This window comes from Aulonocara sp. 'chitande type north' Nkhata Bay, linkage group LG5 (assembly GCF_057382095.1).
Source record: "Aulonocara sp. 'chitande type north' Nkhata Bay isolate Kocher_YH1m ecotype deep benthic linkage group LG5, A_spYH_male_GT1.1, whole genome shotgun sequence".
NCBI classification, from domain to species: Eukaryota; Metazoa; Chordata; class Actinopteri; order Cichliformes; family Cichlidae; genus Aulonocara; species Aulonocara sp. 'chitande type north' Nkhata Bay.
This window is the reverse complement of record NC_141348.1, coordinates 40,741,982-40,952,204: the sequence shown is the minus strand read 5'-3', so window position 1 is coordinate 40,952,204 and position 210,223 is coordinate 40,741,982. Positions and strand designations below refer to the sequence as shown.

Genomic DNA, 210,223 nt, shown 5'->3' with positions numbered 1-210,223 from the left:
TGGATAAGTCACAGTGACTTGTGAGCATAAATCCACAGAAATGTTGTCCCAAGTGATGCAAATGAATGCACGGTCACAAGCGACTGTTTGTTTTCTTTTCATGCCTCTTCCCTCGCTATGATGAATGTATCCAGTCAAATATTTTAGTATTATGCACACAATTTTATTCTGAACAGTAGTTTGTTACAGAAACCATTTCTCTGTGGCTCTTTGTAGAGCTGTGTTCCAACATTTGCTTCCTTCATGGCTCTTTTCTTCTCCCCTGGGTTGTCATTCCTCCTCTGTTCATCCTGTTCTATACCGTCTACTGTTTCCTGTCTCTTTTCCTGTCCTCTTTCCCTCCCTCCGTTCTCTCTCGCCATCCCTACCACCCCCTCTGTCTCCCTCTCACAGTCTCTCTGGCCTCTCTGTCTCCCTCTCCCTCTCAGTTGGACTCATGTGGGACTGATTGAGCTTGAGGATCCAGCCCTCATCAAAGGCGGAGTGTGGTTGAATGCGAGCAAGCCACTGAGGCTCCAATCTCGCACTGGTTAATGAGCCCCCCCTTCTCCCTCTTTCTTCCTCCTCCTCCTCCTCCTCTTCCTCACTCCCCAGCCACGGCACCCCTCCAGTCTCCCCCCGTTCCTTCTCTTTTTCCTCCGCCTAGCCACTTCACATATCACTTTTCTCAGTCATCTACTTTGCTGCTTGCTCTTATTGCTCCTTCAGCCCATTTGTTGCTCTTACGGCTTCCTCTCTATTCTGTCATTCATCTGTATTTCAGCGTTTCAGCATCCTCGTCTCCCTCTCTGCCTCGTTCCCCAGTCCCTCCACTCTCCGTCAGCCACAGTCCCTCTTCAGGCGCAGCTCCAAACCGAGGCTGGCGTCTGTCTCTCTGTGTCCGACTCCCCTCCTCCTCCTTTTCCCCTTCCTCCTTTTCTAACTACCACTTCTACCATCACTGCACCAATGATACATACGCTGCCTCGCTCTCTTGCTGCGGACCCAGTCTTTAATCACTGCAAGCACTCGAGCACATCCCAGCCACACTGTTGCAAGTGCACATATGCTACGTGCATGCAAATGCAAAAGCTAAACACAGGTGGGCAACTTGCAAGCTGCCACATGCAAACACATGCACACATTGGCATAGTTTTACTTAAGGATATATGAATAATTTATCATTTCCTCTGTTTAAAAGTAGAGAAGCAAGAAAAGTACCACAATAATTTGCATCAATGTAGTAACATTTGATCTGATTCCAGATGGTAACTGGAATCAGTGGTTGATGATTAAAATTCAGCAGCTTCAGCTCTAAACAATAAACTTTAAAGAAAACAGCAGCCAGCTCCTACAAAATACAAAATGTCTTTTAACTGAATAATATTCAGAATCAACCTAAAAAGGGAGATAAATTCATGCAGTTTAACAGAAAGAATTCATGATTGACCTTTTTGTCCAAAATTGTATTCAGTATCAGATTGGATGTAGTATATATGTATATATATATATATTTTTTTTTACAAATTATTGATAGATAAAATATTTTGTGGTGAAAAATATCCTATGTCTGTAGAATAAAGAAGCTTTGCACCCACTGCAAGAGGCTGAGGTTCAACAATGATTATTAAGGTAAGATTAACACGCTCTGCAAATAATAGTTTAGATTGGGACTATTCATTTATTCTATTCAAACCTTTGTGTGTTAATTTCATGCATATATTTATCGGGTAAGAAACCTAATCTTTCTTGCAGGGATCTGAATTTTTCTCAGAGTTATCTTTTTCTGCCTGTGTAGTACTGCGCATAAGCAGATTAAGGCATTAAAGATGGCTGGCGCTTTTCTTTTCATTTTAAAATATCTCATTTTAATTCAAAATCCAAGCTGGCAGTTAGAAATAACCACAGAACTTGTTGTTTTACTATAGTATTTATACTTTTGTGTTAATCTCAAAGTTACATATTTTTCTGATGTAAGTGACCTTGAACAACACAAAGAAGAACAAACAGTTTACCCGCTCTTGTTTAGGATTTTTATAACTTGTTGAGCTTTAGACCAGGATCCCTATAATTATGCTCAGATTTAGTGGCTTCAGTTTGTTTATTAGATATGAAAAATGAAAGTTTTTTTTGTTAGATAATGATGTTGCGGATAAAGTACATTACTGTTTGTGGTCTAATTTAAAACATGAGGTAATGTTGTTACAATGCCGACATTACAGACAAGCAGGATAAGGCTCTTCACAGCTTTGCCTCTCAGACATTTAAATCTTGGGATGATGTTAAAATACCAAAGTGAACTGGTTAAGTTTTGCCGAGAAATCTCAATTTGCAAACTATCTTGGCTGTCAAAGATGTGTTTACCATATTGTGCGTCTGAAATAATGAGTCACAATCAAACTCAATCACACTGTAATGTGTCATTTTCGCGCTTGGGCCCATTCAGATGATTGTTGTAGAGAAATACCTTTGACTCACAGCTCTTTTGGTTGATTTTGTATAACAAAGCCGCACGATCCAGTCTGGTATTTCTTTCTTTAGACAGTGAACTTTGGCAGAAACGCCGAGACCTTGAGTTTGCAATTTGACCAGCTCATCAAATTAATTAAGTAAAGCTGAAGAATCCAGTGGTGTTGGTTTTTATCTCTGAAAATGAGAATGCAGAGAGGGAAAACATCACAGATGTTCTGTAATGTGAAAGAGTTTCATTACAGCAGAGAGCGACAGTCTCAGAGTTGTTACATGTGTAACCTCAGGGTTATAAAACAGTTTTGGGTGTTTTCTAATGATCGCGGTAAGGTGAGAATTGGGCAGAATTCAGAAGCAACATTTTTTTAAATATTTATTTGGTTTTGGCTTCTTTTGTCATAACCTAAACACAACTTACTTATACACAATGCAAAAACCACACACGTACTAAAACAGCCATCTGCAGTTGTTTAGCCTTTGCTAGCTGCCATCTTTGTTTCATAGAAAACTACTAGTCACTGCTCATGTATCATCACCTTCGCACTCAGCCTCACACCATTTTTGGCCGATCTCTTGTCTTTGTTGTGTGTGGTTGTCTGGATGAGGCAGAGGGGGGAAGACCAGCAGTCAGACCACAGCACATGTTTTCAATTCCCCCCTTGCAGACCTCCCCTCTCCTCTTTTGGCCTACTCTTGGCCTTCCATCTCTCCTCTCCTCTCCACCCGTGCGTCTTGCTTTCTGTCCAGGTCCCTCTAATTGCCCATTAGATTTTTTGTTTGTCTATCTGCAGGCCCTGCCTGTCTGTGGCGTGGCATCCAGCTAAAACTATCCTCCAGTCCATGCCAATTACACCATGGGAGACCACTTCTAACATTTTATACTACATCGCTGCCAACTAGGTCTTCTTTCTACACTCACACACACACACACACACACACACAGAGAATACATCGTGCAATTTTTCATTAAATGTTTCAGGAATAAATGAAGCTCTGGTGGTCAATGAACACTGAAGCTCCTCCTCAAATCCTTTTTGGGTTTAGATGTTAAATACGTAGCTGAACATAAAACTGTAAAAACACAGCTCATGAGGGTAGAACCTGACATCTGGTTTTTCCCTCATGGAGTCTTTCATATATGCCATAAACAGTATATGTTCTCAAAGGGTTTTTTTTTCTTTTTACATCTCTTTTAAGAGACATTTGAAAAACTGTCACGTTGTCTGTTTCCAAGAAAAACTCACTCTCAGCTTCACACTTTTCCAGTCCAAGACAGTGACCCAAAGAAGTCAAATGATGCGGTCAAATGCTTAACTAAACACTGTTGTTGCATTCTGTAATAAAGAGAGGAAACCTAGGAAACCAAAGGCCCTCTGAGGGAAAGTTATTAATATCCTGTCAGTGGTAAATTAACTGTACTTGTACATGTTTTTGCCCCCTTTCTTTGTTTGGTCTAGCAGTGGTCCTTCCAACACTGACTGTGTGTCCTCAGTATAGTGTAGCCTGAAACAGCATGGTGATAAAACTGCTGACAAGGATGAAGACGTTTTGGAGCATATACAGTATATATATATTTATATATATATACTTCATGTGCACATCTGCTTAGCTTATGGAAGAATGACCTATACAGTAGGTGGTTGTGTTTGTGTATCTGTATGTGAGAGAAATAAACTAAGGAAGCGATTAAACCGAGTCAAACTCAGAAACTATTTGGTTGACTTGAGGAATGGTTAAAGGATGTAAATGTGGAAAAAAAAAACACAAACATTGAGTAACAGAAACTTTCACTGTCTAGCTCATTTCTAGCAGGGTCAACAAAAGACAACTAACTATCTATGGACACGGCACGAAGCAATGCCACACACAGCGAAAGGATTCTCTCTACAGTCACGGTGAGGTCTGTGCGATGACAGGGGTGTAGTGACTGTAGCACAAAGTAATTAGAGACAGTCTCCACTAGGTCACAGTTTAGTCTATAGTGGCCTTAAAAGAGACAGAGTGGGAGTGAGTGCACAAAGACAAAGGTGAGAAGAAGGAGGAGTATGGCAAGCAGAAAGAAGATGTAATAACTCCGAAGCAAACTTACGCTCTGTTGTGGAAAAAGAATTTATGTTTTAATAAAGCTCCAATTTATGTTAGTGTATTTAACAATAATGGTAGATACAGTTGTTTCAAGTGTGAAAACTATGATGAGCCTACAAGGATACCGTTGCATTAGTTCATCGTGGTTTTTAGAGCCACCAGTTCGCTCACGTGAACCTAATTTCCAAGAGCGACTAATGGCTAACCCCCAAAAAACTGTGTACACACTTCCTGTTCGCTATCAAAAACTAACAGGGGAGAGACTTTTCACTCAGAGATGTTAAAATAAGTAAAATTGTGTGACTATTGTGCTTCTATCTGTCAGGTGACAGACATCTCAAAATGAAAGTTATATAGGTACTGATACATCTAATGTTTTTTGTCTGGTTCTGCTGCTGAACGTTCAAAGTTTTACTTAAACATGCCAAAAAGAAAATAAATGCACTGTTTATAATACAAATGAATAGAACTGGATTATTCTTAATGTTGCTCTACTTTGTAAGTAACATTTTTTTCATCTCACAGATGTCTGAAGTGAGGAAATTTTTTATTATTCAGTTCAGTTCAATTTTATTTATACAGCACCAAATCGCAACAGTCACCTCAAGGCACTTTACACTGTAAGATAAAGACCCTCCAATAATAGCGAGAAAATTATGATTATGATTTCAACAAATTGGTAAGTACAATATATATATATATTTTTTTACGTTTTTAAAATATCAGCATGTAAAGTTATTAGTAACTGTCAAACAAGACAGTACAAGCACCTGAAAGCAAACAGCACAGAATGAATGTATGTAGTCGCTATCCACCACCGTCCAGCAGCATAAAGCAGATACTTGGCGTGTGATAAACATTAGCAGTCAGTTTGGTTATGAAAATGAATTTTAACAATGATAGAAATCAAACTTTAATTGCAGAGACTTCAGGATTTTAGGATTCGCCTGTCAAAAATAATACACTCACATACGTTCAGCAAACACAGTGCACATCAGTGCAGCTCTAAGAGGTTGATTTTGTTGGAAGTGACTCACACTACATCACCCTCTAACTGTCCAGATTGGTTAAAACTGCAGTACATTGGAAGGCATAAGACTGAGGAAGTTTACTCTGCATGAGTGCCATCCCTCAGAGCTGGTGTAGGCTCCTGCTGAAGTCTGCACATCCTGCTTGCCGCCTTGTTAACCTAGAATACCCTAATGCTTTCCCCTCTCTTGCTGCTGAGCCACACCGTAAAGTCATCCATGTTTCCATATAGTGAGGAAAGGAAGTAACGAGTGATCTCATGCCACAAATGCTCTTCTGCGGATAGATTATCTGATTGGCTTTGTCTGCTAATGAACCTTCCACAAATAATTGTTTGGGACATTATCCTGCCCCCGTTCAGCTGCAACTTTTTTAGTTTTCTGCTCTTGGCTGTAGCATTTCTCAAGAGTCCACTTCAACTGTGGACAAACGGTAACTGTAGTAATAGTAATAATAACTCATTACACTCATTTATTGTCGTTCCTTTGAGGGAAATAGAAGGAAGAGGCAGAGAATGTGGGAAAGTAGGACCGCTGCTTTTGCAGGCCACAGAAATGTTTTCTGGGTTTAATGGCTGTTTTACATCACTGTCAGCTTGTAAAATGTTTTCTGCCAAAGCCTCATTTATGGAAGATTCAAGTTTTGGAGCAAACAAGAATTGTCAGATATCAGGTACAAGAATTATTATTACACATTAAACAGTATTAACTGTCTAATAGTAACACTGAAAAATAGCCTGTCTGTCAATGTGTTAATTAATAATATGTATATTTAAAAATAAAACATTTCTTTTACCTCTTATTTGCTGTGTGATCCATACACACGATCTGGATGTTTGAAGGCCTATATGTTAACTCAGTGTCACCATCTTGTGGTTGCATAAAACTGCTCAACATCATAAATGTAAGCAACTTTGCAGTGTCACAATGAATATCATGGATTTGCACATGCACTATAGAATCCTTATTTGCACACAAAATGCACAAACACAATCCTGTGCAAGTAGCTGAGGGTGAAGGTTAACTGTCAGGTTCTGGTAGGCATGAAAAGTAGCAGAGAAATCATAAAATATGAAATAGTAAAATAAAATTTACACCTACTCTTGAAAAAAATGGGAGTTATTTTGACAGATGAATTAGTGTCCCCTCTTTGTAAATCCAGCCAGTTTAAAATGACCTTTCTTTTGTTGTGGGATACAACATTTTTACTGAGACTTCTACAATTTTCAGTTCAGTTTTTTCAAAGACTTTGATGGATACATTGGCCCAACTACAAATTTCTTTCCTTTGATTTTCAACTGGATTAAGATCAGGGCTCCTGGCGGGCCATTTCATTCTTGGATGCTTGTAGATGTATGATTAGGGTCTTTATCCACTCGGAGGAGTCATGACCTGTAACTAAGACTTTCATTCATCTGTCCAAGGAAAAGCATTTTGCCTCGAGTTTATGAAAACTCCATCTGTCTTTGTGTCCAATCCGTGGTCATTTTTTGTGTTGCTTCTATGCCCAGTTAGTTTGGTCATGGTCTGAACTTCTTAAACTTCCTAATGATATAAGCCATGATGGCAAATGGTACAAGACCCTTTCCAAGCATCATCGGCTTGGAAAGGGTTTTGTACCATTTGCCTAAGATAATTCTTTTCTTTCTTCTTCTCTTCTCAGACATCTCTCTTCATTTCCTTCTCTGTTTGATGTGATGCACTCATCGATATTAAAGAGCACAAAGAGTTCCCTTCCATTTAAATCTGGTGAATGCCTGAGAGTGAAGCTACCCTGATACTGAAAACCAAAAACAAAGGTTAGCTTGAAATATTGTAATCTACCATTTATCAACGGTTCTAATGGGCATCAATCATGTTGTTCAAGCCATTTTAGGATCCTTTTTTTTTTTTTTTTTTTAATCTTTCACAGAATGTTTTATTCTGCTGCAAAACAAATGTATTTGCTACAAGCATTGATGCCATTCTTAAAATAACACCCTATGCTGGTGTCACATGCAGGTATCATATGTCTACAGCTATTGACATAGGGAAGAGTGGTCTAGCAATCTATACTGTAGGAATCATGTAGTGAACTGCTTTAAATGCATTCTGTGTAGGTGGTTATACATTTATTTAAATAACAAGCTTATAGAGCACTGCACACACCATGTTTAGCCTCCTGAAAAAGAAATGTACCAGCAATCCTTCCAATAAAGATGACTGATTGTTTTTTTAATATTTCCCATGTGCATTAGTGCACATTTTCAGATATAAAACAAGTCCAAATGATGCATAAAAATGTGCATGAAAAAACAAAAGGCTGCTGTACGCTACACGCCTTTTCATAAAGTTAATAAAATTCTCTAGCACTTATGATTATTCTGTAATATTTATGCATGGCAACCTTAAAAATAAATGCAAAAACTGGAACAGTGCAGTCTGATGGGCATGCTTTAATAAAATATGGATTAGGTCTAACATAGTTACCATGCAGAAACACATGAAAATAGCTCTTCTTTGTATTGATAGTGCTAAAAATGCAGTGTTGATAATGAACTGAATGAACAGTGCACAAACATTTTGGAACAAACATGTTAATATGGAGACAGTGAACAATATGTCCAATAGAAAATTATAAATACTGCTCAACTGCTCCACTAATTAACAACTAAACCTTTAAGATGCACTGGGTAATAACCTAGGCTTATCTTATCCAGCTTTAATTACCCTGTTGGAAATAACAACTAAATAAAGAAGACAGGAGTCTGACTGTTTTCTGTGTTTGCAGCTTTATTCTGAATGTTTTGTTTCACAAAACAAAAAACATTCAGAATAAAATCTTTCTGTTTTGTCATTTCAGTAAAAATGTAAAGACGTTTTCTTGTTTTCTACAGTCATTGGTTTATTTTTTCATTGTGACTTCCTGTTTATAACGAACACTTTCTTTTATTCTTAATAGCCGCACTTCTCTAGTTTGTAAGGCATTATTGACCCACCTGAACTTTCCAGCAGTCGGACTGTTAGTGTTTTCATCTGGCGCCACCTTGTGGTAGTGCCTCGTCTCACCGCCTTTTCTGCACCCTTTGTTATCATTGGTTCAAAATGTCACCGTCACCTTCTTGACCAATGACACCAGCTCGCCTCTGTTCCATGCATGCTCCTCCCCCTTTGTTACAAACACAGACGCTCACACACACCAGCCTCCCCCCTCCCCACCCGTGATGCCAGCCACTCCGCGCCTGGACTGGTCTGCATGTTTTTTGAGGCGGTATAATCTGAAAGCGGCCGACATATTATGGAGCAGACGGCTTGTTGATGGAGATGTGGCGGTGCACGAAGAAAAGGTAATCACGTTTTGCATATTTATATATGCACTAATATCCTTCGGGCTTGTTCTTAGGTGACGGCGGTGACTCTCCCCTGCGCATGTGTCTGCGTGTGCGTGTGTGTAATCAGTGTATCGCTACATTGTTATGCATTCCCATTTGTTTTTCCTTCCTCTCGCAAATACTGCGATCACAGCTGGTCTCGGCGGCGGTGATGAATTATGATCGGCGTTAAACGAGCAGAGGAACACGGAGAGGGAATTCTGACTCTACGTAATCCATCTGGACATCAGGGGGGGAGATGAGGACCATGATGGCTTCGATGAAAGCGGCGTTTTTCTTGTTTCTGCACTGGGGTGAGTTCATCCGTACCTCTCTGACCATCTGTCACATGGTGGTGCATTTGCGTGATTGCACGGTGACCGAATACACTGTTTATTTGCATATTCTTTACAGCAGGTGGCTTAATTTTCATGATTTGGTTCACCATGTTCTCGTTAGTTTGCTTTATCTTTGAAACATTCCTAAGCGCTGGAAATCCTTTTTCCCCTCATACCTGAAGTTCAAATGCAGAAAAAAACATACCAGGAAAGTCTACTATCAGACAGAACTCTTAGGGTGTGCGGGTGTGGCTTCCAGGAAGTCCTTAGGAAAGGTTGAGTTGAGTAGGAGACGGAAATAATGACTATATAATAATATTTTACGGTATATACTCCATAGTAATGCTCAGTAGTTGCTGGAGATTTGTGTAACTGCGAGTTTCTATGGTTTCTGTCCTTCCTGTGGACATACTACTGTTCCTTGTGAAATTTAAGATGCACTATTTTAACACGGAAGCGTTGTAGTTGAGGTGTTTCTTGCAGAGATATTGTTTTATAAAAGTATCAGACAAATTTGTGATACTTAAAGTAATGACTCATTGGATGTGCATTGGGGAAATAAACTGCAAATGCTTTTAGATTTATACGTCAGTTGTACAGTTTGACCACAGAGGGAGAACAGCATATGGATGACACAGTTTTTATCTCCATCACATTAGTCATAAGTCCAATTATCACATTTAAAAACTGGACGGGCAGGCTGCCTCTGGGAGAGATCCGTATTAGTCACAGGTTTGTGTTTTAACATGCGTTTCTATGTGGGGGTCTTGATTAGAAACTCAGGGGCCCCGTTGTTGCGCAGACAGTAATCCAGACAGTACTGAGCATCATGACAAGCTGCGGAGTCCCCCCAGTCCTATCAGCCCGAGCCCATTGTTAATTAGGACTTGATCCGCTTAAGCCTCTAGGCTCTCTAGTCTCCCATGTCATTATCTGTGGGCGTGTTGTACTGGAGTGTAGCTCTGTGAGAAGGCACGGCTTGTTTTTGGACACTCGCGAGCGCACACAGACCAAAAGTGCCCGAACGCACTTGTCTCGTATTTCTAGTTGTTCAGGTAGTCATCATTCAGTTTCAGTGAGTCAAGAGGCTGTGTTAGCTGTCGGGGAGCTTTTGTTCAGTGTCACTGTGTGGGTGTGTTTTTGGTTGCATCACATTTGGATTTTCTGATGATGCTGATTCTCTTTGGCTTTTAGGCACCAAATGAAAAATGAACTTGTTTACTGAATAGTAAAGGTGCTTATCACCTCTGTTTTTGTATTTCTTTTCTTGGTTTAAAATGTTCTGAACCTGAATTATTGTTCCTCAAAAAAAAAAAAGTTATGTTATCTTTCCGGTGGCTGTCTGCAACAATCAATGTCTCAGCAAGCTACTAATGAAATTTTGATGAATTGATTATCTGTCTAACAAGTTGTCAACAACTGGCAAATGTCACTCCAAAACCAGTGAGTTATGTTTCATATAGGGGCTAAAATGTTCTGCAATGTGGAGCTCCGTGCTGCTTTGGAGGCCCGTGCATGGATCCTGCTACTGTTTGAAACCTGCATTTGTGTAATTAACTCACATGACATTTGTGTAGATAGTGTGAGACTTACCAGCTGGTGTCTCATTCTAAAAGCAAGCAAAACTTTGTTTAATGAAACATTTATTTGCAACCTACATTTGTCATCAACTAACTGTATTTTGTGTGAAAGTTCGTGTTAAAATCAGCAGCGTTATCTCATCTCAAAATTAGACTCTGTGTCAGTAATTAATATTTTGGAAAGTACCAAAAATAAGAGATAAAGGTCATCGTGTGACAAGTTTCAGGGCATGTGTCTTAAAAAAAAAAGAGTTTGTGTTTAACCCCGTTTCATTGTGGTTCTGGGAATTTATGGGAAGCCAGACCCAGAGACTCAGAAATACAGTGATACTGCAACCCTGAAGCTGGCAGCTGTCACTCCTCGGGCACTCAAGGATGACGTGGAAGGAGCTTTACTCATTTTTAGGTTTACTTTAGCCTTGAGTAAGGTGTCCTCCCTCAATTTCACTGTGACTTCTAGTTTACAATTCCAGCTTTAGCTTATTCCTTCGCCATTTGCTAAATGCCTTTGATTTACTCTCAAAAAATTTGCTTGCGCACCTTGACAACAGCACTGTTTTGCAAATACAGTACTTACAGTTGATCCCTGTAATAGGCAGAAGTTAGTCCCAATTGCAGAACTACTAAGCATGAAAGCCAATTACCCAGTTTTTATTTGAAGAAGATAAAGGTCAGTTCTGCAGATCAGAGTCTGGTGTTGCGGCGTTAGCACACACAGTAAGAAGGTCTTGGGTTTGATTCCAGCATCTGGCCTTCTGTGTGGAGTTGGCACGTTCTCTCCGACTTCCTCTTAAAGTCCAAAGACATGGAATGCAGTGGGGTTAGTGGGGTTGGGTAAATCGGCCATAGGTGTGACAGACTAGCAACCTGTCCAGGGTGTTATATTCATCACATATAATCATATTTCTGTCACTGTATTTGGAAATGAAATGCTCAAATATGTGTTTGTTGTTAGTTGATTGATAGAAAGTAGAGTTGCAGCTGTTTTATGCATCATGACCCGTTTCTTTGACCTTGCATGTTTCATTTCAGATTTTTCTAATATCCATTCCATTCTTTATATTTACAAACCATAAATATAATACAGCCACTATCAAATTTACTGTGAATGTAGAAATCTCTGTGTATAATACTATGGCCTAACAATATTAAGGAGCTCACTGAGATTATTTTATTTGTTGAGCATGTTTTTCTGTTTTGAGGAAGCTCACCCAGAGCGCCAGCACGAGTGTTTCTTCTCTGCAGCTGTTTAAAGTATTGATTCACTGTTAGCCAGCCATCAGCTCAGGATATCGATCACTGAGTCCATGTACCAAACACGCCACGACGGCTTGACACCGTTTCTGTTTCCGGTCTTTCACACTCACCAGATGTGCCATTTTTCCCCATTCTGTTGTGTTTTTCTTTTCCAGTGCTCCAGCATGCTCTGTGCCGTCATGTTGCTGTCCCTGCTGGACCCCTCTACCGTGTCGCTGGCTTCCCTCTCTCCCTGCCCTGTGCTGTGTCAGGATATGAAGGCTCACGTACACAAGACTTTGAGTGGTTTTTGTTTAGGGACGATGCTGCCGGAAGGCAGATGGGAGTCGTGTCCACCAGGGACAAGGGTTTCCCTTACGCCCCGTTCCAGGCACGTGTGACGAGTGGGGAGGTAAGAGTGGAGCGGGATTCAGGGGACAAGGTCCGGCTGATCATCCAAAGGCTCCGGCCTGATGACCAAGGGAAATATGAGTGCTATACTCCCAGCACAGACAGCTCCTATCAAGGGAACTACAGTGCCACAGTAGCTGTCAAAGGTAAGACATGAGCTGACTCAAAGTTCTTACAGGTATATAAAAAGCTGCCGTTATTATACCTGATATACTCCTGTCACTGTCAACAAATGTCTGTCCCAAAGCTCATTGTTTCCTATCAGAGATGTCACACACACTGCATTTGTTAGGCTTATACTTGCCCATGTTGTTGGTGTAGCCACAAAAGTTTACAGTGGCAATAATTTTGGGCAACACTGGAGGTTTTTGGTCCACAGGAATAAGATGAGTCATGCATTGTAGATCAGTTCATTCTTTCCTTTCCGCCTTTCCATGCAATTTTATTATGTTTGTATAAAGAATATGAACATATCCAGGCCTGGTCTGGTTCCCGAAACCAGGAAGTCATGAAGTCTATAGAAAGTGAAACCTTTGTGATGCAGCACATGAAAAGAATCCAAGCAGGGAATCATTAACAACTGAACTTTCCAATATTTCCAGTGTTTGTCGCAACTTCACAGTCTGCAAATATCTCTCGAAACTACGCTTGGAAAAATGTCTTTTACTGAGGGAAAACCCCACTCAGCACATCCACACGTCTGTGGATGCGACCAAGACGGTGGAATTTGATGCTGACAACCTTCATGTCTTGGCTGTGTGGACTGTGATTGAATTGCAGCTTTTTGTAAATGTAGTGGAGTTTTGACCAGGAGTTTAATCATTTGTAAATGTATTACAGCTGAATATTTATCCATTTATAGTTCCCAAACCACAATCGTTCAAAGGACAGACACAGTCTGAAGTCTTTGAGTTAAAAAGTCATCAAAAACAAAACATAAATAGATAAATGAAACATGAAAACGTTGCGCGTGAATAAAATGGCTTAACCCTTAACGGGACAGCGTCTCATCATTTTAGGGAAAAACTGTTTTAAAAAGTCGGGGCTTGAGACTGAACTGGACACAACTGGAAATGTCAGCAATTGCAGATTTAAACCTTATTTAATAAAGTTTAATTAGATAGATTAAAAATGTGGGTATATATTGTTCAGAGAAAGTGTTCTTAGTGTGTAGAAAACACGTTTCTGTCTGCTTTCTCTAAAGAAAGACTAGTTTTGGTGTTGAACTTATATCAGTGAGTAGAACTGTTGAATTTAAGCCAGTCATAGTTTAGCTGTGATGTCTTCAGAAGTGGAGAACAAACTGTATGAGAAGCTTGCATCGGCTGCTCGGTGCTACTCCAGCAGAGAGGATGTCATGTTTAGTGATTAAGTGCAACTTTAGGAATCCTAAGTAATTCTTTCTTCTCACCATCTGGAGTTTGTCTTTTTCTTTTCTGTTTCTATTTCTCCCTGAATTCTTTGCACTTATACCATGATTTATCTACCAAAGTAATTTGGGTTATTTTACTCCATTCAGTTATTTTTTTTATGAGTCATCTTCATCGTGTTCTACTGAGTTTGCCACCTGTTAGTTTTGCAGCAGACTATCTTAGCAATAGCTCACTAATCCTCTCTTCCTTTGGCAAACCAAGTGTCCAAAGCCAAGGTGGAGGTAAAAGGCCTGGAGTCAGTCTTAGCAGATACATTTCATGATTCACTTTATTGCTCTAAACATAGATGCATCTAAACACTACACAGGCATTAGAAATTGAATTTGACATATTTTCTCCTCCCATATGTCTCCTGCAGTGCTCTGTGTAATATGATTGTCTGTCTCTGTACACCCACAGTGATCCCTGACACGCTTCAGATCAGCTATTCACGCTCACTCACCGGCCAACCTGTGTCAGAGGGGGCTTCGTTAACCCTGACGTGCTCGGCCAGCATCCAATCAGAGCAGCTCACCCATCTGTCCATCACATTTGGGAAGCGTGGTGGTGCAGAGGGATCGCCCAGTGGGGCCGGAGAAGAGGTCAGCACCGTCAGAGAGATTATCTCCATTGACAAGCTTCTCGGGGTCGTTCCCGGACATTTCTACAAGAAACGCTACGATGACGGGGAGATCACGCTGGAGAAAAGAAACGGCGAGGGCGGGCAGGGTGTGTACGTGATGAAGATGACAGCGGTGCAGCCAGATGACAGCGGCTCGTATTTCTGCGAGGCCTCACAGTGGATTCTGGACCCCAATCGATCGTGGCAGAAGATCGCACAGAGGACGCTGGATATTGGCAACTTGACCGTTCAGCAACTAGGTCAGTGTAACTCAGAAACTGCCCCAGTAGCTGTGCTGCCGTTTGACAAAGCTGTGATAGCCTGTGGCAAGTCCCAAGGTCGCAACAAACATATTGAACTGCAGCTCGTTGTTGAAACAACATAAGCTGTAAAGCTGGTAATAAAACCGCACAGCAGGTTGTTTATTTAATCATAAATTACACTGCAGAACAAACTGGAGAATAAAAGCAAAGCAGGAGGAATAAGACAAAGTTGTGTTTCTGCTGGTAAGTTTGAGCCTCTTGATTGTGTTTTTGTTGTTGCCATGGAAGTGGTGTCAGTCAGCCTGGGCTTGCAGGGCCTTTGGGTAAACTGGACCCTGTCCAGCTCCCAGGCTCTGGGTGTTTGTCTTAGTTATTCACTGGATGTCTAGTTTGCTGGGTGATTAGTTTGCTGACTAGCTGGATAAGCAGCTGATTAAATAGCAGGATGCACATTTGTATGCAGTTTGTTGCACTGTTTGCAACAATCTCACAGTTTAGCTTTTTCCTGGGACAATGGATTCCAATAATTACGGCTGTAACTGAAGACTTTTGAGTAATCCATTATCCCATTACTTTCTGGCCAGTGAAGAATATCTTCGAATCAGTATTTTAATAGCTTTTATTGTCATATTGCAAGATCGAGAAGCTAAGCAATTCTTACATTTGGCCATTTTTTTTTTTTTAGTTTTTGCATTTTTCAGCCTAACTCATTCATCTTGTTGATTTTTCAGGTGGATTTAAAAGGTTAATAGAAGGCTGTCTGGGCAGATGAATAACTGCCTGTCGCTTTGCTGTTTGGCTCATTTTAAATTCTGAGGCGCTTTTGTAGATTAAGAGGCTTAAGTAATCTCTTGTTCTCACATTGGCTTTTCTTGGCTGGATTCCTTGAAAAAGAGCACAGGTGTGTCTGTCGGTCCTCCCTCGAGCACATCTCTAATGCGCTGCAATGATGCATGTTTTGTAAGTTTTCTAATAGAAAAATATGGAGAATATTTTTTGCTCCTTTTAAAAAAATGGGTCACATTGTGTTTCTTCAGGAAAAATAATTGGTTGAGTTAAAGCTCATCACAGCTCATCAATGCATGCATTGTTTATTTGTTACACTGGCACTCGCTGACGAGCGCCATTTGGTTTTGTGTGTTCTGGCCTCTATTGTCTAACTAATACAATAGGCTGACGCATCTCCTTTTGTTGACATGGATGTCTATTATTGAGAAGCATCGTTAGTGTAGAGAAGTTTTGTGGTTAGAAGAGGCTTTGCACACACAAGCGGCTTATACTCACATGTTTTGTACTGCGCTATTTCAGTTAAAGGCTCTTAATTGTTTCAGTTGTTGAGTGCAGTAGATTATTTAAAATGTTACAATAAATACTGTGTGACAGTGGCTTATGTACGTGCACATAAATACCCACTTTTCTTTCATGCATATGTACACGATACAGTGTTGGACAGTATTTAAGAACGGAACAAAAAGTGCGGCAGCAGGCGATTTATGGGTTCGTGAGCTGGCCCCACCCACACCAACCCAGCACACACTCGCAAAAATCTCGCAATTTTGATTGCGAGATATAAAATGACGTCTTGCAAACACATGCTAGATCCTCATCTTATGACCAGTGATAGGATTGGAGAAAAGCTTGCACAATGGGGCTCTGGGATCACTAGTTAACCAAGAAATACTTCAAACACGAGAAAGGGAACTTTCATAGTGGTGTTTTGTTCTCCAGTACTTAAAATCAACCAGTGTTTTCACAATGCTACATTTGCCACCGTTGATACAGCATCTATATACAGCCCCAGGTTCCCCAAAGGTTGTGACGCTGTGTAAAATGTAAATAAAAATAATATAGACCAATTCGAAAACCTCACTAAGATATTTTATTCACAGTTGAACATAGAAAACAAATTGAATGTTTGAACTGAGCAGAGCAGCTGCTGGACTTTTCAGTCGATGAGAGGTGTGGACTGCAGCCAGGCCATTTCCCACCCATACTGTTGTAATAGCTGGAGGAGGTCAGTATTGAAGGCCCTCCCATCTGGATGGGAGAACACGTTGCTGTAAAAGCTGTGTATACCCTTCAGCATTGATGGGTCCATAATGCACTTCCATACCATCAGAGATGGATAGTTTTAACCTGCATGTGTGGATGGCACAGTGAGCTGTGTTCACAGACAGCGATTCATGGAAGTGTTTCTGGGGACAGACTCGTGCCTGTTTTTAATCTGGTGCTGCCCGAGGGCCCAAAGACCACAGACATCCAATATTTGATGATTTTCATCCTCTTGCTTTGCGCACAGAGATTTCTCTGGATTCTTTTAATCTTATGATGACATTATGTAGTGCATCTTCTGCAGATCTGTGACCCTCTGACCATCTTTACTTCTGAGAAACTCTGCCTCTAAGATGCTCTTTTTACACCCAGTCATGTTACTGACTTGTTGCCAATCAGCTTAATTAGTTAACAAAATGTTTCTCCAGCTGCTTCTTCTTAGTTGCACTTACTTTTCCAGCTTTTCTTGAGACATGTTGCTGCCATTAAATTCAAAATCAAAAACTATTTTTTTCATGGCAACATTTGATATGTTTTCATGTTTCAAATAAACAAAATAAATCACACAAACAAATCTCCTAAAAAAAAACAGCAGCAGATGAACTCAGCCTGCGCCTACACTCATCCAACCCTTACACTCTATTACCTGCACAGGTGGAAGTATTGTTAAAGTGGTTACTGTTAGTATTGTAATATTTTATTTTTTAAGTACTGTTGTAGTCACGTTAGGTTTAAGTCTTTTTTTTGCTTGTTTTATTTCGACACACTTGATAGGTGATATCGATTTTATCCCGGCCATTAAATATGTGCGGTACAAAAGAAGCTACACTAGCCTTTCAGCAGAGGTGATACCTGCAGTACATTTTTCCTGTTGTAGTCCAGATTAAATGCTGTTTGCAGCCATCCACCAAGAAGATTTACTGGTACTTAAACTCTGTCTCGTCCTCTCTCCAGCCGAGTCGCTGCGTGTAACATCCTCGCCCACAGGGGAGGTTACTCTGCAGATCGGTTCCCCTCTCATCCTGACCTGTGAGATTTTGGGGCTGCCGCCTGAAGTCAACTCAGGCCTGCTGGTTCAGTGGATGAAAAGGGGATCCACAAGCAGCGATTCAGTCGGGGCCGGAGGAGTCGAGGTAATCTTGTTATTCTGTTAACGTTTTCAGACCAAACGTTCTTAGACCAAAGTTTGAGTCAAAATGTAAATGAAGTACGTATGTGTTCCTCTCAACCATCGACAGGTAAATGTGAAATATTTTCAGGTGTTTCTAGTCTAACCCCTCCTGGCGCATCTTGATATCTGTTAAGGTGGAGGTGGCCCAGATGACCCCGAATGGCATTGTGAGCTGGGGGGATGACCTCAGCAGAGCTAGTGGCGGGTCTATGGAGAAAGCAGCAGAGGGAAAGTACTCTCTGAAGCTCTTCTCAGCTCAGCCTGCCGACTCAGGGGTGTATCGGTGCGTGGTGAGTGTGTACGCCGGAAGAAGAAACCCCGGACAGTCTGTGCCCGCAACACTCACCCAGCGGTCGGAGGGAGTCACCGTCAACCTGAAGACAAAAGGTGAGACTCTGCAGTCACACATGGGCTGAGATTACTGGAATGCTCCAGTTTAAGCCATAGTCACACATGAACTGTGGACGGTGCTGGGAAGGCTATGAGGTAATCTGCTTCAGATGTTTGCTCAGGACTGGAAACCCTTGCTGTGGTTCATGCGTGGGAGCTGCCTCGGTGTAGCGCGCAGGAGGCCAGACATATGCCGTACCTCTCGCTGGCTATGAACTCACTGCACAATTACTCGCTCAAAAGGCTGATTAATGTCCGGTCGATCACATCCAATATTTGCAACCATGCTAGCAGCAGGGTTTCCACGTTGCTCCAGACATTCAGGATGAATGCTGCATGTCATTTCCTGTAGTCTCACTGACTTTTCAAATTTGGTCACTTTTGAAATTTCTAATCCTTGTTTGTCACCACGGACTGACATGGAGTTTGGTACAAGCATTCACGTCCCTGGGTGAAGGCTTTTAGTCTCGTTCGTTCTGTTGTTTATCATATTGACTTTTCAGGAACTGCTGTATTGTTTTAAACGGAGAAATGATTTAAATTTGCAGATTTATTGAGTGTCTTGGTGGCCTGGAGCTCTGGGATGTGGGCCATTTGGCTGCACTCTCCTGTTGAAATCTGCAACCGTATACTAAAATCTCTTTCCCAGCTTCACTGATATCTCTCTAAGTTTCTAATGTATTTTTAAAATTTGTAAAATATTCCTAGTTCTCTGCTGTGTTATAGATTTCATTCTATATGCATCACTTTTACTGAAATTCTTTTAATAAGCCAGTTTGGTTTTCTTCAGCTGTGTGTGATTTTCTTTTTATTTAACAGCATGTTGGCTAAACTTCCGTCTGCTCCTACAGTCATTCTTTAACTTTGCTTAGTTTGTCTTCTATAAAATGTTTTTCCTCTTTCTTCCACAGATGTCCTGGTTACAGCCGTGGCTCAGCTCCCTCGTGGCCCTTTACTGAAAAGAGGCAGCACGGTCACGCTAATCTGCAACACCACCGTGACCACCACAGGTCCCGCCCAGGTTCAGGTGCACTGGCTGCGCTGGGCAATCCCTGAACCAGTTATCAAGAAGGCACCTGACACTGTGATGCTAAAACCTCCTGCTCCACCAGAACCCAAGCTGATAGCTTCCCTAATGTACAACGGTGTTTCAAATATCTACATCAACCATAGCGAGATTAGCATCGACCGCCTGTCAGTTAATAGCTACAGACTCAGGGTTCACATGGCAACGAAGGATGATCAGGGCATGTATGCCTGTCATGCTGAGGCGTGGGGACAGGACCCGCATGGAGGCTGGTACAGAACAGGAGCCAAAGCAGAGTCAAATGCAGTCAATGTTTACTTATATGCCAGAGGTAAGTGTTAATCTAATAATCTAAATTAATATTAATAATGTAATAATAGTAATCTGTATTATGGGTCTTATTACTACATACTTTGTAAAACAAATTGTAGTTTTACCTTTCTGATGTGTAAGCTCTGCATCTTACAGGCAAACGTGCATGTAGCCTGATTGCCACTGTAAGGGTAATTGAAGCCCCATAAGGAATAGCTAACCTGTGTATGTTGAACTTGCTTCATTGTGCAGGCCAAAGTGAGCACGGTGGGAGCTGAGCAGCTCCTGATTGAGCTAAAATCAAGGAAAGGGTCAAATAGGAAACCTTTGGTCCCAAGCTGGAGGTTGGCCAGAGGATGGCTTTTTGTCTGGATTGATTTCACCCTTGATACTTTCCCTGATCTCCGTAGCAAACTCAGAGCTTGCTTCTCTGTATTTACATCTTAAACTGTACACACACCTAAGATCTGAATCCTTGACAGCAACAATTAATTTCAGCTAATGGTTGAACCACCTACCCTTGTTTAAGGGAAAAATATGTGGTGTATGTAGAATAAAGCAAGCGTGGGCTTAAATAGAGGTCTTGCTGTGCTGGTAGAGGAATCCCAGTTGGAGGAGATTACACATTAATCTTTCTGCATGTTTATCCTCTGCTACTGTACATATGCAGGTGGCTGGATGGGGGAAAAAAATCTTCACTGTATCTTTGGTGCATGTATTGTTTGACAAATCAGGTGTCTTACTATGTATAATGATATAGAATATTAGTCAAAAGCACAAGCACGATATTTTTGGGTTAGTTGAGGACCTTTTTCTGTTTGCCAGAGCATTTTTAGGCCATTGTGACTTAATGCAGCTGTTAACTGAATCACCAGAGCGGTGTGGTTTCAGTGGCACAGTCCATTAACTTGGCATTTTAGAAATGATTTTCCTTTCTCTTTTATTCAAATGTCAATTATCTGATTAATCAAAGCAGGAGATTAATGTTCTTATATTATCCACGTCGGCTAAAACATCGACCCACCTTTTTGTTTTGATTTAAATAAAGCTCATTTTTTTTCATAGCTCTCCAATATTCATCCACATCAGATTATATCACCGCACTGCTCTCTCTCATTTCCTGTTCTCCTCAGCTGCTGACCTCCTCCTCATCCCTTTGGTGGTTGGCGTCTCTTCAGCCTTGTTTGTCGGCATCGTCATCATCGCAGCGGTAACTTGCTGCTTCATGAAGCGCCTGGCGAGGCAGCGCGCTCGAAAGTAGGCGTCCGGCGCCGTCTGTAATCTGATTGTTCACAAAGTCTTGGAAGAAATGGCCCATAAAGTAACTTCAAGAAGAAAAAAAACGAAGTAGAAAATGACTTTCGTCACCTCGTTGGTTGTCTTTCTGTGTTCTGACCTACATGTTTAACGATCAATGCCAAAAAAATTCAGTTTTATACTTTCTTGTATTTTTATATCTGAAACATATTTTCTTGATAAGCACAGTGCGCTAGGCTTCTGCCGCCACAGTTGCACTGCAGTCTCAAGCGTGTTATTTCTTTTGAGCCAACTTGCCCCCAACATATTGTTACAGCAGGATTGAACCACATGCTACTTAACTCATCAGATGCTTTCTGTGATGCTGCGTATTAAGGTCACTGTCTATCGACTCATGGTGCAAGTTCCCCACCAACAAAGACCGTTCTGTGTTTCCGGGATTTGTTTTTGATACTGTTCCAGTTATTCCTTCCTCAGAGTGCATGTTCTTCTTTTTACACAAAAGCTAACAATGTCTAAATGTACATGCATGGTTAAGGCGCGGCCGCAGACAGTCATCGGATTGCTGGTGGGAGCAGTTTAGCCTCTGGAAAGTTAATACGAGCAGGGATGTTCCAGCAGCGCTCTGCGTGTAAACAAAGTCTTTGTCTGTTACTTAATAAGGAAGCTGCTGGCTGGGGACTTTCTGACGCTGTCCGACTGAGTACTTCATACTTGAGTTTTCTCTTAGGCTGACAGATTTGTATAGATTTGACAAAGAGAAGACAGAAGATATACCCACAATGCACTGGGCTGAAATGTGTAAATACTCTGTGGAGTTTAGCTGTTTTATTTTCTTAATGCGTTAAGATTGTGCCGTTGCACCATTTTTATTTGGCAAGCACCTGTGTTTTAAGATTCTGTGCAGCAGACTACTCTGCTTTTTTAAAGCACTTGGAGAAAAAGCAGGGCTGGAATGTTTTTACTTGATTTTCTTCCAGCTGAAGTTATTTCGTTGCTGTTTTTCTTTCTTTTTGTGGGATTAATGGCTCCTAAGCTCCTGTTAAGTGACTGAGATAGAAAACTATACTGTGACAAATAACCCCCGCGTTATGGCGGGTAACAGGAAAACTGTTGTGTTGCGTAACGTCTTTTAGGAGTCTCATCCCCGAGGTGAAAACTTTTTCCAAGCAGTGCAGTCATATGACGAGACAGTGTAGTAAAAACTCACTATAACCGTCATCATTGTTATCGTGTGGTTCAGGCCATACATGCCTGCTGCCAACACTTATTATGACTATAGCTGTTGCTGCTAACCCACAAAGATTTACAGTGTCTGCGCACTTAAAACGGGTGAAATCGATCCTCCTCTTCCCGTTGAAAGTAACACTTAAAAAATAGTTTGGTCGTGCAAGCGGGCCTGTACTGTGCGATCATTTAAGGATAGATATATATTCAGCGAAAAGGAGAGGAAAGCAACATTAGTTATACTTGTGGCTCTCTCATTAAAATGACTAGTTGTTTGACATTTCTAAATTTGATTACCCTGAGCTTTGCTTTCTCACTTTATCTCGACGTTCTGTCTTTGTTGGAGTCTCTAGATCTCCCTGAAACCCTGATTATAAATGTTGGTCACAAACATCAGGGAATAAAATCACAGCTCTGCTTGCTTCCTGAGCCACTTTGTTCCAGATAAAGTGCTCAAAGCTGATTTGTTCCCCCACATACCCGCCCACCACACGGCTACACTCACACACACACGCACACACATGCACGTGCACATCCTAGCAGCACAGGGTAGCGTTTGCTGGCTGGTATTTCAAATGAGAGAAAGTGAGTATCTGCGTGTTCGTCTCTAATCCCTGTTTATGGCTGCAGTGTCCTGCTGCCCTTCCCCCACCCTGTGTTTGACAGTCGCTTGACTCACACTCGATTCATTTCAATCTGTGTTCCCTGAGAATTACCGCCAGCTGTAAGCGCTGATGCGCATCGCGTGCAGAGTATCAGAACTTCTGTATCAGTTGTGTTTTTGTCGGCAGTTGTATTAAACCCTTTGATGGAGGTGTTATGTTTTGTTTGGATTGTCTACTCTGCTTTAATACCACAGATCCTGAATGCGTCTTACTGCCTTTTAAATATACGAAGGCTGTTTTTCTTTTGCTCAATTTGTTACTTATGGTGCTTTGGCAGACCTGCCAGTTGGTACGACCAATAAACCACTCTGGGTCACCTTGTGCTTTATTTTCTGCTGCTTAAAAAACATCTGTTTTCTGCAGACAGCTTGGAAATGGATGCAACTGGATCCATCCGAGTTATTGGACAACATTCTGCAGAGAAGAAAATAATCACATTTCTCTGACAAAGTGAGCTAGTAGAGCATATTTTCCATCGACAGTATGAAAACCATTAGATTTCTTGTACTTGGTGCAGTTTTTGCATTGCCACGCAAGCAGAGGATTAGTGTAAGCCTTGTGCAGTGCAGACTGTTTTAAAGTTTGTTACAGGATTTACATATTTTTAGTGATGAGTAATGAGTTTTCATAATTTGTATCTTGTGAGAAATTCATAATTTAATGACAGAAAAAGAGAATTGCATGCAGTGTAGTAACATGGGTCTAAGTTGAGCACTATAGGGAGAAAATAGACACTAAAACTGGAACTAAAAATAATATTTTTGAACACATAGCCTGTCAGGGGTTTAAAATATTGCGGGTAAGGTAAAAAAAAAAAAGTTACTTCTCGTGCTACAGTATGTTCTGGCATTTATCTGGAAGCTCTTTCAACATGCACTAATGGAATAAACACTGTTGCAAACCAAGCATCACACAATGAGCCTGCACTGCAGGGCCTGCTCGCGAAACACAAGCAAGAGTACTGAAAGGATCCAACATCAATATCCTGTATCCAGACACCACAGGACACCCCTGAGAGTCTGTCCGTCATCAGAGGGATCAGTTTGGGTAACAGGAGGGAGACCTGCACACTCTGAGGGGAGGTGGTTTTTCACGCTGTGGCTGTTGGGTGTATAATAATGCTGTGAGTATGTGTAAGTGGGATCAAACTTTGTGAAAACCTACAGAAAATGTAACATCCTCGCCGTTTCCCTCAGATTATTGAACATTTTAGCCTCTTTAAGCCCTTTTTTTTTTGTTGTTTTTTTGTTTTCAAGGCTCACGGCTGTACTGTTGCTGTTCAAGTGAACACCGTGAAGCTTTTAGCAGATGAAAAAGTTTATATTTCTCCCAATCATAGAAGTCCTATTGTAAAACGAAGATTTACCAAATGAATTACCAGCTGTTCCATTTCTGCTTAATTTATATAAAAAGCTTTTCCAGTTTCCATGACATTATGTGGCTAAATAACAAGAGATTTCACTTTTTTATCTTTATTTCTGCAAAGCGTTATTCCCTTTTGGATTCATATGCAGTGTGCAGAAGATAGAGACTCATTATTGGCAATGAGGTATGTATAGATATTTCCTGATAATGAAAGCTGGAGATAAAAAAAACAAAAACAAAACAATATGCAGATTTTTTTTTAAATAAAGAAAATGCAAACAAATTTAATTTTCAAACATAAAATTTAATGTACTAAATCCATTCATTTCTGCTTTGACACTGACTCTAAAACTATCTGTTCTGCATTTGCCTCCATGAGCCCCGTTGGTATTACAGTATATCAGTTTACAGAGCATTACATCATTAATGCAAACACTGTACCAATGGTAATCCTCTTCTTCCTGGATGACGTTGCAGGCAGGCAAACAGAGGCTTTGTAGCATACTGATAAGATGCTGTGCAGCCTGTGGTTGGCTGGTTAAGATACCTGCTTTCCCAGCCAATCCCTGGCAGCTGAATGTCAACCGAGGCAGGATTAAACACGCAGCGCACACACACTGCAGGCCAGGTGCCCGGTGTTTGTCAAAACCTGTTTAAAGTTTTCTGTCACTTTTAAGTTTTTTTCAGTCCTACAAACAGAAAACTCATATAAAAATCTACAATAACAAAAAGAACAAAAGTGTTTTGTCTGGAATAAAAATAAGCTGGGCAAGAAATGCAATTAAATATTCTAACTGTAATAAACCTGAAGCCTATAAGGCCTTGTTAATACCATATTTAAATTTATTTAATGCTTAAAAATATTATTTATTAAGATATTGTATGGCTTCGTACAGTACTTTTTTCTCCTCTACAGAAGCTGACTTCTCATATAAAATGGGAAACAGCTGGGCTAGCTCCACCTATCAAAAGTCTAAATCTCACTGAACTACCATGTTGTATTATGTGCCGTTGTTATCAGATGGTATGATGTTCTATATCAGCGGTCCCCAACCCCCGGGCCTCGGACCGGCACCGGTCCGTGAGTCGTTTGGTACCGGTCCGTGAGAGTTGAGGCTCAGGTGTGAAATGTGTGGTTTTTATCAGTTTTCAGCGTTATTTTGTTAGCGTTTTTATCGTTAACTCCGTTTTCCTGGGTCTTTTCACGTGTGTTATAAATAAATCTTCTATTTTTCAGTACCGGTACTAGTTTTATTTTGTTGTATTTTTCCGCGACACCTTAAAGGCCGGTCCGTGAAAATATTGTTGGGCATAAACCGGTCCGTGGCGCAAAAAAGGTTGGGGACCGCTGATCTATATGTTCTACATGCTCGGTTACAGCCCATTTGAATGAATATTAGTGATAAAAATACCACCTGCACAAATAAAACCTGAAATAGTTCAGTGACACAACATCCTGACTGCAATAAATCTTTTACGCACTGATAACAGAAAACCTTGCTCTCTTCCACACTCAGTCCATCAGGCCTTGCAGAGCTACATCTTCATTTTCAGACTTTCAGACTTCATCATTTATTCCTCCTGCCTGCGAGAGGGATGGCCTCATCTCTGGTAGCTGCAGGACCAAGATCGAGGCATCACCAGCTCCCAGAAGCTATTCTGTTGAGAAAAAGGAAAAGAATTGGGCCAAATATACATGCCTCACTTCTCCTCCTTCTCCTTCTAGTAACTTTAATCATTTTATTAAATTATTAGTAGATTTAACATCCATTTCTCTCAAGTTACAATCTCATTGTGCAGAGCACTTCTATTTGTAGACAGATGTTATCTGTGTTAAGCTATTGTGTGTGTGAATTATTCCACTGGCTTTAGAGGATTCCTCCTCTGGGGATACACGGACATACAGTTGTTCCTAGTGTGGTAAGCACTGAGCCCATCTGTCGAGCAAATCCTTTACATCTCTGACTTCATCAGACTCTTGGTGTCGGAAGGCAACTTTTAAAGTGTTAAAAACATGTCACACTTTTATTCACATCTGCTGCTCAACACACGTGAATCTGCAGCACGGGATTACGTGTACACGTGTTTACACAAATGCATGTAGTCTGCAGGACGGTAATGAATATATGAATCACTGTGGATGAGAACAGACAATTAAGTCAAGATAATGAATGAGTGGAAGAGGCTGTTTGTTACCACTCTCATTTTGCTGCTGACGTCTGTGTGACATCCAGCAGTAGTTGCGTAATGTGCTTGTGTACATGAGTTTTTTCATTCTCGCCTGAAGTTTGTTCACCCGTTGACCTATTTTCCATTTAGGGGTCATCTAAAGCAGGGGTCAAAGTCAGTCTAATGACATCTACAAAAAAATAACTTGGTGTTTAATTTGAAACCCACAACTTTAAATCAGAATAGATCTGCACAAACCTTCACTACTCGTGCAGTTTGGGATAAAACTGTTTTCATGCCTTCAAACTCAAGAAGTCTCTCAGAGGTGAATTCTCCTAGCATGAGTACACATTTCTTCATAATTCTTCTGCAAAAAAGAGGTCACTCATCTCTTTTTCTGTCAATTTTTATGGATTTTAGCAAAATTTGTGCTTCTGTATCCAGAGAAGTAAAGTAAGATAACTGACTGAAAGCATCTTTTGTGACCCACATTTGATGCTATAAAATGTACTTGTGTATGGCTTCTTTCTGAAGAGCTGGCTGATTGTATTTTGAGATTGTGCGTAAGCCCAGTAAGACATTGTGGGAAAATGGCTTTTTTAGGATTGCTTTCTATGTGATTCTATTAAATGATATGAAGAAACTATTTATAGAGGAGAGGAGAAAAGGCATTTTCTACATATAAAGGAAAAACTTTACAAACAGAGATCTCGGTCAAACGTGGGAGTACGTACTCCTGTCCGTGGGCAGTATATCTGGGCGTACCACTCCTGGCAGTACAGGCACACCTGCACACCCTGACCGATGAAGAGACACACCCACATGATGATGTTGCAGACAGGGCTCTGTCGCTTGTCGGTCATGGTGAAGTTGAATGCCACTAAGAGAAGATGGGAAAGGGGATTTGTTAATGGGCTTTCGGTTCTTTCTTTGTATCTGTTATTGAGAGAGCAGGAGGTCGATAAAGGGACAAGGACACGCAGAGAGAAGAAACCAAAACATTGAGTGAGAGTCCTATAAAAACAGACTTTTTACAGTGTTTTTGTGAATAATTGAAGAATTTAACTCGAAAGTTTGAAGGCACACTCTTCAAAGCAAAAGCCGTTTACATATTTTTAACAAGCTATGGATAGGCATCTCAAACACAGTGCTTTTATCAGCGGTAATAATGTAGACATGAAAAATGTGTCTGTGTTTTTCTCCCTTTAAAAGGCTTTTAGGCAAATGAATGAATTTCTGTAGCTGGGTCAGCACACAAGTTACTTATGCTGCGCTAACAACTGTCCCATGAATAATAAACACACCCCTCACCTCCAAAGACGGCAAAGAGCAAGAACATGACTGGGTAGAAGAAGCCGAACCCCATGGCCAAAGCATACTCGTGAACGACGGCAGAGACTATGAAAACCGAAAGCATGGCAGCAGTTCGGAATTTCCTATTTGACAGCTGCAGGGATTGGAGAGTGAACAGAAAGAGGATTTGGCTAAAAGTTCAGGGGTCAGACTGACTTAACAACAGTTAAATTGCCACACACATGCTGGTTTATAAACAGAGACGAAACCAACAGAGTTATGGGATTTGTTTTGTTCAATATACATGTGTTAGTCTGCAGTATTAGTACTCTGCTCACCCAAAGAAAGTCCCTGTAGCCATAGTAATACAGCCAGTCATGAACCACTATGTTCCAGGTACGGTAATAGTTAGCAAAAGACGTAGAGTTCCACCAGTCCTGAAAAAACAACAGAGGATGAGTCACTCATCAGAATAAAAACATCAAGAAAAAGGGCTGAATAGGAGTGAATGTTTATTATTGATCATCTATTTCTACTGATGAGAGATTCGCTATTATTAAAACATCTTAGTGTATACCAAACCCTACAACTAAGGATTTGTAAATGGGTCTTGGAGGTGAAAGCAATGCAGTTCTGCACAGTGCATCAAGTTCCTGGGTGGGTATACTGGTTTAATCTTCATCAGTTTAAACAGACACCTCGGTGCAATCTCTGATTGTGTGCGACACCTTTCTATAAAAGCTGCACGTAAATTTCAGATGTGAGAAAAACAAAGCCAATGCATGCATTCTTTTCAATGACCAGCAGGAGGCGACTCAACTGGTTGCAAACTGACTATAAAAAATGTGACTTCTTAAACACAATCTAACGGTTATATTGTTTGATTTAATACACCATGCTGCTCATTCTGTCATTTATAGTCGGATTTAGAGTTGTTGACAAAAGAGGGTATGCTTTAGGGTGTGGCTTCCTTGTGAGTCATGTGCAGTGTACTCAGTGTCTAAGTCAGACTTGTCATTACCAGTTATAAAATAACAAGATAGGAAAAGTCCAAAATGCTCAACCCAAGGATTCAAAACAGCACTTCACTATCTAATGGGTGTTGGCACAGTGGCATGGCCATCATTTATATACAGTCTATGCACGTTTGTCCCAACTGTTTCAGCTGACAAGCAGTGTCATTTGAACATTATTAAACCAATAAACTGCCATCAGAGACATGCATCTAGGGCAGATAAGAGGTTTAAAGGTTAAGAACAATTTGTAGCCACATTGTAAATTAGGTGAATCAACTCCTGTAATTAACATAAAATACACACACTAGAATCTTTTCAAGATTATTTAGCATTTTTAAAACAAAAATGAAATTTGCAAAACACTGTCTCGCTGTCTTACATCCATTTTTTGCACAAACCTACAAAAAGCCCCATGGCTAACCTTAGAGTATGATTATGACAAAAATACATAAGAGTGAAGAAAAGTCTCACTCACAACCACACAGACGTTTTCTGGTAAAATCCTGCCCCACATTCCCCCAAGTGCCTTGGTATCTTTTATAGCTAAATTCATTCAAACTCTCAGGCGTACTTAGAGTGCCATAAGCGAATAAGATTTGTGGAAGTGAAAGTGGCCAACCACTATAAGCAAGTATTTTCAGCTCTTGCTCAAGAGCTATATAAATCAACAGGATTCAGCGATGGAAAAGTAAAACTGTTTGGGGACCAGCAGGTCACCCTGCTGCCATTTCACTTGTCATTAATCAGAATTTGCTTGTCTGTAAAAGTAAGCATTTCAGAAAATAATGAGTCTACAGCACAGAAACAGGAAATGACCACTGGACCAATTAAAGTGTCCACAAAAATCAGCCGCACACCTTATAGAACATTCTGTCAGCAAAACGCAGGAGCTCCCCGAAGAGGTTGAGCCAGCAGTGCAGGAAGGCAAAGAAACACAGCAGGAGGAGCATTATTCCTGCAACACACACACACAGAGACGGAGAGAATTGCATGGAGCAATTTTATTTTGGGCATTGCCCCCAGTTTTCTCAGAGGAATTGTAACTTGGCACAGATGCTATTGCACTAACTCGCTCTTCACTCAAAGGGAGTCATAAACATTTCAGCCTTTGATTACTTGTATCAGATTCATGTTAGCATCTTTCATCTTATCACTGTCTTAACGACACTCTGGAGTCCTTTCCTACATTGCAGGCTTAGTAAAATATTAACCAGTGCTGACTCACACGCATGAGAGATAATGGATGTTATAAACATAAATGATGTTACAATCAGAGTCAGAGATGAACTTTAACCTGCACACAGCTTCTTTCTAACGCTGTAAGTGGGGAAAAAAGGGAGGAAAAAAGGCCACGTTGAGTTTGTGTGTGTACAGCTGAGGACTCTTTGAATAAGAGGACATACCTGGTAATATAGAGTGAAAAATAGCCAAAACCATTGTTCGTTTACTGAAAGGCACGTTGGTCTGGGTTCTAAAGACCGGCATGCAGAGACGCACCAGGATAAAGTAGCCGTAGAACAGGCACCCCAAAATCTGCAAAGGGAACATCAAAGAGGTTCGAGAACATCCCATAAAAGAGGAAATGAAACGGAGAACACACACGAGAATCAGAAGTACAAATGTGGAAATGGCTTAGCGATAACTGCGATCAGGGATATATTATTACTTCAGATTATTTCAGTATACAGAAGTAAAACTTCTTTTTAGGTCAGCAGACACTACCAAGTCTTTTGTTAGATATTCAAAGCAAAAGGGCTGAATTATAAATAGGAAAGCAACATTTTATCTCACCATGCCAAGAGTAATGCCAACATAGTTCCATCGTATGTGGCGATTTCTGCAACAAACGGACATTTCATAAATTTCAGATGCAAGATTATTCTTAATGTGTGCTCTGTTCTCAAATTTTTATCAGTTTTCATGTTGCCTGAATTTGTCTCTAGTGTCGCAGTCCAGATTAGGGATTCCACAATGCATCTAATCTCAGATCAACATGACTGCTTGTAACGGCATCTTGTTGTTTTTCAGCCGTCGTTAGATTTATGTTTGTAGCTGCTGAGCTATAGATTCTGAGAGATGGGATTTGATGCTGTAATGAATAAAAAAGAAAGTCACTGCTGGCTTTGTGAGTTTGTGTCACATGACAGAACCTCCAGTTTTAATGAAAACTGGACATAGATATTTTTGATAATTACTAGAACAGAAGAGCATAAATAACCAGCCAAAATGAGGGGTTAATATATCCTACCGAGGGTATGATTCCCTGTAAATGAGCGTTGGACAGAAGAGGAAGTACAAATAGCTGGAAAATGTTGGGAATCTGTGATTTTCTCCTGAAAAGACAAAGACAACGCTGTTAGTGTGGCCATCATGTTTGTGTCCAAAACCTTTAAGTTATTTTAAAAGTGGCTTCACATTAAAGTCTTGTTGAGTCATTCATTATTCATTTAATTTCACAGCTTCACTGTGCCTTTAATGCAAGAACCTGTAAACAAGTGGCCATCTTTAAAAATTAAACAACACTCGGGTTGTCGCTGAATCATTAAGCCATTATACCAAATTATCTGCCTTAAAGACTCATCAGTTTTACTAAATGGTTTGCTGTAGTTTGTTCCAGCTAGTGTGGCGTCCTTTAAACACTTGTATTACAGCCCTGCTCTATAAAAAATGTATTTAACGGACCTTCTGTGTGAAGAAATGATCTTAACTTCCATTTCGATTTTATGTCAGTTTTACTACTTAAGTCAGGACTACAGTTTTCTCCAGGGGGCATTTGTTTTAAGTATTCATGTTTTTGCTCTTGGTCTCCCCTCATGTTTCATATTTTTATCTCCCACTAACAGACCTGTACAAGAGCATCTCTAGCTGCAGATTCATTGTTAGTTTTAAAGTTATTACATAGGTAACCTGCAGAGTTCTGCTTAAGTCATTTTTCCCCCTTGTTTCCGGGAGTGTCACTGTGAGTAATGATAGCGCCCGGAGAGAAAATACACCGGACTTCAATACAATACCTTCCTTTGGAGCATTCTTCATGATAACAGGAGCCGTTTCTCTTAAGAACGAGTAGGTTTTCATCAGGAATCGAATCTGGAGAAAATGGATACAGTTATTACGTGAAGGGAGACAGTGTATCAGTATTAGCTGCTTCTACTGTAGATGTTTATCTTCACTCCAAGAACTGACAAGCTGCCCGAAATGAAACATCCAGATACTCACATCTCTTTTTTTCTTTTTTGTTTCTCTTTTGTTGTTGACTCATGATTTATGTGCACTCCCATCAAACATGAAGCAGTGCAGCATGGTGGGGCAGAGAGCAGCACAGTTGCAGAACTTGGCTTAATTTGTCATAAACTGCAGTTCAGAGATGATGCACAATCAATCTGCGTAGAGCAGGGAGCATCATAAAGCAGCAGTGAACCGCATTTTGGGGCAATTCAGGGAGTTTGAATATTTAATTTCTGCATCAAACTCAGCAGTTTTAAAATGCCATGAACATCATGTAAATACAAAAAAGACTGATTGGACTCAGTCAGATGAGGATCATGGCCGGGTTTCCCAGAAGCATCTAAGCACCGAGATTATCTCACTCCATCAAACAGAGCTAAAATGATTTTAGTGCTAAGACTGATTTTGGAGGCCGGGGCCGATGTGATAAAGAGGATGAGGAGGTATTAGTGTATGGGTTTGTGATGTTCAAATGCTGGCTGCAGTGAGATCTGCTGCCAGAGATGCTTTCTCCTTTGGTGACTTTCCAGTTGGAAAGCTCCCATCTCTGGCTAGCAGGCTATCTTTATCACAATGTTCCAGCTGAGGGCAGTGAATTACTGCTTCTACAATTTGGATTACCTATGATTGCCAGTGAATATGTGTGTAATGTTATCTATGATACAGTGTGTTTCTAGCACAGGTCATTACCAATAATCTTTTTTTTCTGTTGCATTTGAACACAAAGTAGCTCTTTACACTGAATATGCAGTAAATGAAAAAATGAGCGGCTGCACATGTGACAGACTCACCTGTTCCAGTATCACAATAAACCGCGATGCAGGTGGCAACTGGTGGTGCACAACAACATAGATGGGGAAGACTCCAAGTATGCAGGTCTGTATGAGATACAGGATCAGCCCCATCCCCAGAGACAGCCCCATCTTGGAGGGGACTTTGTGGTACAAAGAGCCCCAAAACAGCAGGGTGTAATAGGGAACGCTCAGGGTGTAAGAAAACATGATGGCCCAGGCTACAGTGACCGTCCCCAGCTTCCCAAAGGCGTAGAACAGCAGGTCAAACTCCAACACTAACCTGGGATTGAAAACCAACAAATAAAGAAATAAAGAACAAAACACAAATCATATTCATTATTTATTATGTATTGGAAACCACTTTGATTGTATTCAAACACAGCTGGGTTTTCTTTTCATTGCTCGAATCGTGAACACCATTGAATATTTTTCCTCTGACATTCTTTCATCCAAAAGGCCCCTCCAGTGATGATATTAATAGATTTTAAACACACACTTACAGCTGTGTCTTTTTTTTTTAAAGAACAGTGTCACAAGTGTGATAGTATTATTTGTGTACCATTATTTAGCGCATGTAAATAAAAATTCACTGTTAACTGAAGCTGAATGGATCAAATCATTTGCACACAGCAGAGTTGCCCACTGGCACTAGCTCAAATGAGGAACATTTGCAACTGCAAACAAAAACCAAATCATTACGACACTGCCCAAAGCAAGAGAAGAAATACTCAGAGGAGTTGATTCGTTATCTTTCTGCTACCAGATGAGCAGAGGGGCAAGGAAGGCGGGAGATAAGAGAACAGGAAGTCTTGGATTAATTGAGTTTCTGTTAGATTTGGTTCAGGGTTAAAGAGTTTGACACATGGCAGTACCACACACACACACACACACACACACACATCCACGTGTCCCACTGACCTGCCCTGATCGATGTAGTCAACAGCCAGAGTGCTCAAAAAGAAAATGATGAGAACAGCTATGAACATGTGGTAAATGGTCCGGATGTGGCTGATCTCGAACAGTTCGCTGAGAAAGAAGAGGAAAGACACAAATAAATACACAACAAAATCAATAAAATGGCCCCATGTTTGATAAATCTGTGCGAACTCTGCTGTGAATATTGTAAAGGTTTACAAAAACGTGCTAGTCCCATCTAAGTTTGCAGTTTGATTGGGTGCGCCTTGCTAGCTCTGGGTTGGACTCCCTTTTGTGTCGCCGATTCATGAAGGTACCGGGGACGTTCCTCAGAGATTTAAGGCCATATTGAAGCGACAGCATCAGACTTATCTGATGCATGAGGTAAATCTCATGTTCCATCACAAACCAAAGGTGCTCTCGGATTGAGATGGCATGTGACTGTGCAGGACATTTGAGTACAGATGGCTCATGTTTATGCTGCTGGAAGCAGCCATCAGTAGATGAGTAGACAGTCATAAAGGGATGGAGAGGGTCAGTAATGATGCGTAGGTAGGCTGTCACATTTAAATGATGGCCACTTGGTACTAAGGGGCCCAAGGTGTGCCAAAATTATACCCCCCATCATCAAAGCATCACCAGCCTGACCCATAGACACAAACGGGATGAATACATTCTTCATGTCGTTTACACCAAATTCTGACCATCTGAATATAGCAGCATATATTTAAACTTTAGATTTAGGCAACGTTTTTTCAGTCTCCATTGTTCAGTCTGTATGTCCGGTATGATCAGGAGCCCAAGTGAACTTTCTGCTCCTGTAAGCCCATCTGCTTTTTTGACCCATTCTCTGGGAACCATCGAGATGTGTGTGGGAAAATCCCAGTAAGTCAACAGCTTCATTCAGACCAGCCTGTCTGGCATAAACAACCATGCCACGTTAAAAGTCACCTAAATCATTTTTTTTCTCATTCTTGTGTTCACTTTGAACTTCAGCAGGTCACCTTGTCCATATCTACATGCCTAAATGTGCATTTGATGCGCTGATCAAATAAATCCATTAACGAGCAGTTGAATAACCTAATAAAATGCATAAACCATGCATATATCCAATTAAATTAGAATTTTCTATTTGAAAACTATGTACACTGACAATCTGTAGATGTTAAACCCTTGTGTTAAACCCAACTCTGATTTAATTTGGGTGTTTTCACATCTTTTATACTCACTCCAGCAGTGACGCCCTGGCCATAAACACTTTGCCATCATCCATTCTCTGAGATCTGACACAAAGCATAAACAGAAAAACAGTCACACACTTCAGTGATTAGCATAAAAAAATATGGTGACCAACAGACCAATTTGTGTCTCATTCTTACCTGGATGAGCTTATATTTTTTGTCTTTCCATTTACTGTTGATTGGGTGTTGGAGAGGGACTGGACGGACTCAGTCAGAACTCTGTCTAGAATTTCATTGAGCTGATCCTGGACCTGCTCCATGACTTTTATTTTGATCTTCTACAAGAGGAAAAAATCATTTCTTTCAAATCACGTTTCAGTAACTGTGTTGCCTTTGTAAACCACTTTCCTACTTTCATCCACCGTTTAAAGAAACAGTGATGAAATACCTCAGTACATCGTTCCCACTGCCTCGCATCTTCTTCCACCACCTTATCATGATTGCCAGCTGCAGAGAGAAGAACAGATGTTTCTCACATCGTTCGCTAAACTTTTAAATATACTGAATATATCTTTCACCTAAAACTGTGTAAAAATAGACAGAACTGAAAGATCAGCTTACAGTATAAAACAGTATTTTGTCCATACCAGAGCTTGAGTTGTCAGATGACTGTCGGGGCTTGATCTTCCGATTATACACCCTGCTATCGGCCTCCTTGGTCGTCATGGCTACCCTCACGACTGGAGGTTAGTCTGTTTTCAATGAATGCACGTGCTGTCGTACTGATGCCTGTCAAAGTGAGTGATGTAATGCTTTTATTTATTCCATGTGTATAGCTCATGCCGAAATCTTCTAGGTGAATTGTGGTGAGTATAACTGTAACGCATTTATGTTAAACTAAAATAAGCTGTGTGCATTAATATATCATTCTTTGCAAACTTGTGACGCGCCAAATGTTGTAAATGCTTTGTGGAGAACAGCCTATAAACAGTAAGCAACTTTTACTGGTATAGTTTTGCACATTAGTAAGACACACATGAATGTTTAAGTTTAAATCCTTCATTTAGAATTAGTGTTATGATGGGTATATGTTATTATTTTGTGTTTTCACTTTGAATGTTGTGGATGTGTGATGTTTCCAGTGTCTGTGTGGCTAAGAAGCGTTAAAGGTAAAGACCTCAGGAGCAATTTTTCAACTTGAAGTATTTCTATATCGGTAAACTGCAAGTAGAAGAGGGAATTACCTTGTCGTAGTTCACGAAAGACTGAATTCACAGCAATAAATGCAAAATTAAAATAAGACTCACTATTAACCTCCTAGGACCTGGCGTCCACATATGTGGACATCACATTTTTGGGTTATTTAGACTAAAATACTCAATTTTGCTCTACAAGGGCCTGATATCCACTTACGAGGACGTTATACTGCTACTGTTGTATCAAAATTTTAAACGAATATCCTCATATGTGGCTCTTATTTTTCTTAAAAACAAAAATAAGGTAAGGTAATAAGGTGGTTTACATTCATCGGGCCCCAATGTGACCAAGTATCAAAGAGAAATTAAAAATGCATGCCGTGGAAGAGTTCGGGTCTTAGGAGGTTAAAGTTTATATTCGATACAACGCATATTTTTATTTTAGTGGAGAAAAAACTGTTTCCATTAAGTAAGAGAGTTTAATGAGTCTAGCTGCCAGTACTTTACTGTTTACCTGTGTGTTTCAGCCTACCAGCAGCAGTGCAGCAGCTGCCACAATTGCCACGAGATTCAACCTGGCTTTAGCTTTTTGTTAAAGTTTAATAACGTGAGAGGATCTTCCACGATAAATTGAAAAATTACATCAGGTCACTGGCTCGTTGCTGGCTGGTTGCCTCATGTCAGAGATTATTATCATTCCTGATGAGCCTCAGTGCCGGTGTAGTGAAACCAATCGTGTGAATCCAAAACTGAAAAAGTGAACTGCTTGTCCGGATAAAGGCACCTGTAAGCTCGGTGTTGTGGAACAGTGGTTACCCACAGTGGTTTTCCACAACAAGCCACAAGTCACTGCAGTTCAAGCTAAACAATCTAAACAAATGATAAAGATCCGCGTCTCCACTGCAGGTTATAAGAGATAAGCTACAGCAGAGAGGTTGCATTGTGGGGTAAAAAACAGTCATTGACCTCATTAGTGACCCATACATTCTGGTCATTCCTCCATTAAACAGATACGCGTCAAAAAGAAATTCAGATTAGACGCTGTGCAGCTGCAGACACAGTCATATGGGGTTTTTAAAGCAAATCATCCTTATTGTAACAACTCTAAGATTATTAATGAGTCTATGTCATGTTTAAGAAAATATTTATTGGCTTGACCTCTTTTCTACTTGAGCCCGAGCAGCTGTTACTTTCCTTTTGATTTGTTGTATTGATGAACTTTGTCTCCCTTTGTCAAAATGCTAAACTGATGCTTCACTTAATTTCATGAGCAGCCAGTACTAATAGATTTTCAGCAAAATCTATGATCTGTTACGAAAACATTACTCATAGAAGCTGTTTTAAAAATCATATTTGGGTTCATGACCTACTTTTACCTACATGAAAAACTGCCTGTGTGGTTAGAGGTACATGCATCGGTTTAATAGCCCATTCACAGAAGAACCCTTGAACTCAATAACTCAGTTCTGCCATCATTATATAAAATTTATATCCAGCACGATGCTTCAAGACCTCTGATCTTCTTTAATGTTCAGTGTTGGCTACAATACTCATGTCGAGCGTTTCCTACTAATTTAAAAATTGCCCACAGCAGAAACTGCAGATTTATCATTCGTTTAAATAATACAAGTGTCAAATGTCAGACATCACTGTGTCGGGTAGATGTGACATGATCTATAAATATGCATTAGATGTGTACTCACAGTGTTTTAAGTTCAGGTCCACTCAGCAGTGCACAGGTCCACTCCTCTGTTTCAGTCAGTTTCCACTGACACTGACTGTTAAGTATGATGCAAGTCTTATGATCTGTGTCCCCTCCTGATGCACTTTACCCTCATGGCTCCTGGCCCAGGGAATCCATTGCCCAATCAAACTTTACCTCCTTGGCTGGACTCATGAGGTCATGCACAACACTGGACTGTGCCCTAATGTCTCACTTATCCAAGGTACTTAATACAAATTTCATTCATATCATGTATTTTGTGCACTACGTTAAAGGTATATAATCTGGGTCAAACTTCAAACCAAAATAGTAAATATCACAGGTCTATTTAGCATCTACAAATATGCTCTTATTTGGAAAAGCGTGTTGCTTATTGTTAAAGCACAGCTGTGTGTGGAAACAATGTTTCCACTTTAGAGTAGATAATGAATGAACTGGGCAAAAGTGTGTGTGTTTCAGGAGTAACTGGTGAACTTGAGAGAATTGTACATTGTGGAAATAAATATTTGTTCAAAGCTCAAAACATTTCCAGAGGAATGCTGTCTGTCTGTCCATCCAGTCATCCATGTCAGAGTCGCGGTGTATAACCTGAGGGCTGTCAGTTTGTTGCTGGTGAATTCAAACCCAGGACACAAAGATATATGTACTGTATTAATGTATTTGTCCATTTATATGAAATGTATCTCTCGGTTTAAACTAATGATACATGTACAAAATTACTTTCTGGTACGAAGCACAGCAGGAGTAAAGAAAAACAAACTCTTTATAAATACTATTTTCAAATAAATACATACAAGGTTAGAATGATTTATTTTGATTTAAAACAATCCCCCCAAACTTTGTGCTCGTTCAACTTGATGTGAAACTGTTAAATTGAAAACGTGTTCTCGAACAAACTGTACGGTTTGTTTGGTGTCCTCGTTTCAAAAATCTAAATATTGAACTTTGACAGCGCTACGATTACACTAGATAAATATAGTTTGAACAAAATGGCAGAAAATCATTATAACATAACATCATTATAATGTACATTTTTAATAATAATTTAATAAGCTCACATTTTACAAGACTTTATTGAGGGGTCAAGGTAATGTTAATTCCAGTATTTTGCTGGGGATTTGTTGTGAGGTCCCACTGACCTCACTGGTGCAGCTGTTTTTAAAGCTGCTTTATCTCTCCTGCTTCTCTCCTGGGCTGCGAGCTGCAGAGGTTACTGACGTTATAATGTTTTATTTGGCTTTTACAAATAACATTAAAGAAGAATAATGACAAGAGCGTGTGGTAATCCTCTGTGCACAGCATCATATTTATTGAAAGGTGAGTTCATGAAATAACAGCGCTGTTTCTCAGCAGCTACAGAAGAGAGTAGTTCATGCACTAAATCACACGCCATAAACAAACAAAACAACACACTGTTGTACAAATAAACACAGACACTTCGCCTCTGTCTTTTTTTAACCGCTCGGCCATTCCTGCAGTCCTCTTTCTGCATGTTCAGGATACAGTATCACAATTCTTTGATCTTGTCGGAATATTTTTTTAGATTTGTTACAATTACTTTAAGACAAACAGAACAATTGTTTTTTAAAAATAAAATAAACGCAGACACTCCCAGTTTGATGAGCAACCACAGTGCAGGAGGCTGTTTTCAGCGACAGCGTGCTGACGAGAAAGGCCATTTATGTTCAGCTCGCGGTTTCTATAGGTTATGTAAACACACACAACTTCAAAAGTTCAGTGGCCTTTTATTACCTTTTAAAAAGACAGATGATGAAAAAAAATACTCAGATTTAAAGGGCAATTAAAGGGATGTAATAATAATTAGAATGCTACACACATTTCACTCAACCTCAGTCCTGTAATAATAATTATCTGTTACAAGTAACATCTTTGTGTTAAAGAGGGACAACCGTAAAAAATATAGTAGTATAGTAATTAAATACTTTATGGTGCCAGTTAGTTAAAATTAGGATATTAAAAGACATCCATAAGCTGGGTTAATTGGTGACCTAATTGTCTAAAGGTGTGGATGTGAGCCCGTCTCTGTGTGTTGACTGGTAACCTTAGCACCACACCCCACCCGCCTGACCCATTAAAGCATAAGCAGGTTAGGTAATGGTACTAAACCATATCACGTAGATAAATCCTTATGTTTTTCATCATATACTGAATATGAAAGGAGGACATAGCTGCAGAGTCTGAAAAGTGAAGCTGGAGTGGATCAAACCTGCAGTCTGTCTGACTCCTCAGGGTTCAATAAAATGTCACATTATGTAGAGGTCTATACACTCTGATGTGAAAGCGACCCTCAGTTCCCTCCCTCCATTACCTCAGTAAACACTTTCCTGATAACTCTTATTGATAACTCTTAACTCTCACACTTCAGTTCTTATCAAATACGATATGTTGTTCATTTTATCAATTATAGTTCTGATTAGAATCAAAAAGAAAGAGAAAGCTGGGGATACTTTAGAGCAGGGGCATCAACTCTTGAAACCAGACTACGAGCAAAAACACAGAGAAGGCCAACAAGCTCAGTTCAAGACTTCATGGCAGAACTTTACAAACCACTGGGTGATGTGGTGACTATGTCCATCTTTTATATACAGTCTATGTTTGTTATAACATTGTAGAAAAACACTATTACAGGGTGAAGTAGACGTATCTGAGCAACCACACAGCACAGGAAGTGTGCTGTGTGTGCTTCCTTCGTCCACTTAAAGACAAATATGTTGTTCATGCACACTAACCTGTAGACTGCTTTGATACACATTACTGGTCCATTTTGGTTAGAAGCAGGTGCAAAACTCTGCTAATGAGAGACAGCTTTTATCTGCACACAAACACGCAAAGCTCAATGTCCACTGTCACCCTTGACCCTTCCATCCTGACTGTTTGATCAGGAGGTGCACAGAGTGAATGTGACGGGTGGCGAGGAGCTACTGACGGTCAGTGTGCGAGTGAACTCAGACTACACCCAATCATTACAGGACTGATACATTATCTGTACTTAGGGGTCAAAGGTCAAATATCTCACTGGCTGATGAGGTGCTACATCCATGTGCGCATGTGTGTGTGTGAGTCAGCAGGATAAGACAGGATTGTATCAGCTCTTGATAACCTGGAGTAACCCTTGCTTCATGTCTCCAGCAGAGCTTAGAGCTCGCACAGAATAAGATCCTATTTAAGTGACTCACTACAGTCGGGGCTTTGGTTTCACTCTGAGGTGGTTCAGCAAAGAACCGTAAGATTAGTCATTTTGTTAAACGTTTCTTGGAACGGCGGCTCTCACACAAAACTGCAGAAATCTCAAATCTTTATGATTCACTACAGGGACTATAAAAATAATACAGTTGCACATCAAAACAAAATGATAATGCTTCACTCGAAAACCGTTATAAATTAGAGATAAATAGCCAGTAAATATTTGAAGTAGAGCAAACAATAAATAATATATTTCTTTCCAGCTAGTATAAAAATAGTTGCTACACACTTTTTCCACTCTGCCATGCTCTTGCATAACATGACAGTGACTAAATATTTCACGCACAATCCCTGACAGGCAGTTTTAAGGGATAATTTACAGCGTAAAGTTGCCTTTACAACTACACGATGAGTCTTTACAAAACAATCTGTCTTCATTTGCTTTTGTCTTTGCTTTCTGCTCACAGCTAAAACTTGCTACAATGTGTCCTCTGAGGCTGATAAAGCACAAACTTGTGCCTTAAAGAGTCTTATGGAGTCTCATACGTTTATTGTCTATATTAAGCCCTGGCCAACTATCATCCACAGTATATGTGTATATGAGTATTTTAAACTCAAGGGACACTTTGTTAGGTCCACTTTTGCCTGAAGAACTGCCTCGATGCTTCATTGCATTAGTTTAATGAGCAGTTGAACAGGTATATCTAATAAAGTGGCCAGTGAGTGTAGTTTGCTGGCGTCGGTAGATTTACTAAGAATACTCATATCTTTTTCTCATGTGCTGTGCAAAAACTCATCACTGAGCCACACTCTCACACTTTTCTAACATTTTTCCTGATCACTATGAACCGTGGAGTATTTTTAGTAAGTCCTGCATACATCATCCTGCTGCGGTAAATGCTCACCGGAGCACCAAATGTGTTTATATCCATGACTGAACATAGTCCTTAACAAGTACACTGACTAACATTTGCTAAAAAGAGCAGTCCTCAAACATTTTGGGGGAATTACTTTGAAACTCACTTTGAAAAATGACACAATATAGGCACGACCTGTTTTTGACTGTTTACTGAGAGCCACAGACAGGCTGCGGAGGTCACAGATTTCTGATAGACAGCTTGGAGCATTGTTGGCTTTTGTTCTTCTAATGAGATTTGGTACTAACAGCGCACACATCTCGATGCTTATCTTCTATTCTGGTTTTGGGACTTTAACATGTTTATTGTTGCTTCACTAGTGTTCTTCCTCTTTAATACATATTTTTTGAAAAATGCTGACAACCAACATTGAAAATCAACATGCAGTGAAAAGTATAAATATCAGAAAAGTGATCACAAGGATCAAACTGTTTTCATGTTGTTAGTATTTTTTGTCTTTTAGATTTTCCATATGTTTATCAATGACACTGATGATAGTTCTAATAATAATCATAATGCTCAATGCCGACATCCCTCACTGAGTCTTTCACTGAGACAAACAGCACAACCTAGTGGAAACCTACCACACGGCACTTTCTCTTCCCCACCTTTCTATTTGTGGTCCCTTCATATTTCAAGTCATGGGGGAGGGGGTGCAGCAGCATCACAGGTGTAGGTTGCCAGGTCAGGCATTTGAGATGCAGTGCTTGTCAAACTGTTACACCCCACAAGTCATAATACAGAAACGAGAAAGGATCGAAGAAAACAAGCAGGGTGCCTAAAAAAGACACAGGAGGTCTGTTTACAGCAGGTGAGGAGGATGCGAGAGGAAGGGGAGTCTGGGAGGACAGTGATCAGCTGCATGCAGATTTACAGAGGCCTCAGAAAAAACGTCTGCCTGGAGAGAGAGAGAGACAGACATAGACAGAAATAGTGAATAAGAGCGACAGATACATTTGAGAGAAATGGTGAAAGCAAAGGATTGCAGAAAACAGGAGACAGCAGCCAGTGAGTCATGCCATCAATGCCAGAAGGAACATGTCTCGAGTCATTTTATACCTGGTGTCTTTACTAAGGAGTTACTTTTATTTGAGAACTGCACAGTGTACTCTGGGGCACGATTTAGATTTAACAGCACATAAAATTCAGCAGCTTTGTGGAAGACTTGTATTTACTCGCTTGCAAACTTTACTCCAGCTGAAAGGACTTGAAAAGTTCATTGCATTACTTAGAGTGGAGGAATATATAGCATATTGGACATTATTAGTCTTAACATGATTGCAGTTTAAATTAAATATGCATTCCTAAATAAGGTCAATTCACTGTCAACAGTGAAGTATTTTTAAAGGAAGGTGCATACAGATCATGTCTGTTAGGTATTTTTGTGCAAAGTGTCTCACACTCTTAAAATAAAAACTCACCCAGGTTTCTCACATTGTTACAGCTGCCCACAAAGCACCAAAGAGCTGAAGCCAAGCAGCCTTAAAGAAATAGTGCTGATTCATAAGACCTCATGACCCAATACATCAATTGTAATCGCATTTTACTACAGCACGATGAACTGAGGAAAATGTCCATTCTCGGGCATTATCTAACACGCTTCTATGCATCCTACTACCAAATCTGTCAGTGCTGATTCTAGTCTGTTGGGGCTCTTGGCGAGAAATTCACAGCGTACTCCTACAAACAGAATTCATAACCATTATAAATAATGACCAATTTGAATGGTTATGAATTGTTAATAGTGTATCTTCTCCATAAATAGCTTCCCCATTCTGCTTTCTTACCTGCTCAGGACTATTAGCTGGCTGAAGCCTCTGGCTGCAGACTGTAGAGTTTAGCTGGGTCCTGATTGTCACACACATCAGTTCTGGATACAGAATTCACATTCAGACACATGCTAAGACAGATAGAGCAGAACCACATGTCGTTGCAGCATCATCCACAGCAGCAGCAGCAGCAGTAGCAGTGACAGCAACAAGGGGGCAGCAGTGATGCAGAAAGAAATGGCAGAAAGAGTCAAATCAATGCTTTTACAGTCCTCATTCTACGAACAGAAGTGTGATCAGTGTGTGCAAGACAAATGTGGCAGCACAGTTTGTGATGTATGCTTCTACCATTATTTACTGCTACTAGCTGCATTAACTTAATTAGTCACTGAAATTAAAAGACAGCTAATTACAACCAATATTTCTACCCTCCAGTAAGTCAGCGACAGACACCAGCAGGTGCTTTGCCGTTATTTCAAAAGAGTGCTCAGGTCTTACCTGTTGTCATTGATATCTGTGGTGTTTCCTGTGGACAGAAAGAGTGCATAAGGAGGCAGGCAGGTGCACAGTGACAAGGTTGGTGGCGTGTGAAGTGAGGGAGGAAAAGTGGGTTTGTAACAGACACGTAAGTTCAATTAAAACAGCCTAATGTGAAAGTGAAGTTAGACGGCCTTGGAACAAGCAGCTGCATAATGTATTGTATTAGACGCCAATATCTCACATTTGAATGACTAACACATTTTACAAGCACTTTACTGATCTGGCAACCCCATCAGTAAGGCAAGGATGGAAAAGCAGCACCAGCACAGGTTTAGCTGCCCAAAGCTTCATGCTTAGGGAATGATTACGGGCAGGGTCATTAAATTATTTTCTACTAACATATCATTAAAGTTACCAGAAAGACTGATGCCATGGTAACACAAATACTGACTGTCACTTATAGGTTTTGTAACTTTCACCTGCACCTGAAGAGTTTTCATTGTGTAACATCTCTACAGGACATAAACACATTTAATGTTGCTTGAACGAATGACCAATAAACAGTGGCAAACACTGCCATTTGACCATAAGTGCCTCGTGTTTCCCATCTAAGGTGTCCTTGCATTAAAGTACAACCATCCCAAGGACTTTTATTAGCAGAAAACCAACAACACTTTCTTGGGAAATTGGGTCTGGTTTTAATACTGGTTCCTGGATCATTTTTATATCCTGCAGAACCTGATGAACTGAATTCAGCCCCAGCAGCGACTCTATTAACTCAACCCTCGGAGGCTGGCATTCTACCTGAATTACTGTGACAGAGATTCATTTCACCAAACATCCACTTGGCCTTTCTGCATGACAACGTATTGACAAAACATAACAAGACACTTCAGTTGCTTCTCAGTTTTTAGCAAGCCTCTGTGGATTTATCCATTGTTATGCACAGAAGCAACTTTATTTAATTTGTGCACAATTTGATGAGATGGATGCAATCATGGGACCTCACGCTTGACTGGATTATGAGGCCTGTTCAGTTTAATCCCTTAAGTAGAAAAAAATATTGTGACAGTTAATAAAAATCCTTATCCTGTCATGTGTGATGTTGCACATGTAGACACTGTAACTGTGAATGTTAAATTTAAACATGCTATAAATAAGAAATAAGAGGCTGCTGATCTTTGAGATGTGCATTTCTTCATAACTCACTGAAATTCATGACACTGAGAATAACAACGGTAAAAAGTAGTGATGAACCAGAAGAAATATGGCTTCAAAAGTCTGATTACATGATAATTACAGTAGACGTTTGCCTAGTATGAAGGAAAATAAGAAATAAATCTGAATGAATAAAAAACAGCTGAAAAAATCAGAAATTTACAGACAAAAAGAGCAAAATATTGACATTTCTTCCACAGCATTGTTGACAGAAGAAATAATAATGGGAAACCAGACTTGAACTAAGCCTGATTAAATCCTTTAAGGGTTCAAACAGGTAGTGAAAATCAGTAGTGATCTGTGATATTTAATTAAAAGCTCATATTGTAGCAGCAGACTGATTTATTGGCACAAACCCCGTTTCTGACTTTTATTGATATTCCTTGAGAATCAAAGAGGTGTGGTGTTGTTACACAACTCAACAACTGTCATCACTGGGTCAGAAGCTGAGGTGGGCGTCGCAGCCTGTCTGTCGGTTACCTGTCTCTATCTGAGTAATGACACAGCAAGCCTAATCCATCTCCTCCAGAGTCTGTCGCCGACGGGTGCAGACAAGCGCGCACACTCACACACACCCACAGACACAAAAAGCTTTTGCCTCAAACAAAAACCTCGAGCAGCGGGAGCAGTTCACTGCACATTTTTCATTGAAGTTTTACAAAAACGATCATCTGTATCCTGCTAATATCACTCTATGCAGAAGGAGAAGAAATCCCTGACTTCACTTCCCACTGGCTCAGAGTGAGAGTTAAATCTACTGACTACAACTTCATTACACAAACGTAATATGAACAAAAAGAAAGGTTTATGACAGCAGCAGGGCAATCACTGCTTTAACAGCCAGCAATCTGGAAGAGTATATAAAGCAACATTCAAACCTAATGGTTTATATGATGGCATAATGACAATCACTTAAAAAAAACAGTCATAAAAATAAATCCATTTACCTCTGCTGATTGCGATTATAAAAATTCTCATTACTTTTTACAGGCTTTATCTGAACAGGGCTCACCGTTTTCTGAATCGAGTATTTCAGAAGCGTTGTCTGCTTGGCTTTCTGATTCAGCCGGAGGCCTGAAACAGCAGAAACACAAGCACGTGTCAACATTACGTGAAAGTTATCTTTTAAAATCTCGAGCTATAATCGAGACTTTTCATCACATGAAACAGCTGAAGTAAACATGAAAACTTTATGAACTTGAAGACTTTTGACTGCTTCACAAGCAGAGTGCAGACTATATGCATTTAGAACAGCAACAGACAGAACTCATTTGTAGTACTGTGCAAAGGTCTTAGCCCAAGTATCGTGGCAAAGCATGCACCAGTGTGTCTGTTACATGATATCAGGTCGAGTTATCCTGAGCAACAGGTCCACAGCTTGTCTGAAAGTCTTTCAAACAATATTCTTTTGGACATTAGTCTCTTTTTCTCCATTTTCAGTCAGTTTTGTTTTTCAGCGCGACAGTGATTTGAAATAAAAAAAAAAGCATACATGGATATTTTAAAAAAAAGAGAGAAAAACACACAATGAACCAATAAATCAGTCATCGACTGGCCCCCCCGAGCCTGGACAGCAACATTAATGAAGTGTGGGTCACCTTAACAGCAAAAGGAACAAAAGGCAGAAACATCCAAAGAAAGGCTTTGAATGTTCCTCAAGAAGCCTGGCAAACTATTCCTGAAGACAACTTACAGAAATCACAAGAAAGCTGCCTAAGAGGCTTCAGGCTCTGTCAAAGAGGAACGGTGGTCATATCAAAAATTGACTTTCAAACTGTTTACCTCATTGGTAGTATTGGCATGTATCAAAATGTGAAGGGTTTTCACATCACTCTAACTAAGAGACAAACGTCATCCTTGACTGGAGACAGCAGTTGAAACCATAATGAAATAAATAAGAAAGCCAACTATGGCTACGAAGAACAGCTCAACTTTTACAATCAATCAAGTTATGTTAAAGACACGAATAAGGCAGAGATTTAAAAAAGCTAAATAATGTTCAAAAGGCAAATACATGTTGGAAATGTTTAGGCAGGAGTAAGGATAACCAAATCCATTCAAACAACCTAATTCACTGAGTTAATCCTAATGGATTAAAAGATTATAAATAAAATAGAAAATAAGGACAAAGTGCAGGCTAACAGTACAAACCCAATTATTATGTAAACATATTGGATTAACTGGTGATATCAGTCACTAAATGACTCAAATGAAAGACATTGAGAAAGAAGCTTTTTTGTAAGTCTGACTGGTCTGTGGGTCAGATAAAAAGGTTAGTAAACACTCTTGACGCAAACTCAAGAAAGTTCCAGACAACATTAAGTGGCATACAGGTATTGCCCCTCATTACGATCTCATATAAAACCAGAGAGAGCCAGAAAGTGTGGCTTAGTTAAAGTTATATTATACCGATTATTAATTAAAGTCAAGAAGGTGAAATATGGTAAGAACCACAAAAAGTGACTAAAATCGCCAAAACAGCTGTTTTACTCACATATTGTTTTGAACATTGCTGTCATGTGCATCATTATTTTGGAAGTCGAGGTGTTTGGCAGGGCTGTTCTGATTGGAGTTGGACTCAGGTAGCCTGGGCTCACTCTCTGGTGTTGAGGGAGAAGTAGGAGAAACAGATATAGGAGAGGAAGGAGCAGAGGTAGCAGCAGGAGCAGCAGCAGCAGCAGCAGGGGCTGCTTGGTTCCTGTTGTGGAAAACAGCGTTGCAGAAGGCAATGGGCTGATCGCTGAAGCCTCGGATAAAGAAGGGGTTGGTGGGAGAGCAGACTGGGTAGTGGCCAGGGCGTACAGGCTTGGCTGTAAGTGATAACAGAGAACAATGTATTGATTGATTCACTCATCCATTAAAGCCAGACATATTTAATTTGCCCTACAGGATGCTTAAAGCCCAACACTGAAAATATATTAATGTAAAGCGAAATATCACAGATAGTCTTGTTTGCTGTGCTTTAATCCTCGAATGAAAATCATTATGCTGAAAGCGCTCATTTAAATCAATAGCTCATTTTCTCATTACAGCAGCACATGCATCTGAGTTGAAGTAGTAAGCTAGTGATCAGACTGAATTACACTGTTATTCTAATGTTTCGCATTTCTTTCAGGAGAATATGCCTACCGCGTAAATCCTTAGAAGCCCAATGTTCCACCAACTGTTACATTCTTTCATGCAAAAACTCTCTCGACAGCTTTTTGTTTTGTTTAAGTAAATTCTTTTCTCATTTCGGTGCAACGTAAACAGTCCTTTGCATATCTGTGCGTTCCACAGCAGGAGAATTCAGTTACATGCATGTTTGCTTCCTGAATATGAAACAAGATTGGAAGAGGAAGAAAAGGGCATCAGCTCGATCATGCAGGTTGTGAAAATGTGGTGATATGTTAAGAGGAATGTAGGAAGGAGACAACAGATGAGTAGAGCAGAGATGGCAAAGCACACAATGGATGCTGCTTGTGGGAAAATCTCAACAGGGACGTGAAAAGAATGGCTGCACAATGCTGAACGATTTTTCTCACATGCTGCATTACAAAGGAAGCGATCTGATGGGAGGGAGATGAAACGCACAACGGTGTCTACATGTACAACATCACACATGTAGTGCTGGAGAGGATATACATACTATATCCTTCCTACAGTGCAGCCAAAGGAAGTGGCATGGGCTTTGCATGCATTTTCCCTCCTTATTTTATTGTTGAATTTGGGGCTTATACATCACATCATAAAAAGAAAATTAGACTGACTTTTAGATTTACCACATTTGAGTGGATTAACCGACATGTTCTGATGAATCGGTTGATTTAAATTCAATGTTTTTCAGGTGCTGTGCTGCCCAATTACTGAGAAACAGCTTTCATATGTGTCTCTGAACTGTTATGAAACGATGCAGTGGCTGTGAATTTGCTGCAGACTAAATGATTGGATGCATTTTACAGCTACCTACAGATTAAAAGATACTGCAGTGTTAAAGCAATCGCAAAGCTTTTACAGAAATGACACATGCAGCACTGTCATGTAATTTCTAGCAGACTGTGGCTGTTATTTTGAATCTGTGAGCAACTTGTATACGTTACCGATGAGCGCAGCATGGGGTCGGCGGAAGGGAGCGCGGGCCCTCATCACATCTTTGATTCGCTCCACTTCCTGTTGGTAGCGATGGCGGTCCTTCATGGCTCCTTCTTTTGCCTCCTTCAGCGCACCCTCGAGCGCCTTAACTCGCTCAGCTGTAGACCGAAGACGTTTCTCCAGTTTTGGAAGCTCACAGCGCAGATCTGCATTGTCACGTACCAGCTGTAACACAAATCCGACATGTGCAAAAAACAAGCTATAACTACAGAAAGACAGTTATACATTTTCTATGATTCAAAGCACTTTCTTGCTACAGGCCTCCACTCTCACACACTCACACTCTGATGAATGCACCAGGGCAGCTCAGGGTTCAGTATCTTGCCCAAGGATACTTTATAAGCAGACTAAAGGAGCAGGGGATCAGTCCACTGGCTGCTAATTGGTAGATGACCCATTTTACTTCCTGAACCATTGCCTCCCCAAAGAGTTGCTCATATGTTTTGCAATCTAAGAATTTTTTTTTACTAAGAATATAGTGCAGAGTACAAAAAGTGGAGCATAGGAAGTGTGTGACCATAACGTCCATTTCAGATCAGTTAGGGTCAAATGGGTGCAGTGGGGTGGAACAGAGAAACATCAAGTGTAACCTGAAAATTGTACCAGGAAGAGACAGCCCACAATTGCACCAGTGTTGTAAAGAGCACTACTTCAGTCTGAACTCTCCTGAACACAGAGCCAGTCTATCAGAAATCTACAACCGGGAAAAAGTAGGACAACTCTGTTGAATCATCTCCATTTAAGTTTCTGTTTTGAATTAAAATAATGGGCCTGAACACAAACAGAAAAATGAATCAATGAATGTTTCAAGGTATTTTAGAGGGGACCAGCATGGCAGCTGTTCCTCTACACCTCAGATCTCAGCAGAGCCTCAAAACATCATGAGAATATGAATTAGCCTAAGCATAGAAGGGAAGAATAGACTCACAATCCTCTTGAATATTGTGCAGCTTTGATGAGCAGATGCTGTAAACAGTTGCGTGACATTATGATAATCATCATTATGATTTCCCTAAACATGTATTAAATCCATGGGTGTAATGGATCTTTTAAACTGGGTATATTTAAAGGAACATAGTTGCTAGATGCTGATATGAGTGTCGGAGCTGTTGTTGGATCTTTGGATGTCCATGACACATGAGGCAATCTGTGATCTGATTTTCACTTGGTGAAAATGTGCATGAACAGTAATACCGAGACGAGTTGCTCTAACTTGCAGTTGTGCCGTTCTTACAGTAGCACCCCACCCCTGCAGCACTTTCAGCAGGATATTGTCTGACCCCACACTGCCAGAGTACTGCAGGTCTTTCTGGATCAGTAGTATATATCCAGAAATTCCCCGTCCAAGCATTTAGTCTCAGTGTGACTCCTAAAAAACACAACTGGGACATGGAGGGTCGATGCCACTGTACTCAACCAGGAACAGAGAGCAGCTCCTGATAACTGATCCAGACACCTGTGCAGTCCATGCACAGACAGATGGCTTCTTGCATCATTCCAGAGGTGGCCATACCTTGTATTAAATATTCATATATATCAGCCTTGGCCTAGAAAATCCATATCTGCACTTGTCAGTTAATATTATAATGTGCCTATATTTCTGAAGTTATTATTTATGAAGCTAAATCAACACGAGGATGCAATGATTTAAATCTGCCTCATGCTGCATGTTTCCTCTAAACGCAAAAGTTAATAAGTGAGCACCTAAACACTGACGGTCTGCTTCTGTGTGATCATGCAAACTAATCCATACCCTGCAGAGATAATGAGCACTATAGCTGAGATTTTTTCACAATGGGCAAAGTTATCTAGCAGCCAAAGCATTGATGTGTTTGGGATATTCACCTGTGGCTTGTTGGCGTTAGTTTGTTTGCTGGCGAGATAGTTTAGTGACGATTGCTCAGTTTTTACAGTTGACGGACAGACAGAGATGATTAAATCTGTGCAGCGGCAGAGAAACTTGCAGCTTTGGTGTAGTGGCCACTGCCCATTTGCAAGCATTATCACTTTACTGCTGATTTATGACCATGACTTTCACCTTCCATTCCCACAGTATCAGCAGGTGGTGGATGGGATGGAGTCTCCCAGCAGCCACTTTAGGATTGGTTTTCTGCCTGACAAACTGCTGCACTGCAGCTTTCACCAATCTGCCAGCCTGCAGAACATTCAGCACATCCAACACTTAGTCCACGGCGGTAGTCCATTTAGGAATATTAAAAATATGAGGTGTGTGCGTATGTTTATGACTTTCTGAGAGCAAGGTTGGTTTTCAGAGTTTGTGTGGAAGCCAGAGTGCGGAGAAAAAACCGAGAATGCCTGTTTGCACCTGCATCAGGAGTGTTCAAGTCTTACTGTTTTATACAGTGAGGCGTCCTTTCCCTGGAGACAGAGGGGGGGGGTTAACAAATCCTGCTGCTCTGTTTTCAAGGAGACTTTCATGTGAACTTGGTGTAGTGAGATGATCGATCGTGCTAGCGTTTCTTTTGCCCACAGGAGAGAAATGACAAACAGTGCACACAGCTCTGTATTTGAATTTGTCTGTACCTCTTTGTCCGCCGCACATATTCATCGTAGACATTTGATTTACTGCTGCTGTCACGGCTGGCGGAGGGAGCCGTGTGGTGTGGAGGAAAAGGAGGACCCAAGATGCAGCAAACTGATGATACGAGTGAGGTTTTATTTACAAAGGTGGCGGTGACAAAAACAGGCAACGAGGTATGAGTACTTTACAAACGGAAACCTAAACTGGGAGAAACTAAATAGCAAACCTGAGACCGTACAAAGGGGGTGCGGGGCAGAGGGACGCAGAGACAGGACACCATGGAACGCAGATGAATGCAGAAATACACGGATGAGTGCCGACGAGGAGCACAGGCAGACACCAACTATAAATACACACACCAGGTAATGAGGAAATGGCACACAGGAGGGGACACAGCTGGAACTTAATGGGCATAACGAGACACAGACCTACAAAGTAAAACAGGAAATCTAGAACCCGAACCGGACACAAGGGGGGAGGACACAGAATAACTAGAACAGAGGGAAATAGTCACAAAACACAAAACGCTGGGTCAACGACCCAGGACCATGACAGTACCCCCCCTCCAAGGGCTGGCTCCAGACAGCCCAAAACAAAAACAGACGACCAACCCAGGGCGGGCGGCGGGGGCCCAGGACGGAGGGACCAACACTGAACAAAACAAGCTCCAGCGGACCGAGGGAATTGTCCAAAACAAAAACACACATGCTGGAGTACCAGGACAAAACACAGTTCAGGAGGCCGGCCCAGAGGCTCACAGCTCAGAAGTCCAGGACAGTTTATCTTCTGAGGCCGGCCACGTCGGCGACACAGCTCCGAAAGCCGACCGAGTGGAAGGCAGCGGTGGCGGAGCGGAGGCAGTTCAGGGGGCCGACCGTGCGGACAGCAACGGCGGTGACGAGGAAACAGTTCAGGCGGCCGACCGTGCGGACAGCAACGGCGGCGTCTAGGAGGTCGTCCATAGTGACAATGACGCTCCACCAGCGGCCTGGCAGATGACCGCCGATGTCGAGGCGGCAGTTTGGGACCCGAAGGTGGCGTGGCCGTCGCAGCACCAGACGAGACCGAAGCAGAGGCTGGACCAGACGAGGCAGCTGATGAGGATGCTGAAGCAGAGGCCGGGCCAGGCGATGCTGACGAGGATGCTGGAGCCGGGCCAGGCGATGCTGACGAGGATGCTGGAGCCGGGCCAGGCGATGCTGACGAGGATGCTGGAGCCGGGCCAGGCGATGCTGAAGACACGAAGGCTGGAGCCGGACCAGACGAGACTGAAGCAGAAGCAGAGGCTGAAGCTGGGCCAGGCGTGGGTGAAGCAGTGGCTGGACCAGGCGACGGCGTGGGTGAAGACAGAGGCCGCAGCTGGCGAGGATGGAGACAGAGGCTGCAGCTGGTGGCGATGATGGGTCTTGGGGCTGGACGGGCTCCTTGGGCCCCCCCAGCTGACGAGACAGGAGGCTGGACGGGCTCCTCGGGCCCCCCAGCAGGCGAGGCAGGAGGCTGGACGGGCTCCTCGGGCCCCCCAGCGAAAACAGTCTCTGGACCAGTGGGCACCGGGGCCCCTGGCAGGCACAGTTCAGAGCCAGCAGGCGCACGGGCCTCTGGCAGGCACAGAACAGAGCCAGTAGGCGCACGGGCCTCTGGCAGGCACAAAGCAGACTGCAGCTGCACAGAGCATCGACTCAGCTCAGGCAGCGACAGCCGGATGCAGTCCTCAGCTGGCTTCTTAACCTCCAGGGGTCCAGAGTCAGCCGGGGGCTGGGACCCAGCCTCTGGGGAGGCCCTGGAGTGCGTCACAGTCTCTGGGCTGGCCAGCTGTTGCGGACTGACTACTGCGTTATGTGGTGTGTCTCTCTGCTTGACATGAACAGGTGAAAAACAGTGCTTTTCCGGTTGGATGGACTGGACTTGTAGTACAGGCGGAGCTGGTGAAGATGGTGGCTGAATAGGTGGCTGAGCTGGTAATAACGCTGATGAGTCTCTTGCCAACTGAGCTATTGACTGAGCCACGGATTGTAACAAGGTGTCTAATAGGTCTGGCTGTGACTGTAATGGAGGTAGAGATTGAGTGGCTAACTGAGGTAGCGGCTGGGCAGCTGGCTCAACAAACACAGCCCCGGAATAAACAGTCATGCGAGCTGGCGAAACAGACGGAGTGTCTTTTCCACTCACCACAGCCGGCAGTTCCGAAGTCCCAACCTCCGGCTGTGGGGCGACGCGCCGACGGCGCGATCGTCGCTTCCTCCCGGGCAAAACCTCCGGCGGGCCGGGCAAAACCTCCGGCGGGCCGGGCAAAACCTCCGGCGGGCCGGGCAAAATCTTCACCGCCGGGCTGGGTTGGGAAGCGGTAGCGGCTGGAGGGTGGAGGTGAAGTTCGTTAAGGATGAAGTCCTGTGCGAGCGGGTGAAGAGAGTCGAGTAGCCAGCAGTGAGCAGACATCAGCTGCTGTAGCCTAGCTTCTACAGCGTGGTGAAGCTCTTCCTCCTCATGCTCCAGCCACAGGTTGACCAACCTGGAGACGCTGTCGATCACTTCCTCCCGAAACTCCTGGGACGGTGCGGATGCTGCTGGGTCCATGTTTGGTCGGCTCGTACTGTCACGGCTGGCGGAGGGAGCCGTGTGGTGTGGAGGAAAAGGAGGACCCAAGATGCAGCAAACTGATGATACGAGTGATGTTTTATTTACAAAGGTGGCGGTGACAAAAACAGGCAACGAGGTATGAGTACTTTACAAACGGAAACCTAAACTGGGAGAAACTAAATAGCAAACCTGAGACCGTACAAAGGGGGTGCGGGGCAGAGGGACGCAGAGACAGGACACCATGGAACGCAGATGAATGCAGAGATACGCAGAAATACACGGATGAGTGCAGACGAGCCGACGAGGAGCACAGGCAGACACCAACTATAAATACACACGAGGAAATGGCACACAGGAGGGGACACAGCTGGAACTTAATGGGCATAACGAGACACAGACCTACAAAGTAAAACAGGAAATCTAGAACCCGAACCGGACACAAGGGGGGAGGACACAGAATAACTAGAACAGAGGGAAATAGTCACAAAACACAAAACGCTGGGTCAACGACCCAGGACCATGACAGCTGCAACCCTGCAGAGGGGAAATCAGGCCCCCTGGTCAAAGGGAACCTGGTCATTGGTCTTAATTTTCAAACTAGGTGTGGACAGGTCAAATGTTTCCTGTTTCTGTCACTATAAATTAAAGTTTTGTAGGAGCTGTGTGCTGTTACCTGTTTGTGAACCTTTGTAAGCTGGTCCAGGTTGTTTTCAAGAAAGGAAATCTTTTGTTTCTGGGTGATGTATCCGCCAGTATCATCAGGCTCCATCTGTGCACTCTGTCGATTAAAAAAGGAGATGAAATAGAAAATAGAATAGAAAATGTCACCGTAACTCTAGACAGAACCACCTGTTTCTATGTGTTGAGTAAAAGGGTTTAGTTATGTCTCTTACTTTTCTAACTCGAGTTGTGAGGTCTTGAACGAAAAGCTTGCGGAGGTTGTGCAGGGTGTGGAGCTCACGAGCCTGCAGTGTGAATAAAGGAACAGAGAAAATAGTGCAGTTAAAGCAGTTCGAGAGGACTGAGTCATTGAATTGTGACAGAATTTATTAACTTACAACAGTTTCCTCCAGGCCTTTCAGATCCTGTTTTGATTGTTCGTGTCGTTCATGGAGGAATCTATAGACAGACAGATAAATGCTCAGACACAGACGCATAGAAGAGTCAAACTGAACTTCTCTTTATCCAAACGATTACCAAATTCTTGCCAGAATAATTCATGAATAGAGAACAAAGGCAGCACATAATGCCTGCCCCACTCATGGGCTGTTATCCATCTGCCATCTGATGCAATATGCTGCAAAGGTCAGAGTAGAAAGAGGCCTATTAGCTGCCAGCTGCCACCTTATTCTGAAACTCCATAATGGAGATACAAAGAGAGTCAGACAGGAAGAAAAGGACCAAGAGAGGAGCAGGCTAAGAAAGAGTTAACAGCAGAAGAGTAAGATACTGTAAATAGAATTCAGTCAGAGCTCCCGAGCGTGAGGAAAATAAATAGACAAAGGGAAGACAAATGACAGAGAGAAATGGAAGACGCAAATCAAAAGAGGCAGCTCAGCTCGCCCCCAGGCCTCCATATGGTGAAGTGTTTGAAAGCCGGCCAGGACAGTAAAGCAGCAACTCACGTCAATTCCTCCAGCTGCCGGCTCTTGTGATGCTCTCGGCTTCTGAGACGTTCAAAGTCACTGTGCAGTTGTTCTAGCTCCAGCTGCTGCCTCTGGTTACAACTGAAAAAAGGTGTTAAGTGACTCAGTCGTGACATCTTTTATATATTATCTTTTTATATTACAAAAACACAGGGATGTAGATATTAGCAACATAAGCACAACCCTTGGGATTTTTGGAGGAATGGAATTAAAAAAAATGGAGGTTAGTTTTGTTTCTAAGGCAGAGAGAACAGCGAGTGAGCTGGAGATTGAAGAGTGAGATGCACTGATGAGAAAAAAAAAGAATGAATAAGAAAGGACACATTTGTATTTTCTGATTGCTCCACAGTAGTTCTAAAATAAAAAATAAATACATTTGCAAAATGCTCGGGGAAGATTGGGATGGGATGCTACCTGGTCATTAAGTTTTTATTGACTCCTATTGCCACAAGCTTCATGCTATTATTTTCTCTGAGCCACACACCCACACCCCAAAGATTGATGCCCAACAACTTTTTTTTGTTTAATCATCTCTAGCAAACACTTCCAGTGAGTCACCGGTGATGATCACGTGCATACTTTACAAAAATCCCACATAGTATGCCTTTAAGTGTTCTTAGCTGCTTTTAACTGGTTTCCTTCTGATTTTATTTAATAAGGGTATCCTTACAAAACCTTTCTGTCACATGAGAAAAGAGCTGTCTGTTCCAGTCCCAGGCATATGGCTCCAGCTCAGTGGTGTGCACAGGAGCAAAAATGATGAAGAAGCACCATTAGTGCATGCAGTGTAAGGATTTATTTTTGCCCCTAATTCAAATCATGGCTGTACTGGCCAGACAGGCATTTTGGCAGAGCAGAGGGGCACTTAAGTAACCCAAGTGTGTAATTAGGTCACAACTAGAGCATTGAAATGCCCCATTAGAGTATGGACACAACATATTTTTCAGTGGCACTTACCAAAAAAAGGGTGCACACCTGTAAACACTTGCATTTGCGTGTGATCCTTGCAATCTGCACTACCATTTAATGTATACCTACTTTTTGACATTCTCTTTAAAGGATCCGGAGGGCATCCCTGCTCCTGTTTTATATGCGTTCCACCTCACCGACATCCATCCTTCCGATCTATTTTAAAGCTGCTTATCCCAGGCTGTGTGAGCAGGATAAGCAGAGCAGCACCAAATGTCTGTTCAAACTGAAATTCTCTGCAGCTGCTCCTTAGGTGTTAACAGATACTCCCAGGCCAGCTGGAAAATGTACTTTAGTCCCTAGAGAGGGTCTGCCCAGTGGTCTCCTCCCAGATGGCCACGCTTGGTGTAGTACATCATCAGAACAAGGTACCTGAAGGGATAGGTTTTCATTTAGGCCAAACCAGGCCAGTGGCTCCTCGCATTGGGGTTGTAGCAGCTTGGCTCTGCAGCTTCCTGACCATGTAAACCACCCACACGTTTTCATTTCAGCCAGTCTGAACATTGGGGCTTAGACCGTGTTGAAGGTTTGAGAGATACTGAAAACATGTATTCCCAGTTTGAGCGTTTACAAACCACTTATGAGGGTAAAATTGAATTTCAAATTTGAGCATGCAGCTGTGTTGCTGTGGTACGGTAAGTTGTCTCCCTTAGAAAACATTCATGGCCTATATTTCCGCAGTGCCACGGTCTCAACGACTGAAAGAAATATTTTTCTATAGCATCCTTGTGATTTTTCTGCTGGAACGATTTGATTCTTTAACTTAAAATACTTTTCTTTTCAAACTCTTGCACAAGTTACAGATTTCCAAAAACTGAGTCTTGGTTTTGAAAAGTAAAGAATTTACGGTGAAGTACTCACTCAGTTAAGTCATCGATGATCTTTTGCTTCTCATTGATCTCGTCTCGCAGGCGGCCCAGTTGTTTGCTGTGCACCTCACGGTGTGACTCCATCTGCTGCTCCAGAGCCCTCTGGGGTATTGGCGACAGAAGGGGGGAAGAGACAGATCGAGTATCGTAACACGGGAGTCAGAGGAGAACAAAGTGACTAAATAACGAGAAGAAAATTACACGCACCGGTGCACATGTGGACATGCCAAACCACACGGGCATTAAACACAAACTTACACACCCCACGCTGTCCATACACTACCACTGACGGGACTGTGAGACTCGGCTACTGAAAGTGGAGCGTGACACACACAGGAACGCTCACACTCGTGTGCTCTCGATGCTCTCACGAACACATCCACAAATACAAGCAGATAATGAAAACAACAAACAACGCCAGCTGTTTAAAAGTGTCTGGCAGCTGAAAACTACATCTGTTTACTTTTATTTGGGAATTTGGCATCGCTGGAATTTCATCCTTCATTTCTGTCAAATCTTTTGACCTTGAAAAGATGTGCTGCTTTTTAGGCAAATCTCATTTTGATCAAGTCATTATGAATCTTTGTGGTTTTCAGTCACTTAACCCTTGTGTGGTGTTCGTATTTTTGTTACTCAGCCAGTGTTCATGGGTCTGGTGGACCCGCTAGAGTTTTGGCTTTCCAAATTAACACTATCAAACAATTTTATGTTAAATTACTCAACAGATGTTTACTTCATCCCAATTACAAGACATATGAACAGCAAACATGGTTAATTTTTTCCCTTTACCTTTGTTAGATCACATTTATGAATTAATGTGCTTCTCGTTTTTCTTTTATATAAAATGTTATAAATAAATCAGTTATAATCAAGTGGAGTGAGTGGAAAGACACAACACATTTACACGTGAAAAAATAATTAATTGTTTAATTTTTCTTTTGAAAAAAACTGAACACGGGTCTCACAGACCCGAACACCATACAAGGGTTAATAGTTTGACGGCTGAATGTGAGGATACTCTGTGGCTGTCCTGTGGCCATGCTTCCTGTAACCATCTGATATTTGAGACTTCCTGTTTTGCTGTTTGCAGTTAATTGTTCAGGACACATGTAGATAGATTTACATTAAGATGCAAGACTAAAACATCATTGGATGTTCCTCTGACTGCTTTTTATTCGTTGTTTTGCATTCCCTCTTTTGCCTAGGCCTTGGTTGTGATTGGTCACTGGTATTTGGACTACAAACTGACCACAAACAAAAAGCAAACAGCTTCCAGTACTAGAAATAATGCCCATTGCCTACAGATTCGTCACATTCATATGCCGATATCTGCTTTTCATATTACCACTCGATGATTGTGAATGATGTAAAATGCTTCTAGGGGCCAGAATGACAATCAATAATCTGTGCAGCCACTACCTAACAAACTATAGCTGTTCCAGAGGGCAGTGAGTTATCATTTCCTTGCCGAGCTTGCTATGATTGCGTCTTTATTCTAAACTAAGGCAATGAGTTGAAAGCTGCAGTGTCTGAATGATTGTACAGACATCGAATTGTCATCTTCTTATCAACACTACCAATAAAAGGGGTTGAAAGCAAATTTCTGAATATATGAAACAATTTCTTTAGTTTATTAAATCATTCCTACAGTCATTTACACACTTGAGTCCAACTACACGTGCAGTCACAGGCAAACACACACCCTGCACACGCACACCTGCAGTTGGCTGAGAGGGTGCGAGAAAAGGTCATTACATCAAGTTGCTCTCACTGTAGTCATGGTTACCTTTATATCACAGGAGTTCTGGGCAGACGTGTGATTCTCCCCCCTGGTCACTTGTGACATGCTCTCTGAAATAAGCACACACACAGAGAAAGAGCGAGAGGATGGCGGTAAGAGGAGCAGATAAAAGCGGCGCGCACAGATGTTGATGATGGTGACCTGACTTTGACAGCACAGCAGTATCACCACTTCATGTTGACAGCGAAGGCAGCGTGATCTAAGTGATGTCTCGGGTGTGATAATATCTATCTGCAAATGACATCTATTGTGTCATGCAGATCTGATATTGACTCACTGCTGTTCCTGGTGTCTGATGATGAAATTACCGAGCGCTCTACCTCAGACCACACCGTGCGATCAACGTGACCTGCAGCACTTTGTGTTAATCTGCTTGTGTTATGGCTTGAGGACCGTCTGACTCGACTGCTGAGCAGGACTAAAATTGATTTCCCTGCCCTTAATTCCACTGGTTATTTAATGCCATTCTGTGAGACTCCATGGGAAGAGTGACTTACACTGCCTTTGGCCTTATTTGGGAATTGCGTCAGTGTACTGTGGGAGTATCTACAGCTGGACCTTGCACGAGTTTCAAATGTAAAATCAATCTATTAGTGCTGGTGTTGTGAAATGTTTGGGAGCTTAAGCTTTTTTGTGTTCTTGTTTTTCTTTTGCTTGACAGGACAAAAAGGCCTCTGGAAGCAACTGAAGCTCTATTAAAGATAGCAACCTGAAGCTACTTCCTCCCATTTCTAGCCCAGAGACACTAAAATGCAGCAACATATTTTCTGTCTTCTCACTATTTACTTTGTCCTGACGTTATTTGGCTTGACTGAGTCAGAGCACTGACATTATATTTAACTCCGGCATTTCACATCAGTAGTGGATTAATCTACTTACTTTGCAGTCAGTCCCGAAATGACAGCGTCACCACGTATCACTTTAACCCCTTTAGGATATTTGTTAATGAAAAATATGCATTTATTAGAAGAAAACTCTCTTGCATTTACTTCATTTGAGTTTATATTGAGAAAAGACCTGTTTTGCTGACAGTAAAGATTGGCTTCACTCCTGGAAACTTGTGTTTGGCTCTATTTATTGAGTGTAAATCTGTCATTTTTCTGGTCGGACCATATTGAAATTTTCTTCACCAAAGAGTCTGAATGAATACTAAAATCTTTGCTCCCAGTTTGCTATTTTGCTCTCGTAGGTAAAACATTTTAACTTGAGCCTAGAGCAATCTATTATAAAAAGGAGTACCCACATACTACACTTGCCAAATTGAACTAATATTGACTGGCCTCAAATTCTCAACTCCACCGAGTATTTCAGCAACATGTGCTCGTACACTTAGACTCCAAAACTTGTCTAACTGACCAAGTCTCACAATCTTATATCCACCCAAAAAGTCTTTTTGATTTTGTTTTGAGAGTGAAATACTAGCAAGAGCACAACGAATAAGATCTTCTTTTGAGAATATATGTCTGTTATTTCTTATTTAGTTTATAAACCCTAAAACTAGTTACTTTCCCTGCATATTAGGCTCATTTATATCACCAAGACACTATTTGAGATGATATTGTATCTTAGACGTCCCAAAAGGTTGATTCTGTTTATCTGGACGTAGCGTTTTCAGCGGGAGAAACGTTTCGTTACTCATCCAAGTGACTTCTTCAGTGTCAGCTGACTGCAGGTTTCCCCAACTTTATAAACAATACAATGATTGAAGCTAGCACCACTGAATGAACATTGGGCTGTGAGGTCAGTTCCTCGATCATTAATATGCACATTTTCATGACCATTGATCAACAACCACTGATGAAATCCCATTAATCAATGGTCTTTGATCAATGAGTACCATTCACAGAGAGTTGGGGAATGGCTGCGATCACAGCACTGTATCTTAAAAGCATTTTTTAGCTGTGAAATCATTTTACAAGCCCTCCCAGTAACAGTTCACACACTTAGACTTTTGTTGTACAAACCCTAACAGCATGAAGGTGCTGGTATCCTGTGGGTTCTCCCCCCACAGTCCAAAGTTATTCAAGTTAAGTTAATTGCTGATTCTAAATTGATCGTGTTTGTTAGCCCTATGACAGACTATTGACCAGAAGAAGCATCTTGTTCAGTTGCTCTTGTTCTAAGATCATTTCTCTCAAAGTGAGAATGAAGCAACGCCAAAGGTTTATGAAGCACTTGTTATGAGTGTGTCAACACTTCTTTTAAGAGATTTCTCACTTGACTAAAGTTTAGACATTTTTTTTCTCATTTCAAGAAATCTTACCAAGTGTTATTTTATTATTTTACTTGATTATAGTCTGGATTTTCTCAAATTACATATTTTTTCCTTATATTTAGCCAATTTTTGCAGTGTATTTAGTGATACTTATCTCTGTAGATGGTGGCTGCTCACTGACCAGTTATATTACCATTTTAGTGCAGACAAAAATACGATGCTGCTGTTTATATTGTCACTTTCATCATCATCAAAATCTGTGTTTCTCCACTGCATTAGATCATGATCAATCACCAACTCTAATATACTAAACTAAAATGAGTAAAATGCTTACCTATTATGCTGATTTCTTACTCTGTATTGTTTTTTATGCACACAACTGAACATGTTTAAAATAGTCGTTATTATCACCGCTGTATTATCTTAGATCAACCTCTGTCTGAAATAAGGAGTTTGCCTCATCTCCTCTTATGGCCACGCTCCCTTCAAGTTGACTTTCTTCTGACTGGCTGCCTCTAACAAACAGAAGGTTGGAACCACAGGTGGGTGGTGCTTCTGTGTTCACAGGCAGCAATGTGGTCACAAAATTACCATACCATACCATCATCAGGTGTAACCATCAGTAGAAAAAACAGTTTAAAGCTTGATCCTTTGGCTCACATTTGTAAAAATGCTGACCTTATTATCTGAAATCTGAGAACCTCCAACACCTCAGCGACTTTGAATTTGATAAGCATTTAAAGGAAATTGATGGAGTCACTGTATAGTGCAGCAGAAAACTGAAACAATCTTTCAAATGTGGATAGTGTCAAAATTGGTTTTCCCTCTAGAGCCATGAATTTCAAAAAATCCTGTTAACCACTTGAATTTTCAAAATTTCGAAATGTGCCAATTTGCCCAATATTTCCAACTAAAGAAGCATTTTTTACTACAGAATTATTTCAACCTCCAGACACATTTCAGAGGTTTTACTTCTGATTTATAATCCAAGTCAAATTCATATCTTAAAAACTCTTTGTTTCAAGTAAAACAAAATAACCCCAATGACACGTATGTTACATGTTCGTGTTCTGTGCTCTGCCCTCTCCTAGTTTAGTTCACAGTAAATGGACTGTAATTTACAAAAAACACCTTTTTACCTACAACCTGCATACGCATACATCTTTAAACCCAGATGGAGGTATCAGAGGAGACTCTTCATCTCCCCAATACTTCAACATACAAATGCAAATGTCAGCAGATGTGACTGAAACAAACATTATTAACTGTACTACTACACACCACACCAGTGATATCTAATCATTAAAAACACAACTTCTAAAGTGTACTTCCACATGGTTGAATACGTATGATTGAACGATATGATAATTCAAAAAGGCAAATCAAGTTTATTTGAAAAAAAAAATGTTTGGCTAATGAGCTTTATTTAAAAAAAGTAATCAGAAAAGAGTAAACGTACCAGTTTAGATACTTGCGCTGCTTCACTAGTGTGGGCTATAACAAATGTACCTTGAGCTTGGAGTTTAGCCAGCTCCGCAGTCAGAGAATCATAGCTGTCCTCCAGCTGTCTCTTCCTCAGCTCCACGTTCTGCATGTACTCTGTTAGAGAGCGAATCTTCACTTCGTGCTGAAAGTCAGAACATCATATGCAAAAAGTTTAGTGACGAGCAAAGACCTCTACCCACGAGGACACTTTACATCAAGGATAAAATGCACTTTTACTTTTTGTTCACTGAATATTTATGATCTCTTGTCACCGGGGAGTGTAGTTTAAATACCACAGTTAGCGAAATTTGAACCGTGGCTTCAGGCCACTACATGAACACAGAATATAAAACATGCAATTATTTGAGAATTATGACCCTGTGCAGACTAAAAATGTCCAAAGCAAAAAGAAAAATCCACCCCACAAAGAGTTGGGTCATGTTAAGATGTTGGGAGTAGCTACACTGTGTTTTAAAGCTTTTCAGCCTTTATTATGGCAGGAAAACTGGGAAAAGACATGCAGCAAATGGCTCAGGCTAGATTTGAAACCAGGGCTTTAAGACACATGGGTCACCTGCCCAAGCCGGTGAGCCTTTTGAAGTGTTAATTGATAATGTTTCAGTATCAGTATCACCAGTATTTCTGTCTAGTACCAGATGAACAAACATTTGTACCCCCATATCATTTTATTTTAGTTTCTACAGTTCATCTAGATTTAATAATTCAGTTCAATTCAATCGATTTGGTACCCAACAACAACACATGTATCCGTCAGTTTGCAATCTTACCTGTGAAATGAGAAGGTGACATGAAGACAGTTCTCTGCCCGTCTCCTCCATCTTGCGGTGACACTCGGTTTGTAGGTTCTCCAGGTGGCGACAGCGCTTCACCATGGACTTCACCTCTGACTTTATCTTATTAATGTAGAGGCGAGCCACTGTGAACTCTTCCTCGATCGCTCCGGTGATCTCCACAGGCTGGAGACGAATGAGTGCGAGGAGACAGTTAAATAAAAAGAAAAAATCAGTCTAGTAGATGCTTGATCAGGATTGAGTGGGGACTGTTTAAACACAGCATGGGCGTTAAATCAGTGGAAAGGGAAGCATCTTAGAAACACGCTGGCATTTTGTATGCACAGCCATTAGGTTAATGGTCTCATTTAGCAGATGTAGCAACTCAGAAGCTCCGAAATGAAGTGTGGAGGAAAATGTATACACATCAATCTAAGCACTACAGATGATAGCGGATGTGCATACACGACATTCTGCATATGCGAGTGGTATACTGACTATATTGAATAATGTAAAGCTGTTGATTTAAGTCACGTCTATAAACACAGATATTTATTTTAAATGCTCATTCAGAGCATAAATTTACATGGATGCCAAACCAATCAAGTTAAAGAGAAATGCCTGAAAAATGACACTTTATCAGCAAACAGAAAATATTCATATGCACACACATGCACACGCACACATATATATATGTAAGTTTTTTTAAATGTAATTGTCTCCTTTTTGGCAGATCTACCAGAGCGCTTTGTCACGGCTTTATGCCAGAAGATGCTTTGCATTTCACTTTGTTGGTATTTACTGTCTCTCTTGGTTTTACTTGCTTTCTTTATTTCCTTCCAGCCATTTGAGATTGTTTGGTCATCCCTCATTAATTTCTCATGTGGTTAATTACTTATGTGCACCGATCAAGCATAACATTCTGACTATCTATCAGAATCAACATTAACTTTTAAAAAAATAAATAGCATTAATGTTTTCAGCAAATTGAGCTCATCTGTTGGACTCGACCACATGGGTCAGCACCAGGAAGCCTTGGCCGCCCACGACTTGGACCACTTTTGATGGATACTGACCACTGCAGACCAGAAACATCACACATGAGTTGCAATTTGGGAGACTCTCTGACCCAGTCGTCTAACCATCACAACTTGCTAATATCCTCACAATAGCCCCCCCCCCCTTAACACATCATCTCTGAAAGCAAAATGTTCCCTGGTTCCTTAATATATCCCACCCACTAACAGGTGCCATGATGAAGAGATAATCAGTGTTATTCACTTCACCTGTCAGTGGTCACAATGTTCGGGGTATTTTTACTCTGGTTTTTCTCGTTGTTAGCCATCATCAGTCCATCTGTGTTCATCTCCAAAATTTACTGCCAGCGTTTTCTCTCATGTTTCCTGCGGCTGCTTTTTGAGTTGTTTTTCTTTGGACTATGTTGTCCTCAGGCTTTGCGCTTGACTAGACTCCGACAAGTCTAAATAAGCTCAACACTAAACCCTGCTTTTGTTTGTGCTTTCGGGTCTTCTTTTGAATTTCTCTGAGTTCCTTTTCTACACTGATACTTAAATTTAGCTGTATATTTTCTTGCTTTGACATGAGAATCATCTTTCTCATTTTACCTACACCACAGTTGTCGCTTTCATCACAAAAATGCACTCTATCCACGTCTGTACCACTCACCAACTTGATGTCCTTGTTTCCAACGATCGTGCTAAATTCACTCAGGTCCCTCATGAGCCCATTAAGAATCTCAGCAATGCGTTTTCTTTGGTGGCTGCTCACTTCCTGGATACGGGACAGCTCTGCCTCTAAAGCCATGAGATGAGCCTGCGGAGGGCGGAGTCAAGCAGATAAGAGGTGTTAGGGAGAGCCGTTGTGCTAAGGCGAGAAACTCCAGAAGGTACATGCAAATACGAAAAAAGACAGAAATTGTGTAGGGCAGACTCTGAGAAGTGGTGATTAGATTCCCTGAATCTGCAAACACACATGGCTGCAGGAGCATAACATAGTAGCCACCAAATTATAAATCAATAAACTGCATGAAGAGGAGTGGATGGCATCTGCGCTCAATAACATCTGAGAGAGTACACGGTGGAGTTTACTTTATTATTTTCCATTCTGCACAGCAAGCAGATTCTAACCAGGGCTGGAGGGCAAATGTGCTGCAGCACAATGAAACCATTTGATCTCAGTCAGGTTTGACAACATAACATTAAAGACATTTCTCCTACTCACACATGTGAGACCAAGAGTTGGGTAGTAGACTGAATGACCTATGACCCTAAACAAGATGAAGAAGATGATGATGACAAGAAAGAACAGGTAGAAGAAGAAGGAGATGAAGAAGAGGAAGACTTTCCATAAAGGTGTTGTTCCAACGAAGAAATCTGAAAGCATACCGACTTGTTTATGGGGTTTCATTTTATGAGTGGCTCATCTGTCACCAGTGAAATATTCTACTTGAGCAATTTTTCATGGCACGTTTTATGTTCTTGCTCCCCAGTTCATCAGTCATTTCAAAGCACCATTAGTCACCTTCTTAAATACTCCTTAATCAGCTCTTCCATCTTCATCTCTGTGATTCACTTCAAGCTCTGTTACAGTCTTCCCGGTCACTTCTCATGTCACAATGTCATCTTAAGATAAACTAAGGTAATAATGAGCTGAAACTGATTCTTATATAAACAAGTAAAACATGGGATGATGAATAGAGTTGGTTCATTGACGTGATGAATGGGCTTAATCATGTTGATAAGAAATGGGTTTCAATGGCCAGATGGATGAATTATGGTGTTTAAAGTAGCCGATCAATGGCAGTGATGGTGAGCGATGGCACGGACACCTGCAGAAGAAGCGACAAGTTCCCACTAAAAACAAAGATGAAGGCAGCTGCGGGGATGACGGCCATGATGAATGTGCTTCAGTATTCCCAGAGCTTTTCCCATTTCTACTGTAACAACTGGAAAGACCGACGTGCCTAAAAGTTCAAGACTGAGAAACATTTCCAAAAGATTTTGATGAGGGGATTTCTTTTCTCTTATAGCACCACCTGCATTTACCAGCACTGAAATCTTATTTGTATTTAGTTTCATATCTTGTCAAAGTCTCAGACACTCTCTGTGCAGGATCAGACAGGTCAGAGCAGAGCAGACTGGAGAGGCTATAGAGGCTATTGAGGAGAAATGAGGGCTTCAGGCAGGTTTAGCAGTCTAAATGGTGGTTCTGTTGTCAGATGCTCAATCAGCTTCTGCTCCTGAGATAGACAGGAAAAGACAGAAGGACACGTGCAGCAGACTGAAACACACTGATGAAATATTGAAGAGGATTTAATAAGAAGGTCAAATATGGTCACTTAAATCACTGAATAAGTCAGGAACTGCACGAAGCTCTGACCAGCTCTGCCAGTGGTCTCCTCTTGACTTTTATCTATTATTCACTTTATTTGTGCTGCAGAAGGACAATTAATACAGAGGCTGGGCTTATTTAAATAATGTGCTTTATGTTGCTAAAAGATTTATTCAAAAAGCCTCCTGGAAGTCAGACCCACCATTTTCTTTGAAAGCTCCTCAGCCAGGAGCTTGTTCTGCACGCTCATCTCCTCGACTCATTCTGCTCAACTCTCTGTAACACTTTCTTTCAACTGTGAGGCACACTTCCACATGACACACGTATTGTTGAATATTTAATAGGTAATAAACATCCATCTATATGGTAAGAAATTATTCAAAGCCCTCGATGTAACTGAAAAAACCTGCCTGTAAATTATCACTGTAAGTTTTCTTCTACCAGACAACGTTGTGTGCATCAGGGATATACTGCAACCAGGCTTTGATAGTTACTGCAATACTTTAACAGTTATCCAAATTGTAAATATAATCAGATATATATATAGAATAAGGCAGTAAACATTACAAAATTTATGGGAAAATTGCTACTTTGAGTAAGAGTATTTTAAATATTTATATAGTGTCAAATCACAACAATAGTCCCCAGAAGGTGGTTTATATTGTAAAATAAAGACGTACAATGATACAGAGATAACACTCCAACAATCAGATGACTCCACTATGACAAAGCACTTAGCAACAGTGGGAATGGTAAATGGTAAATAGCCTGTATTTGTATAGCGCTTTACACTACATTCAGTCCTCCACACATTGGTGATGGCAGCTATATTGTAGCCACAGCTGCCCTGGGGCGCACTGACAGACACTGGCACCATCGGCCCCTCTGACCACCACCAGTAGGCAATGGGTGAAGTGTCTTCCCCAAGGACACAACAACCGAGAGTGTCGGAGCCGGGGCTCGAACCGGCAACCTTCTGATTACAAGACAAACTGCCAACTCTTGAGCCACGATCGCCCGTGGCTCAAGAGTTGGCACCAGGAAGGAGACACTTCCTTTTTTACAGGAAGAACCCAGTTGGGGTGAGGAGAGACAGACATTAATAATAACTAAAGATTAAATACAGAGAGGTGTGTAGGCACATGGTGAGTGACGACAAAACACTCAGTGCATCATGGGAATCCCCCAGCAGTCTACACCTATTGCAGCGTAACTAAGGGAGAATCCAGGGTCACCTGATCCAGGCCTAACTATATGCTTTAGCAAAAAGGAAAGTTTGAAGCCTAATCTTAAAAGTAGAGATGGAGTCTGTCTCCAACACTCCTGAATCTAAACTGGTAGTTGGTTACAAATCTGAAGGGTCTGCCTCACATTCTACTTTTAAATACTCCTGGAACAACAAGTAAACCAGTCTGAAAGTGAGAGAATCTACTGGTGTGAAATGGTACCATGAGGGTTTTAAAATGTCTGATTATTCAAGACCTTGTACGAGAGTGTAGTTCAGTTTAACAGGAATCCAATGAAGAGATGCTAATGTGCTACAAATGTTGTTTCTCCTTCTCTGTCTTTATGTATATTTATTAGCAGTTTAACAGTCAATGTCGCTTCTTCAGCAGGACTGTGTAGGTGTGGTTTGACTCAGAGTCAAAAAATAGCCTACCTATCTGACGGGTTCATAGAAATATGAGACATTATGTGTGGCTGAACCCCACCCACATCCAACCAGTGAGAAGAGAGAAAAAAACGTAAAAACAGAAAGCTCCCATCACACAAAAGCAAGACTTTTTCAGACCATGACTACTGAAAACACAGTCACTGGAAGGTCTCGATCCAGAAAGGCTGGATGTCTTTTCTGTGAAAAATACATTTAATCAAGCAAAGTCAGAGCTGTGCTCTCTGTGGAGAGTCATAGTGCACGACATTGAACCAGCAAAAAAAAGAGAAAGAAAACAAAAGAAATCCCAATACTTCACTTTTTCTTTGTTATCTTCATGGTAAATGGTAAATGGCCTGTGTTTGTATAGCGCTTTACTAGTCCCTAAGGACCCCAAAGCGCTTTACATATCCAGTCATTCACCCATTCACACACACATTCACACACACTGGTGATGGCAAGCTACATTGTAGCCACAGCCACCCTGGGGCGCACTGCCACCATGACCACTGGTGGCACCATTCATCAGAATTTTCTCCTTATCTTCGTTACATGCAGCTTTAATTTTACTTATCTCACTAATTGCATTTTGAACCAGTAGCTCAGCATATTGTAAGATGGAGGCTTAAATGAAGAAATGATTTTATTACAGAGAGTTCCTTTTCTACTTTTTTTTTGCAGTTTGCTTCCTTGTAAACACACCAAAGCACAACATCTGTCCATGATCTATTTCTTTATTTTAGCCACAGAACTTTGTTGCTAAAAGATTTATTCAAAAAGCTTCCTGGAAGTCAGACCCACCATTTTCTTTGAAAGCTCCTCAGCCAGGAGCTTGTTCTGCATGCTCTTCTCCTCGACTTCTAAGCTTTTCTGGTCATAGTTGACCGCCAGCTCCTCCAGGGCCTGAAGAACCTCTTTTACTTCGGCCTTTGCGGATTCATTCTCGGCCTGCAGCCTGCCGAGCTCCGACTGCACCTTCTCACTGTCACCTCTGGACGATGCGAGAAGCTGAGGGGCAAAGACATTCGACTTATTGCAAACTGTAAATAGAGAAAAAACTATTTTAAAAGTGGAACGGTGAAACTTCCCTGCTGAGCGCAGAGCAGAGCTGCTGGGTCTTAACAGAGTTATCCTGTTTTCTGGCATAAAGAGCTAAATGTCTGCACAAACCCTGTCACACAATATTCAAGCAACTGTACAAAAGAATAATTTAAAGATTGAGAGATGGCTTTTGTGCCACCATGCTGTTTGCTGCACTGCTGCAGCCCACTGTGGGTCATTTCACTGAATGGAAGCCATTAAATGTAGATGTTCTCTGCTTGGAGTGCCGGCATATTTGCACTGCAGCATACGGCTTTTATTTAGATAAATGAATGTAACTTTGCGTTACTATAAACAAACCACGGTTGGGTAGTTAGGACTGTGTCAGTTCAACCCGCAGCAGGACCATTTGGGAAATGATTGAATGAATTAAGTCCTTTTCATCGCAAAGCCTTTTTTAGGTTCTCTTCCTCAACAGTTTAGCCTCTCCTATGAAAACACGCTGCAAATACGTCTCTTAATTGGGTTTTAATGGAGTCTTTTAATTGCTGTTCTTCCTACAAGTACTGATTTACTTACTTGCAGCAGATATTTATGTGATAAAGTGACAATTATAGATCAAATCCCTAGAGAGCATGTTTATTTGTCAGCAGCAGTGTTCAGTCATGTCAGCAAAAAAAACAACAATCGTTCCCCGTGTAAAAGTTAGGGAGCAATTTCTAAAACGAATACTTAACAAGCTTCAGTCATTCTTCAGTCTTTTCATCGATTCTTTTCTGCGCTGTTCAGCCACTTAATTCTATTCTAGATTAAACCACTGCTAGCATGTAGAACACAGCAACAGTGATACACTCACAATTAAACAATGACAGTTTAATTTCTTCAAGTGCTTTTTGGCACCTGAAAGGATTTTTTCTGTCAGTAATCTCACGGGCAGGATAATAAATGTCTCACAGCTGACTTCTATTCACAGTGCAGTTTTCATTTCCACATTCAAAGACACTGCAGCCCACCGTGAGCTGTTTAACCAAACTGATGAAAGGAAATAAAACCAAGATCCTTTACCTCCTCCTGGTCGAGCATCTGCTCCTTCAGCTTCTCCACCATCTGGCTCTGGTGGTTGATCTCGTCATCCTTTAGTGGGAAAGACACACACACCCACAGTCGTATTATGTGTTCAGTTTCCATTCACAACTATACGCTTTAAACTTACAATAGACGACAGCTGCATGTTGGACCGGATACCCATACATCTTTTTTCACCATAACTGGATCTGCCACTGTGCGCACATTTTAGAAAACGAAGGCCTGATTTATGACAAAAAGGGAACGGCATCAGCAATTATATGGGCAAAATGATCGATCAGTAACCCGACAAAAGAAAGAGAGTGGCTTCATCAGCATAAAAAAAGTCAGAGTGAGACCAGTGCCCATATATAAATGACCATCAAAGTGCCTTAAACTTTCATTCTCTCTAATTCCCAGAGGTGGTGAGGTGTCTTCTTTTAAAAAAGTAATTAAATAAGAAAAATGCCCCAAAGCCCTGATTTCTGTCTCACTGGAAAAAAATACGGGCTAAAGTAATGAGCATGTTTTAATTCTAAGAACACTGCATACCTTCAGACACCTGCAAAGAAAAGTAGAGATCAGAGACAAGGCTCCATCTAGGTTATAAGCCAGACGTGTAATTACTTTATCTTATATGTGCAGATTATGAGTCAGATGAGCATATGCAAGCTCCAAGGCCAGCCTTCAGGCTCCTCATAACAAACAGCCATTGATGAGCTTTCTTAATAATACTGCAGTACTTGTAGTTCATGTAAGGTTATTGGACATATGCAGTCCAAGGTGTTTGACTGTGGTCGGAGGCTCCACAGCTTCCCCTCTAACAAGGAGGTGAGCTCTCCTCCTGAGCAGGTTGTTGTTAGCAGCCAGAAAATAAGTCCAACAAAGACACAAACACACTGTAGATATAAGCTGTTTGCCACAGAAACAAGATCCTGGAGGACAGTATTAGTTACACTACATATGTTACCAATATGTTACCAATGGTAACAGTAGAAACTACTAATACTGTAATCTGTGATTCTTCAGGTGTTTGATAATCTAAAGAAAACATCGTGCTTTGCAGACCAAAATGCAGAGATGGCGAACAAAACCATGCTTGTCAGGGCCCTGGGTCTGTGCGACCCAGGATCCCTGGGCAGTCATGGACTGGTGATATTATATGTATTTTTGGTGTTGCTGCTGCTCTTCTCCATGCTTGTAGATGTGAGTGTGTGTGTGTGTGTGTGTGTGTGTGTGTGTATATATGGGTGCAGGTGTGTATGTACACTGGTTTACAGGTGCCTTCAGGCCTGGTGGGTGTGGCCCTGCTAGGGGACTGGCCACACCCGAAGCTACACACCTGCCGCTGATCAGGGCTCGTCGGGGGAGCTACTTAGGAGAGTCTTGGAGCTCCCACCGACGCGGGATCATTCCATGAGACTCCACGTTAGTCATCCAGTTGAACTGAGTTAGTGTGTGTATGCCCGCGGTTATATGTTTCCTGACGGCTGCGTCTATTGTGTCCCCCAGGAGAAGTGTGGAGCGCCAGACAGCACGAGGGGTGCTGAGACACGGGAGCGGAGAGCACTGAGACACGGACTATTCACGGAGAGACACGACACGGGAGTCAGGGAAAGCACGGGGATTTATTGTTGTTTGTACCATACACTGTAAATAAACGCACTGTTTGTACATAGAGCACCGCGCCTGGGTCCTCCTTCCCCACACCTCCCACGGTTTGCCATGCCGAACCGTGACAATGCTGGATTTTTTTTCCAGCTAATGAAAAGCACAAAATCCACTGGGAGACTAAACAAACTCTAAAAACTATCTGAAGACAAGCAGAGAACATTAACAGATGCTGAGACAAAGACTCAGGGTAAGACAGCACTTTTTGGGCAATTAGGAAAGTGGACACAGCAGGTGCAGGTGACAATAGTTAAAGACAGAAAGAGAAGTAAAACTAAACACAATACACTAGAGGCAAGCAACTATCAAAATAAAACAGGAAATGAGACCTAACACTAAGTTATAACACAAACTAAACACTCAAAAATACTCAGATCAATAATGCAAAACTATAACACCAAAAAACCAAAAGGTTAAAGAGCCGGGGTCATAAGAAGAGGAGGAGGATTTTTAATGCTTGGCTCTACAGAAGCTGCGGGGTCAGTGCTACCAGAGAAAAACAATAATATATATATGTCACATAGTGATCTGCAGCAGCTCGCACACGCCATGCGAGATGATGGGACATACGAGGTACACCGCGACTGAGTGCAATAAAAGAAAAATCCCAGGTATCTGCTATGTATACATTTGTATCCACGAATACATTTAACATATAGAATATCATGCATCAGGTCTGTTATAACTGTACCACATCAGCAGAGACAAAATAAAATATATGCATCCCCAGGGATACATGAATACACAGGGCAGTGTGTGCATTCACACAGCAGGGCATGTACAGGAAAACATGTCAGTATATGCTTCTGCATATTTAAAGGAAAAATCTAGTAATGAAAAAGTAAAATGACACATTATAAAACCGCGTGTGTACGCAGAAGTCTTAAATAATTTAAAGCTTTAACACTTTTCAGAGTTACTACTTCCTCTGTGTTTGCTACATTACTCACTACTATGTGTATGATCCTGAACTCATTAACATAAATAATGTATGCATGACACAGTCTTTGAATTAATGTGTGCATAACATTACAGAAAACGCAGCCGTGGTGTGTGAGGAGCTCTACGTCCGTGCACAAACCATCCTCGTGCACTGTTCGTTCATTACCTTATCGTCTAGCTGTTTGTAGAGCTTGCGAATCTCCTCCTCGTACTTTTGCCTCTCCTCCTCAGAGATATGAACCACAATGGAGGAGGCAATAGAGCAGGGGGTGCAGGGGGTGCAAGGAGTGCAGGGGCTGCATACGTCAAGAACTGACTCCTCAGATTCTGGAAGAACCAGGGGGGCATCCTCAGATCCTTCACACAGCTGCCCCGGCACAGCAGCATCCTCACCTATACACAAGGGAAGATTTTTTCTCAGGTTTTGAAAATGTGCTGCTCTTATCTCTCCTGCAAATCCTACTGTAAGGATTAATGCATAAAATGTGATTAGAAGGTTAATCCTTAGTTTAGTAAGTGCCCCTAAGCACAATGCAGTGTGCCAAAAATGAGTGTTCTTTACCATATACCGTATTTCCCGGACTACAAAGCGCACCTAAATATTAGCCGCACAAGCTAAAATCAGGGGAAAATCCTGTTTTGTACATACATTAGCCGCACCTGACCAAAAGCCGCAGGTGTTTCAATGTTGACTTATCATATGTAAGAGAATATGCACAAAGGGAATTGTCAGGAAAGAGATGGCTGTTTGGAGACATCACTTTTATTAATATTTTGAAAAACAAGTTATGGGTACATATTTGCACATGTAGTACATAACAATAACCTACAGCACACCAGAAAAATAGATTCAGACTACCTTTTAGGCTCAGGTGCAGTGACACGGCTGTAACAAGAAGAAAAGTCAGTCATTCACCATCTTTCTCTTCTTCCTACGCACTAAAACCACCAAAGTCCTCTTCTCCAGTGTCGGATACAAACAGGCTCAGGATGGCTTCGTCATCCACTCTTCTTCTCTCCTTCGTTGTCACTTTCAAAACCAAAGAAATCCTCGTTGTCAGTGTCAGAGTCGAACACCCTCTGAAGGGCCGTGGCGGTGTCCTCCTCTCCATCATGCAGCAGTCCAGCCCTTCAAAATCCGTTGGTGATCGTGGATGTTTTCACACTTTTCCACGCTGTCAGAATCCACCGGTGGAGTTGGGCATAACTTGCTTTTTGGGCATAACTTGCAAGTTTATCGCCGCTCATCATCCACGACTCCCGCTGAACGCGTAGCGCTACTTTGAAGTTTGTTTTTCGCGCTACTTCGTACGGCACTACGTTGCCTGGCGGACGGACATGTGACTAACATACCACTCTTGAACCCCGATCCTTCCGCCAGGCAACGTAGTGCCGTACAACAGCGGAACACACAAAACAAATCGTCTTACGATATGACAAAAATCACGGACAATCCATAGAAAAGCCGCACCTGACTAAAAGCCGCAGGGTTCAAAGCTTGTGCAAAAAGTAGCGGCTTATAGCCCGACATTTACGGTACTCTGATTGAACAGCAGTGCAAAATACAATATATACACAACAGACATATTATCAAAGTGTCAGTTGGCTTGTGAGAGAAATAATTACGCAAACTCTACACCTCGTGGAGGGGACGGTAAAATGTCTGCCTGCAAGCCTAGTGCCCTCCATTGGAAGTATTAAGAGGTTTATGACATGTCTTTATAAACAGTGAGAGCAGAAGGTTAGGTGAAAGACTTCAGTCTGTTCATTTAACAAATAGTGGGATTCTTATGTTATTAGATATGATCCTGTCACATAATGAATTACTGAACACAGTTTACTTTATATGGAAAGACAGAAAAGCTGTAAAGTATGTCCAGTGATTACAATCACTGTCCACTTTGTTAGGTACACCTGTTTAACTGCTTTTTGTCACAGTTTTTCAGTCAGCCAATCACACAGCAGCATCTCAGCGTAGAGTTGTCGGTGCCAAACAGGCTAATCTGGGTGTTTTCAGAGTGCATTTTTCCATCCCACATTGGATGGTCTGAAAAATAAGAAAGCAGAGGTTCTCTATGTGGAAATGCACCCATGCATCCCAGACTATGCAGAAGAGCATTTGAACCTCGAAGCAGATGAGCTACAGCAGCAGAAGACCACACCACTGCAGGAAACCGAGGTTACAGTTTACACAGGCTTAAGTAGAAGATTGGAAAAACATTGGCAGTCCGACGAGCGTGATAGACGGTAGGGTCAGAAATGGTGGAAACAACATGAAGGCATGAATCCATCCTGTCTTGTATCAACAGTTCAGGCTGGTCGTGGTGATATGGTCGGATATTTTTCGCCTACTACAAATTGAGCATCATTCAGAGCCTACCTGAGTATTGTTGCTGACCCTTTATGACCACGGTGCATCGATCATCTGATGGATGCTTCCAGCAGAATAATGTACCGTGTCACAAACTGACTTCTTGGACATCACAATGAGTTCACTATGCTCAATTGACCTCCACATTTGCCAGATCTCGATCCGACAGAGCACCTTTAAGAGGTAGTGGAACGAGAGATTCACATCATGTATGTGCAGCTGCCAAACCTGCACCAAGTGTGTGACGACGTCATGTCAATATGGACCAAAACCTTTGATGAATGATTCGAGCAACTTGTAGAATCTATGCAATGAATAATTAAGTCATCTCAAGGCAAAAGGGGAGGGGTGTACCTAGTAAAGTGTCCAGTGCTTGTATTTTTTAGGGTTAAAAAACAGACATAAATTAAGAAAGAATGAGTTCCTTTTGAACTAGATTGCAGATTCTGTGTTGCAGTGACCACTTTTCTCCGACATGTATGTGTAAACATCTTGATGCAGTTGAAAGAAGAGACTTTGTTACTGCTGACTGATTTCAGAAGCTAACTACGTCTGCCTCTGCAAGGCTTCACTACAGCACTCATCTGACTAATTAAAAGCACGATAGGTAGCTCTAAAGTAGAGGAGTGATTAAATAAAGAACTGGAGTGATTCTAACTCTAATATGCTCAAAGTAATCTCACAATGTACCCAGCTGACACTTTGAGCTCCACCTGTTGACTTGACGGTGTACTAATCAATAAAAGTAGCCACAAAATTAAATGTGACAAAGACCTGCATGTGTGTGTCTCTCTACTGCACACCACAGGAGTTCCTGCTCTGCAATTGAATGAAATTTATTGTGTGAGACAAGCGTTCCTGTCTGTGGGCATGCGGGACAAGATGGAGGTCAATAGCATCTTTCTCAAGGAGCTCCTGCCCTGAGGTGGGTAACAACATGGGGGGCAGTGAGGGGGGAGTGAGCGCGACGATGTTGTCAAAATGATTAATTAGGAAATTAAAAGCACTGAATTGCGTGGGAGACTGGAAGACAGTCGAGGAAAAGATTATGTGTGTGAAGGAGAATGGGGTGAAGGAATGAAAGAAATTATTTTCACTAAGAGGTGATCGATAAATCCTTGTTGCAACATTTTTAAAATTCAGGTCAGGCTCCGAGGGAATGATCTTTAGGAGAAAAACATCGGAAAAGATTCATTACACAAGTTGAATGTCAACCGATCGCTAGCACTGAGAGCGCTGACATTTGAAAAGACCTCGTCTAACAAAAGAGACGCATGTGCAAGTGTAATTAACAGGAAAAGCGTGTGCCTACGATGCTTCGTATACTTGTGTTTTTTTGTCTGCAAACTGAAACAGTTATGAGTGAGTGCGTGACATGTGAGAAGACCAGTGTAAGTTATGACTTTTCTGTAGATGTGATTAGCTCTCGCTTCTGTGAAGATTACTAATGCATAAGGTTTCATAAATCATAAGGCCTGAATCATGTCTTGCCTTCAATACAGTGCAGGGGGAATCCAATTATGCAAAGTGTAAAATTCTGAATAATATGGAATAAAAATAACCAAGGAGGGATTTTTAAGCGTTTTGGGCACAAGTCCAGCACGTTTGTTTGGCTCCCCTTGTCCCATATCTGCCCTGGCAGGTATTCAGATGATATCAAATGAGGTTAAATCTGCACTTGCGTAGACTGCAAAATAAAGCCTGCGGGCTGGTGAAATTTTCATTCCTGTCAGTGAATACTCCTCCATGCATGAAAAGGGACTGGGATAAGGACATGCACTGCAGTGGCTCTACTTTTCAGAAAAGTAGTGTTTTCTGAGCCGGAGTATCATCTCTCTCGAGCACAAGCTTTTCATCTTTTAACACCATCGTTCTTTTTACTGTATGGCAGGCAGTTAATCTTTAAAAAAAAAGATTAAAGATCAAGATCTACAATCATTTGCTTAAACCAGCACTCAATTTTCACTCTTTTTGTTTCTTTTATAGGAGTAATTTAAGACGTCTGCAGCCACGCTTGCAGTTCTGTGATGCTTTGAGCTAAATGCTCACCGCGCTGGCGCTTTGCATGTTTTATTACATTTCTACCATCCTATTTTCACCTTTTATAATACTAACATTTGCTAATTAGAACTAAACACAAACTGCAACTGATATTAGTGGGAAAGTAATTAATTCTCTTGAGACCATGAACATGTTCAGTGCAATCCGTTCACTAGTCTCAAACAAAGAGGCTCAACCAGCAAACATCCCCACACAGTCCCTGGCATTAGCGCAGTTGAAAATATATGCATTTCATGGTTCTCACTGATAAACTCAAAATGCACAGGCAACTATTTTTACCGTCTCTTGGGGGAAGATGATGTTAAGTGTTTTTTATATCAGTGCAAGTATTACCGTTCCTCCAGCAATTCAGCTCTGCCTCGAGTCTTTGAATAGTTTCCTTCATTGACCTGTTCTTTTCCTTCTCCTTTTCATACTTCTTCTTCCACTGCTCTGCTGTGAGCTCCAGGTTCACCGATACAGTATTCCTAATGGTCTTGGCTCTAATTGGAGGGATACAGTGAGGGAGGGAAGACAGAAAGGAAAGGAAACCGTATGAGGGGAGGGTAAGAGGGAAATATATAGATAAGAGAGAGAGGAAAAAGGAAAGTGCAAGACAACAGAAGAGAACAGAGAAACTGTCAAAACAGTTTCCAGTCGCAGCTGCTTGATGAAAATATGTTTCCATCTCATTAACTGGTATGCAAATTGGGTTTCTTCCAACTTTGGTTAAAAGGGATATGATGAAGAGGAAGGAATTTAAAATATAAAAATGTATCAACCCCCCTGAAGCATATTCACATCAAATATACAGCACTTATCATATAAGGTAGAGTATTTATGGGAGGATAAATAATTCACAAAAAAGTCTTGCTTTAGATTTTGTTTTTGTAGTGACTGAAACATAATCACTGCAAACAAACAATTATGTTTGTTTAATTAATGAACTTGAAGGTCAGTATTTGCTTTGACGTCTTCGAGGCAGCTCTCGTAATTCCTTCAAGTAGTCTTCAGAAATAGTTCTCCGGGCTTTTTGAAGGACATCCCAAAGCTCTACTTTGGATGTTTCTGCTTTTTGTTCCATTCTCTGCCGAGATGATCCCACATTGCTTCAGTAATGTTGAGGTCCGGGCTCTGGGGAGGCCAGTCCATGACTGATAGTTTTCCACAGGTATACTTGTACTGCACTGGCAGTGTGTTTGGAATCATTGCCATGCTGAAAAATGAAGGTGCTGCTAATCAGATGCATTCCAGGTGGCACTGCATGGTGGATCAAAATCTGATGGCACTTTTCTGCATTCATAATTTAATCAATACCGGTAAGATCCTCTACACCACTCGCTGAAATTAACCTCCAACACATGACAGAGTGTTTACAGATGTCTGTAGATACTCACTGTTGTACCTCACTCCACTGGAAATACTGACATACATAAAAAACACTCCTTTAGACCTGTTGCCACTGGTTTTTAGTCCAGCTCTTTGTAATTTGGCATACATCAGCCTCTTCCCCCTGTTTCCTTTCCTTAGAAATGACAGCTGCCCTTACACTAACACTATTTTGATGAGGTTTTGGTGAAGAGTGGACAGATCAACTGAAGGGCCAGATGCTTCTCTCAGGCCCTGTGTCAGATCTTTGCTAGTTTTTTTCCTCCCCATTTCTTGAGGACATTACTTTTGGATACAGGTCATCTGCTGTAGGTGGTTTTTTTGACCTACTATTTCCTTTTTTTACTTCACTTGAAAAAAAAAAAAAAGGAAAACCCTTAAAAAAACATTCCCCTGAAAATGACCGAGTTCAAGGACTGGATTAAAAAATAGGCAATGTCCAAGAAAAACTTTGAAAGACCTTCAGAAAACCCAGAGAACTATTGTTCAAGATCACTTTTACAAAAATGCTGAAAGTCTGGCTCCTTGGAAGGAAAATATGAAGAAACGAGAGGGTGGTTCAAGACTTTTGCACAGTGCCATACAACAAAAATATGTGGTTTTTACAGCTGAAACAGTTACACTGAAACACCTGCAGCACTCAGTGGCTTTCCCTTCATTTCACACTTCAGTGAGAAAACACTGTCTGTATTCAATTATTCCCTGACATTAGTCAGACAAACGGTGTTATCCAGAGTCTCATCACATCAGAATATAGATAACATGTTGTTTGGATAGGGAAATGCTGAAAATCAAACATCAGGTGGCATATGTTCTGAATGCTGAACAAAGTGGTCATGACTTATTTATGCTCTGCATAAATACACAGTCCACCCATAAAACCTATACTTTTAATAATGAATGAAACAATAACAACAATAATGAGCTTAAGCTAGGATTGCAGACCTAATACTGTTGACTTTTATGTCCATTCAAAGGCTTTTCTGAGAAAATATGCTGAATTCTACAGGGCAGATGTATTTAATGTCGTTTTACAGTATTTCTTATACATTCTATTAATCTTTAAAATAGATCATTGTTAGCACTGTACAGCTAGTGCTTCTGACAAAAGAGAAAAGAGACCAAATCTTTACATTCAAACATCCATTGTGAATTCTCTAACTGCCTTTACTCTGTAATACATTATTTATTTCAACCAACACTCCAATGTCAGTCTCAATTCATTGGTAGGGGGGAAAGGCTGGATGTCCACAAAAAAGCCTTTTCAGGATCTTTCTTTTCAATCTGTGGTTTTTTTTTTAAGTCGACAGCAAGTAAAGAGAGGAAATCTGGCAAGCAAACCAAATCAGACTCCATGAATGCAGCTTACCTATCTGAAGAGGGGGGTAAAACAGATTTTGAACAAACAAGACCCAAACTACAAAAAAATAGCCTGCTTCTAAAGCAACTTCGTCAAAGGAAAAGTTAGAGGAAGTAATATGTGAACAGCATATCTGAGGTGAGCACATTTCAGCAAAAACATCCCCGCGACTGCAGCTGAGAGAGACGCAAATGTGTGCTGTGTTTCGCAGCGCAGACGTTCATGGCTACTTAGCATGGAAGAACGTTACCGTTGGCCAAACATCAAGGTGGATTTGGTCTCTGTATCGTTGTAGCTAGAGGGAGAGCAACAGATAAACATGGTGGTGCGGCAGTTCCCGCCCAGCGAGTCCTGTAGGATGCGAGTCATTTTACTGTCACGGTATGGCACATGGGATTTCTACAAAGAGATAAAAAGAAGCGAAGAAAGAGGATTAAAGATAGCAACGGGCAGTGAAAAAGACAAACGAGAGGATTGAAAAGCTGAAGGAAATACTGAATTGCTGCAAGACAGACGTGACGTCTGTCTTTGAAAAACTAAAAATATGTGTTGTTTGCATCGGGAGAAAACAAAGGAAAAGGTGATTTCTCTCTCTCTCTGGTAGATAATTGACAGTATAACCTTTTTAACACTTGAAATGTTTTCAAAAAGACTTTGTCCTTGCTCAGAAGACTGAATAGCAGCAGCATTTCTAACAGATTTCTGAGGCATTTACAGCCTGAGAGCCTTTCCTTTAAGTTTACCAAGAGTTCCCTAAGCCTTTTCAGCTTGTTTCTTTAAAGCCTTCAGAGGCGTATAATAACACAAGACGGGGAGTTTTTTTAATTATAACGACAGAGCTTTAAAGGAGTGGGTAGACTGGATTGTATTACCAGCTGTAGCAGCGGTGGGAATTATGGGTGAGGAGGGACGGATATCTGCTAACAAGCTAGCATGTTTCTACAAGCATTCATCCAACCCAGCTGCAAGACAACAGTGTGGATTTCATTCAAGGTGCACTGCTGTGATTTCCAGCGGCAAATACTTCAGTGTAACTGCATCTCACATGTTACACAGCTGGGGTTTGGGAGTACTTTAAAAAGTAGAATGTGGCAGTGACACAATAATAATAAATACATAGGTTTCGCTAAAACTTGTGCTTATGACCCATTTGGACATAGCCATATCAGCTTGTTCCTAGTTTTAATCTCAAGCTTAGCTAGCCAGATGCTGATAGTATTTGCAGTATGAATACAAAACTGCTAATCTAACTAATGCTTTTCCTAAAATGTCAAAGCGTGCTATTCCTTTATATTGGATGTACAGGGTGGGCCATTTATATGGATACACCATAATAACATGGGAATGGTTGGTGATATTAAAGTCCTGTTTGTGGCACATTAGTATATGTGAGGGGCAAACTCCTCAAGATGGGCGGTGACCATGGTGGCCATTTAGAAGTCGGCCATCTTGGCTACAACTTTTGTTTTTTCAATAGGAAGAGGGCCATGTGACACATCAAACTTATTGGTAATGTCACAAGAAAAACAATGGTGTGCTTGGTTTCAACGTAACTTTATTCTTTCATGAGTTATTTACAAGTTTCTGACCACTTATAAAATGTGTTCAGTGTGCTGCCCATTGTGTTGGATTGTCAATGCAACCCTCTTCTCCCACTCTTCACACACTGATAGCAACACCGCAGGAGAAATGCCAGCACAGGCTCCAGTATCCGTAGTTTCAGGTGCTGCACATCTCGTATCTTCACACCATAGACAATTAGCTTCAGATGACCCCAAAGATAAAAGTCTAAGGGGGTCAGATCGGGAGACCTTGGGGGCCATTCAACTGGCCCACGACGACCAATCCACTTTCCAGGAAACTGTTCATCTAGGAATGCTCGGACCTGGCACCCATAATGTGGTGGTGCACCATCTTGCTGGAAAAACTTAGGGAACGTGCAGCTTCAGTGCATAAAGAGGGAAACACATCATCATGTAGCAATTTCAAATATTCAGTGGCCTTGAGGTTTCCTTTGATGAAGAATGGACCCACTATCGTTGTGCCCCATATACCACACCAAACCATCGCTTTTGTTGTTCCAACAGTCTTGAAGGGATCCATCCAATGTGGGTTAGTGTCAGACCAATAGCTGTTATTTTGTTTGTTAACTTCACCATTCACATAAAAGTTTGCCTCATCACTGAACAAAATCTTCTGCGTGAACTGAGGGTCCTGTTCCAATTTTTGTTTTGCCCATTCTGCAAATTCTGTACGCCGATCTGGGTCATCCTCGCTGAGATGCTGCAGTAGCTGGAGTTTGTAAGGGTGCCATTTGTGAGTAGCTAATATCCACCGAAGGGATGTTCGACTAATGCCACTCTCCAGGGACATGCGGCGAGTGCTACGCTGTGTTGCTGAATGAAGCTAGGACAGCCACTGATGTTTCTTCATTAGTGACAGTTTTCTTGCGTCCACATTTTGGCAAATCCAACACTGAACCAGTTTCACGAAACTTAGCAAGCAGTTTGCTAACTGCGGCATGGGAGATGGGTGGTCTCGTAGGGTGTCTTGCATTGAAATCTGCTGCAATGACCCGGTTACTGCGTTCACCAGATATCAACACAATTTCGATCTGCTCCTCACGTGTTAACCTCTTCGACATGTCAATGGCTGTGAACAAAGGCAAACTTGTAAATAACTCATGAAAGAATAAAGTTACGTTGAAACCAAGCACACCATTGTTTTTCTTGTGACATTACCAATAAGTTTGATGTGTCACATGGCCCTCTTCCTATTGAAAAAACAAAAGTTGTATCCAAGATGGCCGACTTCTAAATGGCCACCATGGTCACCACCCATCTTGAGGAGTTTGCCCCCTCACATATACTAATGTGCCACAAACAGGACTTTAATATCACCAACCATTCCCATGTTATTACGGTGTATCCATATAAATGGCCCACCCTGTAGAGCTATCTTCAGATACACACAGCAGATTTATTGTAGTGTGTAATTTGGCCTTGACTAGCTACTAAACTAATTACCTAATTTGTGAAATTTAGGTTGTTTTAATCTAATACTTTCAGCTAATTCACTGCAGCCTGAACCCAGGTTTGGGGGAAAAAATGTTTAAACAACATGAAGCTAATGATAGACCTCGGAACAAATCTCCACCGTACCGTTCCTTCAGCCAGCGCTGAGATGACGTTCCCCAGGGCCGACAGAGACTTGTTGATGTTCTTAGCCTCATCCAGCACCGCTCCCTCGGCGCCTGTTTTACTGACCTGACACACATACACCCGCAGACAGGAGGAATTAGTCCGTAAAGAACATTATCAGCAGGGAAATTATGTTTATTTTCCTGGTGGCACTGACACTGTGGTGTAATTTAGCAGTGAGAGGGTTCACTCTGTGCATTTTCAGTTAATTTGTTTCAGTGAATTGTTGCAATAATTGACATTTTGCATGGCAAAAATGTCAAATGGCAGCATGCAGCTCCACAAACTGTAGAAAATCAAATTTGCAATAATAAAAAAAATCAAATATGAGTAAATTTGTTTAAATGTAACTGTTATTTTAAAGAAATACACAGAAATAATTATTAGAAATCTGTCTTGCAATAAAACTGCAATAAAAAGCACTTCCACAGCATCAGAATGAAGAATTTGTGCATGCACAGCTAATTGCTAACAGACAGGAACACTGACAAGCCCAGACGATTTCCACACTTTGAAAGGAAAGGCACACGTTATTCTGTCATAATCGCCATGGGATGCAATTATTTACGGCAGAATAATGAGGAGCTTAATTACAGAGGAGAGCAAGTCGTCCTATCAAAGCCTTCTGTGGACCATACGTCAGGCTCCTGTTCAGCCCAGTCAATAACGTTTTGTACCAAAGCCTAAAAAGCTGCTGGAGTAGAACCTTTTACTTATTGAGCCCCAGGGAGGACCAAGACAACTTACAGATGCACTATCAGCACTTATCAGCTACAAACCACAGACATCAACATCTATCCAGACTCTACTGCAATCTAACGCTCTAAGTTTTCTACCAATACTATCAACACAAGGAGCCAAGGGCCAGGTTTAGCGGTGCCTCTAATGTATTTTCTATTTGCTTTCCAGCGTTTGAACTATGTCCCAGTGATAGATTGTTTTATAGATGGTGTGATGGGGCTGAGCTGACTCAGATTTCACCTAGAAGACCTTTAAAAGTGGAATGAATTTGTTGTTCTTTGGTTCCCATCAGTTTGATGTTTATCTTGTCTGAAAGCTCCATTTAGCACTTGTTATTTTTCAGAATAAACAGTAACCCTGATAATGCATCTGCGACAGACTGAAACAACCCTACAGATTAGGAATCAGCTCTCGGCCTCTGAATTTTTTTATAAAGTGGAATTTTTAAAAATCAGAGCAATCCAAAGCAATAAAGATTCAGGTTTAGTTGCTTTAATGCATTGTTTATCTGCTTCTTTGATGTCTGAAAACACCATTTCAAAGCCCCCAGTGTTTCAAACCCCTGTCAACAGCAAACGTCTGGAGTTTATATCCCTCCTTTTAATGTTTTTGAAAGAAAAATCCCCATTCTTCCTACCTTCTCACTGCCAGCTAGGTCAACCAGATATAACTTCCCACTCAGCTTCTGCTCAGTCTCCACGTTTTCTTGTTTGATGTTAATCAGGAAGATGCTGTGACTGCGGGAACTATGCTCATTCATGTCTAAAGAACAAACAAAAGTTCACTCAATTTAGTTCAAGTTCAAGTCTTCACTTCATACCTCGCCATGCATTTCTCCCCTTTGCACATTAATCTTGAAACTTTGAAGGGGGAAAAAAAGTCTGACATAAAGTGTCTGACGGAGTGAGTGTCACAACATCAGGAAGATCAACAGTGTGACTCACTGGTGACAGCAACGTGACGGTTGGCCTTCCCCTCATCTATCACATCCATCACCTCCTCGGGACTTGTGACAAAGCGCTCAGTGCAGCCCTTAGTGAAGCAGGAAATCAAATATACGTTCAGTAATATGCACAAATATTAGCTAAACATACAACAGATCATCATGAGTGCAGAGCCAGAATTAATAATTGTGGTTTCTTTAACTTGGACTAAGACAGCTTAGATGAGAACATCGATAACACTCTCAATCATGTCAGGAAACAGTAGAAAGAGTCAGTGTTGTTCCTCTGTACCTACATAAAAATTCTATTTGTCTGTTTTTCCCTCTTTTTTTGAGGGTTTGCCATGTTGACAGCCTCCAGGTTTTGAGCGAGATCAACCAGAGCGCAGTCATTTCCACAAACACAGCAAACATGATGCATTATAGAGCCCTAGGCGTGCAGATAACTTTATTTTCTTATCATTTTATTAAGCCAGAACTGAGAAAACTAGCAAGCTACTGGCTGTCAGTCTCAGACATGTCAATCTTCTCACGCTGATCTATTCTTATACTCATAAACAACAAAAACAGCATCTTTATAATAGAGAAAAATGCAAACTGAATCGCGTCTGTAGGTGACTCACCTTCACATAAGGAACTCTGTGTTTGTCTTCGTGCACTGACAGATTCGTCTTTGTCACTGTGTTAGGAGAAAAAAATGGAAGATGTCATTTTTTTTATTACCTAGAGGATTGAGCGTGTGTGTTCATGAGTGTAAATGTTTTCCCATGTGTGTGTTTGTGCAAATAAGCATCTGCATGGAAGTGTTCTTCCTTTCAGCACAACTATAATGAGACCTGACTATGTTCCCTTCATATTTGTGAGTCAGCCTCAATCCACTGTGTGCAGCGTGAAAAAATACTCGAGGGCCTGGCTATGAATATTTTCAAAAGAACTGAAGCCTTATTTTTTGTATAAAGTCAAAGTGAGAGGTTAAGCACGTGCCTCTGATAGTGTCAATGAACAAAATACCAATTTTTGGCAAGGGCACTTACTGGCCCAAATTCCTGCATTAGTCACTGCACATTTGAAAGTGTCGGTAATTAAATTTCACCAGATTGTGGAGGCCGTTTTCTCCCTTGAGACTGTTAGTGTGTGCTTGTGTGGTTTCATCCTACAGCCATTTCCCCCCATAGGTTGTTATTCTCCTGCCTCCATTCATCTGGCTTGTTGTTGACTCTTTTTGTTCAGAGCCTAAATGTTCCACAGGCACTGTGGACTCCCCTGCATACAGATGGAGGCTTTCACCACTGTCTCTGGCTCCATTAAAGATGTAATCACACCCCTCTATCCTGGCCTCTCCATCATTTTACACGGGTTGTATATGGGTGATAAGACTATGAGCCGAAATGCTGAGTTGACTCTGGGTGTATACAGAAAATAGAACAAAGCGAAGATATAAAGGAAGCCAGTGAGGTTGTTTACTTTTTCAATTTAACTTCACAGATCAGTTTAATTTTACGCTTTTTTAAATTAAAAGGCCATGAAAAGCGAGGAGGGGAGGGCGTGATAATAAATGTTCCTTTCACAAGAGCGGAATAATTTAAAAGCACACTTCTTTTTCTCGATAGCTTCACAGCTTATATTTATAAAAGTGTCAACTCAAACAGCACCAACGTGTGTTTGTGTGAGAATCCATCAGCGTCTTCATGTTCTCCACAGAATCCAAGTTTTTAGTGCGCCCCAGGGCAGCTGTGGCTACAATGTAGCTTGCTATCGCCAGTGTGTGAATGTGTGTGTGAATGGGTGAATGACTGAATGTAGTGTAAAGCGCTTTGGGGTCCTATGGACTAGAAAAGCGCTATACAAATGCAGGCCATTTGCCATTGCCATTTAGTGTTTGCAGCATTAGTACTGCAAAGTCCATCTTATGTTGTAGCATTATCAGCTGGTTTTGAAACCTAAGACTGTAAGTGTAAACCTCAACATTTTTATGTAGTTAAAACATCAGGAGAAATCACGGGTACAACTCTCCTCACTCCCCAAGACATTTTTAATACGGTCCACTGTTCAGCTAACAGGATTTTAGCTGACCTCTGTTAGGAGATCTAGGGTCACTTTGTGCTATAAGCACTCAGTGGACCCTCACTCAGTTAAACTGAGTAATGAAAAACTCAAGTACTCTGAAAAAAAAAAAACACAGAAAACACATCACAAACCGAAAGAAGTCCAGTTGCCTTCTTTTTTTAGCTTCTCAAAAATTTCCCTTATTAATTCACTCAAAAAAGATAATAAAAATGATAATACAGGCAGAAAAGTCACAGAATATTTTCTGTTTTTCTTTCTTTTTTTACTGTGTAGGACAGAGAGAAGTTGGGAGCCTTTGAGGTAACTCTTTTATTATTATTTTTCTACTGGTATTTATTATAATTACATCTGTATTTACTAAAAAATGTGCCCATTAAGGGTTTTTGTTGTAATATTTTCTTTTTGTCTGTTTCCGTGATGCAGTAGTTGCCTGTCCCAGGATGATTTTCTCCTATGGGAGACAACAACCGAATAATATCTTAAACATAAATATAAAGTGATTAGCCATAAGATTAAAAACCCTGGCACAGATTATCTCCTTGATAATTTAGGACACCTTGGTTCCTGAGATTCACTTTATTATTGCTTTGATAAATACCACCCAACTAATCGTTGTCTCACACCAATTTACCACCACCACATTTCCACAGCTTACAACAAGAACTGCTTAGAAATGGCTGGAGGAACATAATAAAGAGCCCATGGTATTGACCAGCTCCCAAGCTCCCCAAATCCCAATCCGATCAAGCAGCTGCAGGATGCATTGGAATAAGTCCCAACCACTGAGGTCGACCAGCCCAGAGGGCCTGAAAGTTCTTCTGCTTGTATCCCAGTGCCACACGCTGCAGTACACCCTCAGAGGTCACATATCCATCTCATTCAGAAAGAGGCAAGTAAATTTAATGCTGTGGCTCATCGCTATAGATGTGCCTGTCAGTTTGCATAGGGTTCAAACACTTTAAGTAATAAGGTCTTAAAATGTCAACGGTTAAACATGATTCATCTGTGTGTGAGCAGACAGCTTTTAAATCTGTGTTGTGACACAGAAAACTACGAAGCATTAACAAAATTGAGCTGTATTTCAGTTATATACCATCCAGCAGGTCCCGGATTTTATCCATGTAGATCTCAAAGTAGGAGACCTGCAGCAAAGACAAAAAACATTTGATAGCAAATATTTTACCAGGGACACAGAAAGAGAATTCAATGCAGATAAATGAGGAGGATGATAGGTGCTCACTGTGCAAATACAAAATGCTGCAATAATCTGCTGTGGCTCTGATGAGGTATTATCCTCTATTATAAGACCGTGATGTAAAAGGGAAAATGCTGTGGGATGATCATGGTTTATTTATCATGATTTATTGATGCTTGGCTGATTCCACTCAACCCATCCATGTGAGGATTACATCAGAGCTTCAAGTTGTATTTCTACTGAATATATTCCATCTAACAGCAAACGTAAAAAAAAAGAAAGAAAGAAGAAGAAGGTGGTAAAAATGCAAACTTGAACACACAAACGTCAGAATCCACACCAACCTTTATGTGGAATTCAAGATTCTCATCCATGGCAAATATATGTTCAAAAATGTCCTCAGCAATCCGCGGTATTATCCCCATTCCCTGGTGATCATGAAGGTTCCCCTAAAGGAGGATTGAAATGAGACAGAGACATGTAAGTGAAGAGCAGGATAAATGCAGACCCTGGGATGAATAAAGTCGATAGAACAGTAAAAGAAAGGAGAGCAGCGAGGCTTTTGACTTGAAAGCGAACAGGGTTGTTTCCCACAGAGAGTTGTAAAGAAGGTTAGTTTCCACATGAGGCTGAGAAAGAAAGATAGAGAATGATGGCCATGACGGAGGCAGACATAAAGTCAGGACAGGCAGAGGAGGAGACGGTGTTTAAAAAGGAGGAAAATGTGCGTGTATCTCTGTGCTCGCACGTGCCACATTGCGAGGGCTACCTTTTGAATTTTTTAGCAGCACTGTACCTCCATGGTGTGTGTCTTTCCTGAGGAAGTCTGCCCATAGGCAAAGATAGTCCCATTGTATCCTCCCAGTACATCTGAAGCGAGGAAGAAGAAACAAAAGCACGTTAGAGAAGGACGCAAGGGGGGAAAAGAAAATAGGTAAAAAGTGTGAAAATAAAGAATGGCAGGAGAGAACAGGTGCAAAAATATAAACAGATATAAATTTCTATCCTGAGTCACATATGTGGAAACCAAAAAATGATAGCAGCCTGTTATGCCTGGCTTACCCTTCAAATCCTCAGTGCCAAAGTAATCTACTGGTGGTTGGAAGTGTATACTGTTGTACACAAAGAAAGGGAGCTGTATTGTGAGGACCCTCTCCACCCCAGGTCCATTCACCCTGCCCGCTACCACGGTTTGTTCATTGTCAGCAACATCGGGAACACCTGGGCCCAGTGTGCCAGTGCCCTATAAAAGCCGTGGAGCTCAGCTTTTGTGCCCCTCCCCCCATCCCCTAAGTCACTCATCTGCGTTTTTGGGTCACCGCTTCTTATATTAAAAATTCTTAAAAGAGCACCTGCAAACAGCTGCATGGCCATTTGCAGATGAATGATCTATCTGAAAAGGTTCAATTAGGTTTCAGAATTCATCAACAGCACTAGTTACTAGTTACAATGTCACACTGTCAGAGGCACTTCCTACGACCGCTGACAGTGGACTCATCTCTGTGTCCTGTTAGACCTCAGTGCACTTGATACTGTTGAACATTTTAATACAGAGACTATAACAAACTGTTGATCTTGAAGAAAATAAAGTGCAGGGGTTTGAATCTCATCAATCGATTCTAATTTGTTCACGTAAATGAGGCCTTTTCTTCCCTTACAAAAGTTTATCATGGAGTTCCCTTAGGCAAAAAAACTGCATATATTTTCAGTGCTATGCAGATAATATCCATCTTTATTTATCTAATGAATCCAGATGACACAAACCAATTACATGTCTGAAAGACATAAAGGCCTAATTAATTCAAATTCTTAATTGGCGTCACTATGTGCATCACCTTTATGCTCACATGACCACACGACTGGTTTGTGACATATAGTTTAGTATTTTTACTTCGTTTTTCATGTGGACATTAGTGTCTGTGTGCCAGGCTTTACACTGCTCTAAACACTGTTTTAAACTGTTAGGTTTTCTATTCTCAGTTCTACATGATGTCAGAGAGGGAGACTCTGTAATATGGTCATCTCAGATACAAAGATCTGGCTGTCAGGAGTTGATATGAAGCGAGTCATCCTAAAAGGCTTTTTTCAGATGGTGGATGAACGGAGAGGAGTCACCAAGACCCTTTGTAAAATAAAAAAGGATTATTTTTGAGCGATGAATTATGAAAAGCTACTCTAATAGAGTCCAGAAATGAAAATATGAATGTGGAAAGAAACATGGTAGGTCCCCTTTAATAGTAAGATTATCACACTGAATTTGCTAAAATCTAAATAAACCTGCCAACTCTGTGTACCTCAAGGTGTCAGTCAAAGAGGTTGTGTGATTGCATACCAGTTAAACTAATTATACCCTTATCAACAGGCCCTCTTACCAATTATAAGAGGGCCTGTTGTTTCAGCCGTGAAAAAAGTCGGATTGATTTGAATTCAACCTTGAAGCAGAGTTGCCTAAAAGAGCCAGTTTGCCCTCCAGCATTCAGCAAGCAGAAACTCTGTAAGCTTTGGCGGCGCTTTGTGCTCTGGGCTTCTCACTGCTTCACCCACATTTGTTAAATCTGTGCACAAGGTTTCTACAGTGTGAGTAGCAGTGAATGAAAAAATAAAATGATAAAATTGTTTGTGAACGTGTTTTATCGCGACAGAAATTAAACGGCATACAAAAACAACCAGACAGGAAGTTCCCAGAGAAATACAAATATGTTTGACCTTTGCTCCAAAGGTAGATTGATCTGAGCCTCATAAGCCTGTTGGCTCTGTGGGGTACGTGGTATTTAAGCTTGGTTAGGTGCCGAATGACCTCTGTGGCTACACACAATAAACAACAACTTCCTGCAGCATTAATGTCACCAGGAGGCAGTCAGCGAAATACAGAGCAAATACAGATATATTTCCCTTTTTCTTAGTGGAAGCCATAGCAGAACGCCTCCACTCCAGCTGAGGTTATAAAGAAATACACCCTTGGATGTTATAGTGCTGACAGAGGCCAATAAACCTCTGCGATAAAAGTCAAACATGGATAAAGAAAAACATATCATCCCAGAAGTCCAGCAGCCACTGGTCAGCTGACCACAGACACATCACAAAGGCTCTCAGCTGTAACCATGCAGAACCCTCTTTCTCTCCTGTTTTCATGTGTTGCTGCCTCTTCTCGTTCATGTCTTCCTTTGTTTCCACGCTGACCATAGTGAGAACAACGCAGAAGTGTGGCACAAAAAAAAGCAAACACTAAAGAATGTGTTATTGAAAGGAAATGAAGGCAGCGGGACACTAGATTGCTAAACTACAGAGACCTTCACAAAGGGAAACACAGAAGAGAAGAGTCAGCACGAGTCTGAGACAAAGACACTGAAAAGGGCAAAGAACCCGACGGCACAAGTGTGAAGAAAAAAACAACGAAAAGGGCAAAAAAAGACACTGTAAGATGAGAAAACTGAGAAAGTGTAAATATGGATATGGTTTCCAAACCTCTTTGCTCTCACCAAGCTTGCCCCCTCTGTTACCTTTTCCCCCTGACGCATTTCAAATCTAACTTCTTATCGCATGCCTTCCTTTCGTTAACTGCCTGCCTTGAATTTTTTTTCAACCTCGCAGTGAAAGCAATCCTGCCTTTTTATTTCTTTTTTTCTCAGCCTGCATGGTAATCTCACCTACAAGTAATCTTGCATGCCAAATCAATCTTTTTCATGCCCCATCTAGAACTAGTTCAATGGAGTTCCACACTCACTTTGAAGGTGGGAGAAAAATGAGCCCCTAACAGGGAAAAAAGAGGCAGACAGACATAAAGAGATGCAGACAGAAGGAAGGGAAAGAGAAAAAGATTCAAAAGTTGAAGGTAATGGTTTTGTTTGAACTATATGCCCCTTGGATATGCCGGTCCTTCTGCGCAATGATAAGCATGCATGTCATTAATCAGCGCATTGTGATGCTCCTACATGCAGGCCGTGTGACTACATCATGTCATGGAAATAGTTTTTTCTTGCATCTTGTAAGGGAGGTGCTAATGGATGCACCAGTGAATTGTCAGTGTGAAGTGACACCACCAACATGGATATCACGATTATGGTAATTCAAGGTGCTCTGTCGTTTTTTCCCTCAGCTATTGTGTCACTCATACGTCATGGAGACAAAAAACCCCACAGAACCATGTATGTGACTCACCTTTGACTATCTGCTTGGCACAGGTGCTGTAGACCTGCTCCTGTGTGCTGTTAGTTGGGAAGACTCGGTCAAACACATACGCCTTCCCCTGTGGAGGCCAACACAAACACAGTCAGCTATGACAAAGACAGTTTAGAGCGCGCTTTAGATCATACTCAGCACCTCATCCTCCTCTGTGATGTGCTGTAAAATGCATCTTGGGAACTTTGCGAAGCAGAGCGCACGTGACGGAGACACATCATGTTTTTCACTAAAACATTTATGTAAACCCATATTGCCACTATAAAGCAGTGCCACATCAATATTTCCTATACGCAGAGTGAACATGGTTTATGGATGCTCTGTCCATCTGTGTGTAGGCTGAAATAGCAGGGTGTATATCACATTAAGAGGCCCATCTGTCTCTTTTTGATTAGTGCAATATGCATCCTGAGTATATTTGATGGAGGCAGTGGTTGTTTCGAATGAGTGCACCGCAGCGTAGAGTAGAGCTTTGAGCAAAAGGTTGTTTGACCCAGAGAGACAGAAAGAGAGAAGAAATGGAGTGGAGGCGTAGAGAAGACGAGTGGCAGTGTAGAAAAAGTGAAAGACAGCAGATGACCTGAAATCAGCATTTGAGAAAAGGAGAATTAAAAAAAAATGCATAAAGACTGCAAGGAAGAAGAGCCTGTTTCTCTGACTGAACCATCAGTGGGGCTAAATAAGTCAACATGGTGACCAGCCTGCGACTACCCATAGACGGGAAGACATGAGCTAATTCAACGCACATGTCTGGACTGAAAGTGAAGACATTCAGTGTTCAGCTAAATGGATTGATTCATCTTCCCAGTGCAGGACATTTAGTAACACACACCACTTGAAGTGGTCAATAAGATCGGGGTTTATTCTACTTTGAGCAAGCGCTGATGTAAATCCAGTGACTGGGAGCTGTCTTGCCTCCTTCAAAAAGCATGCCTGACTGCTAACAGACCCACTTGTGTTTCTGTGCGTGGTGCATATACTATATATGTATACAAGATTCACAGCAGCTGATTGCCTCGAGGACCTTCTCTACCACCCACAAATACGGCATACCTTCACTGTAAGGAGAAGACACGTACCAAGGATGTGGCAATAAAGCTGAAAAACACAAGCAGAAACTTGCAGGTTATTGTTTCGTTTGTTTGTTTCGATTAATCGTGTAAATTATTGCTTTTCTTTCCAACTCCTTAGATCACCATGACCTGGATGGCTGCAAACCTGCATATCATGTAAATGTGTTTTAGTGGTAGACGATCTATAAAGAATGTATGTCTGCCCTTTGCATAAATTGCATATGACCTGTGAGGATGATCTAAACTATGATTATTGCTGTATCAGAAAAACCCCGGTGATCCATACTATCCGTACTATCAGCAACTGTGAATAAAATACAACAATAATTTCGCCAAAATTTTACAGATGGGCCCCATTGTTCCTGAAGGTTCCAAATGGGACAGCAAGATAAACTCGAAACCCCACAGCGCTCCAGTTTACAGTGGCTTGAGTAATACCAGCCGGCAGGTGTGGCAAGGCATCCAGCACCTAACCAACTATAAGATCAATCTCGGAGCTGCGGACGGTGACCTGGAGCTGGCAGAGGAGCTGAATATCTTCTTTGCCCGCTTTGAGACCAGGGTACCGGAGGTATTGGAGCCACAGCAGCAACACGCCACCCATAGCAGCACCACCCTCACCCTGGAAGAGCACGAGGTGAGGCGCATGCTGCAGGCTGTTAACCCGAGGAAGGCGGCGGGTCCTGATGGTGTGCCAGGTCGAATATTGAGGGATTGTGCAGGACAGCTGGCTGGGATCTTCACCAGGATTTTCAACAAATCCCTCGCACAGGCGACTGTCCCACTCTGCCTGAAGTCCTCCACCATAGTCCCCTTGCCTAAGAAGCCCCACATCACCGGCCTGAATGACTACAGACCGGTGGCACTCACCCCAGTGGTAATGAAATGCTTTGAGAAGCTGGTCCGCAGACACATCACAGCAGCCCTGCCCCGCAGCCTGGATCCACACCAGTTTGCCTACAGAGCAAACCGATCCACGGAAGACGCTGTAGCCACAGCACTCCATGCTGCATTAACTCACCTGGAAGAGCATGGTAGCTATGTGCGGATGCTCTTCGTGGATTACTGCTCAGCTTTTAACACCATCCTTCCACACAAACTGGTGGCCAAGCTACAAGACCTGGGGCTTCCATACAGCACCTGCATGTGGATCAATAGCTTCCTCTCGGGCCGTAGACAGAGAGTCAGAGTTGGCCATCACACATCCTCAGCCCTGAGTCTCAGCACTGGCTCACCCCAGGGCTGTGTGCTCAGTCCACTGCTCTACTCTCTCTACACACACGACTGCACTCCTCGCCACCACAGCAACATCTTTGTGAAATTTGCAGATGACACCACAGTGGTGGGGCTCATTTCCAAGGGAGACGAGTCTACGTACAGAGACGAGGTGGAGCAGCTGACGTCATGGTGTAAGGCCAATAACCTCCTCCTCAACACTTCAAAAACCAAAGAACTCATAATAGACTTCAGAAGGAAAAAGGCAGAGATCCAACCACTATTCATAAATGGGGACTGTGTAGAAAGGGTGGCAAGCTTCCGCTTCCTGGGAGTCAATATAGAGGAGAACCTTTCCTGGAGTGTGAACACCTCCGAGCTGCTGAAAAAGGCCCAACAGAGACTGTACATCCTGAGAATTCTCAGGAGGAATAACATCACACAGAGACTGCTGGTGTCCTTCTACAGAGCCACCATTGAGAGTGTTCTAACTTACTGCATATGCATCTGGTACACTAGCTGCACAGGGGCTCAGAGGAAAGCACTCCAAGGGATCATTAACACCGCCCAAAAGATCACTGGCTGCCCTCTCCCCACACTGGAAGTTCTACACAACGCCCACTGTTTTAAAAAGGCCCAAAACATCATAAAAGACACCTCACATCCTGGCCACTCCCTGTTCGAACTGTTGCCCTCAGGCAGACGGTACAGGGCAATCAGAGCAAGGACTAATAGACTCAAACACAGCTGTTATCCAACTGCAATAACACATCTGAATACTACAAAAAAATGTCCATCACGCCACTCTTGTGTTAATCTATGCACGGTCTGAAGCATGTGTGTGGGAATGTATGTGAATGTTTTACTGTTATATCTTATTAGTATTTTAAGTATTCTATCTATTTTATTTATTGAATTTTATTGTTTTATTTATATTTTGATATTGCTAGGGATGATGCAATGATCGGGGACCATTCTTAATTTCGTTGTTCTCATGACAATGACAATAAAGTTTCTGATTCTGATTCTGATTCTGATTCTGATAAGTTCTGTCAAAGATGCATGGCCCACTGACTCACAATTTATGGTTTTTCTTTTTGGGCTTTTGAGCACATTTATTATTTGGTTTTAAAGTTCCATTAAGATGAAATTTTATTTATTTGTCATATCTATTTATGTATTCTGCTTTGGCCGGTGGAAAGAAAAGAGAAAAAAATAAAGCAAAAAGGATAGGTCGACGAATTTATGTCATTTTTAATGATCGCTAAAGAATTAAAGGGAAGTGATGATGAATAATGAAATGTTAGATTAAACTGCACCACCACAGAAGAAAAAATGCTTGAAGCTTGTTAACTTAATTAAGTAGTCTATAAGACATATAAGTTATGATATTTTGCTTACAATGAAATATTCTTTTGATTAAGGAAGCTGGAAAAAAGTGGATGTTTCTAAGGTAGCTGGAGCTAATGTAGATGATGCTGTGTGGTTTTTACCTCTGCTCTGATTCTCTCCCACTTACTTTTTTAAAAAGACATTTAAAGACAGAATCTGAATCTTTGCCTTGACAAACAACTAGACAGTGCAGTAGTTTTGCATTTCAGTTTTATTTACACGGTTTAGCACAATCACTACCAGGCCTGTGCTCATGGGGACAGGCAAAGGAAGGGGCATGGACCTGTGGACCCTCAGGATTGCAGACTCATTTTTGAGATGCGGAATGTCACCTCTTCAACGAGGACCTGAGCTAGCGCAGGATGGGACTAGATATCATTGTGTGCACCGGTGCACACAGTGATATCTAGCTTTTCTCCAGGATTCTGGAGAAAAGCAGGTCTCTCCTTTTCAAGACTGGCCCATGCTGGTGTGGGGACACTTACAAGCCCCCGGCTGTGCATCATCATTGTGGCGTTTTTCCATTTTCTTGGAAAGGAACTGCATAGTGATCTAAAGCAGAGTGTTGGTTCATTATTGGACTTCTATGCTAGGCATGGGCTGGCCTTTACAAACACCATGTTTGCATATAAGGTGGCTCTTACGTGTATTTGCTTAGGTCGAAAAACAGTGATTTACTTTTTTGTCTTGGACACTCAGATGAAGAAAGGAGTGGAGGTATTAAGTGACCACCACCTAGTTGTAAGTTGGACCAGATGGTGAAGAGAAGGCTCACGGACAGCAAAGCCAAACAAAAAGTGAACATCTGGCAGAAGCCTGTGAACGAAAGGTCTTAAACTCCCATGTCCAGCATTATTTCTTTTGCATCCTGGGAGAGGCTGGGGACAAATGAGTCATGGTCAAGACCCACACTGCTTGCAGGAGCTGTGGTTATAAGGTCATCGGGACGTCTGGAATACTCTCCTTAGCCTTCTGCTGCTGCGGATGGGTGGCTGGATGGATGGATGGATGGGTTTATCACAATGAAAATGTGTAGGGTGTTTTTTTTATACAACAGCTTGTGATCCTTTTCAGTGTTGCTATGGTGTGACATGAAGCTGGCACTGCGGCGTGCATTAAAATAATCCACTTCAATAAAAAGAAAATTATAAATAAATCAAAAAATAAACACCATAAGCAAAAACCCTTAGGCCAATCTAGTATATTGACACAATTTATAGAGGTTATATAAAACGTATTATTTCAACCTGCCAAGAGATTGAACTCTGTTCAATCTATATATTTTTTTAAAGTTGTCGCACTAGAGGAGAAAAAAATACAATTTGTGCCACTCCCCAACAACGGTCAGTGAAAATCACGCTGAATTACTGCAGAGTAACAATAACAGAGTGTTTCAGCAATGACCTCCCACTTTACACTTTTATCTTTTATTAGTGACAGACTGCAGGAACACTTTGGCAAAATACAAGCTTCAATTTTTTATTTCTATTCTACTTCTCAATAAGCTGAGCTGTTGTGCTGTAATCACAGCTGCAGGTACAAACAAGCTCCACGTCAGAACTGATTAACCCCGACTCTCTTCCGAATGAGCCATTTATAATATACTACACACATGCTAAATACTATGGAGGGAGGCACAGGGGAAGGGAGAGGAGTCATGATGTGGTCTTCATCGGGATGAATAAAATGAATCTGTTATGTAAGCTGGGTAAAAAACAGCCCTTTGCCCATCATTTGTTATGCTGTCTCCACTAAAACACTAATCTGCTCCTGTGCTGCATGAATGTGATAATAGCACCGGCATACAAGACATTCTGTAAGCTTTCTATCTACACGTCCATCTTTCTGTCAGGCCTGTTGGTCCAGTTAGGTATTGTTACATCTGCTTGTTTGCCTCAGTGCAGAGTCTAACATATGTCTTTTCAATTTCGTGAGTGGACGCTGTTAAAAATGCAAGCGTGGGAAGCATAGTGTGTGCATATGTGAGTGTGTGTGTTTGTGTGCATGTGCATGCGTGCAAATAATATATCCAATTAAATTTGTACATGCAGACATTGTCTATGGCCCTCAGCTCTGTGTGCCATGCTAAACACCCACATGGCCTATCCAGCCTGCAATCTGCTGCTGTCTGCCAGGAAACAAAGAGGCAGTGGGCTGCGAGAGTGAGAGAGAGAGAGGAACACCAAGACGCAGACAAAGAGAGAGTTACAGAAAGGTTCAAAAACCGCAATAAAAAACAGAAACTGTGAGACTTTTCCCCAGCGGGCAAAGAATGGACAATTAATTACAAGACCGAGCTGTGCAAGGAGACAATAATCAGAGAGCAGAAAATAAAGTAGTAAAATCAAGCTATATAATCAGCAAAAAAGACAGAGAGAGAAATACAATCAAAATAGAAAACGACAAACCCAGGAGGTGCAGAACAGACAACAAGAACAAGAGGAAATGAAAGAATATACATTAAAAAGACAAAGAAATGAGAAACACAGGGCTGCAGCAGTCAGTGACAAATTTAGATTATTATGTGAGGAGGGCAGAGTTTAGGACCCTGTAGAGCAACCTGAGGGCTTGGCAGGGATCACACAATCATATTTATGTAAAAAAAGAAAGAAACATAGCAACCGTGTTGCCATCAACCATCAGTTTATGGACTGTTTTGAGCATTTAAAGCCATCTTGTTTTCTAAAACCAGATATGACAAGTGAGCTGATGCATCTGACTAAGGAACCGAGGGCGCCACTCGCTCACACAAAAGCAACCTGCCAGTCAAAAATTAGCCAAACTCTGCTTTAGTGCTTATTTTAGCATAATTTAGACCACAATTTATAAAATCAAAATTGTGCTGTGTTGGAAAAAGGCTTAAAACTATTGGCAGTGACAATACATGCATCTCACTAGGTAAATGCATGTACAAATAATAAATTCTGCTAGATTTCTGCACAATCTAATTTTTTTTTGCAACATGAGAAGTAGCTGCGTACTGGTCAGAAAGGCACTTCCACACTGGCCTCACATTTCAGACCAAGAATCCATATCCGTGATTCAATTTGAATTCATTCAAATATATATCATACATGGTTTTTGATTCTCATGCATATGTCAGTCTCTTTTCCTAACTCCTTGTGCAAACAACAAGATGAAGAACAATATGTTCCAGCCAAAAGAAAAACATGGAATTTCCATGTAAATGAGCATCCCCCTAAAGCAGCTTTAAATGGCAACCTGAAACTGGCTCCCGATGCTGATAAACCAATAGAACTGTCAAACCCTTCTTCTACAGCAGATGTTTTCACAGATAAATCCGTACTATACCATAACCAGAGCCATCTGGCAGATGCACAAAATTATGAAGCAGCAAGTAAAGAAAGCAGAAAAACAACACTGAGGATGTTCATTCAACTTTATATTTTCTTTATAAATTTTATATCAGATAAACAAATCACAGATATGACTCAGACTCTATTCGCTAAACAGCTGAACACTCTGGCTTTGTAAAACGTGCTTCAAACTATTTCAATTAAATCATTTTACAGTTTCCAGATCATAAAGCTGAATGAACAAAAATGGTGATGTAATCATTTTTCCAGGATTTGAAAAGGAAAAGCAGAGTCAAAGATGCTTTTTACACATGTTTAACTTTTTGGCCCACGTATTTGTCTACAAAACTACGACACTGAATTGTATCATAGTCAAGCAAACCTAACTGAAAGGGAATCTATTCATGCACGGTCCTACGTATATCCACATAAAACCTGCAGAGGGTCTAAAGACAAGGGAGTAGTGGCAAAATTACCAAGTTAACCTTGAAACTTCTAATATGTTTGGAGTTGTGTTTAAAGTTTTTATTCCTCAACTCCCAAGCAGCCAATAAAGAGCTGATCTGGCAGCACTTGGAGGACGAGCACAATATTAGATAGGTGGTTTAAATTTTGCAGCTATTCAATTACTGACAACAGACAGTAGTAATGCACCAAATCCCTTTGCCACATGTTAAAAAGGCTAAAAACGACAGAGTTGAAAAGATAACCGCCCACAGCTAATACTTTGATTACAGTAAACTCTGCAGGGCTTCGTTTTAAGGAGAAATCACAGCCGAGGTTACAGCAACTCAGTCACGGCTACAAAACCAACAATAGCAGCTGCTATGAGAAAGTCTGCACAGAGCGCTTCACCGTGAGAAAGTAACACGCTTCACTGCATCGTGCCTAACATCCACTTCTTCCCTGAGAGGTTTTTCAGCTCCGTAATTACCCAACGCTACATCCACCTTTGCTCCTGGCAGACAACACGCATTACTTGCTTGGTCACACAAGGTCATCTGATGGGAAACTGCTTTATGGAGGTCTGTCACTTGACCTTTATGTTTCTGGTGAGGAGCATTTCAAAGAAACAGCAACCTTTCTGCAAGAAAAGGCTAATTCTGGAAATAACACCTTCTGCTTGTGCTGAATATTTAGTGACTGCCAACATTCGCAATGAGGGAATAATGCTTTCCAACACAGGGTGCATTTCCCTTCCACTAACCAGGAGAGACATTAGTAAAAATTTGACAGAAAGAGCTGGAGGAGATGATGGGAAAATTGGGCCGTGTATGTGTTTCTCCTTCTCCAACACATTGAGATCATTTTTTTGGCTCGTTTATAGATGTTTGATCTTCCTGTGTAGGCTTGACTGGGGGCAGAGAGGAGGCAGAGGCAAAGGAAGTCCTATTTCCACTAATCAAAGTGAGAGTTTATCTTGGTCTCTGTCAGTCTTTGCATCAGTCTTACCCACAAATTCATCAACCCTCCTCTCTCTCCCCACAGAAATGCGAAAACAGGCTCAGTGAGAATGACAGGAGAGAGTAGCAGCTCAAGCTGCCAATGTCTGCACCATTCTTCAGGCTAATCAGGCTTCAAGCCCCAGATAACAGCATCATTAGCGTTTTTCTCGACAACAGAAAACCCCTCACAACTGCAAAAGCTCCAGTCACACAATATTATCTATCACTGCTGTTTTCCCTAATTCACTGGGCTGACAACTCGCAGAGTCGACTGGCATAGTGCCTCGAGGGCAAAGTGGCTGTGAGGTTCACATGTACAGTAGTGAAGTCTGGATGCAGAGATGCAGTGGTGGCGTTGTATTCTTCTTCTTCATTTTTTTGTTTTTTCAGCTATCTTGTACTCATCAGAGCCATTTTTGTAGCAATTTCACTTAATCGCTAGCTCGGGGAACTGAGGTTTACCACCCAACATTACTTTGTTAACACACTTCTAATCAGTTATTTTCCTACATCAAGTTGCTTATAAAAGATCCACGGATAGAAGTGGAGCAATTATTCCTGAATCAAAGTGAGATACTCTGCATAATTTATCAAGATGAATGAAGGAAACGGGAGACAGAGGAGTGGAGATGGGAAGGAAAGACTGGGCTTTGTTCGCCGGGACTCAGACCAGAAAACGGGAACAGCAGCTTCCCAGTGGACAAAAAGCGAAGTTAGAAATTGAAAGACTTGGAGTGACTTCAAAATGAGGAAATGGAGACAGACTAATTGATTGTTATAATGCAAGCCATGACGGATGAACTTCAACGACAGCCAGAAAAGAAATGAGCAGAAATGATAGATTGATAAAGGCAATAAAATGCCAAAAGCAAATATTTCATCCTGTTCTTCATATTCCGGGAAAGTCACACACTTGAAACACTCACCACAGCCGAGCCTTCTTCTGCTTGGTACACACTTGATTGTAGAGATAACACACACATAACAGATGCATCCACCCTCCAGGTCTGAATAGTCAAGTCAAAGTGAAAGCACATTAAAAAGTGCTTTTAAATGACCAGCAGGAGGCAGCACCAGTGGTTATAAGTCTTTTATGAGTCTGTGGAAAAAGTACCCTACTTCTTACGTGATTTATAACCTTACTAAACATTCCTCCTAATGCGCTTATGGACTTACTATATCATAATTTTTGATATGACTTGCAGTTTATGTTGAAAGCTAATTTATTCAAAATTTTAACAAGTGAGTGAAAGTGGGAATAGCATTTACCTAAACAGTAATTCCTCACATGGCCTGGAAGGAAGCAGGGACTCTGATTTCTAACACGTGGGGCAGATTTTCCAAGAAACGCCTCATATTTCTAACCCTGATTTAGCTGGTTTTAGCTTCACGTCACTTGATGACATAGATTAACTCAAATATTTGTTCATGCTCTCAAGCTAGTTGGCCGCCTAATAATTCAGTCTATGCAGCAGCGTGGCTGGTTCATTGCACCCGGCCTGAACATGATGTGTCACAACCATATTAGAGTTTCTAATGCCCCATGTACTGTGTGAGAAGGTACTACACACAATATTCCCGGTTTATTGGTGTAAATAGGATCTACAAATAGGAAATTATATGACCGAGCTTTGAGAAACACTTCAAATGTCTTTTTCATAATGTGCTTATTTGTGCCTTGTCTGTGGTGTTCATGGCTAATCTAAGCTAAGATTAATATAGAACATCATAAGGACATTAGCATGGCATTTCTCTTGTCATCTCACCCTTTGCAAGAAGGCAAACAAGCATGTTTCACCAAATATCAGGCTATTACGCTTAAAGTGAAAAGGGTAAATTATCATTAGCAGTTCTACTGATGAAGAGCATGCAATAAAAAACAAAAAACCTCTAGAAAACAATTTTGTCAATTAAATGTTGACAAAGTTCTTGAATCCCTTTTTGTGTTGTTTAGAAAACACAAACGTCCCACCTGATAACACTTAATTATGTTGTTTCATGAGAGGCTTTATTTGTTTTTGCTGTGCATCATGTTGCCTTTATGATTCCAGAAACTTCAAATAATTCAACCGTATTCTCTTTATTGAGCATAAAAAAAGCTCAAGCACACACTGAGGAGAGCCCTCAGCATTCTGTAAGTGCAAAGCACACAGAAAATTAAATTTTGTTCAGATACTGCAAACAGTGCAGAGAGACAAAGGAGAAAAGGTTTCAGAAGGAGAGGGGGTAAGGAGCAAGGAGAAGAAAGGAAACACTTGGCAGAGATGACAAAGATGCCTCATCGTCTATGTGACACTGACTGCTCCAGCGCTTGCCTGCAATGTCACATTTGATTGGCCCCCCTGCCTTCACACATTTTCCATTTATTGATGTTGTAGAATTATAAAAATCCTAGAAAACAGAAATGAGCCTTGAGGAAGAACTGAGTTGTCTGACACGAAGCGAGATCAGCCGCGTCAGCCTGAAGCAAAGATTTTCAGCCAGCAGTCTCTTCCTTTCAGCTCTACCTGCGTACAAGTTAATGCAATCAAAATTAATTCACACAGGATACAGGATTACTCGTGACAGCAGCTTTGTCTCTGTCTACAGCACTTCAGCACACTGGGGAAAAAGCCAAACACATTTAGCATTTAATGCTGAAGAAATGTGTGTGTTTTTCTTTTCAGGCAGCAACTTTACCTTAAAACGCCCTGTGCCAAAGTGCCAATATAACTTAAAATGTGTAAAGTAATTCACGCAGCACCTTCTAACACTACGGGAGCAGACAGCGCATCAGTTTATCACGTTTTTTAAAAGGAATATATGAAACGTTTTGAAAGGTGAAAAATATGTCACCCAAAAAGTGGTTTATAGAAAGCAATCTTTCAACTGAGCCATTGGTCCTTCTCTACGACTAATTCAATTAGTACACAAACCTTCGAGCCAACTTTACTGGTTGATTTTAGCCAAGAAGTAATGCTCCAATGTAACGATAACGCAACCAGCTTACAACTCTAGGCCAAATTAAAATAGAGGGTTTGTGTGGTACAGGGCCACAGTCTAGATTAAATGTGAGCCTCGACACTGTGACTGATCCTCCATACAGCACGTTTCAAAGGAAGACACTCACAGTACCCCACCAACCAGCCACAGCTCTGCACCACACCACTGGTATAAGGCCCATTAATGTGGCCGAGAACGAATAAAAAATTAGACCACGAAGAAGATTCAGAAAAGTAGCACACATTTCAATCAGCTTCTGCTGCAAGCAATTAGACTGAATCAAACTAGGACTGAGCAATGATTTAAATTTCCTGTAAAAACAACATGGTTATGGTGATTTTCACTGTAATTCTGCCACAACTAATGACAGCAACATGCAGCGAGGTAATTTGGATAATAAAGGCCTCCAGGAAGAAAAAAAGCGACTTTATTAAGATTTTGCATAAAATGGAATTAATGAGAAACTCCAGGAGACAAAAGAGGTAAGGTAAAAGAGCAAACCAAAATAAATAAAAAAGTTTGATATGATTATCGACGTACCTGCTGGAAGCCAAAACAAAAATCGCATCGTGCTGCTTTAGCCTGGAGAGAAATGCTTTTTAAAGTCTGAGCTGGGGCCAATCCTTGGCCATTCAAAGATTAAAATAAGCCTGATATTTATGTTTGCCAAGATTTTCCAAGTCTCTTTTATGTGATGTAGTTTAAATTAAGTACTAAAATCGGGATAAATTAGATTATCCACAGAAAAGGAAAATGTGCTTTAAAGCATGGCTCTCCTGGGAAATAATAAAAAAAAATGCTGGAGTACATGTCAGCATTCTTAAATGTCAGTTCGATTAACTGTGCCGTGTTTAACCAAAGGAAACAAAGTGTTGGGCATTGGATGGCTGGGATATTCCTTTTCTCTCCTTGGGATTTCCTTGCTTTCCTATTCCCAAGACAACAAAACACCAGGGGTGCTAGCATGTCCCGACATGTGCACGAGCATGTGCAGCTGGTTTACGAGGTACTGCTCGCATACACTGAGGGCAGACACGCGGCCTGGGCAGCATCCTGGGCATGGCCGTGGCTAATGAGAAGAGGACGCTCCATTAACACTCCCCAGAGCTAAAAGCTTGGTAGTCACAACCCACTTGTGTCACAAAGGCAGAGGAATCATGAGGAAAGTGTTGACGAACTGGAAGAGCTTATCTAACCCTAACACACATGCACACTGAGTAAAAATAAAGACGAGCTGAAGGAACTGGAGTTAATATCCTGTTCAGTGTGGCTGCTGACTGAATTGATGTCAGTGTGATGTTAGTATTAAGGCGTGCTGAGAGTCTTTATTGGTATGGGGTAGATAGTTTTGATCCTTGACATTATAAAATTGCACAAGTTAGCTTTAATACGGTGATGATTTAAATATTGATTTCTTTATTGAGGAAAGCAAAATAGATCTCAATGAGCCCTTTTATCATTTTGTACCTCCTCACATTTCTAGGAGGGATAAAGGGACGTAAACTCCGCCAAAGTCAACAGATCCCTTAATATTTTGGCTCCTGACTGACGGGAGCTTCCCCTCTTGACGCTATTAAAACCTGCTAGAAGCCTCTGGCAAAATGAATGAGATGACAGATGAGCTGAGCTTTTTTTCTCTCTTCTTTAAACTGCTGCTGAGTCATGAGGAAATGAGCAGCGGAATCATTACACCATGAAATCCAGCCAGACAGAGAAAAATACTGTGAAGCATTTATTGTGAAAGAGAATGACAGAAAGAACGAGAGAGGGAAGAAGCAGACGAGGTCTAATCCCAAGAGGTGGCTGCTTTCACACCGATATCCAACATGGAGAAAAGAGTCCAGATCTTGACCCCGCACAGCAGTCCCATCACACTGCTAATTGGAAAGGGTGTGAGCTCTGCGCTGATAGAATTAGAGTGCCAAAGTGTGCGAGCGAAGGAAGAGCACACCTTAGATCACCACTTGTGATTCTGCTTGGTTTCCAGACAGTTAACGGTAATGCGAAAAAATATCCTTGAGAAGAAATGGTTCTGCTGGAGCTATAAATAACAGGTACAAGACAGGTAGATGACTTTACACGGCGCCCGACATGCTCTGTCAACAGTTTGTTTCAACAGCAGCTGTTTCCCCTGCATCTTTTCTACCTTGGCGCCTAATGAAGAAAAGGACAGGAGAAGGCGGGAGGATCGGCTCACAGATGAGATTAAAGAAAAAGAGCCCATCAGAAATCAGAATCACAGCCATCCCACCAACTAAGAAGCTGCTGGTTAATAATCAGCTAGTTTTTAACCATGTTACATCTATTCTCTGCAGCAGCACACCATTTGACCTTAATTTATTAGTAGCAGAAAAAGTAAAAGCTACCTCATGTGCCCACATGACATCTGAGAGCTGAAGTGCAGGGTACGCGCTCTCTGTGAGCTCTCTAATCCGCTATTCTTCCCAAAAATGTAAACAAGGTGTTGCTCACTGTTATGAATACAGCAGCCACTGCAATTTCTATAGAAGTCTTGTAAAACACTTAAGGGAACAGCAGCCATGGAAGAATAATCCATGGGATATATAAATGCTGTGCAAAAAATAGAAAATCAATAGTTGTTTAGTCCACACATATTACTTGGTTTTACTAACACGGGGGCAGAGAGCCACATTGCTTTTCATTCATCTGTTACGGTCAACAAAAAAAGCAAAGGTCACTCTGCTCCATGTAATGATGACATGGAGGTCAGCGTGGTGCTACGAAACTTCGAAACTTGATATAATGAGTGTTTGAAATGTTTCTTGTTATTTGCTGTACTTTGGTTCAATCTAAATCAGTGTGGACCTGCACTGCGAGGCCGGCTCATTAAAATGTAACTCTAATGTTGGAAAGCAACGGACCGTGATAAAACAGGCCCACAGGTATGGAAACACAATGACCTCTAGTTTGTGAGACACTGAAGGGTAGATCCATGGTGGAGGCTTTTCCTCTGGCTTCGTTGTAATACTTAGAAATGGGAAAGGACCTAATAATCTTTGTTGATACGTTCTTTCATCCTCTCTTACCCCCTCAAGTTAAACTCAGCGTTCGGCTAAAAATAATCACAAGGAAAGCAAACAAAATGGAAAATATTTTCGTTTCTGGACAAAGGGAATGAAAGTGATAGTGCTTATCCCGCAGACTCTAGAAGATGAACACAGCCGCTGGGTATAAAAAAGTGAAGCCAAAGCAGAAGCTCCTTGAGATCCAATTCAACTGAGTATCACTGGGTGCTGGCTCCACAAAAAATAAATGTGAAAAAATCTGTCTGCAACAGATGCCCATCCAAAAAATGATCTACTCTGGTGAATTCTTGGATAGTGGTGATTTTAAAACAATTTTATCACTAAAAAGAACTAAAAGGGCAACATAAAAACCCCAAGATGCTCTCCAATGCATCCATCCATCCATGTGTGTACATGTTATGCAGAATGCACTTACAAAGCATAGAAGAGAGTGCTTGTGTTGTATAAAGCACTAGAGTAGAAAAGCGCTATATAAGAATCAGTTGATTTACCGTTCTCCAGTCACTCTACCCTCTCCAAATATATTCACTTATATCTCCAAAAACCAAGATGGTGATGGCCCCCACTGGCAACACTGTCCTGTGTTGGTAACAATGTAATAGGGTTGCAGAAAAGCTGGACAGATCAGAGAGATAGAGACAGGCAGCAGTTTACACTCTTACACAATCTAATACTTATTTGTCTTTCCTACACCGGTTTGCTCTTAAAGTTAACTCCATTCTGGGAGAGTGAATCTTGAGCTGCTGAGAATCTTTAAAGCAATGGTTGGGACTTCCAGTCAATCAATCAATCAATTAATTAAACAGATTATTGTGGATTTGAAAATCTTTCTTGGTTTTCATATGTACCTATTTTCAGTGATATCAACTTTAATCGCATTTTTCAAGTTACCTATATGTGACTACAGCATAATAAAACTGGAAATTGTGTTTTTGGTTTACCAAACCATATTTTTAATGCCCCCCTTGGCTCATGCGCTAATCACATGAGCCAAGGTGTGAAAAAGGGTGTGGGTCGTTATCAGCAGAGGTTTCAGGTGAAACTATTGTGAGACCCAATCATGTGACTTACTGAGATCACTTTCATAACCTATAAATGATCTTAAAGCTTCACCGTTACATTACAATAACAATAATTACAGTAATAATTACAGTAATTTGACAAATGTGGCATGCTTATAATAGTTCTAACATTTTTCATAAGCATCTTAATTCAGAACTTCTTATCACACGCTGCTCCTGCTATGAATATGATACAATTTTAGTATGCCTGTTACTACTGGACAGCAAGAAAGAAAAAATTCCATGTCTTTTCGCCCCCGAGGCTGCAACCATCATTTATTTATTCATAGACCCGAAAGCGTGATTCACCGTCACAGTTTTTTTTGACTAACAGAAGATTAGGAGGGACAATCTGGCCTTTCTGATGCTGCATTATTGCAGGCAGTGAAATACTCGAGACAGCTGTGTCACTCCACTGTGGAGCAAACACAAAGACCATTCGTTGGGGCAGTACAGCCAGAGTGATTATTACTGTCACCCAGCCACAGAGTGATGCTTAGCTCCACAGGTGGCTGCAAATCTGACGGTGAAGAAAAAGACAATAAAAGACTATGAATAATAAACACATTCATTTTGGGGTCACACAGAGAAGATAATGTGCCATACTGCCGTTGTTATCAAAATTAGCCTGATGATGATAATGTCTGAAAGTGCTTTGAGGAACTGATAAGAAGGCTGACTGGAGTTTTGATGTATGATCTGTGATAAATGATCGCATTGTTCTTCTGCTAGTTTTAGGTTTTATTTAGCCACTTTGCTCTGCACTCTTTCAGCTTTTAAACTCTCTCTGCCTGTGTTAGTGAGACAAACAACACAATCAAAGAAACACACTGCACTCCTGTTCTGCTGCTGCACCACACTTCAGATAAATTACACCGATTCCTCGCTTCTGATGTCAAACGGATGGGCCTATATCTTCTATAACAGCAGGGAAGCCATCAAACACAAGGTTCAATTAAAGCCCCGAGTTCTCAAGGTGAAAGGCATCTTGCCCAACACCTAGCTGCACGCAGACACAATTAGCATAGAATAATTATTACTGTCACACAGCCAGTGGTTTCAACAACTTTAACAGCAGAAGCCAAACATCATTTATGAAAGATAAGCTGATGTTTGATGAGAAACAAAAACACTTTTTTCTTGCTTGAAGTGAACAGTTCATAAGCTACAGAGTCCTGCTTCGGTTCAAATGAATCGATGAAAACTTCTTTTTTCATTTCTTACTGCTTCATCAGTGTGCACTGTGCACACTGATGTGAACGTGTCAAAGTTCTCATCATTAAAACCGATATCAAATTTGATCCTTGAGTCTTTCGTTGTTTGTTCCTTTGCACAGAAGTTTTTTCTGCACTTCACCAACACAAACTGTTTGAAAGTGCCAGAGATGTTCCCTACTATATCAATTCACAGTGTACCGACAGGCCATCTCCTTCAATTTTTAAATCTCTCCGGGTCCCCCCTTGTCTGCCATCCAGGTGCAGTCAAACCATCACTCTACAGCCTAAATCATTGCCTCTGTCAGTTAACAAGTTGTGGGAAGGAGTCATCCTTGAACAGACAAATGAAGGGTCATCACCACTGCCCAGATGCGAATTGTTTTTATCAGCCGACAAAATGTGGGTGCTTAGCTGTCACTACAGGGTTCTCGCAGCAGGTCTGCTTTCCTGTCGTCCTGATATTTTAAATCCTGATGCAATCTGACGGCCGGGGCATTTCAACTCACAGGAGACATGTACTTTTTTTAACAGCTTCTTCTGAGATACTAGAGGGACAGCGCACACACTGAAAGCATTTATGCACCAAAAGCCACTTACATTCATGCATTACATTCACAAAGATGAAAACTTCACACATGGTGTACTGACTGCAATTGAGGGGCGGTTGGTGCATGAAATGAGAGGAAATATAGGCAGAAAACTGCACTGTTCTGCCACAAATACTGGAACAACAGCAGGCTCTCATCATAGTGACGGAGTACAGTTCAACTTAAGTGGGCAACATGATGTTACCTCATTTCCTCAAACCTTTTTTTCAACCTTTGCCATCTATATGCTAATAAGAAGCATGCGTTGCTTCTTTTCAATATTAAGTAGCCTAAATGGAGCTAAAGTACTGCCCTTTCATTTCAAAAGACATACAGTCATTTAACACATTTTGTGAATTTTAAAACCAAAACATGGCCTTTCACATTTCTTCATCATCTGAATGAACATCTGAATTATGTGTTTATTATTCTGCTGTCTTCCAACCCAACCCAAACACATTTAAATTAGGGGTGGGCGATATAGACGATATACGATAGAAACGATATAAATTTGGCCAACGATAGAGATTTTGACTATACCGCTCTATCGCGATAGCGTATGTTGATGATGTCATCAAGCTGCGCCTGTTTTGGTCGAAAGCATTGCAGCGGCTACAACCATTATCATCTGCAAATTATGCCGGGCGACAGTCACAGCAAAGACATGAAGCACTTTTGAAATATGGGGAAATCCAAAAACTGCGCTTCCTCCACTTCCGTAACATTGATACATTAATGCAGTATATTAATAACTAACCTCGTATTGTGGATGAATAATCTCAGTTAGGGTTGCCAACTCCCTGAAAAATAAATAAGGGACACCTCGTGGCCAGGGCCGGGCAACCCAGTTGTCTTCACCCTTCCCAGTGTGGTAGCTCTTGTTTTTGTGTGTGAAATTATTTTTTAACCATTTGACTTGAATTTGATTTAAGCAGATGCATATTCTTTGTGATATGACCATATGGGAAACAAATGATCATTTAGCCATTTATTTTTAGCTCAAAATGACAACATTAACACAATAAAACAGGTCTCTTTCTTAAACAGAAGCCTGTCATGCTTAGCTTTTGAGAATATAAGTAAATCTTTCTTTAAAAGAACTCTGTCCTGCTTAACGTAAAATTATATAAATTAATAGAAAGCAATAGAACGAAAAATATTCTTGTAACTGTGCACATATAGTGCATTTAGTACAATTGGCTTCAGTTGAGGTATTATTTCAGCTTTTCTAATGCTAATCAGCTGCTCCTGTTTGTAAACCCACTTGTTCCCATGATTACGCATCTTAACTCATCATCATTATTCATCTATGTATTACTTTTACGTATTAGTGATCTATTTGTTGTAATCATCTATCCTTGCAGTTGTTTATTACACAAAATAAATTATATTATCACACTTCTGGCCACATAGCGCTGATATTCACTGCACATGCCCATATTAACCCCAATGTTTACATACCATATCTGCTTCTGCCGTGGCCTGGTGGACAAAAAATTGGTTAAGGGTTCCCCGAGCTTTCACGCCTCTCATGTTCTTCATGTGCCCACCATTAGAAGCATGCCTATGGAAAAAGTGCGCCGGCACACAGTGAAGTGCGCTTTATAGGTGTTATCGTGCACTTTTCCAGCCAGGTGTTTTCCTTTTCCCATTCCTCCCTGTACTTTTGCAGCCTTTTTTCTTTTCTTTCTCTGAGGGGAACAAACATTGCTGCTCTAATGCTGGGCTTACACTGTGCGATTTTTGGCCCATTTTGAGACGATTTTTGAGTCGTGCGACCGATTTGGTGATCGGCCCGATTTTGGCCTTCATCGTGCATCGTGTAGTATACGTGGGGTAACGAGAAGCGATTAACAACTCGAGCAGCTCCCGATCATCAATCGCTCGTGAGGGTGTCACCACAGCCGCTCACACTGCTCACGTGCAAACACGTAAACGTCAGTGAAAAAGACGGCAGCGTGTGATCTGGACACAAGCGATGGAGGCACAACTTGTAGAACTTTGGAAAGCTCATCCGAGCCATTTCGATGTGGCCTCACAAAATTATCACGACCACAACAACCATGAAAATAGTTGGATCTACATTGCTGCTCAATCACAGCTGCCTGATCAGTGTTTTTCATTAGCAATTTAGCAAAGTTGATGGTGGTGGTGTGTCTGTGTGAGTGAAAGACAGAGAGAGCGAGCGACAGAATTTCTGTTATAACCTTCATTTTATGGAGGCACAGTGTGCGCACTCAGGTCGCATCAGAGCATCGGGCGGTATAGTGTGAGACCTGCATCGTGACCTACCAACTTCTAACCCCTGCGAGTCAATCGTGCAGTTTGAGCAGGAGCTGAATAACGCGACTGAAAAAATCGCACAGTGTCTGCCCAGCTTTAGGTGTACTGTCGTCCGAGACGTGCACCGCAGTGTCGGCGTTTGTTTCCCTGTTGGCCATGCTTGTTGTTGTGGTCATCTGTTGTCTTCCGGTATTTTCTCAGCAAGCGACCTTTCCTCGACCAATGATATGAGCGGTAATCTGAATTGTCATACTCGAATTGTCATAAGTGTGCTGTCAGCTCATTGGTCACAAAGCAGGAGAGGGGCTGGGAATTATGTTTTCAAACAAAGCGTTAATTCCATTAACATTTATAGACTACTTTTGATTCTCACTGTATTACGGGACAAAGTGCGTCCCTTATTAGCTCAATACGGGACGTGTACTTTTGTTTCTAAATACGGGACGATTCCGTTGTTTAAGGGGCGGTTGGCAACCCTAATCTCAGTTGTTCTCCTGACTGAAGTTTGCCCCGTGTATAGCATCCTGCTATACAATTGCATTTGTCCCTAACCACCAGAGTCCCTCACGTTAACTTTTATTGAGTGGAAAAAAAATTGGCGTTCATCCTCCAGCTTTACTGTGCTAATGTTATGCTAACATAGCTGTGTCGCTAGCAATCACGTAGCACAACATTATATACCAGGTAGTCCAACTTCAGTAACCCTGCAAACGCCACTGCTGTTTAGTTTTCTGTCTTCATTTATGTTGGATGTGGTAGCAGAGCTGTACGTTTTAATTAGTTTCAAAAATCTCTCTGTCAGAACATGGTATGTTACAGGTGTCGAACTCCAGGCCTCAAGGGCCGGTGTCCTGCAGGTTTTAGATGTAACCTTGATACAAGACAGCTGATTTAAAGGCTAAATTACCTCCTCAACATGTCTTGAAGTTCTCCAGAGGCCTGGTAATGAACTAATCGTTTGATTCAGGTGTGTTGACCCAGGGTGAGAGCTAAAACCTGCAGGACACCGGCCCTTGAGGCCTGGAGTTCGACGCCCCTGTGATATGTCATGTTTAGGTGGAAACTAGCGAGCTAACTTCCTGTTAACTTGTAACTCCATTAAATTTAATAAATTCTGTTTTCATGGATGCATGGATGTTAAACTTAATTGTTGCACCTGGTAAAGCAGCAACGCTGATGATTTTATTAAAGATGAAATAATTTAGACCGTTTTTAACTCTCAGTGTTCGTTTGACTTTGGGACCTGAAGTCGATGGAGTTTTGGACCCAGATTACTCCGCGAAGCTCCTCACCACAGCAGCCGTAATGCTCTGACAATCCATCAAGCAGTGCGGCTTACCAAAGTTGTACATTTTTTAACAGATTTCTGCACGCCAAGATCGGTTCGAGGTCAGTAAGCACAACCAGAATTCATACATAAGGCACACTCTCGATTTTTGAGAAAATTAAAGGTTTTTAAGTGTGCCTTATAGTGTGGAAAATATGTTATACCGAAGAAAAGAATATATCGTGATATATATCGTTACCGCACGTGCTTCAAATTATATCGTGATATGGATTTTAAGCTGTATCGCCCAGCCTTAATTTAAATACAGTTGTCAAGTCTGATGCTTGAATTATATGATTTCAAGCTGCTATAATGCCAACCTGCCATCATCAAACAGCATCAAAATTATGTGATAACAAGCATTCGTTCTTCTCGAGATGTCCTGCTGCTGCAACCCAGAAAGAAAGACATTCCCGCAAGAAAGACGTGCCAGGATGTCAACCCTAATAAAGATGTCTTGCATTTTAATCCGTGTGTATATATATTTGTGTGTGTGTGGCAACAGAGTGGGCAGACAGGGATTTTCTGGCACTTAAAGTCAACCTTCAGGCCAAATGGGTGTGGATTTCACTCTCTCCATCTCTGTGTGTCTGTTCACGTGTGCATTCTGGTGGAGAGTGTGCTCCACTAGAATGTGGGTGTTAGGAGTGAAAAATGAATGTCTGTGTCCATATTTAATTATAGGCGTGCATTTATGCATCTATGTGTGTGTATGTTTGTGCATGATAGCCTCGGTCCAGATGTGCTCTACACAAAAAGACCAATCGCATTTAGAAGACTCTAATTTTCCTCGTGCATGCCAGCGATTGTGCAAAGCTGTCAGTGGTGGAGGGATCCCAGTCGCAATAGTAAACACACCCTTACATACAAATCCATAAGTCAAATAAATATTTTATGCTTTGGTTCATTATATTGCTACTCCAAAGCCATGACAGTAATCATCAGCTTCTATTAAGTTTGTCTTGAAACAAAATCCATTCACTGAACAGAATCAACCCCAGATCATAATTAAGGCTCTCATTAGGGTTGCACCACCTGATCATTCAACAGTGCTCTTAACAGCTGACTACAAGAAGCATAAACAAGGAAATCAATCAGTACTGCATAATTTTTCTGAGAGGGGAAACACACCAAATGTCAGCAGATCAATACAGGAGAAGGAGCAAATAATGAACTTGCTTTGGATTACAAAGGTGGGGTCAAGATTTAGAGGCATTTCTGAAAATGGTTTTAATCACAAGGCTGGCAAAGCGCTCTGCTTTGTGGAGTTTAGTAATCCTGAAGAAAGGTGATGCTGGGGAATGGCTCTTCATCATTTTGATCTTGGGCTTAGGCTAATGACAGATTTTGGAAAGCCTTGTTTCCCACTAACAGCAGCATCACACACTTGGTTAATGCTGCAGGCTAATCGCAGTATCGATATTATTGACAGAGGCTATACTTAGTTTGATCCCTGTCAGAAGCCTCTAAGCTTCCAGTCTTCAGTCTGGCCGCTTGCCTATCAGATGTGTGAGTAAGATGATAAGTGTAACCCCTAGCGTTCATCAAGTGCACGGAGATGTGGCAGAATGAAAGGAAGGTGGGGGAAAAAAACTTACCCCGAGGATGACAGTGTCTTCTCCTTGAAATATTGGGATGAACTTATCTCCGCGGATAATTTCGGACTGGTTCAGTGGACGAAATCGACATAACACCTTGATATTGCATTCACCGTTCGCATCGGCCATTGTGAAAATAAAATTTGTGGTTTAGCTTCCAAAGAGATAAAGAGGAGTTTAAAAACAAAAATTATAGCCTGATTAAAAAAAAAAAAAAGCCCCTGTGCAACCTTTTCTCCTAAAGCACCTGCACGCAAACTGGAACCACCGGATATAGCCACATGCAAAGCGAGACTGGCAGGCGAAGCATTTGGAGTTTGGGGTTGCAAAATATTAAAAGAAATGTAAAATAAAAGCAAAACAGAAGCAGCTCCTGGGTGTTTACTAAATTGCCCTCAAATCAAAGCTGAGCTGCATCTCGGCGGCGGAGAACATATGGAGAGTTGTAAATGGGGAGTAGAGTCCAAACTGGTCCGGTCGGTCTGGATAGGCTGCAGGCTTCTCAGAGGCATGCCTTGCATCACTGTCAGCCCTGCTCTCTCACTGTGGGCGGGGCGTGGTAGCGACTCAAATCCTCTCTCATCAGCACCGCGGGCAGAGGGACCGAGGAGCAGGGAGGAGCGCTCCAACTCTGTCATATATACATGAATTAGCCTCCGTGGAAACTTCTTCAATGTTTCAGATGCAGCAGCTGTTGCAAAAGCACGAAGTATTTCTGGCATTTACGGAGGCATTTCTGAAAACAGTAGTTTGTAAGGAGCGGGTCTAGGGCTGCACCAGTCTGGTCGTCATGGCAATGCTGTTTTGCATGAGAGGGTAGTCATGTGGGAACTAGAGGGTTCGCAATTTCCCCCCAGAGGCTTTCCAGTCTTAAGCAGTGCACTGTGAAGTTAATGAGAAGCCTTTGACACAAAACAAAAAGTCAGAATAATCAGATTAGCATATATCAGTAAACGGGTGAGATGTTATTTTGGGGGGAGTTACCGCAGTGCACGTGTCTTGTATCAGACCCCGATTGGTAAATGGACATGTCTTTCAAACTCCGTGCCTTCAGGCTTGCAACAGACTTTTTTGGTATGCTTATTAAAATTCATGAAAATCGAAACAACCCAGACATCATCATCAGAGGTTTTTTTTTTAAAGATTTCTATAAGATATTCAAGAGCTAAGCGGGAATGTATACAGCTGTCTTAGCAAGCCAATTACCCCTCATGATGAGTGAGCATCTTTCTGTGTGCATTAATTTCTTAAAGTCGGCTATACCGACTGCACTTGTAAAGGAGCATCCACTGCATATGCACTGTAAATGAGTTAGTTACATATTGTGAAATGTACATAAGTATATGACGTAAATTATAAATATTATTTTCAAACATGTCGATTTGAGCAGAAGAATATTGCACATCAGGGTTATTCATAAGTTGTTGACAGATCGACCACAGCAAGTATTACAGCTTTTAGGGAGAAGCTGCAACGACATAATATAAGATGTGTGTTTATAATTTAATAACATGTAGGGGGAAAACACGACAACTTTGTTCTTTTCCTGATCGTGAATCATCCTATTAATCGAGGCGTGTTGATCGAGGATCTTTGAACCCATTGATCAAGTTGTTCTTAAAAACAAATACCAAAAAACAACTCTTTGGCGCCATCATGTGACGGCATTATGTTACAACACAGTTACATGTTTTATTTAAAACTAATAAAAAAATGTTATTGAAGAATTTAAGATAATGCATGCGACAGCTAATATCGCGTTTAATAGGAAAATAAAATAAAAAGACCAAAGCCTTATTGAGTCTTATTGGATAAAAGGCGCGCATGCGTGAAAGCGGTGTTCGTTTTCGGGTATGATTGTTTTATTGTCTTCGGTAAGCCGGCGAACTCTTTTCAATTGACGCAGCAGTCGCACGACAGTCCACCTGCCGGTGCCTGTACACAAATCAAGGGCACACGCCGTCACATCAAGCTAGTGACCACATCGGCTTGGAAAGCTCCGCCGGCTGGGAGACTGCTGGCTCATCCATCGTCAGCTTTTGTCATAGTCAGACTCTATCCAGCGATAATTTGCACGTTTCATTACATTCTGTTGTGATTCGTTGGTCTTCTTTTTTCCCTCCCGGTGACCATGGCTGATCCCAAATACGCAAATTTGCCAGGAATTGTAAGTGGCTAACGCTAGCAGACAGATACTGCTAACTGGCAGTGCTATCTCCAGGCTTTGACAGCTAAGTTAGCTAACATCTCTGCCGTTTATTTCGTTGTCTGCTTTTTGTTTTCACTCACCGCGCAGCTGGCATTTACAGTTGTAATCCCGTAGTTGCTTTATTTTTCAGCTAATTCCCCGAGTTGTGCTACGGAACACCAGAAGCAAGGGTTAGGAGATAGTTGTTGTTGAATGGGCCGGGGCGTTGGCCAGGCAAGCTGTAATAACCGGGATGTCTAACTGTTCCTTATTTTGTTTATCTAATTGTTTGCACAGGCGTTTAACGAGCCGGACGTGTATGAAACCGGTGACCTTCCTGAGGATGACCAGGCTCAGTTTGAGTCGGTAAGTGGGCGCCTTTTCCCCCCAAGTTCCCTGTTCTTTAATTTTCTGCACATTCAGCTAACTAGCTAACAAGTGTTTACACGTAGGTTTATGATTGACAGTACGGAATAACAGCTTCTCACTTTTACTGTATAAATTACATGGCAAAGGGCGGATATGTCAGCGGTACTATGCATGTAAATAATCTGTCCCTGTGCCTTTCCTGTCCTTACCAACTCTGCAGGGCGAGTGAAATACTATTTGTAAGACGTGTACAAATACCCCGTTGTTGATGCTCTTGTTTAAAATATAGAGTTGAAGTAGTGAACTTTGTTCATATTTTATACAATACATACAGCTGACTTCCACACATTGTCCCTGTTATGTATGTTTCTTTTTTAAATTATTTTAATATGTTGACAGAACTAAGGCACAAGTGCATAATAAAAACAAAAATGTCAGTAGAAGCATTTTAAAATTGGATTCAGACACTTCAAGCATATCAGCAAACCAAACATTCAGGCACTGCCGTTGTCTTAGAAATCTCTTTTGCTGTCATCAATAGTGATCGAACTCTTGTGACTGCAAGAGTTCAGGCTTGTTTATCAGGACAGCTCTTGGTGAGCTGGTCTGACTTTGGTTTTAACCATGTCTGGGCTATTTTTTCAGACCAGCTGAGAGAATGCTAATTGGCATTTTCCTTCCATGTTTTCATGTTTGCTCTTCCTATTCCCTTGCCCTTGTTTTGACTCTTCCCCCACCCTCCTGGGACCCTAGTTTGTACAAGTAAGACTGGCTCAATTTTTCTCTCAGTGAGCTTAATGCTTTTTTTTAATGCATGTTTTTGTTTTTTTAAATTCCCATAGTCACTATTTCTGCCTCTAATGATTGGAATGATATGAGAAATAGATCAGCGACTCTCTTTGTGCAGTGTAATTCAACCCTTTTTGATTGTTGTGAAGTGGAAGGAATTGATTCTTTTCCTCCTATTCTTGCTGCTCTTTTAAAAATTTCTAAGGGATAATGGTGTTGGTGGTTATTCAGCAGAACTGATTTACTCTTTCATGCTTTGACAAAGCAGTGAGGGTTCAATTGTGTGCCTGTGTGAGCGTGAAGCTTTCGGCAGAATAAATGTGTTTATTTGTTCTAGGGATTTCTCTTTTTAACCTGCTGTCATGTTCTAATAATTGCTTCTTGGCTAACTCCACTGTTCTGACTAACTGGACATTTTAACGGCCTCTTTACAATGCGTGATAACTTCTTACAGGTTCATTGAGCAAAATGGATATAAAAGAAAGTCACTCACAGTCTGCAGTAGACCTTTTAAATGATCAATAATGAGACTCGTGAATGCCTATTGAGAATAGTTTGTTGTGCTTTACATAAAATAAGCAGAAATATGTCAAGTGCGCGTTCCACCTATGTTGTTCTCATGTTGTAGTAATGTAGCCAGACAAAAATGAAGCTTTGGAAATGGCTCTAGCATTGTGTGCTCCACAAAAGTGGTTTCTTAGCCATAGCTCCATAAGCTTGTTTTTGTTCTGTCACCATCCTTTTTGGTTACCTTAGGCAAAAACAATGTGGTTGTGTTGGCCACTGGTTTATACATAATTTCACCTAGGGGTGCAGCAAATTAGCATCTGTACTAATACTGACTAATGGAATGTATGCGGCATGTAACACAGATCAACATTGAGATGACTGCTTCTTTGCTGCTGTCATTATAAAATTCTTCCCTTTTTGGCAAACTACATACTAATTGTGTAGTGCCATAGCCAGCTTCCAAGAAAAATCTGTCGAATTAGGTAATCTCCAATTTGATGCTATATTTTTTTTTCTGATGAATTGATTTGCAGACTTTAGTTGAACTAAAACATTGTAAATCACACACTGTACTGGGGCTCTAACTTTGATATAGTTCACCATGTGCTTTGTTTTAGGTTAGCAGATTCATTTAGGATAAACTGCATGTGACTAACTAAGAACTTACTCCAGTTTAATGAGCTGAGGATACATGCATTTGGGGGTTTGACTTGTTTTAGACATCCTCACCCTCCATTCTGAATCATAATTAATGTTTTGAAACACCAGGCTCTTCATTACTATAAAAGGTATCATGAGGGAGAGAAACTTGGTGGTATTAAAGGACCACATTATCACGGTGAATTGGGAAAGACGGAAAGAACTCTGAGACCATCATAAACTGTCTGAGCAAAGTGTCTCCAGGGTGTTTGGCAGCTACTCTCAGAACACTGCTTTCTTTCTTATCTTTCCCCGACCTTGGCCAACTGTTCCTGTTGTGTGCATGGCATGTGATAACCACATTAATCTGTGTTGTCTCTCTCTCTCTCCCCCCTATTTTTTTTTCTCTCCCTCTGCTCTTCTGTTATTTTCTCTAACTCTTTGGAAACCCAAGGAGCTGGTAAGAGCCTGACTAACTCTCCTCTTCCTCCTCCTCCTCCATCATGTCATATGTGTAACTTGTCTAAGGTTTTGTCTCTTTTTATCCTGATGTTTGTGAGCCCACTCATAGCACCTTTGTGTTTGTGTCAGCACTGTTTTAATTCGACCCATTGCATGTGGTTCATCATAATTGATCACTAAAAAGTTTTGATCAAATGATCCATGGTATTTCCAATCACTAATCAAAACCTGTCATTTAGAAAAGAAAGTGTTAGTTACTTCCAGCTGTGGTTCTGCCTTTTCCATTCACTCCACATCGTTTTATCATAGTAAACCTGTAGCACACGGATGACATATTTGTTTGTAAAGATGACACTACAACCAGTCTTTGCTGAAACTATGAATGATCTTGAAATTATCTGGTTGTGTAAAAGCTGGACCAAATAATGGATGTGAAACTCTTGCAGATTCTGATGATTCATGGTTAAAATGGGTTTTAATTTCTATGGGTGTCTGGACTTGGTTGACAATAATACACATAATTCATGATCTTACCGTATGTTTCGGACCATAAGGCACACCGGACTATAAGGCGCATTAAGCGAAACAAAACAGTCAGATATGTCAAACTTTACTCAACGCATTCTTCTTCCTTACTCCACTTCCGTACCATTGATTCATTAATGTTGAATTCTCTGGCAGCTGCTCTATTCCCATGTTGTTGCAGTATGTTAATGACTAACCTCGCATTGCGGTTGATGGATTATCTCAGTTGTTCTACTGACTGAAGTTTGGTCTGTTTACAGCATCCTGCCATGCCACTGCATTTGTCCCTAACCTTCGGGAACCCTCACGTTAGCTTTTATCCAGTGGAAAAAAGTTAGCATTAGCACAACACGCATAGCTGTGTCGCTAGCAATCACGTAGCACATCATTATCTACCAGCTAGTCCAACTTCAGTAACCCTACAAAAGTCACTGCTGTTTAGTTTTCTGTCTTCATTTATGTTGGAAGTGATAGCAGAGCTGTACGTTTGAATTTTTTCAGAAATCTCTCAGTCAGAACATGCTATATGTTTAGGTTGAAATTAGCAAGCTAACTTCCTGCTAACGTCTAACTCCATTAAATTTAATAAATTCTGTTTTCATGGATGCCTGGATGTTAAACTTAATTGTTACACCTGATAAAGCAACAACGCTGATCAGTTTATTAAAGATTAAAGAATTTAAACAGTTTTAACTCTCAGTGATGCCGCAGTGTTCGTTTGACTGTTGTACCTGAAGCGGACACAGTTTTGGACCCAGATTTCTCCTCGAGGCTCCTGACTACAGTAGCCGTAATGCTCAGACAATCCATTAAGTGTTGCAGCTTCGTAGCTTACCAAAGTCGTACTAAAACATTTTTTGACCGATTTTTGAGCGCCGTGTACCACATAAAATCGTTTCGAGCTCAGTAAGCACAACCAGAATTCATACATAAGGCTCACTGGTTTATAAGGCGCACTGTCGATTTTTGAGAAAATTAAAGGATTTTAAGTGTGCCTTATAGTGCGGAAAATACGGTAATCATATTTTTGGGCAGTGATCAGACCAAGGTTTCCTGTCCAAATTTACCAACCTTTCAATGTATTTTAAGTGTACCTGGGGCTTTGAGTCTTTTGGCTCACTGATTCAGTACGGCTAATATAACTGTGTGAGTTTGTTGATGTTCAGCTGACTTTATTTCCTGGTTTTTCAATGGCAGGAGGAGCTTTGCAGTGACAGCGTGGAGAGGATTGTGGTCAACCCCAATGCTGCTTATGACAAGTTCAAAGACAAGCATGTCAGCACCAAGGGACTTGGTCAGTTTCTCATTTTTAATTTAATAACGACGTATTAAGTTGAATAACAAAATATGTGGTGGTATACCACATCATTGCATTAGGTCACATGTTTCTTTATTACATTTTACATCCACTGTGTCTGTCAAATGCACCAATTTACTCCTGAGTTGAGTTACAAATTACAACATCCATGTGTTTTAAGAAAGTATTTATCCTTTATTAAAATGAAATTATATATTTGTGGCTGGTATTAAAAATGTACAGACTTGACTGGAAATTAGTGAATTATCGTGTCACATTTGTAGACAAAAAACAAAGTGTTACTTTAGTCTGTTGCTAACATATCTACCTCGTTAAGGTACAGAATGAAGAAGAGCTGCTTTGGCTTCAGTTAGTTAAGAGATTATTAATTGGTTCATTGAATTAAAGCCTATAAAGTTAACATATTGCTAAAATTGGCAAAAGTAATAAAAAAAGAAAAGTAAATGACACACATTCCTTTGCTTTGTCATTTATTCTCAGTGCTTCTTTGGCTGCCCTGTCTTTAAAATTTTCATCTGCTGTCATTTGTATTTAATTGTTGTATAAGATAAATTTCTTCTTTAGTGTAAAGAAAACAAACATCAATAAATACATGTAAAACAAATTAAAATATTTTATTCCTTCAGTTTGTGCTATAACAAATAGATTTGCATTCTTAGAAACATCAGTTTCAGCTTTTAATGTCGTGTTTGTCACTTTCTCTCTCAACACATTTGTCCTTTCTTTTTCCAGACTTTTCAGACAGAATCAGTAAAAGCAGAAGAGTTGGCTATGAGTCAGGAGAATTTGAGATTGTGAGTATATTCTGTTCAGCAGAAGAACATTACTTTGTTCTCACAAAAAGACTTTTTATTTTGTTCACTCTTGTGTTTGTCATTTCTGATAAAAGTCAGAGAGCATGTGATGCTAGTGGTGTGATCATTTCTCTCAGCTCTTTTGTATATTGAGTAATATTCATTCAGTTTCTCTGCTCTGTGGCTTAGCTTGGAGAGGGCTGTGGAGTGAAGGAGACGCCTCAGCAGAAGTATCAGCGCCTAGTGAATGAGATCCAGGAACTCACGCAGGAGGTGGACACCATCCAGGTAACCTGCAAGCAACAGACGTGTACACACGTCCAAAAGAGCGTGTGAGGGATGATCATTCTTCTACCTGTATTTTAATGTTAGTAGCCTTCCTCCACATTGCTCATAGATCATTTAGTATTGCATTTATTGAAGGGAAGATCAACCATTGAGTTGGAACAATTTCAGCAAATCTAATCCAAAGCCTAATCTGATGAATACCTGAGTGTTAGTGAGAAGAGGGTTCATCTTAAAATGGCATAGCAGGTTGGCTAAACTGGCTGGTGCCACCAAGGCAAAGACTAGTGAGCTTCCTGAAAGCCTGCCTCAGGTATGCTTTTATCAACACCTGACTAGGTGTGGCCAATTAGCACCAGCTGAACACACTGAGGAGATTAGGGGCTGCAGAGGGGCGTAACAATGCACTAAAGCTAAAGCACACTGTGAAAATTTGCTAGATTACAACCAACAATGTTGATTAACAAAGTTTCCTTCCTGTCATCGTGCAAGAAATGGCTCACCCTCAAATTTAAATTTTATTTGTCGCACACACAACCATACATATTCATACATAAGGCACACGGGATTATAAGGGGCACTGTCGATTTTCAGAAAAATCAAAGGTTTGATTTTAAGTGTGCCGTATTTTCCAAACAACACGGTAATAACGACGGCCCGCTAGCATGCGCTACCAAAAATAGTGCTTTGTTGTGTATCTGACGGACGAAAGCTAAACCAGTTCCACACCAGTGAAGTTGCAGCATTTCTACAAACCAGTTCTGGTTCATCTGTTTCATTTAACGATCCACTTTCGCTCTACTCATTCTGCGTCGCCGCCATGTGTATATGTAAACATAGGCACTGCGCATGCGCGTTTTACCCATATTCTATCGCAATATGTCATTTTCCTATCGTTGCCCAAAATTACACAGGTATTACCGGTATGATATAGCCCAGCCCTAGTCCATCATAATCTTCCTAGCTTTGGTCTTGCACCGCTTGGTGTAGATGGACAGCAGGTCAGGAAGCTCTGATCGAATGATGCGTTCGGCTGAGCGCACCACTCTTTGCAGATCTTGTCTGTCCTGCTTGGTGCTGTTCCCAAACTAGGTGCAGATGTTTCCCATCAAGACTCTCTCGATGGTGCAGGAGTAAAAGTTCTTGAGCACCCTCAGCAGCAGGTGGAAGTCTCTAAGGCTTCTGAGGAAGAAGAGACACTGGTGGGCTTTCTTAACCAGAGTGTTAATGTGGCAGGACCATGACAGGTCCTGAGTGATGTGGACACCCAGATACCGTAAACTATCCACTCTCTCCACTGGCGTGCCACTGATGATGAGGGGCTTATAATTCCTCGCCTGCTTTGTAGTGAAGTCCACGATCAGCTCCTTAGTCTTGCTGACATTTAGGAGGGGGTTAATTTCCTGTCACCAGGTCTCCAGGTTCATAATCTCCTCCAGGTAGGCCTTCTCGATGTTGTCAGAGATCAGGCCCACAACAACAGTGTCGTCAGCAAACTTGACAATGGAGACAGACAGGGGAGGCGGCGTGTGTTTAATGGTGAACAACAACTGGTGCAACAGTGCGAACGTTGTTCCTCTCACACGCTCCTGCACACCAAATCTGGAACTACTGTCCATCATGTGTCGTCCTTTTTATCTACCTCGGGAATTTACATCGGTCATTGTAAGTGCCGTTTATATTCCACCACAAGCGGACACGGTCACCGCCTTATGCGAGCTGCATGAGGCACTCACACAGCACCAGACACAACACCGGGACGCTGCGCTTATTGTGAGGGGGGACTTTAATAGCGCCAACCTCAAACGCGCAGCGCCGAACTTTTATCAACACATCACCTGCCCCACCAGGGGTGAAAGGACACTGGACCACTGCTACACTACGGTCAAGGACGGCTACAAGGCACAATCCCGCCCTCCGTTTGGCAAATCTGATCACGCCGCCATCTTCCTCATGCCAAAATATAAACAAAGGCTGAAACAGGAAGTTCCGGTTCAGAGGAAGGTCGCGCGCTGGACGGATCAATCGGTGGCCGCGTTACATGACGCACTCGATGACGCAGACTGGGGCATGTTCAGAAACAGCTCCGACGATGACGTCAACGTGTTTACGGAAGCGGTTGTGGGATTCATCGGGAAACTAGCGGATGATACCGTGGAGACAAAGACTATCACAACGTTTCCCAACCAGAAGCCGTGGGTGGATAAAACCATCCGCAACGCTCTGAGATCCCGCACCGCTGCCTACAACACGGGACTCACAACGGGGGACATGGACCCGTACAAAGCCGCGTCATATAACGTGCGGAGGGCGGTGAAAGAGGCGAAGCAGCGCTACGGGAGGAAACTAGAGTCACAACTCCAACAGAGTGACTCTAGGAGCCTGTGGCGGGGACTAAGGACAATAACGGACTATAAAGCACCAACAACCGGTATGACGAACGCGGACGTGACTCTGGCAGACGAGCTGAACACTTTCTATGCTCGCTTCGAGGCTGCAGCTAAGGTCAAATTCAAATTCAAATTTTATTTGTCACGTACACAGTCATACACAGTACGATATGTAGTGAAATGCTTGGACAACTGCTCGTGACCTAAAGAGAACAAAAAAGGAAAAGGCTATGAATAAGATAGGAAATAAATATGAAAAATTAAAAAGGGTAAATTTAACTAAGAAGGAATAAAATATAAATTAAGGTTAAAAATGAAATAACTGTACAACACAAATTAGAATGAAGGGTAATTTAACTGGGAAGGAATAAGATAAAATATATAAATTAAAGTTGAAAATAAAATAACTGTACAACAAAATACACAATATAGAACTATATAAGAATGTATGAAGAAATCTAAATATAAATAAATATATACACAATAACAGCAGCTGTACAAGTATTAACTGGAAATGAAGAATATAGTGACCAGTGTTGTGCAAAAACAATGTCCAGAATGTCCAGTGTGTGTGTGTAAGAACCATATGTGTGGGTCAGTACTGTGTGGTGGTGTGATTGAGAGACCGTATCGCCTGCGGGAAGAAGCTCCTCCTCAGTCTCTCTGTGTTGGTCTTCAGGGAGCGGAATCGCTTTCCTGACCTCAACAGAGAGAACAGTCTGTTGTTGGGATGGCTGAGGTCCTTCACCATCTTCCTGGCCTTGGTCCAGCACCGCCTGCTGTAGATTGAGTGCAGGTCAGGGAGCTCGGAGCGGATGGTGCGCTCAGCTGACCGCACAACCCTCTGTAGAGCTCGTCTGTCCTGCATGGTGCTGTTCCCGAACCAGGTTAAGATGTTTCCCGCCAGGATGCTCTCTATGGTGCACGAGTAAAAGTTCCTGAGCACCTTGGAGGGCAGTTGGAAGTCTCTCAAGCGTCTGAGGTGGTAGAGACGCTGTCGGGCCTTTTTCACCACGGTGTTGATGTGACAGGACCATGACAGGTCCTGCGTGATGTGAACTCCGAGGTATTTGAAGCTGTCCACTCTCTCCACTGGGCACTCGTTGATGACGGGGGTCTGGTAGTTCCTCTCCTGCTTAGTGCTGAAGTCCACTATCAGCTCCTTTGTCTTACTGACGTTTAGAAGGAGGTTGTTCCTCTGGCACCAGTTCTCCAGATTCCTAATCTCCTTCAGGTAGGCCGTCTCGTTATCAGAGATCAGGCCCACCACGACGGTGTCGTCAGCAAACTTGATGATGGTGGTGGAGCTGGTAGTGGCCACGCAGTCATATGTGTACAAAGAGTACAGCAGGGGGCTCAGAACACACCCCTGGGGGGCTCCAGTGCTGAGAGTGGTGGAGGCTGAGACATGTCCGCCCATCCTTACTGCCTGTGGTCTGCCAGTTAGGAAGTTGGAGATCCACTGACAGCAGGCGGTGCCGGACCAAGGCCAGGAAGATCGTGAAGGACCTCAGCCATCCCAACAACAGACTGTTCTCTCTGTTGAGGTCAGGAAAGCGATTCCGCTCCCTGAAGACCAACACAGAGAGACTGAGGAGGAGCTTCTTCCCGCAGGCGATACGGTCTCTCAATCACACCACCACACAGTACTGACCCACACATATGGTTCTTACACACACACTGGACTTTCTGGACTTTGTTTTTGCACAACACTGGTCACTATATTCTTCATTTCCGGTTAATACTTGTACAGCTGCTGTTATTGTGTATATATTTATTTATATTTAGATTTCTTCATACATTCTTATATAGTTCTATATTGTGTATTTTGTTGTACAGTTATTTTATTTTCAACTTTAATTTATATATTTTATCTTATTCCTTCCCAGTTAAATTACCCTTCATTCTAATTTGTGTTGTACAGTTATTTCATTTTTAACCTTAATTTATATTTTATTCCTTCTTAGTTAAATTTACCCTTTTTAATTTTTCATATTTATTTCCTATCTTATTCATAGCCTTTTCCTTTTTTGTTTTCTTTAGGTCACGAGCAGTTGTCCAAGCATTTCACTACATATCGTACTGTGTATGACTGTGTACGTGACAAATAAAATTTGAATTTGAATTTGACAACTGTTCATGCTCATTGCAGTAAATGTTTCTGTATTGTTCACATTAAGTTTTATTTGCAATTCTGTATTTTTGATTGGTTAGCGAGCAATATGGTCTAGAAGTAGATCCATATGCCTTTATTTACAAAAGCTAATCCAAAAATATTATATGATCAAATAATAATGCAAAAATATTAGTGTTTGATACTGCACTACACACAGATTGTATTACCTGGCATCAAAGATGTATGTGTCTCTCTGCGTCCAGGCTGCCACAAAGGAAAGTAATGCAGAGGAGCGCCTCACTCCAGTGGTGCTGGCCCAGCAGGCAGCCCAGCTCAAACAGCAGCTGGTTTCAGCCCATCTCGACTCACTGCTTGGACCACAGGCACACATCAACCTGGCTGACCCAGATGGCGCACTGGCCAGGTGAGTTGGCTGGAGTTAACAAGACAATGAAGCACAAACGAGGGCAAGCACCTGGAACCTGAAACTTAACACCACAGTCTGTTAGATCGTGCCAGCACTGTGATCTGAGAAACTGAAATGCTTGGGAAGAAAGAGGGTGCTCTGGAGAAATGGAGAGAATAAGAGTGATTGATATGGGAATTGGATTTTCCAAGCTTTAACCAGATATAATGAGATGGAGTAGTAAGGAAATAAGATTAATTGTACACATAAATGTTGCTGATCTCAAAGGGCATAGCTACCAGGAGCACAACACAACTAAGTGACAGATGATTGAGGGAGGGGAAATTAACTAAAAGGACACAAATCTTTGAAAAATGCCAGCGCCCAACTGAGCATAAGCAAAGGAAGCCGTGGGCTTAAAAGGGGAAAACACAAATGAGAGAAAGTGAGGAAAACACCTTCACAAACCTTCACTTGCAGTTAATAACACTGACTTAAAGGATTGAGAGGGAGGGAGGACCACACTCATGGCAGCACATGGGGTTGGTAACAATGGTGAACATATTATCCCTTTGTGTCTTTCTTCCCTTCTCATAGGCGTCTGCTCACCCAGCTGGAAGCCGCTAAGGGCAGCCGTGGCAGCTCTGCAGGAGACTGCAAGCCGACAGCATTAACTAAGGGCCCAGATGGAGTGGTACTCTACGAGTTACACAGCAGACCAGAGCAGGAGAAATTTAATGAGTCTGCCAAGGTAAAGAGGAAAGAGAGGTGGATAAATGTCTGTGATGAATGCACACATAAAATGAGGCTGTATGGTCTCCTCGGCCTGCTTTGTTTCTGTTCTTCTGAGTGGAATGTCAGAATACTAGATGGCAATAAGCAGGACAAAAGGAGGAAGGCATACATGTGGGTGTTTGTGTGTCTCTTGTGGGATGCTTGTTGTCACTGCCAGCCATGTGTTGCCCTGTTCCGTCTCTGTAGATGGCGGAAGTGGAGAAGCGTCTAGCTGAGCTGGAGATGGCTGTTGGCTCAGGATCAGACAAGCAGGTACACACACAGTCCCGCTGTCTCTCTCTCTCTCTCTCAAACACACACACACACACACACACACATTGTCTTCATGGGTCTTTGCTCTCATTCGCACTAATTCTGTGTGCCTGTCTCTATGTCACACTCACAACAGAATTTTCTTGCTTCTGTTTTCAAGTAAAATAAAAAATAAAATATTCCACTTGATTTATGTAAATTCAAGCGGTGGCTTTGTTGTTTCTTGTTAAAATGCATTTTTCCCTCTTCACATTTACTTTATAGGGACCTCTGAGTGCTGGTGCTCAAGGAACCAGTTTGATGGTAAGAACACACTGTGGAGTTTGTCTCTCTATTCAAAACTCTGGGTATCTGATGTGCAGCCAGAGAACTGGGTCATACTTCAAAGGTGACATCAGTTCCTTCAAGTTTGTTTATTGCTGCTGTGCCAGTAGGAGGAACAAAAACCTAAAGTTTTGTGCTTGATCTTATATATAAACTTGTCCTCCTTTGTATCAGGACACCATAGAGCTCCTGCAGGCAAGGGTCAGTGCTCTGGACTCTGCTACTCTGGATCAAGTGGAGGCAAGACTGCAGGTGATTACTCCCCGTACAGCATTACAGCACAGTGTTAGGAGGAGGCAGCCTTTCCATATGAAGTGACAAGACAGTTGCATCTTGATTACATTCGTACATCAGTTTTTTTTCCTAGATGCATTTTGGTTTGAAAGGGTAGTGGGTTTTGGTTTTTGTATATATTTTGCTCTCTTTTGAGTTTCATCCATTGCGTTTAGTACAGAAGCAGGCCTGGATGTGTCAGTTGGAGGGGCATCTGGACTGTAGCTTTTGTATCTAACAAAAACTAAAAAACATTTTGCTTTTCTGCAAGAACTCATCCCATTTCTCTATAGCAGTTATTCACAAAATCAAGAGCGCTGCAGCCCACTTAAAAACTATAAAATCCAACCGGAATTTAAATTTGTCTTAAATCTTCAGTCTAATCAAAATATAACAGAAAATTATGTATTTCTTTGAAAATTGTATTTTAAAAAAAATAGCAACAAATGGTTGGCTTTAAATTCCTAATGCTAATCCGGTCATATGCATATTGTTAAGGCCAGTGTAGCCCACCTGCCACTGGGACACAAACTTCAATACAAGAGCATTCAGTTTTTGCCCAGAATAAAGAGTAATATCACAAACTAACCACCGCCTAGCACCAGTTTTCATTCAGTTTTTATGTAATTAAATTAATATAAATATGTAACTGTACATACTTGTAAGTAATTTCAAACTGCGGCCCAGCTGCAGTTCCTTTGTGGCCCAAAAAGTCACTCTGAGGAGGTCTTTAGGTCACTGCTTGCTTTTTAAGAACAACATATACCTGAAACCTAAGGAGAACGTTCAGAATGGAGGGTATTACACAAAGCTTAGGTCGGTCCAGCTTTGAGTCAGTGCTTTTATAGTTTGTGCCTTAATGTTTGGCTACTTTGTTGCTCAGCTGATAAATATCTTTAGTTTTAAAATATGCCACAGTGACCATGATGTTGGGTTACTTGTGACATAGTTTGCAGTGAAACACTAGTTGCCCCTGAGTGGTACCTCTTGCAAAATTAGAATAGATTACCGTATACGTATAATGTATTTTTTCTCTCCTGCAGAGTGTCCTCGGGAAGATGAATGAGATTGCTAAACACAAGGCAGCGATTGAAGACGCTGAAACACAAAACAAGGTTAGTGACCCCTGACCACCTTCAGTATCGAATAAAGGCTGTAATAATTGCAGATCTGTTTCTTTACAACTTCCAGGCTCAAACTGACCGCATGTGATTTGTCTACTTTGAGGCTGTTTCAGTAAATGTTTCTTCTGGACAGACATTTGCAATCATTAGAGCTGAAATGTTTTCATCAGTGTTAAGGTTCTCGTTCCAATAAGTGTATATTTACAAAAGTCTGGTAACAAGTGGGAAGAATATTGTTTATACAATTTCAGCTTAATGCTGATATTTCAAACTGCCCACATTCATAGCCAAACATTCATAAGAGCCAAACCAAAGTGTAATTGAATAGTTTGTTTTTAGTTTGTTCTTTCTAAATAATGAATCGATTCAGGATCTGACTAACAGATTTCATGCATTCACGTGTTGTATATGTAGTTGACCAGCAGAGGGCAGGCTATGCTAATTATATAATTTCTATGAATAACGGTATAAATGGTTGGTTTGTGTTAGGTATATTGCTGTTTTAGAAAAATATTGTATTTGACCATCTGACAGCTTCTATAAAAATCATTAAATGTGTTTTGGTTTTTTTTTTATCTGCCAGGTGTCAAAGTTGTATGATGTGGTGCAGAAGTGGGATGCCATGTCCACTTCCATACCTCAGGTGGTGCAGAGGCTCGTTGCTGTGAAGGAGCTCCATGAGCAAGGTAACACGCAGGAACTGAAACTGCTCCGTCCATTCACACAAAACCATGAAATGCAGAAGGTGCTGAGGTGTTTCAGGGGTGTAGGAGCTTATTAAAACTCTAACATTAGATGAATGTACTTGGTTAGTGTGTGCCAGTAATTGGCCAATATTGTAATAATGTTGCTCTTGGGGCAAATTTCCCCCCGGTAAGGATCACAATGGAAACATGGATAATTTATGTGCTCTTCTTTTATGTAAGGGGAGACGAACCTTGAAATGACACCCATGAGAGTTCAAGGAGAGAATGTATGTAGGTTAGCGGGGATGGGATGTGGCGTTAAAGGCTGAAAATATGTTGGGTGTTGCCACAGAACATAACAGGGTGTGAACCCAGATCACGTTCCAGGCAGCATATGTGTTGGAGAGTAACATTTGCATCCACTGTGGAAACGTCTGAGAGCGAGACATAAGATGAAACTAAGGGAAAACGGGATTCAAATAGATAATGGAATTAGCCTAAACCGTGCCGTTCTATTATAACAAAGGGCAAAAAATCACTGAGAGGGGAGACTCAAAATGGTAACGGAATTAAACTAAATCTTGCAATACTGCTAAACACCCCCTTGGGGTAACAGAGATGCATGATATTATATATATCACATTATCATCTTTTTATTATTTAGCACATGAAAGCGGAACCTTGGCATTAATAGATTATATTGATAATTCAGTTCTGAGAGCTGAAGGAGGTCATTTATCATCCAGCCTCTCTCTGCACCGATCTGTCACACATTGCAGCTTCTTTGCTCGACAGAGCTTAGCTGCACCTTTTTTCTTCTGATCTTTCTTTACCAATAAAGGAAAACTTGAAAAAGAAAATACTTAGTTTAATCTTTCAAGCTGCCGTTCATCACTGTTAGATTAGGTTTGCATCAATTCCTTTGCCCTTCTCCTTCAGCTGACAACAAAGACATTTCATTTTTTAGCAGATGTTTTGAATTTAAGGATTACTTACTTCCTGTCCTTTATCTAATTCTCCCTTTTCACTTCAACCCTCTATCTCACAGCCATGCAGTTTGGCCAGCTGCTGACACACCTGGATACCACTCAGCAGATGATCAACAACTCCCTGAAGGACAATAATACCCTGCTAACACAGGTGAGAAGTTCATAGACCTGTTGAACAATTGTAGCAACATAAATAATTTCTAAGCGCTGCAGGGAGAGTAGAACTCAGCAGTTTTATCCACTTAAACGGTCAGCTTGAATGAGCCACTGCAGCCATGGTAAACTTGGCACTGGCCAGCAGAAATGTGTCACAGTTCGATATAAAAAGACGCCAGCAGTTATACAGTTGCTGTCGTTTTATAGAAACGAACGTTTCTGCAGTAATTGGTAGAAACTTTGTGAACCACTTTTTCACAATAGCAGATGAAAATGTTAGATTTGGTGTGAAAGAAAAACTTGACATGTTCAAACACTTGGCCGTAACCTCTTTGTATGTGTAGTGAATGAGTGGAAAAAGTGTCCTCTAATACCCTTCAGAGTGCACAGCCGAGGCAGCTTTTCACAGCTAGAAGTAACAATCTAACCAACTACAGCTTCCCATTACGAGGACAGAAGCTCTGTAAAGCCTCTCAGGCAATAATCAGTCTGTGCTTTCACAGTTCAAGGCTTCTGGCAGGAGGGACCAACCAGTGCCTCAATCCAGTAAAATGTATTTTGTTTTTCTTTACAATGTTTTGGTGTCACAGAGGCTAGTTAAGTCTGACATTTCAGTTTCTTATCAACACTGAAATGTTTGTTTTTGGTTTTTGTGTAGCCTTCTGAAACAATATTGTCTAATAATAATTGTCATCAGTGAAGGTTGGGCGATCGGACGAATATATCGACCAATCGACGATAGGCTGAGTCTTTCACCGATCATTTTTACAAGAGCAATGTTATGTATTTATTTGCCCATGAGTGAGTTTGCTAATAATGTTGGTTGAAGTTAAGAGAAGCAGTCAATAGAAGAAATAATAGCAGTGTTTTAACAGCTCCCTCTTCCAGCTGCAAACAAATGCAGAGATTCATTTACTCAAACTCATAACAGAAAGAAAGATGGTAGCCCATGTTCAGAAAAAACAAAAACATTTTATTTAGATTAAAAAAAAAACAAAAAAAAAAAACGGTGGGGAGGGAAACAAAGAGAAACTGTCTTCTTTTTTTTCCCACTCTAACCGTGTTTACAGGCCGTTCCAGTGTTTGTCTTACACACTAAACCAAGCAACAAATCCAAAATTAAACAAAAAGTAAGTTAAAAATCAAAATGTCTCTTCCAGCGAACACATATAAATAAATGACTAATCCAAAAAGTAGCTATATTAATTCTGAACCAAACAAGAAAAGAATGTAAAATATTACATTGCTCCGCCCATCAAAAAGTCACCTGCGTGAATATATCATGTATCGTCTATTGGAAAATTTTTACATATCGCCCAACCTTATCATCAGTAGCACTTTTCCTACATGACTCAGGTATATGAATGTTTAACAGGGCTGCACCTGATTGGTATTTTGTTTGAATTATGGCAAAGGTTTCCATATTTAAGCACCTTCCTTTCTTTTCTCTTACCGATTATTTAGCTTTTTCCTTACATCCTCTCTCCCCGTCCCATCAGTCTCTCGCACGCACTTCTGGAGTTAGCATTCTCTCTAATTCTTCTTCTTTTTTTACCAGGTTCAGCAAACGATGAAGGAAAATCTTGTGGCTATAGAGGAGAACTTTGCTGCACTAGACCAGAGGATGAAGAAGCTTTCAAAATAAACGGTGGCAGAGTTTTAGAGACCGGGTTGTTTTTATAATTATTAGATTAGAAAATTCTACCATTCCTTTTGGACCTTCATGCGATTTTTGGTAAAATGAAATGGATGAAAAGAAAAACGGTGTAAAGCGGTGTAGAAATAAAGATCTATTGTCCTAAGTTGTTGTAGCTGAAGCACGTATGTGCGAGCATCAGGGCCGTGTCACCGAAGGACAGCTTGTAAATATGCCTGTGTACCTTATTGTTTCTTCACGCTCAGTCGCTTGTAACTATATTATTATGACTGAGACAGCAGACACCACAGACAAACTTTTAATCTGCTTTGTCATTGCCTACAAGTTCACTGTATTATTCATCTGTGGTCATGGAAACTGATCAATAAAACAAAGTGCTGTAAGGCCCGCCTCCTTTCATGCCTTTTATTTTTTAAACATGTAATTATTGACCTAGCTTCCTGTCTGAAAAACTAAGTTTTGTGAAATACTGATGATCAAATGTTTTCCACCCTTTAAACAAAAAGATCCTGGTCATCAGTAATTAGCTGTTGGTGTTATGCTTTTAATAAGAAGCTGTAGGAGACTCACAGATGGCTAATTGAATTCTAAACTGACCTGTCAAAATAAAGTCTTCATTTGTGGTTGTGCTCAATATGTATGACCACTGGGTGGCAGCATAGCATCAAGCCCAAACAGAATCCTAGGACGAGGCCAAATAAACCCATAAAAGCAGATTAGTCACCCACTTTGACATATTTGTTTCTAATTAAGCTTCCCATATTTTATTACACATACCCCAACTCTGATTTTTAGGTCTAGACTCTAAATCCACCCTCATTCTGTGGCCTGTAACTCTGTTTGTCTCCTGCTTTTCTCTGTTTGTTGTTGTCGTCAGCATGTCTCTGCTTGCTGCTTCTAATTTTCATATTCATATAAGTATGTATGTATAAATGTACATGCTTTGTACAGCACCGAAAGCTGTGTAAATGGGATTTATAGAAATACATTCTACTTGCTCACGTTTACTTTCTAATTTCGTAAATCGTAACTTGATATTTTTAACTAGTTGGGGTTAAGCTGGTGGGGAAAAAAAGGAAAAAAACTTAAGAGTTATTTAACACAAAACCGTGTTTCATTACAAATCGTTATGTTATTTGACCTTTACTTCATGTCCCTCCCTGTCTCTCATAGCATTCTGCTTGTCATAACAGGGCAGTATTACAACACTTCACAGGACAGTTATTTTAAAAAAAATTAAAAGGTTAAGTATTGTAGAAACTGTTGCACTAGAATAAAGGCAAACAGCAAAGTTAAAGCAGGAACAGAAAGCACCCAGTCGAGTAGAAACCTAAATGTAAAAGGATTATTTCTGTACGCTGCCTTTTGACAAGTAAAAACAGGAGCCACTAAATGAATTTAAGGTCAGTCTCAAATCCATCTAGTAGTTGTGCGTGTGTAAAAAGCATTTATTCAAAAAGCTGGCTCCTGTCTGAAGTCAAGTGATGGGATTAGTGACAAAGGCCGACAGATAGCATACAGCAGGGCGAGGATCAGGTGCTTGTGGTGAGTCATTCAGATACATCAGCCCCTGCGAGTTAGGTAACAGCGAGCCTCTCGCAAGTGGATTAATAGTTTACTGAGCTACGAACATTGCCCCAAAAGAAACACGCAGCCAGAAGTTAGGTTTCATGCCTTTGACATGCGCTCCATTTTTGGACTCGTGTACTTAAACCTGACCCTGAATTAGATACGACGTTTGATAAAGCCTCTGTTACCAAGCCTGTGGATCATTTCTTTACTTTAGCTGATTATTATGTCTGTGTCTCTCAGCCTATATTACATCTGTCCTTTTATTCCAAAGAGTTATGTGCTGACTGTGGACTCCAGCTTACCAGTTTCCCTTACATGTGGGAGAGCTGCCTGCTCGGACAAGACGTATCAAGTGTAAGTTTCAGGGAATTAGTTCCACAGATCCAACTTAGAAGGGAATGCCACAGATGAGCACAGAGACGTACAGTGTACTGTATATCATGTTATACCACATTTGTCCTTCTATTTCGGGTGCGCTAGATTGGGTCAGCTCAGCCCCATCTGTTAAGAGACACTTTAACACAATCACAAACTGACTATTTAGCAAGAGCACAAAGTATTTATTGAACAGCTGTATTATCTTTTAATGTGGAAATTTAAGGAATGATTAAATACATTTTAAGAGAAAGGTTTAAATCCAAAAAGCACAAACAATAAATATTGTCTCTGCAGTATAAATGTAGCTGCTTAAATACTGAATGTCAGCACCAGAAGCTTTTACTCTACTGGACAAAGTAAATATTAAAGTCCTCTGGCAGCACAGAGCAGCTGAACACAGAGGAGGCAGAAGGGAGCACCAATTGCTCTAAAATCTCTGTTTCTGGTGCTGATATGGGAAAAACTAGAATGAGAGGAAGAAAAGGATGGTGTAAGAGCCTGGAGTGTGTGTTTCGCTGCCAGAATACCCACCTGTTCAGACAGGCGTTTAAAGTTTAATGCGCTACAGTCTTTCGCTTTAGCTTTTTGTTGTTGTTATTGTTTTTATCCCTTTTTTTCAATTTCTCTTTTATCTTTGACATATGAATGAAGAAATCCAGAATAATGCATGTAGATAATAACAGCTCTGCCGTGCTGTAAAGATTTTCGATATAATCGTGAAATTTTAATTTAATTTAATTTACCACCCTGTTACTTCCACCTCAGAAATAACAAATAGAACAAGTAATAAAAGAAGTCCAAAAACCTGAATGGGTTTGAAGGAGAGAAGAGGTGAGTGGAGAAGAGCTTTTACGGGTTTTACAGTCGTGCGGCACAATGAGGCTTGAAGACGGGGTACAGATGGGTGAGGCTCAGAGGTAAGCAGGGCTAAACACGCTAACAAGATTGTCTGCGAAGTCATCCCAAAGCTCCGAACACACAAATCTCACCAGGCAGATGTGATGCATAGCTGATGAATCTGGACGAGCTGTGATTGAGTGCTGAAATCATTTCAAACTTTAAGAGCTCTGAGATAGTTTGCTGCTTCGCGTGAATGCTGGCTGTCCTGTATTTATAAATGAAATGATAGATGGGGAAAGTTCCTGAGGGGAAAACTGCAAATTAGTTGATTAATGGGCATCAGCACACAATAGAGAATTGCATTATTGGTCTCAGCTGAGATGAGCATTGACAAGAGAGATGAATGTAGTAACTAAAGAGGCCTCGAAGCTTAATGACAAAGCTAAAAAAAATATATATATCTGTTGGCAAAATTTGCCTTAAAAAGTATAACCAGTGTATGTTTGTCTAAGAACCACTGATTATTGTGTACTAATTTAGGATTTGGTTAATGCATTTTACACTTTACAAGAAGGTCTCTCTGTTTGTTGTCAGGGTGACCAAGAAAACAGTTAAAACACACCATGAGAAAGAGCAAGGCAGGATACAAAAAAGGGATTTACTGTATCACCAGCACTTGTTAACAGCTGTATCAGTTGGTCTCAGTTCAGAGGGATTCCGACAGCTGGTGTGTGTGTGTGTGTGTGTGTGTGTGTGTGTGTGTGTGTGTGTGCGTGTGTGTGTGTTTGTCGGGAGGAACTGGGTGTGGAGTCTTGACCAAGGGCATAGGACAGAAAGAGGGGAGCGTGGTATAGTGGCTGGAAAATTCTCCAGACTCTTTCTGCCTGTAAAACAAAAGTCAAGAGTTTATTTTCAAGAGATAACAACCACTGTCCCTTTAATTTCATTTACCTTATTTTGCTGTCCTTGCTGATTGTTTATTACATTTCAAGCACAAAGGCTTCTTTTAAATCTGTGTGGCAGCACAACAAAGAACCATATTTTCTGCATCGATAACCCCGTAAAGGCTGGGTTCTTTCACTTGTCATATTTCTAATAAATAAATATAAACATAATATTACTTTACCGGGCTGTTTCTTGCTTTATTTTGTGTGAACTGTGAAACACAATTGTGTTGTTATTATGTTGGTTTCACAGAAATAGTTTTTAAAAAAAGAAGGCAAAAACATATTCAGCCAACATCTCCAAAAGCTGATCCACACAAGCAGACAATTTAGACTCTGCAGGACTTGTTTACACTCTGTTACCTCAGAGCATGAAAAGGAACAGAAAAACAAATGCATTGTCTATACCAGTCTTTATCTTTGTTTTATTTTTTACTTTTTGAAATTATATATATTTTTTAAAAAGGTGACAATCGATTAGAAAGCAGGGGTCATCGTCATTAGAGCGTAATAACAGTCTAAAAAATATGCAACCTAGATTTGGGGTTGTAAACAGTGTTTTATAATGACTACAACACAGACGACGGGACTGACAAAATAAACAGACGGCATGGGTGGAGAGGGAGGGGTGTAGCGAAAGTATGCTCAACTACTCAGCAACAGCCACTCAAGTCGTGACGTGTTCACGGTGCTTCCTGCAGCGCCTTAACCCGGGTCCTAGAGACAGTATTTGAGCTTTCTATTCGCTACTTGGCGCTGTTGCTATGGGGCTGTGCATGTTGAGGCGTGCACGTTGCACCGTGCATGGAAAACAGTTTGCGTGTGCTGACTGAGAGTCTATGGTTGGGGCAGAAAGTGTCAGGAGCAGGTTAAAGAAACCGCATCGAGAGCATAAACATGATGAAACCAGATTTGATTCCGCCACTTTTTATTGTATTTTTTTTTTATTGTTGCTGTTGTTATTGTTGTTTACCTTCTTTAATGTCGACGATCCAACATTGTGACTACCGCAGGACAGTGAAGCATGGCTCCCCGTGCGTCTGAGGCGATGACCTCGTTGAACTTTAACCCACAACAAATATTTATGCAGGTGGTTTATTATCTGTATTTTAGTCTGTGGGAGTTTAACTAGACTTTTATAAATTATGTAAACAACTTTCATGTGTTATTAATATCTAAAAAATATGTTATATAGGTCCAGGTAGAGGTGAAACGCTACGATATTCATATTATTAAGTTTACAGTATACTGTAAGAGGATGTTTACATGTGAAGAGTGACACCCCAGGAACTTATGTTGTTCTGTAAGTGCAAGTTACACAAATATGTCAACAAGCACCCGATGTTTTACTATATATATGCGACAAATATATTTTGTGTGTGTGTGTATATATATATATATATATATATATATATATATATATATATATATATATATATATATATATATATATATATATAGAGAGAGAGAGAGAGAGAGAGAGAGAGAGAGATGTTTTTGTTATACAAGTATATATAAGTAACATACCTACAAAACCAGAATTTCTTTTAGCAAAGAACTGATAAATTTCATCATTGCCAGATTAAAACACGGGAGCATTAGTCTGCGGCTGGATCACACCCAGCTCCGCGGGCTCGCGCCACAGACGCTCCACCGGCCGGGCATGTGTTTTCATATCTCGCGCGGAGCAGCAGCAGCAGAGCGCGCGGTATGAAATGGCTGAGAATACGAGCAAGAGTGCAAGTGTGTGCTATGCTGCAAATATTACCTGACAAACACCTAACACATGGCCTCCAAAAAACGCGTTATTTCGACGTTAGTCTGGGTGGGGGCAGGTGGGTTTTTGTCCCCCTCGGACATGCCACGGGGGTAAAAAAACAAAACAAAACAAAAAAACCCAAACCAAAACAAGGCAGGTGTGCGGCGACTGCCGGTGCCACGGACAAACTTTACACAAACACATGGAATCAAAAGTCAGGTAAACGCACGCGGATGGCAACACAATAAATGAACACGTCACGGGAGCAAGTAAGCGCTAAATGGATTGGATAGAAAACAGATTTTAAAAAAAAATTCACAATAAAACAATTAGTAGAGGGGGGGGAAATCGATTCAGCTTTTGTGTTCCGGAAACAAACAATTCTTCGACATTAGATCCATGCATATATGTATATTTTTAGATTTTTGTTAGAGCCAACACTGTTTAATAAAACATGTTCTGATTCTGCTGGTGTTATCCCCAGCTAGAAATTGGTTGCCAAGCATTGCATCATTCCTTTCATGTGACTCCCATACGCCCCAAATTCGTCCTGGCCGTCTTATGACTGCATCACAATTGCTGCTCGCACAAACTATACACGCTAGTGTGAACAACCAGCTAACCCGCAGATTTCCCCCGCCCCGAGCTGTTTTCGGGTCACTCTATTGGATGTCACCAAGGAAAAGATGTTAACTCTGCTCTTCTTATTGGTCCACGGGAATGTCAGGTTTCGTCGCTCTGGTTAGGTTGCGCCGAAATTACCTTCCCATGCATAGTTCGGTTGGCGTCTCCCACAATATAAACGCCGCCGGGAGTTTCCGTAAAATCACATTCAACCGTCAAGACTGAACAATGGTTAACATGAGCTATCACCAATTTTTACTAAAATATCTACATTCGAATTCAAGACAGTCGAGAAGGCGAGCGAATAAAAGAAAAAGGGTAAGCGGATGTTCCTGTTAGCAGTTCTGCTGTTTTTAATCTTTCAGTGAACAACTAACGGCGACTTCACACACTCTCGGAGTGCTCCATCGGTGTAGTGGAAAACGAAAAAAGCACTGTGCATGTTTTTTGGCCGATATTTCAGAGCCATTTTTAGAATAACAGTTGCTTTAATCGACCATAATTTTATTCGAGTTGTTTTTAGGTGTTGTCCGCTTCGTTTTCCAAGTTGTCAAGCTCTCACGGACTTGTGCCGAGGAAGTTTCGATGTTTTGGCAGCCGACCGTGCCGAACGCCCCGACACAATTCCGCGAATGTAGCACCAAAGGCATGCACCGCTTTAAATTTCAGTTGTCATTGATTGTGAGCGTTTATAACAGAGTCTATACTGCGCCGTAACGTCTGACAGTAATTGGTGGAGCTGTCGACATGAAATTGGACGTGTTTAATTTTTGTTTTTTGCGCTTTGACAGTCCCGTTTAGGGTGAAACGTTCACCGCTGAATGAGCAGCTGTTTTCGTTACTTTTCCTTTCCACCCATCCCACTCTTTGCTTTTCTCTTTTCTCTCTACGTCTCCTTTTGTTTCGCCCATTCCCCCGGCTGGACTTGGGTTTCCATGACGTAATTGTCTTGGCGTACAGTGGTCATGTACCTAAAACAGGAAAAACGTATATACGCATGTTATTATAAAACACTGTTAAAAAGGAAAAATGTCACGCGTTTTGGTCACCACAGTTTTAACGCGTGTACGTTTGCGTTCACATCTGACGTTTAACAGGAGGAAGCTAAACAGGGTTTCTTTATTTGTATTTTTTACCGCTCACATTTTATATCACTGCCTAAGTCAAAGTATTTTATTTTTTCTCTTTACACATTAAAAAACCTTTTTATGACAAAACTCAGTCATTGTGATGGCTTTTGTGTACTGGTCTTTAAGACGACTGTAAGCAGAGCAGACAGTCAGAGCTGGACTCCTGAGTTTCCTCGGCGTTTTAACCACTTGTTTATCGACTCCGGCGTGTTTTGAGGACCGTCAAAAGCAGGGGGCGCAGTGGAGAGCACCTTGGTCTTTGTTTACAATAATTATGTGACGGGAATTTTGCCTTCTTTCTTCTTCTTTATTATTTCATCAGTTAAACCAGTGGCGTTTCGGGCACCTTTTTGTTTCCACTCACAGCAGGCTCGGTGTTCGCCAAATCTCTATTTTGATTTTGAAATCTCAGCAATTTCAATCAGTAAGGGGGGGAAAAACACTATTCTTTTTCTTACTAACCTACTAAATATGTATGTTTCTTTGCAGAATTATTGGGACAAGCTATCTCCAACAAATTGCCAGACTTGATTAAAGGAGGCTTTCTAAAGGTAATATTTAACATTCATTCCATCTTTTAAGATTTCGACGTGATCTTTTTTATTTTTCCATCCATTTAATTGTGGAATTACGGCATCCTAAATTGATTTCATTTTTTTGGTGCAATAATGCATTTTTCTCTGTGTTACTCTGTTTTATTTAAACTTGATTAATTATTGAGTAGACAAAGCCTGACTATAGTATTCAGTTTTGAGACAGACCATCCTAAATCCCTGTGTACTCGGACTACATATCTAATTACAGTTATTTTTAAATTGAACACAATGTCAGTCATCTAACCTGCAGCTGCTTTGCACTTTTCCCTTTCACCCCCCCTCCCCTCCCCTCTCAGGTCCAGTGTGAACTGTGTGGCCGAGTATCTGTGCGTTGCGACTGATTGGCGAGATGACTGCCGAGTGGCTACACCTGCCCCCGCCGTACCCCCCTGGTGTGGGGCCGTTGTATGGTGCAGAGTTGGAGGCGTGGTATGAGGACCTGCAGGATATTCTGGGCTCTGACACAGGAGGGGCAAAACTGGCACGAGCCCCTACATGCACCGAGGTCAGTAGTTTGAAAAATGAAATGGTATCATACCCATGATGAATGTGAGTCTTTGTTCATTGCACTTTTTTTTCTGTTTTCTTTTATTTTAATTTTTGTGAAAATTTTCACTCGTGTGCCAGACGACGTTTAATTTACTTGCACTTTTTACTCTCGTCAGGTTTGACATTTACATTTTGTGCTTCCAGAAGGAGCCAGAGTTCATGGATGTCCTAGAAAGTTGCTCTCTGACGTGGCTGACTGATGGCAGCCAGACATGGGGTGACGGTGTCCAGAGGACCACAGAGGAGATCCACAGCACCCAGACCCTGCATCACAACTCGTCGTCATCCTCCTCTTCCTCCTCCTCCTCCTGCATGAGTCCAGCTGTTACAGAAGAACGGCAGGTGGAGGCTGAGGGTGGGAGAAGTGGAGATGGCTCGGCAGGAGGTGGCAGTGACTTGCTGCCTCCCGAGTTCTTCGAGTTGCTGAGTGATGGAGGAGTGGGAATGGTGGATGCGAGTGGAGCAGTGATCAGCGGTGGCTATTATTACCACCACCAGCACCACCAGGCTAATGTCCATCCTGCATCTCCCTCAGCCAGCGAGGAGGAACTGCCTTGTGTCCCCGATTCGCCATCTTGCTCCTCTTCAGCCTCCCAGTCACCATCTCAAATTTGTTCTTCTCCCTCTTCGCCTGTGTCTTCTCCCTCTGTTTACCCATCCTCCCGTTTGGGAAAACGCAAGAGGACCACCAGCGAGAGGGCCAACGGTGCCTTGTCCTCTTTTGTTTCCTCCTCGCAGCGCTCATCCTACTCATCTACCAAAAAGAGTCGCAAAGAAAGAGAGCAGGAGAACGAGAGGAAGGTACAGGAGCTGACAGAGCAGAACGAGCGTCTTAAAGCAGAAATCGAAAGGCTGGGAGAGGAGGTACAGAGGACACGAAGAGCCCTTATCGAGAGACTAGTCAACACCAGAAAATGAGAGGGAGGTGGTGAAGGAAGACGGGAATAAAATGTCAGGTCCTACAGAATTCGAACAAGCAGTGGTGGGGAAAGGTGTAACAGGGTGGTCATGAAATGCCTCTTAGAAGAATGGAAACCAAAGATAAATTTTTATAAGTGAGGATTTTGTTTCTTGTAAAAGACAGATAAAGATTGCAAGAAGAAGGAAAGTGATGAAAGTCAAGACATGAAAGGGTACAGAGAGAAAAGGGGCTGCAACAGCATTGCGGCTTTTCGAAAGACACAGCATGTATGAAGGAGAACAGACGGCTCTTAAGTGCAAATCATGCAGAGGTTTTAATGAATGTCATTTTGAGGAATGCCTAATGAGATCCATATTTTGAGTTGCATGTAGGACAGAAAGGAACTTCATTTAAAGAGCATTTCACTGATAGATCTTCCCACCATTTTGCAATAAATTGTAACTCCTACTTTAAGGGCTGCAATCTGGCTAGCAGAGATTATTTGCCCCAATTTGTGGAGAGTTTAGGAGCTCAGGAAAAGTCTGAAAGTGCCCAGTGCAGTGTGAGTATGAGAGAATGCTTTTTATTTGTGGGGGGAGGAAAAAAAAAAAAAGACATCATTTTCTTACTTTTGTATAACCCATGGCTTGTGTGTATGTGTATTTAGATAAAGCAAGTAGGAACCGGCTCTACTTTCTAAGCTGACCTTTTCTATTATGGGAATTTGTGGTAGAATTATTAAGAGCTCTTCTACCCTTATTTACTATTTTTATATAATGCTGTAATATATACAATTGTACTGTAAAGGCTTGTACTGTAATATACCAACATATCCGCTGTTATTTTCTCATTGTAGTCACTTAAATTGTTAATTGTAGAATACTGCATGCATGGCTTTTGTCACTGATGGCATTAAATCTATGTATTTTACCATACCATTCATTTTATCCTGCGTTGTAACACACTCAATTTGCAATAAACAAGAAAACTAGAATATTTTTCTGTGTCTGTGATTATTTGTCTTAAGGATCTGTGCTCTTTGTGTGTGTGTGGTAAATAAGAAAGGTGGAGAGTACAGACATTTTTTTTCTGAAGTTAATCATTTTATTTTATGGATCTAAAAAATGGTATTCGTAGCAAAACAAATTTCCAGAGGATTTATATATATATATATATATAAAAACATCTTTAGATGCACAACACACCTTCCAACACTAATATTGTATGCTGACTTTATCACAGGGAGAGTATAAAATCAGTTTCTTTTGGTGTAGGGATTTGGAAAAAATCCCTCCATTCTGTAGCTGTATTCATTGGACTCTCTCTTTGTCGGTTTTCATTTCCCCGTCGGCCAATCCAGCATTTCATTAGTCCTCAGTGCCAATACCACATTGTCTTAGATCCTGTCACGGCTTTGCCTTAAGCTAATACCCATCTTGCTCTCTCTCTCTGTGTACATCTTGTTCCCGTTCTCCACTATCATACCTCGACCCATACTTAGACTAACCTCCATCCTTTTTTCTTTCCCTTTTTAAATTTCACTTCTTCTTGCCCTTTTGAGGTGCAGGCTCAGGGTTCTTCCCGTCAGCCAGGGCTAGCTGTTTCTTAAGGTCCAACAGTTTGGCCACCTCTGCTGTGATCACGGCCTTCTCTGCTTTCTGGGCTTTGAGTGCTCGGACCTTCTCCCCCTGTGATGAGTAAAATTAAACAGTTGTTGAGAATTTCAGAATGAAATCACAAAAGCAACGATTTGTAGTTTTGCAAATGTGCGTTTTTGTCTGCAGAAGGACGTCGCCCTAAACGAATTTCCAAATATTTGACAGCAACAATCGTGACTGAAAGTATCTTGTAACATATGAAAAAAAAAATTCTATTATAATTTTTTTTTTAGAAATCTACAAATTACAAAAAAAATTTCAAAAAAGAAATAACAGATTTTATACTTAACGAATAAATTCAGCACGTGCAACAAATGTTTGGTGTATGTGCGTTACTTCCGGAATGTTAGACGTTTTTGTTCTTTTGCGGAAAATACAGTACGCTTTGTTATCCAGTTATCAAAAAAATGAATTAAGAATAAAACGCTACATTCAATTTTTATTTCAAATTATTCAAAAATACTGATTACAACGCCGCTTAACATGGAAGAACCGCATTGGCTTTTCTTAGATCAGCAGCGTATTTAAGGCGGCCGGCGCTCTCACCTGCTCCGCCACAGCCTGGGTGAGCTGCTTGGCTTTCTCCGGGTCCACTTGGTTCACCGTCCCCACCTCAACAGCTACAGCAGGAGCTGGCACAGCAGCAGACTGAGCGCTGGCAGCGTTACGAACTGTTGTCTGAAGGTGGAAACGGAGAGAAGATGTTTGAATCGAAGGCATTTTGAGGATTATTTCTACACAGTAATTACTTCATTTCAAACAACACTACTCATCACTCAAAATGCAAGTGGGATCGTATGAGTCAATGAATGGACAATGAATCACAGGAGACACGAGATGATGAGTAAAAATACAAAATTTGAGGATGTTAAATTAGCAGCTAGTGTTAGTGAAGGCATGCGGTAAATCAGCGCTGACACTCGAGAACTACTGTGGACTGACTCTTCACAAACAAATACCACTCAATACCTTCTTCTTATGTGGTTCGTCTTCAAGCTAGAGGCAAGAGGGTTTAGAAAGGGATTATTTTTTATCTATATGACTGATGCTTAATACATAATTTAAACATTTGCGGTGTGTTTGCGCTATATCGTGTTTTAAAAAGCGGGCAGCTCAATTAAGTACAAATTATTTTTTATGACAGTCTCACAGACACCAGTGAACAGATATAGATTATCAATTCTTTCTTATTTCATTATTAATTAATATGTTGAACCTATATTACTACGAGACCCGAATGAACTCATGCACAGACCATTAGGTACCATAAACATCAAATACCTGCTGTCCACCAAATTTCTTCTTCAAAGCTTCAATCTGATCCGCCTCCAGTTTCTGGAATAACGGACTGACCTGGGAAAAACGAGTTGGCAGAGGCAATAAAAAGGTAAAAATTAAAAATATATGCAGGAATTTTCAAAAGTTTGCAATCGTCGATCCAGCCTAAGGACAGTATATCTGAAAATTTAACCTGGAGGCTCTGTGCTCATCAGTGAACAAAGAGGATTATGCAAGTAAGTAAGTACATAACTATGTATGAGAAATCGGCAGCGTTTCCGTGATGCCGACCACCACACGGTGAATAGCGTTACACTTCAAACAAATGAGAATATTTGTGTACATGTAAGCGTCCAGATACTTATCCGAGGACAACAACTGCAAATCATTATAGCAGTAGTGTTGGACTTGAGCCTCAGTAGGCACAAACAGATCACCACAATTATACCTGAAGGGACAAGTGGCCTGAGAGAAACTTGCTGCTTGCTCGAAGGCTGAGGCCTCCAAACACAGCCTAGGCTATTATTCTTTATTATTCTATTGTTCTGCTCAGTTGACACACTGTTGCATCCTCATTGTATCACCCAGCATTAACAGATACGTTCCTGTGTCTACACATGTACAACCTGTGTGTAATACGTGTCGCGGTTGTACTCACCGCGCCAATCCGGTGGCCTGCACTCAGGGAACATACAAAGGTGCCATTGCCTTCTAACATGGTGTTGATGCAAGATGGAGGGGCGTTGAGTTGATCCCTGATTGTTTGGCTGACCGCTGGCATATACGGGGAGAGCATCACCGACAGCAAGCACGCAATATTCACAGACACACCAGTCACCGTGCCTGCACGCTGCCTGCAAACACAGGATAAGTAAGTCGACATCTATAGGTCAAAATGGACAGAAATTAGATCTTAAATACATTTTTTCTACAAAAAATTCAATTTAAGACATTTTGTCTGAGATAAATCAAATTAATTTCTCCTCTAAACAGAGATGTTTACTATTAAAAAAAAGTCATTTTCCCGTCTCTGTTTTATTATAAAATAAAAATTTGTGACTAATAAAATGTAACACAAATCCAGGTACCTTTCTGAATCTCCTCCCTTGATCTTCTTCCAGGGTTCATTGACCTGAATGTACTGATTGCCGTGACGAGAGATATTCAGGATGTGTTTCAGCGCATCGCGGATTCTGTGACATATCATATCGATCATTAAGAGCGCGACAATGACAGCAGGACGATTTTCATCAATACTCGAGGCCCAGTCTACTCACATAAAGTTTCAGCTTGTGATATAATTGACAATTTAACTAGTAGTTCAGAAAATTATCTGATAATTTATTTGTACATTTTTGAGTTTTAAATCACTGTGTAAAACAAATTCAAGACAACAGCAGCTCTAAAAAGGTCATTTTAATTAAGCTGGCATGTTTCTGTCTAAATGCTAACATCACCCCACTGCTGTTGCTTGTCACTGCTATGTGATTCTTACTTGATTTTGTCCATGAGCTGGATGTACTGCTGCAGCTCCCAGCTCACCAGAGCCAGAAGCTTCTTATCTTCCTCCTGTAGCTCCATCACAGGCACACAGCCCTCAAAGAACTTGGTGACAAACATGCCGGCTCTGGAGAAGAAAGCGAGAGGAGGCTTTTTACAAAGCAGATAAACAACAGGGGTCAGAGGAAAATGCTGGAATGAAGAGAGACGAAGCGAGAGACTTGGGGAGGGGGTGCGAGAGCAAAACGAGGGAAGGGCAGGTTGCTAGACTTGCTAATTGTTTATAAATTATAGATTTTGTTGCCATATGTAATTGCAATGCTCTCCTTATTTAAACCAACACAACAGTGCACTGCGTGGAGTCGCTTCTCAGTTCCTTGTTTGCTTCTAAACTGTAGCTGTGTCTGGAACATGTCATTTTTGATATGAGTCTTATGTGCGCATCAGGAGGACGTTCGTGGTGAGAAAGTTTTTGTCGTGGCTGATGCAACACACTGTTCTATATTTTACACGTCTCTTAGCCTCTGAGGAAGGTCTGCGAGACCAAAATGCTTTGACAAGAATGTCAAATTTACAATGAACTGAGATTCTGATGTGTGAACAGAAACTTTGTGTGTCCTTTTGTTTGTTTTAGCCTTCTAATTAGTGAAACTGACATTCCCTAAGGGTTTTCATTCAGGGGGAATAAAGAACAATATTATTACTGGTAAAATGAGTGAGTCTACAGCAGTATTTTTGCTAGTAAATATGGGCATTTAGCCATATTTGTTTGTTAATTGGCATCAAAATATTTTTAATAAACAGCATTTACATGGTACAAAGTCTTCTATAAATTTGTATGTGTGTCTAAGATGGACCCACTGTCACTAATGATGTTGTGATTCAGGGGTTGGATCCAGGCAGGACAGAACTTCTTTTCTGAAGCAGAACACTTACTCCTCCAACACCTTAGGCTGGTTGCAATCTACAAGATATTTTCGAACCAATTAGGGATCAGCATTGCTGCCCGAGACCAATTTTGAAGATCAAGGTACTTTGGGAAAAAAAAGCTGCTGAGAAAAATCTTTGATGTGGGATTTAACCCTGATCTTTTAAAAATCATTTGAGGCGATGTAATTGGGGCTAAATTACGCCATCCCAAACAAATTTGGAAAACTGGGTGAATCTCTTGTAATAGTTAAAGTACAACAATCTGAAAAGTTCGTTGTTAATTGGACTGGATGACAGTTTTATTGCATATTTACTTTCTGAGTGAAACTTCTGCAGAGACTGTGAGCAACTTGAGGATGTAGACTGCCCCATTTTTTATATCGCTAGTGGTTGAGATGAACTAATAACATTATAAGAGACAGCTTAAAAAAAAAAAGACCCAGAAAAACAAGTATTTGTATGTAATAACCTAACATGAGACTGGTTCGAGTTTGTTAGGTTTACTGACCATTTTCAGATTCTTAAATTTCTCTAAAGTACATTTTATTTGTAAAACATAAAAAAGAGCAGGAAGTCCCTTTAAAACATCTTGGCTTTTACCAACCTGTTGATGAAATTGCCCAGGTTGTTGAGCAGTTCAGAGTTGTTCTTCAGAGCCATGTCTGCCCAGGAGAAAGCTGAATCCTGTCCCTCTGGACGCACATACAGGAGGTAGAATCTCCACACATCAGAAGGGATACCGGTGTCCTTCGCCATGTCTCCAAACACACCCACACCGCGGCTCTTGGAGAACTTTGTGTCCTCATAATTCAGATATTCTGAGTGAAAGTTACAGCACAGGTTACTGTCAAAACCCAAAGCTTTGACCAAAACGCATAATTACCCATCCAGTAACACTGCACCCATGTTTCATTCATGTGTTTTAAAACAACTTCAAGCATCTGCTGAGAAAACCAAAATCACACAAATACTTAATCAGCCGGCGAAATCAGTCAGTTATAATAAGTGCTTACCTGTGGCAATGAGGTGGTTGACAAGAGTGTAGTTGTCCTGGGCTCCCAGTAGAGAGCAGGGGAACACCACACTGTGAAAAGGCACATTGTCTTTGGCCATGAAGTTGTACAGCTCCACCTGGTGGCAAAGAAAATACAGTGCACTGTGAGGGTGACATCATATTAGATCATCATGAGATCATCCAGTTCAAAGAGGACTTATCTGCTATCCCCAACCCCCCTCTCTGCCTCGCTCTCTCTCCTTCTGCAAATACAGAGCATCACACACTCATAAAACGGGATCAATCCCAGAGTTTTAGATGGAGAGATGAGCCAGTGAGTGAAGAAGATAGTGATGCTTATGTGAGCAAATGCCTGACTTTGATTAGCTATCAGATTTTAGGTCCATTGAGCAGACATGCAAATGAAGAAGCTAACTAAAGAGTACTTGCTTCCTGTTTGACGCTTGTGCTAGATATGTAATTAACTGTGTGTAAGGTTAAAATAAATGTTAAATGGTTCCTCTTTAAAAGAACAAAAAAAAACAAAAAAAAACAAAACTAGAACACAAAGGGCGATCCTTAAATAAAAATGATCTAGAAAACTATATTAAGACTGAACATGTTGTGCATTACATCTCATAGGGCAAATCTTGATCAGCCGTATATATCCTTCACCACAATCTCTTGTGTACAAATGATAGCCGTGGGAGTAAAACTAAACGCTAATGTCTTTCTCTGTTGCACATCAGTTATATGGAGCTAGGAAATACACCACGTTCTAATGAAAAAGACCAGATGGGGGAGTAAAAAAAGCTATTAGATCCATTCACTGTGGAAAAGGGGACAAAAATCTGTGCCAAGCTTGTGCATCAGTACTGTCTACGGCTCATGAATTTTGACATTTGTTGGGGTCTGGGCTAGGGGGGTGGTACCTGATGGGGATTCTTCCACCACTTTTCCCATTCGTTGGTGTAGTTGGCCGTAATGGACAGATAACCAATGGGGGCATCAAACCACACGTAGAACACCTACAAAGACAGAAAGCGAGTACCAAATGATAAGAGTCCAAATTTTCTGTTTTGTTACAGAAACTAATAATGATGACAAAAGGAAAAATAGAAAAAAAATTGAAAGAATGAATTCTAAGGATGCACAGAGACCTGATCAGAAATGGCATCCTTGGAGTATTTGTGTGCAAGAAAAAAAAAAGTTCCAGAAGTGTGTGCTAAAAGTTATTAATATGTTTTGATAAGCCAAACCTAAAAAATCTGATATTACATATTGATATTATGTATTATATTTCAGTCACTGCAGCTTTTGTGACGAGGTTATGAAGCACAAAGTCATTTTAGTTGTTAAAAACACGACTTTAGATATGAAGTCAAAGAGAAAAAATTGATTGGATTAAGCATGTTTTCAAAGTCTGCAGAAATACCAAACTAAACATCAAGAAAACGAGATCTGTGATGTAACCATTTCCTTTTAAATAGAAGCAGACCTTCTCTTTAAAGTCAGCGTGAGGTACTGGTGTTCCCCACTGCAGGTCTCTGGTGATGCAGCGAGGTTTGAGTCCATCTCTTAGCCAGGAGCGAGTGATCTGTTTGGCATTTGCTGTCCAATCTCCTGTGCTGGTTGACTTCTCCAGCCACTGCTCCAACTGACTTTCCAGCTGCACAGGAGAAAGAGGAGAATGAAAATGCTGACAAAATACACCTAGTGTCTTAACTCTAAAGCACAGCTTTTGAAAGACTAAAGCTGTTTATATAATAACATTACCGCAGGGATAACTGCTTTCCACAAGCTGTCTTTCAATGATACCTTAAACTTACTAAACTGGATTACTTTGCCTCCATCCCTGTGACCAAAGAAGCACTGTATGAACTGAGAATGGACGGCTCAGGGCATTCAATGAAGTGTGAAAATCATACCTTTGGCAGGTCCAGGAAAAGATGCTTAGAGGAGCGGATGACTGGAGTCTGCCTACAGACCTTACATTGAGGTTCCTGGAAGAAAACACGGCCAACACCGATAATCATTGATTATAGCAACATTTGACAAGAATTTTTACTCTGAATTTACCAATTTAATTTTACAAAAATAATTTTAAGAGTGTGAACGCAGCAGTACATTAACAACTCTAGAAAGTCTTCTAGATTTACAGTTTTCTACCACAGGGGAAAATAAATATTGTAACAGAGGCATAATATGCGTTCTCCAGCGGCAATCTAAAAAGCCCAGAAACACAAGTGATGCATACTGGCATATTTTAGAAAGGGTACTATAATCTCCAAGTACATTCCCGAAGTACTAGGAGATTATTTTTCCATTAATATTTATATTTTCATATTAGCAATGAGTAAAAACAAAAGAAAACCAGAAACAGTTTACATCATTATATCATATTTTTAGTTCCCAACACAATATCGCACAAATCCTTAGCACTAACGTTACTCAAATGAATCCAAACTCTGACTATAAAAGGACAAAAATTACTATATCAATTTGTTAAAGTATTTGCAAAAATGTATACATATAAATATAAATGTGAGGCTTCTTAGGTGCTGTAAGAATGATGACATATATAATGCCCATATACCAGTATCCTTTCCAAATGTTGCCAATATGAACAAAGGCAGTAGAATTTTTAAATAGTTTTAAAGACAAAAGACAGTTTATGAAAGTTTGACTTTCTTTGACCTTGAAGAAGAGATCAGAGGTCCAAAGTATTGTGATATTTAGAGTCCTCATACAGTTGATCCCCAGTATTCACAAACGTCTGCTAATAGCTGAAATTCCCCTCTAGACCCCTTCTAAAAATACTTATTTACCTATTTTAATAATTGAAACTCCAAATATGACTTAAACTATCACTTAAAAAAAAAAAATCATAAAAAAATGTATTTGGTCATAAAAATAAAGTGAAAATAATTCAAATGTTTTAGATGAGACTGAAAATAAAATTTATAAAAAAAAATGTTTTAGATGTGCTCTACAAAGAAAAAATCAAAAAAAATTTTTTTCGAATAGGCGAATTTTCTTTTTTTCTTTTTTTTTCTTTTTTTCTTCATCCATTCGTTTTTATTTAGTTATCGTCATGTTTTTGCCAGAAAAAAATAGTTGTTGAATAGGCGAATTTTCCGCGAATAATTTGAAGTTACGTTCCACAGAAAAATCTTTTTGTTGTCAGTTTTTGACAAATAAATAATTGAAAACCTAGAAAAAAACGTAGTGAACGTTTGCTAACATGACCCCACTCCCCTACAAAGCCTTCTTAGACCACAATCAAAGATTTTCAAGCTTTCATGTTCACAGACAGAATCCCACACACACAAACACTACCAGAAACAAAAACATAGTAATTATGTGTGAGTTGTCAAGAACTTTCTTCCACCACAATTCTCTCTATAGTCATCAATAGTTATGCCCTCTACAATGATATGAGACGTACAGGCTGCTCTTCCACACTCACCCTGAGGTCCACAGCATTGATGAGTCGTCCACACTTGTCACACTGGTCACCACGAGCTTCAGGGTAACTGCAGTGTGGACAGATACCTTCTACAAAGCGGTCAGCCAGGAATCGCTGACAGTTTTCACAACGTAGCTGCTCCACTGTGTCTTCTATTAGGAAACCACGCTCATGAAGTCGCCAGAAAATATCTTGAGCTATCCTGAAAGATTAACAGAGGAACAAGATGGTTAAAAGGGTTTCTTTAGGATTATAGACAATGACCTGTGTTAGATACAGCGATACGGTCTTATGTTGAGATCATTTATTAAAGCCTGATCACAGTTTGGGGAGTTTTTTTGCCAGCATGGATCAATGCTGCTCTTTTATGTTGGTTAGAAATGGACGTAAACTTTCTCAGCAAATATGGCCAGGGAAAAAAAAATACATAAGAAAAAAAATCAAGAGAAGATGGTTGGTTGATACTACTGAGTGATAAGAAAAATATGAAGCAAAAAAGAATTAAAACAAAAAAATCAAACAAACAACAAACCCCCCCCCCCAAAAAACGACAATTCAGCTGTGGGCTGGTAAATGTAAAATCTAAGGCCTAACCTCCTTTCAATGGATCAAGTCAAAAGCCTTTAATCTGTGGGCTGTTTATTTCTCAAAGCACACTGCACTGGTACATGGTGCTTGATGTCTTTTATGTTGTACTTTATCAAAGCTAAGGTCCCAAAACAAGAGTTTTTATCTTTGTAGTCCTTGTCAGTGTGCAATAACTAGAATTTAGGACTAATCTTTCGTGAAGAAAAGGCCATGCCTCAGAGGTGTGACTCAGAGATCCCACGATACGATGTTACCATAACGTGATATTACTGAAATTGTGGACATTTTGCATTATGCTGAGTACTGGAATAACACTTACTATGAATTTTATCCATTTTAACTGCAATTTATCTCCTCAGAGTTAAACTTTGTCAATATCTGTGTTATCCAATAGATACAAAGTTGAAGTGATCTTTCTTTGGTAATGCTTTTGCTACAAAACGTTTTAAGCCTCCCAAATGTTGTCATAAGATGGAGTCAGTCTGCTACCAGTCTCCAGTTGAATCTAATCGAGCTGGCAATTACATACAACCGGTTTCTGATTACACAGCAATTAACACAGCAATAAACTGTCAAAAAAATAAATTAAAAAAAAATCCCCACCCATGACAGCCACCCATCCTTTCACAAATGTTTCTAGCAGCAGTCTGCACGACCAGCTGACGAGTTTTACACACCTGTGGCCATGAAAGTGTTTGGAAACACTCGAGTTCAATGATTTGGATGAGTAAGCAAATGCTTTTGGCAAAATAATATACAACTCAGCATTTCTGTGTATTATTTAAACACACAGAAAAAAGAAACAATTTGTGTTGTTAGTGCATTTAGGAGACTAGACAGAGGGACAGAGGGCGAATGGAGGAAATGGTCTGGGGTGGACTTGAACTTAGTCCCTCTGCAGAACCTTTGATGCATGAGTCGCCAGGTCAACGCATATTTCCACCCTTTACAGACATTTCTAATTACAGAATTCAGTAAAGCCTTGGGAAGTAGGCAGTAGTAACCTACATTTAAAAGCCATGCTATATAATCTCTGAGATTAAGAGAAGTACAGTTTATGGTTTATGGTTAATTTATGGTTAGACTTCCACTACTGGTATCTAGGGCAAGATTATACTAATCCGATGTTAGATCATTTTATAGTATACGGAAACACTAATGTTTTCATTCATCAGACCCACATCCAGCCTATGTCAGGACTCTGGTCAAAAAAACACGATCTTATATTCTGCTGGCTTCTCTGTTTAACCTCCTAAGACCCGAACTCTTCCACGGCATGCATTTTTAATTTCTCTTTGATATCTGGGCATATTGGGACCTGATGAATGTAAAAAAAAAAGAATTACCAGATTTTTTTCCCCCCGATTTTTGTTTCTAAGAAAAATCAGAGCCACATATGGGGATATTCGTTTAAAATTCCGATAGAACAGTAGCAGTACAATGTCCTCGTAAGTGGATATCAGGCCATTGTTGAGCAAAATTTATTATTTTGGTCTAAATAACCCAAAATGTGATGTCCACATATGTGGACGCCAGGTCCTAGGAGGTTAAAGATACTTGTGTTTCTTGAAAGAACAACCTTGTCTTAAAGTACCAATTTAAGAATAGACTCATTTGTTCTCACCCATGTCCTTGGACAGGCCCTCTCACTTACTCTGTCTGCTTCTCGGTGGTGGTTCTGCCAAAATAGTCAAAGTCAATCTGGAACCATTTGTAGATGCTGGAGTGAACAGCGTGGTACTTGTCACAGATCTGTTGGGGTGTCAGGCCCTCCTCTCTGGCCTTGTTCTCTGTAGCAGTGCCATACTCATCTGTGCCACACACAAACAACATATTCCAGCCTCGTAGGTGGCCATACCTAGCAGAAGCAGATGGAGTAAGGTGTGGAAGAGTTATGATCAAAGATGATGAGTGAAAAAACATAGAACAAGTATACACAGGCCTTTCCATTACACATCTACAAGAATGTCTGTGTATTCAGGTACTGTTTGTAAAGTCTGCATTTGCTGAAAGGAACAATGATTGTTTTTCCAACAGATTACAAAATGTAATTCCTACCTGGAGAAGACATCAGCACTGAGGACACAGCCAATAATGTTACCCAGGTGAGGAACATTATTGACATAGGGCAAGGCGCTGGTCACCAGGACATTTCGCTTGCCCTCCTGAGGCAAACTAGTGGGAAAAAAAACAGAACTAAATTTTAGCTGGCCTTAACAGTATACATGTGTGTGAAATGATGGTGCCATTAATAACTTACATGGGGTGTTGCTTTTTTGTAGCTGGAGGGCAAGTGTTCAAACCCTTACTCCAAGTGAGAGCTGCTGCTTCCATCTCCTCCTCTGAAACAACACGCTCACCTCCTTCTTCCTAATCAAACCAGGAAACAAAGACAATCATTATCCACGACATATTCTCCGCTATTATAGCATCATCTGCTATCCACACATTCACTGACTTCCTATAAATGTGTGTTCTAACATTTGCTCTTAAATCTGACTGACACTTTTAAAATACTGTGCTTTCAAAGAGTATAAACCATGTTTGTGGAAGTGCATGCGTCTATAGGTTAATGAAAACCAACAATGATAAGTTTTCCTAGAAACCTAATGTGTTGTTTGGAAGAAAGGCACTAAATTTATGCCTCTCAGTAAGAACACATTCAGTCTAATAGTTATCTCGATGATATACTGTTGCAGGTACCTCAGCAGAGTTGCTATTACATGGCTGTGTCTCTCTGCACTGGCTGCTCTGAGGAGCAGGCTGCTTCTGCATATAGCTTTTCATGCCCTGCAGACCTTTTCCCTGTAGCACTTTCTGAGCAGCAGACTGACAAGCGTTCATAGCAGCCACACGGTCAAACCAAGCCTTCAAAGACTTGTGTTCACCTGAAAAGAGATCAGGAGATGGAAGGTGAAATTTTGTAAAATACGTGAAAAAGAGAAATCAGAAATTAAACATTCAAAGATTAAATTGAATGAAAAAGTAAGTTAAATAAAGCAAAGCAAAAGGGAAATAGCCAGCAATACATGTCAAGTAATAATGGATTTTAAAATGCATTCATATTTACCCAGTGTTAGTGAAGAATCAGATAAAACAGGAAAGAATCCGGCCCACAAAACAAGATCAGCAGCGGAAACAGAATCCTGAAACACAGCACAGTTAATTCAACATTAGTTTAAAGCAATTGCTAAATACTGTTTCTGAATTAACAATGTTTTGAAATCCCCAAGCAAAGGAGAAGAGGGATTAATCTTTGCACCTGCAACTTTCTATATAGAGAACAACCATGAAGGGGACTACTTACAGCTTTTATGTGCTTGCATCTCACTAAAAAAGTACTACACCTACAGCTAAGACTTCCTTGCTGTGTGCACTTACGGCACTTTTTCTTTAGTTTTATAGAAAAATGTTGCCAGAGGAGCCAGATCTGGCCCAATGGAGTTGCTCAGTCAAGCTCAGATAAACTTTAAAAGAGATATTTTGAACTTTTGACTTACTGACTTCTATCAAGTATATATTTTGTAGATTGAAAAAGCCTGAAAATGTGTTTTCTTTATTTTCTAAATGTACTCACACAATAGACTTTTCAGTCATAGCATTATGACCTCCTGCCTAATATTGTGTTGGTCTCTCTTTTGCTACCAAAGCAGCCCTGACAAATCGAGGCACAGACTCCACTTAGACCCCTGAAGGTGTGCTGCGGTAACTGGTACCAAGATGTAAGCAACAAAACCTTTAGGTCGTGTAAGTTGCGAGGTAGGACATCCTTGGGTTGGACTTGTTTGTGCAGCACATTCCACAGATGATTGATTGGATTGAGATCTGGGGAATCTGGAGGCCAAGTCAACACCTCAAACTCATTCCTGTGGAAACCACCGTTTCTTTGTAGCAGAGCTTGAAAAGAGGCCACAGCTGAAAAAGGCCACAGTCATTGGGGAATACCGTTTCCATGAAATGGTGTACATAGTCTGCAACAATGCTGACAATTCTGAGACCTTTCATTCAGAACCAGCATTACCTTTTCAGCAATCTGCACTACCAGCAGCTTGTTTGTTGGATTGGACCACATGGGCCGGCTTCACTGCCCACACATATCGTGAACTTGTGCAGCCCATGACCCTGTTGCTGGTTCACTACTGTTCCTTCCTTGGACCACTGTTGATAGCTACTGACCACTTCAGACAAGGAAATCCCACAAGAGCATTTTTCCTGCTTTGAAGACATCAACTTTGAGAACAAAATGTGAACTTGCTCCCTAATATATCCCACATACCAACAGCTGCCACAATGAAAAGATAATCAGTGTTATTCACTTCCCCTGTCAGTGGTCATAATGTTATGCCTGACTGGGGTATATTACAGGTAAACATGCACTGAAAAAAGAAGATACACAGGAGACCATACTGTACCCCAGTTAAATAAGGTGCGTTCCTTTTGCTCAAGCTTTGTTCCAAGACGTTTATGGGACCCTGGAGAACCTTGGACACCTCTGAACTCTTCCCCTGCAGCACTGCCATGTGAAGAGCCTGCTGCAATGCAGGCTGCGCAAAAAGGACAAAACAGGATTAATAACAATTTACCAAGCAAGTGTGACTGAGGTCAGAGAATTACTTGGACTGCTTAACGCTTGTTTCCGTACATTGTTCTTTTGATAGCGTGAGTTTTAATAATTTAGCAGCATGGATTTATATCCGCTTTTCCATGAGGTTTATAGAAGTACAGTAAGAGGATTCTGCACAAGAGAACGTACAAAAGCATGAACTGAAAATAGTTTTAACACAGCAGATTAACACCAAACTAAAAGGTCTGCTTATTTATGTAGAGTATACCTGAAGAACTGTGGCCTCCCATTCCAGCCATTGATCGCAAAGCTCACTGCATTCTTGTCCATTTACTTCAAACAGGTATCTAAGGGATTCAAAACACATGGTAAGAGATATATTTTATACTTGCTGCTAAAATGGGTAAAGCATAAAAACATAGTTTTGGTTCTATTGGTTGCCATCTTTATTTTATTTATTTATTTATTTAAGTTAAAATCCACTGTGGGGGTGTACAGAAGACAAACTACAAACTTTGCATCTTTTTCAAGCAAATTATTGACCTAACTGTATACTACCACTCATAAAGAGCCAAGCAAAAAGGCCTATGTGAAGTTTACTGACCGGCAGATGGCATTGGAACTGAAAAGGTATTGTCCACTGGGCAGGGCCAAAGCTGGCAATGTTGGACGGCTGAGGAAAGGCACCACCCTTTCTGGGAAAATGGAAAAAGAGACAAAACCTTTTAACAAATATTATACTCCTGGACTAGTTGGATTAATATTGTTTATTAAATCTAGGCGGAAAATGTAGTCACATGTTTCAGTCAGAGCACAGATTTTTAATAGTGGCTCACGAATGGTGGTTCTTTATACGGCATTATTACAGCAGACATTTATATTTTATTGCATTCACCTGAAGTAACGAGCAACATTTTGAATTTGGTATAAAAATGCTTTTTAAACTGTGTGGGGTTTTTTCACTGTCTCTAAGACAGTTTATATGCGAGTAGTCACATGCCAGATGGCTCTTGGTATTCATCTCTGTGATTCAAGATTAGCACCCATCTGGGGTTAGGATGAAGCTGGAGTTTGTTACTATTTTATTAGAAACTATTTCACAGAATACTAAATTAAAACTTACTGCTAAACCTAAGCAAGTTTTCCAAAGGGCCATTATTGTCAAGTATAGGTCAGAACTATGAGTCCCAAATACTCTACTAAAACCTCTCTCAACTGTGGAATGAAGTCGGGGTACCAGGAAAGAACCCACGGACACGGGAAGAACATGTACACAGCTGCTTTTTCTGTCTGACTTCGCCGTGCTAAAGGCTTTTTGGCTTCCTGGATTCCTAACTGTGACTTTGTTGGGTGTAGACAAAACCCACCAAACAGGAATAACAGTGCTGGACATGTATGCCACATCACATTTTGGCACACTTAAGTCTGCCTTGTGTCAGCTTTGGTGAAATATGTCCGTTTCACAGCAACAATAAAGCAATGAATAAAGAAAAACATGTTTCTCCAAACGTGTTCTACCTGTTGGCTTTTCTAATTCTGAGACAGTGAAATATCCTACAAAACATAATCATACCTAGGATAAACTCACACTGTTTATATATAGATATGTACTTTATTAATAAAAACAACACAGTCTTCTAACTTTATAATGGTAAGCTAATTCAAACAGACGGTAGCTGTAGCTGCACACTGGCTAAAAAACAAACAAACAAACACCCCGACATGAAGCTGGACAAGCAAACAAGTCTAAAACATGACAAACGAACGGTGATTTCCAGTAAAGCTAATTCTAGCCGCTTCTCAGACGCAGATATTGTTCTCTACATTCATTGTGACTGTCACTCACAGACAGATGCCACCAGAAGAAGGCTGGCTAACCAGCTAGTTCGCTAGTACACAGTCACAACCGTTAAAGGACAAGTTTAGCTCAGACCTGCATAAAACTTGCATAATGGCTAGCATGTTTTACCAAAACACTGTCGTTATTAGTTATAATTACAGGTAATTACACAGAGGAATGCTAACCTCACTAGGTTTTCTTACCATCGTGGTTGACAAACTGGACGCCGCACTGCACTCCCGTCGCTTCTAACGCTGCTAGCGCCTTCAGGCAGTGCGGGTTGCCTTCACTTACGAACAGATTCATTTGTCCGTTGGTTGCCACACAAACTAAAGACTGGTTGTTATTTTTTATCACTTTTAAACAAGACAAGCCGCTGCTCAGTAGTAACTTCGCCGGCGAGTGCTGACCACGCTGATGCAAACACTGTCGGCGCCGTTAAAAATGACGGGGATGTAGTTTTAGGATGTTTAACGAGCCGCTCAGAGAAGCAGTAGTTCCCTGTTTAGTTGACTACACCTCCCATAAACCCTTTCCCAAACAGTTATTTTGGCAGTAACGAGGTGTGCTTGCGCTTTGTTAATAGATCAACATCTCCGGGCGGAGTACACTGTTCGTGTTGTGCGCTCTCTGACGGAACACGCCGCAGAGTATAACGAGTGCCTTCCATCGCCACCTTTCAGCAGAGCTGATTGGTTACGCGTACAATCATATTGGGCCACTGTAACCAATCTTAAAACACCAAACCCGTCCAGCTCAGACTATTTTTCCATCCGCTTAAAGAGCGAGGAGTCTCCATCATCATGGGCTGCAGGGGTAACTTAGTGTCCATGCATGACTATTAATTAGGAAAAGTGCACCTCGGAGTTCTTTCTTCTGCTCCCGTTAAACGAATGATGTGAAGTTATCTTTACTCTTCCCACAAGAGAGGCAAAGCAAACTTACCGAGGCGCAAGTGCTTATATATCTACAGCGCGCTCTGGAGATATAACTCAGCAGTCATCACGTCGCTGCAAGGTGAGTTGTGCCCCTCACACGAAAAGAAGATTGATCACTATTGAATTGTTTGCAGAGAGAACTCATTTTCCGCAAAAATATTTATACATTTTTGCAAAAACTATTTGTGATCCAGTTTGAATTCACTGTTATTTGTGGAAACACTGAACCACGAGATGTTCGAATTTCATTTGTAGGAGTTGTTGTTGCCACATTTGGCTATAGATTGAAACTTTCATTCCCACTCAAACATACAAAAGACAAATGATTTTTGTGTAATGTGTTTTATTTATTTATTTATTTACTGATTTCCTTTCTGCACCTTTACATTGATTATGCTTCATTTTTATGTATTTTGGATGCAAGCATTAATTTTGTAGGTACAATATGAGAATTATTCCACCTTGACAACAAAGTTTTACTCTTTGTTGTCAAAAAAATATGTAGGCAGGCCCTGTCAATTCTGCCTCTATAAATAGTTTACATGCCTACGTTTTCCAAAACAAACATCTCAGAACATGAGACTTTGAAACCACATGCTGTATATACAGTTATTACAACTGCTGAACTGAAACAAACCCACAAACGGCTAACTTATAGGCCCAAGACAAAAGCAGATTTTCAACCTCCAACCATTTCCTGCTGAAGAGCACTTTCCACTCTTCAAAGTTTCCTTTTCCCCTCCCCTTATACACACAGTATTGACTTCTCACTCTCCATTTTTCATTCTGTTTTCTTGACTAATTTCATTACTACGATTGTGCAGACACCACGACTCTCTGTTGGCCATCTCATCATCTTTTTAAAGGTCGCGCTGATAAAAAATCCTCATATCATCACTTTACATATGACACTTTTCATACAGAAATATTTGCATCCTGCTTCTGACACTACATGCGTGCATACAAGTGCATGGATGGGTTAACCACAGGGTGTGATGGAAACACTTTGACTGATGCATTGCATTTTCGCTCTTTCATAATCATTCTTAAGTCCGCGCAAAGCAGGAGATTTGCTCCCTTTTACGCCAGCCTGTGACGACAACAGGCTGAAAGATTATTCTCTGCTTGCAACTTTGCTGATTAAAAGCGCCCCCGTACCAGCATTAAGATGAGGGCTACAAGTTCACTCTAATTACTGCTGTGCTCCACAGACTGCTGTGGATGCAGTGTCAAAGAAAAGATTGAGGGACTCGAGCCTTTCACATTGTGGTATGTTACTTGTCAAAGTATTCTTGCTGCACTCTAATATCTCAGTAAGTCTGTGGGCAGTCTGTTTTTATCACAGTGAGAAATGTATAGCTGCTTATATGCAACATGCGGAGCATACATGTCCTTGCAGTAGCAGATCATTTGGTGCAGAAAGACCTCAACTCACGTTTGTGTTTTCTGCTGTGCGGACTGTTTCTCTATCTCCGGTTCCTGAAGACATCTGGTCCTGAAAAGCAGCCCTAAAGGCCCCCGAATCTACCATATGTTCTTTCTTTGGTGTTCGTTTATTGGTTTGTCTCTTGGTTATAAAGCACTTTATCCATGATTAACTTGTTTTAGCTTTGAACTTAAAATGTTTGTGTGGAAAATATATTTTATAGAGTGGTCGTTGACTGTTTCCCTGAGAGAAACCAGCCTCTGTTTTGTCCAGCCTTTTTATATCAAGTAGAAAATGTTGAATTTAATGTATTTGCAGAGGAAAACATGACATAGAGCAGCTGTTTAATCAGACGTAAGTCGTGCAGCAGGTGTAGTTTAAACTTTAATCAGTTTGCATTTTTCTTGCTTATTCTTTGATTAATTGTTTAGGTTATAAATACCACTCACAGCTGCTCGGAGATGAAAGAGTGAAGTCTGCCAACTGTCACACAGTCAAAACTGCTAAGTTCTATATTCATTTATTTTTAAATTAAAGCATATTCTTATGTTTGATGAGCTTAAAGAATTACCAATGTGATGTAAATAAGTCCTGTGATATAGATGTGATCTGTCCAGGGTGTATTTGGCCTCCCCCCCACACACGCGGTCTTTTTTAAATAAATTACTTGTACTTATACTGTAATAGTGGGATTTTTAGTGGCAGTTGGGTTCTCTTTAAGTTACAGTGACAGTGTAGTGTGTGGTATGTGCATGCCATAAATACAGTCATTAGTAATTTGTCTCATCTGCTTGAATAGAACAAAATCACGCTGGCTCATGGTGACATTATGCCATTGGTCGCCCACACCTCCCACTGTTTTCACTTCCTATCCTCACCCACCCGTACGCACATCTTTTGGCATCTTTTCATTACATTTTCATGATACATATTGTTGCATCCCATTGGAGAACAGCACAGGTCCTGATTTACCTGCTATACAGTGTCTATATGAAAGCAGTGCTAGCAGCTACGGTGTAATATAGCAGTGGTGCTTACATTCACATTTGTGCTGTGTTTTAATCCCATTTAATCCTGCTTGTACTTAAAGTATCAATGCAGTCATTTTTGCTTTCACTAGGCTGTGTCATGCACATGTAGATGTTAATGTGACAACAGGAACCAGACGTGCTAAGATTGCGTTAGTGCTGAGATGACTTGTTAATTTAAAAAGCTGCAGATAAAAAAATAATCAGCAATAATTTTAACCATTCTTAAAGGAAATTGATTAAAATTTGGTATTTGCTGCTTTTCTTTTTTAAAAATAAATCTAACCTAAATATTGGACCAGAAGGTCGTACACTTTAACTGATCACTTGACACATTGTAAACCTTATTGTTAACTGTGCAATGCCCCTTTACTAAACAAATAACCGCTTGAACGCTCTGAGGGCATCACAGCTGTGCCTCTGTGTGTGTGTGTGTGTGTGTCTCCTCTCTATACCCTTTGCCGTGGGATGTTTAGCTGCTCTTCCTTGCGCCTCAACACTATCGTGCTCACTTTAGCTACACACAGCTAAAAGTGGGTCTTTGACTTGCCTGATAGCTTTTGACAGCTCACTCTCATCCCCGGTGGATCAATGGAGCTCAGAGCTCTTCATTAGAAACATCAATGTACCTCACATTCCCACAGGCTCGGCAACAACTCACCAGCCCAGTCAGAGAAGATTCATTTTTTATTCTGTAAATAATAAATATTGACTTCCATATGACATTTGGTTTGGGAAATACGGTGAAAGAAGGCTAGCTTGTTTGCTCGTCATTAACTGATACTTAATATACGAGTATTAGCAATAATAAATTTTTTTATAGTCACCAACTACCTACCAAAAAAGCTCATTATTTATTTTGATTTACTTTAAGTATAGAAAATAACACATGGCACACATGTTGTGCTTCAGACAAAAAAAAAAAAAATCAAAAATCAGGGCTCCGCAGACTCGATGTCTTGCTTTATCAGCCTTTATCGAAAAAATTAATCAGTCTCTTTAGTTCCTTATCACAATTTGTTTTAGTGCTAAAGTCCCTCCTCACATTAATCAGTCATTCCACTCACAGTGACAATTTTGACAAGTCATTTTTAATCAGAAACATATATTCTGGTTCTGGTTTCTCAAATGCAGATTTGCTGCTTTTATGTGTTCTCCTTAAAAGTGAATTATTGGCACTCCTGACAAAGAGGTTTTGCAGAGCCAAAGGAATGTCACCAACATACAAAAACATTATTTTTGTCAAGCAAGGTAACATGTAGCCACCATGTTTACACATGTACTCCCCATTGGTCCATTCTGAGCAAGGAAAAGCTGTAAAATGATCTTTGGGTTTAAATGTTCAGGAGATAAATCAAGCGCGGTTAACATGTCGCCTTGGACTGGAAGGTCTCTGTGTTTATTTTTCCCGTATTTTCTTACATTTGAAAATGAAATGTTGCAGAAAAATGTTGCTGCTGTATCTCATAAGTTGTGCTCATAGATTAAGCGATAACATTGTCAATCAGATTAAAAATAATTCTATGAAGACAGTTTTGAATGGTGTAATTTTATTGGCTTTAAAATATGATGTTAGTGTTTCCAAAGCATTTAGTGCTGTTTCTTATATGTAAGCTGCTTACTGAAATAAGAAGCATTTTCATGCTTGTTTGGTACGTAAGCTAGAAGTGTGTTGGCAGTGTGTTTTTTACCTTGTTTTCTTCTGTAAAATCCAAAAGCTAATTAAAAAAACGTGATACTTTCTTTAAAGACTGCCCCCTGGGCAATCATGCGCTACTCTGCCGAACTGGCACACTGGTTTGTCTGGTTGTTGTTTATATTCAAATGTGGGAAATGGGAAGTTGAGTAGTATACATGTGAAGTCTCTGAAGAAGTTTGCTATGTGTCGATGCAGGCTGCAGGGTTCATTGTAAACACAAGCATTGCATCAGCAAACCCTTGAAATGATGGCATCACACATATGCAATGCTGCGATGCGCAACAAGAAAAAGATAACACGCACTGGAGACACTGGAGATCGCAGTCGGTCACAGACGTTGTTGTCACAATGACAGTAGCGGGCTTGAGCCAATGGCTGCTCCGCTGTCACTTTCTGCTTTTCTGATTGGCTCAGTAACAGTTTACTCAGCTGATCATTAAAAGAATCCAGCCCACCTGTTTAGTCACATATAAGCGCATACATGCTTTCATACACAGATTCGTCATCCTGCCAGCACACTGGGAAACACAGTGTGTGTTTCAGTGTCTCTCTCTGGTCTAATCATCAATAATGCATGGCTCTGCGAGGATGAAAGGCTGTTTTGGCTTGAGGCATGTGTCTCATATGGAGAGAGAGACATCAGCCCTAGTAGTTATAACTGTACATCCATACACTGCATTCCTTCATGTGGCTGTTGTCAGCAGAGCTGCTCATCAGACAGCGAGGAGACCGATTTCCAGCTAAATGTGTAAATGAGCTCATTAAAGAGGGTGTTTTTTCTTTTGTCTTCATTTTTGCTGTAGAGGGTGTTTTGCTGAATTGACAGTTTAAAGATAAGGATTGATTGCTGTTTATATTGTGAAGACATTGAAACAGACCATGTTTTGAAATATACAGAAAATCTGATTTGACTTTGGCTGAAGCAGCTTTTACATTAATTATGTTTATCGCTCACTGCTGAAAGCAAGCATTAAATGCTAGCAGTTTTAAAGTGCAGTTTAGGCAATGCAACATACGGTTTGGTTAAGCACTGATTTTAGGAAACATTTGAGGCATCCCTGTGCTTATTTTAAGACAGCGCTGTGCTACAGAGCCCTTTAATGTAGGAAGTGATGCAATATCTCACTGATTGCAATACTTACCTGACTAAAGGTTGGAGCTCCAGCTGCCAGTGTAGCAGGCAAACTTGGATGCTTGTTTGCACATAGTGATGACACTGTGAAGAACTGAGATATGAAAAGTTGTTTGGCTGACACAGTTATTAATTCAGCAGCCCTGTTTGCTTACAGTGACTTACTTTTTACTTATTGTTGTGGTAATTAATGTTACTGAGCTGCGTGTCTCACATGCAGCAACTTTTTGTCTTATTTTCCTGCGACGCCTTCGGTTATAGACATTTATATGTAAATACAGTACAGTGTACGTGCATGTGAGTGTGTGTTTTCTGTGTGTATACAGATATGGCAGTGTACGCGGAAACCCTTTGAAGTTCCTCATTCAGTCTATATTCCTCTTCCTCATGTCTCATCTCTCTTTGAACACCGTGTAGCCATGATTATTAAAGCCGCCTTCTTTCCACTTCAAACGTATGGAATGAATATGGATATGATATGACACCAAGCTCTCCACCCTTTACTCCTTTCCAGTCCTGCCATGTGGTGAAGTTTGATTGGCCCAGCGATTTCAAATCGTCTCCGTGGGAGATAAACCTGTCTTGTCTTTCAGACGCCGGAGCTGTTTGGAGCAATTATTACATTGATTATTGGAAATGATATGAAAATTGGGGAAAATGATTAAAACCATGTCTTACTTCTCATGTGCTTTTAAATATCTGTTATCTCTCGTCTAAATATATCGTTTATGACATTGTAGTTTGCATTTACTGTGTAGCCTCAGGATGTTTTCTGCAGCGTTATGGCATGTGGGTTTGCATGAATCCCTTAAAACATAAACAACACATCATTTATACTTCACACCAATGCTTTTCCAGATCATATGTATTTACAGCTTCCTTCGATTGTAGCGGGCCCTCAAAAACACAAACCAAAAAAGTTGCTTGCAGGTGTGCTGCCATACAAAATCATCATCACGTGCAACAGTAAATGAATCACTTGTAGATGTTTGTTTTTTTTGGTTCAGTGCTTAGGTTAAACATTAAAGGTAATCATATGAAGAAGAGGAAGAAGTGCAAAAAAACTGTCAACGAGAACAAATCATGAATAAAAAGAACAGATGTTGTCTTTATCGGGCAAATTTAAATGTGTTATCAGTGACTGCTTTCACGGCACTGAAAAGAGGCTCTTTGTTTTGAATGGCTTCTCTATAGCACGGCTTAGCTGGATAGGCCTATAGCTACAGTTTGTAGGTAAAGGACCTGCATGCCTGTTAGAATAGTGTCTTTTGAACAGATGATTTGAAGATAGTTGTTTGGCCATAGCTGACCAAAGATAGATTTTGAAAGATGTACCTCAAACCACTGTGAAGCATGATGGTGGAAATACTTAGCATTGCCTCGCTGCTTCAGAGACTGGGCAGCTTGCAGTTGGTGATTCAGCTATTAATTGTGCATCATACCAAAGAGTGCCTGAAAATAAACGTCAGGCCATCTGCGCTTCAAATGTTGACGCTGAATTGGAGGTGGACCTTTCATAATGATTCTATAAATCCACATTTTAATGGCTCCAAAAGAAGAAATCCGGGGTTAGGTTATAACATTGTCGAAAACATTTGAATCCCACAGATATTTTACGGGATTAACAGACAGTACATGCAAGAAAATCCCCAATCATCTTCAACTGAGGAGTGGCCATAAATTCATCAAGTAGCTGCAAGAGAATGGTGGACAGTTATACAAAAAGGATATCACAAGGTTATTTCTGCTGAAGGGGCAATACTGAAGCACTGTGTTCTGACACTATAGATACTTACTCTTTGGATTTTAGGAGGATGCATCTTGTGTCCCTTGATATATCGGTTTCGAATAGTTACATATTGTGTAATATGTCATGTGTATATATATCATGTACATATGATATACATACTACATATACATGTGTGTGTGTGTGTGTGTGTGTTTTAAAATGTGTATTTTTTGAAAAGATATGCATTTCAGAAGAAGTCATTTTAAATATGAATGAATGTTTTGGAAAATGTTTGACTAAAACATGCACAGCTACCAAGGAGGCGTATAATCCCTAAAGTACTTAATCCAGTGGCCTCTCCGGATTGCTGATTTGACTGAAACATACTGATGGTATAACGCCACGTCCTTCTTACTGGTAGTTCAGCGTGCTATGTGAAACATTTTAGACTTATCTGAAACTTATCCAGGTATTAAATAGGAAACCTGAGACGATTTCGAGGCATGCATTTTCCTCTGCTTCAGTGTTTACGACTGTGTGGTGGTGTGTAGAGTATTTCTGACGTCCAGCGAAAGCGTTGACCAGCCAGCTTTCCAGTTGGATCAATAGCTCAATCAATCAGCTGGACTGCTGGTTGCTTTTGTTTGTTCAGCGCAGAACGACTCTCACATGGTTTCTTCCCCTTGTTATGTTTCTGCTTCTCAAGTTTAAGTATTGTTTATTTGCATGAATGAGTAACATCCAGCTCACGCTCCTTCTGTCTCTTTCATTCTCGTTGCTTTCAGTGCACGGGCAAAATGCTGGCTAAATGATGGATGGGAGGGTCAGCAGGGGTTCAGTGAGTGGAGGAAGGATAATTGCCTGCATGGGATTAACTGTGTTTTGTATGGTCTGTGCATGGATGAATGATAAAGACAGCCTCTGTTTGATTTTCTGCAGGAGCTGCTAGTATGTGTCCATTTTTTTAATACACGGAAAAAGGTTATGCCTCTTAATTTTTATTGTACGTTGTATGTTTAAGGCTTATCAGATGTGTGGCTCTGAACATCGATTGAGCTGGTGATGTTGTTGATGTAGACAAACTCTTACTTCAGGACCACGGTGAGTCTCTCCTTCTCTCTTTCCCTCTCTCTGGCTGTTTCGCATGCATGCACAAATTGTATACTTTCCACTCCTTCAACTCACTTTGACTTGCATGCACACAGAGTCTGAGTTAAAGTGGAAACACTCAAGCAAAGGCAGACAGACAAATGCAGCATTCACTGAGTTTTTCTCCCTCCTCACTTATTTTCATCTATTTTTATTTCGTTCCTAAATTCCTTCATATTTGGTTGTTGATACCGCGTCATAATCCCTGAGCCCTCAGTCCCTGGCACAAACCACTCGTGCCTCTCAACAGCCTTGACAGGGTGCCTGTGTCTGTCTCTGACACCATATGGTCTTCACTGTTTTGTTTGGGCGAATGACGCCAGTTCCCGCTCTGCTGCTATGTGACCTGCAAATAGACACTCTGGTCTTATTTTCTTTTTGTAGATGCTGACGTGAGATCTTAAATATTTTTCATTTTGCTATTGGTGAAAAAATTCTGAAATTCTACTGAGATTGTAACCCTTTTTTGGATTATTTCAGTAAATAGCCGATGTGAATAATACACAGTGACGGTAATTAAAATGTTGAGTCATGGAATTATAAAGAATTTGCTGAGATACTTTGTCTCCACTTTGAAAACTGTCTTAGCTGTCGCCCTTTGGGAGAGTCATACTGAAATCCAGATTAATACAACCAAGGACTTTAACCCTGCAGTAGCAGCCTAATTTGCACACAGTATAATAAACCATGCAGGCTCTGTTGTAGCAGCGTGTGGATAGTCTAATCTGCTTTTCCTTTACTTTATTTTTTGATGTCTTCTTATCAGTTAGTAATTTCAAAGAGTAAAGACAGGAAAAGGCAAACAGGTGTGCAGAAGCGTCATTAAAGCTCTTCCTGTTTGTGTGTGGAGAAGAGCACATCCTGGACCCTCTATATGATTACTGTTTGTTTTTATCTTCTTTTTTACGCCAAGGGTAAGTTGTAATTTTGGCTTATGTAAATAGCAAATTACACATTACCGAAGCCGTGCAGCAAGATTGTTAAGCCTAAAAACAACTACCACTCTCTGCTTAGTTTTGTGTAATTACTGCATCTAACGGTGCTGCGCTCCAGTCTCGTTGTCAGTGCAACTCATCAGCACTTGCATGAAACGTAGCAGTTGTTTGGCCGTTAGATTTTACAAACTGTAACTAAAACTCCCAGTGATATGGCAAGTCAGAAAAACAAATGGCAAGATGGAAAGGATATGACCCAAACTGTGGTTGAACCTTGCTGCGTGCATGCTGTTTCCTGTTTGCTTGCTTGCCTCGTGCCTCTGACTTCTGCCTCTGTCCCTCCTGAACTTAGCTGCACTTTTAAATAGTGTAGCTAAGTTTTGGGGGGGTTTTAACTTCAGAGCCACCAAGGTTATGACTCTATTTGTTGTTAGAAAAACTTTTTAGTACACTATCATTTCCTGTAACAAACTCCCAGGTGTATTTTTAGATGAAATTACTGCATTACCAGTCAGAATACATTCTAGCATCAGTGTTTGCTTTTTCTAGCAAAGACGTCTATGAACACCAGACAATTAAAAAAGATTTATAAACGCAGTCATATTTCTAAATATTTCTCCACTGCCCACTTTATTAGGTACATCTTTCTAGTATCAGGTTGGATCCCCTTTTGTCCTTAAACTGTCTCACTTGTGGCACAGATTCAACAAGGTGCAAACATTCCTCTGAGATCTTGGTCCATATCAATGCGATAGCATCACACAGTTGCTGCAGATTTGTCATCAAAATTACTCAGGTAGACTGTGGTGTTTAAACAATGACTGGTTGGTATTAGGGGCCCCAATATCCCCCACACTATCACACTACCACCAACAGCCTAAACCACTGGTACAATCAGGAAAGCCAACATGATTTGTAGCCTCAGTTTCCTCTTGTTAACCTACATCCAGTGTGGTCTTCTGCTGCTGTATCCCATCTGCTTCTAACTTCAATATTTTGTGTATTCTGAAAGATCTCTTCTACATACTTTGGTTGCAGTCAGCAGGTGTTTGAGCTATTGTTGCCTTCTTATATGCTTAAAGCAGTCTGGACATCCTCCGTTGGCATCAACAAAGTATTGTCACCTAGAGAACTGTAGCTCACTGGGTATTTTCTATTTTCCTAACCATTTTCTGTAAACACTAGAGATGGTCTCAATAAATCAGCAGTTTCTGAAACACTCGGATCAGCCCATCTTCCACGCTCAAAGTCCTTTAAATCACTTCCTGATCCTCCGTCATCCTCATTTAAAATTTAAGGAGGTCATCTTTACCATGTGTGTATGCTTAAATGCATTTTGCTGCCATGTTATTGGCTTATCATATATTTCAGTTGAACAGGCGTACCTAAAGAAGTGGTCGGTGAGTGAATATTAACAACAGCTATGATTTATTTTTCAGCTTGTGTATACAGTAAAACTCTATTTTTCAGCAATTCTCATCTCTTGTATTGCACTTTTCATAAAATGCTTCATATAGTAAAATAATATTAATTTGAAGGCGTGCAAAATATTTTTATGTGAAAATCAATGCGTAATAGCTACTTCGCAATTTAAATTGCTTCCCATTTTTCTAACGTTAGCCGATGTCTCTTTAGTTATTCTATTCATAACGTGGTATGGCTTTTATTCAGATTCATTACATTTTGATGAAATGCTCCTGTGTGCCTTCCAGTGCACTTCCTGCTAGTGTTAGCCAGACTGTCTTCCAGGCAGGCAGTTCTTCCACCCATATGCTGTTACAGACGGGTTTTACTGCAATTCTCTATAGCCGTGGGGGGTTACATATTCTTTCCCGTGCTTTAATAACAGTCGGATTATCAAGGTTCAGCCAGCTATCCCTGGCCGCCCTCACATCAGCTCACAGCTCTGTTAAGCTTCTTCCATTCCTCTACTACTCTGGTTTTATTATTTTCTCACCTAGCTCTAACAATGTGGTCTTGTTGTATCATTTGGCTTATCCCCAGCTTCCAGACCTTTTCCTTTCTCTTGTCTTGTCCAGCATCCCTGGACTCTCCCATCCTCAGTGACGTGAGGTACAGCAGGTCTGACTGTTGCTACGTAGCTCGGGATGTTCCCCTTCTGTTCATGCTCGTGTGTTTGCAGATTTGCTTGTAGGGATGGTGGGTGTATTTACTGTCAGTGTGTGAGGCTGTATTTCTATGTGTCTGGCAGAAAGTTAGATGTTCTCTTATGTAAGCGGGTCTTGGCTGCATAAAGCAAGGGTTTAGCTTAGGGATGCTGGCTCAGGTGGAGAGATGGAGACAGATGCTATTTTAGGTATACTGCGCTCCTTACATCTTCCATACGCATGAGCTATTCACTCACATGGGTCTCTTCTAACAGGATGAAAGGACAATAGAAAAGTGGTGCACTGTGGTTGTGTACAAATATCAGCACTTCATCCTCCTCCTTGTCTACTAAATATAGCAAAATAGGAAGTGGGAAAGAAAAGTTTATTTTATTCATTTGTGAATGTTATTGCAGTGATCCATGCCGTCACTGAGCTATTTTTGTGCAGTTGGTGGATTATTAAAAGCCAGTTGTTAGTAAATAAAAAAAATGCAATAAATGCCTAAAGATCAAAATAAAGTCTTGCTTAATGTAAGGACCAATGCAAATTCCAAAATGTAAAAATATAAATTTTACATTGATGCAAAACAGAAAAGACAATTGGATGAGATGACTTGAAAGAGAAATTTCACAAAGAGAAAAACCCTGCCAACTCTAAAATAGAGATATTTTTTATAGCTTGGTGATTTTCAACAGCTTAATGCAGACTTCCATTTTTAGCTCTGAAAGGATTCAGATTCGCTCTCTTTGAACCTGCACAGCACCAGGTGACATTTCTACATTGTTCTCTCACAGCTGTGGTAATCTCTCCCTCTCTCTCACACTGTGTTTGTCTGTCCATGTGCCTGTTTCAGAGCATGGCAAAGTCCTGGCTCCTGTCTTGCCTACCCTGCACTGTCCCAACTCAAATCACAGATCAGCATACTTCCAGCAAAGCTTGCTGAACAGGACTGTGGGAAAGCCATGCTCTCTGGTTCTTGGCGGCGCTCTTTTGGTCATCAGCAGCCTGCTGCAGGATCTGTAGTGAACAGCAGGGGGATGACAGTGTGTGGAGTCCCCAGTGGTACAGTGGTCCTCGAGGCCCAGTATGACTACAGCTACCGTGGAGCAGACGGACGGCAGGTTTGCATACGGGAAGGTGAACGCTTCATTCTCCTGAAGAAGACGAACGCTGATTGGTGGCAGGTGAGAATTTTTTTTTTCATTTTCTCTGTCTTTTGCGTCAGTGGACTCATAAATGTCATGAAAACAAAAACATGTATAAATAGAGCAACATACTGTAGGTTTCTGAGAAGGATAAATTCATATTTTACTAGAAGCCTTAGAAGATGTTGCAGGGCTAAAAAAGGATGTCAACACATAAGTGACAAAGACTTCCTTCCTTTACAGCCCGATACAGAAACAGATTGGGTCTCTCACTTATATGGTCCTATAGAACACATTTGCATGAGGTTATTTTGTTACAACTCATTCTTTCAAACTTTAGTAAGCCTTAACATTAGGGTGTCTTGATGCATACTCAATCATCCAGGTAGGTAAATCCCAAAAGGTTGATTCTGTTCATCTGGATGTAGCATTTTCAGTGGGAGAAACGTTTCGTCACTCATCCAGGTGACTTCTTCAGTCTCAGCTGACTGCAGGTTTCCCCAAGCCTGTAAAGATTAAACATATTTAGCATTAATTAGCATACATGTCTGTCTCTAGTGATGCACCTTAACCATGAACTGATGCATACACTTTAATGGAAAAGTGTGTGATAGACGCGCTGGACCACTGTGTGGATATCATGCATTGGCTGCCTTAAATGTGAAACGGACACGCATGCTTACGTTACAGTACCATCAGGGAGAGATTATATATTTAAATCCAACAAGTCGCTCGTGACCAAGGTGGGTATGAAGGACATTCCAGGCTCCTTTTATGCTAGAAACGATTAAACTAGATGTCTGATAAAATATGACATCCACACAGTGGACCAGTTTTTCAGTTACACTCTTTGCTGTGATATCCTGTGATATCGGATTGAATGACAACACTCTAGCCAATGTTGAAACTTTAGAAACCAGTGGGGGGCATCATAGTCCTATGTCCATCTTTCATATACATAACAATAATATTTTTACAGTAAAAACAAATTTTAATGAGTAACTTTACATTGTGGGCACCGTGTATCTAGAACTGCCTCAAAATAAACTGCCTGTAGGTTAAATTCAATCCTGACTTCTGTCCAAATTGTGAAATTTGTTTAGTTTAAGAAATAGCAACAATGGCAGGCCTGTCCTATATTGTACAACTACAATAGATTTACATGTAAAACGTTGCACCACAGTCTAGCGACTTTTCTCCTTTTAGCTATTTTGTGCCTGTATGTCTCCTTTCTCCTCCATCTTCCTGTCTGTGACCTAGAAATCAGTCTTGGTATGCCGTGTTGAAGGATGTCTCTGTTCGTAAAATGAACCCAGAAGCGTGAAGGCCGAGGAGAAAGGAGGCCTGCCAGAGGAGCTATGGCGGAGGATACAACTTTAGTGTTTTTACCTTTTGTGCATAAAAAGATACAGTTGATGATGGGCTACAAAATACGGCTCATTTGTATTCACGCTTTAGTTATTTAAGGTGCTTAACTCCCAAGATCAAAGTTGTGTCCGTGTGTGTGTTTCTTAAAAAAGGTATGCTTTGTCACATTGGGTTACATTGTGAATTTAAAAGTAGCTCTAAATATTTAAATGGTCATCTGTTGCATAAAATACAGCAGTAGACTGGAACACAACAGTGAGCCGACGATGAATGAACGATGTACACATGTATTTAACTGACACCACGATGACTTCAAAGCACGGATGAAAACGCACACTCAACACAGAAAAGCCCCAGCCGGCCACATGATTCAAACCGAGAACCTCCTCTCTATGAGGCAAGAGTACTCACAACTGTAACGCACATCCGGTCACATCAAAGGAAAAAATACTGCACACTGGCTATTCAGATGTAACTCTTACACTGGAAAAACTACTCAGTTATTGTTCACTTTAGCCACTGAGCTCATTAAATGATGTGGGCTGAGAAAAAGGATGTTATTTTTTTAAAAAGGAAGTTGCGGGTATACTCGTTGCATGTGCTTGATGTCAAAATGAGCTGTATCATTAAACATTTCCGCAACCCCTTCAGCCTTCAGCTGTTTGTTGCCGCTTGGTTGGACTGAAAGCATTTATGTAGCAGAAAAGAGAGAAAGCCTTTGGAATTCTGTTTGTTCTCTGACAGGTGCGGAGGATCGGGGCAGCCAGTAAAGCAAAGCCGCTGTATGTTCCTGCCACGTATGTGACCGAGGTACCTATCGCACCCATGCCCTCCCCTCAGCGGCTGACTGCAACTGCCTCACTGAACACCAACTTTAGGATACTGCCGCGAGTGTCACTGTCTCCCAGCGCAACCGGAGCTACAAATAATGAACAGCGCCAAGGTAAAGTGCAAGTTAAAGTATGTCAGAGGCAGTTACTAAAATTACCTGTGGTTGAGGCTTTTTAGTTACAAAGCTGGCTGTGTCGCTTTTGCACTTACAGACAAATAAGTTTAGAACAAATGTGGAAGTATTCGTTTTTTTCATCTTCTCCTGCAGTGAACAAACTCCTCTATCACTCCATGGAAAACCTCAACTCCAACAGTGTCTTCCAAGGTCTGAAAAACAACACCAGCGTGGATAGAGGTCACTTCCCAACTTTGCCCCTTTCTGGATTCACCTTTGCTTCCAACTCACCCACCTCCTCATCAGGCCACCTTATGGTCCCTGGGTCTCAAGCTACTTCCACAGCAGAAACAGCACCTACAAATTCCAGGGTAGTTCCCACAATCACCCGGAGCCAGAGCTCAAACAACCTGCCTGAAAACCTGATGGAGAATCCGTATGATGAGGTGGGCGGTGGCTTCAGCAGTCGCACAAACCACAGGATTCCCAAGAAGTCTTGTAGCCAATGGGACGTAGCAGGAGCTTCAGGCAAGAACAACCATCTGCAGGTAGGTCGAGTCAAAAAACCCAACAAAAAAGAAAAGGCGAAGACTTTTGCAGCACTGTATTTGCGACTAGTTTGTCTGCTATGATTTCTGTTGTGCTGTATTTTAGGAAGCTCTTTGAAAAATTCACTTTTTTTACACTTAGTGACAGTTTCATAAATCCTGGCAGCAAAGATGGTAATATCAATAATATAGACAGGGGTGCACATAAGTGGTCCGCAGGTGTGCATTCGCTGTCAAAATAAAAGACGCACACCAGATAAGAAGTTGCAACGTGCAGAAATGTCAGAAGGAGTCCGAACCGCAAAAGAAGCTCGTACTCTCAGAAAAGTGGTTGCAGGAGGTGAGCTGGCTTCAAACAAATGATGAACACACAGAGATGTGGTGCAGAATGTGCCATGAAAATCCCACTCTAGCGGACAAAAACAGTGCTTTTTATATGGACGCAAACGCGCGTTGCAACGTCTTATCTGGTGCGCGTCTTTTATTTTGACAGCGAATGCGCACCTGCGGCCCACCTAAGTGCACCCCTGAATATAGATGTAAACATTAGTTTTTTGCTCTTGTGGTGTTGAAAGGAAATGATTTTTTCTCTCATCTTTCTGTCACCAAGTTTGACTGTATTAGTATATATTAGTAGTTTTTGGCCTTTGCTGTAGTTTTGTTTAGATTTATTTGACTGGGGTTTTTTAGACACTTTGGCCCTGTGAGAGTGATACACAGTGGACAAGCACAGGAAAGCAAAGATCACAACCCTGTAATGATATCATAGGTCAGCGGTCCCCAACCTTTTTTGCGCCACAGACCGGTTTATGCCCGACAATATTTTCACGGACCGGCCTTTAAGGTGTCGCGGATAAATACAACAAAATAAAACCAGTACCGGTACCGAAAAAATGAAGATTTATTCATAACACACGTGAAAAGACCCAGGAAAACTGAGTTAACATAAAAACGATAACAAAATAACCCTGAAAACCATACATTTCACACCTGAGCCTCAACTCTCGTGGCCCGGTACCAAACGACTCACGGACCGGTACCGGTCCGAGGCCCGGGGTCATAGGTGACATTTGGTACTCATCTACTCAGACTTCTGAACCTCTACTCAAGTTTTTTTTTAAATGATGAATGCTTGTTTAAAAAAAATCACGTATTTAACTTTGACAGACATTTAATTTCCACAGCACTGTACGTTTCTGAAAAGCAGTCCACATGACGTTTGTATAAGTTTGCCAAAAAGAAGGTCGAGGCAACAAAACGGATAAATCAAGCACTCTGTCAGCAAACAGTTAAACTTAAAGGCAGCAGTTCTTTAAATCTGATAGCCCACAGCTAGCTGTTGGACAGTTGTCACTTATCATCCTCATACTTCTGGATTAAACAGTGAAGGTAAATGATGGAAAATGACATGCAACTCAGATTGAATGAAGTGATGTAATTTTAAACTCCTGTCATTGGCAAAGTCTTTAATCTCATGCAAAGGTCATATCTCCGTTTAATTGGTGATTCTAAATGGGTCATAGGTAAATGTGCGCGCGACTGGTTTTCTGTCTGTCTTGGCCCTGCAACAGGCTGCCAACCTGTCTAGGGTGTACCCTACCTATCCCTGGGATAGGATCCAGCTATTGCTGTGACTAATCAAGTAAAATTGGAATAAATCAAACACAACAATATAAAAGATTAAAAGACAAATTGTAAGATTTATAGCTGCGTCTGCTACATTCTTTCCATCAATGTTAAAGACAGCTGGATAAAGTGTAGCAAAGGACAGCATCGGCACCTTTAACTTTGACCCCGTGTATGGGGTAATTACTGATGTCTGTACTATACTGTTGGAATTTTTTTCATTTAGCTGAATTCATCTGATAAAATATATGATTTCAATATTAGTAGAAGCAAACAACTACAGGAATACCACAGGACGATAAAAATAGAAAAATCCTAATGCGTCTTTTTTGAATCCCACATAATGATTAAGATCAGCTGCGGCAACAGTGGCTAGTTTTTATTTATATTAGTGTTTGACCTTAATATTCCTCCTAGAGCAGCAATCAAGTTGTGGTGACGCCAGAGCTTCCCAGTGTTACATCAGAAGGTATTACACAAGGCCTTGTTGGTGAGACAAATACTCAAGGTTATTCTTCTGCAAGTGGGAAACTCCCACAGCTTAGCATCCCAACTGTCTGTCCAAATAGACTTTTCCTCCGACTGAACCGTGCTTCCACAAGACACTTGTAACTGTGGGTACATGTGATCTCAGTGGAAATGACAGTCCTCCCTTTTTTGTTTTTTATCTCCAATCTCTCTTCCAGCCAGTCTGTCTCCGTGTCCATTCCTCTCACTCTCTGAGGACCATGTTCTTTCGAGCCTTTAATACCAGTAAGCAGGATTATTGCAGCCACATTCAGGTCATAACTCCCTGTTTATCAACCAGAAAACACTCTCTAACCACACATTCCTGCCAGGCCTCCTTGTAAGTGCTGCCACAGTGATGATGAATTTCAGCTTAATTTATCTTTTTGTCCTGCAGGGGCGAGAAATCTATTTAAACAGTATTTTTATGGTAATTTGTTTGAGGCATTAGATATTGCTTCATTACAAACCACAAGATAATTACTGTGATTGATTGTTGTACATGGTGTTCAAAAGCAATTGGCATTGATATGGTGCCATAATGCTTTCCACATGTATGTAGGCTTTCCAGAGAATTGTGGAATGTGCCTGCAAGCCTTTGAAGTGATGCTGACTCATAAGCTGAAACTCACTGTCACATTTAGCCTATATGTGTTCCATGGTGTTATGGTCAGGGCTCAGCAGAGGTCATTTGCATACGTGGAGAAGCAGTGGGTCAGCAGAGGCAACAATAAGAGATTTCGTATGATGCTACACGCTGGAAAAAATAATGCACATGAGATAAAATAAGTTCAAAACTCTGTTATGAGATTGTTCGTCAAATACAACTTACCACATGCAATCATGTGGAAAAGAGCGTTTTCACACCACTCTATGCAGTCCCATGAAAAACTAAGTACGCCCTTTTTCCTTCTATAGGAAATAACAGGGCAAGTAGGAGCCAACTGCTGCTAACCAAATACACTTGATCAGCAAGTGTGAACACCCCTATAAAAAGCAGAACTTCATGGCAATATAATTACAAAACGACTGAAAAATATGGGCGTCTGCAGAAAGGAACATGTTAGCGCAGCTTTGCTTTGCAAACTTGCATCTGATAACCCTACAAGGTTTCTGCATCAGTATACTTTGGAGTGGTGGCCATAATGCACAGTACCACATTTGGTAAAAACTAAAAGCAGCATATCAGCACCAACACTTTATAGCAGGTGTCAAGCATGGCGGTGGAGAGGTGATGATTTGGGTTTATTCTGCAGACACAGGATCTTGCAGTTACTAAGCTGAAGATGAACTCATCTGTTTACCAAAATATGCTCGAGTCAAACGTGAGGCCCTCTGTCTGACAGCTAAAATGTGGCTGAAATTGGCTCAGGCAATAGGAAGATGATTTCCAAACACACCAGCAAATCTACAACAAGGAAAAGGAGCAATAGTCTGAACACCACATACAGTCATGCACAGCTGCATCATCCACTGTCTAGACTTTTGTACCCACAGAAACTCGACCGTTCAAGCAAAGCGCGGGTGCACAAATTATACCACGTTCCTACATTTAACTGCATTCATAAATTCACATCTGCAACAATTTCCTTCCCGAAACTTTTCCCAGCCGCAGAAACGAACCATCAAAATTTAAATGTTACACAAATTAGTTGCTGCACCAAGCACATTTTTACAACACGTCAGTCCTTATATATTTAGTACAAGTGCTTACTTCTCTTTCATGATTATGTTATTTTGTGATAGCGTCATAGCGAGCGACCAACTCTTAATATTTGTCCACTGAGTATAACTAGAGATGATGATGAGGAGGTGGTGTAAAATAAAGAGAAAGAGAGAAAGAAATGATGCACAACAGTGTCTTATGTTCAAACAGCTCAACAATATACACTACAGGTGATGTCACTGGTGTGACAGTTTCACTTTAATAGATAAAAACAATGGTTGCAAAACATATTTATGATTAATAACACTGATAACGGCTCTTTTGGGGTAGGGATAGCTCAGTAGGTAGAGTGGTTGCCCCATGATCCACTGAATCCACCGAACTGATCTTGAGGTACCCCTGAGCGAGGTACCGTCCCTCCACACTGTTCCCCAGGCGCCCAATGGCTGCCCACTGCTTCACTGAGTGAATGGGTTAAATGCAGAGAGGAATTTCCCCACGGGGATCAATAAAGTATACTTTCTTTTGTGCAGTTTATAAATCAAGCAAGTAGGAGACACGAGAGAGAAATCAATTAGGTCTGATATAATTACTTTTCATTTTAAGGCAAAACAAAATGTCAAAAAGTGTTTTGGGAATATGGGATTGGATTCATGTTGTCTTTATTCTTGATTTTCTTGTTTGAGAATTCATTTACTTGCTGAATACATTTAATGTGCATGTTCAGGCTTCTGCTACAGCACAGGATCACAGTAGTAAAACATGGCTCTGTTTGACTTTGTTAAGAAAGATGTTTTGCTATATCTGCTGAGGTAGACAGAAGTAAGCAGTGGGACAGGAAGCTTCGGGTGACACAAAGGCTCACTACTGCCCCCTGGAGTAAACTACCATCACGTTGCTCATCACACACACCATGCTCCTTCAGTTAATAACTGAAAGGCAGTGTTACGTAACAGGGATCAACCAGCTTGTAAGTCAATCAGTTTCTGAATTATGCTTCAGCTATATTTGATACAAAAATGATCTTTAGTGCTTCAAATTCATTTAAGTGGATTTATAGATCTCCTTCTCTTGTAACTGCTTCTTTAGTGCTCTCTGCCAGGGTGAGTGCAGATTATTACAATGGCAGGTTATTCTGTAATAAGAGGATTAATTTTTTTCTGTTTATTGCTTTATATGGGATTTCAGTCTCTTCTTGTCTCTTCTGTATGGGATTTCTGACTGCCTTTGTTGAAGCCACAACAATCTGCTGTTAGTCGTTTCCAGTCTGTGCACTTATTTTTTATTCATACGCCATAGTTGAGTTGTTGAGTAAGAATACTTGAGTAACAATTTGGAGTAAAATGCAGACATTTTAGGCATTAAAAGTTAAATAAGGATGCCTCCAAAAGTCAGTTAACTTCATACTAGTCATGGTAAAAAGAAAGCATACCCTCTTTCATTTCTTTAAGTTCTTTTAAAGGTTTACATACGAAGACATCATGAAAAAAAAATGTTTTTACCAGGTCTTAAAATGAGGTAAATGAAGCCTGAGATGATCAACAACATATGACGTATTGTGCTATGTCATGATTTATAACTAACCCAAAATACAGAAGCAGTGTGTGGGGAAAAAAAAACATGACTCAGTTGCTTGTGGAACCACTTTTAGCAGCAGTAAGTTGAAGTAGTTGTTTTCTGTATGACTTTATCAGTGTCTCACATGATTTGGAGGAATTTCAGCCGTCGCTTCTTTAGGGCATCGCTTCAGTTTGTTGAGGTTTGTGGGCATTCGTTTTTGCACAGCTCTCTTAAGGTCTCACCACAGCATTTTAATCAGGTTGCGCTCTTGACTTTGACATTCTGACATTCTGTTATAATTTGCTGGTGAGCTTGGGGTCATCATCCTGTTGACCCAGTCTCAGTGAACATTTAGTTGTTGGACAGATGGCCTCACGTTTGACTCAAGCATGCTTTGGTATTCAGAAGCTTTCATGTCATCTCAGTGACTGCAAGGTGTGAAGGTCCTGTGACTTGAAAACAAGACCAAATGACCACGCCTCCACTACTGTGCTGACAGCTGGTATGAGGTGTTTGATTTTTTCTACATGTGGCACTTATGTGCATTATGACCAGACATCTCCAATTTTTGTTTTGTCTGTTCGAAGGACATTGTTGCAGAGGCTTGTGGTTTTATCGGCCGTCACTGAGGCTTGTAGAGTGTGGAGCTTTGGGGACAATTTGCTGGGACGTGCACCAAGATTGTAGCATTGTTTTAACACTCACCAGAATGCTCCAGACCTTCTTGCCGATGACCACTTAATCAAGTGTGTCTGATTAGCACCACCTATCTGCGACTTATCCTCTTAATTCCTATGAAAATGGGAAGGGTGTGCACACTACTTCTGCATTTTAGTTTAGCTTTTGTTAAAAGAATAATCCCACTCTAATATGTCAGGTTTTGTATTACATCTGAGGTTGTATTTAGAAAATTTTTGAATATTTTTTGCCACGATATGTAAAACCTGAGAATTTACCATTTTACCTTTAATGTATGGAATTAATGTTAAATGGTAAAGACTTGTGTAGAAAAACAAGAGTAAACAGTGATTGTATGAATGGGTGAATGGGTGAATGAGGCAAGTTGTATAAAGTACTTTGAGTGCTCAGGGTAGAAAAGTGCTACATAGGAACCGTTTACATTACATTCTATTTTTTTCTTACTATTTTATTTTCCGTTTGATTAATTTATTTAGTTCATGTTTTTATTAATTTGCATTTTAAATCTTTGCATATTAATCTTTAATTTCATTAGCAGATTTTGGCAGTTTCTGTCTTACATAAAGCATCCTGTGCGATGTGGTACTTGTATATGATCCTCCTGCCAGATAAACTCAACTACTGTACACAATATGTCTGTGAAGGTTGTGTTTTGGTTTGAGGCAGAGTTCCTCAAGTTCCTTCATAATGCAATATTTATTCCTTCCTGAGCAACTTTTACATTTAAATTTCACATTTTTCCTTCTTATACACTTTTCACTTTGGCTCTCTTTCTCTACTTCCTTCCCTCTTATCTTTTCTCCTTTCCCTTGTTATTATTTATACATAAAAGGTTCCAACAGAGTCTTATCTCTCCCAGCTGTCCTGGCAGGACTCTCCACTTTATACTGAAAAGCAGACAGAGAAGCGTCAGTCACAGCCAGAGCCACCTAGCCCCGCTCCAGGTGAGCAGCCTCTTCAGATCTTGGGCCTATGGGAGCAGTACTGTGACGCGACCACAGGCAGATGGTACTATGTCAACAGCATTACCAAAGAAAGGTCCTGGAAACCTCCTCGCCGGGCCCGTGGTCAATATACCAACCAGGTAAAATATCCATCTCAACAGGAAATCCTTCAGTGTTCACTCTTCCTCCCTTAATCCAGTTTCCAGAGTTTAATGAAAGTGTCTTCTCATAAGAGAGACCATAGAAGAGGGTCAGGGTGTACAAATGAAAGAGAATGCTCATTTATATGCTCAAATGGTTTGACTGTATCAGCACTAAAAGGGACCTTTTCATTAAAAAAAGGCTTGGTTGTCATTTTTTCTTTTTACGTAGACAGAGCATTGAAGACACGGCGATCACACATCCACAGCAGGAGAGATCGATACTATGCATGTTCTCTCGTTGGCAAAGGGTCACATTGAACTTAAAATTATCTAGTGTTTTCTTGTGATCCAAAAACTTTCCAGAAGTCCTTTTCCCCATACAGAAGCAGTGGCATTGTGCTGGGTATTTTGAGGGTTTTTTGTTTCTTTTTTTTTAAATTATAATTTTACATAGGTTCATAGGTTTATTGTTACATTTGATTTTCTTGCTCAGTACCTTGGTTAGGATTCTGTGAGTTCCATTGCTTGTTTGCTAGTGTTTCCCTGTGGCATGACCCCAGCATGCCCACCATTGGTTGTTTCCCTGCTGGTAACACATCACTCATCTACATTCATTTATGATACGCACGTTGCGTGGGTATACAGTACAAAGCCCTTAGTGTCTCAAATAAGTGTTCAGCTACTTCCTGTTTTATTTTGTCACCAAAATAAAACGTACTTCTTGGAAAGCACAACTTATGTCTTGTGATTTGCTTTTCGTTTTACTTCCCGTCTCATTATCCTCGATCAGACTCACCTGTTTCTTTTTCCTTCTCGTTAATTCTCTGATTCCTGATTTACCTTGATTTTGTAACATTTTGGGGTCTTCTTGTCTCTGTTTCAGATTTTAGTTTTTGGACTTTAATCAACTAAATAAGCAGCTCTCTTTGTGCTGTTGAACTCTGCCTTTAACTTCTTTAACTTCAACATGACAAGCTCTGCAGAAAATTTTGGTTACATTCATGTTTACTTGTCTCTTCTTGTAGAAATACTATAAGTGAAAAACTGTTTAGTACATGCAGAGTCTCCACAGGTAAACGTGTGTTTCATACTGAAACTGTGCCAGAAACGCTTTCCAGAACTATGCAGTTTTTTCTGAAAGTGAAATGAGGAATTGCACGTTTAATATTAAGCCGCAGCAACTAACTGGTTAGCTTGGACTAATGTACACGAGAAAACAAGAAGAAGCCAAATGACACTGTGAACCTGACTCTGTCTAAATGTAACAAAGTCCACACACCTTTTTGTTTGTTCACTTTGTGCAGTAAATTAAAAAGAATGTTTATGAGGATTATTTGCTCAGCTGTTTATTGGCTTATTTCCTGGAAATGTCCTTTGTTTTTTCCCTTTAACCAGTCAAGCATTTCACTTTGCATGAAACAGCATTTGCTGTCAGTTTAATTTTTACATTAAGTAGTTTCAGTTGTGAAATCTTATCCTCAGCACGTTTATTTTTCAAAATATAGCAAAAGATAAATAAATAAATAAATAAAAATTAGAAAATACCATTTGCTACTTGCCGTAGAGAGCAGTCTGACAAAAGGTCCCAACTTTATTACATTTTATTATCATTATTTAAAACTGTGAATGGGTATTTATAATAACATTGGAGGCCAATCTTCTAATATTCATAATAGGTAGTTTAAGAAAGGTCCTTCCTGTTTCATATCATATACTTTTTTGCCCCTTTGGTAGGCCGGTCCAGGACAACCTCAGACGTTACCCAGGGACACCAGCCATCTGTCACTATCCCTTACTGCAGCAGGAAATGGAACAACGCACAGGGTAAGTATACTGTCCTTCTGGGGAGGCAGTAACATCCAAGTATATTGAAGCCATTTCATTTAAAACCTATTAGCTTAATTTATAGTGACACAACTTTGATGCTGCTTGTAATCCTAGAGTAGGTTTGTGAGTTGAGATGCTGAGCAATGAAGAAAATAAATAAATCATTGGGCATGGTCAACAACAATAAATGGTGCTCAGTTGGTACTTCAGGGTTAAAAGTGTGCTAAGAAAATATTCCCCACCCCGTTACACAACCACCGACACCAGTCTGAATCATTGATCCAAGGCTGGATGAGTCACTGCTGATATTTATACTACATTCTGACCTTACTATCTGAATATCACAACAGAAATTAAGCCTCATCACACCAGGCAATCTTTTCCAATTCTCTACTGTCCAGATTTGCTGAGCTCATGTAAATTGTTGAGTTTACACAAACTCAGTTTTAGTTTCTTGTTCTTAGCTGACAGGAGTACAGCCTGTTATGGTAGCAGAAGGGGTTGATTTAAGTTTAGCCAATTATGCCTTCATGTTTTGCACATCTCCGGTTTGTTCCCAGTTACTCGGCTCCTGCTATTTTTAGAAAGCTTCCTGGAAATCAATTTCTCATCAGTTGCACATGTACATTTTGGATTTGACCATGGACCTCAACTTTGGAATTTGCATGCCCTTATTTAAACATGCAGGTGTATATGTGCAATCGACCAGTGGCCTGTCCAGCACGTACCCTGCCTCTCGGCCTGTGTCAGCAGGGACAGGCTCCAGCAACCCTGCAAATCTGAATTGTTTGAGTGGATGAAAATGGATGGAACCACGGTCTGCCCTACTGACCAGAAAGTGGGTCTCAAACTTCAAAAAGGAAATCCAACTTAAAGCTTTGCTGTTTTAATACTGTGGATGTGATCCACTGAGCATCGCAAATGAGCAACTTCCAGGAAGAAATCCAAAAATAGAGGGAGATCTGGAATGTGAGGTGCACAGTGAGACATCTATCCAGGGACAGTCAGCCAAATTTAAATCATGTATTATTTTATTAATTTTAGTTTTTTAAAAGCAGAATCACGGAGAATGTGGATTGTATATCATACACACCGCTCTCACCTCTCTCACATGGATATATTATGCGTCAACCAGAATGCACAAGATCAGCATCGTGCTCCAGATTAAAGCAGGCAGACATGCAGCCATAGGCAGCCCCCAAGGTCATAAAAAGGAGATTATATCTTTCTTGTTGTTTCATTGTTACTGACCAAATCTGTCCGTCTATCTAGATATCTGGCTATCTAGTTAGCTGTCTAACTATTTATTACATGCCCTCTCACACCCTTTCTCTCAAATGATGTGTTTCATTGGGCTCAACTCTGAAGGCAATGACAAGCTAACGCCTCTTGATGTGCCGCAAATGAGCACATGCTATTAGGGCCGCACGGAGACAGACAGAAAAGCGTTTTCAACCCAAAACATTACAAAACAGGACTAAATTTAAACCACTCAGTGAAACTTACCATCTGCCTTAAACCACCTCCTGAACTCACAGATGTCGTCAGAGTAAAAACTTTCAGGGCATCATTCATTTCATCTTCATGTTACACACAAGGAGGATTTATACTGTTCAAATGAGGAAGTAACTTTGTTGTCTATAGCAAAGGTTTTTTTTCAGTTTAGGCAACAGATGTCAGTGTCTGAAATTGACATGTTCCCTGGATCTGTGACGACATCTACGTGGTGAAGCAAGGCAAGCAGCCTGATGCAGATTATTAGAGATAAGCATTTTGCATCTAAAGGTTGCGTTGCCTCACTGTTGCGTCAGTGTTTCAAATTTAATGTTGCTCATCAAAAAAATACCCATCAAAGCAGTGATCCCCCCCCCCCTCAAGTCAGTTTGAGATGCATACTGTTGACCTATATGTGTCACATTTTATTCTGGGGTACATATACAACCCAACAGGAACTGCACCCGTGACACGTGTCAATGCATACTGCATGCCGCACAGGTTTATGACCCAGGTGTTAAAAGCCAAGTGGCCCATATTATTTGTTGGCCCAGATCATTCTAAAAGTCTAGTCTTTTAATTTTTAAAAGCCTTTTTAACACAGCTCATCTGTTAAAGACAGAAGCATTACGTGTATTTTTTCTTTTTTTCCCCTAGTACTTTCTAACTACCTTGACAAAAATCTGTAAATGATGAAGATAATTATACACATGACGATTTTCTGAGTCTTGCTTGTAGGGATTTGCTTCTGCGTTGTTTCATGTGAATTCTCTGAGTCAGATGAAATAGTTAATTTGATGACATCACCCTGGGAATTTTGAAAATCCCAGGGTGATGTTTCAGGGTGATGATGGTCGTTTCACTGCTTCATTTTGCAGATACACTCTTTTGCTGTGTCTTCGCAGGTTGCACAAAACATTTTATGAAATGTGATGAATTACTATTGATAAAAACTAGCAGTTACCAAAGTTTTCAGAAGGCAGACCTCAAACATCTGTCATGTCACAGATGTCAGATGTGGTCTTGTAAATGTAGTACAGATTACTGAACATTATTGAACATTAATTAAACATTTAGGGTGGTGGATGTCCAGCTACGTCTCAGTGTTCGTTTGTTTGCTTCTGGTTGCGTTTGTAATGCCATGAGTCGTGATGCGAGAAACTGTTTTTTGTAATTATAGTGTTGCATACTGTGTCTGTTTGGCTTGAGGCACATCACGTATCACTTTCAACAGTTCCACTTACTGTTTTTAATTTCTTATTAATTTGTAAAATGTTTAAACAACTGTCAGACTCATACTATGAAGCTATAAGTCCAAATATGCAGAACTAGCAAGAAACCACAGAACTGTGAACTTTTTTACTCTTTGTACTTTTTCATATATAATGGAGAGTTGTTACACATGGTTGTTGCTTCTTGCTGAAAAAGCCACACTCTGATCTTGCAAACAAAAACTGTTGGGCAGCTGTATTTGTGTCAAAGTTAGCAAAGTCCTGGTATGAATATTGAGCTGAGAACACACCTTCCTGTCTGAGCTGTTATAAACGAGGCTGTCTGTATCGCCTGATAAAGCTAGCTTCCCTCTAGAATGGGGAAGTAGTCATGAGCTGAGGCACAAGGGACAGATGAATGGTTTTCACATTTTTACACTCAGGCGAAAGAGCGTCACGGTATGAAAGGACAGAACGCTGAGAGCTTTAACTCGACAGATAAGACACAGAAACACGAGCTGGCCCGGACGGTACAGCTGGATACAGTCATCCAGTCAGAATGAGCACCTACGCTGTGAGTTACTTTTCTGTGTGTTCTACATTCTACTGTTGGAGCTTTGGCAGCTCATGTGAAGTTACCCAATTGTCGATTGTGGCGATATCACTTACTCATATTATCCTAATGAGAGGTGATGGTTCTGATTTTGTTATACTCACAAAAAGCACATTTGACTGTGTTTTTTTGGGTCGGTGTGAACCCCGTTCAGTATCTAGGAGCCTTTGTGTCTGAGTTAAATGAGTGCTACACGATTAACGTGTAACTCTTACTGAGTAATATCTGCCTCTTATTAACGTAAAATGAACAGGGACACGTGTGCCTGTAAATACGTCTGAGCAGCGATAGTAAAAAAGCATTTATGTGTTTTATCTGGCAGGATGTGAGCAGGGCAGAGGAAAATAGTTTGAGTGCGGTTAGATGAGTGTTGCCCTGGGTTCATTTGTACAGTTAACTGAACGATCGTATCGGTATCCTGTTTTTTAACATGGGTGTGATATTTGCCCAAACTGCTGGTTGCCTCTCTTCAATAGTGACAAGTACAGTTTTCTCAGTTTTTACATTTTTGTTATTGATTCTTAATTTGATCATTCTCTGCAGAAAATAAAATGGGCTGTTATTTTATTTGAAATTAAATATATATGTATACATATGGTAACTATACTAATCCGCCTTTGTCTTCTTGCCTCCCTCTATCTCGCTCCTTTCTCTCCTTGTGTTTCTCGTTAGCTGTCACCTGATTTCCTCTTTGGGAGCCACCAGAGGAATGCTGACAATGGCTGGCAGATGAACCAGGTAAAACTTCTCTCTACCTGCTGCGCTCACCAGAGGGTATCTAATGCATTTCACCTTGACTTTCACATTATAAAACAAGTCAAAGACTAAAGCGCCCTTTACTTGCTTTACATACTCTCCCTGCACAACAGGATGCATTTGGTTAACAAAATGGGACATCATAGAACTTTTGGTGACTTTGTCTCCCATCTCGACTTTGTCACTTTGTGAGATAAAATCCTGCTTCATGGTTTGCGTGCATACAGCATCTGCTTGGCCTGACTCTTCGTCTTTAGAAGAAACCTTTAGATGACAGCCCTTCCTTGCCTTGTGCTTTTCCTTTGCAGGCCCGACTGTTAACATATTCCTGAGCATTTTGTCAGCGTTTTAAGGGCTTTTGGTGGAGGGTGTTTTCCTCATGAAAATCAATGAACTCAAGTCATTAGATTTGCAAAAAGTGCATCTGAGCTGTATTACTGTAGAATATATTAAAGTTATTGCCAGCTATGCTCTTTAGATTCTCAGAGATCAGCATTTATGCATATTAAGGTGGTGAAATAGCAATTCTTGGTGTAAAAAGAAAAGCTGTTACCCAAGCAGGTCTTACTGCAACATGTTGCATCACAGTGGGGTGTGGGTGCACTTGGTTTAAAGCCCTTTTAAAGGCCTACTCTTAGCAAAGAAGCAGATTTGGCTCTTAGTGCTAATCCTCCACATGAGGAGATGGCAAACATTAGGAGGGATATTTAGTCTGATTGTTGGAACTAGGTTACATGGATTGGGAAGTAAACTCAATTGTGGCTTTTGCTGCATGAAAAGTTAAAGTAGTGTGAATTTGTGCATCCGTTGTTTTTGTACACACAAGGGATTGTAAGCCTCAGCAGTTTGTCTGTTAAGTGCAGAGGCACGTATTGTGCCTCATTGTGTCTCTGGCAAACTCATTTGTCCCCATCTGTGTAAAAAGTTCAGTGTGGATGCTCATTGTGTTGGAGTGCTGTGTAAATATAGAAATGTGTATGTGACACTGTTGTGCAAGTAGAGCTACTGCTACGTTGTTCTTCCTCAGTTGATTAAACTATATACAATTAAATTCTGACCTCAACCTAACACAACAGAGAGAACTGAGAGTCAAAGGCTAAACCTCTCAGAGAGCTGATGCTGGGATACATCCGTATAATTTGCTGCTGCAGAGTGAGGTGAAGGATATGCAAATGGACAAATGATGGCAATAAAATATCTATTTTACATCTTTTTATAGACTTTTATGCATCTCTGTCAGAGAAAAGTGCAAAGATCAGAATCGTTATCTTGACAAAATATATTTGTCAACAAGGCCACTGTGGGTGCCAGCCCAGCTCACAGGTTGAATGGGTTAAATGCAGCCGTGTGACCCTAACCTGACACCCGTTGCTGCATGTCTGTCCAAACTCTTTGTTTCTCTCCCTGCATTTCTGTCTGTTCTTCACTGTGCTTCAAATAAAAGCGAAAAAGCCCCCCATGAAACAAGCCCACTGCAGCTGACTTGAATTACTACTTTCAGTGTCAGTATGGTTAAACTTTAAAGGTGAAGACCCAATAAAGAGATATCTTTATCATAGCACCTATGAACAGTGAAGATCAGAAGTGTGATGAAGCAGGCTGACTGATTGCGACTCCAGGCTTTGTGTGGCTGATGTTTTTCTGTTTTATTTAAACTACTAAGCATTAATAAAGAGTCATAGTTGACCTTTGAAAAGCCCTTCAGGGCCTTTGTACTGTTGTACTGTGGTTGCACATTCAGTTATTCAGAACTACACAAGTATATCAGCTCTCAGAGGCTTTAAGTACACCATTTACAGATGTGAAAAAAAAAAAAAAAATAGTTCAGCAAATTGCTCTTTCCTTTGGTTGTATGTTCCACCCTTTCACAACTCTCCTGAACATTTGACCTTGAAGAGCATGCAGCGTGCCGCCTCCTCTGACACCCTGAGCACGATGGCATTTAGTGACACCAGAACCCAGTGCGATGATTCTGCACCCCTGCATGATGTCAAGCAGCAACTCAACCACTCCCAGTCCATGATCCTGCCCGACAACAAGGTATTTGCCTCCCGAGCACACGCTCCACACAAGCTCATAAAGTGTTTTGACAGAGAGAAAGAGGAAACGGAGATACCCGTCAACAAATAGTTATCGCACAAAACATATGCACATACACAAACGGACAGCTGAGCAGATGACCACTGCTTCCTGTTTTTCAGCTGGTCCAGCAGTGCAGAGATTACTCCCGCAATGTGACCAACATCGTTGTGGAGCCTCCGTCTCCTGCGAGCTCGCCGGACAGTGATGGCTGCACACCGGTGAGAAAACTCCACCTGTTAATTTAAAGCTGAAGTGAAAGCATATTTCCATATATATATTTATATTTTTTTAAGGACTTGGAGAACGTGCTACTAGTTGCTTCTCTCAGCGCAGCAAGCGCTGAAGTTTTGGCTTTCACAGGACAACGAGGCTCTAAGAAATCCAGCGCTGTCAGCCAAATAATTCTTCCTAAAGTGTAAAACTGCAATGCTTATTTTCTAATAATAACAGGTTGATTTTTTAAAAAGTGGTTCTCCATAACGCATTCCTTTGTTTGCCTTAATGACAATCAACCTTTTCTTTTACTGCATGTGAGGTAGCTGGAGGTTATCCCAGCCATCATAGTGTGAGGGGTGGGTTGCACCCTGTACACATCAGGTGCATGTGCTCTTATTTGCAGGTGTTCTCTTGGTTTACTAACATTTTTCTCATAAAACAGAGCAATTCTAATTTTTGAGTATTATTTTTTTTCTACCACAGTTCATTTGCAGAAGAAGTTTAGGTTTGTAGGTCATCACTGCTTTTATACGCATACCATATTCAACACTTATGAGCCGTAAGTTCATCAATACCAGTAAATTTGTTCTTTTACCTTAAACGGGGCCATACCGCAGTGGGAGATTTTAAAGCATTTCCCCTCCTCCTATTTCTTGAATGATGCAACAGCCAAGTTTAATGCGTTTGCAAAGGATGCTGTAATATTACACAGAGGAAAATCCTGCTGTGGTGCTGTAATGTTAAAATTCAACTTGCCCTCACACACTTCTTTGTGCTCTTTTTTTTATTTACTCCACTCCTGCTTTTTCTGAGCAATGCTGCCAACGTGACACTGTAAATATCTCTGAATACTGCAGATGTTAATGTGCTTTTAAACCCTTTTAATGTGTTTCTAGGAGCTGGAGAAAGCGGGCCTGCTGAACAAGACAAAAATTGCAGAAGGTGGCCGAAAACTGAGGTGAGGCGGCTCTTAGAGAAGATGAAAAAATCATTTTTTTTGATTAATTCAGCAAGTATGATTTTGCTAAGTGAATCCCAGCTTATGAGTACATGCATTCTTGTTGGGTTGCAGGAAAAATTGGAGCCCTTCCTGGGTGGTGTTAGTGGGGAACAGTTTGGTTTTCTTCAAGGACCCCAAATCACAGACACCTTCTAGTTGGGTAAGAGCACAGACAGACTCTTTAATTAAGTATTTTAGAAAATGAATACTATTATTAGTTATTGTTTCATAAGAACGCATATGTTGTATTCCTGGGGGTTAAAAAGCTTGTATAACTAGATGAACAAGATATTATAGAGGCCAAATTTTTTGATGCCTTGGTATATTTTTTTTATGTCCCTAGCCCACCAAAAAGAAGGCCTTTTATTGCTTGTCTAAACCTGGCTTGAGTGCCTGGATGTGGATTTGTTCATGGCATTGTTTGGTGATTCATTCGTTCTTTTTACCATTATTCCTTTCTACAAGCACCGGTGGTTTAGGGAACACCAGGAGCACTCCTACTATTGATTTTTCCCAGTTATCCAACACTTATGAATATTTTTTCTGTTTTCTTTAGATGCCAGGATTTTTAAGCCTCCACAGTTGCCATCATGTTTTGGTTTTTCTTATGTTCATCCCATTCTTGTAAAAGCCTGCTCTTTCTAACAGTCATTGGTAGTTGTAGCCTCCTGTGTTAAACAGCAGTTTTTAATATTTTTGTTCACTGTGCTGTTAAAGTTAAAGAGGTCATGCAGACCAGTTACAGGTGTTATATGTGAAGGTTGGGCAATACAGGCTGCACAACAAAATCCAATTTTTAGAAACAAAAAGTGGTCAATTCAGGCAACTGAGTCATGAGAGTAAAAGAAAAATGTGTTTCTTATATGCAGAAACCGGGAAACAGTCGTCCTGAGAGCAGTGTGGATTTAAGAGGAGCAAAACTGCACTGGGCCAACGAGCTGTCCAGCAAGAAGAACGTCTTCAAGGTAAGAAACAAAACCCCCAAAAAGTGAAATAAAGATTGCAAAACCTGCAAGAAACTTTGACAGACCTGTGGTTTCATCCTCTTAAAATCTTTCTCAAGAATTTTTTTATTTCTGTGATCCTGGAAACGAAACACGTCAGTTTCCTTAGCAAAATGTTCCTTTGCGCTGATACACTGGGAATATACACTGGGGCTATTCTGTCAGCAGTGAGGGAAGTGAGAATGGGAAGCTTTCTTTCGCCAGCTCGGTGACCCATTCTGACGAAGAGGAAGCAGTAAAAATATTTTTAAAGAGAAATCTGATAAACTGATGAGCTAATTATAACATTACGGTCAAGCTACTACAACACGTCCAAATAATTAACTTACATGTCAACTTTTGTTAAAGTGGATTCACACAGATGAGTGGGAAAGCCAGTGGAGAGTGGGACAGTGCGTCTGGAGTTAACATGGGTCAAATGTTTTGTTTTGTTTTGTTAGTTGAGGACTGTGACAGGCAACGAGTTTCTTCTGCAGTCAGAGACGGACTCGCTGATCAGAGAGTGGTACAGCACCATCCAGAATGTCATCGACAGGCTGGTGAGAAACACACATTCACTCACAGACACACACAGCTGGACAACACAACCCTGTGGGTTTAAATATTACTGTCAGTATGTCTGTCGTTTGCCTTTAGCTACAATATGCATGCTGTTGCTCACTTTGCTCATGCATTTGGAAAATTTTACCTGTAAAACTCTGTAAAAGATTTTAAATAACCTCCTGTGTTTTTTACTTTATTAAACAATGGTGTTGTTTTGTGTTATGCTGTTTAATAAACCCTCTGTCTCATATGAGGACATCAAGGTTTTTAAAGGAAAAAAACCCTGTTGTTCAAAGATGATGGTTAGTTTTTAAACTTTTAAATAGGAGAAACTGAAAATGTATCCCAAGAAAGAAGTCATGCCTGAAGAGGTTAAATACTTCTGTTCCATTTCTAAATGTTGGTCTTTTATGACTTACGTAAAGCACTTAAAAATAATCTTTGTCTTGTAGAAAAGCTTCACTGCGGGAAGTTCTGCAAAAAATGTTTTTTTTTTTTTAATGATTCATGTGTGCTAACATAGTTGTTTCCTTTGAACAATGACTGACTTTCCATTCTGCGTTTAGTAAAATCATCTGTTCTATATTTGTCGGTGCGTAAATATTTTTCCGTGAGCTTTCTAAAACCTACTTAAGTGGGCTAATACACCTATGTGCAATGTTTTCATGTGTCTGAGCGAACACACAAACTCCAAGTGGTCCCTTGGACCACTGTGAGCAACAGCAGACGTGTGCACTGTGGTCACGCCAGCATCGAATCCATCCAAGTTACATGGTTTATTAAAGTAATCAAATTACAGCATTTACATTTATGTTAGACTACTTTTAATTAACTGCTTTAGCCCACTTACAATGAAAATTAAAAAGCAATCTTGTTCATGACCTGTGTAGTATGTTAACACTATTGGAAGTAAAAATCACTTGAACTCCAATTTTGAAAACACAACTTTCTTCTTTTATTTTATTTTATTTTATTTTATTTTTATAAAGCGCTGACTTGTATTATGAGTCTGTGGTCTGGGAGAGAATCCTGTAACTCTCTGTCTGCAAAATACAGTATATAATAATGAATGTTGGGCAATTAATTATACAGTTACTTCTTCAAAAAAAGTTACTGAGTTTTGCAAACAACAAAGTTTTTTGCAGCTGTTTACCTAAAAATGCAGCCAAGTGCGGTTTTTTAAATAAACATTTCAAACTATTTACAGAACAATCAGCTGTTCTGCATCAAATCTGATGCCACACAAATTATTTGTGCCGCTCCAAAAAATAATTTGTCCACTATGAGATAAAGGAGAACAACAGCCTGATACCTGCAGGCCTGACAACAGCAGATGTATCACTGCTGTAACACCTGTAACATTCAGCAGTCACCTCATTGTTCTGACACACAACAAAACTATTGACTACACTCACACTAACTACACAATATTTGCGTAAAACGTCACAAATCTCTCACATCTCAAAACACCGCCGTCACTTCTAAAACTTCCCCCTTCCTAAAAAACTAAATGCTATGTTGCCATATCATTTTTTGATTGGTCGACATGGTACATTTTTCCACCAGTAGGAAAGGGTGGGGGTGTTTTGGTTTCGTCTTTGCTCACAGGTGGAGAGCGCTTTCCTTATAAAACGCAGTTTTTACCGTTTCTTCCCGCAGTAAATATAAACAACGACAGTATTCAGGAAGAAAACCAAACATTGCATATATTTTTATCATAACTCTGGTTTTACGTGGCCGATCAACACAATTTAAAAACTGGTATAAAGTCCACACTTTTCCCGTCAGTTGTTCCGTCTGTCCTGCTCACATCTCCAATGGTTGTACACGTTGTCATTAACGTGGCTTCACTCCACATCAGCCACGCCGCTTTGCCAGCTAAAACACCGGTGTCGGCACACAAGGACGCTGTCATAGCCTGTCAACCACGTTGATTAGCTGCGTATATACGAATGTGAATCGCATCATTGGCTGGACTATGGGATAAGGTGGCATCGTTCTAATCCCATACGGGAGCAGCCAGTCACTGACTGACTCACACTGCAAAACAGAATTGTTGAAATTTTAATTTTAATTTCAATTCAGGTTAGATTTTTTTTTCTGTGCGCAGAGACCGTGCCAGCAGTGCGCAATTGCGCCTGCGCCCAGCTTAGAGGGAACATTGCACGTGCATCTCTGTAATGTCATTAACACACTGCTCCCTCTGGCTGCTTTTCAGGACCGTGAGAATCCGTTAGACAACGTCCTTCTGTACTCTCTGAGGAGGGCGGGCAGCGTGGAGATGCTGGACCAAAGCGGTGACGAGGACGACAGGCGACCATCTCGTAAGCCATCCTCACCTGATGCCTCGCTTCTTTCCCTGATGCCACCATCTAAAAGCCCTCCCTGCCCCCCACTCCACTTTAATCACATCCTTTCTCTCCATCATCATCATCATCATCACTGTTTTTTCTAAACTTCCACACAGGCTTCTTGCATCCCTCCATCCTGTCTTCCATCCTCTCCTCTATCCAGCCCACTTACATTTTCACCCATCCTCCCTGGCAGATAATCCCCTCGTCCGTCCTCTCCCACCTCCGCCGTCGGCCCGCCCTCCCGCTTTTCATTCTCACCACCATCCCCTCTCATCTGCTTTCCTGCCCCACAGCCGAATGCCCCACACTGACCTCCTCCTCTTCCTTCTCTTTCCCTTCCTCCTCCTCCCGCTTCCCTCCTTCTGCAGTCCCTCGCTCGACGTCCAACCTGGAAAACACAGAGAGGAAAAGAGTGAAGACGCGGCTGAAGAAGCTGATCCTAAAGAGACCTCCTCTACAGGCCCTGCAGGAGAAAGGGCTCATTAAAGGTGAGATTTCTTTTTGAAGTCGCAGACCATTTAAATGCAAGTATCCTTTATTCAGCAGTATACAGGGTGAATCACAAAGTACATGTTCTCTTTGGCTTAGTTATTAATATTACACGGCTGTGCTCTTACAGCAGAAACTGTTGCCTTTTAACTGAATTCCATCAGAGATAGGCAGCCAGGAAGTCTCAGCATTTATCTATAGTCCAACGATAGTATACAAGTATACAGCACAGGGCATGAGTTGCATTGCATCATCCAGTCTGAGTTAACTTTTCTGGTGGGAACGGAGTCAAACATGAAGGTTTTCTCCCAGAGTGAACAGAAAACTTATCAGTAAATTAACTTGGAGCTCTTACATCATGTCTTGGTTGAAAAAAAAAATGTGCATGCAATCATCTGAGAAACACGTCTAAACAGACATAAAAAGCATGTTTGTGTCCACCTGTCATCGGCCCTCAGATCAGGTGTTTGGATGCAGTCTGGAGATGCTCTGTGAGAGGGAGAGAAGCACCGTCCCTCGCTTCGTCAGACTTTGTACTGAAGCTGTGGAAAGGAGAGGTACAGTTGCTGCAAACACACCTCCTGCTAATTTGATTCCCAACTCAAAGTGAACACATGAGAAATCACCCTCAGCCCTGTTTTGAGCGCAGTTTGACAGCAACTCTGAGCTCACGGTCCTCACAGTTCTTTGGCAGAGCTCACCAAACACAAAGTCACTGATTGCCCGACAGAAAGCAGACACGAAATGTTCAGATTCGCAGAAGAGATCTTGACAGCTTGGCAGCCTGAAAAAGATCTAAATGAGAGAAAATTGAGTTGTTTAGAGGCTGTTAAGAAACAATGCAGCGATAAATATTTAAGACACGGGAGAAAATGTGTGTGTTTTAGGGCTTTAAAAACCAGTTTGTGATGAATAAATAAAGATCTCTTGGGAGCAATACTTTCAGATCAAGACTTTTAACTATGTTTAAGGGTATGGAACAAACTTTAGGACAAAGTAAGCCAAACTTTACTGATAATTTCTACACATATCATATATAATAATGAAATTAAGAGCATCTGATCTTTTCCCAAGTGTTAGGTATACAGGTTGCCATACTACTAGTTAAAGCAGGATGAAAAATACCCACCTTTTTCTTCGTCTTACCAACTTTTCAAAGCCTGTATGAATTCATTTGAATGTCAGAGATGACTAAGATATTATAATGAGCAATTTATTCACATCTGAGAAGCTTGGACCAGTTGATGATTATTTTAAGTGGTTACATAATTAACTGATTCTTCATATTTAAAACAGATTGTAAAGCAATGTGTGGTTTTGGATTATAGTTTAATCTGAATAAATAAGTTGCTGGATAACAAAAATATTTTTCTAACTTAGAAATGTATCCCGTTCACCAGGCCAGCTTTAGCCAGTAACCAGCTGCAGATTTAGATTTCATGTGACTGAGTGAAGTCAGTTCCAGCAACATGAAACATTAAGTGTTAGCGAGTGACTGTGAAGCGGTGTGCCTTATTTAAAGGTCACGCTACAGTTAACCATTTCACGTGATGGTTTTACAGAAAGAAAAATGCTCAATAGCAGCGTCAGCGCAGGATACTTATAATCAATATGTCCGAAAGATTAAAATGTCAGGCTTGTTTTACAGCTTCTAATACTGAAAGCAGTGTGAGGAAAGCTGAAACTTAGAGCATTAGTACTCCTTTGTAACTGCTTCATCGAGCAGCATGGTGTGAAACGCGAAGAGGAAGTTTAAATGTATTCATAGGCCTGGTCATATCCATGATTATGCTTTTGCATGAGCACATGATCAGACTTTTTTTTTAAGGTTTTGAAAACTGCTCTACTTACGTCTCCACTTACGCAACATAACAAACTGCATAACCTCTGCATACTGAATTATTGATTTGCAGAAGATTTGGCTGCCAAGAACAGCAAAACAATGAAGTGAGCTCAGACCGGCTCACAACTGAAGACACAATCTCTATCACTCATGAATCTTAAAAAACATGGTCATGTGATACTTTCATTTTGACTTTGATTATCTAAGGCAGCGGTGGAGATCCCCTTGTCTATCATGCTTTGTTTGGTGTGTTGCAGGTCTGGAGACCGACGGCATCTACAGAGTATCAGGAAACCTGGCTGTGATACAGAAACTGCGCTTTCTGGTGAACCACGGTAAGGATGCAGGGGGAGGGTGGGAAACTACTGACGATAACTGTTCTGTAATAACAGGGGGGGAAATATGAAGAAATTTAGGAGAGGATCAAAGTTGGCCTGTTTTTTTTTTTTTCCTTTTTAGCAGAAATGATCTGTTTCAGTCGCTTAAAATCAAGACTAAATTTATCTCATGATGTTTTGTTTCAGAGTGCGTAACATAATGTTTGAAATCAGTCACTGTCCCACACTACACGACATCCTTATGATAACAGACACGGGGAAAAGCTGCCTGAGTAACTGTTGGTTTTTGCAGAGCGAGCGGTGACTACCGATGGCCGTTACATGTTCCCAGCGGAGTTGGTACAAGGTACATTCGGGCAGACAAGGCAAACCGCCGTTTTCACATCTTACTCAGCCTGCTTGGTTTTTGTGCATTACGTGTTGCATAATGTGAACACCTCAGTCAGAACCTCCCAAAAATACTCACCCACAGACTGAAGCGCCGAGCCGAGGCGCAGACGGGCAGCAAACTTTTCTCTTTTTTGTGTGGATGTGTGTGTTACCATTTGCTTAATGTATGTGTGTCCCTTAGGCTTTTGTGCTTCAAGTTTTCTGATGTAATAATGTGCAGCAGGTTGTACAGCGGCTTCTCACACAGTCCGTGGCTGCCACCAAGTGGCTGAAACAGAGAATCAGCTGCTCGTGAAGCGCTCTACTCCCCCAGCAACATCTCTGATGTTTCACATCATAAGAAAATAGAGATTTGTTGACTGCCGTATATCAATATCAGCCTCAAATTCGTTTCAGTGCCTCTTATAATCCAACATGAGAAGCATTAGTCTGGCTTGTGTCTAAAAAACAAGTGTGCTTTATCCTTTAAAGTGTGTGTGTACTTGTGCGCCAGTGTGTTTGTGCTTGTTACTTTTACAGAGCATCTCTATCTCCCTCCTGCAGCTACAAGCCTTCATGTTACGCCTCAGTGCTGAAGTGAATTTACACTTTGCTTATGTCAGCCAATCCTGTGACAATTGTGACTCTAAATTTAAACTCTTTGTCTCTGTATGTCGTATCCCTCTCGCCTTTCCTTCACTTCCCCTGACCCCGTCTGGCTGAATCTCTCCTCATCCTCCTCCTCTCCCTCTCTGTCTCAGAGGAGAAGTTGAATTTGGACGAGAGCGAGTGGGAGGACATACATGTCATCACGGGAGCTTTGAAACTCTTCTTTCGCGAGCTTCCCGAGCCCCTCGTGCCGTACGGCTTCTTCACCGACATTGTGGAGACAGTCAGTGAGTAACCAGTTTCAGCCCCGGACTGTTTATTTTGTAATCTGTATAAATATTCTAGATTAGGAGTGTGAAGTTAATTTTCCCACACGACCGGAAAACTGGGACTGCCCTCCACCACAGTCCCTGTTTCCGTTGGGAAAATGAATCGCCCACCCCCATCTTGAAAATAACTCAAATAGATTCTCATAACCTTTTGCCTCATGCGCATGAAGTCAATTTTTAATGTGCTTCGTGTTTGAGGTGAGATATATTTAGGCTCAGGAAGATATTTGTCATTTCGTGCCTTTTACTTGGTAATAATGGTCCAGGCGATGCAGCTGCACAGTCAGCTTCTTAAACGTCTAGACCACCAGGACGCCCACTTTTTAATTTCACATATTATTTTCCTCTGTTGTAGTATTTTGAATACACACAACACGACTGTGGTCTTACTGAGTCAAAACCAGCGTAGGCTTGGTTAGAATCTTAAATCGTTTTCACTTTGTTTTCACACTTCACTCGACTCCCTTTCCATGTTTAGAAAATGTTATATCGTTATACTGATGCAGCATTTGCGTAAACACACACATACAGTGGGGCAAAAAAGTATTTAGTCAGCCACCGATTGTGCAAGTTCCCCCACTTAAAATGATGACAGAGGTCAGTAATTTGCACCAGAGGTACACTTCAACTGTGAGAGACAGAATGTGAAAAAAAAATCCATGAATCCACATGGTAGGATTTGTAAAGGATTTATTCGTAAATCAGGGTGGAAAATAAGTATTTGGTCACCTCAAACAAGGAAAATCTCTGGCTCTCACAGACCTGTAACGTCTTCTGTAAGAAGCTTTTCTGTCCCCCACTCGTTACCTGTATGAATGGCACCTGTTTGAACTCATCATCTGTATAAAAGACACCTGTCCACAGCCTCAAACAGTCAGACTCCAAACTCCGCCATGGCCAAGACCAAAGAGCTTTCGAAGGACACCAGGAAAAGTATTGTAGACCTGCATCAGACTGGGAAGAGTGAATCTACAATAGGCAAGCAGCTTGGTGTGAAAAAATCAACTGTGGGAGCAATCATCAGAAAATGGAAGACATACAAGACCACTGATAATCTCCCTCGATCTGGGGCTCCACGCAAGATCTCATCCCGTGGGGTCAAAATGATCATGAGAACGGTGAGCAAAGATCCCAGAACCACACGGGGGGACCTGGTGAATGACCTGCAGAGAGCTGGGACCAAAGTAACAAAGGTCACCATCAGTAACACACTACAACGGCAGGGAATCAAATCCCGCAGTGCCAGACGTGTTCCGCTGCTGAAGCCAGTGCATGTCCAGGCCCGTCTGAAGTTTGCCACAGAGCACATGGATGATACAGCAGAGGATTGGGAGAATGCCATGTGGTCAGATGAAACCAAAGTAGAACTTTTTGGTATAAACTCAACTCGTCGTGTTTGGAGGAAGAAGAATACTGAGTTGCATCCCAAGAACACCATACCTACTGTGAAGCATGGGGGTGGAAACATCATGCTATGGGGCTGTTTTTCTGCCAAGGGGACAGGACGACTGATCCGTGTTAAGGACAGAATGAATGGGGCCATGTATCGTGAGATTTTGAGCCAAAACCTCCTTCCATCAGTGAGATCTTTGAAGATGAAACGAGGCTGGGTCTTCCAACATGACAATGATCCAAAACACACCGCCCGGGCAACAAAGGAGTGGCTCCGTAAGAAGCATTTGAAAGTCCTGGAGTTGAAAGTCCGTGTTGCTCGGCGACAGCCCCAAAACATCACTGCTCTCGAGAAGATCTGCATGGAGGAATGGGCCAAAATACCAGCTACTGTGTGTGCAAACCTGGTAAAGACCTATAGTAAACGTTTGACCTCTGTTATTGCCAACAAAGGTTATGTTACAAAGTATTGAGTTGTATTTTTGTTATTGACCAAATACTTATTTTCCACCCTGATTTACGAATAAATTCTTTACAAATCCTACCATGTGGATTCATGGATTTTTTTTTTCACATTCTGTCTCTCACAGTTGAAGTGTACCTCTGGTGCAAATTACTGACCTCTGTCATCATTTTAGGTGGGGGAACTTGCACAATCGGTGGCTGACTAAATACTTTTTTGCCCCACTGTATGTGTAAATAAATAAAAATCTTTACATTTTACGTCCTCAAACTTTCTCACACAGCTGTGTTGAAAGGCATTTTTGTGAAGCTCTGTTTGAGTTGAACTGGAAACTTGTCACAGTCAACAATTTTACAATTTACTTTCACATGCACTACATTTTTTTCCCTCCTTAAAATGTGAATCTTAAAAAGCCACAAATATTCAATTAAAAAAGGCCAGTGATGTGTCAGAATGACTCTTAAATAGTTTTTTGCATCGACTCCAGCAAACACTTATTATTAGTTTCACTTTATTTGTTATCTTTTGTGAGAATTTGCTGACAGTGAGAGTTGCGTTTCCTTTACTTATGTTCAGATTTCCTGCGCTTACATGATATGGCACTTTATCTCATTATCTTCTACTTATGCTTAAAGACAGGCAGGCAGACAATCTGGCATCTTACAGTAATTCCTCTTAGTAGAACATTAGCATATTAAAGATCAGGAAAATATTTTAAAAATGCATTTTGTCATCGATGCATTGGACACTTTTTGTAGACTGTGGGCACATGGATTGATCTGCAGATAAAGTGTATCCGATTAGATAGCGGATGCTCGTAATATGATATCAGTTGGGGGATGTGTCTAAAAATGCTAATAAAATGCATGATGACACTTGGCCTGATCTGATGCATATCTTGCTCTGTGTTGCAGAAATGTCAGACTATATGGACAAAATCGATCGCTTGAAGTGTCTGGTGCTCAACATGCCTCCTCCAAACCACGACACGCTACAGTTCATGTGCCGCCACCTCAAACGGTGAGAATAACCCACGTCTAGTGTTTATTCTACTGATGTCTTCGTGTTTTTTTCTTTAGTCTGTGCCTGTTTTTATTGCCTGTAATGGTTCCAGTGCCCTTAAATGGGTAGAGTTCATAATGTTGGGTATTTCCTCGAGGCATTTAGGGACAAATGAATGAACCAGATGCCCTGGTAGGAAAGGAAAATATCTTCCTTTTCTTTTAAAACCTGACCACAAGAGGGGGCACTTCCCTCGTTGGTCTCCGAAATTTCTGTCGGGGATTCTTTGGCCACAGGTCTCAAAGTATGCCAGCGCTGAACCGGGATCACACTGTTGTTAACTTTGGGTCCCTGTGAAGATGAAAAGGCTGGAGGAAGATGAATGGTGTACAATGTTCTGCGAGCCAGTTCCTTTTACAGTACATAAAATGTGTGTTTTTTACCGCCTATGGTTTTTCCTTCCACTCCAGGGGTGAGTGTTCGTGTTCTGAGGACGATATTTGTGCCAGGGTGTGGTGGGCCCCATGAATTTGTCAACTCTGTGTCTTTCTCTCATTTTCTCTCCGCTGTCATTCCTTTCTCTGTTTCTCATTTATTATCTCGCTCCTTAATCAGGTCCCTCGCCTCCTCTTTTCCTGGCACGCTACCCACCTTTCCTGACTTCCTCTTTGTCCCTCTTTTCTCTCTTTTCACTCTCCCTTTCCTCTTCCTCCTTATGTCCTCCTCTTTTGATCCCTTTCTCCTTGTTCTCCCTCTTCCTGCTCGCTCTTCCCTCCCCCCCCCTCGCTCTCCTACTTGCCTCGAAGGTCCCATGGGAGCCTTGTGGTTCGTCTGCTGGAAGGCATACCAACACCACCGCCGCCACCACTGGAACCTCTCTCTCGTTCTCTCTCTTCTCCCTCTTCCTCGCTCGCTTCTTTTTTTCCCTCTTCCCTCTCCTCTCTCCCTTTTTTCCTCCTCTCTTTTTAATGTGGAAGTTTTGAGCAATTGCTGGCTGCTTCTGTGGCTTGGTGGGAATGGCATTTTTAGAAGAATGCCTCATGCTGTGGCTTTAACCATTCCTTAGTTCCCCCCCTAATCACACACACACACTGTAACACACACATACGCTAGCATAGGTGGATGCAAGCAGCGGATTTAGAACACTTTTGTGCACAGATCCACGTTATAAAACCCAGATGCATGTACGTGAAAATAGATGCAAAAGCAAGATGTGACAGATGGATATACAAGTTGATTCTTGTAGCTGACATCTTGAGTTAAGTAAAAATTATAAAGATGTCACATCGTGACCACAAACATGAACCTTTAGGGGAAGGTTAGTTGTGGTCTCTATGCTTGCTCTATAACTTGACACGAGTCTGCAGTTGTGCTTGCAACTCTGTGAAAGTAAATGCTAATGGATGTATGCCAACACGAGCACAAGAGCAGTGCTAACGCTGCTATAGCCGCGTCCACTTTCTCAGTTTAGGGATTTAGCAGGATAACACTTGATGATTAGTTAAACTTTAATCTGATCATGACTCCAGCCAAAATGTTTCACGCCCATCCTGAGCTGTGCCATGTGTAGCTACTTCAGTGCTACTCCATCCAACAGCGGTTGAGACCTTTCACTCAAAACCACAAATGTCAACCTCATGCTGGTTTTAAGGAAATGTCAGGGATCACCAAAGTCAGTAAAGTCCATCCACTAGTTGCTGGGATATTTCAGTCTGAGCTAATGTGGTGGGAATGGATGACATCCCTAGAATCACTGAGCACGTGTCTCTAAAAATTCAGAAGCCGAAGCGATTCCAAATCCTTTTTGTCGGCAAAATTTAATATTTAAGGAGTTATTAACCTGCGCTGTCCACTCTCTCGTTTCCCGCAGAGTGTTGGAGCAATCTGAAACGAACAGAATGACCACCCAGAACATCGGCATTGTGTTCGGGCCGACGCTGATGCGCCCAGAGCGGGATAACGGCAACATGGCAGTGAACATGGTTTACCAAAATCAGGCAGTGGAGCTCATCCTCACCGAATTTGACCACATCTTCGGAACGAGAGGCCTCTCTTGATCTTTTGCTCCTTGACATCAGACAAAAGCACAAGTTTTGGAGCATTTGTCTTCCCTGCCTGTTGACTCATATGGTGTAAAATGGATTTCACATCAAAAGATAATTACGGGTTAAAAAGAACCAGGACAGAAAGCTGCTAATCATGACATCTGGCGTCCATATAAAGCCATGCTAAAACAATAATAGTAAAACAAGCCAATTTTAGCTCCAGTACTTGTGCCTTTGACTGCAGATGTGGAGCCCAGCCCCGGTGAACTTCACTGCTGGAACAGACGCCTCCTTGTCACTTTTCCATGATGTTTCAGACTTGATCCAGATAAATAAAAAGCCGTAAAAGCGATAAATCTTCTCCAGCCTGTCCTGCTAGCGTGTTTCAGTCGGTAATAATCGAGGATTGGGAGGAGGAATGTGTCTTAAGCTAGCACTGAAACAAAACTTGGCGAAACCATCTCACTGTGAAAACACATGCACCAGCACCTCTTCAAACAAGGATGGACAGATCCTGCCTGGATAGACGTGCACAGGTGCCCACATCTCCACCATTTTTGCAGGGTTTATTTGAAGGAAAAAAAAGTAAAAGCATGAATTCAGTGGCAGGATGAATGTGCCAACAAGGCAGAAAATGTTCCTTTTTACCAAATAGTACTTTGTAGTGTCAGAGCAACCCTTATTTTACTAATTTGAATCTGTCTTCTATTTTTAATAGTGCAAATTCCTAATGTTAAGTTAAATATATTGTTGTAAATATGTGAAATACTGTCATTCTCATCTAGTAGCACTTTGCATACAGTGTTCAACCTAAATATTACAATTAGCTAAATTCAAACTGATACTTTTGCTTTGAAATGAAGAGTGTTGGATCTGACTGTTTACTCCTCCTGCAATAAAAATATGTGAACAAACTGATTTGAGCCGCATTATGATATTTGCTCAGGATGTGTCCTGTCAGGTTGTTTGTTGTTTGAGCGATGGGTTCGCGTGAGAGATAGTAGAAGCGTGTGGAGCTATGCGGGCCTCGGAGACTCGGCGGGCGGAGGCATCCCCTGTGATTGGTGCAAATGCTGCTTTTAATAACAGAACAAAAGAGGAACTGGAAATGCATATGTTTTAAAAATGTGGATTTTCCCCCCAAACCCTCTCACTCGCTCACTCTGTGGCCTGGGTAATTTTATATTGACTGTGGGTTTGGCAAAAGACAAAAAAGAGCAGAAAAGAGGCACTGCTGTGGGGGTGGTGGTGGAGGGGGCTCTGCTCTGTTTTATTGGATGTATTTATTCATTTTTATGTTTGTATTATTTCAAGTCATGTGAGCACATTGGGAGGGGCTAAGATTATGTGCGGATGATTGATCAGGGAGTCTATGGTGCGCTTCCAGTTTGCTGCTTAAATTTGATCAACTTTTCACCGTAGACAAAGCATGTGGCTTGTGTGCATTTACATTTACAATATGGCCATCAGTCAGCACTGCTGGCTTTTCATTTGTTTATTTTAATTTCTTTGTTTTATTTCTTCATCCAAACTTTCAAAATCATACCGAATGTTTCCATTTATGACACCGAGATAATGTAAACACGTGGAAGCACGTGATCCAGCCTATATTTCGTAACGATATCTCGCTATGTGTTTTTTGAATGCTCTCCTAATCCTGAAACTGAAAAGAAATTTCTGTTGGTAGAAACCAGATGGCATTAAAGCGCCGTCTGACCAAGACCAAGCTCTGTGATGTGTTTTATTTCGCTTTGGTGCGATGGTGCTAATCAGCCCCTAAAACTCTAATCAGACAGAGACAGAAACAAACAGACCTCGCTCCTAATCAGCAATTTGTTGGCATCAAAAGTCAGACTCTATTACATCATCCTTACTTTGTTCTTGCTTTGACTTATTTATTGCATGATATATATTTAAAGTAAAGCAAAACACAGCTTGTGCTTTTGTGTCAGGATGCAGACAAGACAGCAGATGTGCTGCAGGCTCGTGGAGAAATTAGTTTACCAATGCATTTTTTAACTGCATTTTTTTGCACACGCAACTCTTTTTTTTTTTTTTTCTGATTGATTTTTTTCCTGCTGGCATTCTGTGTGGCATTTATTAATTAGAATTGATTTGTGCTTCTCTGCATTGATCAAAAATCATTTATTTTTCACAATCAACATTTGAATTAGCTGGAACCTTCTGAATCCACTAATCAGCGCGTCTCTAAACGGACTGAAATGAAGTGTGGAGCTAAGGCTCAGGTTTGAATTCTCTTCTTTCAGTTTTATCTTCATTCTCACTCTTGTAAATTTTAGGTTCAGCTTACTGTTGGAAGAAAAGATGCTAGATTAGGAAGATAATGACTTACACAGATGTCTTGATCTTATTGTTAGATCCACCCACCAGTGGACTACATCTGTAGCTCTGTTCGGTGTGTCACTCAGCTGTTACTGGGAATTGAAACTTAAAAATGCTCAGCACTCAATCTGACAACCTGTTACCCATGACTGGGTCTTCCCGCAAGTGATGCTGCTTAACCGAGGTGTTATAGCCCTCTTAAAAACTATAATGTAAAAATTTGTATCAACTTTGCTCTAAGTCAAAGAGCAGGGCCAGCCAGTGCTGCAGTGCAACAGTTTACTGAAGGCCGCTGATGCACGGCACCCAAAAGTATCTAACCCACGTCACTTGGCAGGGTTCGTTATTGTTACGGTTAGCTGACTGTTTACCCAAACTACCGTTAACCTAAAGCTTAGTGTATCAAATATCAGCAGAACTGCTCAACCTCTGTTTGCCCCAGCCACACACACAGGTTCACAAGCGCAAAGCAGGCACCTCTGATGAATCATCATGCAAATAAAGAGAGCCACAAAAAAGCCAGTGTAACAAAACAGTCTCGACATCTTGAGTGTTGATGGAAACTGTTTACTGTGATGGGAAACTGAGTGGTCCCCACAACTGAGCTTCAAAACGGTCTTGTGCAGATGTTTGTGCTTAAGCAGAAAATTCAAAAAGTTGAGGCATTTGATCGTTTTTATAGCGATGTTGACCAGAAAATCTTTTAAGGTGCTTTCTGATTTCAACACTGCTAAAAAGAAACCAGCCCATTTTGGGGCCACATCGTGAGGTTTAATTCAAAAAATCAAGGAAATGAGAGGTTCTGCTGAAAAACGTCTGTACAGTTTTATTACAAATATCCACAAACATGCAAAAAATATATATATATAAAAGATAATACAAATATTGCATGAGTGCTAGGAAAAAATAAACAGTACTTGATATAATGAAAAAGTGTGCAGACACTGAGGGAAAGTAAAACTTTTTTTTTCGCTCACCTTTTTGGAGCAAAAATATCAGGTAAGGAACTATACAAGAGGGGGGTGGCACTTGGCGTGCCACATATGCACACACACACATGCACACACACACACACACACACACACACACAAATGTATTATGACCAAAAAAAGCATCTTTGGCCCAAGGTATGCATGAATGCTGCAAGCTTAGTCACACCTCATGCACCACCGTCTTATCTCATCGTAGCAAGGCTTTGTCGGATTACTCACAGTGTCAGAGTACATCTGAGGCACTTTTCACGTTGACTACACTGCAGTCAGAAAGAGGAAGTTAAAAGCTCATGTATGTGTCCTGAGTCTTGACCCTCTTGCCACACCTCAA

At 41.0% G+C, this 210,223-nt stretch overlaps 8 protein-coding genes across 20 annotated transcripts; 4 read left to right on the top strand and 4 right to left on the bottom strand.

Moving 5' to 3' along the window:
- Positions 1-8,728: 8,728 nt before the first annotated feature.
- On the top strand, positions 8,729-23,190 carry LOC147331319 (immunoglobulin superfamily member 8-like). The gene is made up of 8 exons (XM_086293583.1): positions 8,729-8,887; positions 9,066-9,225; positions 12,242-12,622; positions 14,309-14,770; positions 17,780-17,958; positions 18,131-18,383; positions 19,298-19,744; positions 20,859-23,190. Exons 2-8 carry the CDS (start codon positions 9,171-9,173, stop codon positions 20,984-20,986), a joined length of 1,905 nt encoding a protein of 634 aa, XP_086149709.1. The 5' UTR covers positions 8,729-8,887; positions 9,066-9,170; the 3' UTR covers positions 20,987-23,190.
- A 1,162-nt stretch (positions 23,191-24,352) lies between these two features.
- Positions 24,353-37,882, bottom strand: LOC147331318 (sterol O-acyltransferase 1-like). The gene is made up of 16 exons (XM_086293584.1): positions 37,732-37,882; positions 35,480-35,621; positions 35,281-35,339; positions 35,031-35,170; positions 34,881-34,934; positions 33,655-33,762; positions 32,734-33,016; positions 31,729-31,804; positions 30,966-31,050; positions 30,509-30,554; positions 30,121-30,250; positions 29,575-29,672; positions 28,040-28,138; positions 27,720-27,855; positions 27,143-27,288; positions 24,353-25,898 (listed from the first exon to the last, which is right to left on the bottom strand). Exons 2-16 carry the CDS (start codon positions 35,556-35,558, stop codon positions 25,842-25,844), a joined length of 1,596 nt encoding a protein of 531 aa, XP_086149710.1. The 5' UTR covers positions 35,559-35,621; positions 37,732-37,882; the 3' UTR covers positions 24,353-25,841.
- A 1,160-nt stretch (positions 37,883-39,042) lies between these two features.
- On the bottom strand, positions 39,043-116,665 carry LOC147331316 (kinesin heavy chain-like). Of its 4 annotated transcripts, none has more exons than XM_086293580.1 (29): positions 116,119-116,665; positions 93,554-93,641; positions 90,192-90,265; positions 89,740-89,844; positions 89,294-89,342; positions 86,757-86,812; positions 86,135-86,222; positions 85,828-85,952; positions 84,411-84,515; positions 81,500-81,648; positions 78,855-79,003; positions 74,256-74,482; positions 71,477-71,545; positions 70,172-70,378; positions 66,052-66,198; positions 64,363-64,551; positions 63,599-63,716; positions 59,860-59,924; positions 58,066-58,175; positions 56,215-56,316; positions 55,648-55,708; positions 55,483-55,554; positions 55,263-55,367; positions 49,419-49,635; positions 47,834-48,149; positions 46,352-46,413; positions 44,140-44,167; positions 43,660-43,772; positions 42,669-42,770 (listed from the first exon to the last, which is right to left on the bottom strand). In XM_086293580.1, exons 1-28 carry the CDS (start codon positions 116,245-116,247, stop codon positions 43,673-43,675), a joined length of 3,312 nt encoding a protein of 1,103 aa, XP_086149706.1. In that variant the 5' UTR covers positions 116,248-116,665; the 3' UTR covers positions 42,669-42,770; positions 43,660-43,672. The 4 variants fall into 4 exon arrangements, with proteins under 4 accessions (XP_086149705.1, XP_086149707.1, XP_086149706.1 ...); XM_086293582.1 differs by having other exon boundaries at positions 43,660-43,742; XM_086293579.1 differs by having other exon boundaries at positions 39,043-43,772.
- On the bottom strand, positions 52,792-55,203 carry LOC147331317 (uncharacterized). The gene is made up of 2 exons (XM_086290857.1): positions 53,333-55,203; positions 52,792-53,088 (listed from the first exon to the last, which is right to left on the bottom strand). Exons 1-2 carry the CDS (start codon positions 54,584-54,586, stop codon positions 52,792-52,794), a joined length of 1,551 nt encoding a protein of 516 aa, XP_086146983.1. The 5' UTR covers positions 54,587-55,203.
- A 1,314-nt stretch (positions 116,666-117,979) lies between the features above and the next one.
- On the top strand, positions 117,980-135,556 carry LOC147331315 (dynactin subunit 2). Its single transcript, XM_086293578.1, has 14 exons — positions 117,980-118,285; positions 118,604-118,672; positions 122,798-122,894; positions 123,651-123,712; positions 123,902-124,000; positions 128,767-128,927; positions 129,507-129,660; positions 129,891-129,956; positions 130,221-130,259; positions 130,455-130,532; positions 131,597-131,668; positions 132,261-132,363; positions 133,412-133,503; positions 135,067-135,556. The coding sequence occupies exons 1-14, from the start codon at positions 118,250-118,252 to the stop codon at positions 135,151-135,153; spliced, it is 1,215 nt and encodes a 404-aa protein (XP_086149704.1). The 5' UTR covers positions 117,980-118,249; the 3' UTR covers positions 135,154-135,556.
- A 5,884-nt stretch (positions 135,557-141,440) lies between these two features.
- Positions 141,441-145,446, top strand: LOC147331314 (uncharacterized). Of its 2 annotated transcripts, none has more exons than XM_086293577.1 (4): positions 141,441-141,600; positions 142,902-142,963; positions 143,305-143,513; positions 143,705-145,446. In XM_086293577.1, the coding sequence occupies exons 3-4, from the start codon at positions 143,358-143,360 to the stop codon at positions 144,473-144,475; spliced, it is 927 nt and encodes a 308-aa protein (XP_086149703.1). In that variant the 5' UTR covers positions 141,441-141,600; positions 142,902-142,963; positions 143,305-143,357; the 3' UTR covers positions 144,476-145,446. The 2 variants fall into 2 exon arrangements, with proteins under 2 accessions (XP_086149703.1, XP_086149702.1); XM_086293576.1 differs by having other exon boundaries at positions 143,702-145,446.
- LOC147331313 (methionine--tRNA ligase, cytoplasmic-like) lies at positions 145,215-161,792 on the bottom strand. 6 transcript variants are annotated; one of them, XM_086293565.1, is made up of 22 exons: positions 161,483-161,792; positions 160,044-160,134; positions 159,708-159,786; positions 159,288-159,419; positions 157,946-158,021; positions 157,579-157,763; positions 157,136-157,245; positions 156,934-157,050; positions 156,530-156,733; positions 154,288-154,489; positions 152,747-152,821; positions 152,317-152,487; positions 151,751-151,846; positions 150,838-150,955; positions 150,429-150,642; positions 148,890-149,021; positions 148,483-148,587; positions 148,053-148,248; positions 147,398-147,469; positions 147,086-147,112; positions 146,663-146,794; positions 145,215-146,146 (listed from the first exon to the last, which is right to left on the bottom strand). In XM_086293565.1, the coding sequence occupies exons 1-22, from the start codon at positions 161,583-161,585 to the stop codon at positions 145,997-145,999; spliced, it is 2,787 nt and encodes a 928-aa protein (XP_086149691.1). In that variant the 5' UTR covers positions 161,586-161,792; the 3' UTR covers positions 145,215-145,996. The 6 variants fall into 6 exon arrangements, with proteins under 6 accessions (XP_086149691.1, XP_086149693.1, XP_086149695.1 ...); XM_086293567.1 differs by lacking the exon at positions 147,086-147,112 and having other exon boundaries at positions 161,483-161,790; XM_086293569.1 differs by lacking the exons at positions 159,708-159,786; positions 160,044-160,134; positions 161,483-161,792 and adding exons at positions 158,453-158,790; positions 158,897-159,087.
- A 66-nt stretch (positions 161,793-161,858) lies between these two features.
- Positions 161,859-207,786, top strand: LOC147331312 (rho GTPase-activating protein 9-like). 4 transcript variants are annotated; one of them, XM_086293573.1, is made up of 21 exons: positions 161,878-162,296; positions 174,280-174,610; positions 176,684-176,882; positions 177,039-177,433; positions 184,351-184,575; positions 186,313-186,402; positions 190,396-190,461; positions 192,376-192,519; positions 192,681-192,779; positions 193,674-193,735; positions 193,850-193,937; positions 194,647-194,742; positions 195,222-195,320; positions 197,543-197,648; positions 198,047-198,166; positions 198,626-198,724; positions 200,268-200,345; positions 200,641-200,694; positions 201,479-201,613; positions 204,425-204,530; positions 206,383-207,786. In XM_086293573.1, exons 2-21 carry the CDS (start codon positions 174,389-174,391, stop codon positions 206,567-206,569), a joined length of 2,670 nt encoding a protein of 889 aa, XP_086149699.1. In that variant the 5' UTR covers positions 161,878-162,296; positions 174,280-174,388; the 3' UTR covers positions 206,570-207,786. The 4 variants fall into 4 exon arrangements, with proteins under 4 accessions (XP_086149701.1, XP_086149699.1, XP_086149698.1 ...); XM_086293572.1 differs by having other exon boundaries at positions 161,879-162,296; positions 184,324-184,575; XM_086293574.1 differs by lacking the exon at positions 200,641-200,694 and having other exon boundaries at positions 161,885-162,296; positions 184,324-184,575.
- The last annotated feature ends 2,437 nt before the right edge of the window (positions 207,787-210,223 follow it).

Coding starts and splice junctions, on each gene's coding strand:
- LOC147331319 (XM_086293583.1), top strand. CDS start 9,171: ATGAGGACCATGATGGCTTCGATGAAAGCGGCGTTTTTCTTGTTTCTG. Junction 9,226..12,241: donor TTTCTTGTTTCTGCACTGGG/GTGAGTTCATCC, acceptor TTTCTTTTCCAG/TGCTCCAGCATGCTCTGTGC. Junction 18,384..19,297: donor CGTCAACCTGAAGACAAAAG/GTGAGACTCTGC, acceptor TTTCTTCCACAG/ATGTCCTGGTTACAGCCGTG.
- LOC147331318 (XM_086293584.1), bottom strand. CDS start 35,558: ATGACGACCAAGGAGGCCGATAGCAGGGTGTATAATCGGAAGATCAAG. Junction 33,017..33,654: donor GACTACATCGATCAGGGCAG/GTCAGTGGGACA, acceptor TTTCAATCCCAG/GTTAGTGTTGGAGTTTGACC. Junction 31,051..31,728: donor GAAGAATGCTCCAAAGGAAG/GTATTGTATTGA, acceptor TTGTCTTTTCAG/GAGAAAATCACAGATTCCCA.
- LOC147331317 (XM_086290857.1), bottom strand. CDS start 54,586: ATGGACCCAGCAGCATCCGCACCGTCCCAGGAGTTTCGGGAGGAAGTG. Junction 53,089..53,332: donor CCACGCCGTCGCCTGGTCCA/GCCACTGCTTCA, acceptor CGTCTGGTCCAG/CCTCTGCTTCGGTCTCGTCT.
- LOC147331316 (XM_086293579.1), bottom strand. CDS start 116,247: ATGGCCGATGCGAACGGTGAATGCAATATCAAGGTGTTATGTCGATTT. Junction 86,223..86,756: donor ACAGAGTTCCTTATGTGAAG/GTGAGTCACCTA, acceptor TGCTTCACTAAG/GGCTGCACTGAGCGCTTTGT. Junction 58,176..59,859: donor AGAACTCCTGTGATATAAAG/GTAACCATGACT, acceptor CCAATACCCCAG/AGGGCTCTGGAGCAGCAGAT.
- LOC147331315 (XM_086293578.1), top strand. CDS start 118,250: ATGGCTGATCCCAAATACGCAAATTTGCCAGGAATT. Junction 129,957..130,220: donor GCTCAGGATCAGACAAGCAG/GTACACACACAG, acceptor TTTACTTTATAG/GGACCTCTGAGTGCTGGTGC. Junction 131,669..132,260: donor ACGCTGAAACACAAAACAAG/GTTAGTGACCCC, acceptor TTTATCTGCCAG/GTGTCAAAGTTGTATGATGT.
- LOC147331314 (XM_086293576.1), top strand. CDS start 143,358: ATGACTGCCGAGTGGCTACACCTGCCCCCGCCGTACCCCCCTGGTGTG. Junction 143,514..143,701: donor GAGCCCCTACATGCACCGAG/GTCAGTAGTTTG, acceptor TTGTGCTTCCAG/AAGGAGCCAGAGTTCATGGA.
- LOC147331313 (XM_086293565.1), bottom strand. CDS start 161,585: ATGAATCTGTTCGTAAGTGAAGGCAACCCGCACTGCCTGAAGGCGCTA. Junction 152,822..154,287: donor TCAATGCTGTGGACCTCAGG/GTGAGTGTGGAA, acceptor GTTTTCTTCCAG/GAACCTCAATGTAAGGTCTG. Junction 150,643..150,837: donor CAACCACCTCATTGCCACAG/GTAAGCACTTAT, acceptor ACTTTCACTCAG/AATATCTGAATTATGAGGAC.
- LOC147331312 (XM_086293572.1), top strand. CDS start 174,389: ATGCTCTCTGGTTCTTGGCGGCGCTCTTTTGGTCATCAGCAGCCTGCT. Junction 190,462..192,375: donor ATGGCTGGCAGATGAACCAG/GTAAAACTTCTC, acceptor TTGACCTTGAAG/AGCATGCAGCGTGCCGCCTC. Junction 198,725..200,267: donor TGAAGCTGTGGAAAGGAGAG/GTACAGTTGCTG, acceptor GGTGTGTTGCAG/GTCTGGAGACCGACGGCATC.